Source organism: Tympanuchus pallidicinctus, unplaced genomic scaffold (assembly GCF_026119805.1).
Source record: "Tympanuchus pallidicinctus isolate F22 unplaced genomic scaffold, pur_lepc_1.0 scaffold19, whole genome shotgun sequence".
In the NCBI taxonomy this organism is placed as follows: Eukaryota; Metazoa; Chordata; class Aves; order Galliformes; family Phasianidae; genus Tympanuchus; species Tympanuchus pallidicinctus.
Genome location: NW_026294710.1, coordinates 9190735 through 9479092, shown reverse-complemented (window position 1 = coordinate 9479092; position 288358 = coordinate 9190735). Strand labels below are relative to the sequence as shown.

At 37.3% G+C, this 288358-nt stretch overlaps 1 protein-coding gene across 6 annotated transcripts; it reads left to right on the top strand.

Annotated features, from left to right (window-relative positions):
* The first annotated feature begins 116497 nt into the window (after positions 1-116497).
* On the top strand, positions 116498-260407 carry SEMA3D (semaphorin 3D). 6 transcript variants are annotated; one of them, XM_052681038.1, is made up of 18 exons: positions 116498-116684; positions 162121-162308; positions 177304-177464; positions 189248-189310; positions 190982-191101; positions 195151-195244; positions 198497-198625; positions 205692-205834; positions 218817-218931; positions 220827-220896; positions 221500-221644; positions 232338-232560; positions 235772-235860; positions 237558-237599; positions 238786-238943; positions 240968-241032; positions 243130-243269; positions 243822-245036. In XM_052681038.1, the coding sequence occupies exons 2-18, from the start codon at positions 162194-162196 to the stop codon at positions 243873-243875; spliced, it is 1926 nt and encodes a 641-aa protein (XP_052536998.1). In that variant the 5' UTR covers positions 116498-116684; positions 162121-162193; the 3' UTR covers positions 243876-245036. The 6 variants fall into 6 exon arrangements, with proteins under 6 accessions (XP_052536998.1, XP_052536991.1, XP_052536992.1 ...); XM_052681031.1 differs by lacking the exon at positions 243822-245036 and adding an exon at positions 253086-260407 and having other exon boundaries at positions 116500-116684; XM_052681032.1 differs by lacking the exon at positions 243822-245036 and adding an exon at positions 253086-260407 and having other exon boundaries at positions 116500-116750.
* The last annotated feature ends 27951 nt before the right edge of the window (positions 260408-288358 follow it).

Below are 288358 nucleotides of genomic sequence, written 5' to 3'. Positions count from 1 at the left end.
AAGATCAAGCTCTGATATTGCAGGCCAAAATAGGAGGCTTTACTTTTGAAGCAACCTTCATAGTTAGCATACATCATGAGACTTCTGTGACCTCATCTAGACTTCCACTCTAGCTATATCTTGTTGTCTTAGCCATTACATTTTAGAATCTCAGGTTTTAATACAGGAGGGAAATATTTTGTTTTATCTTTTGTTGATTGTTTTGTTGATTTTTGTGTTTTGTTGTTGTGTTGCTTTTTTTTTTTTTTAACAATTATGGAAATGACCATTAAATATTTAAGTACAATAATTTAAGTTAGACTCAGACCTACTTTTTAAAAGTAGATCATTACAGAAAAGAACTCAGCAGTAAAACAAACTCAGGTCACTCATTCAGTGTATAAAACAATATTTCTATCTCATTTAGATATTCCTGTTCTGTTTCAGGATGTACTGGCAGAACACTGGTAATTCTGCTTTTGTGAGTAGGTCTGGGACATGTGAGTGACCTAAGAGTTTCTTGGTATACATCAGATAACAATGTATTTTTGTGGGAAGAAAAAAAACAATTGCACATTTGTTGGGAAACGGCCACAGATATTAAGATGCAGATGTGCATGATGAAGTTTGTTGCCACTGCTTGTGTAAGCTGTAGGAGGGAGATGACATCAATAAATCAATCTCAGCCTTGTCTGTGGTCTTTTGTAGGGCCAGGAAAGCTAGCCACATGCATCTATAATGCAACCCAGGTATCTTCTAGTGTTTGTATTTGAATTCAAGTCAGACTGTGGTTAGAAGGCAAAATAAAGTATTCCTCCTCTAGCAGACATATAACCACTACATAATAATTTTATCCCTGAGGGCAGCTTGGCAAAAGGCTATTAATAAAGGAGCATAGCAAAGTAGAGAATTTCCTGGCACGGCTTCTGAATACTGGCTGGCATAATGCAGTGGTAACTGTAGCTGTTCGGAAATGTTGCGGTCCTATTCTATTCCTATAGAAAGCTAAATATGAAATCTTTTGGTCACATTTGGTGAGCATCTTCCATCAGATGCAGATTTCTTGACTCCTGGCCATCTGCTCCATCCAATAGCTGGGAGTGCTCCAGGCATGGAAGGCTCTGTCAGGGGATCATCCAGGAATTGTGTCACAGGGAGCATTGCATCTCTGGGTCTGCAGCAATACACCACAGGAAACACCAGGAACAAGAGAAGCTTCAGGGCCTCCATTGACAGGGACATACCAAAAGCAGATGTTTAGGCACAACTGTAGGCAGTTGGCAAAGGCCAGAATAAGGAGATAATATCACCAGCTCCAAGGAAAAAACAAGAGTCCAATGCATGGTATATTTTTGTTCCTCTGTCCTTCTGACAGTGGCTGTAAGTTTTTAGCTAGACAAAAAGTTTTGCATCTTCTTATGTTTGGAGAGGAACTTGTACATAGTGAGTGTACAAATATTTTTAGAAAGGTTATGCTCAGAATAAAGGGTTTATCTGTCACTTAGTCTCCACTAAACAGCTTATATCCCATTTTTCAACTGTCTCTGGATCAAAGTATAGCACTAGTTTGTACTGCAGCTGTCACTGCAGTCATCTTCCTCATGGGATCCTCCTGATCCTTCAGTATGCTCAGATTTGTTGGGGGTTAGTAAAGGGAGTAAAGGGTAAAAAATCACCAGGCTCCACTGTGCTTGTAACTTGAGCAACGTTTTTGTCATTTCCACAAAAATGCTTTTTTTCAGTTAAAATGAGGGCACAATTGTGAAAGACCATATAGAAAATAAGGTATGCAATACCACCAATATTCAACTTAATAGAAAAGCTATATCAAACACTTCTCTCCTCCAAAATGCTTGGATTTCTAATTTGATGAAGTTTGAAACTTGCTCCCACTTTGACTGCCGTGGTTGGATGCTGTATACTTTAGGAATTTTATAAGATAAGTTTAGTAAGGATGACTGTTTGTTCAAATGGGATTATCTGGACTGTACAGAGCAATGAAGCTCCCTCAGTCACTCCTCCACTGTATGTATAATTTCTAAGTCAGCTACAAAATACATATTTCTTAGACGTTATTCATATGCTAAATATTTCACAGGTTACATAAATTATCACATCTTTCAGTGAGCTGCTGTAGTGGTTAACTCCTTATGCTGCTACAAATGCATGCCCATGTGAATTTCTAGCCTGAATTTCCCTTAAGATTTAGTTCTACCCATTTGATCTCACACATTCTGTTTCTGATCTGTTAAATGCATCATATAAAAAATATCACTCTTCATAGTACCTTGTAATGCTGGTTCTCAAGGCAAGAATGTATCAGAATAAAAAGACTCTTAAACTATTTGCATCACAGATACCTTCTTCTCTGAGTTCTTCTTTTGCCTTCATTAAGAAATATGGAAGCTGTGTAACCAAAGCAGATCATGTACAACAGCTTTTCTTGACTTCCACTACAAAATAAGAGAGAGAAAAAAAAAAAAAAGGAAGGTTAAGTCTATGGATACATTTTTTTATATATTTTTCTTTCTTCTGTATCTGCAGAGGGATCCAAATGAACAAGGAAGACTAGGCAGTCTTTAAGAAGATGAAGTTAAGTGAGATGGATCCCTCTTTACGTGACACAGACTGTTCATAAGGACAACTAGTACTTAGATACTACAGTGATTGGCACTCTCATCTGAGAACATAGGGAATAGGTCCAGTATGCCTCAAAACCTTGCTTTCTGGCTGTGGGCTGTGATATTTTAATGTGCCAATAATGTACGTGCAGCAGGGAAGCCTGTGGGAGCTCAGAAATTTCTTACTGCAGTGTAATTGAGTGATCTGTGAATAACTTGCCATTGCTAAAGATCATTTAACTCTCCACCCCGGATCTGTTCAAGCTCATAGAGTAGTCAGAGGAATTTGATAGCACTTGTGGAGAAAACCCATGGCATTGTGGCCACAACCACCGAGGGATGTGTGCCCACTCATGGCTGGCTAAATGAAAGGGGGACATGGGCACTGGCAGGCTGCAGGCCCAGATGTGTGCCTACATGCCTTAAGGAGTCTAATATAGGAACGGAAGGAAGGGATCTTAATGTAAACCACAAAACTAGGCAGTGACCTCATCATGTTTATAGTGGAAAGCAAATAATTTAGAAGGAAAACAATGCAGCAGCCTTACTATCTGCACAGTTTGCAGCGCTGTACATGGTGAGCATTAATTGAGAAAAGCACGGTGAGGGACTCTCTTAGCATTTTCTAGCATCTCTCTGTTTCTTTCTATATCTCTTAGAACTAAAAATGCTGATCCTGACCCTACCCTAAAGAATATCTCCAAGAACAGTCTTCAGTGAAGCACTGCCTTTTTGAGATTGTGCAGAGTGGTGTGGAGTTCAGAGAAGAGTGGCTAGTTGAAAGGAACAGTGTAAATCAGCAGACTGCAAAGAATTTGGACCAAATGTCTCTCTGAAGTCCCTGTTGGTGCAGATGAATTCTTAGTAGAGAATTCCACTCTCACTGGACAAAAGCTTGAAGATACCTATAAAATTATGATTAAGTATCAACAAAGTAGCCAGACATCTGGGTTTTGTTCTCATCCAAGATAAAATGTCCTGCATTTTAGCTACATGTCTTGATCACTGGACTATTGAATCCACCCACAAAGGATAAAATCTTTGCTCCTTCCTTAACTTTCTGAAATGACATTTTGCTTCTAGCACCAAAGTATTCTTTTTCAGCCTCTCCATATGTATTACTATTTTCTGACTGAAGGAAGTCCAATTTGCAAACAACATTGGTTCCCTAAACCCACAAACTATGTGAATAAATAATTTTTAGAGGGCAAAAGAGGAGAGTTGCTTTGTTTTCAAACAAATTGTGGTGATGCAGTCAGGCAGTTCCCCTCAAAGCAACCTATTTCAGTAGTACTGTGGGTACACTGCTTGTCAGATAAACATTTTCTACAGTAACTGTGAGAGCCTCCTTGTGACTGTTGCTTTACTGTTTTCATGGTGCTAGTTTGTTGATTCACTATCCTTTTCTCTTTCACCAGTTGTCTTCTCATATGTAGCCAGTCTTTATAGCATTCTTGGCATAATGGGCTCTTATTTGCAATGTACGGACATTACCCAATATACCAAGATCTTCAGCATAGCTAATGAAAGCTGTTTTTGTACAAGTAGCAACTGAAAACTTTCAAATGGCTGTAAAAATAAAACAGTCCAGACTTTCCCAAATAAAAATACAGTAAGTTTTCTTCACTGCTTAAAGTCTGCTTAAAGAGAAACTAGGGTCACTGGCAAAGCCCAGTGGCAGAATTGCTCTGCAATTCCAGTTTACTGCACAGTACTTTAAGGCTGTGGTGTTGGCTACTGTAGGAAAATATTTATAGCTGAGAGATGGATAATATGATCAGTGTAAGTTGTTTTTATTATCCACCACATACTCTCATACTTTGAAACACAGCACTATGCTATTAGGAGGCCTGCTTGGCCCAATGCTGGATGGCATTTTTTTGTTTATGATCTGCTCTCTGAGCACTATTGCCTGCTTGGCAGGCTGTAAACACCAGTATTCAGGCTGCAAAGGAACCTTTCCCTCTGCCTGAGTCACGGTGCAGGGTGTGTGACCACAAAGCTGGGCATCTGCCCCGCCGTGCTGCTGAGTGCTGCTGAGTCAGGAGACACATCCAGCAGCACTCGTGGGCTGGTGTGTGCCACAGCAAGGGCTTGCACCTCAGTGTAATGCTGAGCATCAGCAAAAAGCTGGAAGAAGGGGACCCAACCAAAACCACAGAGACTTCTCCGCTCAGCACAAACTCTGTGTGTGACACACATGTGAGGCTTTACCAGGGCGGCTGAAATTACTGGTAGGAATATAGATGTATTAGTTTGCTTCAGGCACTTACTGTGGGGAAAAATGCCTGCCAAGGGAGTAGTAAACACAAACACAAAAAGCATGCGCTGGTTTTGCTTTGTAAAATTAATCCCCAAACACAAACATACCAGAGCTATTACAAATTGTAAGTCCTGGAGCAGGCGGGGCTTTTCCAGCCTGTTTACAGCCCTCCTCTTTGGCAAGTGCAGAGACGTATGAAAATTTTGAGTTTAAATAACGAAATGAAACAAACAAAAAAAGGCACTGGCTGTTGTCTGTTTTGGATTAGGTGAAAACAGACCAAGAGCAGGATATAACTAGTGGTTATAGATCTGACAGAACAGTTCTGCTTCTTCCCTCCTTCATCCTCCTCAGTCCATGATTTTCCTCTAGTTCTTTGTCAATACTTTATGTGTCACTGGTGAAAACTAACTAAATAAATAGATGTATAAACGAGTTAGCAAATATATAATCATTTTAACCTGAGTATGTTCACACTGGTTACTAGGAAAAGTTTCTTCTCTGAAAGAGTGGTTAGGCATTGGAACTGGCTACGGTAGTGGAGGTGTTCAAGAAATGTGTAGATGTGGCACTGAAGGACATGGTTAGTGGGTATGGTGGTGATGGACTGACAGTTGGACTTGGTGATCTTAGAGTTTTTAGCAACTTTAATGATTTCATGATTCTGTGATTGTATGATCTCTGATTCACAATCCATCCAATCAAACAGATGTCTGAGAAAATGAAGCAAGCAGTCCCAGAAAAACGGAAGAAATTGGAAGGCAATAAAGTCATGATAGTAGCCAAAGAAAACTTTTATAGAACATTTATCAAGGTAGCCCAGGCTATTCCTTGCGTCAAAACGCCACGCACTGTGTTGGTGAGAGGTACTAGGAATCATGCTGGGGGACAAGTCTGCTTTTGTATTGGCTGTTGTACAATAAAAAAGATGGTTCATGCCCTGGTCTGGTTAGAACTGCAAACTATAATCAGTCTTGCTTTTTTAGATGTTGCAGCAGTAGTTTAAGATACCACTGCCTCCTTTTGTATTTTACAACTCTTTCATCAAGTTGGCTATCCTTCCCACATCAGTAAATGCCACACAAGCATCCCTTCTGCATCTTATTACAACTTTCAAAATCAGTCAGCTTGTTTTGACTCTACCTGATCCTTTACAGTGTCTCAGTTGTAGAAATCACGAACTCTAGACTGGATGGTCACTAAGTTTCTAGGTTCTGTCTTCTTCAGCATATTTGCTGGATATGACATCTGAGTATGCTCCAAATGTAGGACAAAAGGGAAGGATCTCACCTGACCTGGTAAAAACACTATAAATGAGTACTCTAATCACCGGAGTTGACAGACATCAACATATACTAAAATCTAATAAAATATCTCAAAATTATTTTGGTCTTTCCTTTGAAAGAGATAGTCTACATTTGGAATTCATGAAGAGGGTATATAGTTGATGGCATACTGCATGAACAACTCAATTATGTAAAGTGCATCTAATTTATTATATTATAATCATATTTATCTAGTGCAGATGTAGAGCATGAAGAGAAGAAGCTTCAGGAAACAGACTCAGATCACTTCAGGAAACAGACTCAGATCACAGATGAAGATTTTGAGTATAGATGTCTGAAAGTAGATGTCTGATACTCGCCTCTCACCACTCATGATCCAACACACGTCATCCAAAGAGCTATTTAGTTCTCCACAAGCACACATTTTCTTTGTTCAGCTGATGAATTCTACTAACAGCACCAAGTGGTTAGGAGCCTGGCTTGGTTCAGTTAGCTACTGATAGGCACTCAGTGTCAGATATGATGCTTCAAGGTAACCTGCCTGTCTTTTGTTGTCCCTTTGTCTGTTTTGTTTGTGTCCTGAGGTACCAAATAGCAGCATCTCCAGTGGGTAAAATTACCCAGACTTGGTAAGCTAAATCCCTTCCCAAATAACTGTTTTATTTGTGTGTGACAATCAATTAAGTAGAGTGAAATGAACCTATGGAAAACCTGGATAATGTCTGTGAGGTGCATACGTGTATTCCTTGGTATAGAGTCTGTTTCAGGGGTGGGGAACAAAAAACAATACACATTCCACACATTGAGGAGTTTACAAAACCAGTGTCATGATCCTGCCAGCACTGAAATGAATATACTCAATGAATGGTACTGCCTGTATGAGTGGTTGCAAAACGAGGCGAAACTATGAATAGGGAACCAAGGACCAGTCTGTGGTTAACAAAATTCTTACAGTAACTCTGGGAAGCTTATGTTGGAGCATGGATTGATATCTAGCTGAAAGTTTCCAAATAAGAATGAAGAGGAGCTACCTCTTTGCTGCCAACACCAGGATCAAGTACACATTAATTTTTACGTATTTTGTGTGTATATTGGCTCGAGATGGTGTTATACCTGAGGTATAGATAAAAATCAGCAGCTATATCTGCTCTGGAGGTGCAAAGGTCTTCAGAGCTAGCTGAATATTCTGCTAACATGATGTGGAATTAATGGTGATCCTGTTGGCATACAACACAGGCAGGCGGAGTGCATTATGAGGTGTGATGCATGTGCTGTGTAAATAAAATATTAAAGGTGGTCCCTGTGTGAGCAAACATACTTGTTCAGGAAAAAAGTTGGGAGATAACAGCTACATAAGCAGAACTGAGGGCAAGATGACCAGAGTAAACCTAATGCAGTCAGACAGCTTTGTAGCCACATCAATTCTTTAGGGGTACACTACTGAAAACATGTACCACACTCCTCAGTAGTTGTATGAACTTTGAGCAAGTGGTACTGTGTTGATAAGTTTAATTCTTCATAATTTTTTTCTTGTTTTTACTAAGAAAGTGCAGTACCAATATATGACAGAAATTACAAAGCTGATTACTGAAACTGAGACTCCAGATGCATGCTAAGATTAGAAACTTCAAACACAGTTTAGCTTGAATTTATCAAATAACCTCCTAAATTAAGCAAGCACCTTGGGCAAGCTTCATTTCTACATGCATCTATTGAAGTGAACCAATGGGTGGCTTTCTAATCTACAAAACTGTCAACAGACTAGTTAGGATATGACTGGAACACCTAAAACGGACAAAAGTGAATGGTGAGTGCTAAAATCTGAAATTCTGATTCTAAAATACTTCACACAGAACCACAGCTTTCCTTTCATTTGAAAGTTTTACAAACACCTGCAGATTTATTTACACGTGTTTTTAGAGGTGGTTGCTTTTCTTGTAAAATATGTGTTTGATTCTCTAGCTGGTAGAGTTCATAATCTAATAAAACATCTGGGCTCAATTTTGTGATCAGTCTCAGGGATTTCAGAGCTATATCTGCTATTTCGGTAATGCATTGTAAATAGGTGACAAAGCAAGGACATTCTCTATCCTATTTGAAGAGTCTGTGACACTTCAAAAAGAAGTGCAAATTATGTATGATAAGAAAAGATCTTGTGTTGCTACATTGGTTAGGATATTTTGTTGTGAAAGGCCTATGTATGCATTCCCATCAATATGACGCATTTTTACATTCTTGAGTAATTAAGCCCACTCAGAAATGCTTAATTTATATAATCTTTTAAAGAGATTGAAGGCATCACCAGAGCACTGATAAGGGTCTCTCCCAAATGATTTATTTCTCTTTAGTAGCTCTGGGGATTCTCTTATCCCAGGGTGAGAGTCTAATCATATAAGTCTAATCATATGTGGACCAGTTCCCTTTCTCCTCTGGTCTTTACATTTCCCAAAACTTAAGGGAGGAGCAATGACATCTAGCTGCTAGATGAGAAAGAAAGAGCAGATAAAATCAATCACAAAATCCTAAGCAGCTATGGCAGCTGTATTGCCCATGAGCTAGCACACCTTGATTCTGAAATTCTCAAGCCATTCCAAACCATAGTGAGAGATCAACAGAGCCCAGGTAGAAGTCTTTAACAAGTTAAGGAACAAGACTCAGCCTATTTTTATGCTCAGTAAATGTGTAAATAAAGACATAGAGCTATGAAACTGGACTGTTTTGAGCTGCCTTCATTTATGCACATTGTACAATATGGCTTTATATTAAAGCCCATTTTTTTCCATGTGCTCTACATTTTCCTTATGGAGTAGATATGTTATCTATCAATTTAAAAGGTAAAGCTGTGCAAACATGCAAACAATTTATGAGAAAGTTGTGAGATGATATCAGTCTGTCTATAGGTCACATTAAACTGGATTAATAAGCATCTTCAGGCAGTATTCATTTGTTTGCTTATTCAGACTGCTTGGGAACTGGTTATTTGGAAGCTAAATCCTTAGAGATGCTAAACTTCATGACTTTACAGTCTTTTCCTACAAAAAAAGCACAAGGAAAAAAATAATGTACTTTTTATTTCCTCTGAATATTGCAATGAAAACCAACAGAATATGTACTGTAACAACAACGAAATATTTTATTCCAGAAATAACCATAATGATTATGTCCTCTTAGTATCCCAGAACAGAACTGCAGCGGAAACTCAGTGCAGTACAAAGAAGCCAGCTCTGTTGTTCCAGCTCATTTCAGTATTTTAATACAATGGCTTCTAAAACAGTAGGGGAAAATTGTGTTTTTTAGGACACCTGTTGGGATTCTGTGTAAGTCATTACTACTCTTTGGAAGCCAGCTATCACATGGCTATAACATTAACAAAACATCTCATTACTGTCACCTCCCATAAAGAACATGAGTAATATGGAAAGAGACACACAAAGGGAATAAATATATACTTTTATTCATTTACAGTAAAAGTAAATTGTCATTTCAAACTGAAAAAACCAAAATATCCATGCCTAAACTAATTATATACCTGGTGTAAGGCACCAGTGTAACATACATCAAGAACTGGAATTTATTTACCTTATAAAAGTTACCTCTGTGCTATAGAAGCATCATTCATGCTGCTACAGTTAAGGTTATGACACTGTTTCCAGTAAAAACTTTGCTTTTCAAATATACAAGATTCAGCTGTGCAAATCTAGGAGTTGAAATGAAAGTAGGCATATGGAATCACTGCTGTTGTGGGATCTCATATATATTAAAACCTGGACCTGGTAATTTTTATGTGAAAGGAATGATTTTGAGAAAAGGGAGGGTGAGAGACGTCGCTTTTCTAGCACTACTCAGAATAGAAGGTGCCCTGGATCACAGGTTATGGGAGACAGCACTGTTCTCCTTCCCTCTGCTCCCACACGCCTTCAGAGCCCAAAAAATCTCTTCCATCTTCCTACGCTAGTTGATCATGTAAATGGGGGCATGTGGACAGAGCATTTTTTGCCTTTGGGTTCTGATTCATGGATGACCACAGAGTCCATATCCCAAGCCCGGCCACCCTGCTCCAGAGCAGCAGACACAGAAGCAGAACGACTGATCAAGAAACAGTTCTTCAGCTGTCACAATTTACAGAAAGGCAGACTGAGGCAAACCAAAACTGCTGACATTTTGTTTTAGAATGCTACACATCAGACAATGATGTCCCTTTTATATCAGCTTGTTGTATCTATGCCAATGAAGCTTTTGTGTGTAGTCCCACAACCCATCTCAGTACATCTTTTAATTCAGATCAAGAGTATGAGTTTGAAGCCAGTTGCTTGTTGTCCCTAAATACTGTGCTTCGGTTTGCCCAGAGGAGAAGTTCTAGGGCATGCAAAGTGTTTCCTTTCACTAAACCACAACTGTTTTGCTAAAACAAAAGATACTGACTGGGAATGCACTAATGACAAGGGACTTCCTGGAAGATTACAAATAGTTTGAAGTTTTATCCTGCTGATCCACCCATACTGGGATGGATTTCAGGTAAGGAACACTGTGTTGACACTTGTAGGTTTCATTTCTGATTTTCTCCTGATTTTGCTGATATTTAAAAAAAAAAAAAAACATTGGCACAAAAGAAAAAGAAAAGATAATCTTACAGAAATTTAAACTTTGCTGTTGGCAACAGAAAGGAGGACATTAAAGTGATATATTTTGATTTTTGTGGTCAAAAAATTGCATGTGGAACAGAATGACAATAGAAGCCTTTCAAACACTGACTTTTTAAAATTCTGTCCTCTTTCAAGGAGCTATTTTTGTTTGTTTCAAAACATGATAAATGTTGTACCTGCCGGGTGAAAAATAAATTTGATCTTTTCTTTATTCTTTTTATAATGTTCCTCTTTATTAAAGGAAAGTTCTTCTGATTTTAAGTTGCCACAACATTAATGTTATCTCTTGATATAGATGTCTCAGTGTATGTTCATGTTAAATTCAATCCACAGTCCCACAGTTTCATGCTAGATTCAGCAGATGGAGAAGGATAAATCTTTCAGAGAGCATTGCAGGTGGCCCAAGAGGCATGCCATGGTACTCTTATGGAAGTCAGCAGCCTTTTGAGAATTTCTCTGCCTGCTGGTGTAAATATGGAACCCATCAGAAAGTTAGGGATACATCAAAGGTCTGACAAAGCTTTACTTGACAAAAGAAAAGTATAATCAAAGCTTGACAAACTGCACTTATGTGGCTGTTGTTGGCCATTTAATGACATGTTAACTAAGCACAGAGGACTAAAGCATCACTAATTGGTCAAACATATATAGCCTACTTTTCAGTACAGTATAATATAACATTTAAGGGTACATATGTTTTTTATCTGTCTTCAGAAGTGATGTGTGAAGGCTGCACACAGAATACAACACTGTGTAGCTCTAGAGTTTGCAGAAGTGTCATATATGTGAACGAAGTATGAATGTGAATTTTTCCATTGAAACTTTTCAAATGCAAATAACTCATTTGACTCTTTATCCTTCGTATGTACTCATAACAAATTGAAAAATTTTCAACTTTGACACCTGACACACAGATGCATAGTCACAAGCAAAGTTAGCATGATTTTTCATGATAGCTGTATCTACAAATAATTCAAAGCAGCATATAAAGTATTTTATCAAAGTAATCAGGAAAAAGAAACAGTAATGATCACCATTCAAAAAATAGCCAGAAAGTCATTTCTTTTAAGGACTGAAAGATAAATCTGAGCTGTAGGAATTGCTCTTGCATGAATATTTGTTCTATTGCATTTCTCTTTATTCTTCCTGCTCTATGCCTAGAATTCTGGACTAGATCTGAGACAGGTATATATTTACTCCTCTTGTGTATGATGTCAAATGCTCTGGTTCTTGCTTTGCACAAAGCCGTGAGTATGTGCTCTGTAGCATTAACAGCAGGAGCAGAATCATAGAATCACAGACTCATAGAATGGTTTGCATTGCGAGGGACCTTTAAAATCATTTATTTTTAATACCTCTGCCACAGACAGGGATGATGATCACTAAATCAAGCAGTCGATCAGGATGCCCAAAGCCCCCTTCAACCTGGCTTTGAACACTTCCAGACTTCTCTGGACAGCCTGCGCCAGTGCCTCACCACCATCTCAGTGAAAAATATCTCCCTGACATCTAATCTAAATCTCCTCTTTTAGTTTAAAACCATCCTTCCTTGTCCTAACACTATCTGCCTATACAAAGTTGATTTTCTCCAGCTTGTAAACTCCCTTTAAGTATTGGAAGGCTGCTATCAGGTCCTTCAACAAATTTAAAGTTGTATTCCTAATGAAATTGCACCACTGAAGAAAAAATCAATATTAATGCAGTAATTTCTGTAAGCTCCAATTTATCTAAAAAGCTACTGCCTTTGAAACACATGAAATAATGAAAAATAGTTCACCTTTTAGGGTGAACACTTGCATAAATCAATATGCCATAGCTCTGACAGCAATACCAAAGCCAACCAAAGTAAATCAAATGTGATCAGGTCAATCCTAACAAGTGTAGTAAGATTCCAGCATCCTTCTTTCATGTTTGCCCCTCCATGAAAGGGAAAAGTAACTCTTCCTTTGGAAGGTGTTAGTTACCTTGAGAATGAAAAGCAGTGGGGAAGCTCTAGAAAAGACTGAGCTGTTTTTCCATTCCACATAGTTACTAAAACAAATCTCCCACTTGCATGATGTGTGCTGAACAGGTTGCCACATTGCACTCTGCTTCCACTCTGTAAAGATGGGTGGACTGTTTATTAGTGAGTTAACGGTGATGTTATGGTAGAATTACCCTTTAGTAATTAGTGGAGAAAACATGTTTTTCAGAGTTAACTCACTCACTGTTGCCATATGGAGGAGGGAAATGATGGGGTGCTGACTAACACTGTGGGGAAGCTTGGAAAATCCTCTGAAAACTGAAATAAGAGACTATCTTAGGCATTTCCTTCATCTCTGTCTTTTAGGCATTTTCCCATATGTTCAGTCTACAATTGCTTCTATGTTCTGCCCATCTACATTGCTTATTTTGGGCTTCTTTTGGAAACAGGTTTGGACGTAGTAATATATTTATTTTTTAAAACTAGACAAAACATTGGAAATTCAGGACTTTAGAATCACAGGGGAAGAAATAAGTATTTGAAGTTGGAATTTTCCTATTTGCAGCTTTCACCCATTTTCAGACGTTAAAATTAATGAAGAAACATTCAGGGACATTAAAAAAAAAAGTACAATTTTACACCTTGTTATCATAGAAGAATATCAATGGTATTAATGAATTAATGGAATTAATGGTACAAACATAGAAATGTAATTAATTTAAGCAAAAGCATTTTATATTTCTATTTTCTGGCACACCAGTAAATATAGAATGGAAATGGTCATGATGTTGTCAATATTAAAATCATTGCTGTAAGCTATAAAATCTAATTACTATGTAAGCTCCTCCACTCTGTACTTCTGACTATTTCATAGATAACCTGCCACAGTGTTACGAGAGAGAGACCTGGAGATTTTCTGCAAAAGCAATGAAATGGAAGGGTTACTCCCCACAGAAAGGGAGGAATGACAAAAGACAGAAGGCTTTCACAGCAAATCGCAATAAAATGGATGTTAGCATTCCCCCTGGCTAGTTCTATGTCCCTTAACCTTATTTTTCCACATCATGCCTTCTTCCCCTCCTCCCATGCCTATTCTATCACAGCAGACAACAACTCCTTTCTTCTCCAGGGTATAAAACTCATTTACAGTGTTGGAAGGAAAAATGCTTCTTCTCAGCTGAAATTTCAGTGACATTTCTAATTTGTGAAGTACTGGCACATAGTATTTACAGCTATGATGTGCCATGACTAATTCGACAACTTACTTACTACTCCTCCAAGCTAAATGTGTGAAGCTTTAAGATGTATAATGGAACTCAGGGCTCAGAAAATGACAATTTATTTCAAAGAAGTTTGTTTATCTTAATTATATGGTCATGTACAAAGAACGGTTTAGCACTTCTCCACATAATGTTTGTCAGAAAGTATCAGTCTCCAGCAGCTCAGACCATGCAGAACTTGTTTGAGTTCATGTATAACAACTTAGTATTGTCTGCGATGACCCCAGCACTTGTGTTCAATGAATCCAACATCTGTTTCCCTCTTCCTGAAGCCATTTTGCTTAGTTTGGATTGATAGAGTATGCTCAGTTTTGAAACACAGAATGATGCCAAAGTCCCCAGAGCCAGCTCCAGAAATGGATGAAACAGATTAGTGTTACTGACTCAAGTCATGCTGAGCACTCTAGTATGATAAGGTAATGATACTGTCCTTGCATCCGAGCTGGTATATAGTGTTCTCTATATATATTGTGGGTAAACAGGTTAACTTGGAAAAGATGTCTAGCATGCAGCCTTTAGCTTTTGGAAGGATATTTTCTGTGTGGATTATAACAGCTTTATGCAGGTCTAAAAATCAGCTGGAAAATATGAAGAGCTCTTATGGCTTGTCTTTTGTTCTTCTATTTCGAACGTAGTGTTAGAAGACAATACTATTTGACTGGTTACATGGAAACAAATGCATGGACTCAGTTCTTGGCTTTCTCTGGGATGTGTTAGATTTTCTGAAGAAGATATCTTTGTAGCTATTTGCCTGCTAAGACAGTTGGAACTCTGCTTTCTTGTTTGTACAGCTTCTAGCACAACACTGTGATCATAATATGGACTATAAAAGTAAATCTAACAAAAGTCAATAGCTATGAATTCTGATAATACAGAGATACGCTAAATAGTATATTATTTTTAGGTTAAAATGCTCACTTTAGCAAAGTGAATTATTTCCCCTTTTACTTTTTACCTTTTGGAAAACTGTTTTGGCCATGAACGGTTTGTGTCTTTCTCAAACATCTGGTGAGTGTTGTTTAGGGATAGACTAAAATTGTAGAAGAGAGAAATGCATAGTATAATTATGGTTTTATTTTGGTCCACTCATGAAATTGAAGGATTAGCTGTACAGGACAGCTGTTAGTCAGGGAGGTGGCCTGAGGTCAGAAGGTTATTCTCTTGACTACAAAGGAGATCCCTGGACTGGAGAGAAGAAAGCTTCAGCTCATTACAAACTGATATTTTAGCTTGGTCTTTGAAGAAAAGGGAGCTTTTATGATCAGTTATATATATAGATACACTTTTTTTTTTTTTTCTTATTCCCTACTATTTACAAGTTTTTGAACACATTTGTCAAATACAGTGCAATTTGACAGATGTGGAGTTCTCAGACATATTTTGTTTCTTCTTGTACTGAAGCAATAGGAAGCTGACTAAAGGGGAAGGTGATATTTGTTTTCCACCAAGTAAAAGACGTTATCAGAGGCTTGGATCTTAGTACATGCCAGAAAAGCCACCAGAAAGGTGTGACACTATGAAGATGCCAATCATGGAGATAACTTCTACTAGGATTCACCCTAGAGAATCCATTTGTGAAGGATCCATTAAATAAGAAAACAGATTAACTTAGTAATTAAGTTTTACAGTATTTTAGATGAAGTGATGCAGATAGAAGGTTTATGCGAAACAAGCAATAGTGTGCTTGCAGAAAGGAATGTAGTTTGTTGTGATCTGGCTCTACCTGTCCTTTGAGCTGACAGAGGCAGCTCCAGAGCAAAAGACAGCTACCTGTATTAATTCACAGATTTGGTTGTGCTGAAGTCTGCCTTGCAGCAGGGTTTTTATTAGCTTAAATCCAAAATTACATCCATATCTTTGAACTGCATGGGTAAAAAGGGTGAATGCTCAGAAAACTATACTAATTGATGAAAACTTTATTTACTAGTGCCCTTCAACCACTACCTTTCTATCTTCTACTGAGTAGAGTTTTTTTCCTACCTTCTGCAGCAGATGATACTTAAATGAGGAATCATATTAGCAACAGAAGTAAAGAAAGCTGGCTGATTTCTTGCTGTTGACCTTTCTAGTGTCTAACAAGGGGAAAATTGACTGAAATATTCATAGTTGGACAGGCAAACAGTCCATCTTCCTTCTTTCCCTGCAGAAAAACTTTCTTGTTTTACTTAGCTCATTCACTGCACTTTTTCTTTCACCTCTTTCCAAATATCTCGTTCTTCTTGGGACCAATGTTTCCCACAGGGAGCCATTTGCAGCTAACTCCATGTTTATTTCTTGTTTCTCGTTCCTCCTGAAGTCCATTCTATTTATCATGGTCTTCAACTTCCTATGGAGAGTCTCCTGGAATGTTCTCATCAAGCAAGTTCTATACATACATCTATTTCATCTGTAAACCCTACTTCTGTAGTGATGACACATAAACCTATAAGGACAGATATACAATGAGAGAATCTGGGCTGCTAACTTCACCTCTGCATGACATCAATTTTGTGGCCTCACACAATTGTGGAGATATGTGTATTGGGATCAGGAAGAGAGATCAAGAACAGCAAGGAAATATGTTTTCCCTCTGAAATATGGGTTGGAGGAGGAACGGCAGGAGTTACTGATTGAGTTTGAACCCAGAATTCAGACTCTCAAGTTCCTTCCCAATTACTTAGTATTCAAAACTTTATTCTGCTGAATCATTTTCGTAAGATCATGTTTTTATTTGTGCCACCAACATAGTTGATTTCACAGAATCACAGAATCACAGAATTGTAGGGGTTGGAAGGGACCTCCAGAGATCATAGAGTCCAACCCCCCTGCCAAAGCAGGTTCCCTACACCAGGTCGCACAGGTATGCGTCCAGGCAGGTCTTGAACATCTCCAGAGAAGGAGACTCCACCACCTCCCTGGGCAGCCTGTTCCAGTGCTCCATCACCTCACTGTAAAGAAGTTCTTGTGCATTTGTGCAGAACTTCCTATGCTGCAGTTTCCGGCCGTTTCCCCTTGTCCTGTCTCCACTCACTGCTGGAAAGAGTCCGGCCTCGCCATTCTGCCCCCCACACCTTAGATATTTATTTGCATTATTATATTATTTGCATTATTACATTTATTTGTAGTGCACAAAATCTGTATAAAGGCAGAAAATATCCAGTTTAAAAAAAATAATCAGATCTGATCTACATCTGTCAAATGGAGTGACCTTGAACAGGGTAGATGTCAAAGGTAGGTGCCAGAAATTACGCATCTAACATAAATATGTGGCCAGTTCAATAAAAGCACAGCACTTTTTAACAGTGTTGAAATCTAAAATTCAATTATAGAAGCTGATCAGAACCAAGTTATGACTCAGCCAACAACAATAAAGTACAAAAAATCCTACAAATGTATGCAGATCATCAGACTAGAATTTTTTTTAAATGTGAAATCTGAACTTCAGCAGGACATAAAAGTACTTAAACAGTCAACTCTGAAGGAATACCATACAAATTTACAGAAAAATGGCATTGATTTATACCTGCCAAGGATCTCATTCATACTATTGAAGTCCATGACAGATTTTAAATTTTGCCTTGCTTACCAAGCATGCAAAAACTTCCAGGTGTTTATGGAAGAAAATGTGGAGGCTTTTGAATTCTTTCTTCTGCTCTCCAGACCCCGAAGGCAGTTTGTACTAGAAAAAAAGGCTCAAATTTCCCTTTAGCCAAGGAAAGGGGAGTTGCTTGAGACCCTCCCTGGGGGAGTAGAGCCATGCATAGTTGAATGGCAGATAGCTGGACAATGGGATATGTGAGCACCCCACACCTCCTTTATCAAAAAGAAGAGAAAAGTATGAGAGCTGACAGAATACAGCAGGACCTTTTTCACAGGGTTATCTCAAGATACACTATTAATTTACAATTATATTTTTTTCATTTGTGGCACTTACTGGGTGTTTTGCTATTGCAGTTTTTCATTATATTTTAGGGATAATGAGATCTGTTGTCAATGTCAAAAATGAGTAGCTTTGCAGAGATTCTGAAACCTACCATACCTGAAGGTGCCACTTATGAGAGTCAGATTCCTGATTCATGTGTTGGATCAGAACCATCTAACTGAAGTGGATAACATTCCTCCAGTACAAGTGGTTATCCCTGTATTTTTGAAGGACTCTCAGAGGCAAAAAAAAAAGAAAAAAAGAAAAAAAAAAAAAAGAAAAAAAATAGACTGAACAAACAGAAAGAGAAAATCATGCCCTATGCACAGAGATGTCTCTCACCTTATTTCGGCTATCTAAGAGCTGGTATTTAGTATAAGCCAGTCAAATCAGTACTGTCTGTAGTTTACAATATTGCAAGAACCTACAAAAGACAATCCATCTTCTCTGAGAACAGATGTATATGAGGGATGAGAAGGAAATCTGTCTTTCATCACGGACTACTGGGGAGCCTAGTTGATGAGCTGAGGCAGATGCACAACCTTTAGACAGCTGACACTAAAGGAGATGAATCTGTGACTTTATCAGATGAGATGTGATTGTACTTTTGTGTGACCTGATACAAGCAACTGTTTCTGAAAAGTATGTACCACGGATTTATTTAAAATCAAGCACTTTTCCCTTCTGCTAAGAAAAACATAACATAACCCATGCATTGGTTTCTCTACTAGCTTTGGACAATACGCTTTTTCAAAGCAGAATTCTAGCATGAATTCTTTTAAAGTGAACGAGAAACAGGAGGACCTTGGAAAGAGACAAGCTCACTATTTAAGTAAATTACACTAAATAACTGCTACTTTAAGGAACAATGTTATGCTGTTGCTTTTATTGCCAGCCTTTTGAGCTACTGTAAGAAATAGAAATAGATATAACAGAGATTCACCAATACTTCATGTAGTCACAACAATGGATAACTGGGATCAGACTGCCCAGTGAGTTTGAGGATGCCCTCTCCTTGGAAGCATTCCATACAAGCAATAGAGTCTCCTTGGTAATTATGAACCTAATGGATAATATGAAAATATTGAAGCAATATTGCTGTTCAAGTCTTTCTCATTTAATTATCCTTGGTAGCCTTCAGCTTAGCACACACTAGGGTTGTGGGACTTTTGGGACTTTTCTTCTCTGGATCATTTGCTTCCCATCCACTTTTTGAGACTGATCTTTAATTTTCGCTCTCAAAGGTAGAGGCTTTGCTGGACAGGTAAGATTAGAGACGTGCTCAATTTTTCAAGCTGACATAGTAGACACTTACACTTAGTTCTAAGCTTTGGACTGACAAGATGTAAAATGAGATTGCTTATAGCCCCCAGTCAAATATCAAACTTATCTGAGTACAACCCTGTGTTCCTCTTTCTATAAGATAGTAATAAATTACTCACATGGCATACTGAATATTTGTTAAAATACTTCATTTTCCCTGAACTTTCTATCAGAAAGCTTAATTTCTTCTGTACTGATACACAGTTCTTATTTCCACTATAGAGGCTTGATAAGTCTAAAAGCTAAGTATTCTGGCATTTAACTTGCAGACAGTGAAGCCATTTACTGGGCCAATCCCTTTTCCTATAAATCTTTTTAGTCATGGAGGTGAAGTCACATGTCACTATCTGAACTATCTACAGGAACATACAGACATAACTGGAGCAGGTGTTGATTTCCACCTGTAGGCCTGCAGCCATATGATTCTTTGCAAAAAAAACAGACAGGAAATGTATAGCCATGCAACTACTGAATAAACTGTGATAAGTCCTTGGGAAATATCTACATATAGGAATTGCTGAAGTGACAATCCTATCTTATAGAATCATAGAATCATAGAATCACCAAGGTTGGAAAAGACCTAAAAGATCATCCAGTCCAACCGTTCACCTATTATTTCCACTGTAGTCCTCTATGTCAATGATCAACACAGATTTATCTACATTAGGGTCCTCCATATTAATTCACTTGAGGGCTCTTGGCCTTTCCTGCCTTCAGTGGAGAAGAACCTCAAAGACACACTAAATCCATTGATTCTTTTCCATCTGCCTGACACAGTAAGTTCAGTTTCTACATATTTTTCCCCCACCAAATATGTAAAGTTCAGTTTTAGCTGAAATAACTATAACCAGATAATATAATAAACGAATGTAATTCAATTTTTTGTTCATTCTCAGTGGATGAATCAAATAATGTGGCTTTCAATCCATGCCAAGTGCTATGCAGAGACCCCATTGAACATACAAAACCACATAGGCAGTCAGAGGTCTTTGGTTCAAAGGACATGAATTGTGACTTCGTGAGACAATAAATCTATTTATATCATTCTTAATGCATTTTTATTTCAAAAATGTTGCAACTATACGATGCAAAATTCTGACATAGCCTACGCTTCTGGTTTACTCATGGAACCAGTAATTTTTCTAGCTTAAATTTGTTCAAAAAAATGAGACTAGCTAACTTTGTGCCAACAGGTTAACAATCACCTTTGCTCCTATTTCTGCATCAAAACAGAATTACCATACAATTGTGTGCCTGTATCTGACCTTTTGTGTCCAGCGGAGATGCTCATATCAGAGGAAGCAGCCAAAACCAGGATGTTTCTTGGCAGCACTGCAAAGAGAAGCAGTGAACCTGGTCAGGGATTCTTAAAAGACTGTTTTGATTTTTTTCTTAGAAATACAGAAGGTATAAAGAGAAAACATAATTTTCAAATGCATATTCTGGGACATAGATTTCAGAACATTTTTCTTTAATATTCTGCAAATGAGAAAATAAAGAAAGAAAAAAATGGCTTAAAATTTTAAAATAGAACAGAAAATGAAAAGTTAACACTGAAATCAGAATACTTAGTTCTGATAGTTTGAGAACTATTTCACTGTCTCAACTTGTGCATATTTACTGGTATCAGAAAGGTTGGAGATTTCCATTTTTTCAACCTGATCATTGTAAAGGGTTCTTAGATTTGTTTGTTCATCTCTCTCTTTTTTTTTTTTTTTTTTTTTTTTTTTTTTTTTTTTTTTTAAAAAAAAAAAAAAAAAAACTCCAGATCTTACAGTTTGGGCAAAACATCTCAGTCAAGGTAATGCTCCCCCTCCACTTTAAAAGCCTGTCAAGTATCTCTCTGTAGTTCTGATTTATGGTAGCCATGCCAAAGGTGGTCAGCAGAACTCTGTGCTTACTTGACCAATTCAAAGGGGGTGTTTATGGGCAGACTCTGTGGCCTAGAGGATGTTATCGCTTTCCCACCCCCTGCCAGGATGGAATCTGACACTTCTCACTTCGCTAATGTTTTCTTCTCCCTTGCCCCTGGCTGTGGCTAAGTGATTGTTTATGGCAGATACTTTAAATCATTATCACCTCCTGGGCCTTTGAGCACAGCTACATAATCTGCTTTTGCATCAGGGAAACTCTTCTATCAGTACAAAGCAAGGCCAAATGTTTATCTGGTGAGATGATAGTCAAAGTGTCTCCTCTAATATTTAAAAACAAACAGCAGTACCTTTGCTCTGTTGCAATGAACACTGGCTAGCTAAAGCTAAACAGTGTTTCAGACACTCCCCACCGCGCAGTGCAGGACTATTTGGATTACTATTCGCTATTTATTTTCAAAGCAGCAGAAATACCCAGGGAATTCGGAGGATGATAGAATACATGAATAAGCTTCACGAAATACGCCTGTGTTTATGGCGTTGCCGTAGCGCTTAAACTCCGGCTCTCAGCGTGGTGATGCCATCGCAAGTAGAATGGGGGCTTTGCTGTGGTGGCTGTGGAGCAACGACGGCAGGCACACCCAGAGGCAGCTGTGCATTGCAGATTGCTGGAGGCACCAGGGAGGCTCTGACCTTTCTGCCCAACTCGGGAACGCAAAGCTTGTTGCTGTTCCCAGGAGAAAGACAAGGGGTACCAGGATTGTGATTACCCATCAGCAAGGAAAACAGCCTCTCCCTGAACCACTGATGACTTCAACCATTGCCCACCCAAACCCCTGGGAGAAGCAAGCCTGTTTCTTCAAGACTGTGTTCCACAAACACCTCCCGGTTCTTGCCTTCATGACTGTGCCTCTCTTCTTCCTATCTCACCTTCAACATTCGGCCTTTTTTGAACAACTGGCAGGTTCCATCGACTGCCACGGCAAGCCTTGCAGCTCACCAAGGGTTTCTAGTACTTTTGTTGGCAGAGGAAAGTTCAAAAGAAGCAACTGGAGAATACCAGTCAGTGAACTGGTAATAATTACAGAGCTTCCTTTTCTCACTGAGGCCAGGAGTACATTCTGGAAAGCTTCTTAAAGAGGAGTTTGGAAACAAAAGTCACACCTACTGAAAGTGCTCAAGTGGGTGTTGAATAGGTGCTGAATGGAAATTGGCCCAAATTTCCAAGTCTTACTGGTTTTAGATGACCTGTTACTAAGTAAATGAAAAAAAAAACACTGTCAAATGTTGCTGGATAAAGTCCTAAAATGAGTTTGCTTTACACTCTGTATAGAATTTAAGATTTTGAATGAAAGTTTAATGTTTTCCATGATAAGAATTTAGTGTAGGAGTTGAAGTGTAGGCATACATCCTGGTCCAAATGAAGTTTCTCAGGACTTTGGCACTAGCTGAAGCTATCTGGAGCCTTCTGAAGGTGTCGATGAAGAAGAAGGGAGGGAGTAGGGAACACGGTTTAGGAAAGAAAGAAGCAGATTTCAGGGGTATTCCTATTCTTCAAAGGAATGCTTTCAGTCCAAAAATATTAACATCAACAGAAGCTAAATGACTTCGCATTTCTGGTTAACCGTATAATACAGCTGTTACCTAATTTTTCTGTTCAATATGTTGCAGGTTTAGTGCATGAAATTACTCTGACATTCCAAGTAATCCAAAACATGGTAGCAGGAGCAAGCACAACTAAATGAAGAAATTGTGACTATGATTTTGAATATCTCCTGCTGTTGCACTGCAAATGTCAGTACAGCCAGCTCAAGTCTGAAACGCAGCATGAGTGCCTAGAAGTGCTTCACACAGCTAAAGGAACAGAAGTTTTCCTCAAGCAAGAAACACAGTAATTTTTTTGTCCTTTTTATTATATTACCTCTTTCCCAGTAACTGTGTAACATAGAAAGTTGTAGGGAACAGGAGAATTTTGTTGCCTTTGTCCCTATCAGTATAAAATAAAGGAAAAAAAAATCTGTGCATAGAGAAATTAAAAGGTAGCATTGTTTTCAGGGTTGGGTTGCTAAGAACCAAGCATAGTGAGTACTGAAATAGAGAGTTTTACATTCTGAGCATTTGAAGAGAGTGTGAGTCTGGCCCTCCTCTCATTCGCTTGGTTTTGCCATATTGTCCAGATCTGTACATTTATGTTACCTCTGCACTCACATCTTCCTTTTGTAGTATTTCTGCTGTCACACATCACCAACTAACCCAGCAAAGTAGATCTGAAAGAACATTCAGTCACTGAGCTCCATTACTTTGTGAGCTCAGCAATCACAATGTCTCTTTCATCTGACTAATTTGTTCTCAGCAACATTTTGTTTCCCCTGTTTTGTTCAAACTGCCTAAGCAATAGTCTGCATGTTTATTTTACTTGAATTATAAATAAATTGTTTCCTACTTCTCTGCTGTTCCTGACAAAACCACAATCCAGCTTTCTTGTCCTATTCTTGTTTACATTTTTTCCCTCTATCTAATCTGATCAGTGTTTATCCAACCTTACTTTTTCTTTCTACTGACATGTTTCAAAATCCTATATAGTCCATTCCTTTTTCTCCAGCTTTGTTTATCACCTCACTCAATGGCCTTAGAATATGAATGACTCCTTTAAAACAAATTACACGTTTACTCTTTTACCTCTAAGCAATTCCACTCAGACCATCAATTGTGAACTTGTTTTTTTGATGTGTCTATGAGTATCAAAACTCAAATTTCAATGCTTTTAATGAAGTAAATATTTATTCTTCCTGTTTTTTCATCTGCTAAATTTTATCCACAACTGTCAGTAGCTTCAATTCTCCATGATCTCTTTCATAGAGCAATTTGAGATGGACCCCTCCGCATCCAGTCTTTCAACAATTCATATCATCCCCTTGCTCCATATTAGCATTTTTTGTCTTTGTTCAAAGTTTGGCTGTTCTGTTGTTAATCACTTTCTGTGTCATCTCTTACCTTAATTAATCTAGTCTTCAGCTGCTTTATTTTTCTACTTGATTTGTAGATATTACGTTTGTTCCTACCCAGTTTTCAGTGTTTCCTGGGGGATTTAAGTCTTTTACTATAGATACCTGATACTATAAGTTTTCTTCAATTTATTTCTTCTTTAATGTTGAGCACCAATAAGAAAATGATTAATGAATGGTATGAAACTGTTTGTTTTTTGTTTTTTTTAATTTCCTTCCTTCCTTCCTTCCTTCCTTCCTTCCTTCCTTCCTTCCTTCCTTCCTTCCTTCCTTCCTTCCTTCCTTCCTTCCTTCCTTCCTTCCTTCCTTCCTTCCTTCCTTCGTTTTTCTTTGTTTGTTTGCTTCTTTCTTTCTGTTCATATTTTACACCTTAAGTTTTAAAAGTATAAGAAGCAGCCTGATTCTATATGGAGAAGAGTTATTGTTCCATGTTTGCTGAATAGCTCAGAGACATTAAGGATCTGAAACATTCAGATTCATCTATTAAATGCTTGAAACAGAATAGAGATTTAGAAAATTATTTCTTTTCACTTGCTCTAGTTTGAGAAGTTTCTACATTAACTCTTCAGGCTAAACAGTCAACAGCATCTACTATGGAACTTGGTCTATGCTTCAAAATACTTGAATAATCAATCTCCCTCATTAAAGCACTAAGAATTTTTAATCTAAGCCATATTTCCTGTTATCCCAACTATTGAGTCATATGGAACTGTTTTCTCCAGAGATATCAAAATTCATAGTTAACGTATAGAGATCATGATCTTATTAACTTTTTTTCTAAATTAGGCCACATATCTGTAGTGACCCAACCTGGTTATATGTAGTGAATTATATTTTGAAACTTACCCAGGTAATTCTGTCCAACATGACTGCAGTATGATTGGTGAGATACAGTAATGACTTCTGGGACATTGTGATGCATAGTAACTTATATTGTTCCTATATTGTGTAAACCTGAAGGAACCAGAGGAAGATTACTGAACAGAGTAATTGAAATTTTTTCATTTTGTTGCTGGCGATCTCAATGAAAATGTTTTAATTTGTGTTAAGATGTGTTTATTTCCATCCTCCACACTCACTTCATTTCACTTGAACAGCTTTATTTAACTGAAGTAACTGGAGGAAAAATGAAGTCCACGTTTGTGGTTTCTAATGAGCACAAAGAAACTGGCCAAAAGTAGGAAATTAAATTCTGCTTCCAAAACAGAACAAAAAAAAAAAAACAACTGTACACAAAGTCTGAAATCCTTTCATTAATAAGAGGCATTTATAAAAATGACATTTCACACATTCTTGTGTCCTCACAGGAACTTGGTGTCTCATATGGCCAATACTGATGAGCTCTAATTGCTATGAAGTTCTGACGTACTTAAAATTTTGTTTGAAATATTAGTTATGAGGATTGAATGGTTACCCATTCAATTCTATCTTCTAGCCTGAAAAGCACTTATTTTCCAATAACCATAGTCACAACTACTCATTAAAAGACTTTAACACAGTGTGATGGAAACCTCTTAATCTCTGGAGAACATTGTTCATAATGTCTTAGATCATGACCCCAAATGAGCTGTTGATCTCATCAGTTCAGTTTATTAACAGTACAAAACCACCACATAATTCAACACAATAAGCATTTTCTTTCCAGGAAAAGCTATAGCTTTTGAAGGATGTTGCAGGTTTATGTATATAGCTAAACACAAAGAATACACTAACATTATTTAAGCACTGAACTAAATATTTCATGGAAAGAATACTATTTTGTTTGTTTGTTTTCTACCATCAGCAACATTCATGTCTAGGGTTATTCCCTCTCTTCTCATGATGTAATCCTTTCTAATGAACAGTTTCTTATTTCCAATCAGTATTGTGGAAACAATCTATTGAAACTGTGAGTTCGTTGTCTAGATGTGTGCATCATTTACTAATAAACACAGCTCAAGTTAAACCTTCAATTGTCAGCAAACAAACCTGACCTGAAAGACAATAACACCTTGGTCTGTTGCATGGTCTCTCGTTATTTTCTGAAATTAATTTAAATGAATAGTGTGTTGAAAAAGATTTTTTTTCGGCTTTTGTGAGCATGAAACTTAATCCTGCCTTGAACTATTGCATGCTAATTAACTCTTTACTATTAGAAGTCAACACACAATTACATCTTCTATGTCAGTGTTCAAATCTTGAGGAGGAAGTGTTCAATTAACATTGTCAAATGAAAATGTAGACATCCACTATACAGAAGGAACCTTTTGTTAACTTAGAGTCAAGTGGTGTCAAAGGCACAGCAGGAAATTGCCATTAGCCAATCTGGAAATTCTCAGCATCCAGATCTACATCCCATAATCATCAGTTTCTGAAGGAGTGCAATTTAGGTAGCAAGTTGATCACATTTGTAACTTTGGTCAGCCCATCTATGGCATGCACAAACAGATGGGATAAAGTTTGCTTACACATTCCAGCTCCTGGAATTAGGGCTTGATTCTTTTCTTTTTCAGATTTGCTAATCATCATTTGGAGACTTACTTTTATTCTGGGGACAAGTGACAAATGAGTTATCTTTAGTGTTTCAACATCTGTTTCATATTAAAAAGCCTTTATTTGCAAATATTCATGGCCACGTTACTAACTGATATTTATTTTCATGATTGGGATATGAAATGGTTGGAAATAGGGATTCATATTTGAATAGAGGACTGATTCATATGGAGTATTTTAAGCAGTCTCAGAAAGTTGTGCTGAACATGAGCCACACGTCATTTCCAAAAAAGGCAGTGTTGCAGCCATGTGTCACATTCATTCCATGTATCGTGTTCATTCCATTTTTTCACTCTACAAAGTGATGGGCTGTGCTGTGCCTGCATGCAACAATTACGAAGTTGTAAGCTCTGGATGACATTATGCAGCAGCTGTGTTGTAGTCAGGGAATGGGCTTCCAAGTGTTCCCCTTGCTCAGTTGCAAGGAAATTTAGTTAACATGTCTCCTCTGTAGAAAAACCTTGCAGAACTTAACTGATCACAAAATATTTAGATGATAACGCTGGGAGAGGACTGTGTACCTGGTACATGCAGTTATTTTTCATTAATTTTTATTTAAAAAATTGTTAGGCTCAACATTGAAGAACACCATTAGGATTCATCCATTTCTAATTTAGGTTCATGTTTATTACAAACTCCAGAATTAGAATTAAATTAATATGTAAAAGCCAAATATGCTGAGATAATGTATCTTTAGATTCCTATTCTTTCTGTCATTTTTTTCTTTGTGTGTGTATGTAATGATTCAGAAGGGATATAATTAATCTAGCTTTTAAATTAATTTGGAAAACTGGAGAAAGTAATGCAAACAGTAAAACATTTCTTTCAGAATTTATCTGGAGCATGAACTTTGCTGTAGATGTGTAGATAAGTATGGCTAGGAGGTAAACATTAACTTAAGACAGCTCACTATGTGTATTTTATGCCTAAAGAAGGCACATCAAAAGATAAATCTAAATATTCCTTTAGGCTAGAGATACAGAGTACCATAATACATTGACTTTGCTACTTGCAATAAAATGCCTTAGTGAGGTTTAGCTAGGTTGCCAAATAGTTTCACTTTATGTTAACCTGACTTGCTATTTCTCACATTAACTTGTCTTTATATGGGTTTGAATAATTGCTGAATGAAACCAAAAATAAAAATACACAGGCAAATTTTGGTAAGAAGTTCTACAGTATAGTGCTGAAGGAAACAGGTGATAGGGCTGCAACTCAGCTGACAATGGAGCAGATTCTGGTATGTTGGTCTATAATTGTCTCTCACAAAATCATTATTGGGTAAGAAAATTATCTGAGATTTTAGAGTACTTTTCAATTATCTTATAAGCCCAAGTGTTCTTACCTTGTATAGTTATGAAAAATTTACCTTAGACATTAGCAAATTGCTGTTGAATTTGATGTTATTACTACTGGAGACACGATTGCAGATCCATGAAGATCTCACTGCTGATGGAGTAATCGTTACCGATCTACATTTTAATAATGCAACAAACACTTCACTGCTTCACTGCTGCAAAACAAATCACACATCTCTGCAGGAGCAATAAGAAATATTTTACTACAGAAGATCAAGCACACACAAAAATAAATAGTTTTAAAGGAAACTGGAGCCATGCTTTCCAAGACTTTAATCATACAACCTGTGCTGACAATATGAACAGTCAGCAGTATTTCCTAATTGGTAGAACTATAGCTGTGTTTACAATAAAATATAAGAAAAGATCATTTCCTTTTTGTAACATGGAAATATGATTTTACTGCAAGAGGTTTACAGCAAGAGGTACAAATTCCTCTACAGGTCAGATTTATTGATCATTGTGAAAGTCCCCCAGTTGAAAAATCTGTTAAAATTTCAGGAGAATGTTTTTTTCTAAATCTGAATAAAACACAGAAAGACTGAATTTTCATGCATATGAATAAGAGGTCCAGAAGAAAAAAAAAAAAAACTGTCAGAGATCTCTCTGGTAATATGGCACAGACTTGGAAAGTTTTTTGCCTCTGCGAGGCAGGAATTTTTCACTTCATAAGGCCATGTGAGCCCAAATCATGCTTGAGAAATTAGCCTTAGGACCAGGAAGTTTTTCTATTGAGAAAGTATCTATGGAGAAAGGCAAATAAAATTCAGTGAGAATTAGTTGTTCCCATCTAGCATAAGAGCAAAACATTTCAAAGAAAAAATATAGATAGATAGGCAGACACCTAGACAGCAAGATTCTATATACATAGATTCAGATAACTTTTAGATAGATTCATAGAAATTAGTATGACTTTATGGGAAAAATTCAAATAGGAAAATTCAACTGTTATTTTCTCTTATTTTGTTTCCTTGATTCTTCCTGTTCAAAGAAGAATTGAAGTTTAAAATTCTTGTTTTCACTATGACAATGAAAATAAGCAAATATTGTTGAGTTTGATATCCCATGGTGCATATATGAAGACAGTCATGATAAAGAGTTAAGGATAAAGTATAAAGGATATGGAAAAGGACAAAGGCAATATCTTGCTTGCTTGAGTGTTAGTAAGGGTTAGTAGGGACTGAGAACTAGAATGCAGTTATCTTTTTCATAATGATTATTTTACAGTGTTTGTGTAAAGGATGGTAATCCATTTCTGGTTGTTTGTAGTAATGAAATGGAAATATTCACATCTGATAAAATTAACTTCTCTGTGTTGCAAATGAGCAAATATTTCTTTAGTTATGTTCTCCAATCTATAACAAAAAGAAATATTTCTTAAGGTGTAGTTAATTCCTATTCTTTTTCCATCAAATTACTTTTAGGTCACTTTAGAATTTTGGCGAGTTCTTAAATAGTGTATGAAAAAGGTAATGCAGGACATAAGGAGTCAAAGTTAAAAGTTCAGATGAATGACCTTGGAAGAGGTGGTAGCATAGCTCTCATTCTTGACAGAGCCAACTAATTCCAGTACTGAGAAATTAGCACCCTTCTGAAATTTATCCTGAACATACCTGTAAAAAGAAAATCCTATGTATATACTGTAGCTTCAAAATCTAATTTTCAGGCTTGACAATGACTTTTGCTATTGCAAATTCTTATACTGAATTACTTTTTATTTTCTCTTAAGGCTTCCATCTTTCAGAGCATGTGACATTCCATTTAAAACAGTGAAAAGCATATCACCAGCTGGCTTTTTGTCTTTGCTAAGCCCCAGTATGTCTTTAATTTCACTGACAGTTCCACATGCCATGAAATGAATTTCCTTTTTCAGATTCTTGCTGTCATTTATGAGCATGTAGTTAGATCTGCATTATAGTTAAGTGAAGTAGCCCAAAGAATAAAAATCATGTGTTTAAAGGCTCACTGTTTTTATTAGAGGTATAAAGTATGAGATGCACTCTTCAGCACTTCTGAATTGTTTGGAAAACGACAGTTAAAATCAGTTAAATATTCTAGCTTTTGAGACATGAAAGTAAATGGAATCTAGTGGATGAATTACTTATTTCTGTATTTGTCCCATTGTTAGTTTGCTTGGATGATTCCTGCAGTGTGTTTGGTAAAACTGACTCAAATGTAAAATATTTTCAAGTGCCTCTTTACTGATTAATCCAAAGCTGATGAGAAAAATTAACAATCAGGAATGATTCATAGGATGTGCTGGTGGCATTATACATCATGAGTGCAAGATGAATTTATCCTATTTCGTAGGACAGGAAGTGTAGAGTTAGAAGGTGGGGAAAAAGAAGAAAGAATTAACATTTTATAAAGCTTCCAGTAAGATGAAAGTAAAGAGTATATGCTACAAAGTACTGTTAGCTGAAGTTATGCAAAGTTTTTGTTGATCTCTTGGGAAAAGCCTATTACCATCACTGTTTGATAAAGATCTGAGTGACAGATGCAAAACTTAGTGATGGATAGAAAAGTAAATGCATTGTGTCAGTTTAGTGCTTTGACCCACTGCTTACTAGAAATGATGACTCATATTCTGCATGACTTGAATGTTCTGACTCAGGATTTCACAAGCATTTAGATCTGAGATTCAGTGTGTGAAAGGCTCTTCAGCTTAGAAGTGCCAAGAACTGAAGGTGCCTCTAAAATCCAGAAATATTTTCAGTAGAATTCACTTTCATAATCTTCCTAATCTCTTTTTCCTCCCAGTCTGATTCTTCCTACTTTCTCTTCAAGGCAATTGATTTGTAGTTGAGTTATAAGTGAGAACCTGTAAAGTTTCACTACAGAAATAGTCACAAATAGCCACAAATAGCCAGGGAGCTTTAACGATGGGCCTGAAAGTGATATTTCTAAACCAATAACATTCCAAGTTATTCCCATAATGAAATTAAAAAAAAAAAAAAAAAGAACATAACACATTTTTCATAAATGAAAATGTGTTAAATCTATTGTGGGCTTTGATTCAGTTTAACATCAGGGTTGTAAACACCTGACAAACAGGTTTGTAAATGAAAGGCTTCCAGACATCACTTTATAGGAATGACAACAGGCGCCACAATGTTGGAGATATGATAATAGCCCAGTTAAGGCGTTTTTTCTGGTGGTGCCACATGTAATTTAAAACCAGCTCCTGATTTATTTCTTGTGTTGTATTCACAACACCAAAAAAAAAACAACCTTGAGAATTTTTCCTTGTATGGAAATATACAGTATTTTATATCTCCTTTCTTACAAATTTCTACATATTTTTTAGCCATTGTTATTTACAAATTAGACTCATAAACCATCTGTAAGAAGAGTCATGTCATCTCAGCTGAAGAGAGTGGTGGTCAAAAGCATGGCTTGTGATTTCTATGTACAAACATTTTTTTGTTGATTTTATTATTATTTGACCAGTAGTTATAGATCTCATTACTGTGGTTCTGCCAAGGAAACCACTCTTATTAACTCTCAACGAGAACAACTTTCATTTAGCTCTTACAGTGACAACAAATTGTTAGTGCGGAAAAAAAAAAAGAAAAAAGAGCAAAACATATTTTACTCATCCTTTTTTGTTTGTTTGTTTGTTTATTTTTTCATTTCTTTCTTTTTCAGGTTAACTGAACCAGTTTATTTAGTACAGTCGTCCTGGAAGCAAATACAAAAATCATCCTAACAACTCTTAGTAGTCATCAGTTGTTGATAGATATTGTAATGCTCTCTTAACTCTTAATTACTCAGGAAGGCTCAAGATGATTTCTAAGGGCTTTCCTGAATTGCAGAGAATTTGCATTTCAGTTTCACTTCGATCATTTCATTCTACAGAAACAAAAAGATGGGAGAAAAGTAATCCATTTAAATTACTATGCAGCTTCCTGTCCAAACAATTTCTGAAATCTCAGGTTCTAAATTCTGTCTTCATTACTGGTATATGAAACAGCTACAGAGCTGCACTGAAGCCATTGAAAGTCCTTTTGAGTGTGTACCATAATGTATGATGATTGCCATGAAAACAAAAATAAAATCCTTATAATATCTGGCATACAAAATCAATAAAATAAAGGAAAACGAAGGATTTAAGAGTCTATAGAAAGAAAACCAAATATTAAGTTTGTTTTATAAATCTCAAGACATATAGAGAAATTTTACTCAGTGAGTGGTAAGTGAAGATATTAGTGTGTGAAGAGATAGGAAAAGATTACAGGTATGGTATGAGTTTGCTGGACTGCGTGATTTAGCTCCTGAGATATGCTAAGTGATGAGAAAGGGAGAAGTGAAAATGAGAAACTCCATTTAGTGAAAAGATGTTAATGCAAAACATTGAACAGCTCATTTTTTTTAGCAGCTTGATTCCTTTCTATTGAGTACAAAGGCAATATATATTTTAAATTTCTATTTTAATATACATGTTTTTAAACAATAAGGTTTTATACTGCACACAAACAGCTAGTAATGCAGGAAGATAAAAGTATTAAGAAAATGTTTGTTTTTCCAATACAGTAACTTCAGAATTCAAAAAAGAATTCAAGCATGAGATGTTATTTTAAACTTACTAAATATGCATGATTCTCGATTGTCCAAGAAAGGTCACATAATTCCATTCTCAAATAATTCCTGTTTTTGCAATGTAATGATAACAACCAAGAACAACTTTTTCAGGATCTAAAATAGACTTTTCTAACCAGGGATAGTTGCACTGTTTTTTGTTGTCATTGCTATTGTTTGTTTGTTTGTTTTTTGAGAGGTATGTGCAAGAAAACAGAAGTCTGCTGTTTTCTTTGTACTCAGTTCAACCAAGTCAACCATTTGATCTTGACTTCTTCCATCATCCTTTGATGAAATGTTCAAAGACAAGCATGAAGAAGGACAAGTGGCAGATGAAACAGAAGTATAAGGCTTTCTCCCTTGCAAAAATGTGGCTTAGTAGTATCTGAAGACCTCTTATTGTTGAGATCTTCAGTAAAGGTAACCCACCCTTAGGCCTCTAATATTTATGAAGGATGGGCATTCACTTTTTTGCACAATCCTTTTCTCAGTGATTCTTTCTCTGGAGGAGAATGACTGGACTTTCCAAGATAGCCTGAATATTTTTGTATTTGTTTACCACCATGAAACACAACTACAATGAAGGACATGCAGCCTTTACCCCTCTGCTCTGTATGAAATTTTACCAGTGATTCATAAGAGGTGATAGTCACTTTCTGGTCTTTTCCCTTTTCCGAAGGCTTCCTGCCTAGATTTGTTTGATAAGTGAATGCATTTTCCAGATATGCTTTCTTGCTTCCTTTTTTTCCTTCCTTGTCCTCTCTCTTTTGTGAAAAGAAGCAATGAGGGGGAAGAAATGGACTGTGTAAGAAGCTCAAAAGCAGAGAATTGCTGAATGATATGAGAAGACTCAAGGGGCCTGCAGGTAAAATTTGAGTAATTGGACAGCATAATATAATGACTTCAGGACATGATGAGACTAGCATTCATACAGCATTCAATTATACATGTCTGTCTTCAAACACCCTTCTTTTAGGGCCTCTGCATCATTTAGTTCACAGTGAAGGATGCTTTCTTCCTCTAGGCATAGAGGGGGATTTGTCAAATATTCTTTAGCTTGTGTTTGGGAGGAGGGGAGGATGTGTTTGCAGTCTGTCTCAGCAGCACTGCCTGTTGTGGCAGGTATGGTAGGTCTGTGACAAGGACTGCCCACACAGCTGCTCAGTTTCCTCTTCTTCCGTTGTGGATTTGATATAATACTTGCATCCTGTCCTACTTTCCTCAGCCCATCAATCCTCCGGGACGCGTCCCTTGGCTCCTTTTAGTGCATTCCAGTGATTGGTTTTTGGCTTTATGGTTGCTCACAGTGCATATTTCTCTTTCTGAAGAAATGTTAGGCTACCACACTACTTCTCTGACAGATCCACAAGTGAGGGAGTTGGGAATAAAGCTTAAAGAATGAAAGATCAAGACGATGTCTGAAAACTTATCTGTATTGTGTTTATTTCTTACCAATATCCTTATCCTCCTTTTTTTTTTTTTTTTTTTTTTTTTCTTCACTGTGAATCTTCCATTTAGGATATCTCTCTTTAATACAGGATTGTATACAGTGTGAGTATCAAACTGCTATGACTACTGAAGAGGCAGGGAATGACAAGTTGTTTTTAATCACAACTTAAGATCCACAGCAGCATTAAAAAAAACATTATTTGAACCGTAGTGATTAGCATTGTAATGTGGTTCAGAAAAAGAAAAAAAAAAAGAAAGAGAAATAGTATCTAGCATATTTTGAAATATGCTTTTATTTCAAACTATTTGGAATATTTAAAGTATGTTTTGTGTATGTATAACTACGTGTAACACTGAAGTTGTATACGTGAAATATATTGTATAGGTGACTTTACACTGGGCAGGAGAGTCACATGGGACATTGTAACAATTTTTAGTATTGTTACAATGATAATTTCTTTTGTCCTAAAGAGAATGTTATTTCTCCTACATCTATGCAGTCCGTAAATATTAGAAACATAATTTATTTTAGAAAACTAAATTTATAGAATTCTTCTGACACGTATCACATAATCACCTTTGAATATATTTCAGACAGGTTTCATTCAGATCTAGCTTATGTGAATTAATCCTGATGGTTATTTCATGTCTTCACAAGTAAAAAAAATCTGTTCACACAAAAAACATGAGACTTTTCTTCCTATTTCTGAACAATGCGTGTGACCAGTAACATTTAAATCCTCATTGGAAGTACCTGTCTCAGAAGGATACAGTACTGTGTTCCTGGCCTTTCTCTGAATCACAGAATCACAGAATGGCCAGGGTTGGAAGGAACCTCAAGGATCATGACTCTCCAACTCCCCTGTCACATGCAGGGCCACCAACCTCCACATTTAATGCTAAACCAGGCTGCCCAAGGCCCCATTCAACCTGGCCTTGGACACCTCCAAGGACGGGGCATCCAAACCTCTCTGGGCAGCCTGTTCCAGCACCTCACCACTCTCTCTGTAAAGAATTTCCCCCGATGTCCAACCTAAATCTCCCCTCCCTCAACTTCAAACCATTTTCCCTCGTCCTACACATATCAACCCTTTCAAAAAGTTTCCCCTCCCCTCTGTAGGCTCCCTTTAGGTATTGAAAGGCTATAATGAGGTCACCCCGCAGCCTTCTTTTCTCCAGGCTGAACAAGTCCAGCTCCCTCAGCCTGTCCTCATAGGGGAGGTGTTCTAGTCCCATGATCATCCTAGTGGCCCTCCTCTGGGCCCTCTCCAACAGCTCCCTGTCTTTTTTGTACTGCGGGCTCCACACTTGGACACAGTATTCCAGATGGGGCCTCACAAGAGCAGAGTAGAGGGGGACAATCACATTCCTGTCCCTGCTGGCCACCCCTCTTTTGATGGAGCCCAGGATACCATTTGCCCTCTGAGCCGCAAGAGCACACTGTTGGCTCATATTAAGTTTTTCATCTATCAGGACCCCCAGGTCTTTCTCCACAGGGCTGCTTTCAAAGACCACTCCTTCCAGCCTGTATGGATGCCTGGGATTCCTCTGGCCCAAGTGCAAAACTTTGCACTTTGCTGTGTTGAACCTTATTAGGTTCACAAGTGCAAAACTTTGCACTTTGCTGTGTTGAACCTCATTAGGTTCACCTGGGCCCACCTTTCTAGCCTCTTGAGGTCCCTCTGAATGGCATCCCTTCCTTCAACTGTGTCGACTGCACCGCTCAGCTTGGTGCCAACAGAGAACTTGCTGAGGGTGCACTCGATTCCTACATCGATGTCATTGATAAAGATGTTGAAGAGCATCGGTCCCAAGGCAGACCCCTGGGGGACGCCGCTTGTTACCAGCCTCCACATGGACATAGAGCCATTATGACCACCCTCTGTCTGCGGCCTTTCAACCAGTTTGTTATCCATCAGGTCGTCCACCCATCAAATCCACATCCCTCCAATTTGGAGATGAGGATGTGGTGGGGGACCATGTCAAAGGCCTTGCTCAAGTCCAGGTAAATGACATCAGTCGCATTTCCCTTGTCCACTGATGCCGTCACTCCATCATAAAAGGCCACCAGATTGGTCAAGCATGACCTTCCTGTGATGAAGCCATGCTGACTGTCACAGATGACATGCCCATCCCTCATCTGGTCGAGCATGTCATCCAGGATGATCTGTTCCATGATCTTCCCAGGCACAGAGGTGAGACTCACCGGCCTGTAGTTCCCAGGGTCCTCCTTGCTCCCTTTCTTGTAAATGGGAGTGACGTGACCCTTCCTCCAGTCATCCGGGACCTCAGCTGACAGCCACGACTTTTCAAAAATGATGGAGAGCGGCTTGGCAACCACTTCAGCCAGCTCCTTCAGAACCCTGGGGTACACGCCATCCGGCCTCATAGACTTATACACATTCAGCATCATGAGGTGGTCTCGGACCTGCTCTGTCCTCACAGCAGGGAGGGATTTGTCGCCCCGGTCCCCATCTAGAGGTTTAGGGATGCAGGGCTCGGGAACGTGAGAAGTTCTGGAACATTTAATATCATAGAAGTTCTGAACATTTAATATCATTTGTTGTCCTTTGCAGGTAGAACATTAAAGACTTGGAATCAATGAAACTTGCAGCCACTTCAGCAAGCTACATCTTCTCCCATCTCTTCTCAAAGGAAGAGAAGAGAAAAAGATGTTCATTGCTTTGAACATTACTTTGAAGAGGGAAAAATGAGTGGGGAGGATCTATGGAAAGCCAACGCAACAGTTCTGCTGTCTTTTTACTTGAGACTGAACACTTCTCAGAGAGGTTTATCTGTATCTAGCAAAACACACGGAGTCTCAGTCTTGCAGCAAAACAGTCAAAGCAGTCCTCTGGACAAAACCCTTTGCACTGATAGATAGCTCTGGTATTTTTTGAACACTTTAGTGCTCTGTGACTCGTACAAGAAAGATTTTCTCTTATCCAGGGAGACTAGAAAGGACACAAAGTAGTTTCAGTGCATACACAAAACATCTTTTCCACCTATGGGTTTCTCCCCAAAAGTCTTTATTATCTTTTCCTATTGCAAAATTCTAGTAGTGGTGGTGTGTGTTGTATGGAATTCAGTCCGCCTTACTTGCCAGCCATTGTGTTTGGCTTTTTAATTATTTCTTTATTTGTTTGCATACTCTTCTTTCTGTGGCTTTAACACAGACATAGAAGTTTATAGACTTCTGTTTTTCTTTTTGCTGTAAGCATTATTTTTAATCAATACAAGCTCCTGGGAAGTCATCCAGGCACAGACCAAAATTTACATTTTCCCAGATGTAAGAATAGGAAAAGAGGAACACAGGAATCTTTTCTCACTGCTAGACTAAGATAAATGAACTTTTACTGCTTGTACTAATGCATCACAGGCCTCATGACCCAGGTGCAAGAGCTTGCACTTGGATTTGTTGAACCTCATGAGGTTCGCCTGGGCTTGCTGCTCAAGCCTGTCTAGGTCCTTCAGGATGGCATCCTATCCCTCTGGTGTATTGATTGCATCCCAAAGCTTGGCATCATCAGCAAATTTGATGGGCATACTGTGAATGGTTATTGCTTAGGGAAAAGAGGTGATGATATGTGAATGGAAAGACAGAAGTTATACACCTGTGAAACAGGGCCTATACTCTGAGTAGCTTTACTGAATGCAGAGAATGCCCACATTCCTGGTTTCTGCCAGGTAGAAGTAGCAGCAAATTAAAGTTGGGTATCCCTTCCCTAAATATTTTCATCTATCTGATTCATACTTTTTCAAGAGAAGCTGCAAGAATCACAGAATGGCTTGACTGAAAAGGACATTTAAGATCATCTAGTTCCAAACCCCTTGCTGTGGACACATTACTGCCCACCAGACCAGAATGACAAGGGACCTGTCCAACCTGACCTTGAACACCTCCAAGGGCATCCACAGCTTTTCTGGGCAATCTGTTCCAGTACCTCAGCATCTTCCAAGTAAAGAATTTCCTTCACATATCTAACCTTAATCCCTCCTCTTATGGTTTAAAACCATCCCTCAATATCAGACCATGTTAAAAGTCCATATTCCTCCTGTTTATAAACTCCCTTTAAGTTCTGGAAGGCAGCAAAGAGATCTCCCATGAGCTTTCTCTTCTCCAGTCTTTACAAACTTACCTCTCTCAGTTTTTGTGTTTTGTTTGTTTGTTTGTTTGTTTGTTTTTTGGTAGGAATTTTTCTCCAACTCTTTAATCATCTCTGTGGCTCTCTCCTGGATCTGCTCCAACAGCTCCATGTTTTTCTTATGCTGAGGACTCTAGGCCTGGGTGTAGTACTCCAGATGAGGCTTCACAATGGCAAAGGGAGACAATTACCTCCCTTTCTCTGCTGATCATCCTTCTTTTGACACAGCCCAGAATATGGTTGGTTTTCTGGGATGCAAATGAATACTGTTGTCTAGTATCAAGTGTTTTATCCACCAGTACCCCCAAGTCCTTCTCAACAGGGCTGCTCTCAGTGAGTTCTAATCCCAGTTTGTATGCATATCTGGGATTGCTCTGACTCAAGTCCAACACCTTGCACTTGGCCTTATAGAACCTCATTTGTTAATGCGGATCCACTTGTAAAGCCTTTCCAGATCCATCTGGGTGGCATCACTTCCTCCTGTTGTGTCAACTGCGTCACTCAACTTGGTGTCAACAGCAAACTTACTGAGGGTACACTCTATGCCACTGTTTATGTCAGTGATAAAGATGTTGGAGAGCACCAGACCCAAGAAGGTGATCTCCTAAACAATAATTCTATCATGGGGATTTTCAGGGCAATTGTACTGATCAATGAGAATCAAGACTTTCATAATGCTGTCCCCTTGCATGAAGATCCTAATTTTTCAGTGATATTCTTGCATTTTGGGTATCCAATAGTCACTCTTATACTGAAAGTATCAGAGGTCTGTTCCAAAAGAAAGAACTGAATTTTTTCATACACATTAATATCTAGATGGTAGTCTTGAATTAGCTAACTGAACTGTTTGGGCATTTGGAGTGTTTTTGTGTCATGATTACATACTTCACATTATCTATAGCATTACATTGTATATGGATACATCTTTGGACTGACCCTTTACTGATGACTCCTGCTGCAGATCAATGAATATAACACCTCCATAGACTATTTAATTTCTTAATTTATGAAGCAAATATTTTAATGTTTCAAAGCTGTTATTTTTAATGGCAGTTTTTGTTGTTTTATCCTCATGTGTGCAGTTCATATCTGAGCAATCTTCTTGTTCAAGATAATATGCAAGGTAAAGTAAGTGTTAATCTGTTAAACCATGAATCTCCACCTGGACTAGATCACTAGATTCCTTCTCTATGCGTGTGCAACTGCTTCTCATGTTAATAAAGAAAGCATGTTCTTTGAAGAGGAAATACTCACATCATGCTTCACATCCTAAAGCCCTTAAGACGTTTTCTGGACATAACAGAGATAAGTAACAAGCAAAAGTAAGATGCAAGAATTCACTTAATATGAGGTACCATACTATTTGATGAGATACCATAATATGTACATAACTATTATCACTCAGATATCTTCCATCATACATGCTGAGGCTATCAGTAATCACACTTGGTTTGGATTTCTGTATTCTGGTTTTAGACATCTTGAATTGAATTCAAATACAAGTACAACCTGGCATTAAGCCTTTTTTCCTGTGTTACTGGAAAAGCAGAGCTAATTCAAAAATGTTGTATTCACTGAGAATTTTGAAGCATGTATCTGCAACTATTTTATATAATTGGCTGACCTTCATTTTTGAATTTTTTTTTCAAAATATGCACGTGTTTTTCTATCTTCTTTCTTCCCCATTTTTCCACCTTTGAACTGAAAAGTATAGAAGATAATGCTGTATTTTTCTTGTATTTGTGAGACTATTGTAATCTAAGCATAAATTGAGCCTTGAAAGTCATGCAAAATCAAAAATTATGATTAAGGACTAAAAATAAACATAGTAAACTAAAAATATTGAGTTTTAATGGAGTCATGGAAATAAAAAAATCTCAGTATTAGCTGGAAATCTAAACATAGGGAAACTGCCCATTTGCAGAGACAAAGGAACATATATAGAATATTTTGCCCTTTGCTGTTTGACTGCTTACATTTTTGTACATCTTTGAAAGCTTTAAAAGGGAATTATTTCTATGAATAAACCAACCTCACTCAAATCTCCAGGAAAATATAGTCAAGATTTAGCTTTCCTTCATCATGGCATTTTTTTTTTTTTTTTTTAATTTTTCAGGCACATTTTCTATTTCCAGAAACTACACAATGTGACTCACTCCTCACATTGATCAAATTATACTCCTTCAACTTAGAAGACCTGCTGCCAGCCCTGAAAACTTGTACTGAGATACTTATGTCCTTGCGATTTCCGATTAGTGTGAACATCTGACCCTAACTGTGAATAATTAGGATGAAATCATAATTAAGGTTTCTTTCCTCATATATTTATTTAGAGTATTGATAATGAATTTCAGGATCTAATAGCAGGAAACATAGGAATCTGAGTATTCTTCATACAGAATAATGTCACATAGGTCTGAACATTGCAATGGCCCTTGATATAGGATATCCTTTGTCTCAGACAGACCTAAAATCAATGAGAACATTGACATTTTCCCCTCTCTACCCAAAGTTCATCCACTGCATTTCATGGCTTGTTATATGGTAAGTTTTCATTCATCTTTAGGTTTTGGTTAGGGTTTCTGCAACTCCCAGTTTGAGGCAGGAAAGTATTACCCACATTTGACAGAGACAAGCAAAGAGATTAAACCACTTTTTCTGTACAGTACAGGGATCAAGTGCCAAGAACACAAAAAGTATACAGCTCATTCAGATTACTCTAGAGTTCCCTAATTATTACAGCAACTAGTCTCTTGCATGGTATCTTAAATGACTATGCATCCTGCTCTCTCTGCAATGAATGTTCCCCTTGCTCCATTTCCACTACAACTTTTATTTGTAGGGAAGAAAGAGCAAGTACTTGTAAAATTTCTATACAAAGATTTTTTCTTTCCTCTGACTATATTATGAAGAAGCTGTGCAGACAGGTCTAAAATTCTCCAGTATGACAGATTGCTCTCATCTAAAATCTACTCTACAAAATCTATTATCCTCATAGAAAATGTGGTATAAACATCCCTAAAGCTTTGACTTGATTCAGTTTTCACTTGTTATCCAAAGACACATCTCTGACCTTCTTATCACATTTCCACACTCTATCATCCAACTCCTGTAATACAGAAACGTATGAAATACAGTGGTAAGCTTTCCTAATCGTGTGAAATATGTACATTTTCATCCATCCCTCATTTTTTAACTGCTGGACTTGCTAGGGAAAATCATTTGGGACTACTACCTGGTTTGAGAAGAAATGAGCTATTCCAGATGGAAAAAGTAAAAGGGAGAGGTACAGGGTACTGAAAGGAGTCTCACAGAAATCTTTGTGTAGCTTTAGTGACAGGCATTGCTTTACATTCTGCCTGTAACAAACACACATTTCATTGCAGCTTTAACCCCAGCTGGGAGCCTGGCTATGTATGTTGTAAAGTAACACAGAGTGAAAGGACAGTTGTATAGTGAAAACAAAGTATTGGGTGTCAGGAAGTTATGGGCTCCAGACCTGTATTTGCCCTTGACTCTGCAATGAAATAAACCATTGGGTCTGTTTCTCTTTCCATCTGAATAACCACTTGTAAAAATGTAGTTCTTGTGCTCCTTTTGGAGGTGCTAGACTGCTAAATTGGTGTAATTTTTATTTATTTATTTATTTATTTTTTAATGAACCATCCAAGTTGCTGAAATGTCATTGCAGACACTAACGGGACAATTCACCTTCTGCCCTCAGCATGATACTGTATCATTTAGCCAAAAGAAAAAAGAAAAAAGAAAAAAGAAAAAAAAAAAAAAAAAAAAGAAAAAAGAAAAAAGAAAAAAGAAAAGAAATCAAATAATTGAACACCAACACAGTCAGTCAGTAGAATTGATATTAAAATGATACTCATATCCTTTTTAAGGATACTGTTTTGACTATGGCTGAAGCTTTATAACTTTGCAAAAATCTTATTGGGATTCCTTTATTAGCCACAAAGAAGACTATCATAGAATCATAGAATGATTGAGTTGAGTCGAAAGGGACCTTTAGTATTATCTAGTTCCAATTCCATTTCCAATTCCATTGCTATAGGCAGGAACACCTCCCTTTAGACCAGATTGCTCAGAGTCTCATCCAGCTTGGCCTTAAATGCTTCCATGGAGGGGATATCCATTAACCTCGCTGGGCAACATGTTCCAGTGTCTCACTGTCCACACTACAAAGAATTTCTTCCTAATATCTAGTCTAAACCTACCTTTTTCCAGTTTAAAACCATTTCCCCTTGTCCTGTTGCTTCATGCCCTTCTAAACACTCCCACCCCAGCTTTCCTGTAGGCCTTCTTCAGGCACCAGAAGGCCTCTCTAAGGTAGCCCCAGAGCCTTCTTTTCCCCAGGTTGAACAAGCCCAGTTCTCTAAATCTGCCTCTGTAGGGGAGCTGCTCTAGCCCTCTGATCATCTTCGTGGCCTTCCTCTGGACCTACTTCAACAACTCCAAGCCCTTCTTTTGCTGGAGGCTCCAGAACTGGAAGCAGTACTCCAGATGGGGTCTCATAAGAGCAGAGGTCCAGAATTATAGAATCATAGAATCACCAACGTTGGAAAAGACCCACAGGATCACCAAGTCCAACCATCCACCCATCATCAAGAGATCTCAGTAAACCATGTTCCTCAACACAACGTCCAAACGTTCCTTGAACACCTCCAGGGTCAGTGACTCCACCACCTCCCTGGGCAGCCCATTCCAGTGCCTGTCCACTCTTGTGGTACCTCCCTTGACCTGCTGATCACACTTCTCTTGATGCAACCCAGGATTGGCCTTCTGAGCTGCAATCACATATTACTGGCTCATGTCAAATCTTTCATCAGCTGATACCCCCAAATCTTTCTCCTTAGGGCTGCTGTCAAGCCATTCTCCTCCCAGCATACACTTGTGCTTGGCTAAATGACCATTCTGCGTATTGAAATTATGTTCTTTTTTTAAACCACTTTCCAAAGGAGTCATCATCACTTATGCATGCGGTGAAAGGAAACTAAACATGGAATGCACTTCCTGGGATTTCAGTCCTTGATAAGTGAATGCTTCCAACTGAATCAGCCATTTAGACTAGATGGGGAGAAATAAACAGTCCAGAATGCAAAATACACATTTATCACAAAAGATGCCAGCAGCCATAAAGAGAATTTCTACAGCTGATATTAAGCAAACTTCTCCATTAAGGAAGTCTCAGATTAGATTCCTAATCTCTGAATACTTCTCTTTCCTATCCTCTACCTGTCTCTCATATGAAACAGATGCATATATTATCCTTAGCATTTAAAGGGTAATACTTTGATTTTAAACACTGATTGAAACAAAGATTTTTTTCCCAAAACAGAAATTCTGGCAGCAAATAATTTTGATCTGTCTCTTACTCTCTTTTGTGGATTGGACTCCTTGGGTTCAGAATTTAATTTTAAGGTAGCAATGCCAAACCCAACTAAGCCAGAACTCAGGGCAATCTGCCTGATTCAGAACCGGAACATAAGGGTTGGTTCTTCTCAGGCCAGAAGAGAACCTTATCCTCCAAGTTACTTCTCTGGACCTCTCTTTTTCTTCTTCATCCCTCCCTCCCTCCTTGCCTCCCATCTCCCGAGAAGCTTTACCAGTTTTGCCTTAGTTTCTTTCGCAATTAGAATTTAAAAAATTGCAATATAAAATCAATAAAAAAGCAAAAACAAACAAACAAAAAACAACAACAGAGGACTTGTTTTCAGGCCAGCCTGCCTAGAAGAATCCTTAGCATCAACAGGTTAGTATGATCAGTGTTATTTAAGTGGTCAAAATCCTTTGAATTTTTAAAGAGAAAAACATGCATTGTGGCAAACATTAAATAAAAAGGTTTCAGGAAATGGAAATTAATGCAAAATAAGGTACTCAAAACAGCTCTTAAAAAAACATTTCCTTTCATTTTCTGGCTTCACTCAGCTTGCTTTTTCTGTGTGCTACAATTGCATTTTAATGAAGAAATATATTATTGCATTCTTTTTGCTGTAAATATTGGTTGTGGTAAAGAAAATCTGATCCCTCTTTTTCCAGTATTTTTGTTAAGCTAAATAAAATTATTCCAAAGTTTTCTGAGTTTGTTTAACAAGTATAGAATTATAGAATCACAGAACTGTTTCAGCTGGAAGTGACTCTTAAACGTCATCTAGTCCAACTCCTCTGCAGTGAACAGGGACAACTACAGCTAGATAAGGTGCTCAGAGCCTCATCTAGACTGACCTTGAATGTCTCCGGGGATGGGATAACCACCACCTCTTTGAATAACCTGTTCCAGTGTCTTATCAACCTTATTGTAGAGAAATGTCTTCCTTATATTCAACCTAAATCATCCCTCTTTTTATTTGAAACCATTTCCCCTTGTCCTGTGTTCACTGTCACGACAGACACTGTTAAAGAGTCTGAATCCTTCTTAAAGTACCCTTATATCTCCTGATTTCCTTTCTTTCAAACCATCAAAGAATGAAAAATCTCTCTCAATGCTGTTTTTTTTATCACTGGCAATGAGAAGGAAAACTAGCAGACCAAGTATTATGACAGTTTTTTCTTCTTGTTGTTAGTTAGTTTGTTTTTAATGGAACTCTAGACGATAACTGAAAAATGACACACGATCCCTCCTGTTTAAAAGATCCTTCATTGGAAAGTCTATCTTTACCATGCGGTTCTTATCCTTGTGCTTGGCCATTCCTCATCCATGTTCTGCTTAGTGTCTGTCCCATGATGTTTTCACTTTTTCAGCTTTCTGAGTATTCAGAATAAAAGATGCTTCCAGAGACCAGAAGCAATGTTATACTTATGGTGTCATGGTGATCATTCAAAAAATAATTTTTTTAGAAGAATGACACTAAAAATGACACTAGTTTCAGATTAATGGATACAAAGAATAATGCCTGTAAAATCAGAATTCCATCTGTTTAATAATTATGCTGATACCTCAAACTTTGTAATCAATTTCTCACTTCCTTATTACAGTTTATTGTCAACTACATTGCAGGAATGAATTAAATGATTAGTGTACAAAACAACTTGAATGCATGAAGGGTATGACAGGTTTCATCAGAAGGTGAAAATCTTCTCCAAACTATTCTGGAGGACAGGTTTAATCTGTACACATTATGAGTTTAGGATATGAGATCTGCCAAGATCGGATACTCTTCAGAGTCTCTCTTATAACACCCAACATTTGTAAAGTTCCTCCTTAAACAATTAGTAGAATATGGCATTTTGCTGTCATTATAACTGAAAAGAAAAAAGCTGGTTCATTCTTTTTTTCCATATGCTGAGTGAAGAGATAGTCTTTCATATTCACACTAGTTTACACAGAGTTTCTCTGTTAAAAAAGGGTAGGTTTAGATGACGTGTATGAAGAAGTTGTTCTAGATAAGTGTGATGAGGCAATGGAAGAGGTTGCCCAGAACACATTGCCCAGAGATGTTGTGGATGCCTCATCCCTGGAAGCGTGCAAGACCAGGCTGGATGGGGCCCTGGACAACATGATGTGGTATGAAGTGTCCCAGCCCACAGCAGGAGTGTTGTAGCTAGATGATTTTTAAGGTCACTTTCAGTCCCTACACACACAGTTGCATAGAATGGTTAAGGTTGGAAAGGACCTCTGGAGATCATCTAGTCCAACCCCCCTGCTCAAGCAGAGTCCCCTGCAGGACACTGCACAAGACATGGGACCTGTATGCAGGTGAGTTTTGGATATCTCCAGAGTAAGAGACTCCACAATCTCTCTGCAACCTGCATTTTGCTTTATCACTCTCACAGTAAGATCTTTTATCTCATATTCAGATTGGACACCCATTTTTTAATACATTTGTATTTTAACTTATGCCCATTTCCTCTTGTCCTGTCACTGGGCACCAATGAAAAGAGTCTGAACCCATCTTCTCGACATTCTCTCTTAAGATATTTATACACACTGATAAGAGCCTCTCTCTGTCTTCTCCAGTTTATACTGGTCAGATCTCTTAGCCTTTCCTTGTAAGAGAGTTGCACCAGTCTTCTAATCATCTTTGCATATGGCTAATTGAAGTATTTTCTCAATATCCATCCACACTTTCATGAACAGACTATGTTTTCCAATTGAAATTATGATACTATTCCATCATTGTAATCCACTTTCGAAGCTTCTCTGACAAAAAAAAAAAACAACAACCTAGAGCAGTTTAGTATCTGTGGACATGTGACATACTGCAGACACAGTATGCTGAAAGATATTGCAAAAATTCAAGTTTTATGTGGCATGGTGAGACACTTGAATGAAAGCACAAACTGTACAGTCCAAGACCAGATGTTCATTAATCAGACTTCCATCGTAAGAGTTCTTTATTGTCCTGTTTGAGAACTTATTTCCAGACTAGTTCAGACATTTCCAAGGCAGCCTGAGTCCTCTATTGTTTCGTCAGTCCATGAGTACAGTCAAATTCTTACCTTTTGGAGAAGATTTTTGTCTGAGCAGTTCCATGTGTGCTAAAGCTCATCCATCTGGCATCCTCGAAGGGAACTCAGTGTGATAAATATTACTGAAAATTAGCATAGTTTGAAATTTTGGCACAAGAAAAAGCTCTTAATTAACTGTATTTATTGAGTGGTCTTTGGATGTGTTTTAAGACTACTCCCTGAAGAGAAACTGGGGTAAGCACAGAAACTTTGACAATGCATGCATGCATTTCATGTGCACACATGCCTCCTCTGATCCATTTTCTTGTTCAAAATGCAGGTCTTGTTTTCTTATTCCAAATGGAATATTCATCAGCTTAATCATTGCCAGTAAAACTTTGGATGTCTTAACTCTTCAAAATAAAATGTCAGTTGCTGTTTTCTTTAACACATGACTCAGGATAAAAGTGCTATTGCCAAGGTTTATCATACATTAAGCTTTCACTCAGTATAGATATGATCTTTTCCTGAGAATTTAAACAAGAAAGAACATGTATTCTGTAGCATAAACAAAGATCTCTTTTGACTATATTGATAACTTATCTTTGGTTAGTATATTTTGCAGACCAGCTATGGCATGTACTTATAACAAGTATTAAACTGGTAAGTTGATGGAGGTTGTCCTGTTGGCAACAGCCAATGCTAGGTGTAGTACGAACAGTAGTGGAGAAGTAGCCAGATTGCTGTGAAAGGGTAAAAGTAGCAGAAGATAACAAAAGTCAGCTGGATCCTCTCCTATGTGACTAGACAGATGGTGATAGATTGAGACAGTTTCAAAGCAAAAGTAAATTACAACACTCAAGTTTATGCAAAAATTAAGAAACTGTGTAAAAAAAAGACGAGGAAAAGAAAAAGAAAGAAACAATAATGCTCTCGCTGAAACAAAACTCCAGATGTACCAACAAAAAGATAAGTAAATAATGTAAGGATACTTCAGGTTCAGTTTTTTAGACAAATTAATATAATTAGCACTGTACGCTAAAAGAATAATTCACCTGCAAAATCTCACACATTTATAGTAATGTTTTCTGGAAAAGAGGAAAAATATTACTTCACGGAAGGACACTGGGTCAGGTCTTCGGCTGTTGTAAATTGGCTGAGCTATCTTGGTGGAGTTATGCCAGTTAATTTTGGACTAGATCCTCAATTGAAGTTTTTACTTGTAAAAGATTCAAATGTTTCATTAAATGTATTCTGCGTTGGAACAATTCTCCTTTTCATCCTTCCTCCATATCTCTGATCTGGTCCTGTAATTTCCTCTATCTCTTTTTGCAGTCTATCTTGACTTTTCACAAATTAGCTAAATTAGAATAAATATTTTCTAGGAGGACATAATAGAAATAAAGAATATATCACTTGAGTTTGTGTGTAAGGCAGCACAAGTTCAGTAAGAATGGTATTTCAGCTACTAATTTTGAGAATGTATAGTGACCTGGAACTGGCCTTTTTTATTATTTTGTGCTTTGTTTTGGTTTGTTTTTTTTTTCTGTAAGGCCCCTCACATGAGTCAGTATTGTACAGCATGCAAGTTAGTATCAACATAATATGTTGAGGTATATATAATCAACTTCATTTTTAAGTTTATCTATGAAAAATATACATTTTATATATAAATAGAAAATATGTAATATGAAACATAACGCTAAGAATTTAAAAGAGGCAAGATTAAGAATGGTAGGGCAAAACTTAATATTTTACCCAAGTTCTAGAATATCTAGTTCCAATTCTCAGGTATTCTACAATATTCTTGTAAGCTGCTTACTTTCTTTGCTTCAGTTTCCTCTCCAGTTTAATGAGTCATATTTTCCTTATTAATTAATACACAAAGTAGATGAAATTTTAAGTACCTGGAGTGTTAACCTGACATGTACAGGTGAAATGTGACTAATCTCATTGCTTTCTATTCTGGGTCCTTTGGTGCTGTAATCTTTACTCAGTTTTGTAGATAGCAGAGGAAAACTACTTCAAGAAGACATTTCTTCCTACTGAACACATATTCCTCTCCTAGGACAAAATTCATGAGACTGTGGGATGTCTTTTTTTTTTTTTTTTTTTTTCTTCTACTGGAAGGAGTCTAGATTTATGATAGAATAAACTTTCAAATAGTTGGAGTTATATGAGGCAGTCACACATATGGTCTGTATATTAGCTATATGTACAGCCAAATAAACAGTTTTGAGTAGTCTAATATATATAAGATATACATAAAGCAACTCACATAATCACTAATGACAGTTGCCACCTGGGAATTTCCCAACAATTCATGGAATAACTGTCTGAAGGAGGAACTTGAGGGGAAACAGGTGATTACAGTATGCTATTGTTCAAGTCAGTCTTTAAGGAGTATTTTGCAGAAGATCAGTCATCAGATATCTCTTTGCTATAATTTGTTATAATCCTCCAGTTATTAGATGTGTCATATGCCAGTCCTTCTGACTTGAAAGGATCTAAAATTTTCAAAGATGGGAGAAATGTCTATGTTAGACATCAGAAAAATGCAGAACAAAATTCAGTCTAGAGAGCTGTTTGTAGACCTACTCAGAAGGCTTAAATGATGTGTCATCCTTCAGCTCTATAAACTTGATTTTTCATAGGCAACCCATGAAACTCATGCCTAGAGGGGTCCAGCTATAACACTCAGGATTTTTTAACTTTTCCAATAGTTAGATAGTTGTGCAACCCATAAAATCAAGGCCTCTGCCTGCAAGGCAGAAATTCTCTGTTTGACCTGTGATTGCTCTGTTTTTGCCAAAGTAGTTTGCAGGAACAACACAAAAAGAAGTTCAGCCTCTGCAAGTAGGACATATTTGTTTGACCTCAATGTGCTTTGCTATTGCTGCAGCATATAACTGGAAATAAATTTCTTTTTAATAGTTTTGCCATTTTTCATTACAGAATATTTGAAGTTGGTAAGAGGAAGTTCAGAGAGTTCTTCAAATCCAAAGTTAATGCAAGCATTCTTGGACATATCTTGAAAGACATACAGGTACATGTAAAATAAATATGTATTCTTTTTCAACATAATTTGGATCTAACATTTTTATAATGTTTATTGGAAATTCCATTTTTAATTACTTTAATTTTCAGTTTGTTTTTTTTTCTTTTTTTCCGTCAAAAAATCAAATCATTACTATACTGAAACTTAGCAGCTCTCTGGAATACAAAACCAACCAAACAAAAAAGATGAATCAGTTTCTCACTTTATAATGGTGTTCAATGACAAATATAATGGTATTCAGATAGAAGCCATGGCTACAAATAGTCCCCATTATCATTAACTAACACAATGAATTTCCTCAAATCACATGACCACAAAAGAATGCATTCTTCCCTGATATTAAATGAGCTCAAGAATCAATCTAGATAATTATCTCATCTCTTATTGAAAGCATCAATCATCCTCCTGTTGGGATAAAGAAGCTGCCATGATTTACTTCGGTAAAAACTCAGGGGCTTATAAATCTTGAAATTTATGCTCATAAACCAGGAACAGAAAAAGCATAGTGATGCTTAGACAATGGTATTGTTTATTCTTTTCATCTTTTTCTTCTTTTCTTCCTCTTACTGACTGAAATAGCTACTTTCTATCACAGCAGTTTCTAAAGGTGAATAATTCAATGCATTTCTAGTCATGTAGATAGAATTAAATGTCACGTATGAAACTAAGTAGGAGTAACTCAATGAGTAGATAAATCTCTAGTTTTCCCTTTGCAATATTAATGGAGTTTTAGAAGTCCAGAATAATCCATTATAATCAACATTCATACATTTGAGAATTTGAAATGTAATGTTTTCATCTGCATGGTGACATGAAACCCTCACTTCTCTAATCTTCTTTACATACAAGAAATTGAGAGAAATCCATGCACTTAGATACAGGTGTTTTCCATGTATTTAAGACTACCTTTATTGACAAAGTTTTCTCTTTTGTTAACTTTCACTTCAGATGTTTGCCACCATACCTAATACTTTATATAGATTCAAGCTCTGGTTTTCAGTCTCTATCTGTTTAAATAAAAATAATATGGGGGAGGAAAATAACGTACATCTCAAGTGAAAGTCATGCATTAGAGCAAATTCCAGTGTTCTACAGCACCAGTGACTACAGATTAGGAAATTTTAGCTCCAAATAATAGTAAAAGAAAAAAAATTACAATGCACTTCTCCTCTTTTCTTTGTTATGTGGGATATTTTCTATCAATTTTTGTTATTGTTTTATTTGCCATAATCTTCTGCAGCTTTAAGAGCTAAACAGAAAGGCACAAAATTCTGTACTAATTTATATTTAGTTTGTATGTTTTATTTTCTGATAAATATTTGGGATTGTCTCAACTACTCTAAAGAGCCCAGTAGATTTAGGACATGATTGGCTTGTGATGTAGATACAGATCTATATCAACAAGCCAACTTTTTTCTAACATACTATTCTTGGAAGGTCTGCTGTGCTAAAAGCTGCTGATCAATTCAGTGGGAAAAATTAGAGCCATAGAATACTGACATCCTAGCAATAACCTACTGGTTTTTATAAGGTTAATACAAGATTAACATTTGCAAATTTTATAGCTAAATTCACTTTCAGCTTCAGATTTTGCCACTAGGATTCATAGAATCACAGAAACATTAAGGCTGGAGAAGATGTCCAAGATCATCTAGTCCAACCATCCACCTACGCCAATATTCCCCTCACTAAACAATGTCCCAAAGTACTACATCTACTCTTTCCTTAAACACCTCCAGGAACAGCGACTCAACCACCTCCCTGGGCAACCTGTTCTAATACATCACCACTCTTTCTGAGAAGAAATATTTCTTAATATTCAACCTGAACTTCCTCTTGTGCAACTTGAGGCCATTCCCTCTTTTCCTATCACTGCTACCTAAGAAAAGAGGCCATTCCCCCACCTCACTGCCCCACCTCTTTGCAACCTCCTTTCAGGCAATTGTAGAGAGAGATGAGGTCTCCCCCTGAGCATCCTCTTCTCCATACTGAATAATCCCAACTCCCTCAGCCACTCCTCTGTGACTTATTCTCCTGAATTCAGAGATGATATGGAGGCTCCCTGTCACAATACTTCATGCAAGCCAGCAGTCACTGACATTGTCTCAAAATTGGGGAGGGAATAATATTAAGAAATCTGAAAATGTGAGTAGAAAACAAACTATGAAAAATACTATGAATACTTTAACTTATCTTCTTTATTTGCTATCACAAACCTCAGCTAATATCTTTATAGCTATTATTAACTTTCCATTGAATCCCTTAACTGTTATCACCCCTACAATTCTGAAACAAATATTAAAAAAATATATTTTAAATTAGATCTACTGCAACATTCTTCCTATGCATGCACACCCACCCACACACATTGCATTAACACAACTGTGTTACTTGCTTTTGCCTGAAAATGAGAGAGCGCCAGACACAAATCCCCTGGATTGATTTTATCGTTGCTCACAACTCTTTTGTCTTGATTCTAACTCACTATTGACTAATCAGACCTCTGGCTTGGTCTAGGGTATAAAAAGCATGAAAGAAACTTAGCCATCTTTGTTCTTCCATCACTTCCACAAGGGGCTTCAGAGTACACAATCTAACTCATTGTGCCTTATACCACTTCATAATCAGCACTCATCCAGTTTTCCTGTCACTAATGGCAATGAAGGCATCCTGCCTAACTTGGGAAAACTATAGCCTGGAATGCTGATGACTTCTGAACATGATTCAGATGATACTTACACTCAACCTTTGTGTTTCCTGGGAGATTGGCCTGACTACTAGGAAATGTACAAAAAGTTCATTCACTTTTTTTTTTTTCTTTTCCCAGCAGCAGAAAGGGATATTATTTAACTTTGGAGATTTGATAAATATAAACTTTAAGGGATTGGATAGTTAATGAAAGCATTCTGGTTTCATCAAAAGAGTCTCTTTGCAACAATCATGGTTGAAGAGTCCCTCAAGGCATGGAACCTTCTTCTATGTTGCTGAAAGGATAATATTTAGAACAGAGAAAATCAGTCATTCATCCCCCACCCTGATTTAAGTTGCACGCAGTGGATAACATTCATCCAGTAGTGGCACTTGCCAAAGCTTTGTCTATCTTTTTAGATCCCATAGAGTAAAAATGGAAAGGAAACAAGAAGCCCAAATGGGTCAGTAAATGCGATAGGCTACCACTGTTCAAAGTATTATAGAGACATGAGTAAGAGTCTCTGGAATTGGTTTGACCTCAAGGTGTTCAGAACCTCAAAATAATACTGCTTTTACCCTGAGTAAGAATTACTTGGTTACTGAATCTGGTCTCCGAGACACAGAGGAAATGACTACAGCATTTTATAGCATTTTTAGTGCTTGGGGACTATCTAAGTCAGTGGGTGGTGAGCAATTGCATTGTGCACAACTTGTTTTGTATGTTCTATATGTTCTATTTATTATTATCATTATCATTATTATTATTACTATTATGCCTTTGTTTTCTGTCTATTGAATTTTACCTTGAGTTTTACCTTTTCTGATTTTCTCCACCATCCTCCTCCTGGTGGAGGTGAACAAATAGCTGTGTGGTGGTTAACTGTTCATTGGTTAAATTGCAACATCATTCTTAAATGGTAGATATTGTACTGGGTTGAAACTAGTTTTGTTCATTTGTATCAATGATACTTGTCAATTCTTGGTAAATACTAACGCTTTGATCTCCTCTGAATATGGCTTTAAATTATGTGATGATGTCCTTATATTCTTTGAGTTTAGCTATTCAAATTATTGAGACAGAATGGAAGTAAGTATAAAATCCATCTGACAAATTAGACATCAAAAATCTATGGCTGATCAAAGAAGAATTTCTTTGCATACAGGGGAATATATTTAGCAGTCTTATTTCATTTCATCTTAAAAGAGATGTCAAAAATAGGTCAAGTGTATCATAGCCTGGAAGTGCTTATTTCTCTATACTGACATTGCAAACTTAGTTATCAATGTCTATTGCAGAAATCCCAGCAGAAGTGTTTATATTTTCATTGTCAAATGTGATAAAGATCTTACACATAAAGTGACTGATGAAACACTCCCGAGGCCTCCACTCCAAATTTGTCCAGCTTTTGAAGAGCTTTATTTATTTAACAATAAGAATTTAAAAGGAGTCAACTTAGGGCTAATTTTATTTTTCCTGACCAGAGATTCTAGTTGAATATGCAGGGGCACAGATTTCTGTATGCTGCTGCTAACTTACTGACTGGCAATGAAGCCTGGAATAAGTGCTAACGAGGAATGACTTTGCATTTTTCTGTATTATGGGTTCAACTTAGGAATATTTAGTGATGATAAATGTTCTGTCTGATGTAGTCATGAGAAAATATCAAAGTACAGCTCAAAGAACACTCCACTTCTTAAAGTATTATAAGAGGAAAATGATACTTCGAAAAATTAAAGAGAGAGTGTAAAACAGAGAGCAAAAAACAATTCCTTGTGACAATGGATAACCATAATGAGATGAATGAAACCACAATGGAAAGAAGACTGAATAGCTCTTTTCAAGCCTCAAAGATATCTGCTATTGGAAGTTTTGGAGTTGCTGATAATTAACATTTCCTGGTTTCAGGCCTAAAGCTTTGCTACATATGGCTGCCCCAATACCTTGGAGGAAATTTAATGAATATATCTGAGAACATGTATCTCACCTCATGAACACAGTATGTATTTTTAAGTAGTAACAAGTTCATTTCTGAAGAATGGGGGAGAACTAAGGTGTGGAAAAATGACTGATTTCCAAAGATGATAAGAAAAGAAGGTAGTGTTTGACTTGGAAAGTGAGCCTGACTTTAATTTATGCTTCAAAAAGCCTTGGCAAATTGGGATAATTAATTAATTAGAGAAAAAGAAAAAGGAAAAAGAAGAGGAAAAAGAAACAAAGGTAGAGGAAAAGGAAAATAAAAATGGGAAAAAATAAAAATAAAAAGCAGAAGAAAGGAAAATAAATAGGAAAGAATAACAAGGAAAAGAAAAAAAGTATGAAACATTAACAAAAATAAAAAAAAAAAATAGCTATCATTTTCTTGGGTTACAATTTACCTCCATCAAGAATGTAACATGTTTTGTTTTGTTTTGTTTTTTTGAGTAAAAACTAGGAATATGGGGATAATGGATTCATTATCAATTCAACCACTATTTCTAAAATACTACACATTTTTGAGTCTGTAATAAGGAATAAGTAAAGAATAAAGCATGAGAAAGAGCGAAAATGGAAATATATATGTTGTTTATCCAGTATCAAACATAAGTGCATCAGGACAAGCGACACATGATTAAATTATTAATGTTTAGTTAATTACTGCATGCTATCTGTCAGAAATTGTTGTCTGAAAAATGGTGGTTATTATTATTTATTGAGTTTATAAATTAGTTGTGAAAGTCTCTATACTAGTTTACACTCTCTCACAGCTAAGAAAGGGCAAATGTGTGGACATTGTCATGGATGCACAATAACTTTATGTACCTAAATCCTAATTAGGATGTGCACTTCAGTGCTTGAGCCATGGTATCTCTGTGTGTACAGAAGAATGCAGGAATATGGAGTACATCTTTCAGAAATATGGAAAAGTTTATCTTTATTGCAGCAACAACTTTGTGAACTGCTTAGAACAATTTTCCCATTCCACATTAAAGAATTTTGAGGATAAAAACAAAGAGATTTAGCATCAAGTAAGGGCAGATTACTCTGTTTCCAGGAAATAGATTTTCCTGCAAGAAGTGATTTAGTTCAACAAGACTTACATCATATGTTTACAAAGTATTCAATGGATTTAAAAATTTGTGGGTTTTTTTTGTTTTTGTTTTTGTTTTTGTTGTTTGTTTGTTTTTAAATTATTCACAGAAAATGATGAAATTTAGAAGTTTCATTAAAATTCATAGTGGTGAAATTTGCCAAAACTGAACACTTAACAGTTGTATTTCTCTTCAGAGAATGCTATCACTGAAGATAGTGAAACAGTGAAAAACCATGAAAGGCTAAGTGCATACTCTCTTTCTGAAATGATCTCTGGGGATACCAGACTTCTCACTCAAAGTCTCAGTTTAATCCATCTGCAAATTCATTACAGGCATCAAGCTCAATAGCCTTATAAAGGGAGTGTAGGGTATCTATGACCTCACTTTCTTGAACACGGAGAGGAAGACTAGAACTTTAGGCCCCTAGGGAAAAATCCACTTAACCCCTTCCTGATGTTAGCAAAATGTTCATTGAAGTGGAAATGCTTCAAAAGACCCCGAGTTCAGTGAATCTCACCCCATTTAATGCTATTAATTGATTAACTCATTGAATTCTGAATTAAAAAAAAATAGTTCAGTTATAATAATTTAGTTTCTTGGCCTTTCAAATAATAGTAAGTGAAAGTGATATACATTTATAAATTTATCTCTGATATCATAGAATTATAGAATGGTTTGTGTTAGAAGGGACCTTTAAGATGATCTAGTTTCAACCCTCCTGGTATAGGCAGAGACACCTCCCACCAAACCAGGGTGTTTAAAGCCCCATCCAGCCTGGCCTTGAATGCTTCCAAGGAGGGGGCATCCACAACCTCTCTGAGCAACATGTTCCAGTTTCTCACCACCCTCACAGTTAAGAATTTCTTTTAAGCCTAAGTTTTAGTCTAAGTTTTAGTCTAATTCTACCCTCTTCCAGTTTAAAACCATTTTTGCTCATCCTGTAGCTACCTGCCCTTATAAAAATCCCTCCCCAGTTTTCCTGTAGATCCCCTTCAGTTACTAGAAGGTCACGCTAAGGTCTCCTGAGAGCCTTCTCTTTTTTAGGCTGAAGAGCCCCCATCTCCCTCAGCCTGTCCTCATAGGGGAGGTCTTCTAGCCCTCTGATCATTGTATAAATTAACTACTTTTAATATGCACACCACGGTCCATTTAGAAATAGTATGCTGTTCTTTTTCCTTTAACTGCATGGTGCATAGTTAAATATGAGCCTACTTAGCAACCTGTAGAAGAATCTTGATGAATAGATATAAACTGTTACATCTGCAGAGATTATTTCTTAATTCAGAACTCTGGAGGTGTTGAATCCATATTTAAATCATTAACAGAGCATATAAACTAGCTTCAGTGTCAAGAAATTTCTTTTCCCACAGAAACTCATTATGGTAAAAGAATTCCCACCTGCGGTTGCAGAGTACGGATGTCAACAGCTAAATTGGATTAAAGTATACTCTAAACAGAGTTCATTCTACTAGATGGACTTGTCAGAGTTAATTTCATTTTGTAATGGAGTGTTATATCTCAGTGAAGTATTTCTACAAAGAATGAATGAAATGAAACTTCATTCTTTGTTTTAAACATAGATTTGAGTATACAAAAAACATTCAAATAAAATATATTACATAATGCAAATATATTTTATGTAGCTGCAGCTAATGCTTTAAGACACAGTATTTTTAAAAGCCAGACAACTTGTGCTTATGTAGTATATCTGGAACTGTCAGAGAAAGCCTGTCATACTAAAATAGTTATTCTTCTGTGAGTTGTCTGATAACTGGCCCATGTTCCTTCATAGCTCTCATGTAAACCTTAGAAAAATGTAAGAAAATGTCATTATGATCACAATATGGTCCCGTATGTTTTCTAAAGCCAACAGTTCTTCCAGCCAACTTAATTCTCTTGCTTTGGGAAGGACTCCTCCCTTTGTTTTGGGAGCACTACAAGTTGTTTCTGAAATTCCAATGTAATCACCAGTTTTATAACAGAAATCCCATGGAAGTAGACTGACAGGAATGTGTGCACTTTAGATAAATCTGTGATTTTTTTTTAAAGACTTTTTTGTAGCTCTGTTTAGCGGACCTGTATAAAACCTCAGTCTTACAATAAAGAAATATTTTTCTTCCCAAATTGTCAAAATATGGCCGCTTTTTAAATTTCAGAATGAGCATATTCATATTCTTCTCTATGCTGCTGCTCACAACACATCTGCAAAGAAATCAATTTTCAAATCATTCTTTAAAATTGTTCTCTAAGTTGCTTACGAATAAGCAAGCTAACATCAAACAAAAACCACTGGCCATCATAGTGATCACCAACTTGACCATTGTTATCTCATTTTCTTAAAAACTTTTGGCTCATTATGTACATCTGTTTCACCTTCTACTTTATTCTTCAACCTTTGGTGGCATTATTTCTAAAGGAATAGTACTCTGAGCTGCTACAGTTAAGATCCAATGTATCTCCTTCTGTTGCACCACGTCAATTTTCTTTTAGTTTTAAAACAAGACTTGGTATTTAGATCAAGATTAATATGCTTACATGAAATTCAGTTATGTGTGAGACATCTTTCTTTTATATTTATATTGACAATATAATCAACTACCAATAGAAAGAAGTGAGCAATTCACCTCTAAGAAGACATAAAGTTTAGTAAACTATTCTAGATTTAGACTTACTGTCATAACTGTACTGTTATTTGAGATTTCAGAGCACTCAAGATATATGGTCAAAGTTGTAGGTATGGTACCTCTCCTGTGATTTTCCAGACCTACACTTCAGGCCATCTAAAATCACTTTGGAGATCTTAGTTTAAACCTTAGTCTGAAACTGAATTCCATTTTTGCCATGTAAATTGTAATCTAGATTACATGGATTTCATCTGTCATCAATAGAAAGACACAGTAGCTCTAACAAATGATTTGGAAAATTTGTAGGAGTGATATGACCTACCTGATGCTCATGAAAAATTAGCTCATTTCAAATGCATATCTACATTTCTTCTTTTCTGTAGACTCTTTTACTGGGTTATACAGAATGTATTGCTATTCCATAATCTGGCTACCTTTCAATTACTAAAAACATTAAATTCCAGAGATTAATGCCTGAACCACAGGCCAAGTGGAAAGGCAAGGCCTCCATTACTCAAAACTTCTCTCTTAAACACTGTCATTGCTCCACAGAATCAAGTCTATACCTACATTTGACTCTTTTATATTACTTGTTCTTTTACACCCAATGCTTTACAGGCTGAGATCAGACTATGATTTCATAATAAAGACTGTGGAGAATTGGGAACTCTGAGTTCCTGAAGCTGATACATTAATAGGTTAGAGCAGGTAGTCCTGTGAATACTCTTGCTATTGCTCTGACTATACTACTTAAACTGCTGGCCCCATATACTCCAGCATTCATAAAAGACACCAGCTGGATAGTTGCCTGTATCCTTCTTTCCAGAAGGGAACACTTTCTGGAAGACTATTAAAGAAGACTTACTCTGATCCAGCTGGTGGTTAAAGTGGTGCTGATCTAGTAATTACTCTTTTAAAACACTCTTGCTGTAAGACTGTAGTCTAAATTTAGCATAGTGAATGTTTTGTTCAAAGGCCACGCTAGTCAACAATTTCCAGAGCTGGAAAATATTATAAAGATAGTTGGGAACAGCAGGCTGCCTGTTTTTTTCCAAGAGCGTTAGGAATTACCAGCACTGAAATGAGACACAGACTCCTGGTTAGCCTGGAAATGAAATAAGAACCACCTAGTCTCCAAGAGGGATCTTGAATTAATTCTGACTTCTGGTTGGAAACATATTTCATTTCCCTTTAATTCTGATGTTCTTGAAAGGTTTGTTGATTACAACTGGGAGCAATGTGACAGGAGAATGCCAACTTTGTGCTACTTGTTTCCTGAGGACAAGAAATCGAATTCCCTGATGAAGGCCTCATAAGTAAAGAACTGTAAATTTGAGTGGAGAGAGGGGTAGAAGAAGAATAGGAGAAAGAGGGAGGTTATCAGAAAGTGGAAGCTGAAAACAGAAAGCTGTAGGTGGAGTAGATAGTTGCTGGGTTGTACCTGTTATTGATCTTGTGTCCTGCGGCATTGAGTACATTCCACAGAAAGGAGTGTGTCTGAGAAGTCAATTTTACAGCAGAGATAGGACAAGCTGAGATATGGGCTTGAGCATAGTTAAGGCAGTTTAAAAAAAAGTTTCAGTGTTAACATATTTGAGAGCTTGGCTGTACTATTATGGTTCTCTTCATTTGCAATCCAAAAGACTTGCATAGGTATAACAGCTGTTTCGTCTTCACTTTTTAACTTTAACTGAAGTGCTTTTGTCTTTGTTGGTAATTAGTGTTCTTCAGAAATGAAATTGGAGCTATTACAGTGAAAGCTTATCAAATCCATGTCTGTATAATTTATTATGGTCATCTGTCTCAGATGTTTTAAGTAAAGCTCAATATTTGTATAATTGCAGACAAATATATTTAATATATTTATATATATATTTATATATTTAATTAATGAATAGAAAACTTAGAGGTTTTCAGAATATATATTTTCTTCAAAACAAAATAACAAGCATGCAAATAAACAAAGCCACCAAAGCCGTTTATGTGAAGTGCTTCATTTTAGTTTATTCTAGTACTGACTTGAGTAAAGGAGAATATTTTATTTTAAGAACACTGCTTAATAATAAATTTGTGTTCAAGTGTTGTGTTAAAGAGTTAATACTTTAATGCTACATGTCCAGTTGTGTTTGAATGGACTTGTATGACCAGCCTTAGGGAATTTGTCCACAGCCAGTGAGAACTCTTAGAATCATGGATTCACCCATACTGTTGAGCAGTTTCATCTAGCCACATCTGAATGGACTTGTACAACCATTCTTACAGAGTTTGGTAAAAAACTGCTAATTCAAGGTGAATATTATACAATTCATCAGTTCCATAGTACACCAAGTTCTCACCCCTGTGATCTTATCACAGAATCTGGCCATGGAGCCTTATACCTCACTCCATCCTCTGCACTGTGTCTCTTAGAGTCACCATACCAAGCTCACCTGGTGCTGGTAACAATCTAAGGTTTGCAGGTCTTATGTTGTTAGAGAACTGTAATGGAATGGATTGTTTTCATATTCCCTGTAACCCACCATGGATCCCATCCACACTTTTTTTCTTTTAAAAGAGGAATACCCCAATATGTTATTCCCAATAACTAGGTCATATAATCCTCCCTGTATCTACAGTCATTCAAGCTTCTCAATATTTAGATGGAATTGTGAAGATCACATGCAGCCTTCCTATGAGAGTTAGAACTCAAAGGACTCTTGGGCTACTCACTATTTATGGGGTAAAATGATTGGCTCAAAGTTATAATATAGGACATATATATATATAATATATAATATATAATATATAATATATAATATATAATATATAATATATAATATATAATATATAATATATAATATATAATATATAATAGGACAGTGTTATCACCATCAGTCCAGAGCAAAGCCTTGGATATAGTAGCTAGGCTGAAGAAGGAGTTTGGAGGCAGAAGGGAGCACACCATGATACCACTGGAATAGTTTCTTAATTTCCTTTGGCATCTGAGGGACCTAAGCAAGTGATTCATATTATACAGATGCTTAAGTGTGTCCATGAATAGGACTTTGACACAGTGACCCAGCCCCAAAAGTGTATTAATGTATTATATGTAGCCTGTATAATATGTCAGTAAACCAGAAATAAAATGGATGCTTGTGCCAAAAAACATTTCATGATATGTAACATGAAGAATAGTACATTGTGGTTTACCACTGTAATTCATTTTTATCACTGCAGTTCAACTGATTTCCTGAGAGAAAAGGTAAACAGGGTAGAAGAATCAGCACCCATGTACCTAAGGAGATTTATTATCAAATAAGTGTAATAGCTATCCTTCAGCAATTTGATAGAGACCAAGCAGTTAAAACAGAGGCCATACTATTCCCTGGACTCTCAAACAGTAGATAAATAAAAGGATTCCTAAGATATGGTTTGAAACTTTGTCAACATTCAGCATAGAATTCTCAAATGTTAGTGAAAGGCAGAAACACTCTACTGCAGAAGAATAAATTAGTTTAGCAGCTCCGCAGTTCACTCAGTTCACTAGTTGAGAAATATCTAAATTATTTTCTTATTTTATCGATTTATTTCGTAGGTGCTTGCATTTTAATAATTAAGAACCTTACTCTTATGCCTAGCTGAAATACAACTTGTTTTCATATTAAACCCAGAATTCAAACTGATAAGTCAGGGAGCACATAGCGCATGTTCAAGCAAAAACTCCAAATAAATCATTGTTGCAAGTAAATCCATTGCAGAGCCTATAATCTGAGAGGAATTAAAGGATCAAAAGAGATGAGATATTTCTGCCTAAATTCCAGGGCTTAGTTTACGGTCTGAAAGCAACAAAAGTTTCTTCTAGATGGTGTTAGGAAAGTCACGGCTTCTATCTACATTGTCTTAGGGATATAACATTTGAACTCTTTGTATTGAACAGGGTTGAATCTAAAAGACTAGAATAAAAATAAAGGCAGACATTTGGAGCTGGAAAAGTGATGATGGGTAGGTTAAGATGTGCAGGCAAATTCCGCAGGGTGAAGCTGATTCAGTGTAAAGGCAAGAGATGAAAGTGCTCAGAGCATGGGAGAACTTTAATTGATGAATGAAAAAGCAGGAGTGTAACTTGTGAACATAAGGATACCACCTGGAAGCTGGTTGCCATATGAGAGGATGGCACATGGAGCAGATATCACACAGTAAGAAATGTCTGATAATCTGCTCTGGGATTATGGGAATAATGCTTCAAAAAGTAGTTCACAAATATTTCCAGAGATGGTATGTGGGTGGGTGTCAGAATTGGTCATGGAGAAAGGAACTGAGATCAGCCCCAGCCCTGAGATGACTAGGCAAGGCAGTGGAAATGGGATATTTCTGTTTTAGATGCCTAGTTCCCAAGAAGCTGTATGAATGTATAGCTATGGCAACACATACACTCAGAAACAAGAAATATTCTAACTGAGAGTTTCTAATTTTAAGTGTTGAAGAAGATTTAAACAACAGAGTTTAAATTAGTCTGTTTAAATTGGTTTCCATGGATTGTGAATTGAATCTCAGTTTTGGTGCAATGACTGAATTATAATTTAACTGACGATAGAGGCACATGATTATTTCCTATAATGCTGCCAAATAATCTGTGCTCTGATAGCTTTACCTGGCGCTACACTTTCTAGAGGTCATAACATACATTTGATTGAATTTGCCTGATACTTGAAATAATTAATTTTATTAGTGGAAATGAATGAAAAAGTAGGAGTTTTGTCCATTTTATGTTTTCAAATGGGCCTAAAGGTAAACTTTCTAAGCTGCCCTATCTTTGCTGAAGTTATCCCAGATACTCACAAATCAACTTTGTTGAGTCTAGTCCCCAAGCCTTGGCTTTGTTCAACTTCTCCTTCTCTTAGAGGATTTACTCAAGAGAAGACTACTTCAAATTCCTGGGTTAGTACAGATCACCCACCCTCACTTCTTCTCACCCACTCTTCTTTTTAAAACCCACAAAAGAATACACAAAATTCCACACATTCATTTAATTGAGCCTAAACTACAATATATTAAAATGTTCCCCACAAAAACCTCATTGAGTAGAACTTTTCATCTGAGCATGTCCAAATCCATAGTTCGTATGTTATGTTTTTTCCAAAGTTCCCAATGGAAAATATTTTAAAAGAATACAAGAGTCCTCTAAAAAACACCCAAAACCTCCCTGGTTTTATTGCATTTCTAGTATATATGGGTGTCTAACACATCATTTATGTATTGTATAATGAAAAAAACTCCAACATTTTTAATTCCACAAGTTCTTTCAGCCACTAGCAGGATTTCTAGCAGTTTTGTTACTTTTTACCTTGCTGTAAATTATGTTGATTGTTATGTTTACTTTGGTGTGTCATGAAGCAAAAATTGGAATACTGCAATAGAAACAGGATTTGAATGTCTATGTTGTCTTATATTCAATGCAACATTTGAAAGGTTGCTTAGAACAATATCTGAATGAAAATGCCTTTCACAAACAAAAAGGAACATTAACATCTGTTTTTTTCAGTGTATTTCCTTGCAGATCTGCTCAGTCAGATTATCTGTGTTTGAAAGGAGGGAAAAATGAGGGAAGCTTCTTTCTCAGTTACTTTGGATATATTTTGTCTCCTTTCATGAGCCATACTGAATGCGAACTGTGAAATAAACAGTTGGAAATCCAAAGTGTAGGGAGTAAAAGCAGAATGCATTACTTGACTAGGATAATTCTAAAGTAAGTTTATTTTAGAATATGGTACTTTGCATATGATGTCAGTGTTCAGACAAGGACTGTGAACTGGGTGGTAAGAGACATCAAGTTCAACCCAACTCAGACTTTTCTGATCTGTCAGATACAGCTTGTCCATTTCACTGCATCACTGGGAGCCTTAAGCACACAGCACAATGTTCATATAATTATCTATGGAAAAAGTTAAAAGGGTTCTAATTTGCTCAAAGTACTTTCAAACCTCAAAGGAAAGGTTCAGTGTTGGAACAGTATTATCTTACAGACTAACCCCCTTTTTCTTCTTTTCTTCTCCTTCATGTATATAGCTAGATGTACTTTCACTGTAATGAGCAGAAATGATCATTAAGATCATTGCTAATAATCTGTAATAATTTGCATTTATAGAACCATTTAGAAATATCTCTGTATCTTCACAACATCTATACTGGGGAGCATTAAAGTCCTATTCTTTCAACAGATTTATCAAAGCAATGCTTTTTTTTCTTCAGTGATTTCAGACTGTAAGTAGAACTTGGAGCAATAGAGAAGAATTTCCATTTATTTATCTAGTTTGTTTTAGCTTCTTCAGAGTTTATAAGGCTTTATATCTTTGCTAATAAGGGACTTTATGAAGGTTTTTGCACTTCTAAATTAAAAACAAGCAAGCATACAAATAAATGTAATGGATTTGGATGAAAGAGATCTGAGATAGAGCAACAAATTTATCATCTTCCATCTAATTGTGAAAATTGTGACCTAACTAGGTGAGAGTTCAGGTTTTGGAGTCACTGATGTCTCACACTGTGATTCAGTTTTGTTTAGAAAACTTTAAAAAGTAATGATCTAATACAATGGTATCTGACATAATGAGCCATGGAGCAATTTTGTTTGAATTGCCAATTTGGATACAACATGGCACACTCTAAGTTGTCTTGGTTCCAGTATGAAGATCACTGTAGTCAGCATGGCTTAAAACTTTCATAAGATAGCCTAGTGCACTGAGTAAATCCTCAAGGGACTGTTTTTAAAATGCCACTGCTGCTCCACCACTGACATCCAGAACTAAGTCCAGAAAGTAATCATACATCTACATTTTTGCATAAGTACATATAGAAAAGAGGAGGGTTCCAGACTGGATAGGGAAGCCAACTTGTGGAACTTCTTATGTGTTGTGGATAAACAGAGTATTTTAGGATCTGAGATGTCCATTTGGAACTTCTTCAAGAATGCAAAAAACAAGCTTAAATGAAAAATTCAATGTTCTGAAACAACTGAATCTGTCTTAACATAAGAAGAAATAAGAGACAAAACATTTTACTCCCTTATTGAAAACTAAACTCTTAGTCTGTCAAAATAATTCAAAATCAACTAAATCTCTCTCTTTTTTCTTTTTCTTTTTCTTTTTCTTTCTCATTTTCTTTTTCTTTTTCTTTTTCTTTTTCTTTCTCTTTTTCTTTTTCTTTTTTTTTCTTTTTTTTTCTTTTTCTTTTTCTTTTTCTTTTTCTTTTTCTTTTTCTTTTTCTTTTTCTTTTTCTTTTTCTTTTTCTTTTTCTTTTTCTTTTTCCTTTTCTTTTTCTTTTTCTCTTTCTTTTTCTTTTTCTTTTATGTGATCCGATGTAGTATATTAGTCATGGGCAGTTTGGAAACTGCATGTCTCTGACACTATGCTCATCATAAAATTTGTACCTAATAAAGGCCCAGTAAAACCTTGGAAAGTAGGTTCTTGCACATAACTGGAGCACAGAATGTACTGATATCTGAGCAGCGAGCTAACAAGTGATCCATTACAGAGCTTACACTTAACTATTTGGAATAAAAAATGGTAATGCATCTTCAGGTACTGCCAGTCGCAGTAGCTTAAATATTCTGTTTCAAGTTCAAAATCTGACACATTAGTAGGAAAAGTTGAAACTATTAATCGCTATGAAGAATACATTATCTGAAATCCATATGTAAGCCATTTAACTATTGCATTGCCATTGCTTTACTTAAAGAGTGAGAAAATAACCTGATTTTGGCATGTTTTGATGGTCAAAATTTGTCAATAAGTTTCTATAGTTTCATGTTTTTATTCAGACTGGCATTTTAAAATATTAAGTATTGGTAACTTGGTCACACACAGCAGATTACAGCTTCCAAACAGTCTAAAAGGTACGGATCTTTAACAAAATGCTCACCCACAGTAAAATCAATATTTAATATTCTGCACTTTGAACTATGAATTAGTGTTCTGCAAGAAAATCAAACATGAAGGATGTTCTTTAGATCTAAAGTTCTGCTCTGGATGTAGCAGTGCTCATACACTGTCTTGCTCTCCCTCCTCAACAGGACAGGAAGAAAATAATATGGAAAAGTCCATAGGTCCATAGTCATAGCAAGAAACAAAACTAAACATATACTCTTCCTTCTTCCCAGGCTCAACTCCTTAATTCTATCTTCATTTATTCAACTTCACTCCATTCTTCTGTCTTCTCTCCTTCCCCATGAGTGAATTAGAGTGGGATGAAGAATGGGTTTTGGGACTTGCTCATAACATTTTTTCTCTGCTGTTGCCTCCTCATATTGTTCCCCAACTTTAGCCTGGAGTCTTTCCCATGGAATAGTCCTTCACAAATTGTTCCAGCATGGATTCTTTTGATGGTGTCCAGTACTTCAGGAATGGACTACTCCAGTAGGTACACTTTCGGCAGAAGCAGAGCTTTTTCCTGCTTTTAGCTCCATGAGCTGTAACTTGCTTCAGCCATACTCACCTGCTCCAATGTGAACCATGACCTTCAGGGACCAATATCCCTGACAGTACCTTCCTCAAGGGCAGCCAGATTATCCAATCTGAGTTGCCTAGAATATCTCCTCTCCCTTTCTCATTAACTTTGTTTGCCCGCATGGTTGTTTGGCTCACATTTTTTCTCACTCTTCTCTGTAACAGTTGTTACACAGTACTTTTTACCTTTTCTTAAATATATTATCACAGATGCACCACATTTCACTCATTGGCTCAGCTTTGGCAAAAAATGGATCTGTCTTGAAGCAGCTTGGAACTGGTCCTGTCCAACATGAGGGAAGCTCCTGATCAGCTCTCTCTGTGGACAGCCCTGCAGTCCTCCCACTACTAAATTCTTTCCATGTAAATGCATTACAGAGGTAAAAAGATTTACCTTGATCATCTGGGGAGGAATCACTGTAGACACCTTGAGCAGAGATTAAAGATTCTGTGATCTCATGACATAGTAGAATTCTACAGAAGCCACTCTAGACTCTATTATGCAATGGTATTTCCAGCAGAAAATCTGAGTTCCCCAGGATGTCATTAACCTTCTCATACGGTCTCTAAAATCTTGTCAAGTAAGCAAATTTAATAGCTTAATGTTTCACTTTCCTCAGAGGTTTCTGAAAGAGCCATCTTTTCTTTTTACTTGGAAAATTTTGGTTGCTAGGGATGGATAGGGTTTGGATAACTGTTCAGTAAACTTAAGTTCTGTCACTTAATACATGGACAAAACTATATATGAACCAATCTAATATTAAAAACAAATAAACAAACAAATAAAAAATCAACCCTCTCTATGCTCAGCTAAAATTGGAACATATGGGAACTGAAGATATATTCATGGCATAACAGGCTTGCTATGTCAAATACCATTTCAGTTAAAGAGCTGAAAGAGATGAGAATCTTTGACTTTTTTTTTCTTTTCTTCCTATCTATCATTTCATGCTTTAAAAAAAAAAAAAAAAACAAAACAACAAAACAAAACAAAAAACAAACAAACAAAAAAGCAAACAAAAAAAACCCACAAAAAACAACAAAATTTGTAAAAATGTTGTAAAAATGCACAAAAAGAAATTACAATACATATGAATTTGTGTCAGTCTCTTTTACTTTATGCAAGCAGGTAATACTCACAACATTTATGTAGTATGATAGCCAGATTTAGTCCTTTACCAGCTATGTATGCTTTGTAATGAGACTGTAGCACAGAAAAGGGCATAAGCAATCGGGCTTCACCAAAGTAAAAATTATTCATGAGAAACATCTGGCTGAACAATAGGTTTATGGATGATATTAGAACAATTAAAACTAAAGTCTATGAAGGCTATTTTTTCTATATTACTCGTTTTCTTCTTTTATTATTTTCTATATTTTTTCTTTATTACTTATGTAAAACATAAAAATAGCGAGGATAATATATATTAAGCAGAAATTTAATTTATAAGGGACCAACGCATAGCTTTCCTGAATAATTATCAGATAAGTTTCCCTTCTATTTTATCAACTTCCATGGCCTAAACGTACAGTACTGTGCAAACTTGCACAAATAGTCAATTTTTGACTTAAAATTTAAAAGGTAAGATGAAAGAAAAGTGCTTTCAAACACTAAAAGATTGTTTGTAGGACTGAAATCTAGTTTTGGACATATACATTTCTCATCTTAATATAAAAATATTTTTTTACTGTGAAAACAGTCAGTCACTGTAATGACTTCCCCAGGGATGATACGGAGATCCTGGATCTTTTTAAGATGTAACTGGACAGTGTACTAGGTAACCTCATTTGGGCACCCATTTCTATGAGAAATTTAACCTTCTTAGGTTCTGACCTTCTGGGGCTCTTTCCAAATTGGACTATTCCATTATTCTATGAAATTTTGGTGTCCATGTAGTAGTTTTCTCCAGGTGAGTAACAGACATTGTTTAAAGCTCTTGTGATAGTTAATAGAGACGTAGGGCATGATGTAGTCACACTACATGTCAGGTGACATTTATGTTGAGTCTCTTGCCTTCATCTCTCAATAAACAAAGATATGTCTGCTGTAAATACTGAGCATTCTCAGCTCTCCTAGGGCATCTCAATTGTGTCAGAAATGTAAATTTAGATAAGTTAATTGAATCTTGTAGATGCTAGTGATCACAGCTGATCAAATGCCAGTTGTGATTCAGCTCCTTACCATAGGAAGACAACTTTTTCAAATATTCTGCATTTGAAATATTCTGCAGTATCTCGTGTGGGCTCCAGCTATCACTCAGTATGGGCATGTATCTACCCTTTGTCCTGTAAGCTAGTTCCATGCAGTTATCTCTGATATTCCAGAATGTCTTAGATGGGATTAAATGCCTATAATCACATAAAAAAATCATGCCACAGATGTCTGTTCTTAAAAGCTGAATAACTCTCTAGGTGTTGCCAACTGCATTTCTGAAATCTTTTGATAATTATCACAGAATCACAGAATGGCCCAGGTTGGAAGGGACCTCAAGGATCATGAATCTTCAACCCCCCCACCACAGGCAGGGCCAACAACTTCCCCATTTAATACTAAGCCAGGCTGCCCAGGGCCCCATCCAGTCTGGCACTCAACATCTTCAGGGACGGGGCGTCCACATGTTCTCCGGGCAGCCTCTGCCAGCACCTCACCACTCCCTCTGTGAAGAACTTCTCGCTGACAGCCAACCTAAATCTTCCCTCCCTCAACTTCAAACCATTTCCCCTTGTCCTGCTCTTATCTACCCTTTCAAAGAGTTGATTCCCCTCCTGTTTGTTGGCTCCCTTTACATACTGAAAGGCTGCAATGAGGTCACTCCATAGCCTTCTTTTCTCCAGGCTGAACAAGCCCAGCTCCCTCAGCCTGTCTTCATAGGGGAGATGCTTCAGTCCCTTGATCATCTTCGTGGCTCTCCTCTGGACCCTCTCCAACAGCTCCCTGTCTTTCTTGTACTGGGGGCTCCAGACCTGGACACAGTATTCCAGATGGGAACTCACAAAACCTCACAAAAGTGCAAAACCTTGCACTATGCTGTGTTGAACCTCATTAGGTTCACCCGGGCCCATCTTTCAAGCCTGTTGAGGTCCCTCTGAATGGCATCCCTTCCTTCCACTGTGTCAACCACAGCACTCAGCTTGGTGTCATCAGCAAACTTGTTGAGGGTGCACTCAATTCCATCATCAATGTCATTGATAAAGATGTTAAAGAGCACCGGTCCCAAGACAGACTTCTGGGGGACACCACTCATTACCAGTCTCTGCCTGGACACAAAACCATTGATGACCACCCTCTGTCTGTGGCCTTTCAACCAATTTCTTATCCATCAGGTGGTCCACCCATCAAATTCAGATCCCTCCAATTTGGAGATAAGGATGCGGTCGGGGACCAGGTCAAAGGCCTTGCTCAAGTCCAGGTAAATGACATCGGTCACCTTTCCCTTGTCCACTGATGCCGTCACTCCATCACAGAAGGCCACCAGATTGGTTAGGCATGAACTTCCCCTGGTGAAGCCATATGCTGGCTGTCTTGGATCGCTCATTTTTCATGTGATCAAGCATGTCATCCAGGAGGATTTTTTCTATAATTATGAGAGCTTAGACATTGAATATTTAAATGTTTGCTTACATACTCCTAAGTTTAGGCACATTTTAGACAATGTAAATCTACATTGTCATTTACTTTTATTTATGCTGGTCTTTTTATTGTTATAAATAACCTTGTTATTTAGACAATCTTTCCATCTGCTCACCATCCACTGAGACAGAATCATAGAATCATAGAATCACCAAGGTTGGAAAAGACCTACAAGATCATCCAGTCTACTCATCACCAGCAATTCTCTCTAAACCATGTCCCTCAACACAACATCCCTCAACACAACACCTCCAAGCTCAGTGACTCAACCACCTCCCTGGGATACACAGATTGAGGAAAAAAGAGTGGAAACTGTATTCATATAGGTTAGCAGCAGAAAATGGTAGCTGGTACACTCAATTTTAACAGCCTAGAGGCCAGTAGACCCTTAGTTTTGGCTTTGTCCTTGACAGTCAGAAGCATTCCTGAGCATGCACAGTGCGAAAGTATTGTATTTTGCTGGTTAATGACACTTTGTTTGACAGTGTTTCCAAATGAAAATCTGTGTAGCCCACCTGATTGGAAGCTGGTCTTAGTTTTGATGGAAGTAATAGCAGGTGTGGAGAGACCCCTTTGGCAACAAAATGAGCCAGCACAATTTTTGCATTAATACAACATGTGTTCTTAGTTTCATTTGCATTAAACTTTTCCATTCATGTGCATTTATCCAATTTAACAGAAATGTTAACATTATGTAAAATCACACAATACAGCTTTTGGTAAACAAAGTGGGCATTTGGGAAACAACTTTTCACATTGTGGCTGAGGTGCTTTTTTTTTTTTTAATACCGAAATGAGTTAGTAAAGCAGATAAAGAATCTAGATCTTTTAACAAAGCAAGATTTATTCCTCACTGTTTGATTTTTACAGATGCTTAAAGTGCATATAAGGGTGAAGATTCTTTCCTTACTCTACTCCAACTGCCCTGAGCACAGCTTTTACTCAGCAAGGCCATAGAAGCCTTGGAAAAAAAAAAATGACAGAACTTGGACAAGATTTTTTTCTTGTTCCTCTGTTTGTTTTGTTTAGGAAATAAAAGCTCATCTTAGAGCAGTATAGGCATGGCATGCTTACTTTCTGCCTAACACTAGGCTTTCTGGGAATCTTTGATGTGATTTGAGTTTACTGTATACCTCTTTCCATCCACATTGTAGTAGGGCTTGATATTTAGAGATGTATATATCCTCCTTGAAACCTGAAAAATAAAAAATATATGAGTATATACATATCTAAATATTCTTCAGAGTAAAATAAATCCAAGCATGGCGGAACTGTGTGTTAGAATTTAATGGTAAAAATGGAAGCTAAATGAATAGGACCACGCAGTAGGCTTGAATCATGTTTATTTGAATTTTTCTGTGCTAAGGTGTTTGGGAAAATTTCTGTTTAAATAAGCTTGTTGTAACCTGGAAGAAATTATAGTTGTAACAGTCTGTGAAAGTCTGAACAAGCTAATTATGTTTAGGTTTGCCTGGGCTGAGCTGTTACTCTAATTTAAGACAACATCTTGTGGCTTAGAGGTGCAATAGTCACAAACCACAAGGAAACATCGAAGCAACTATTAAGTCTTGTAGCAGGAAGAAATGTGTGTGGTCCTTCATTCTATATGGGCTCTCAGTAAAATGCAGAAATCACAGGAAAATAGGGATGATTAGTGGAGTAATCACAGCTCAGCACAGTGAATGGCAGCTCACATTTCTGGGTCAGCTGTAACTTATATATGCTCTCAGTGCAGTTCAGAACTGGTGTCAAAACCCTGGAAATTGCAGATTTTGAATGGATCATTAATATGGTGTTTGGGAAGCATCTGGTTTCCCAAACAGTTGTCTTCCCAAGAAATTAAAGGAGAAGAGTTGAGATGTTTTGGGAACAACTTTTGGGAAGAACAGCTTCTTATTGTGTATTAACGTTTCTATTTTAATGTCACCCACTTCTAAGTTCTCCTTTGACATACGGTGTGTTTGTCTCCTTTAAGCTATCACTGCAGATCTGAAGTTCACTCATTCAACATCTAAACAGTTTGCTATAATTCTACCCAAATCTCCCCAGTGGATATAGTTGCTTTTTATTAATAACCTCAAGAAACTTAGCCAGGCCTATATCACTGCCTGGCTGAAAGATTATCCTTTTAAATCTACGGTCTAACTGCCCTCTGTATTTCAGTGGAAAGTAATTGCACCACCAGTGACTAAAGAGGTCTCAATCATCAGCTGCTTTAAAATCATCAATCTTTAGTGAGCTACAATCATTAATCCCAGATCAGTACGTGACTCATTGTCTCAGCAAAATCACTATTGTGTTTTTGGAAGCTAGGTTCACAGTGTTGCAGATCTGAGATGGGAAACGGGTTCACATTTCTGTTTAGAGTAGCACATTCTCATTTTTGGTTAACATGTGTTCTGCATACCTTAAAATCAACAACTATCTTACTTAACCTAGCAAGATTGAAACAAAACAAAGTAATAAAACCCCCAAACACTCTTGTGAAATGCAGAAAGATTAGAAACAAGCCAGCATGTTCTTTGAATCTGTCATATCTTCCTGACTATTCCACATTCCTTTGCTATTGCAGCAATTTATGAGCATGAAGTTTTTTTCTTCAGTGCTCTGTTGTGGGCATGTTACAAATTAGACCTATAGAGAAATACATGGAAATCTGTGGGCAGTATGATAATGCAGATGGGAAAATTTCTTTATTCAGAGCAAAAGGAGGAGCTGTCTTCATTACAGTTGTCAGTGGCTCCACTATCCTACCCAAATTCTAGATCATGGTCTGTAGTAAAGTATGCTGTGCTGACAACCAGCAGGAGTGACTTGAATAGGGTTCTCCTACTTCCATTTGTTTTATTTTTTCAGCCCAAACATGGTATAGTCTCCATCTGAGATTCAACTGAAACACAGTAATTACACATGCAGTTAAGCGTGAGCTTTTCCCTTTTTAAGAACAACGAAAGGATAAAGAAGAGAAGTTCATCTCTGTGGAGGATTAATTCTGAGCACATACCCTTCCCTCTCTAACACTCAAATTTGCTTTTTGGTTTGCTTTCTCATTTGAACATTCTCTTGCAAGTGTGGGGAGATGCTGCTATGATGATTGAATGCAGATTTTAGTGGCTTACTCTATTAACAGTGTTTCTGTTTCTGCCAAATGTTGTTGGCGCTTTGGGATGTTGTGTACTAAGAGCTGGCACATCTTCCTGCATTTGTTCTGGCACTTTCCAGTCCCTGCACTGCAGAAGCAGACACCAGAAGAGTAACCCAGTAAAACACCCGAGGGACTGAAATGCCACCAACCGAAGCTTAACTTCAGTAACATAACCAGGATACTTAAGTTGTCTTGGAAAATGAGAATTGGAGGAATAGAATATAATTTTACAAAAGATTCTATTAAAGCATTGCTTCTCCCAGGGCAGAGAAAGAATCATGCTTTAATCCCCTTTTTGTTTAATAACATGAACACAACTGACAACAGTTCTCATATTGACATTCACAATTTTCTTGTTAGTGACAGCTACCAGAGCACTCTGCATCCATTCCCACCCATCATAATGAGGTAAATTGTGACCTTCCCTCCACAAAAAGCTTGAGCAGCTTCTACAGACACAAATAGCAGCATAAGAAATACATCTCTGTGTCCTACTCAAGAGAGCAGGAGTGATCTGTACCCATCATATATGAAATAAGAGCACAGAGAGTCCTGGAGGCAGAAGCTCATGACTAAAGCTGAAAACGTAACTACTTCATGACTAAGAGCAACAGTTTATGCAAAATATCATAATGGAGAAACTGCTGGAAGCCCAATGCAGCACTAGGGTGTGAACTGAAGCCAAAGTTTCAAATGTGAGACCAAAGTTCCAGATGTCTGCACTGTAATTGGCAGTGTGTCACGTGGAGACCTCCAAACTGCAAGTGGTTTAATCATGATTGGGTAACAAAACCTACTGAGAGTTCCCTGTCATAGAAAAAAGTTCTGCAAGTAGCTTCTCTGAGCCAGGTCTGCCTCACTTTCCAGCAGAGACCAAACATGTTCCATCTCTGCTCCCACACTGAGAATATACACAAAGAAAAATTGCCATTAAGTCAATTTACTGCCTTACCTGTAATATGGAAAGTATGGTTCTCGCTTAAAACAAGACCCGTAATTGTGAGTAACCGATTTATTTCTTCACCTTTAAAAATAACCTTTCAATAAAAAAAAAAGAATCATTTGTTCTCAGATCACTCTCATTTTTTGGCTTCATCTCAAATAAATCCTTTTGGGGGGATAATTGTTTATTTTCACCTATGCAAAAACATGAAACGTGTTAATAAATCTTATCCATCTAAAACAAATATCAACATTAAATGTATTTTTAAAAATTAATGTAACAGTCAATTTTTATTTTTATTTTTTTCTATAGAAAATCATTTAGTTCTTCAGAAAGGACAGGTGATATTTTCTTCCTTGCTTCTCCCTGACATTTTGACACTCTTCTCTGCACTCCTGAACATCACAGAATAATGCTTCAGGAATTACAGTGGATTTGTTTACACTAAGCAATGCATTCTTCATCAGGGAAGCAATAGTGTCTCTGGTACTAATGGCAAACACAAGAGCTTAAGCAAATTCCCAAACAAACAGCTGTGGTGCTTACTGTGTTCAGCTGTGCTTCCCATGACTATTTTAAAGATCGTTTACAAATTTAATGTAACACCAAACTGTTACAATCTGAATGCAATCTAGAGGTGCCATGACTAAAGTAATGCTTTTCCACAGTTTAGAAGTGCTATTAACGATAAGAATTTGCAGACCTAAAAATATTATGATATGCTTAACTTACCTTTCAAATGACTCCAAATATGCATCAAATGCAAATATGCATTTAACTGTTTTCTGCTACCTTGCTGAATTAATCCTGGCAGCTTCATTATTATAACAAATCATGGATTAATTAGTTGGAGTCTTGAAACTATGTTTAGGTGTCATGACTGCATGTAAATATTTTTTACTGCCACCTCAACACCCTTTTAGAAAAGCAGCCTCCCAGTTTCCTGCAGAAACTATCTACCAAATTAAATCCACAATCTGAGGAATCACTGAACAATTTATCATGAAGCCTTATTTTCTTCTTTATTTACTTGTTAGCTAGGGAAGAAACACACCTGTTTTCATGCTCTTGATTCTTCCTTGATTGTAATCGCAGTGACTAGATTGCATGTAAGTGCTATGGAGGATCACGCTGTTCCTGTTGCTCAATGCTTCTCTATTAAAAAAGTTAAAATCCGTGTTTTGATCGGTTTAGTTTATAACCGAAACCGTCTCTCAGAGATGTGAAATTTTTTGTTACTACTCCAGGCACTGTATAAATTGTCATACAAAGATTTTGTTTGGTTGTTATTTATTTCTTTACTGATCTATCTATTGCAACCTCTTCGTTTTTATGAGTTCTCTTTTGTCATCCATTTAAGTTCCTCCTTCCACCTGCAAAATTATTCGCTCTCTCTCCATTGATATATGTTAGAATTAATGTAGCCCAAAAAAGTCCTTCCTAAGAATTTATTATATTTAGACTTGATTATTAAATAATTTTATGCAAATCTGCAGATAATTACAGTGTAGTTAGGGCAAAAGCTTTCTGTTATTCAAAAAGTCATTCAGACAGAAACACAGCCACCTAAAGAACTCCTTTCCACTTCACTATCACTCTGGGAAGTGTGCCCTGAGACCTGTCCAAAAGCTGAATCCCATGGACTTAGTTTTACTGGTGTAAAACTGGCATAAGAGAAAAATCAAACCAAGAATTTTCACTTTTTCCAACTGTTAAGTGCCTTTGCTTAATTATATTTTTTTGCTGTTGATACTGAAAAATGTCATTTCTCTGACCTTTTCTTTTTTTCCCTTTTCTTCTCAAATAATGAAAACAGGAGAGTAAGATTCACTGCAATATTACAGAAATGAAGCCATTTCAGCACTGCCTTCTTTTTCCCTTTCCTGAGCACCATATTTCCCAGTCTTGATCATCAGGCTACACTAGCTTGTTTGTATGTGTGCTAAATAACTTATGAAAAATGCATTTAACAAATAATCTCTTTTTTTTTTTTAAGCAAAGAAAAATTGAAACACTTTTAATCTACTTTTAAAAATATTTCGTTTGATAGATCTCTTACTCACAAGAACTATTTCTACCTCTGCTGCTGAAAATATTTTGTGGGAGTAGCAAATGTGTTTAAATTCAATTCATTGAAACAAAGGCACCAATTTCCTTCTCTTCAGGTCAGTGATCCTGTATGCTTTCCACATCAAAACTTGCCTACTGAATTACTTTAAAAAAACATAATCCTACATTAAAGGATTTTCTGTGTAAGGCAGTGTAAAATCTGAAACTTTAAATTAAAATTTTTGGCACTTTAGCTTTTTTGTTTTGCACTCTCAAGAGAATGACACAAATTCAATTTTCTTTCTGAGGTAGGAAATATTAATTTTTATTGTGAGATGGTAACATAACTCCATATACAGTGCATCAAAGAGAATTTTTGATAAATTTGTGCAGGACATCTTATTTGGGTCACTGGTAGTAGGATGTTCTTATGCCTATCTTTCATGGTTTCTTGGAGTCTTCTGTAACAGTAGATGTACAGACTCTACATTTTTAACAGTTTTTTTTTCCCTCTTTTCTTCTTTAAATCCATCCTCATGCTGTGTACACTACCCAGTATTCTTCCATCAATTTGACATTCTCTGCTGATGTGCAAACAGGTTGAATAAACTATAGCAATGGTATGCAGACTAATGTGTTCCTTTTGTTTACAGCAATCACATAAATCTGTGTGTATTGATATTGGTGCAGAGGCCTGTGATGCTTTTGAAAGGAAAATTTGAGCCGGATATCAATCTCTTATGATCCTGAAATAATGCCATGGGATCTTTAACTTCCACTTGAACAAGCACTAAAGGCTGAGAGATGGAAACTTGGATTAACTTCTTATCCTAGTGACACCTCTTGCAATGTTTTTGACCCTTACTTTAAAGCTGTCACCGGTTGCCTTGATTTATGGAAACACTATCCTTTTAAATCCTCCTCACTCTTATCTCTGCAGGCAGTTTCCTGATTTGCTTTTCTTTCTCTTAGATCATCTATATTTCTCCCTTGACAGAGGCTGTGAGGACAGCCACGCTTTCGGTGGTACTCAGAAAGAAAAATGACTCTATTTCCCAGTAGACCAGACAATACTGTGGACATTTTTGAGTAGCCTTACTCTGAAGACTCTGAATTTTTCTGTTACAGGTTACAGAGAGCAAAATAACAGTAAAACTAGAATGACCAACAAAAACAACTGCAGAAAAAGAAAGCACTGTAAACTCAATGTCATCTTACTCTTGTTTCACAAGCTATGTTCCCAGAGAAATCAGAATTCTGCTATAGTATTAGGATAGTATTTCCATCATTCCAAAGAGCTTTCATTAGCAATGTAGAACCTGTTGTGCTAGCACTTTATTACCACCAAAAATAAAAGCTTGTTCCAACCATAGATTTTATGTCTATACTAGTAAATTGTATAAAAAACCCATGACCAGGGAACAAGTTGGAGCATTACCCTACCAATATATATGGTCTTTAGCAGTTACCATGCTCCCTGCCTTGTGCCATTAAGCACTGTTCAGACAATACCTGGGCACGGTTCAGGAGACAGCACTTGTCTGAGTCAGTTTCCCATGATCAGTTTGGATATTTTCATCCCAGTTTTCTTTGGAGAGAAGCTCAATTTAGTGTGCGGAGGCAGGCCATGCCATGTCATTGGAGGTCAGGAGCACAGAACGCTCTTTGTCCATTGTTTCTAACACAGATTCAGCCAGACTGCCTGCAGCTGAAGCACAAGAAAACTGGCAACAGAGAAATGCAGTGGAAAATCAGTCCACTGATAAAACAGAAAAATTTAAGAGGCAGTGCATCACCTGGAGAAATGTTGACCATGTTGATGTAGCCCTAACAATGCTTCAAAAGTGTTTTTCAGTAGTGTGATAGTTGGGCTGAAAGAAATAATGAAGGCTGGATTGAAGTACAGAGAAAAGGCAAAATGGCAGGAATGTCAGTTCTTGCTTTTTAGGTACAAATTCACATCAGTTTAATACATAGTGAAGAAACTCTTATTATTCATACAGTTTTTATCCGCTACCCATACTGATGGTTTTCACAGCTTCTGTTGGAGAGTAATCACTCAAAGATTTCATTTGGTTCTGTTACAACAAAAGAGTGATGAGGCGGGACAAGAACAGTGCATATTTCTCCTGCTCCACTGAGGGCTGTTCTGCTTTATTCAAGCTTGATCTTTCCCAGACACTCATTCACACACTGTAAGTTGTTTAATACTTTCTGTTATGTTCAATATCATTGCATACAGGGTTGGAGAAATCTTAAGACAATGCTAGAAAGATAATTTTGCAAGGATGACTACTGGAAAATTGTTTACCAGATACAAGTATTACTGTAGAGATTAGTCTCTTCTTTAGGATGTGAGAAAATTTAGAATTATAGTCATAAGAATTTGGAAATATTGGCAAACAGGTTATACTTAATGAACTTGTGACAAAAAAAAAAAAAAAAAAAAAGAAGTCCACAAAAGGAATTAAAACAGACAGAAGTTTACAAATTACTAAATCAGAAATGTCACCTGAATTTGGACCAGTGGTTTCTACAGAACAATAATCTGAATGACAAAGACATTGAAGACATCCCTAAAATGTGCAAGTGAAAAGTAAATATAATTCCATCAAAGTCATTTCCTTTCCAGTTTTACTACTGTAACATTCTTCTGTGGAAATCAAAATAGGATGACATTAAATATTCTACATATGAAACATCTGACTCAAAATATGCAGAATTTCGTATGTGATTTTTTTGTTTGTTTGTTTTTAATGTTTGTTAACTTTAAAACATTAACTTAGAATAAATTTATCTTCCTTTTTCTTAATTCACTCTTTAGTGCAAAAATGATCTTTAATAAGAGGACCAGATCTCTCTGCCGATATTATCTCCCACTGCTCCAGACAGACAATTCGGGTAATATCACAGTCAAATAGCATCGTTTAAGTAGGATCTGAGCATCCCAAACTGCCACTCATCAAAGTTGGTCTTTAATACAATATATTGTGGTCTACCCTAGAGATATTTTCCAAGAATAAAACAATAATACACTGAGTTTTGTTTTATTTTTAACTCTGTCATGAGATTTTTGTGGTGAATTAAGGAAAGTGAAGTTGGATTTAAACATCTATTGAATGTATACTGTAGGAATTTTATCCATAAAAAATGTGAATATGGTTTTCAGATTCTGCAAAGCTTCTGCACATGGCCAACATAGTAGCTCAGACTGTGGGTTTTTTAAGAACATGCAAAACATTTCAGCTGTAGAAGTCAATGATTTTACTTGATATTTTTACTTTAATTTGCTCCAGAAGTAATGCCTCCTATTTATTTCCATGCAAACTAGAACAGCTACAAAGAGTACAAAGCACTGTTTGACAGAGCAAATTCTCAGCTACAAAACACTGCTTTTCAATACAGTCACCAATATTAGCTGTGCATTTTCACCAGCAATGAACAAGAGCTGAATGCTGTACTCATAAATGTCTGTACCAGTGGAGGTGACTCACTGTAGTTGTCACCACTGCTAAAATGCAATACCCACAACCTCACCGTACTCATATCCACTGTTTGGTCTCCAGAAACATTTGGCAAGCATCAGTGAATGTTAATCAGTGTCATTTTTTCAGCATTGAGGAATTCAGTGACATACCTTTGCTACCACCACACCTCTATGTCAGACATCATTTTGTCAGACTGCCCTTCTGCTGCACACAGCAACAAAAACGTCATGAAATTTTGGTGTGAAGTTTCAGTCTCTACTGCCATCCACCAACATCTGTCTCTGACATTGTGGGCCAGTATAATAAAATAGGAAGCAATACTTTCAATTCAACCTTCGTGTTTATTGTGATATCTTAAATGATATAAAATATGTAAATCTGAAGTCTTAGTTTACCCAAAGTCAGTTACTGAAAAGCTACGGAAGAAGAGTATTTTTTTTTCCCAGTGAAACTCAAGTTCTTAAGCTCTGTTCACACAGTTGGATATGCAGAATCAGCAAAGATTTTAAAAATTCCCTTGAGCTGGCTTAGACTTTTGTTACAGTATAACAATGGGGAAGGGCTTGCCACCATCGTCCTAGAAATGTCCAAGTAAAATAAAATAAAAAAAATCTATTACAATAAAATGTATTCTCAGTATTCTCTGGTATAGATAGAAGTTACAATGTTATTAACTGACAAATTTGTTCAGATTGAGACTGTGATCCTTTCTTTGTTAGGAGAACCCTGATAAAGTCACTGCAAGGGTAGCGTGTGAAAATTCTTTATTGATTCTGCAGTACTTTGTTCTGCTACTGTTCTGAGGTAATTTAAAGGCCAGCTCATAGAAACTGCCAGGGCAAAAATGTGTAATGTGAGAATTATATTAATATCATGCCATTTTAATTCAGCACTTCTACAGTTTCTGATGGCATAGCAATATATGATGTGCCTTTCGAACTGAAAATACGTCTTTTTTTAATGAGAGGACAAATTTTAACTGAATGTTGGTTGATATCTTGGCTCGATATTTTACAGATTTCTTATGGTTCTTACAATCCTAATTCTTTTTTAATAGACAGAAACTGTCTGGCGTTCTGATATGAATTGTTCTGGTGTTGGGAAAGGAAAAATAGCCAGTAAGTGTTACATAAAAACAGGAGAACTGAGTTACAGAAGTAACCAAATGGATCCAAAACAGTAAAACATCACATACTATTCTTGATCAGTGACATCTCTTCCGAGGTACTAGACTGCCTGAAGTCCTAATTTGTATGTGATTGATAGGAAGAATACACTCCTTTATCTTGAAGCTAACTTGATTACGGCCATTGGTATCCTTTGAAATCCTTTGTCTCACCAAGACTATGCACAGATAGTTTAACCTGCACCCATTACTTCTTCCATGCCGTCAAAGTATCTATGTCTGCTATGTCTGACTAAAGTCCCAATTAACCTAATCTTAGGCGATGCTACATGCCACTCTTTTGCACTGATGGACACAGATGTCCATCACACAGTCTTTTCCTTTTCTTCTTCTAGTCTTTCCTGCAGACACATCAACAGTGAGGCCCACAAAACACACAATAACGATTAGACAGCTGGTATAGATTGTGAGGGGGATATGAATGTAATAGAGTTCTAATTTATTTATTTTAGTTTTACAATTGAATCTAAAGGAGTGAGAGAAGAAAAAAAAGAGATGATACGTAACTAGGTGGAAGATGAGTTCAAATCTCAAAAAGGCAAACAAATGAAAAACTGTTCTTTAATTCGACAATCTACTCTAGAAGAAGGATTAGATTTAGTATCTTTCTGAGAAAAAGGTAATATTGGAGAAAGAGTTTGTCCATCTTTCTGATTCAGTAGCCTGTCAGTTTAAGCTAATAAACCCTTGGGCAAGATTCAAAGGTTTTTTAGGGTCAGGGTCAGGGTCAGGTTTGGGTTCAATGCAATGCTCTGCCTGAAGACATTTGAACCTACTCTCTTTTCCTTAGAAGAATGTAATAAGTAAAGCTTTGTGGAAGCATCATTCTACTTTCTATAAATAAACATTCACAAGAGCTGAAGTTAGAGCGTGTTTGTCATCTCCTAGCTCAAAAAAAAGTGGCTAGAATGGTTACTGCTAATATTTTTATGCGAAAAAAATTTGTATTTAACTTAATGTCTTCAAAGACACCGTTATGATTTCTGACATTCTAGTTTGAATTTTTATTCTTAGAAACAAAATTTGATGCTATGTTCTCTCAATTATAGATGAATTTTGTGATTAAGGAGTAAAAGAAGAGACATTTTTTCTCATCCTTTTTCAGGAAAACTGAAGAAAATAATAAATTTCTTTCTAACTCCATAACTTTTTTTCTGGACGCACACGAGATCTTCCACTTGTCAAAAGAAAAGCAAGAAGAAAAAATTCAAAATTGTTGAGCTTTAAATGTAAATCTTGTTCCTAGATTGAATCTAATCTAATCTAATCCAATTTTTTCACTCTTATCATGCATTACACACTTCAGGGTCTGAACTGCAACCACACATCAATATTTTGCCATTTATTTCTTTAAAAATTTCATCAGCATCTCCTCATTTGTACTATTATTTGTACATGTTTTTGATGCATGGGCTTTCTCATATAATAACAATAATTCTTGATGGATGACACAAAAGGATTTTCTGGGAATACAAGAAGGGAGAACTGTTAAGACCAATCATAAAATAATTAAGTATATGTTGGGCAGATCTCTTATTTTTACTTTATGATGATATCACTGAAACATTATGATCTGCACTACATTTACTGTGATACATTTAATTTGCAGAAACAAAACTTCCATGGCACAATGTTTGTTAGGCACAATTGATTGAACTCTTTTAGACAGAACCTCAACTGCAGATCAACTGGAGTAATGAATTACAGTCAGAAGGTTTTCCTAGATCAAATACTTGAGCTGCTTATTTTGGAGTTCACATCCGAAGGAAACATAGCAGCAGATCATATTATCTGTCTTGGTTGGATCATAAAAATCTTGTGGGAGGATCCTGTAAAGCGTTCTTTAGGTGAGTGTGTTCCAGGTTAGAACACTGGACTCTGAGATTAAACTTCTCCTTCTGAAATTGGAAAAGAGATGCGTTCATCTCTAGCTCCAAAAAATCTCTTTCTCAATCCTTCTTCTTATGAGAGGTGGATAGGAAGACTGAAGGCAAAGACAGAAGGAAACTTGCTTAGGAAAAGGGAAGACAGCTGACCTAAATTATAACATCTGAATGATCATTTATTCTGTTGTCATGAGTTTTTACTACATTTGGCAATGAATGTCTGTGTTGTTATATTAATTTATATTTATGTCTCATTTAAATGAAAAAACATGAATCATTGGTTCATTTCTAAAATAAAAAGAAAATGCAGGAGCATCCATAAAGCAGATGACCTCTTTCATTAGATCTAGTTTTAAGAATATGTAAAAGTAGGACTCTCCAATTACTCTGCTCAAATTCTAGTCAGCTGTCATTGGTTTTATAGTTATATAGGAAGTGAAAGACACTTACTATCCATGTTCTATATTGGACAACAGTGGATTTGGAAAACTCAGGAACACCTCAAAACACTTTTTCACACAGGTTTCTGGTGCTTCTAGCAGAATTGACTACAAGAATTATCCATCTCTAATCAGAGAAGACTCCCTGAGAAATGAATACTGGGCAGACTGTTTTTGGAAGTGTTAGGTACACAGATTCTAAGAGTTAGTCGAGTGGAACCAATGTCTGTGGAGCCTGGTGTGAGAAAATAAGATATTCCACTTCTGCCTAAGCTGGATTTTCTATTTGCTTATTTTCTGTCTTCTTTCAGATATAGATCTATCCAGTGCCTGTACATATTTCCCCTAAAGTTCCTAGGTTACTTTTAAAGCTGAACAAGAACACTTGCATGAAAAAGAGGTAAAGATTTGCTGAATCAAAGTTCAGTGTATATAGGAATCAAAGTTCAGTGTATATGGGTATTCTAGTTAGACACTTGTGTGCCCATAGCAATCAACATGTCATGATGTCCACTTCGTTGTGTTATTCTTGGATGATTGAAATAGAGAACACTTTTACTGCTATTTGCTTCACTTGACTGAAGATGGAATGATTCCAGTTGTGTAAATAACTCCTGGTGCTCTTCCAGCTTTTCTCCCCACTACACCATGGAGATACATTTGCTTAAGCAGGGCATAGTATGGGAAGCAGCACAGCTGGATTCCTATCTCCAAACCTTCCAACACATCTCAGACCTGCATGAGAGAGTATCCCTAAAGTGCCAGACCTTGACCTCTCCTTGAAGAGAAAGAGCCAGCTGTGCCACTTAAATTCAAGGTTTTGTCTAATGGTCTATTAAGAGGGACAACTAAATGCATATAACTCCTGGTAGGGCTTTAATTTAGGTCTCCAAAGAAAATCAATTAATATCACAATCAACTTCACATTTCTCTAGCCCTGTACTAGTCCCTTGATATAACAGTAATACAAAAAGCAATATTATCTAGTTAACACATGGAGATGAAGTCTGAACTTTCTTTTTTCTTTGGAATGCCTCAGTTAAAACAGCACTCACATCACTATAGGATTTATAAAGATTACATAAAGAGCTTTTTCCCATAACCATAGTGAGTATAAGTTTCATCCATCAATACAAGCTTGCATAATCCCTGTGAATTCACAGCTTTGAAATCCAATATCAAGTGGCAAAATGGAAAGTGTATAGAATATAATATATAATGTGTAGATGTGCATTCTTCTCACGTATAGTTGCAATGTGTTCTTTACGAAAATTATATTAAGGCTGGAAGGTATCACTTGTTTACTATAACATAGTTTTCCTTTGTATTTTTGAAAAACTAAAAAGCATGGGAATTACAAACCATGTTTTGATATTCTGTGTCTAAGTAACAGCATCCGAATTTTACTGCTGACTTAATAGGCTTATTTCTCTCAAAGTGTTCAAAGTTGCAGTGGGAAAGAGTAAGAATAAGTAGTAAAGCACCAGGCTCCTACTTACTATCTGATGATGTTTCCTGGAAAAAACAATAAAAAAGGAAAGATTCCTGTGTCCTCGGCTGATATAAACTGGAGTAGTTACATTTGGTTTTGGAGATACGTTGTAGGTGTCTGTTAGGTATATAGCACACTGTTAGAGAAGTATTTAATAATAAAAAGCATTTACTGCTCTCCATCTGGCACAAATGACCCTCCTTCCCCACAGATATCAGAAAACACACTGCACTGAATATAATAAATCAGTGTGAAGTTGCCATTTCAGATTGGACAAAAGGTCCAAAGTCCATCTAGCTTCTTCTCATCCAGAGACTAGTTCTTGATGCATATGAAGGAAAAAATAAAAACAGAATCACAAAGAAACGATACAAATATGTAGACATTTTTGCCTCTTTATGTCTTTTCAGTTTTACCAAGATAAGTGGATGAGACCTTTGAAAGAAGTCCAAGACAGTTGAGACTTCAGAGCACAGATTATCTTCCCTTGTTCTCTCCTTTTCTCCTTCAGTCCTTGAGAGCAGCCCTGCAGAGAAGGACCTGGGGGTCCTGATGGAGGAAAATCTTAACACGAGTCAGGAGTGTACTCTTGCAGCTCAGAAAGCAAATGGTATCCTGGGCTCCATCAGAAGAGCGGTGGCCAGCAGGGACAGGGAGGTGATTATCCCTCTCTACTCTGCCCTTGTGAGGCCCCATCTGGAGAACTGTGTCCAGGTCTGGAGCCCCCAGCACAAGAAAGACAGGGAGCTGTTGGAGAGGGTCCAGAGGAGAGCCATGAAGATGATCAAGGGACTGAAGCATCTCCCCTGTGAAGACAGGCTGAGGGAGCTGGGCTTGTTCAGCTTGGAGAAAAGAAGGCTATGGCGTGACCTCATTGCAGCCTTTCAGTATGTAAAGGGAGCCTATAAACAGGAGGGGAATCAACTCTTTGAAAGGGTAGATAAGAGCAGGACAAGGGGAAATGGTTTGAAGTTGAGGAAGGGAAGATTTAGGTTGGCTGTCAGGGGGAAGTTCTTCACAGAGAGAGTGATGAGGTGCTGGCAGAGGCTGCCCAGAGAGCATGTGGATGCCCTGTCCCTGAAGATGTTAGTGCCAGACTGGATGGGGCCCTGGGCAGCCTGGCTTAGTATTAAATGGGGAAGTTGTTGGCCCTGCCTGTGGTGGGGGGATTGAAGATTCATGATCCTTGAGGTCCCTTCCAACCTGGGCCATTCTGTGATTCTGTGATTCTGTTATTTAGCCCTTATTTCTCATGGAAGCAGTAGTAGCAACAGTAGAATGCCAGATACACAGCTTTTCAGAAAAAAAGAAAAATTTAAAAAAAAATTCTCTGAAGACCAGAGAGACAAGCACTTGTTTTTATGGATGTGTTGCTGATCTTTGGCATCTTCCAGTGTTCTGTAGTTGGATAATTTTTTTTGTTTTCTTATTTGTTTGTTTTCAGAGAGACAAAAATCTTACTGGTTCTAGGATTCCCTACAAATTCCAGAATATAAAATAAGCCCAGCAGCATCCTTACTGTCTCTTGAGTTTTCCTAGGACAGAGAGAGCTGCTAATCATAAAGTCAAAATCACAAAAGAATTAGATTTAAATCCAGATTGTGTAGTATTAATGGAGTTCTAATTTGAAAGAGTCATGGAAAATCCAATGCCAACGCAGATGTATAAGAGGTGGCACCAAAAATCTCCAGGTTGTTTTAACAACTGACCCCACAAAATAGAAATTGCATTGCCTGGAGAATTTTTAACATCTGAAAAAGAAAAAAAAGTAAGAAAGAATTCCTGTTCCCTCTCCTAGATACCAGTTGTAATGCATTACTTTAATCATTTCTGAAAAATAAGACTCTATAAAACATAATATATTTCATGGTAAAAAGATACTATTGTATTTGTACCTCATTGACTCCATCTGGATTAAGTTCTTGCTGAGAACATCAAACAGTTTTTATTTGTTTCTTGTCATGCTAAATAAAAAGACATTTATTATTACAAAACAGCCTGAAAAATATATAAATCTGTGCAGCTGAAAAAGGACCTTCTTAGACTGAAAATCCTAGCTTTTTAAAACAAACTTACTCTCTTAAAGAGCTTTAAATCCAAATGCCCAAAGTGATGTTTAACCCTTATTCTCTTTTCTCCCTCTTTCACACATATTCTTGTTCAGTTGTCACAGTACACTTGATTTAAAAGCCAGCTCTTCTTTTGTTTCTCAACAGATGAGTTTTAAGTATGGTAAAATCCTATTAAAGAAAATAAATATTTAAAAACCAAACTACTTTCCAGATTTGAAGGTCTGAATGGCAAGGGGACTGTTACATCTTTCACTCTGGACTGCTATATAACAACAAAAATGGCTTGAAAACTAAACTGACACTCCTGGATCAAATACTACTCTGAAATGCCATCATTCTGCAAACGTGAGAAAATCAATAGAAATTTTATGTGTAGAAAATTAATTATTCAAATGCAGTTGAGAGCATGGCCTAGACTTATACAAGGCCAGGCTTCAGAATTTAAGAAAATACCACATTATTTGTAACAAATAAACACATAAGCTTCCATCTCTCTGTATCGGTCATATACAGATGTAATTTTTGTTCTTTTGAGTTTTTCTGTAATTGAATTTTCATAATGAAAATGTTTTTGTATCATATAATCACATAGTTCAAATATCATACTGCTGTTAGAGAAATGCAACTCCTTATTTCAGAAAACACTGAACTTTTATGTGTGTATAAAGTGCATTAGTCTACACAAAAATTTGGACTATCTACAAATTGAATTATAGAGTATATTTCACAGCAGTGCAAATGAATCATAAGGGAGAAGGATTGATTTAGCAAACAATTCAGTCCGAAGTACTAAATGAAGATAGAGAAGGCAATGTTGCATCTGGAAACCATGTGTTTTAGAAAAAGATGCTCATTCCAAGACTGACCTTGGCTTAGGCTTCTCTGTTTAGTTCTGCTCATCCTTGAGGTGAAAAAGTCATGAGCTACACTTTACTCGAAATGCAGACATCATTATCAGCCTTTAAATAATCAACATGCAAATTCAGTTGCCAAATAATCTGGTTGCTCTATTCCTAGGAAAAGTCTGATGACTAAAGTATTTTCCTTCAATGACTTTTCATTCTCTTTGTTAACAGAAATCCATGTTAGTAGATCTTAAGTTGATTATCAGCCATCACGAAGTTGTTCTGCTCTGAAGTCACACTTTTCATGTTAGTAATTCTGACTGTTGTAAGTTGAAGATACATCCTTCAAGTAGTAAGGAATATTAAACAAACAATACAGTTTTTGAGCTGTACTGGAATTTAAGGAACTGGTTGAAAGACCTCTTCAGAATACACAAAGAAAAATTGTCAGATACCTGCATGCATAATGAAAATGAACTTCCCTGCCAATTTCTCTAGTTCTTTTCAGTTGTTTTCAATTAGACCTTACAAAATTGAAGAAAAAAAATACACTTTCACAAAGTGTAGGGTGTTTCTTGCAGTATCTTGATGAGTTTCCCAGTATAAGCAAGTAAAATGCTGAGAATATCCTAAGAATGTTTTAATTACATTCAGCTTTCTTAAAAAATGTGAATAACAAAGTCATCAGGCTGGCATACGAGAGTGAGAAACAGTGGTATTTTGCTTCTCTGATTCAGTGGTATCTTGGGATGTTCCATTCCAAAAGTGCTCTAATATGATATAGATGTTCTACATACAACAACCACAGACTTGTTTCACGGAATCCTTACTCAGAAGAGAGAACTGTAACAGTTTAGCAAAGAAGAGCCTAAGAAGTCCTTTAGAATCTTTTCATTAGACCTGAGTGCTTCTATAGGTAAGTTCTCTCACTGTAGTCTCTCATACATGCAAGGTACTCTGGTCAAGGGAGGCAGTGGAAAGCCTTGTGATGCAGTGATGGGTCAAAGTAAGGGAATCACATTATTTGCTCTAAACCTTATATTTTCTCATGTTTCATGTGAGAGAAGAAATAAACAAAATATAACCTCTGTTCTCAGCACTGGTGAGGCTGCACCTCAAATACTGTGTTCAGTTTTGGACCCCTCACTGCAGGACATAAAAGCCCTGGAGAAGGTTCAAAGAAGGGCAACAAAGCTGGTGAGGGGTCTGGAGCAGAGGCCTTATGAGGAGCGGCTGAGCAAACTGGGATTGCTCATCTGTAGAAGAGGAGGCTCAGGGGAGACTTTATCACTCTCTATAACTACTTGAAGGGAGGTTGTAGTGAGCTGGAGGTCAGCCTCTTCTTTCATGTAACTAGTGATAGGACTAGAGGGAATGGCCTCAAGTTGCATCAGGGAAGATTTAGGCTGGATGTTAGGAAAGGGAAATGCTTTTCTGAAAGAGTGGTCAGGCACTGGAATGGGCTGCTCAGGGAGGTGGTGAAATCACTGACCTTGGAGGTGTTCAAAGAATATTTAGATGCTGTGTCGAGGGACAGGGTTTAGTGAGAACTATTGGCAATAGGTGGACGGTTGGACTGGATGATCCTGGAGGTCTTTTCCAACCTTAGTGATTCTATGGTTCTATGATTCTATGATTATAAACTAAAGCTGAGGGCTGTAAGACTGATGTTTGAAAAGTACATAATCTATTAAATACATTGCACTTCATTAGAAGAAACAACTGAGAGTCTACCATAATTATACTACATCTTTATCTCATAGTCTTCATATGTATTTATTTTCTCGGTAGTTCTCAGGGAACTGCTATTAGATCTTCCTGTAAACTGGACGCAGAGATTAGATTACATTGGACAAGTACTCAGAAGAGTTGAACCTTTGCCACCACTGGACCACACACTTCTTCCTGACACAGCCAGGTGGAATTTGCTTTTTTTTTCCATCTCACAAAAACATATCTCTTCATAACTATACTTTGAGTCAAAACTGTGATGTTACTTCCTCTCAAAGAAGATACTAAGGTCATGCAATTAATTTAATCTATCCTTTATTTCTATCAGGAAAGTAGTGTTCTCAAACTGACCTGCTGTGATTTCTAAGTTGAAGACAAATAACAAAGGATTTTAATAAAACCAAACTACTTAGCTTTTTGTAAAACACCCTTCCTTGGTATTTGCTTTCTACATACATGGCCTGTTTTAATTTTATTTCTCCAAAACCGTGTAATGAAAAAGACTTTCAAGCCTTACTGTTCATCAGCTGAGCCTTTAAAAACAAATTTTTGGTAATATGAGTTTTTATAACATATTTATTTATTTATTTATTGGATTCATGTATTTAAGGATTGTGAGGAGTTACAGGGATTGTTTCCTTTTTTTAAACCACATGGGTTTTTTTGGCTTTAGAGATGAAGAACTTCTATGCCAGATAACTAAAGCTTATGAAGAAAGGCATTTAATTTAAAAGTTCACACACAGGTTACAGAAACACCAGTGGTGTGAGCAGGTTTTCTTCTTTCCTCTTCCAATTCCTCAAACACCTACCTGGATAACCATGGCTAACTACAACTGAGAGACAAATATATCCCTGTGTTCTTGTTTCTCCGGGTTTACTCAGTAAACCTGGACACAGGTCCTGTGGCAAGCCCTCACTTACTGCTTAAATTTTACAGGCAGCAGATATTAAGCAAGCTCCTTACAGCAGCTGTTCTTGGAAACACTGGCATGACTGTAATCCACCCAGCTGAATAATTCCTAGGTATTTACTGATTCTCACAGCTCACAGCTGAAGAGGCTCCAAGCCACTGGAGCCAAACTAACCCTGGGGTCTTACTTTTAGTAGCCAAACATAAAAATGAAGAAAAATATATGTTCAGGATCAGAACTTTAGGTTAAATAGGAAAAATACCCTGATCGAAAGCCTCTACTGTGGAGTGCCCAGGAAGGTTCTAGCTATTGAGCCCTTTTCAAAACCTGCCTTTTTTACATTTAATTCAGCTTTTGAAATATAGAATATAATTTCAAACTGGAATGAGAAACATACTTTCGTATGCCTCTAAAGAAATAAATGGAAAGATTTTTTTTCTCCTGAATCTTTGTTTTAGTGTAGTTTCATACACAGATCCATTTCATACTTAGGTATCCTGAAGCTTATTTATCTATTTATCTATCTATTTTTAGTCAACTATTGAAATAACATATTTACTGAAAAAATGGCTCAGCTCTGGAAAATCACTTTGGAAGCATATATAAAGATGAACAGTCTCAATGAAAACTCTAAAAACAGAACCATCAAAAAATCTTACTCCAAGATGAACAGGAATACAAAGAATGTCAACTTCAGTAGACAGTAATAATAGCCTAATCTAATAATCAGGTTGACTGGGGACTTTGTATCTTTCACTGAAAAGAAGGCTGTAAGAAATAGCTATGTGCGAAAGTCCTGGTTCACTGGATTCTCCCAGACATTTAAGTTTTAGATTACAACTCAGCTTAATTATTTATTTTTAGACTGGTTTAGCTTCCTTATCCAGGAGGTAGAGTCTTGAAGGATGAGCAGACAGAGTACTAACTGCTGAACTTAATCAGTTTACTCATTTATTATATAGAAAGTCAGATCATATTGAAAGAAAAACTTTAACAATATTTTAAACTAATGTAGGAAAGGTGGGCCTCAACATTTTCTGTCCATAAAATAAGATGTCTGTATTTGTCTGCCTAATTTGAGAATAAAAGCTGTCTGATCTTTCAAAACACTGTATGGGACTCCAGGAAAGACTGGAAGGAACTCTATTGTTGCCATGTTATTTATTTTTATGGAGTCAGATCATACTAGATGCTGGATATTAACAATGCAGGCACAGGGAGAATCTGACATAGCTTGTACAAAAAGTCTCTCAGTGAAAACTGTTCAGAAATTCATAATTTTTGTCAGCCTTCCTTGCCAATGTTTCAGGACTGTGTAGTATCTCTGCAGTAACGTGTGATGCTCTACTCAGCTCTTGTGAGACCTCATCTAGTGTACTGTGCCCAGCACAAGATAGGTGTGGAGCTCTTTGAACAGGCCCAGAGGGCCACTAAGATGATTAGAGGGCTGGAGCACCTCTCCTATGATGAAAGATTGAGGGAGCTGGGACTGTTTAGCTGGGAGAAGAGTAGGCTCCGGGGAGACCTCATTGTGGCCTTCCAGTACTTGAAGGGAGCATATAAACAGGAGGGGGAATGACTGTTTACATGGGTTGATAGTGATAGGACAAGGGGGAATGGTTTTAAACTGAGACAGGGGAGGTTTACGTTAAATATTAGGAGGACATTTTCCACTCAGAGGGTGGTGACGCACTAGAATAGGTTGCCCAAGGAAGTTGTGGATGCCCCATCCCTGGAAGCATTGAAGGCAAGGCTGGATATGGCTCTGGGCAGCCTGGTTTTCTTGTCTTTTCTTCAACACTTCCTTTAAGTCTTCAGAAATATTGAGTATAATTGCTTTACATATATGGTTGTTTTTTTAAAAAAATCTTTTATTATATAGCTCTATACCTAATCTAAACGTGCCTTTTTTTAGTAAAACCTTACCTCTCATCTTAACTTAATTTATCCTACAGTTATCACAATTCTTTGCTCCTCCCTTAACATCATCTTCTGTGTGTTCATTATGTCTTAACAACATCTACAATTTCCCTATCAGTTTTAAAATTAAAATTATTTGTGTCTTTCTCACTGTCAATTCATAACAACTTGTATTCTTTTGAATAACTGGAACATACCTATACTACCAACTGCTGTTTTTCAATCTGTATGGATTTCATACATGTACAGTAGCAGAAACTACGTAACTCAATATTTGATATAATTTCTGTCTTTGGTTGCTGTTTTAGCATAAACAGTTACTGTATGAAAATAACTAGACTTATGTCAGCAGTGCTCTGAGGGAGAGCACTCAGCTGGAAGTCTTGACTTCTGCTTCTGATTGACAGCAGAGAATGACAAAAGTCGCAGCTAAAGAAATCTAAGAAGGCATAATTGCATCAATTTTTCTGCCAAAAGCTGATGCAAAACAAATCCTGTTTGTGACTCAAATCTCAACCTCCTCTGTAAATCTCATGTGTATATTTTCATTGCTGTCACAGGGCATCCCTCAAGTTCCCATCTTTTTCTGGCATCAGTAAGACTGAAATCATATTAAAAATTGGCAAAAGCATAACACTACATTTACTGAATTTGAAGACAAAGGATTTCCAGTCATGGGAAACTGGAAATTGTGTACTTAGCTGTAACACAAAAAAGGTCATTAAGTCACTTTCAGTAGTGATGCAAAAGACGGCATAAATCAGATGTAGGCTTTGATGAGTGTGTAAAATGTGCATCATGCTAGATTCAGAGGGAGGCAGTGGACATTCTTCTTTTTGCAATACACAATAAGAATATTGCTTGAGATCATTTTGCTTTCATTTATATGGATGGAACTCTCCTGATTTAAAAAACAGAATTACTTTTGACCATTACTTCTCATGAATGAGGCATACATCTGATCAAACATTTTTTTGGCAAAAATGTTGAAAATTAAAAATAATAATAATAAAAAAAAATTGAAGAGATTCAGTATCAGTGAATAGATGTTTTTTAACTAAAGCACTGTAACTTAGTTTCTTATAAAAGGTCTAACTCAGTTCTGGCCCATTTAACAACTTGAAGCCAGATATAATTAAAACCACAGACCTCAGAGGAACTTTCCAAGCCATTGCAATAATCACTATGATGTATTCAGTTTCTTTTTATCCTGAAGACAGTTCATCACTTGATCTGCTGTAGAGTAATGTGCACGTTTTATTATATTGGAGAATAAGGATTTGCAGTAGCACCTTGGTTGTTTTAACTTCTGTTGAATTATTTGGAACCTAGAGCTAGTGAGATGAATCCCATCAATCATTTCTAATTTTAAACATCAACTGTTTAAAATTACTGCAACATATGCAAATATCAGGTATAGATATGAGGTCATCTGTGAATACATAGTGATGTTTAATACTATGAAATTCAAAAAAAAAAATAAAATAAAATCAATGCTGCACTGAAATGAAGAACAACAATATGAAACTATTCTTGAGTAGTTTACGTTCAGAGCCAAACAATTAGCCATGCATACTACATAATAGCATAATATACTAAGTTATCGTGCAAAAACACTGGATGGATTTTTGAACTGTACCGAAAAGACTTAAAAACTCAGATGTACTGACTTCCATTATCTCTTCTCTGCATCTTTTTATAACCACTGAGTGATCTCCTTGGCTGGCATACACTGACATGTTTTTACCAAGCTGAGTGGAAATAAAAAGATTTATGAGAGCTGACAGCTAATTCATGCACCTATTTTTTCTCCCATTCTGCTTACACCAATTAATTTTCCTTGCAATCAAAATTTCTTTTGGGTGGCCTCTATGTCTTACAAGAGGAAATTCCACAAAAGCATGCAGGTGCTACTTTAAAATATATATTTCTACTGTAAATTTCCTTGGTTGAGTATCTCTGTTCCCTTACACCTAAAATTAGTGATCTTCTTTTTATTGTCTAGTTATAAGGTTGAAGGTGCGTTGCTTTTTTTTTCCTTTTTTTGTTTCCCATTACAGTATGTCATTTTTTAATGTCTGCTTTGAACACTTGCATATGCAAGGGCTTCTGCTACCTCCATTGTTTCATGGGAGCAAAGAGACTCAGTTATCCGTGAACAGTGAAAAATATTCAAAGGTATGTTATAAACCACTGCCATTAGACTCAAATTTCTGTGTCATGCTTAAATTTGGTGTGAGTTCACAGATTTCTGCAACTAACTTTAATAGTTCTTGCTTGTAAATGCACATGAAATTAATTAATATACACAATTTTAAGAAATGAAGACATCATTCTCCAGTGTTTGAGGCTTGTAAGATATGTCAAACAAGTAACTACAAAGTGTGATGAATGTGTGTTTGAAGATTAAGGCTGCCATTATTTTTACATGGTGCTTTTTTTAAATTATTCTGAGCAACTAGTTCCTAAGCTGCTTAGCAAGACTGTAATTTATAGTGATGATAACACAGCACTTCGTTGTGTTGTTGAGGTTTTTTGTTTGTTTGTTTGTTTGTTTGTTTTCTGACTAAATGAGGATAGTCTAAATGATTCAGTAAGCATCTGTTTTATACAAGAGATTCTGTTGGAAGAACAACTTTTGTAGGTTGAATTTGAGATTTATACTTGTTTTCTGTATTAATGCTGAAAAATCCCTGACGACCACTGGTATCACATCAACATATTCTCACATCACTCATTCTATTAGCATTTTTTTTTCTTTTTTTTCTTTTTCCTCAGCCTATAAAAATGAGCTGTAGTATAATCAGGGAAATGTCCTGATTACATCTTGTGTGTTGTGCTTAACTACAAATCTGTTCAGAGCATTTCCTGCAGCATAGTGTCCTTTTGATTTAAAGACATTTTTTATGAATTTTACTTTCTGTTTTTTTTAATTTCACTCCTTTTGGCAGTGATGTCTATATTGCCTGGAGTGTGGTCTTGAAAAGACCCACTGCAGAACTGTGGACATATCACTAATTTCTACGAACATGTATGCAGAATCACTTTGACTTGAAGCAAGACAATTGTCCAGTAAGTCAAATGAATCCACTTTCATCCTTGCTGAGTCTGTTCTGCTTCTCATTGTCAATACAGAGAAATACAGACAAGAAGGGGAGTCCTGGGAGTTTTGTGTACCTGATAACATCTCTGTTTTCCCTCAACTGAGTATGTCTCATGGGTTAACTGTAATTAATCTTCATGTATGACGCAATGTGTAAACAGCACCTTTGCCTTTCCATGGAAATGTTCAATATGTATGTTAATACAATCAATTTCAACTCATACCTATTCCCCAATCTGTTTATTAATCTGTTGCTCATGATTGTTTGGAAACATCAGTGTTTCTGGTAGCAAAATAACACATCATTACGAAACTTGAAAAGATGCCAAATGAGAATGGTTGCAAAATATTTTAGATTGGCATTCTAGCCAATTTGATTATTAATGTATTAGTTAGGCTTCTTGTTTCCTACTTTGTGTACTTATTAAGTGCTGAGAACTCCACATAATTCCTTCTGTACAAATGAAACTTTTTCCTTCTGTAACCAAGGACCCAGTGTCAATCGTTTGTGACAAATCATGAAAGTGACTGATGTTTACTTTCTAACTACAATGCTATGATCCTTAGTATCTATGTTTAATGTCTTATGCTTAAAGACAATTAGGACCTAAATTTTAGGTAGTTATATTAATATTTCTAAATTGCAAAACTTCAGATAAAATCAAGGAAAACTTCATTATTTTCTCAGGATCAGTTTTCATTCATGAATTAAGTCTAATTTTAGACCTATAAATGTCTAATTTTAGACATATAAATGCACACTTGTAAAACTACATGCCACTGTAAGTGCGCATCAGATGTATACTAATGAATCTCAAATTGCACTAAATTCCTACACTGAAGGAACACCACCGAGAAGAGTCCAAAAGTTTCTTCAAATTCTCCTAGAATAGAGGCCTATATTTATCCTTAGAGCATTCCTAGATGTGAAAACAGTTCAAAAGAGAAAGATTAGTAAGGTTAATAAGAAAAAAAAAAAAACACTTAAAGCTTGTATAGAGGAAGACAATAGAATTTAAGAACAAGGTTACTGAATGAGCCTTGTACCCTGTCATTCTGATAATTCTATTAACATCTGAAAATATGGTGTGCCAGCATGACTGTGCGCTGGGACACAGTAGCTCTTAGAACATTTTAAGAATATTCAATAGAAGCATTGGATTGAATAAGTGGAAATACGCTAATTTCTTCTTTGAAGTAGTGTCAGACAACATATTACTCATAGATTTTAAGATTTTTGAGCAAAGCTCAGGCATGTTCTTTTTATTGAAAGGATCAGCCACTTTTGTGCATCAGAATATGGTGTTTGTAGGTATGATGCTGGAAAAGCACATTTTGGGCACATGAAATCCTCCTTAAGAAGGCTTTCAGACTGTTTATAATCTAATTAATTAGATTATATTGAATGTGTTAAATCCTAAGTAGTAATCATCGTAGTAATCATCCTTGCTGTCTTCAATAGGATATTTTTACATAAGAAATGTCTAAAATTGTTTTGATATTATGTAGGGTCAGAGTTTGGAAAGAAAAGTATGTGCTTAGTGTTCCTTTACCTATGTGACTTTAATATGTGCTGCAGAAGGGGTAGTAAACTGAAGCAAATGAGAATAAAGAACAATTCAGGATAGCTGGTAACAGCAAATAAGACAGCATTTTCTAAATCATCACTTCCTGGGTTCTTGGGCTGGAGATGTTGCTGTTGGAAATGCAGCCACAGAACTGGGTGTTATTTGCCTGCTGCTGCAGTCTGCTTTGCACCTGGTGTCAACCACTCACAGCATGCTCCCATATTCCAAAAGGATTTCTGCATTAAACAGCTTTGTTTGCATTTTCCCTTTATCTGATGGAAGGATATATTCTTTACATAACAAAATTTCTTGACAAGATCAACGAGGACTTGTTTTGACATAATTAGGCCTAATTACATTACTCCTAAGGCTAAGGCTGTGCTGCAACAGAAGCTAGCAGGTTTTATTGTCAGACATAAATTAAAAAGTACTCTGCAAGCAAATATATTTTAGGAAGGATAAGAAACATATGCATACAAAAAATATGTATATAAAATATATTTTTCAGTCATAGATTATGAAAAATAAGAACAATTTTTCATAGAGTTTACTGGAATATAACATAGTGACTAGTAGCTATTTCTTACTGACTTCTATATATTAAGCTATATAATTTAGTTTTATCCATTTACATATTCTGTCTTAGAATTAAAATAAATTCTCTGTGGAACTCCTAAGTAAATACTTTGCTGAGGCTAAAATTTTGGTTTCAGAACTCTATATAAAATTGTCCTTTGCTTGACTGGGACATAAGAACAATTAGAACCTAAATGGAGTCATTTATAATTAACTTAGAAAGAAAAGTAACTATCACTTTGAAACATAAAAATAATTGTTTAGACTCCTGATTTTTGTCAAGTCCCAAAAGAACGTGTTTAAGGTAGACCTTCATTTAGTGCTTCTCTGGCGTGTTGCATGGAACTCTCATAGGTCAGAATGACTTCAGATGCATAGGTGAGTATGAGTCAAATAGAACAACCATAAGCTTGCTATACAGTTGCTAGTTTAAGCTTACATGACTTTAAAAAGATTTAATTTTTAATTTTAATTTTAATCTTGTAAAACTCTTTCCCTAAAATTCTACACCAGAGTACATCATTAGGAAGCTGGTTTAAAAAATCGTTGAAATTATGAGAAATAAACATTGCTTATTTCAAAGTATCTCTGTTTTAAGACCATTTTCAAAGTGCACATTCTAAACCCATTTATAAATCTAACTGCCCTGCATAAAAATGTTTTATTTAGGTTACTTCTTCATTACATTTGATAGATAATCTGCTTCTAAATGGTTGCAAAAATGCTTTATAGCTGTAAGTTGTAATCATAAAAATCAATTTTCTTCCTGACATATAATTACTACTTCTATTGTTACTTGAAAGCTATTTCTATTATACATTCAAAAAGCATAGGGTCCATAGAATGTAATGTCAAAAAGAATATAGTCATATTAAAAGTATACAAAGGAAGAGATAACTGTCATTGATTATAGTATAAGAAGTTTCTGAATAGATAAAGCCTGGAAAACAGAGAACTCAGGGGGAGATTATTACCAGGTTCTGCAAATCTGTAAGCAGTAGGAGAAAGATGAACAGCAAGTGACTGTTGATACTACTGACAAATTGACAAAAGGAAGGATCATGGAAGGATTTTTCATATAAATACATCATGTCAAGCTTCAGGAGGCCATTAGCTGTGAATGAGTTCTTTGGCATAGGGTTTTGGAGAGTGTTCTTGCATGAAAGTACCTCCTGCTTGCTTATTTTACTGTGACTGCCCAATATTGAAGACCAGATACTGATACAGATGGGCTTTTGATCTATTTCAGCACTATTCATAGTTTCTGGGAAGACTTCTTTCTTTAATTAGATTATACTGAATGTGTTAAATCCTAAGAGACCAGCTACCTATTCACATAAAGTAAGAAAATTTGGAATGGAAGTGGGAAAAAGTTGAAAGTACACTCTAAAATTCTGACTCCGAGCGACGTGACAGTTTAACCCAAGCAATGAATTCAAGAAAAAAAGCTGGCCTGGATGTGGGCTGTTTGGTAGGCCAGTCATATCTTTGGGAACGAGCCTGAACAGAAGGCTGCTGGTACACTTCTGCCAGCAGAGTAAGCTGGCCATTTAGAAACATTTCCTTCTGCTCGTCTTCCCCAGCTTGCAAGCATAGCATTTAGAGTCAAAAGGGAGTAGGTCCTCTGAAATATCCAAGTTTTGCATCACTGGAACAAACAGCATGCTCTGACCACTTAACTATAATAGTTGATGGGTTCAACATTGCAATATGAACCACTTCATCTGGTGCTTTAATCTCAATGCTAGAATAGTGTACTTGGCTTAGAATACAAGAATAAAAGAAAGTGTTTGGAGAATAGAGAGCTCTGAAGTAACTATACGGACATTTCAGAAGCAGAGGACATTTATTAAATTTCAAGCTGACTTCTTTCTAAAAAGAGGACGTTCTTTTACAAATGATATTTCCTTCTCTAATACAGATCTTCCAGTCTTGGTTTTATTTGACTGCTTAGAAAGATTTCTATGGTGCAGATACATGACTAAATCGCCGCCTTTTTTTTTTTCCAAGCTCTATTTTTAAGCACATAGATGAAGCATTAAATCTTCAAAACTGTACACTAAAATTCTGAGAGAAAGTCCTTTAATCATCAAGTGGTAAAAGGAACCAGATACTCAGAAATACTGAAACACTGTGCCAGAAAAGTCCCTACGCTAACTAAAATAGATTAACCTGAGTTAGAATTCACAGTTATATGTAGGTGACAGGTGACATCCAGAAGGCAATTTCAGCATCTAAATGGTGCTTTAAGGATCATTTAGGTGCCACTAACATTCATCAAATCCATGCCTAAAGTTGCAGGTATACTGAGTGACTAATTTAAAAGATTAAAGGGTTAGTCACAAAATTTCAGCATTATGAGGCTCCCACAAGCTGGCTCCAAGGGGCTGCATTAGGCTTCTGCTCTGAAATACCCTGCAAGGCAGATAGTCTTTCTCAGCAGTGACTAGAAAGAACATTAGTTTCCCTCAAGTCAAACTCTGTGAATATTCCACATAATTTCCCATGTGACGTCAAAACTGAAAGACTCCAGAGCAGGAGAAGGTTCCTGATCTGAGTGTAAATCTTTGCTTGTCCTGACTCCATGTGAAGTGAGCCCCAGACATCTCCTACATCATGTTTACTGGGGAAAGATAACTGCTGCACAGGCTGGCTGTCATGCATTGAAGAGGTCTTTGTTTTGAAACACTGCAGGGGCTTCCGTGGTGCAGAGCCAAAGGTCAGTTTAGGAGCAGCCCCGGATATTTGAATTTCTGTGGCACAGAATGTCTATTTTGAGGATGTCCAGGAGCAAGGTTCTAAATTCATTCCATCATCCTCCTAGGTGACTTCATCTACTTGTGTTGCCTTCATGGTATGACCCAACAGTATGTCTCTATCCGAAACAAAACAATAAATAAGATGCTCATGCATCTCTATATACACACTCTATATATTCTAGATGTAGTCATCCTTCTTCTGCTGGAGTTTTAATATATGTGGATCCTTGATTGATCAGCAAGTATAAAGTAGATTTCTGAACAATCCTGTTTGTGTCTTAACTATAGTTAACTGAATCATGGGGAGATTGATGTTCAAATCTTTTCTGTAAAATGTCATCTTCCAAAATTCAACTGATATATTTTTTTTTTTTTCAGAATCTCCCGCAAAATGGGCATGTGGAGAAAGTTCTTTCTAAAACTGTTTCTAATGAAACTTATGTTTTTTTGTAATCAAAATATATTTGTTTGTTTGTTTTTTCCACAGAAAATATATAGTTTCCTGAAATCCTTAAACTACTCTTGGAAATCAGAAGGATAAAAACAAGCAGGCAGCTCTTCCCTTCCTCAGTAATTCCCTGGTACCAGAGCTATCTCCATCACCTTCAGACTCTTCTCCTTCTATGGAGATATTCAAGCCTGTCTGTGTGACCTATTATAGGGTACCTACTTTAACAGGAAGACTGGACTCGATGAGCTCTTGACATTCCTTCCAAACCCTGCAATTCTTTGATTCTGTTATTCTGTGAGAGAATACCTAGAAATGGTTATAAAAATGTTGTCAGAAATTTTTCATCCAAAAAGGCTGTTTTAACAGAACAGGTAAAACAACTTATGCTGTTTCCAATTGGAGATGCTTTGATCTAGAGAAACAAATATTTCATTAATCATATTAGAAAACGTTCTTAGTAAACTGCTCTGATATTTCATTTTGCAAGTTAGTTTTGGCATATTTTCTAACTAACACATATGTAATTATGTAAAAAGTAATAACAAAATTGGAAAAAAAGGGCCTGGAAAAAACTCTCGGGACCTTTTGAAGTTCCATACAAGTCCACCAATGTCCTTTAATGTACTTAGTGGATAATTATAACTGTTCCTATAAAGAGATCTCTATAATGTTAGTCAGGCTCTTCTACCATTGATTTTCCACCTCCACCAGCTCTGTCTTGAAGCTTCACAACTTTTACTGAGTCTATCGTCCGTCAAGTTCGTATTTAAGACCAAACCTACTGAAGAGGCTTATTCCACAGAGCATCAACTCCTGTATTTATTATGAGTATGTATTTTATAGTTTTCCGTATACAAAACTTCCTGAAGATGCATTTGCTTAATTTATTTAAATCTGAACAGCTTGCTTTGTTCTCTACCCCATCATTTTCCTGTGATTCAGTTAAATTTAATTAATATACTTACTAACTTATTATCCGGAACAAAATCCCTTCATGTATTTCTGTTCATATGGAGGAATTAGAGGATTTTTATATGCATAAATTCAAGAATCATTTTTCTAATGGACTTTAACTGGGAAATGCAAAGTCATCTATTTTTCCCTTTCAAGGTAGGAAATAAACTTATCTTTTATTAGCAGTGAGCCAAAAAGTTGTCTAGTCTGCATTGCACTCACACATAATGAATTTCTAAGGTTTTCAATAATAATCTTAATGAACAAGTCAGGGAATTAGCTGGCTGTATAAGTGACTGCAATCAGGTCACTCAAAGGGTAAGACAATCCTAAAATTAGTGAGGCACTGGGGAAGGCTATTCAGCATGTTTCAAAATGTGTATGTCAAGATATTCAAGAAACCTTTTAAACTCTATCTTTTTCTACAAAGAGAAGGTCTCCCACTGGTTGAAAAATGACAAACCATCCATATATAATTTAATTTGTTTTGTATAATTTTACACATTTTTTTTTTATTTGGAATAAAAGACACAACTTTGTAGGACTTCTCAGCAAGTCTCTACTTTATTTGAATTTCTGCATTTTAGTTGTGAGCAGCAGGATGAATACATGAGGGATTTGTTTGACCTTTTAAGTAATGGAGGTTGGGAGACTGGAGAAAAAAATATCCGTGAATAGTGCATTTTTCTCTTCCTCTAGTTAAGCAGGTCAGTAGCACTGGAGAGCGGCAGCTGATAACACCTGTGATGACAGTAACATACAATGTGGAAGTATGTCTTTTTCTCACACAAATTGTTGATTCCATAGGTGACAATTTCCTTCACCCATCAGTGACTGGAACCAAAGAGTAGACTCAGACAGTAAATGAATCTTTAAAATGTCCTTCTCAGACTAGCATTTTTTTTTTTCCCCTGACAAAAACAAAATGTTAATCCTCAGACTACATTTAATTTAGTATTATTTTGTGGCTTTTTAATATATATTTCACATTATCATTAACTGGGGGTTAAGCCCTTATAAAGTATACACTTGAGAAACTTGTATGTTACATAGAGAGCTTTATTCTCTTTAGATTATCTTTGACATTCTCTAAAATTCTGGAATAAGTTTTTCCAGTGGTCTGCAGCAGAAATTCTAAATCTTGTACACGGATGTATTATCATAGCAAAAAAGCAAAACTGATTGCTTTGAGAGTTTGGCTGAGAAATAGAAGAAAAACAAAGGAAATATTGGATCTAGTTAGTATAGAATACAGTAAAGTGTTGCTCTCACATCAAAATATTGACAATTTTAAGACATTTTGTGGTTTTCAATTTGCATATCAAGCAAAGCCTGACTAGCACACACTAACCATTCTGTACTGAAACTGATCCCTCAATTTACTGCTAGTAACATAGAACTCTAACATGTTTAGTACACTTTTGTTCTAATTCATTCTTGCAAGGGAAAATCAGCATAATATTTTTTAATAAATCATTTCACCATTTATTTTTTGTTCTGAAAAAACACAGTGTATTACTTGGCATAAGTGGTAGGATATTGTGCAATTCACAACAGAGTTCATACTTGCAGTCCATTCCAGTGTTCAAGCACAGCTTTACTGAAGTCAGGGCCATTGCAAGGTATTGCATCAGCCAAGGATCTTCTATTGAATTGAACTGTAAATTTAGAACATAACGTACAGAGAAAAAAATAATAATAATACAAATCCTATTTGCAATGAAAAAGTAAGAATAAAAGCTTGAGTCCCTGATTAAAGGAAGAAAAGAATAATAATAGTGCAAACTGCAATCAATAAACCTTATAGTTATTGTCAGTTTCAATGATTCAGTCCTTGCTGAGCCATACTAGATTTTTATTTAGGGGAGCTTTTCTTCTAGGTACTACTGATACAGAAAACAATGTGGCCTAAGTGTCACAGAAGGGGCAAAGTAACATAACAAAGCACAGAAATAGAGCATTCAGCAGAGCTACATGGGAGACCAAAAAGTACAACAGATACCTCCCACAAGTCTATTGTTTATATCAGCAGAATGATCGACATGGAAAAAAATAGAAAAAAAAATTGCAAGTATTTTCTTTCTGCTTTTTAGCTGAGGAATTGCATTTGTTTCAATCAAACCTAAACATCCAAGGAACCTAAGCAACATCCCTCTTTCTGGTCTCAGTAAGTTAAAAACCAAATAACTTTTCAAAAAAAATTGCAAATCTTTTCCTCATTCTGGCTTCAGCAGATGCCAGTTTTTTTCAAGTTTCAGGAGAAGGTGCAAGAATTGCTATAAAGGACACAGGCAAAATAATCTGTCGTAAGGGAATTTCTGATTAGGAAAACGCATAGATTTTTGAACGGTGCCCTCACTGAAAAATGGTAGAGCTGAAACCTCAGTCTATCCTTACACATTATCTTTCAAAACATATTGCAGACTTTGAATGAAAAATAGCAATTCCTATATAAGATATCAGTTAGGAAAAATATGTGAGTATTTTATACTACAGTTTCCTTTATATGTTGGTGAGTTTATGTCTGCCAGGAGATTATCTGCTCTTTGCAAAACATATGTAATGTGACAGTTGTAAATTCAATAACATTTTTCTTCTTGAGTGCTCATGGACAGGATACTGCACTTTCAAGAAATACTGTGAGACTGAAAATTAGAGGTCGGTGGGTCTGGGTGGCTAGAACTGAGTGGATATTCTATATTTAATTAAGTGTCTAATCCTAAGAGAATAGTCATCTGTTGTTTCCACTGGTCTGAAGATGTGACTACTCAAGATGTATAAAGTCACTCCCTAAAGGCTGATACTAGTGGCTGTGACCCAAGGGCTATTAGATTCAGCTTCATTGTTTTACAGGGGAGGAGTGAAATGTGGATGATTCTGGATATTATCCATCAAGGTTTTGCTCTTGCATTAATCATTTTGAAGACTTCTGACCTGTCTATACTGTCCTTGGGCTTTCATTGTGATAATAATTGCATTCTGAGACTATGGAGCTCCCTGCCTGAAAATGTCTTAAAGACCCTTATTCCTGTGCTCCAGAGGTAGCTATGGTGAAAGGATCCTGTACAGAGGTCTTGACACAAGGCAAATTTCTGCAGTAATCTGCAGAAAGAGGATTCAGCGGTAAGAAGGCAGAAATTCCCATCTTCAACTCTGTCTAGCTGTGTGGTACACATTTTCCTTCCTGCTATTGTGACTTTCTGTTAGTCCCAGATTGGGCTGGTGCTGAAAACCTGGCTTTCTTGAGTGTCACTAAATGAGAATAAAACATAGTATTCTATTCCCAGAGAGATCTTTCTTGATTTATTTTGTGTGTGTGTGTGTGTGTGTGAGTGTGTGTGTTCTTTCACATTGAAAAATGATTATACTGACTTTTATTCCTTTCCAGTGTGGGGTTTATAAAACCTTCCATTGTTTTATCCCTGCAATAAGCCTGACATACATGAGCTGCTTTCCTTGATGGACATTCTCTTGATGCACATATGCTTTTATGGCTACGTATAAAAGGAATGGAAGTAATGGGCATTGTCCAGTACAAAAACACTAGTTTGATGCTTGGTTTGCATTTTGCCTCATCAGTGGTGTGGTATCATAAAACCAGGCTTAGAGTTTCCAGTGATCTCTAGGCTTACAGTTCTGGAAATAGAAAAATGTATCTCTGTAGAAGAATCCAAAGATATTCCATAAAGCCATGAGCACAGAACTTGTTTCTTCCACAGCCACCACAAAACCTGGGAGTAAGACTCTTCAGATCACTCCAAAAACCACTTACATCTTTGCCAAGTCCGTTTTCCTTTATAATTTAATTCTAGATTCAACAAACATAAAGGAAAGGCCACCAAATGTACTGAGGCTGTGTAATTTACAATTAGAACATGTAACTGGTGTTTCAGAGAAATATGGATGCAGTTATGTGTCTGGGCTGAACTGAAAGAACAAGTTCTGAAAACTTTCACCTGCGATATAAATTTACTAGATTTTTAGAAACTTACATGTACACAAAGTGTGTGTTCCTTAGCTACGGTCCTCTTTTGAAACCTAGCTCCTAAACAATGTTGCCAAAAGAAATAGCTTTAGTGCTTTCAAACAGACAGCATCTTATAAAACCAGGCAGATGAATGATGTTATGTGTAAGAGATGAATAAAAATATCAAAGATCTGAAATTCCAAACAGGTTCAGCAGGCCAAGAAAACGTATTAAAATTCACCCTGTAGAAAATAAAGGCAAATAACATTGGGATGAACCAGAGCATTTTGTCTATCACCAGAAACCAAAGACTGGTGACTGTTCCTGATCTCTGATTTTGCAGTCAAATTTCCTATGATTTTTGAAGCACGGGGCTACACTGAATTTACTTATTGACAATAAAAATAGGAGCTTATGGTCGTTAAATTTTGTGGTGAATAGATACCTTTATTACTATTTAAGATAGGCAGCATCTAGAGCCTTGCTGTTAAACTCTGGCAATTGGATTTGTGGGGAGGCTTTTACTATTGATAGCAGAAGACTAGGTTTTCATACACAGGTTAAAGTGAGAAAGAAGTTATTGATATCTCAATCTGAATGCCTCCATGGCTAAAATGATAGAAATTTATGCAAAAAAATTCTGCTTGAGTTAGCACCTTATAATTCAACTGCATGAATGTAATTCCTCAGTGATCTCTAGAGTTATATCAGTGTACAACTTAAATAAAAATATATATATTCCCTAATTTATGTAAATGAAGGAATTGGATCCAGCATTAGTCAGTAAAGCCACACACTGCTTTTAAATTTTCTCATTCCAGTAAAGTATGCAGGTGAATATTTCCTGTTCTTCAAAGCAGTTGCTGGCTCAATCTGTTTTTACTTATATGTATGTAAACATAAATATTAATACCGGAATGAAATATTTTAAAAAGTTATATCTATTTATGAATAACATACAAGTGCACAGGAAAAATAATAAACTCCACCTGATTTAAAACTGGAACTAGCAATTGGCCATCAAAAATGTTAGACAGGACAACAGAAAGATAAGAAACATGCATAAAGAAGTCACCTATGAGCTAGTTGTAAGTGAGAGTCATATCTGAATATCACTGTTCCAAGTATCAATCACTTATCTATTAGATTGTCTTCATGGTTCTCCTCCAAAGGAGAAATCATCTAGAACGAGATTATGATCTCTCTTGAGATGCCTAAAACCCTTCCTTGACTCCTATGGTTTCTTAGGTGACTGGCTCATACATAATGCCTTACTTCTCTTTCATACTTGCATGATTGACTAATCGACACCACCAAGGAGGATTCCAATAAACAGGTAAGAAGAAAAGATATAAGAAATAGGAAAAGATATAAGAGAAATAGGAAAAGAGGAAACAAAGGCAATTTCATAGAATCATAGAATTATAGAATGTCTTGGGTTGGGAGGAACATTATTTAAGGATCATCTAATTTCAATCCCCTTGTCATGGGAAAGGTTGCCACTGATCAAATCAGGCTGCCCAGATCCTCATCGATCCTAGTCTTGTGCACCTCCAGGGATGGGGCATTCACAACTTCCCTGGACACCCTGTGCCAGTGCTTCAGCACCCTCTGTGTAAAGAGCTTCCCCCAAGCATTTAACCTAAATCTCCCCTCCTTTATCCTTAAACTATTCCCCATGTCATGTCACTATCAGACCATGTAAAAGTCAGTCTCCATCTTGGGGATCTTTCTTTAAGTAGTGGAAATCCTTAGTGAGGTCTCCACAGAGCCTTCTTTTCTCCGGGCTGAACAAGTCCAACTCCTTCAGACTTCCTTTATAGGAGCAGTTCTCTAGACCTCTAATAATCTTCATGGCCTCTTCTGGAGTAGCTCCAACAGCCGCATTGCATGTTTTGTGCTGGGGGTCCCAGACCTGTATGCAGTACTCCAGATAGGGTCTCATGAGGGCAGAGCAGAGGGAAACAATCATCTCTCTGACCTACTAGCATCTCTTGATGCAGCCCAGGATGCAGTTTGCCTTCTGAAGTTGGGATCTTAAACTTCAGAAGGAATGCTTCAATCACTATTTTTAAAATGCCTTATTTAATCACAATATTCTTGTTTGTTTGCTTGCTTTATGTGTATGTGGTTTGTTTTTTTGTTTTGTTTTGTTTTGTTTTGTTTTGTTTTTCTGTCTACTCTGGAAAAAAGTTACTTTAACACAGAGTGATTCTGGAAGCAGATTTTGTTGTTCCAAGAATGTAGGAAAGCTAAATCAGTTTCTGTGCCTCACTCACATATGTTGCAGCCTAAATATGTATTAGAGCTCTTTATGATCTTATAAACGCTTCTACTATGAACAATAACTTCATGATTCCTTAATTCTTCTTTGTACTTTATTTTATATTGTACCCTAGATTTTCCATTTTTTTCCTTCCTTCCTTCCTTCCTTCCTTCCTTCCTTCCTTCCTTCCTTCCTTCCTTCCTTCCTTCCTTCCTTCCTTCCTTCCTTCCTTCCTTCCTTTCCATCCCTCTTTCTTTTCCTTTCTCAAAAAGTAAGTTCACAAACGGTAGTAGAATTATTTGATCCCTTTTGACATCCAATTATAGAATAGACTTAAATGTTCCCAGATAAAATCAGAAGTTACCAAGAATTTTTAGTTCTCCTTAAACATAACGTGGAGTTCCCTAACATCTGGATCTGCTTTGTGACTTGGTTTTGCCAGCAACACTTCATGTCTTCTAAATTGTCTACAGAGTCTCATGTATTCAAAGACCTTCACATTTATGAAAGTATGCCAAAATAATTTGCTATTGTACCTTCACTTTCAGAAATTTGTAACGACGTAACGATGAAACACTGCTACAACAGGGGTTGTTTTAATACAATTTTTAATTATCCATCATCTTGATAATGATTATAGTTATTAGCCACTGGAACAATTTCCACAGAGACAACTTGTCCCTGGAGACATCCTTCTAGTTATTTATCTCAGAACTGACATTCTTCCTCATGCATCTGCTCTACCTCAGCCAGGGACTGAAGGCTAGACTCAGATCACCCACTGAAATTCCTGAGTCAAACTACAGATAAGTGACCAAACAAGTTTGGGCCTTCTTTCTCTGTGTAATATAAGTCTTCTTATCTGACTGGCACTAATGTGTATCTGCTAAGTAGCTTGGACTGCAATAATTAAAAAAAGTAATAATAAATCATGGGAATATTTCTGTATGGTATGAGTAAGAGAAAATATTTTTATTTTCATCTTTTTCTATTGTGAATCTAGTCAATAATTAATTTCAGAAAAGTAAAACTGATAAAATCTTTTTTTTTTTTTTTTTTTTTTTTTTACACTGAAGAGAGCTATTGTATCCAATTTGTATACATTCTAGTATTTCTCTTAATCCAAGGCACAATTTTCCTTTTTACTTGTGTTTCCTTGTGAACTGAAAGAATCTGGAGGTATGCACTTATTTGGTAAATACAACAACTTCTAGCCATAAATATACTTTATGCAGTTTGTTCTTAGAAATATTCATTCATGGTAGCTTCTTTTCTATGGCTTTAAGTTTTACACTTATTGCAATTATTGATAAAAGCCCCTCCTTTATTGTAAGGAGAAAGTCTGAAAGATAACAAGTTAATGCAATCTAACCAAACCAATTTATACATCACATTTCATTTCATATCAAAGGGACAAGAAGATATCTACCCAAACCACAGTAGCAAATACTGACTCTTGAATGCATTGGCATCCTCCACATTTCAGTTCAAGTTACAGTATTCTCAGCTAATAGAGTCACTGAATATACAAGCGTTTTTATAGATGCACATGGTTTCAATGACTCTAAACTTATTAGTTTGTTTTTCTTTTCCTTTTTTTCTTTCTTTCTTTTTTCTTTTTTCTTTTTTTTTTAATTTTTAAGACATAGTCCTGAAGACTGAATGGCAGCCAGGCATAGCCACATCAAGTAAGGCTGCTGATGTAAACTGAATCAAATCTAGCATAATACTGAATAAATGATTTCTACTGAAAGGAGAAATAAACAAAATTAATTAAAAATCTGTTTAGTTTGAATAAAATATATTTCCGTCAGATTTTGAAGGTAATCTTATTCAACAAGAACACCAAAGTGTGGTCACTGTTTTGAAGTTATAATGCAGAGATGAATAGCACCTTTCATAACAGAGTCCTCAATAACCTCTGGACTTGATCCTGAAAATACTTTGTATGTAATTATGTTGGCTTCAGCTATACTACTTCAGGGTGGGTTTCACTCACTTAACTGTAGATGTTTAGAAGACGTGTAAGCTCCCTCTGCAGTCAAAGAAGAGAGAAAGAAAGAAAGCATAAGAAGGAAGTTGTGCTCCTTTTTTTTTTTAAATTAATCATTACTTAGAGATCCTAATCTCGCTATGTTTTCTTTATAAGGAGCCTATATGATAAGAAACATTCTCCATAGGAAATAAGTCTGTTTGCAAATACAAATGCATTAGTTGTTGATGAAAAAGCCTTGCAACCATGCTCCAGTCAACTGATCTGCTTGTGTGGAGAAGCAATCAGTGTAATATTAATCACCATATTTAGTGTGGAATATACATTCGGAACAACATATATTTCCCTTGGCTAGAAAGTCGGCAGTGTAAAGGACATGCAACTTAAAGGACATGCATGCTATAGTACAACTAAACCTGGATGGAGCTAAGATGTGAACCAGAGTAGTATGTGAGAAGGATGATCCACAATTTCCATGAATTGATGCCTGTCTGCATTAGAAATTATGAGGTGATCCTCAAGTTCAGAGTCCCTTTCCTTCAAACTCATTGCATACGTACATCAGGAAAGGATTTAAACAATACTAACATAGAACATGTAAAAAAAAAAACAGTACTATACAAGCCTACTGTATTCTTCCTTCTGACAGTGCTGATAACTCTCAACTTTCAGATGAATTTTATAGTGACTTGGCCAGTAGTATATTATTTTAAGCTCCTAACAAAAGTCTGTCCTTGCTGAAGTTATCAAAAATAAAATGATTACAGTTTAAGGGAGAAAAAAAAATTAATGCAAATTTACTGAGTACAGTGAACATGAGCTGACATAATGTACATTGTAAATCATTACGGCATTTGGTTCCATTTAATGCCATTTTGCTTGCAAGGTGATCATCTACTGTTAAGACTTGCTCTAAAACAAGAGAAAAAAAAAAATCCAAGAATAAATAATAAATAGAGGGTGTTTTGGAGAAAGCTATGTTTTAAAGCCAGAGAGAACATTTCTATCTATAGAACTTTTGCTTGGATGTTTGTCTTTTAACCACAAGTACATATTTTCAGTAAAAAAAGTAACTTTTGGGCATTCACAATGATTTGTTCATGCTAAGGATAAACAGAACTAGATACCCCATGTTCTGAGATAAGGAAATACATAGAATCTTTTCTTGTAATAGTACTCATGTTTTATTAAAATGAAGGGATATTTTATTATTGCTACAGACATTGCTGAGGGGAACTGGAATTCTCTGGACACAGCTCAGAGCTGAATTTATTCCTACCCTTCTCTGCTTGATGCTGAAGCCAATAAATCAAAAGAGCAGTTGTTGCCATTCAGTGAAAGTGGGATAAGGGCTTAAAACAGTTAGTTCAACCACTAGTTTCATTGGGAGTAGAGACAGGAGATAGAAATGCCTTCCCATAGAAATACGGGAGAAATATAATTTTTTATAAAGTGAGAAAATGAGTTTCAGTTAATTTTTCATGGAAATGAATTTCTTGTCTGACTCATAAAATACATAGCACTGCAGGACCTCAGAAGGCACTTTTCTTTCCAACTCAGGACATGTGGAAATACAGCGATCCTTTGTTTAGTCGTAGTACTTATTTTGCAGAAACTAGATCCCAGCCATGATCTGTAGACAAGATTTTTATTCTTCCCACCACATTTGAGCCAGATCTCACCTGCACTGTACAGCAAATCTTGGACTGTAGTTGATGAAGATGGCTGCAGATCTTTGGAGGACAGAGACTAAACACTGAGAAGAAGGTACCTCTGATGTGACATTATTAAATTTCTACCTAGATCTGCTGAGCAAAGTTAAATACAGTGAACTTCAATGGAGTTTGAACATGTTCAGTAATTCAAAAACAGATCCTCTGTGACTAAATGTTGATAATTAGCCAATAACTCGGCAGCAAGACAAAACAGGATATTCTGCTTTTACCTAATTATTTCAGGAAGGCTTTGTCTGCTTTTATTGACATATTAGACTTGTCTCTACACCTTTTATAACCATTTCCCTTTGCCTCTTTCAACAACTTTCTGGTACAACAACTCAGTGAATCTGGATTATCTTTTACATCTTATAGCAACAAACCGGGTGAGATCTGTTCTCATTTGAAAACTGCAGGGCTCAGAGATGCCTTCCTTCATCCATTCTTACTTCAACTAGGATTTCTCCTGATACAACCTATCCTGCTGGCTGAGCTTCTTCAAAGAAGTGTTTAGGCTTGACCTCTCTCTGCTCTGACTGCATCCTCTGCTTTGGAGGCAGCACTTGAGATGACCAGGTGGGAGCAAACAAACAACAAAAATAGAGTGGGGATGGTAAGGAGCTTACAGAAGTACTGCTCTGCCTGTACAGATTGGCATGTTTAGTCACTTTACAACCTGACATAATAAAGATGTTGCTTTTCAGATGTTTTTCTGTGATGATCTGTGTACAGAAAAATATATATATATATATACATATATACATATATATATATAAATAAGTGGTGGTAGGAACAAATCAGTTTACAACTACAATGTCAAGGCTTGACCAAATCTATACTAAAAAGAAAGAAAAGGAGCAGATCTTGACTCCTGCTTTAAGACCTGGGAGAAGACCTGAAATTTATGTGGAGTCCTATGCAAGTGATGCATTATTTTTACCAACATTAAAAACAAACAAACAAACATATTATCCTCCTCCCAAAACCTGGGAGAAGGAGTGTGCTGGGAGCCTGGTCTTTCTCTAGGGTTCCCACAGCAGTCATCCCAGATGAATAAGCACAGGCCAACATGCAAGCTCTGACTAATCCTGTTCAGATAAGACAAAATTCTGAGTTGCAAAAAAAGAAGAAAAACAGCCTTTACTTTCTGACAAAATGTAAGGTGGTAATTCAGCACCTTGCTAATACTATTCTGCTTCTTATTAATTCCCTTTAAAACCTTTAGCTTTTAGTAACTTTATCCTCTCTATATATAAACTTTACATACTTCTCCATCAATGAGTACAAGATCCACTGTTGTCAGTGGAGATGTGTCTGCTACCTGCAAAGACTGCTAACGCAGATTCTTGGACAGTGTTGGAGTCTGAATTTGACTGGATTGCAAGTGTTGGACCCAGTCTGACAAAATGCCCAAAGAACAGATGGAGGTGTTCACTGGCTGTGTCCTTTTCAAAGGTCTGGTGGCTGAGGCACTTGAAGTTGAGTGGAAGAGGTAGTTTCCACCCTCATCTGATTGCCCTGCCACCAACTCTTCCTTCCAGAGGCTTCTCTATTTGCACAAGTTGACCTTCATATGAAGCAGCTCTTTTGCTACATAAATTCATAATCTGGGTAAGGAATAAGCCAAGTAAAGAAGCTGCTCCACGTTTGCTACTTTCATCTCTGCTGCTTGAGCTGAAAACACTCTTTAGGCCATCCATGTTTTTGTCACTATTTGCAGAAGGATTAATGGCACTCAGCATAAAAATGAATGCCTATAGTGTATCAACTTGTTGCTGCATTATTTTTCTACTGTAACCTTCACTAAGAGATGAGCTATCTGCCTTGGCAGTTTATCTTGGATGAACGTATTTTTCTCTGCAGCATGCCAGCTTGGCATGGCTGTAACTGGACATGTTCAGACCTAAGATCAAGCAGAAAAGTAAGAGAATAGAAAGCAAAAAAAAATCAACTTACCTCTCTTCACAGTTTTATTAATTTGCTAAATATCTGTTTGGTCATTTGATTCATGCTTGTGGGAGGAAAAAGAAGGCAGATATCTGATGTTCAACTTCTGCTCTTTTATGAGCTGCTCAGCCTTACAGGAAATCTGAACAGTTGCCGAAGGCATTGGGTGTGGACTTTGGTTTTAGGGGAGAATCAAATAGGCTGTAAAAAGGAAAAAAATAAAAATGAACAAATAAAATGGAGATAACAGATTTTTTCAACTTTGTAAGAATGTGCTGATTACATCTTCCACCCAACAGTTTCCCTTCTGCAGGAAAAACAAAGTCATCATCATCACCCTCCCTATAATCATCACATCTTCACAACGTTGAAAAGAACTCCTCTTAAAACTTCAGCCAATTTTTGTAAATTTTGGCAGAAATTCCTGTAAAGTTTGGGGTGCTTCTAAAACCCTATGAGGGGCAAACACAGCTCTGATCAAAAAAGGTCACTCAGAAAGACAGCACTGATGCTGTGAGAAAGGTAAATTTTCTTCTAATGACTCCCAGTAAAGCTGTACTTACCTACACTGGAGATTTTCTGAACAGTGGTTTAAAATGCAGTGCCATAACAGTTATTTAAAATGACACTGCTCAGATGGCGAATGTTGCCTCTGTTTGTGTTCATGGCATGACCTTGGGTAACCCTGCTGTACAGCCTTGGTGATATAACAAGAAGCCACGTTCATTTATATTCCCTGCGCTGAAATTCGATGAACTTTCTCCGCTTAAATTCGGCAAATAGCCACTAGAGGGCATCTTTTTTCTTGGTTTCTTCCACTTCAATAAATAATGAGCTTCATTATTTCTCAAATTCTGTTGTATAATTCTTAAAAGATGAATTTTCTGTTATTTATTCCACCAAGAATACATGTTCTCATGATCTGCAAGAAGAAAAAGTAGCTCCTAAAATAAAATCACTTTCAAAAAGGTTTTCTTTTACACCTGACTGCAAAATGCTTCCACAAACGGTCAAAGAGAACATTCATGCTGATTTCTTTTTCATTTGAGTCTGAAACATCTCGAGCACACGAAGCAAGTGGTACTTTCCAGCATTATTTTTTTTTTTGCCCATTTACCAGGACTCGTGCTTTCAGAATACATCAAATTATGTAGTTAGAATGAATGCTTCAAAATTCACCAGGGATTTTCCTTCCATCAACCTGCTCCTCATTTTCTCCTTGCTGAGCTCCTTTGGGTCCAAAAAACAGTTCCTAACAAAGTGTCTGTGATATTCAGTCAGGATCTAGGAACAAGGTGAAGTGCAAGAATTACTTTATATGAAACAAAAAAAGCAAACTGGGCTCTAATCTGCATCATACCCATCCCAATGGTAACTGTGTTAACTCCAGAGATTAAAGCATTGGACAATTTTATTGATAACAGTGAAATAAATATGGAAAATCAGATATAAAATCCCCCTTTGAAGGCCTTAAAACAGCAGAAGTCAAAGGCAACTATGAAATGACCTGTCTGAGAATTGCTGTGTTTATTTTGTGGGAGCATGAGGCACATGTAGACAAGCAGAGTCTGTGTATCTCTGTGTACAGAACTTCTAAAAACAACATCAGGCTGGTACTGTTTAAAAAAAAAAATTAAAAAGTGTAAAGTGTAAGGCTGGCTTCTGATGAAATTTTCTTTAAAAAACATATTTAGATTCTATGCTGTACACTCAGACCACCCATCTGACATGGATGATAGGTGAGGGTGAAGTTCTGCTGAGGTGAGTAACATGATGGAAACTCCAATATATTCCTCTGGACTTCTTTGGTTCTGCTGTTATTTCATGGGAGTGACTGTTGAAGTCTGTTCTGCAACCATGCTGCCAGCTGAAGGCTTCCAATCTGAGCTCTTCATTGAGGGAAATACCATTTTTGAAAGAGCCCCACTGTGCCCCATCTGGAAGTGTCTGATGCTATCTGTGCCATGTGTTCAATGGCCCTCAGCCTGTGGGCAGGAAGGCTCTTCCTTGGGCAGCCACAGAAGGAAATATGTTGGAGAGAAGGGTTTGGTGTGGGAGTGGATTGGTCCAGGAGAGAAATTCTCCCTTAGGAAGTGGCCTGCAACATGTGAAAGATGGAGAACCACCAATATAACACATTCCATGGGCAAAAAAATAAATGCAAAGGCAGATAGATGTAACCCTGGCAGCTACAGCTTTGCACATGAGCTTCTGTCCAGGGAGATGGTGGAGTCACCGTTCCTGGAAGCATTCAAACAATGTGTAGATGTGGCACAGAGGGACGTGGTTTTGTGGGCAGCATTGGTGGTAGGTGGACAGTCAGACCAGGTGATATTAGAGGGGTCTTTTCCAATCTTAATGTCTTAATAATTCTATGCTTCTCTTAAACATGCACCAGCTACTATAGCCGTATGCCTGCTGCCCAGCTGTTTCCTCCTTATCAGAAAGTGTGCTGAGTTTTTTTTTTCTTTTTTTTTTTTTTTCTTCACTCCATCTGCCACTCAACAAACTGCATTTCAGCTCTAGCAGCAGAGTGCCATGAGAATAATGTGCAAGGACCTTTAGATGTTATGATCTGGACTAGCATCTGTGCAGGTCGATCACAATATCAGGGTGAGACACTCCTGTGCCAACCCAGAGGACTCTGATTCTGTGAATACAAGGGAGTTCTTCGGTCGAAGGGAAAGTGCCATGAGTGCAGGGTCCCTATGTACCCGATCGCAGCATGCTGCTGCTGCAAACCATATGCGTGTTCACCGTGCTGCTCAATGGAGCAATTGCTTCGCGGTGGCCGCGGCTGGGACAGACTCTGGGAGCAGCAACAGTGGGTGTGCGCCTGGGCTGGCGGACACACGCACACACACACGCGCGAGCAGCCCATTTGCTGGAGGGGTGTGCATGTGCGTGCGAGGGTGTGGAAAGGGGTGGCGGGGATGGAGGAAGGGAAGCCAGGGGAAAGTCTGACACTTCACGCAGAAGGAGCGAGACCCTCCGCCGCCGCAGCAGCCTCCGCCGCCGGGGAGGAGCCCGTCCGGCTCGCAACGCCTCCCAATCCCGATCCCGGCACCGGCCCCGGCCCCGCACCGAGCTCAGCCCGCACCGCGCCACCGCTCGTCTCCCCGCAGGTACCACGCAGTCCCACCGCTCCGCGCCGCGCCCCGCAACACTTTTCCTCCGATAGAAAGGTGCAGGTAGGGGAAGAAGTGCATGAGGTCCCTTCTTCTTGCTAATCCCGGAGCCTCCTCTCGGCTCGGGACGCCTGGCACCTGGCGGCGGTCCTGGGCCACCTGCCCGGCTAACAGCGAGGGGGTGGGAGCCGGGCTGAGGGGCGCTGCCCGTCGGCTGTTCCTCCGTTCTGCCCTGGGCGTGGTGGCACTGAGGAGTCGGGGAGAAGGAGTTGGAGTTTGGGGTTTAAAGGCTTGATGTGGTGGGAGAGGGGTTTGATCCCGCAGCACCGGCACCCGTGCGTCTGCTTCTGCTTTGCGTAGGTCTTAGGGTGATGCGACGGACAAAGTTAGCCCGCATCCATCAGGGAAACTGTTGCGTGCTGAGTGGTGGCAAATTTCCTTCTATCCCACATAGTCCTCCGGCACTGCCATGAGTGCAGCTCTGCCGGACGTGTCCATCACTTGGAGCAATAGAGCACCTGATGGGCTGGGCTGCTCAGTGGAACTACACTGTTTCTCTTTGGGCACTGACAACCCCTCCTCTGCTTTGTGCAATAACACAGAGGGTGGTAAAGCTCCTCATTTTGCAGCATTACGAAACGAAAGTTGTTGCTTCTAGAGAGGAGTCATTCCCGAGTGTGTTAGGTAACTCGTGGCTGTGTACTGAGGAAGCACAAAGCAGCCACCTATATTTCCTTAGAAAACACTTCACTTTGCTTTCAAATGGGAAAACTTGTGCAAGAACAATAGAGATCGATGGGGCAGTCTGACCATGAGCAGAGAATACTGTGCAGAGAGAGCAGCAATTCTACCCTGCATCTGTGGCTCTGGCAGAGGCCAAGAAGATGCGGGCTACACTTTGGCAAGCTTTTAATATGCTGCTTTTGCTTTTTTTCCTACTAAGGTGTAGATCTAGACAGTAGGTTAAAGTGGGTTGACCTACTATTAGCCACTGGTGTATGATATGGTATAATATTTTACTACTGTTTTTGAAGCCCTCATTAGTATAATTGATGTGATTTTCATCTGTCTTTTAGTTAGCTTATTATGGGCCTGATCCTGAAAGGCACTGGTCGTCATCTCCTGCAAAGGTTGTAATAGTCAAAATCTTTCCTAATTTAGTGAAAGTTGGGTGTCTAAGTATCTTTCTAAGGAGGAATTTGAGCATTCTAAACTGTAATTATCAACTTGCTGCCGGACAAAGGTACTCAAATTCTGCAGGTGTCACTCTTTCTTAAAATTTCCAACACACATCCTGCTTTGAAATGCTTCATATATAGCAGCATTTCAGCCTTGATCCAGCAGAGCAGCTTGGCTTCACTTCTGTTTGAACTTTATTTTGGCTTCAACATCCAGACTAGCCTGAGATCCAGGAACTAAATTTACTTTCCCTCATTCTTACCATTGGATCAGTTCAATGGGGGTTCTCAGAGTTAGGTGAATAGAATGGACTCCCCATTAGGTGCAGTGCTGAAGCATAGAAATGTGCTCCAAATCAGGCAGAGTTCTCCCACAGTTGATATGAGGGCTCTGTACAAGGCATACTTTAACCAGAAATGGAAATAGAATCTTCACCAGTACCCTTTGCCGTATGTCTATGGTTACAAGAGCTGATACAAGAAGCTCTCAGGACAACAATCTCAGGACAAGAGAAGTATCTACAGTAGTTCTGAATAAAATTAGTAAATATCAGAAAGGTGTAATTGGCTTGGTGGGTTGCTGCAGTCAGAGTCCCTTGAAGAGCAATAGCTGAGTTGGAGGCCATTCTCCTGTACCAACATTCACCTGCTTCTCTCCAGCTGCTGTGCTGTCAGCAGAGCAAAACACTCTTCGTAGCAGCTCTGATCTCATCCTACTTCTTTTTTTTTGTTTTTTTTCGCTGTTGTTTGCTCTTTTTTTTTTTTTTTTTTTGGAGGAGCAGGAGGAGGAGGAGGTTGATGTTTTCGCTATCTTCATTATACAAGTTTTATGGCATCCTTGCAAATCTATTTAGATTGAATTAATTGAATTAAATGAAACGAGTCCCTAGGAAAAAAAATATTTTAATTAAGCTAGAATATTAAATGGGAATTGATGTTGTTCATGAGTCCTTTAAAGTGTTTGAGGATGATGCATCATTATTACACAGAGATTCAATACTGATAATTAAGCAAATCAGCACTTTTATAAAAAGCCAAGCCAAAGCATGAAGCAATCTCAGCAAATCCTATCCCTATTTTGGTTCTATCAGTAGTGGTACACTGAGCATCTCCTTCCCTGTTCCATCACACAACAAGTAGAGGTGTAACTTCTCTATAAAGTCAGAATCTTTATGGTTTATTCTGCAGAAAGTCATAATCTTGGAGAGCTGCTCTGTAAGAATGCTGTCAGCCTAAGGAGGTAAAAATAATTACATATTTCTGGATTCTTTTTGAATCTTCGTTTTGCAGTTTCTCTTTTCATTTTGGTGTTACAGAAATTTGAAGTCTTAGATTTTTCTTCACCATTTAGCGCTGCAATGTAGACATACTGGTTACCTACGGCTCTGGAGGGGCTGATTCATCAGCTGGGAATCAGCTGAATTCCCAGCACATACCAGCATGTCTTTGGCTAAAGCCCCTAATGCTGGAATTGGCCACTGAGCCACCTCTGTAGTCTTTGAGGTTTCCTACACGAGGGAATCCTTCACTGCTAGTTAAGCAGGCTTTCCCACCGCACTCTCCTGGCAGGGCAGCCTGTGGGACAGCCAGGACTATATTTGGCCCATTGTCTTCTTAACCCAGGGAAAATGCTAAAGATGCAACCTGAGTGTCCTTAAATTGCAGTGAATGTGTGATGTCTTTGCTTTCCTTGCCTTCTGAACTTTCTCCAGATGCAAACAAGCAACAGAGAGGATCAGAGAAGAGCAGTGCCTGTGAGACATGGAGCATGGTGGCTGTATTTAAGCTATGTGTGAAGCAATTTTTTTCTCTATGCGTGTGCTATTAATATCTTTTTTATAGTGCTGCCTCTCTGTCACATGTAACAATCTTCCCCCCTGCCCCAATATTTCTGTCTGGGTTTCATGTATTTCATAAACTAAACAATGGCAATGAGTCAGTGCTTAAATTATCTCTATGTAAATCTTTAGCTCTTTTATCTTCCCCTGTCTATTCAGAAAGGCACCTCTCTGGCATTATTTTTCACAACCTAGGGGCATGCTGCATGGATATCCATGTGTTATCTGACAGTGGGTGATAAAAAAAAAAAAAAAAAAAAAAAAGAGAAAAGAAAAAAAAAACCTTTATTTTTGACTCTCCCCAGCTTAAATGGAGTCAACGTCATATGGAGTGAATCCAGGATGACTCAGAGAGCAGTGCTGCACTCCAAAATTCCAGTTTGTGTTACAGCTGGGAGGCAGCATTTAGCATCATGTGGATTTATTTTCTTTTAACGGGAACTCCAAAATAATTTATGGAAGTCATATAGCCTAATGGACAGAACAGATAACAGTTAGCCAAGAAGAACCTGGATTCCCATCTGGGTTGAATCATTGACTCAACTTGACTATCAGAGTTGTGGGTGTGGTATTCAGGCTTAGAACATTATACTGGCCTTAACTAAATCATTGCCCTTCCCTACAGCGTAACTGGAAAATACGATTAAGGTTCAGAGCTCCACTGGTACTTAACAGTTTATCAATAGTCAGCTTTACTGATCGGACTGAGTGCAGTACATAACAGACATTTATCTGCAGCCTTAATTTGCAGGGGGAATCTGAATTGGTTCAGAGTACGTGTGGCTAAAGATAAATTTCTGCTGTAGAGCTTCTGTGTACATGGAAACCTGTAACTCATGAAGACATTCCGCACTGCATGGATTCACACTGTATACGTTACTCAGCTTTCAGTAACACACACCCTTTTTGTACATCTATGCATTTTTTTCCTTGCTTTGTTACTGTAAACACAGAGTCATGTGAGTTTTTCCTTTTGATGTGGTCAGTCTAAAAGCTAAACAAATATCCCAAATTAAACAGTTTCCAATCTAGCTGGTCAGTGAATCAGGAGCCTTGCTGGAAGCAGATGTGATGCAAGAGAAAGGAGACTAAAAAGTCATGTAACCTGTGAGCATACCAAATAATATACAGATTTCCTTGCTGTTGTTTTGTTATTTATTTTTTCTGAGAGGGATGTTATCCATTTTCCTGGAATGTCTCCTAAAAATCCTGAGGAAACTGTAGCCATTTCTCTGATCTCATCTTGCGTCAGCATAACTCAGGTCTAAATGCACTGGGAATAGAAGGCCTAGGATTAGCTGAAAATTACACAAAACTAAGATTGTCATGAAATGAAAGACTTGTGCCTGTTTGCAGTTGATCTGTTTTTAGCGACTTCAAGGGACTTAAGCATGTGTTTAAAGACAGACTGCTGTGTGAATGCTCTTTTGAAAGAGGCACTTTCCTACAGTCTAAATCTAGGGTGAGATCAAGTCTTTTAAAAGTTAAGTGGAGTCCTGAGGGCTGATGTGGCCAAATATTCCAGCATAATCTTGGCCAGAGCTTTAACAGTTAGAACAGCTAGATCTAATGGTATGTGCCTACCTAGCTTGCTATATTCCCCTGGAATTTATCAATGACACACTGCATATAATTGTGGTTACTTTTTCTCTGTCTAAAATCCTTTTTTGGTTTTGTAAGGGAAAGATTGCAAAGAGGGAGAATGTAAAAAATTCTTTCTCAACCCAAAGCAAAAAAGTTGCTTTTTATTTTTTTTTTTCCACAATGAAGAATTAAAACAATGTCTGTTGCTCTCATGCTTAATGTCAAAATCTCTGCTAAAAAATAGTAAGAAGAAATATGATGGAAATTTCATATGGAACTTATTCCCTGTAATTTTATAATGCACATATGTGAAGTTTTATGAAGGCTTATACTAAAAGGTTTTAGAAGCGTGTAATAGATGAAAACTGTGTTCATAACATCCTTTGGAATCAAAAAGGCTAAACAGTTACATTTCAAGAGAGTAAATAAATAGAATGAAGGGGCAGTGACAGTGACATACTCTTTCAGTATTCCCTTTTCTCCAACATTTGCAGAAAGAACCAGCCTTGACTATAAGGTTACCATCCTACGTTTCTGACTTTCTTCACGTCCTGTGTTATTTCAAGGTGTAATATTCCTATGTCCAATCTCTGACTTCTGAAATATAAGTTCCACCTGTGTATAAAATACAAATCATTTATTTAATTTTTACACTTTTTTTTTTTTTTTTTAAGCAAGTGCCTAAGCATCTTTGTTAGAGCTGTAAACACATCTTCAAAGCTATGGTAGTATATTCTACTAACAGTGTGACTGTGTGTTACTCCTTTGAAGATCTGCTGTTTAATAACAATCAGAGACACAGTTAAGGATGTTATTAGCATCAGTTTTCCAAATTTCTTACAATTCTGTGTTTAGTAGGAAGTGTACATGAAGTGTGGCTATCTATTATTGCTTTTGTTTACATAATCTCCAGCGTCTGTTGTAAAACAATAACCTGTTCTCATTCAGAGAACTTCATATTAATTTATTAGTGGTATTGTTCAGTGATATTAGTCCCAGTCTGTCCTGGTGTTTCCAGTCAGTAATGAAAGTTCTCTTCTTGAGAGCACTGGTGATGTACCTAAACAAACAAACAAAACCCACTTACAACCATAATGTAGGGCAAGAGTCAGTGAGCACAAAAGACTGTAAGAGATGTAGGTTCCTCAAGAAGACAAGTAACAAAACGTGTTTTATTTGGTAGAATAAACAGAGATCTCAGCCTGCTTTTCTGTTGTTGAATGATAGGAGCATCAGGGCGAAGTTGAATTTGTAATGGCATTATGAGATCCCCTATTGTGAAAGATAAATTGCAAATTTGACCTAATGCCCCAGTAGAATAATTACATTGAATTAACTTGACTTTTGGTTCCAGTGACCTCGACTTAGCAAATTAATTTCTGATCAGTGTAGCTTCAAAGAGTCCACTTTATTCTGGGTAGGACATTCTAGAGGGACAAAGTCTCCACATGAACAAATCTGGAATTTTTTAATCCATCGAGCCATGCAATACTTTGAGTTAGAGACATAGCCTTAATGTTCAACTGGAACAGAACTCTTGTCTTCAACAGGAAATCTGCTAGAAGAAATACTTTGCAGAAACAGAAGTTTACCAAGAAAGAAAATATAATTCAGTTTTATTCATCTTTGGAGCAGACACAACAATTTTTACTTGATCTTTGTGTATCTCAGCATATGAAAAGTAAAGACATTACTATCATCTAATTTGCTGTAGGCATAATAATTTAAGTCATTAATCTGTAGGAACAAGCCAACTCAAAGAACAGAAATGAAAGCATAAAGGGTAGGTAATAAAACTCAGATATTTTTATTATATATATTCCCTTCCTAAAATTGAAATATAAAATCATTTTTGGTAATGAGTTTTTTTGTCAATTTATATTTAAATATGTATATTTCCATTTCAGAGTTGTAACCTAGTAATATAGACTTCTTGAAGAGGATCCTCAAGAGTAGTCCTTGGTAAGCAGTTCCACAGTGATCATATTTATTACAGGAAACCTACTCATAGACTGAATCTGCCCCATTAATATAATATACTCTGAAGTTGAGGGTCAAATGTCTGCTGTGGGTTGGAAATAAAACTGCTGCACTGAGGAAGTGGAGAGTGTCCATGGGAAAGATGGCAGCACAGAGAAATGACTGCTGTGTTGCAAAAAATAGTGATATAACAAGCTTAATCTTAAGCTGGTGTTGGTTAGAGATGCATAACTCAAATTAGTGACATGATATGTAATAGCTAAGGGCAGTCATATATCTTCAGAAGGACTGAGTAGCTCTGAAAGCTGAAAGAAGAAATCAAACTGTATATACTTGCTTTCAGTGTATTTGGGAGTAGAGTTGTAAAGAGAAGAGAGAGACTGAAGTTCTGAGCAGAGCTGCTGCTTGTGCAATGACTGGATGATTGTAATGGGATTCCCAAAAGCCAGAGACCAGGAGGGAAGGCTATGGAAGCCAGTTTATAGAAAGTTAGGAAGAACGTTTAAGCTTTGAGCTGTGGATTTAAATGTGGAAGAGATGGGTAGATCTTATGTTTTCAGTGTGTGGGAGAACTGGGCAGCCTTGGAGCCATGTCTGGGTTTGCAAGTAAGGTGGGCAGATCAATGCTTCTTTTCAAATACCACAAGTACTGAACAGAGATAACCACAGATTTGTTGCATGTGCACCCAATAGGCCAGGTGCCTGAGGGGATTTGTTGTTAAACAGATTTAAGGTTACAAAGCCTTGGTACAAAAAAAGGTAGTTTTTGTATTGCTTTCCAACACCAAGGCTGAAGAGGTCATAAATATTTCTTATGAATCAAATCTTTTGGCTAAAATAATTTTAATAGACAGTGATATTGTACATTACTGCCTGAGTCACTGTGGTCTCTCAATCTGTTTTTTTATATAGTATGTAATATTCTCAGAACAGAGGTTTTCTCAGACCTGATGAAATCCAAGGTGTTTATTTTAGGACTCAAGTTATTGTGCTTTTTGTTGTTGGTTATTTTATTTTATTTTTAATTGATTTTTTACTGAACTCAGTTGAATTGAACTCAAACTCTTAAAGCTTTGGAGAAAAGCTGACTGGAAGTAATTTTTGGAAGGTCAGTCCTGCCTAAATAAGAAAGAAGTGAGAGAATTAATGCTTCTAAGAGAATCACTAACACTATCCAGGCTTAAGGGTCTTGTAGGCCCTCTAGAAGAAAAATGCATTGAACTATGCTATACTGTGCTGTCTGTCTTTTAAAGATGAGTATCTTGGGTAATACTGTTTGCAGTGTTCAGATTTATTCGGGAGTTATAACTCTATGGTTATAGTCCCATAGTGACATCTACAAAAAGCAGACATATATTATCTCATAAAGCTGCCTCAGCTTGAATTTTGTTTTAAAAAAAGTATATCTATAATAAAGGAATATCTTTTCCAATATGACACCCAGGCAACGTGTACATCTTTCATTGAGTTTCCACATGGGAGGAATTTGTACCTTCATATCAAATCCGTATAGATTGCTCACGCTGAAGACTGATTAAGCTCACAAAATAATATATATGTGATAGAGAAAATGATACACCAACATTATGGTATCTCTCTGAAAATCACTACATCTGCTTTTGTTTTTTTGCCCCCTATATATTTATACTTTTAACTTTCTGATAACTATTATGCTGTGCTCATGAGTCTGAAGCTCCATGAAGCCTTTTCTTCCTGTGCATTTTCCACAGGTCATTGCTTTCCAAAAAGGCAACACAAGCACTGATATACAAATGGTAACACAGAGACCAATTTTCTCAGCCATGCTTAAAGTCAAATCCTTGCTGTAGGGATAAATTGTTGTGCTTTGGCTCTTAATAACAACAACTTTTCTTTTTTTCTTTATTTGTTGCTGTTGTGCATTGCTGTGTAAGTATGAAAAACAAATACTTACACACAAAACGCTACTAAAAGTTCAAATGCCAATTTCTGCACTTTCTCAGTCTGACAGAGAAGTGGGAGATGCGTGCAGCACACAGTGCAGGGAGCTTGTTCCTCTTAATCCCAAACATCCGTCTTCAAAGCCAAAAAATACAAATAAAAAAGAAAAACAGAACAAAATTGTCATATTCAGTTTAACACCTGAGGTCAGATTCTGCTTGGTTTGCCAAGCTTTGAGCCAGGGCTTTTCCATTGCCCTGGACCAGTGCTGGCTGCCAGAGTGTCCTGTGGCACAGTGACTTGGTCCCTCTTAGCTGGAATTGCCCATCCTTGCCTCTTCCTTGCAGTATGGCTGCAGGTGGTTTCCAGGACATTCTACTCCAGTCTCCAAATTTTGTTTCCCCTCTGCAGTTTAATCTCTTTCCTACCACAGTTTAAATCTGTTTTGAGCTTTAGTGAAAAATCCGAGTGCATTTATGCTGTATCCTGTTAATTCCCAGAAATGATTCAGGATGAAAAGTGCTTCATTCCTCAAGAGTACCTCTGCTCAGCATCAGTCTTGCTTGTGTAGCGTTTACTCAGACAGATTTCAGGTTTTGTGTCAGATTTTCATGACAATGGTGAGAACGCCTTTGTTTGTGATAGCAGTTATGCCACTGATATCATAGGCATGGCTGTTCTGCACTTGGTCAGTGCAAGCTGTATGTCTATTTTAGTTCTTGGTTATCAGCCTGTTTTAATGATAATAAAATCTGCCTTAATGAGTGACATTAAAAAAAACAAAAACAAAAACAAAAAACTTCATCCATTTTGTCCTTACATTCCTTCCTTCCCTTTCCTGTAAACAAGGTAAATGCCACTTAAGTGATGTGAGAAGAGCATTTTGGAAAGTGTTTGGATTCATTATGCTTTGTTTTCCATGCAGGAATTTACATGACACAAAGGAAAGTGGGATCTGACACCTCCAAGATAAACTGTTAGACTGTCTATGAAGTTCTGCACTGATATTTATAAGTGAAATGGCATGTTATGCCACAATAACCAGGACACAGTGACTTCAAATAAAAGTAATGTTGCTATCTTTGGTGCAAGTGTCAGCAGCGGATGCCATGGTCCTTTGTGATGTCCTTGGGGGATTCTCACAAAGCTTTTCAGCAGGCATTATAATACTCCTACTGTCTGTTTTCATTCTTTTCTCAACACAGTAGAAGTTTGCGTCTTAGAAGGCTTGACACTGTTTAGATTGTGCTGTCTCTCCTAAGTCATCTTTGAGCCACATGGGAGAAGAGGTGTGAGCACAGGTTATTAGAAGTTGAAAATGTTCTGCTGGAGGATGAAGATACCAATGACAGTGGAAACAAAGCAAGGTACACCAGAGGCCATATAGGTGTTATGTTCAGAAAGATCCAGAGGTTCTCAATTAGTGTCTCCCGTTTTTTCTCTTAAATCTGTACCTTTTTTTTTTCTTTTTTTTTTTTTCCCAAATTGTTTTATTAGATCTCACTAATGGCATGTAGCCTGAGCTTCAAATATATCACCTTATGGAAAGCTTTCCAGTCTTAACCTGTATATGTGCCACTACCCAAAAAGAAATCCAATTATACTTTGGAAGCAACAGCAATTTCTCATTTCCCTTTTTGCACATACTCCAAATGAAGATGTGGCTGCAGTCCTGTGGTTTTCTTTTCTTGAGTAGCTGCCATTTCTACCTCCTGCCCTTCTGTTCTGCTGGCAGACAGTTCCAAAATAGGCATTTGAGGTTTTGGTAGTGTTGCTGCTGAAGAACATATTCTTCATTCCCTGCAGAGATACAGTGGTGTGTGAGGTTCTCTGATTTACATACAATTTTGAAGTAGAGCTTTCCTCTTGTGGTTCACATAGTACAGTTTGGGAACCCTGAAGCAGAACAAATATATTTCCTTGTTCTAAAGCTAAGTGGTTACACAAAATTTTTTTATTTTTGCATAGGATGTTTATCTGTTTCAATTTCAGAAGAAAAATATGGAAATACAAACTAATTGCAGAATCTCATGTTCTTGATGTCTCCAGATACTTAACTCTATCCGCATAGCAAGCATTAGTCTTTAAATAAGCTACTGGATTCAGTGTGGGGATAAATTTAAAAGATTCTGTGATCTGTTTAATACTTGTTGGTCAAATGTCCCTACAGTGATCTGGACTGGAAAGCCATTCACAATTATTCAAACATCTTATTTGAAAGGGCTGTGATTCTTTAGCTGTATGTTTCCAATAGGCTGTCCATGCCCTCTGCTTAGAGTTTCTGAGGAAAAAAAAAAAAAGGGTTTGATGATAATTTGAATTTGAGATATGATTGTTTTGATTATCTGGAGCTCAAGCCTGCTGTTCTGCAAGGGCAGAACCACACAAGTGCAGTACAGAAGCTTTTTATAATGTCATTTGTTTGGATAATATGAGAATGTCACCTCTTTTTATCTACTTAGAAGTTTGCTTTTCTTTTTCAGCATAATGAAATCATAAAACAAAAACAAAAACAAAACAGATAAATAAACAGAACCTACTTTAGAAATCAACATTTTACTCAAGTGTGACTCCCAGGAAGGCTGGGGACTTAGCGTTCAGAAGTTTCCCCCAGAGTTATTCTGAGAAGCAAGTATCGCCCAGTACTGACGTCTGCTCTGGTCTGATAAGGTTTGTCTACATGCGGAAGTCAACATACTGTTAAGCTAGAATAACTGTACAGAGTGGTATCTTCTCCACACTCTCTGGATGATCAGTCACAAGGTATATGTCCTAAGTCTGGTTTCAAAGTGAAGTAAGCTGCTTTCTAATTAAAAGGCTTAAAATATGCACTTCTCCATGACATGACAACAGAGTAGTTGGTATGCTGCTGATCAGACCCTTATTCTATTAGACTCTTGTTGACAAGCCCTAAATATTTCATCTTTAAGGTCTTGATGAGTTGCAAGTGCAACAAACAATATTTGTGCCTGTAGTGTGATAGAGAGTACCTAGATGCTATTTATTAGGACTGTGCTTGTTGAAATGAATATACTATTTTCACCGATTTTAGCGATTGCTCTAATATTATGTCCATGTATTTACTTGTTTCACAATGATGCCTAAAAATCCAACCTAGATTTTTTTCTCATTCTGCTATTACTGATATTAACATCCAAATAGAGTTTAGAAAAGAGAATAAAATGAGAAGGAAGGCTTTGAGTCAGGTTTGATTTATAGGGAAAAGTTAAAGGATTTGAGCATGCATAGCTTGTTTGAGTTTGACAAAGAAGAAGACATGACTGTAAATACTTCAATTCCAAAAACAGCAGAGGATTTCCTTAATGTTAAGGGCATTCCGAAGGTTAGGATAGCAGCTCAGCAGACCTGGGGTTAATTCCATGACACATGTCCTTGGGCAAGTCATTTCAGCTTAGATCCTAGCAAATTCCTAAAGGTACCCTGCTGCCTCTTCTTTGTCTGCATCTTTGAGTGTTAGTCCAGTGATGCTGAAAAGTACCTAATTTAGACAGTTAACTTGCTAAATACCTTTGTAGGTCTGGATCTTGGCCTCTACCTCCATATGTCTGTAAAGGAGTAAAAACTATCATATGTCATAAAAAGAGTGAAAGAACAATGGATTTGGAAAATATGGGTATTCAGATGTTGAAAAAATGGTAGCCACGCAGGTACAGTAGAAAAACTAATTAAGATGGGGTTTGTTTCATGCCTCTGTATTCAGTGCAGAGTTGAGGTGCTCCTAAAGGCCATGCACTGTTTGACAACAGTTATCTGAGGCATAAGAAGAATTCACCCCCGCAGTGCCTGTCTCCACTCTCTCTGAGGGGAGCCAAGACAATGCATGAATTTTAGACAGAAGAAATGAGGCAAGCTGAATGAATAAAATTATCAAATAGAATCAACTCAGCCTGATCTTAAGGGGAAAAATGCCTTTAATAAGTGCATTTGCTGAAATTTTCTTTTACAAGAACTGCGGAAACCACCTCAAAGAACTTCTGTTTTCCCTCTGTTACATCTAATAAAATAATCTGGGAAGTCTTTTATTAGAAAATAACTACATGATAGAACTTCCACATCTCCAGTTTCCAGGACACAGTTCTTATTCAGGCCAGCAACAGCCCCAAAGTGTTATGGTGCAGTGCTACTACTGAATATTGTATCTAATAAGGTCTACGAGTCCCAGGTTACCTAATACTACTTTTGAAATTCTAAGCCTTTATAACTGAAAAGGAACTGAGCTTTTCAGGAAATCTACTCTCAGTGTCTCTTGCTTTAGTGCGTCTTCCTCACGCTAGTTGAAAATAGCTCTAGGTGGTAGCTGTGTATTAGAAAATGACTGATCCTCAGAGAAAATACAGTTATGGGTGCCATAAACTGAAAGAAAAACAAACATGTAGAAAAATGAAAATTATTCAGAGGAGAGTTTAAAAATTTATGGAGGCTTCTATTAGGGCTGCTGGAGGTCCATTTACAATGCAGCTGTAAGATGCTGGGTTTCTGAGGAAAGCTGGAGCAATAAATACTCAAGAAGATTGAAATAACCCGAACTAGGCCCCTGCTAACCCGTACAATTGCACCAATTTCCATTTCAAAGAAAGATGAGCTTAATTATTTTACCCGGCTATTGGCAAGACTCTGCGATAGAGTCCTCCCTTGCATTATTACATTCGTTACCCTGTAGGATGGCAAAATCTCTTTGTGACTAGTTTACTTTTTGGTTTGTATTCCTCAAAGAAAAGGCCTGCTTTCATGCTTTGTCCCTCTTGTTTTGGTAGCTCCCACCTCCAGTCTTGCTAGAGCTCATCCTCACACAGCTGGACTTGTTTCCCTCACAACTGCTGGTTACTTGCCTGCTTTACTGGCTCTGCAGGGAAGGGAAAGAGAGAATTCCCTTGCTATTCAACCCTTTGTTTTCTGAATCATCTATTAAAAGAGACATTGCTGAAGTGAGCAATCAGACCCTTCAAGGACAAGTGGTTGGTGCTGAAGACCCTGTAGTTATTTCCATACTGTGGTAGACTTATGGTTGGAAAAATCTAAAATACGCTGAATTCAGAAGAACAAAATACACTTGCAGGAGTTTGTTTGTATTACTTTTTCTTGACCTTGCTGACCCAGTACCTATTCCTTTGGGAAATCAGAGAAGGCCTGTTCTAAAGACTTAGAAGTGAGTTTCAGTTTCACACAGGGGATCTAAACACCATGAGGATCCTGTCTGGGTGTGAAGCAATCCTGGTCAGATCAGGATGTGAAATAAGAACTCCCTCATTGAAGAACAGTAATTGAAACACAAGACTCTGAGCTTAAATACCACTGAAGATGTCTGTGGTCATATTCAACTTCAGCAAGAATCAGCCAGTGAGGCAGCCTGGAGGTGCACCTAATTGTGGTTCCTTGGGAGCCTGGACATGAGCTAGGCACAAGTATTGGACTCTTTAAGGATGCTTGTGTGTTTATCCTGCAGAAATGCAGATGCATAAGGCATTTACATTCTGGATTGTTAATGCAGAAGGAAATAAAGGTGAAACTGATGTGAATTGCACTGAAATCAGTGAGTTTTCTCAACACTCAAATATTCTGATCCTGTATGTGAATGACTTCAAGTTTGTGAATTCCCATCTTTTGCTTTATGCCATAATTCTGGAAGCCTAAGTCACACATTCCAAGTGCCTACTCCTTTTGTCTTACTTTTCTCCTCTGAATCTCACCCAAATGCCTGATGTGGATAGTGAAAGATATTTAAAAGTGTCCTGTCCTTCAGGCACAAAAAAGACATTTGCTTATATCAATCCTCACAGGATACAGCCCTACACATCCACAGGTGGTTTTAAAACATAAAACAGAGAAGCGGAGACAAAACAGAAAACAGAATTACCACGTTGCCTATATTTAGCAAAGAAGTTGTTATGCCCTGCTTGTTACTTTCATTATTATTACTTTTATTATTAATAACTGTCTCATCTTTTGCTCCCTCTTTTTTGTCCATCTGTTGTTACTCAGTACACAGTTACACTATAGGCTGCAAGTAGGAAAAGTTCTTGTATCCCTTTCATGGTATCTGTAGCGCTATAGGGTCCTGCCCCTGACTGGGGCCTCTAGGCACTATCCTAATATAAATAATACATAAAAATAGATCAGTAGTGTAACATCGATCAGGAAAACCATACAAAGACCTAAACAGTGTTTGTGTATGGAATTGCTCTATTGTCTCGTATGTGAATCATGCAATAGCTTGCTTTAGTTTTCTGAGTTAGAAGACAGATCATAAAAAGCCTTGTATCAGTGGATTATGTGCAGTGAACTCTGAGGAGATCTATAATTACTAAAAAAGGGAAGTATGCCAAAGACGATTTACAAGTACAGAGAAGAATGCATCTTTTGTGATGTTCAGGACTTTATCAGGTTTACTTTGGAGGTTTTCCAAGATGAATAGCAGAAAACAGCCAAAAAATGCTAAAGCAGTCAAACCAAACTTCAGCTGCAACAATAACTGCAATAGCCCAAGGGTTTGCAACAACTTCCTATCTAGACACAGTGTTGATTGTTCATGAGGAACCAGGTAAGACCACATTAACCAAATCAATTTATCTCAGTGATGCAGACAGCTTTTGATGTGTATAATGGCATTACCTAGCAGAAACAGCTATTAATAATACTGCCAGTTATTTTACAACCATTGTTAAAAAGCTCATTCACTCTCAGAGCATGAGTTGTCTACATACTATCTCCAAAAATCATGAGTTTAAACTCCTCTGAAAAAAAGTCGTCAGGTATGTTAGAGAACAAAAATATACCAAAGGAATGATGCATTACTATCCACATTTGGCTCTGAATCATAACGATGCAGTGACTTTCTCTTGAACATCTTTACATAATTGTTCCTTGCAGTGAATTTGGTGAGATTTCTGAGAGGTTTTGGGAGGTAGAAATCAAAGAATCCAATTGAATTCCAACTGAAGTTGGAAAAGACCTTCAAGATCATCCAATCCAACCACCCACCTACCACCAATATTTCCCCACTAAACCATGCCCCTTAGTACAGCATCTAAACGTTTCTTGAACACCTCTAGGGACAGTGACTCAACCACCTCCCTGTTCCGGTGCCTGATGTGAATTGCCTTTCATAAGTTCATGTACTGGAAATTTGCTTATTGTGACAGCAAGGCTTTGGACCTATAGCACTAGTTCTCAGATACTTTTTGAGAGAAATTGATTCCTGTCACTTTCCACTTTCAGTGCAAATATGCTTTGCTACAAGTACTTTTTTACTGGACTCCAGCTGTTGGAGCTCCATTTTTGTTTGATAACCAATTGAGTGCTCCAAGAAGTAAGGTGGGAGCATGTAAACTAAGTCATTTAGGTTCTCCATGTAATCAGCATAGAGGGAGACACCTTCAATTCCCGTTCAAAATGTGGTTGGGAGGATTTAGCCCCTGAAGGGCATTTTCCCTCTAATAACTATAAATGGAGACTATATGAATTTACGCTTAGTTTTTGGAAGACTATATTTAGGATGGAGAAATCAGTGTTTATTAAATTAATGTAACTGCTTTTGTGGGTATTGTGAAGACACTGGAATATTAATAGCATCCAAGCTTGTAAAGCAGAATTTTTGAGAGAAAACAGTGATCCAATAACTGTGATCCATTTAGATTCCAGTGCTTTGAGGCAGTGAGCTTGGATGAATCTCTGTCAATACAGAAGCCAGTCTCAGGGCCAGAGGATTTGGACACCTCTGCACTATGGTGGTGGTGGTGGTTTTTTTTTACCTCTCCCCTTCATCTTTGGAGAAACATGCTGTTGCCAACTTGGAGCAGAGGTTGCATCTCTTGCTGAACCATGACAGTCTTGTACGTTGTTGTCTGCTGAAGCTGTTGCTCACCAACAGGGCTGCAGGAGTGTGTGGTATTTAGTGTAGGAGCATTACACAAAGTTTGATTTTGGTGTCATCATTGCCGTGGCTCTTGACATTTGCATCTGAAGGGAGCGTAACAGCTTTCTGGGTGCTTTCATGTGTCATCAGAAATAGCATTAATAAGTAAATCAAAGAGAATGTAATTGAAGAGACTGAAGCATTTTCCTTGACTTCAAAGAGTTAGAGTCTATTAAATACAGAACTGTGTCTTCAGGCCCAATATACATACACATGAAAACAAAGAGCTGCTTTCTTTTTTTACTTGCTTTCTATACCATCTCTGTTAGGCTTCTATGGTGAATCCATGGTAGCAATTTTCCTGCTGTATTGTTGGAAAAGTGGCATCACGTCATTTATTTATTTTAGCATTTTGAAGGTCCAGCAGCCCTAGAGGTGTAAGCACTGAGAACTGCACAAATCAGGTTCCTAGATCTTTCTATAAAATCAGGCAGACATGTGGATCCTGATTTCAGAATCTTACTAAGCAAATTCTTACAGTTGTGTAGAATTTGTAAATGGATGTAGAGTAACTAAAAGTAAATTGCATGGATCCTGACAAATCTATAGAGAAAAACTGGTTTCCTTTGCTAGTCTCTTCCTTTACGTATAACTTGAGCAGCAAAAAAGAGGTAAGCAGTTGCATAATCTTCATTCATATCATTCACACTCACATGTTGGGAAAAGAATTCACAGCATGAGAGTGGGCTCAAAATTAGAAGAGAAACATCCCCAAGGCTTTCGGAATAAGAAAGAAAAAAGAAGCTGTAGAAGCTTCACTCTCATGATTGTTAAAACAAAACAAACAGCTGAATGGCAGAGGACTGATCTTTGTCATAAAACATTTCCTGAAATTCCCTCTTCCAGGATCCATGCTGATTATTTATTTGTTGCAGTTTTTTTTCCTCATGAATAAAAATAAAAATTAGCCATCTCATATTCTGAATACATCAAGAGAGTTGTAGCAAAATTTTGCAGGTTTCTTAGTTGTGATCAGTTATTAATCCCTTATTATTAGAATGACCTAGGTTGAAAAGGACCTCAAAGATCATTAGTATATGGTGAAAGAGAATAAGAAACTTATCCTTTATCCTTTGTTGTAGCCCTACTATCTAAAAATGTTAATAACCTATTTATGTTGTCAGAATCACAGAATCCCAACTGCTTAGATTGTCAGGGACCTCTGGGTCCCTCTGTTGCAACCTCTGCTCAATTAGGGGCAAGATGCCCAGAGCCATATTCTGGAAGCTTTTAGAGATCTCTGAGAAGGAAGACTCCATGGCCTCTCCATTATTTGATCACTGTGAGCCTTTCATCTTCAGTCCTGCAAATCTATTTCCAGCAAGTACAGGAGCACTGCTCCTAAAGTGTTTAAAAGAATCTAGCCAATGTGACTGTGACAGCTTTTATCTTCTTTTTCTTATTTTTGAAGTCCATTTAACATGGAAGGTGAACTGAGGGCAACTGTGTATAAGATAGTGAACTTTTGCTGTAAAAGCTGGCCATTGGGCAGGATCCTGTAAGACACTTATATGCACTGTAGTGGGTATCAGCTTTTTGCTGCTTTTTTTCTCCAAGTTTGTCAAAGCCCCTCTGAAAACAGAGATTTTAGCAATCATAAAAGGCAACTGATATTTTAGCCTAACATTTCCTTTTTTAAAACCAGAGTTATATTTCAAATATTTTATCTGTAATTTTGCACTTGCTTACAAAGCCTAGAACCTATTTCCCTTTTTAATTTCTATTTGATGGTCATGTTCACTCGATTCTCGATTCAATGTCTGTTCTTACAGTGTGGAATGTTTTGCAATGTATTGCCACGTCTTGTGTTCTTCCACAGAAACTGCACATTGAATGGCAGTATTTTTTAAGTACCAGAACTTGATGAGATCCTTTGCTGGCTCTGTCACTTATTATCTCCGCTGATGGCTTCAGTGGCATGTTTCTCTTGTGGAAACAGGGACTGCAAGAGAGACAGATGGGTTGCATCTGTATTTGCAGGTTAAACAATGCCAAAATACAATGTTTGCTAGCAATAGCCTGTGATGTTAGTATGCTTTGTTGTTTTCACTTTTGTCAACTAGCCCTTTTCCAAACTGCTCTGGGATAAGCTGAGGGAGTATGGAAGGCTCCCAGGAAGAAGTATTTGGAATACATCTGTCCTGATGGAAACAAGAGTTTAGCTATATGGACAGAAGTTGTACCAGGCTGTTCTGGCTCAGGATCTGTAAATAGTGTCTGTCATGTTTTGTTTATTACATTCTTAGACTTGGGATCTGGATGCTCAAGTCAGAGCTGCACTGGCTTGACTGTACCATACTCTTGTAATTACATTCACTTTTTTTCTACCCATCTTTTGTTTGTTTTGTCTTTGTAGATGTAAGCCCATCAGGGAAGGTATTGACACTTGCTCTTTATTTGTAGGGTATTTAGTACCATGTGGTCCTGACTGCCATAGATTTCAGTGGAAATGAAGGCAATTGAATCTCGTCTTGCATGTTTGCTTGCAGCTTACTGTCTTTTCTCTGTCTGTAACTATTCTGTTAAGGATGGAACAAAGGGTAGCTACTTAAAAACTGTAAAACCTGTCTCATTTCAGCCTGGCTATTTAATTTTGTAGGCTTATGTCTGGCCCTTAAGGTTAAAAATGTTTCTTGTCTTGTCTTGGCATGAACAGCAAATTGAATGTTTCAGACTTAAAAAAAAAAAAAAAAAAAAAAAAAAGAGTCCATACAACAAAAATCAGAATGATGCAGCCTTGCCTGTTTTTCTTGATCTGAAACTCTCTAGCTGGAGCATGGTATGGCTTGGCCATCCCAACTATCCATCAGCAACTATTTGTTCACTATTGGGTGCATGTTTGCTTGTTTTCTTTGCATTGTAGCATTTATTTAGCTAGATTACTTATCCTTTCTCCTGCACAAATGTCCTCAGAACCTGCAGGGTAAACCAGTTTTGATGCATAGTGAACAAAACTCCGAGATGTTACTGGGAAGCAGTGACTAAACTTTCTATGTCTTACATTATACAGACTTGAACTCTCCTGAAGGGGGCTTATCCAGCAAGGTCAGGACTGTGATGAAGTATAAGTTTGAAAGAGGAATCTGCTAGAGAGATAGTATAACCCACTGAGTGATAAGTGCTGACAGACTGGCACCCTGATGTTTGAAGTGCTTTCCCTTGAAGCAGAAGTATGTCTCTGATCCTGATGTGTTATGTCCAGACTCAGTCTGTTTTGAAAGCCTATACTTTCTTCGCACGGAGACCAGAAGGATTCCGGCTGGATGTACTTAACAGAGCCCTAAATTTTGGGCCACAGCTAAAGAAGATGAATTTTGAATATTCTATATGGCCCTCTTAGAAGACACTTGTAACGATAATCATGAACATATGTCAGTCTACTTACATTATAATTATTACATTTTCACATTAATGTTTTCCTAATGCCTCACCATTAAGTTATTGTGCTTACTGCACTAGTTCATAGATCATAAAAGCATTGAGTTATGATTTCAAAGGAATTATACAAAAATAACACCAGAGAAGTTCAGTCCTCTTCTAGTGACTAACAGATTGGTGACATTGTTCAATCTGCTCAGGAATGCTCCTGTATGGTTCCTGTTCTCCTCTATTTCTTTCTTTCATGTTTAGCTTGTGCGTGCTCCCAGTATGGCCACACAGGGAGAGAAACTGAAATACTTGAGAGACTCAGAGTGGGAGAGTAAAGATTAACTGAAATGTCCTGAGACTTTCTAGGAGAAAACTGATCTACTCTTTGCGGAAAAGTTGGAGACAGAAGAATTATCAGAAGCTAGTCATAGATGGTTTGATTAATATGAGATCTTAAGAAAAAATAGTGGTATATTTTCAGTTCCTTGAATCAGTCTACTTCAGTTAGTGTTGAAAATTTATATAAATGGACATATATACGCACATATTAAAAAAAATTACAAATTTTGTAAAAGACAAAGCAAAACAAAAAATCTTGGGAGAAAAAAAAATGCAGGTTTTTCTTTTTATCCTTCTATTTCTAGCTTAGGACTTGGGCAAGTTTCCAGTGCCTGACATGGTAATTCTGTCATCTAGTCTCGTAGTTCAATAGCCATTGATCAGAGCTTCTGCTTTTGAAGATAAGAGGAAGCAGGGGCGTAAGTCTTCATTATATACAGGACTAATTAGGCTTCTCTGTAACTACTTGAATACAGTGGGCATACCTGCATAGATAATAAAATAAAATACTCTTTTACTTTCAATTAATAATAATTATATACTAACAGGCAATTACGTATATGCTAGCTTTCTGTGATTTGCAGACATGCTCCCCTGCATTGACAACAATGAGAAATGACTTGAAAAGTCCTATCATTACTAGCATCCCAAATAATTACTGTCTGCACTTTCATTGCTGCCCACTCTAATGTGGGTTGCATTTTTTAACCATGTAATCAGATATCATGTGTTCCTCAAGACCTCTGGAAAGTTCCTGCAGAAGGTGGACACTGAATGAGGGAGATACCAAGGAAGTAGAAATGTTGCCTTGTTATTTTTGGAAGAGAATGTTGCTTTTATTTTCCTTCTGCTTCATAAACTTGTCCTGAGAGGCAGGATCATGTTGTTTGCTGTTACATTCCAGCTGTTGTTCTCATGTCTACAACTTTTGAGTACTCGGCCTTGCAATCTTTTTTCATTTATAATGGAATCCCTTTTGTTCAGTATGTTGTTTTCTTCCACTTCCTTTCAAGTCAGAATACTATCACTGTAAGGATGTGTATACCTAACATGGCAAATGTGTGGCTAATATCCATAATTTTTAGTAGAAGGAGGGTAAGAGTCTGTTATACTAGCATCAGGATTCATTCCTTTACCTCCTACGGAAGAAGACCATGCTTAGGCATGCCAAGGGTTTATGAGGTTTCAGCAAATAATTCACAGAGAAGGGCATAATGTATGGAGCAACTAGACATAAATCTGGAACTGGAGAAACAAAACTAATTGTTCTAATTATATATATTTTTTTGCTTTGGAAGTATTTATTTTGCTCTGTCAAATTGATAAACAAGTAAAAGCATAGGCTCCTTTTATGTTCCTTCCATATAATATCTAGTACTTAACTAGAATAAATAAAAGGAGCTAAGTAACTTGGGTTGGTGGTTCATATGATTCATTTTCTGGTGGTTCCTGCTTCTCTCTGTTGGTTTTGCAAATATCTTTGATTGGCCAGGCTGTCAGCTTCTGCTTTGTGGGTACCTACATCGAATGAAGGTATTCCTCAGAGATGTCATCAAATATTTTTGCACTAAATTCAGTAATGGTGAGTTCTACTTTCATTCAAATGATTTGAATGAATGTGCTTGGTAATTATTCTGTCAGGACGTTCATGATCCTTTTATAGCAAATTAATGCAGCTTCATTAGTCAGTGGGCACAAACCATTGTATTGTTTACTAATTGCTTTCTACATTACACATTCCACAGTGGAATTTTTATTATAAATCTGTATTATAAATCCCTGCTACTTTCATAAAAAATGTGAAGGCATTCACTAAAGTATAAGAAGGATAATTGCTGGGAAAATAATGAAGGTGGGAAATTAGTATGAATCAGATAATTTCTATTTGCAACTGGAATTTCTTTATTTCTATGAGTTATTGTATTACCTCTGTTGAGAAGGAAATTCCTACCACTTTATATATTGGATCCAAACAGAAATGTGTCTTCTTAGGAAGGTAGATTAGCAGTCATCTTTAGTTCCATCTTGTAATTTAGAAGAGTGAAATTTTCAGTATTAGATTCACTGCAAAAATTTCATCTTCTGTAGTGCATTTCTTCAGGAGATTGAAATCTCTCTTATTATGAGACAGATACATGCCTTTCTAGAGATTCAGTTCAGCTCCGTATAAACAGAATTATGCTATCAGTATGCAGCAGTTTAAATTAAGTAAGCCCCATGCTTTACCAATGTGTGAGTAGTAGCATGACTTAGTTTACATATCTACACAGCATATTAGAAGGAATTCATAGGAATTCCTTTGAGACTTGACCTTTTTGACAGTGTCATTGACGTTACTCAATTTCTTCTCTATTATGCAGTGGAAACACTAAATGCAGCCTTATTGAATAGTCTTATTGAGATGTAGGAAGGCTTTAAGTTCTTTCAACATTTATTTATTTGTTTATTAACTAATTTTTTCTGTGTTGGGGGAGTTTTCTGTGTTTTGATATTTACAAAACTGATTAAAAATATTTGATGTGTCATGTGATTAAAATATTTAAAACTAAGAATTGTAGAAAAAATCCTATTTTTTTGGTGAGGAAAGTGAAAAAAAGATTTTTTCTTTTTTTTTTTCTTTTTTTTTCATTAGGATGCTTCTGTTGTGGCAGCTGATATAATAATCATTAAAAAAACAACCCTATAGGAGCTGAATTAAAGTGAAAACTAGATTACAGTGGTGATATTGTTGTGCACTGTCATTCGTATTTAATGCTTGACAATTTCAGCATTGTATAGCACAAATTTAGTCCTCAGTTTAACAAACAGTGGACTGTTGATTAGTGAGACTGCTTCTGTTTTTCTATCCTTGTGAGCGCTTCTGGAGAATCACTAATTGTCTTATGAAGATCATTTTGCATCAATATTTGTGCCCCTGTAGTTGAGCACTATATTTCTGACTTTTTTTACCATAAAAGAACCTTGGCCCTGCAGTGGAAAAAAAAAATACATTTCAGATTGTATTGGCGTAGCGTATTGAATGTGTTCCCAGAGATATGTCCGAGGTCTATTTTGTTTTTCAGTGATCATTTATATTATACTTCTTGTTCCCTTGAGGACCCTTGTTTTGGCTTTCTAAGAGCGCAAATACAACGTGATAGCTGTGTCTTTTTTTTTTTTTTTTTTTTTTTCCATCTCAGATGAATGGAACAAATGTCCAGATTTGCCTAAATTGCTGCCAACATGTAATCTTCATTGTTTTTTTTTTTTAAAGAGTTATTTGTTTATTTGAAGGAAGTCTGCCAGCATTTACAAGCAACATAAATGCAAGAACAAATGGTTATTTAATTATTTAAAAACACTAGTATTGTATTTATTGGCCTATTTCTTGTGCTAAATTGAGCTGTTGTCATGGCATTAGTCTTCTTAGGACAACATACAAATATGCAGTTAATATACTGAGGATTTTTAAAACGTGATTGCCTCGTCAAATGTTGCCTTTCAGAACTGTCTGGGTTGTAACTGTTACTAGACTGACTTTTGTCTCGACAGCTATTGTCCCTATAATCAGTTCACACAGGGTAATTGGCTCAGCCTTACCCGTGTCCAGCTCTTGCAGTTCCACCTGACCTTCTTCCTCCTTCCACCCCCTCCTTCCTTGTTGCATATTCTCTCAGAGATGCTCTGCAGCTTCCTGGCACTGGGCAAAGTCCAGCCCAGCAAAGCTGAACAGAGCTGTCAGGCAGATAAATCAAGGTCCATGGTTTGGTTGATTGCATGGAATGCTTTTGTGAAGACATGACAGATCCCTGCTTCACTTATGCTTGATTTCTCAAGTTTGGCTATGGCTGATGGCATGTTAGCATCAGGGAGGAAACCACTGCCTTTTGGTTCCCCTCAAAATGCTCTGGTTTTATTTTGAATGCTTCAATTATTGGAATTAATACATAAGGGTTTTACAGGCAACATCCTGCCTGAAACCACATGTTGGAGAAGGCTGAAGTAGAAGATACACTCGAGGTTAGTATGACACGCAGGAAAGAAGGAAAAGAATCGTTGCCAGCTTTTGAAGCTTTTCTGTCTTCCAGCTTGGATATCAGATATCAGGCTTGGGCCAGATCCCACTGCATGCTCCAGTTCACTACTTGCATCCATTGAATTCTAACAATTGTTAGAGAACACGCTTTTGAGAAGGACAAACCTCCTTCCTTTTTTTGTTTCTGTGTCTGCCACTGAATTTACCAGGGCATCATAGCTAACTACCTTGCAGCAGAAACTTTCTAAACAAAACATCAGCTTAGAATTAGGTGTTTAGCATGAGCCTAGGTGTTCTGGGTGTCCTGTAATTGAGTTTGATGGCTCTGAGTTTGACAGTCTGCCAGCTGTGGGTATGCGTGTTCAGGTTCAACTTTTGCTGTACGGAATGTGAATAATTTATGTTGTGGATAGGTATGGCTATCACCAAAGGGTCTGGGGCCAAGACTCTCTCCCAGTTCTGTTTGGCACAGCCCCAATTCAGACACAGTGATGGGTTGGGGCAAGATTTGGGGGAACAAATACAAACCCTCAGTTTTCTCAACAGGCCTCATCCTTACTTGCACTTATCCTTCCAAATACTCTACCACTGTTAAATCTCCCCAGCAATCCTAGATGTTGGACATTGTCCTTTGTGATGACACATTGCCGCCTTACAGACATCTTCAGGTTCATGTTGTTCTTTCTGCCTTCATTGCTCTACCAACGTTGTTCTTGAGAAGTGATGTTATTGCTTCCCAATATTCCCCAAGGGAGATTTCTCTTTCTGCCTCATGCACCCAGATGTAAGCATTGCACTGTTGCACTGAGGGTTGAACTCTGCATAGCTAACATGAGGGATTTCTCAGCATTGGCATCCTTCTTCACTGCACCAGCGCCTGCTGCCACTTAACTTGGGAGAGCAGTTCTAGACACATGCATTGGGTTCAGCAAACACTGCTTGTTTGTTAAGTGATTATATTTTTCTAAACTTATGCTTTATTTGTGGCAAGAGTGGCATTTATGCAAAGCATGGTGATGTGTCTCTGTGTCTTTTATCTTCTGATTCTGTAGATGTACATAAAACAGCTATAGCAGCATAGATTAGTTTTGTGTAAGTAAAAGTGCAGTGTTAACCGAGGAATTACAAATTAAATTAAATAGATATAGCCACTTGGTTTTCAAAACAATATGGCTTCACCATGGTGAAAGAAATCATTGTGATTTTGTTAGTCCTTCATGGGCAAGGATGGAAGAGATCTGATTTTAAAATTTAATATTAGAACACTACTAATCCAACACTAATCCAAAAGGGATAATCACTTCCCTGTAATTAGCATGGTTGAATTACTCATGGGATTAAATGTTTAAAAAAAAAAAAAGAAATATGAATTTTTAAACAGTTCAGTTCAAGATCACTATATACAATGTCAGCTTGTCTACAAGACAGTTTCATTCTTGCTTTGATCCCCTTTGATCCCAGAAAGACTGCAACTAGCTTTCAGGATTTCATAATGTTTCTCTTTCAATATTCCTATACCTAGGAATAAATTGCTTCTTTTGAAGATATTCACTGGCTCAAATATTAGTACTTGAATTCAGAAGTTGTTGGATCTCTCATCCTGTGTTCTTGGTCTTTTTTTGGCTTGTTTTCAGATTAATAACGGAAGAGTAGATAAGCTTAAGAAAAAAAAATCATATAATAATAATATTGCTATATTTCATCCTAATAGTCCTCAAAAAGCTATTATGCAGCATCAAAAGAATAAAACTGTTTTTCTGTAGTGCTCTAAGAAGAATACCTTTTTTTAAACCCTTGCCTCACAGAGATTTATATTCCTATGGGAATGCAAGTAAGTGATACCAAGGGCAGTAGCTTTTTCAGTGCAGCTGTGGTTATCGTTAAAAGAGATAAGTATTTGAAGAAATTTTGATATTTCAGCCACGCTTTGATATCAAAGGTCTCCTGTGTGAAATACACAACTATGCCAAGTAAAATATAAATGACCATTGATTGGTGCTTCCTGTTTTTTAAAAAACAATCAAACACACAAAAAGAAAACAACAGTAAAATTTATTCTGTTTTTAATGATTAAGAAATAAGATTATAATAAGCTGGAAGCTCATATGTAGTTGCTGTGAAAAACAATAATTTCCACTGGAATTAGATGCAAAGGTACATACCATGACACTTACATCTGGGTATGCACAAGTTACTTTTCTCTGAATATTGCATCATTTATATCCTTAATCTATTTTTGTTATAACAACATTAGAAATCACCATAAAACTTCTTTAGCATTGGCAGCTAGAAATTTGGATCAAATACACTGAAAGAAATACATAAAAATATGCCAATTTGAGATTGTGTGTGTTCATATACTGCAAAGCAATATAGCGTATATACTCTGTCTAACTTTTCTTACTTAGTAACATGAAATTATGGAAAAATAGGATTTTTGCCTATAACCTAAGAGCCTAGAAAATTACTGAATAATAATCCTTCAGCTTTCACTGATTTTAGTGAAAAGTGAAAAAAAGTTACCACATTGAAAACGCTGCTTGATAGCCTCTGCCAACTGACTGAAACAATGAAATCTGCTTTCTGCATAAGAGATAAAAAGTTAAAATATAGCTGAAATTGTGTTAATGTGATACTGAAATGTTCCATGCTCATTGTAGCTCCTTGTTTATCTGATGGATTTGTGCTTTTCATAATTTCATCTGGTGCTAAACCAAAATCAAGGCTTAAAACTTCACTACTTCCCACTTTGACAAGAGACAGTAATGCAAAAATAGAAGGAAATGGAGCTTTACCAAGATTTCTTCCTTTGCCATTCTCCCAAAGAAAAATCTGGAGACTCTCTGATTCGCCAGCATTTGTTTTTAATCCATACACTATGTCTAGCATCCTTCCCTTCCCTTCCCTTCCCTTCCCTTCCCTTCCCTTCCCTTCCCTTCCCTTCCCTTCCCTTCCCTTCCCTTCCCTTCCCTTCCCTTCCCTTCCCTTCCCTTCCCTTCCCTTCCCTTCCCTTCCCTTCCCTTCCCTTCCCTTCCCTTCCCTTCCCTTCCCTTCCCTTCCCTTCCCTTCCCTTCCCTTCCCTTCCCTTCCCTTCCCTTCCCTTCCCTTCCCTTCCCTTCCCTTCCCTTCCCTTCCCTTCCCTTCCCTTCTTCCTTCCCTTCCCTTCCTTTCCTTTCCTTTCCTTCCTTTCCTTTCCTTTCCTTTCTTCTCTTCTCTTCTCTTCTCTTCTCTTCTCTTCTCTTCTCTTCTCTTCTCTTCTCTCTTCTCTTCTCTTCTCTTCTCTTCTCTTCTCTTCTCTTCTCTTCTCTTCTCTCTCTCTCTTCTCTTCTCTTCTCTTCTCTTCTCTTCTCTTCTCTTCTCTTCTCTTCTCTTCTCTTCTCTTCTCTTCTCTTCTCTTCTCTTCTCTTCTCTTCTCTTCTCTTCTCTTCTCTTCTCTTCTCTTCTCTTCTCTTCTCTTCTCTTCTCTTCTCTTCTCTTCTCTTTTCCTCTTTCCTCTTTCCTCTTTCCTCTTTCCTCTTTCCTTGCCTTGCCTTGCCTTGCCTTGCCTTGCCTTTCTTCTTCCATTCCCTTCCCTTCTTTTTTCCTCAGGGTAGGGTGGATTCAGACAAGGTACCTGCCAAACTTGAAGAGATTTTGAACTTGGCTTACAGTTTTGACCAACTCCATTGATTTGTGGATCTGGATTTAGCCATTCTAGCTTTGGGGATTCTTATTTTTTCTTAAGTATTTAATATTTGAGAGTTAAAATGTCATATTGGCATGGAGAAAATATAGAAATGCTGTGTATAAGCTTGTGGAATCATGTGGTCTCATTACAGTTGCTTAACAAGTTATTGCACATCAGACAAAGTACCGTAATTGTCTGTGCGCTTGAGCTTGCCCAGAGTGAGGTAAACATCCATATGCTCTGGAGATTACTCGTTAAATGAAGCATTATGTTCTAGTACTGAGCAGTCTTTGCTGTCATTCCATTATTTGGTGCTTTAAAGAGAAATTTACTCTGCATAAGAGTAATTTTAACAACGTGGTTTTCTCTGTGTATATTTTGGACATTTTTCAATTGCTCACACAGATTGTAGACAAACACATACGTATATGTGCACACAACATTTTCCTACTATAATTGGGTATTTTTGGCACTTTCCAATAGCAGAATCAAATCCAAATTGTAGCTACCTTTGGAAAATCTTAAAAGTAGCTGTAATTGAAAAAGGAGGTGTGACATTTGTGTATTAAAACTTAATGAGAATTTTTTTTCCAAAAAGTGTAATGTTTTCCATCACTGTTTTAATATTAATTTTTGATGAAAATGCCACAGCACTTTATAAATGTGAGATTTTTTAAACATCATTGCAAACCACTAGGCAAATATAGAAATGTCATGTGCAGTCACTGACTTACTTGAAACTTGATGTTTTTATAGAGAAAATCAAAATAACTACAGATATTTTAATTACAAAGAAGTAGATGTCACTTATTTGGTATTTTAGCATAATTACAACTTATATTATTGAGTTCATTTTCATTTATTTATTTATTTATTTATTTATTTATTTTTGTAAAAGGAAAAGAATCCTTTCCTGTAGGATTCATTGCAGCATTTCTATGAGATTTAGACAATGCATCCAGATTTACTACCCGTCGTGATTCATTGTGTAGGATATCACTAAAGTTCTGACAGACCCTTAAATTAATGTCAGTGTATGTGAGTAATATAAGCATTAAGCATGTAATGGGCAATTGTTCCTCAGTATTTAGATTTGTCTACTGGACACACACAACTGAGGAATCCCTTTCGTGAGCAGTAAATTTCAAGTTTTGACCTACTGACTTCATGAAAGCGAAAATTCTCCAGTGGGAATAAGATGTTCATCACATTTTAACCTCATGTCCAAGAGTAGAGGAAACGCCTGGCTGGAATAAAGAAGTAGCTCATCCAGTCTGCCGTTCTGGCACCAAGATTGGGTAAGAGCAGATGTTTCAATGGAAAACATAAATCTTCACAGTTTTACTGTTCTCAGCTGTATGTTGTTGTTTCTTACAGTGCTCACACCTTGAGATGCAGAGATTAACAGAACTTTTAACTGCAATATCCATATAATATTTTTATAGCATATATCTTAAAACACTTTTTTTTTTCTTTTTAAATTATTTACCCTAAAATGTTTACCTATTTTGAGAAGATTTTAAAAGTGTATTCTCAACTTGTGCAAAAGTAACACCATTCTGTCATCCTCCTTACATCCTTTATAATTAGATTGAAAGATATGGATATGAGGAAAAAAAGAAAAAAAAAAAAAAAAACATTTCAGTCCAGTAAAATTTATTTTACTGGAGAGATTTAGAGGACCATGTGAGGGAGAGAGGTGACAGAACTAGTCTAGTGGAGAGCTCTGGGATATTTTTTCCATCCTACTGCCTGAAAGTGTTCACTAAGGAGAAAGTATGGGAGCTTTTCTGCTAGTGGTGTTGAGACACTGTTGGCAGTGAAACTCTCTGATTTTCCCAGCCATATACTTGCCAAGTTTGGCAAAAACTATTTTTGGTTCAAAGTTAAAAGCCTGTCCTGGGTTCTGAGCAAAGATTCAGTTATGAAATCATACATTTCATCTAGTGCAATAATAATAGCAAGATATTTTTCACAGAATCACAGAATTGTAGGGATTGGAAGGGACCTCCAGAGATCATCGAGTCCAACCTCCCTGCCAAAGCAGGTTCCCTACACCAAGTCACACAAATAGGCATCCAGGCAGGTCTTGAGCATCTCCAGAGAAGGAGACTCCACCACCTCCCTGGGCAGCCTGTTCCAGTGCTCTGGCAGCAAACACTCATTGAAATTGACCACTACTATCACCTTTATTTTTTGTAACCAATTTTCTCTTAATTTCCCAGCCAATCTATACATCTATTGCGTAATAAAATATAGCATGCATAGTGCCTCTGATGTCAGCACTGCTGGATGACCTTCACTTGAAAATCAGAATCATCCTAAAACAGTAAATTTAGATATACATGTACATAAATTTTGTTGATCTACTTTATGAAGGTGGTGATGTATATGTAAGAAAAATAGTATGTTGTCACATATGAACACAGTGATGTTGGTACTGGAGGTGGCTCCTCATGTAATTGGTAGTAGACATGCAGATGTAAGAATTTTACAAGGGCTCAAAGGGAGGCTGGAGAAGTACTTGAAAGCGATATCCAGTAGGTGGGGGGGGGGGGGGGGAAGGGGTAAAAATACTCAAGCTACAGTAGGCTGAGGAAATTTCCTGAGCTGAAAATAGATGTGGAGAAGCGAGAGTGCTAAGGGAAGGGTAATATCATATACGAATGCTCCATTCTTATTCTTCCTTACATTTACTTACACTTACTGCTGAAAACAGACTTCTAGACTGGACAAACCTTAGGTGTAATCCATTAAACAAATTTACAGTCTTATTTAAGTAAAGGAGTTGTCTGAGAGGCTTTTTCTGGAATAAGAAATGATCAGTGAAGCACGGTTTGAATGCAGAAAATCAGTAACGTGTTTAGTGCTACATATTGATTAGCAAAGCAAACAGAGAGGCAACAGTGAAGTTGTCAAAAGCTCAAATGTGATTAGTTTCTCAATTATTTAGTGTATACATTTACATTCCTGTTTTTTAGCTTTTGCACTTTATCTTCTATTTCTATGAGGAATATATTTGCAATTTTTTCCTAAAGGTTTCTCCTGGTAATTATGCAAGTATATACGGAAGATATTTACTGATCTATCTGTGCATCTTCTGTGTGCTGCTTTGTAAACATGTAGCCAAACTTCAGTGCCACAAGTCATCTATCATAGACCAACAAAAACCAGTCAGCTGTAGCAAATATGTTCATCGTTTTCAGAATGGAGATTGTTTTGTGGAGCAATTAAAAGGGGCATAATTAATTCATAGGTCATGAGTCAGTTCAGTGACTCATAATATTTAATTTTTTTATCATGCACCTAAAGCATTTATTTTAATTTTGTTTGTTTTATTGGACTCATCCTTTGTTGTGATTGGCATTTCATGCTGGATTCTTATCCTTTTAAAAATGTTTTTATGTTTATACAAGCACTTCTGAAAAACAAGAATGAGGCTGAGGTGCCTATAAAGAAACAGAGGTGCCAATATTTGAGTGAGCTTTATGAGTTGACTCATTCCATATATCCTGACTGCCAAAAGACAACTTTCTTATCATCCACAAAATTTAAATTTGCCCCTGACAAAATTGTTGTTGCATAAAGAAACTATAAAACATGTTATGAGTGCTGTTATTGTTGTTCTTATTACAATGAATATTAATGGTGATGGTGAAAATTATGTCTTTACTCTCAAAATTGCTCTACTTAATATTAAGAAGAAAAAAATATTCTGCTGCAGTGTTTTTCTTTATACTCTACAGTTTTGGCAGACAATATCTGCCATATTTTTGTATCAGCCATCTGAAATAACTGCTTGCTGACTGCTAGAATGATTACAACATAAATGCTTTGGTGCTTGTCAAGAAAATTCCACAGAAATGAATTTTTCCATGAACTGTTTCTTGCCTCCTCCCAATTTATTAATGGTGTGAGATAATAGCTGCTCAGCAATATATATATATTTTTTTCCTGTACAAATTTAAAGTCATCTTTGATGTTTCAAGATGATGCTTCCAGTGTTTTGAGTTTGGTTTCTTTTATTATTATTATTATTATTATTATCATCATCATCATCATCATCATCATTTTTGTAATGAACAACACTTCTGTCATCATTTGTCTCAAACGCAGATTACTGGACTAACTCACGCATTGCATGCATATGACTATGATTTTTCAGGAGAAATGTGGCTGTTCCGTGTGTCCTAGGAAGAGAGTTGTGAGTTCTCACCCTGTATTATGCATTACTCAGGAAGAATTAGCAAAGAGCTCTTTCTATGCCTCTGGAGAAACACAAAGCAGCTGTAGTAGAGCTAAGGGTCTAGACAGCTGATCTCACTGAGGATGGAGGATGGTCAGCACAACAGAGGAAATGTTCGATAGCTTGTCAATTCGTGACCCTAAGGTCTAAGAGGCTTCCATTTCCTCAAATGCTGATCCCATTAATATGAATGGTTGAACTTCATTTGACATCAGCTAGTCCTGAGTTTGAGTGCAAGTACATTATTCCCTGTGCCATTAATGCAAGTCACATACTCCAGCTGACAGACAAGAGAAAAAGTTTCCAGTAGTCTTTGCTGTTTTGCTTTTGCAATATCTGCGAAAATGAATAACTGGTTTATTCCTCTGTAACTGTTTACTACACTTAAGTATCTTCAAGATATCTGATTCCACTTTTTACTCACTTCAGGTTCACCTAAAATTGTGACTAAGTACATCTAGCAACATCTTTCCCAGCTTTGACATTTGATTGATAATCACAGTATCATTTTATTTAGAAGGGACCATTAAGAGTCATCTAATCCAACTCCCCTGCAATGAACAGGGACACCTACAGCTAAATCAGATTGCTCAGAGTCCCATCCAACCTGACCTTGAATGTCCCCAGAGATGGGACATCCACCACCTCTCTGGACAACCTGTTCCAGTGCTGCAACACTCTTACTGTAAAAACTTTTTCTTACATCCAATTGAAATCTCCCCTGATCTAGTTGGAAACCACTACCCTTTGTCCTGCTAATGAGTCCATCCTCTTCTTTTCTATATCTCCCCTTCAGATATTGAAAGATCAGTTATCAGGTCTCGCCAGAGCCTTCTTTTCTCCAGGCTGTCAACAGCCTTAGCTTTCTTAGCCTGTTCTCACAGGAGAAGTGTTCCGTCACTTGGATCGTTTTTGTGGCACTCCTCCAAATGTGCTCCAACAGGTCCATGTTTCTCCTATGCTGAGGATTCCACATTTAGAAAGACTCAATGGCATATGTGCTAGTTATTGCATATTTAGTATTGAACATAGTAAAGGTATTATACACTTTATAAACTACATCTTACAATTATTTTATTTGTCCCCAAGCACAGGGATTTCAGTTGTGCATTGTAGCTCCTGTAGGGGAGATTCAGGCTGGACATTAGGAGGTATTACTTTTCAGAAAGGGTGGTCAGGCACTGGAATGGACTGCCCAGGGAGGTGGTGGAATCACCGACCCTGGGGGTGTTCAAGGAAAGGATGGATGTTGTGTTGAGGGACATGGTTTAGTAGGAGCTATTGGGAATAGGTGAACGGTTGGACTGGGTGATCTTTCAGGTCTTTTCCAACCTTGATGATTCTATGATTCTATGATTCCTAAAGAAGATCAAGGAATAATTTTTCTGACAGGTTATCATTGTCCTCCTTATTGCCGAGGTGGTTGCCTCTTAGATTGCTAAAAGATCCATGGACCAATTTTTCTTTTGAATAGTCAATATTTAGGTTTTATGATGTTTTATTCTTACTCATCCTGTTTTGTTTTTGTTTGTTTTTCATTTTTTTTGCTTGTTGGTTGTTTTTTTTTAATGAAGAAATTGCCCTTCATAGGACAAGTCTATGTATGGTTTTTGTGTAATGCATGTTAGTACGCAGTTATATCTGTATGCTCCAGATGCAGCTATCACTCTGTAAATCTGTCACTGAAGGATTTTGTTTTAAATTGTGCCTGGCTTTGTTTTCAGATGCCTCTGAATTCCACTCTGTGTTGAGTCACAGCTGTGAAAAGAGAAACCTACTTCTTTAATTCAAAGGGTCAGCAGTTTAAAAGCACTAAAGCCCGGTGAGGAATAGCTTAAGATAGTTAATCATGATGATCCCGAGAGATTTAGTAAACTTGCATAGGGCTCGTCTGAGATAAAGAGTCCTGGATATCTTCAAGTTTTGGTTTCTTTGCAAAGTGCCTATTTTACCAGGGAATGGGATCCTCTATAGAACAAGCACCTGTGGTGGATGTTTTCCACCTGCTCATCTGTGGCTATGGAAACACAACTTAATCTTCACCACATCCCCTTTCTAGCTAAGCTGGCATGGACGCCAAATCCTTTCTAGTCATTTTTCTCCCCACACCCTTAACAAGCATTTAGAGTACTAACTACAGTGGCCTCCCCTTCTTGATCCATCTGGCAGATAACAGACTGACAGGAAAGACTTGCTGATGTGAACAGGAAAAAAAGATCAGGCTGGAATACGTAGTTGATTTTCTCTTTTTTTTGGTTTTGTCTGGGTGTCACCGGTCCATTCAGTGTTATTTCTCAATCAGCTTCTTCTTGTTCCAGAGGGAATATAAAAAGAAATCCCCTTCTTATTTGTTCAGGGCAGACAAAAGCATTATCTCAAATACAGTGTCAATGATTGTGACACTTGATTATGGTGGATAATTCTCATGAGATAGGCAAGACAAGATTGGCTGTACAATATCTGGCACTCCTGGATTAAATTATACTGTTAATATGGTTTCTATACCCATTCTGTGTGCATACTTTACTCATCTTGTGCACATTTTGGATTAGTACACTCTTTGCTAGGTGAAGAATTGGCTGAAGGTCTGGGCCCAGAGAGTGCTGACAAATTGAGTTAAATCCAACAGTCATGAGTGGTGTTTGCCAGGGATTGGTGCTGGGGCCTGTCGTCTTCAGTATCTTTATTGATGACCCGAATGAGAGCATTGAGCGCACCCTCAGTAAGTTTGCAGATGGCACCATGTTGGGAGGAAGTGTCAATCTCTCTGGAAGTGGGAAGGCGCTAAAGAGCTGGACAAACTGGATTATTGGGCTGAACCCAATGGGAGGAAGTTCAGCAAGACCAGGTGCCAGGGAGTGGCCACAACCCCAGGTAACACTAGAGGCTTGGGTCAGAGTGGCTGGAAGACTGCGTAGAGGAAACAGACCTGGATATAATGGTCAGTGCTGGGCTAATCATGAGCTAGCAGTGTGTCCAGGTGGCCAAGAAGACCAATGGCATCTTGGCTTGTATCAGAAACAGTGTTGCAAGCAGGAGCATGGAAGTGATCATCCCCATGTACTCAGCACTGGTGAGTGCTCACCTTGAGTATTGTGTTCAGTTTTGGGCCCCTCACTAGAGGAAAGACATCAAGGCCCTGGAGCATGTGTAGAGAAGGGCAACAAAGCCGAGAAGGGTCTGGAGCACAAGTCTTATGAGGAGCTGCTGAGGGAACTGTGGTGGTTTAGCCTGGAGAGGAGAGGGCTCAGGGAAGATCTAATTGCTCTCTACAGCTGCCTAAAAGGAGGCTGTGACAAGGTGGGGATTGGGCTCTTCTTCCATGTAACTAGCAATAGGATGAGAGAGAATGGTCTCAAGTTGCGCCAGAGGGGATTTAGTGGTTGTACTGAGGGACATGGTTTAGTGGGAAATATTGGTGACACGAAGATGTTTGGGCTGGAGTATATTAGATCTTACAGGTCTTTTTCAACTTCGGTGATTTACACCCTATCTCTTTTCATATGAATTTTTTGGTTTTGACACCTCCCCTATAAACAACTGGTTAGCTTTCTAAAAAGCATTGCTGTTTTTCAGTTAAGTATTGAATAATCTATGCTATCTGTGTCCTCACTTTATCCTCACGAGACAAAGGAAAGTTATGGTTTTAAACCAAAGTGGAAATAGTTCAGTGTTGAATGGAGGTGGTGATGCCTGAATTCTTGTTTTCTTTCTTTGTATGGCTGCTTCAGATTCCAGGAACTGTTGTGCTAGAACACTTCACAAAGCAGCTTAAAAATAGACCACTAAAACAACTCTCTTGAACCAAGTACAAATTGACTTCTGCTGCAATACAAGCAGAAACTTCTCTGAGGCTCTGGTAGCAGTATGTTCTAACCCTTGAAAATAGTCAAGTTGGTTAGCAGGGAATATCTAGGGTTGTTAAATCTTTGATAATGATGTCAGGACTCACTCTGGGTGTGTCTTCATTCTTACCCAGCTCTGTGAAATTCTTGTTTGTGGAAAATCAAAGTGTGATTGCTTGTTATTTTCTGCAGTTTGCACAAGGGCTTAAATCAAGAATGAAACACTGGAAGTGGTCACTGATGTCACACAGGAATTTCAGCCAGCAGTCTGTAGTCTCTGGTGAGAAGGGTGGCCGGGTGACTAAGGCACTGCCTGGATGTCTGAGGGGATGTGGTACTTGTACTAACTGCCAGCGTGACCTTCTGCAAGTGATGTCATCTCCTATCATACCATTAAAGAAAAATCAATTATCTCATAATGGCGAGGATAGAGGAGAGACAATAGAGACATTAAAGCTTTTAAACTACTCAGGTGCTGTGTTGATGAGCACTCAGGGGAGACACATCAAGAGGAATAGGTCTACATTAAATTAGGACACAATTAATTGTGTAAGCTTGCAAATGGGATGTGTAATAGCATCTCTGCTGCCTCTCTGTCACATAATCTCCAAACGTAAATGAAATAAAACATTTAAAAGTTAAAAAAAAAAAAAAAGCAAGAAAGCAAATACATTCAGCCTACCAATATAATAACTAGATTAATGTGCCAACACAGACTACTGCACAGCCATGTACATGTTCAGCTGAATATTGTTTTACACATTGGCTGCACAAAGTGTTGATACAAAATTAGTTGGACAAGCAACATAAAAAAGATTCCTCCAAAAGAGTTCAAGTATATGACCATGAATTATTAAATCAAAATCTGTTGGAAATGTAAATTAAAATCCTTCCGGCATGTCTCTCTCTGTACTGCAGTTTATATATAAAGCCCAGCAAACTATGCTGTACAAAGTTCACTGACAGTGCATCAAGTAATGAGGCCATATGTTGATGGAAGGAATTGCATGAAAATATGCCATTGGAGAACATATTTGATCAAAGGCCAGCTGTCACATGAAATGCACTTTTTTTTTTTTTTTTTTAACTATTGGTAAACTTTAATAACCTGAATTCTTTTCAAAACTACCAGATTAGACAGCTGACAATGACCTAAGTAATACTGGTGGCTAATGAATTCCTATCAGAATTAATTCAGTAAAAACAAATTCTGAAAATGGATAACTGCACTGAGGCAAACTCAGTTACCTATCTTTAATATTTGTAACATTCTAGTTATCTCTAAGACTCCTATGGACTACTTTTAGATGCAGCTGGGATGTCTGTGACTGCCTACAAACATTTAAGCAAAATTCCAACAATAATTGGCAGTAAATTTCTGCTTACATCAGATAAATCTAGTGACAATTTTAGCACAGTGTTTCCTGTGACATGAAATAAACATTATAAATTTATATTTTTAATGTGTTTTTTTTTTATTACTTTAAACTTTTTTGTTTTTGTTTTTAGTGGGTTCTGTGGGGTTGTGATTGCATGAATCTGCTAAGTGTCTGCAGGCAGGGCAAGCAATATACGGTTGTATAACATACAGCTCATGGAGCCATGTAAAAGCTGGAGCTGGCTTTAGATTTGAAGTGCTTGAATCAAGGACAGAAAAGCCCTACATACTTACATCTATATATATCCATGTAATCAGCCCATGGGCTATACCGTTCCAGAGAATGGACTGTTTGCTACTGTATGACACCTAGAATTGAGGCTGAATTTCTTTCATAAGAAGTTTCACTAGTGAGCTTTGTTATCTTCCTGTCAATCTGGGCTTTTCACAAGCATGCAAGATATATGGTAGGGCAAGTTCCCATGCAAGTAAATGATTTGTAAAATAACCCATTGCCCCTAATTACTGATGACTCCCAGAATACCAGCAAGCCCAGACCTCCAGCAACTGAACCGTCACTGCTGGAGGATTCCTGCTCCACCCCTGCAGACATTGGCAGGTCTCCTATGAAAGGAGGTACAGAGACAGTTTTTCCATAGGAAAACACTCTAAGAAGGATTTCTGGAGGTGAAAAAGAGACTGTAATCCTTTCCTTTGAGTTGGCTATTTTAGATGTATGCTTCTTCCAGCAAAATAATGGTAGTTGCAGGTCAGTGGTTTAGCTGGCTTAACATTGCTGCCTGGGGTTAATTCAGGTTTTCACAGTACAAATGCAATCTGTTAGTGTTTAAATGTCCAGGCGGGTCTCCCTGAAATGAGCATTGCTTTTCTCTGATGGACACTGTGACACTTTTCTGGCTTTTCAGTATTTTCTCAATAGCAAGCCAAGGCTGTTCCACAGGCAAAGCTTTCTGTGTGCCCACTCTCCCTGTCTACTTCATTCAGAGCCAATCCACCCCAAGTGCTGTAGGTGGTGACAGACATTTTAGAGGAAAATTCTCTGGGCTTCTTCAAAAACCTGCAAACATCACGGTACTTGGCAGGATGTGGCTTCCATCTAGTCTACCTTTTTGTTAAATGTCTGAAGGAATTTTTGTCGAACTGCCTTTTCCTTTTCTTGGATACCCAAATTACAAACCCCATTGTAAAACTGTTTTTCATGGTGTGAGAGGTTTTTTGGTCTGCTGGGGAAGCATGCTGCACTTAAAATAATGCATCACTGAGGTTTGGTGAAGGATTCCTTTTGATTCTTATGTGTGTTGTTAAATTGTGCTTTACACTGCTTTCCTCTTTGGCTTGTGTTTTCTTTAATAATGATATGTGTAGGGTGTTCTCTCAAAAAAAGAGCCCATGGGAAGCTATTATGATAGGCATCATATCTGAAGCCACTGCTCTTTTCACACACACACACAAAAAAGAAAAGAAATAGAAAATAAAGCATCTGAGGTGTAAACGCAGCTATCAGCTACCATTAGAGTGAATACCATGTATGGAGGCTTTACTTCCACACCCTTCTGGACACTTTGTTCTAATCTGCCTGTCTCCTCATTGCAATACTGCAGTATTATTATCAGATGACAAGTTGCTGTCCATCCCATTCCCTTTACTAGATAACAGAGTAAAACGTAAAACAATTGATCTGATTTTTTATCTTTTTTTTTTTTTTTTTTTTTTTCAAGGAGTCACAATATACAAAGAATTAGGGTTAGAGAGTAGCATTTGTTTTATTATCAATTCATTACTTGTCCAGAAGACACAATGCCTGAGATAATGCTTCTCAGAATCACTGTTTTAAATGATATATGACATATCTATGTGCATTGCTATCTATCAGTCTCATTCTGAAAGGATTACTTCTGTAAGCCTACGTGAAATCTTTGGGTGTAATCATGACCCCACTGACATTGACCTGCAAAGTATTCCTGTATTTTCTGAGGATAAAGTGCTCATTTCCTATACATATAATTTTAAGTGCCCTGTAGTAAAGTTCAGGGTCAGATGAGCCCTTCGAAGCAGAGTGACACAAACCATTCTATTAAGGTTACCCATTCGTAGCAGTTTTTATCTCCTAAGAGCCTACACGCCTTTTGTAAATGCTTCCATCAGCAGACTAGCTTCACTTAGCCCTATATTCAGAAAAATGAAGAAAAACAAAAAAATATATAATGATTGCCTTCAATCTTTGTCACTTTTTCAGTTTCCATTTTTAATCTAGCTTCAGATTATTTCTATCTTAATAAATTAAAATTTTAACATAACCCTTAGACATATTTTGCACCATTGGAGAAATGTATGTATTGTCATGGTTTTGAGCGATTAGAATAGTTTTTGAGATTTTTATTTTATTTATTTATTTATTTATTTATTGTCACCTCTTCATTCCTTCACTTTCATCCTTCTTGTTTCTCAGTCCCTTAATGATATTTAGCATTACTAGGCTCTTGTTGTGTGGGAATGAGAGCAGTGATTTTTCTTGTTTTCTGAGTTACTGGTGTTGAATGGATAGGGTATAAATCCTGTAAGGAGCTCAGTAAAGATAAAGCCTGTAAAGATTTGTAAAACTCATTATGATCTGGATTGTGGAGTTGGACTAGATGATCTCAGAGTCTTTTCCAACCTTAACTGTTATATGATTCTGTGGTCATTACGATTCACTGGGTCTTTAACAATATTAAGGTCTACTTTATGACAAAACCTTATCTAAACCAGGTATACTAAAAACCGTGATTAAAAAAAAATAAAAATAAAAATAAAAGTCACCCACTGTAGGCTAGTTTTTGATTGTACAAGTGTCTTTTTATTCAGGAATTATTGCTATTTTCAGGAAGTGATGTGATTTCAATCACTTTTTGGAAAAAGTATTTTTCTTAATCCTGGAAGAGAACATTCACTGCACTATAAGCAGCACAAAAGCTACTTAATAGATGAGAAAATAGTGATGAATAAAGCTGTTTACCAGTTCTTGGATGGAGTTAGCTTTAAGCTGAGTTTTCACAATGAAGAGAAAAGCCTCTTCTGCCAAATAATATATCAACAGACAGTCTATCTTAAGTGTGCAAGAGCAAAGTTACATTGTGTTCTGGATCAATGTCATCTTTGTTATTTGAAAAGCAAGTTCAGGATTTTCAGTCAGTACTTTTTGTCTCTTTTATTTAGTGAATTATTAATCTGACTCATGTATGTTTGTAGTTTTCTGCCTTACTAACAAAGAATGCTCAATATCAAGCCTGTAATTATAATACAGTTTTGAAGTACAAGGTACATAGCCATACTAATATTCTTCCTGCAAACATGCAATAGCTTACAGGTAAGATATATGCAAGAAAATTCATAGGAAAGAACTTTATATATTTGTAGTTAAAATTTGTAGTCAAATATGCATTCATGCGAATAGATAATATATCTTTCAATGCATTTGAATTGCAGATGAATTCTTTTTGTTTCTTTGTGCAGCTAATAAGCTTTAAATCCTTTAAAGCAATATGTCTAGCAGTGCACTCATGCTATGTGGTTAATGGTGACAAGGAACATCTTTCATTCTCTTCTCACTCCATAAAGAAATAAAATGCAAAAAATCTTGGACAAGGATAGCTGAGGAGAAGAAGAAAAAGCATGAGTATCAAGGGTTATACGTAAGTCACTCCAGAAGTAATGCCTTCTATTTATGTCAATGGAAATTACAGCAGATACAAAGAGCACAATAGCAGTATTTGATAGTTTGGGCAAATTCTCAGCTACAAAACACTATTTTTCAACACAGTCATCATCGTTAGCTATGCATTTTTGCCAGCTACGAACAACAGCCCTCCTGTTGCACCTATAAAAATCAGCACCAGCAGAGATGACCTACTATTGCTGTTGCTGCTGCTGAAATGCACCACCCACTGCCTCACTGTGTTCACATCCATTGTTTGGTCTTCATAAACATTTAGCAAGTGGTGATAAATTGCAAGTGCAATTTTCTTCTGCATAGAGGGATTTAGTGACACACCTTTTCTTCATACATACTGCCTCTTTGCTGCCATCTGTCACATAGCAATACAAGGTAACAGAATTTTGTTGGAAAGGTTCAAGCTCTGCTGCCATACCACCAATACCCACTTCTGACATTGTGCATCCACATAATAAAATAGGAGGCATTACTTTGGGAGCAGCCTTTGGAATTTACATATTCAAATTAAATCACCTTCGTCACCTTCGTCATTAGCCTAATTTTAAATTGATAGTGATTATCAGATGTATTTCTATTCTATTATTACTTTTTATAAACAACATGAGCCAACTCAAAGACTGGTCTAAATTTTCAGTGGCTATTTGCAATTTTTAATGTTGCTCTTAGATTTAGCATACAATTTGACTAATTGTGTTTGCTGCAGGCTGTTTTCATCATTCTCTTCAGTGGAGTACAAAATGCCAAATTTTAAAATGGCCATGGAAAACTAGCATGAGAAACAGGTTTTAAATAATCCTCCAGTCCAGGAGAGGTTTTTGTTGCAGAATTCAACTGGGTTACAAAAACTACTGTTAAAAAAAGATGTGTATTTGAGGATAGGTCACAATCGTTTCAGTTCTAGATTTCATGATGCCATGGGAGGTCAAACATCTTCCCAGTATTTGTGAATACAAGATTTTGCATTCAGATAGGTTTAGCTGAACAAATGAAAAAAAACCTCCCATGAATGCAAAGCTTCCTACTGGTTGTGTATTTGAGAAGTCTGAAGAGCTCTGTTTATTGTAACAAAGGGCCTGGAATAAATTATGTTTAGTAAATTGGCTCCAGGTTTTCCTCTTTCAGACAGTAGCTTCAGAGCAATCTGTTTTAGAGGCTCCACTAAATCTGACCAATTGCAAAGAGGTGACACCTCATTTCGCAGACGTGACATCACATGTGCCAGTTGCGTCCAGCTGCCTCTCTCTGGCAAAGATGGCAGGACACCAGCAAATCCACATTTTGTCTTTTTGGCAGTTTTCACCCATGCTTGATGTGAATTAATGGGTTCCACAGGGAGGTCCAGGAAGGATGGAGCCTGGCCCTTGGCCCTCTTCAACCAGGCACCTCCCAGTCCTGCATGGGGCAAATAATAGCTCCTTTCTTCTGGTGGAAATACCCCAATCCCACAGAATGTGTACATAGCTTCCTTCCTTAGCTGGTCTTGCAGGTGATAATTAACACAGTGGAGAAATTTCCTAGCTGAAGCCAAGGTGGGAAAGCAGCTTTGGCTTCAGACTTTTTCTCTGAGTTCATTTGCCTTATTTATGTTGGGTCTGATCGTTTTGAGGAAGTTTTGCAGCATGTTGATGCCTAACAGAAATATTTAACTAAAGGAAACAATTTTTCGTCCTTGGACAAAACTCCTACTTGAGCAGAGGAAAAGAAGGAAGTTAGATTAGCTTTTAGGTTTTGTATTTTATTTCTGTTCTCGGGCTTGATTATTTTGGAGCAGCATGACCATACCTCCTTTGAGCTCAGGGCACTGATTGACATTACATATGTTACAGAGAGGAAGGGTACTTCCTGAAGATTAGTGGCCAGTTAGTTGTTCTGAAGTTCATTAACCTGAGCTAGTCATTAGACTGTTGGAAGGATTCTGTGTGGAAGCTGGAATTGTATTAGAAGATCATCATAAACTAAAAATATATGTGACAATCTGGATGGATTGCTGTGAGTCTAGAAGATGGTTGGCTCAAGCTCACAGAGCAGCTGCCTTCAGTGTAGACTAAACGCCATGTGTCAGGAATTAAAGCAAATGTTTCTTCACAGACACTGTTCAACTAAAAAGGGGGGGGGGGGGAGAAAAAGAAGAAAAAGAAAAAAAAAAAATTTCCATTAGCAGAACACTGAATGAAAAAGTGAATTTCCCTATGACCAAAAGGCCAAATGCAGTCTCCAACCAAACAGTACAGTGTGTTTGGTCAACAACTTTTTTCTACAAATGGCTTTTTTTTTTTTTTTTTTTTTTTTTACTTCATTGTATTTCGTCTTGAAAAGATGAGCCCCAAATTCTCTGGTGTGACTCCTGTTGGCTGCGACCCAAACCCCCAAGCCACAATATCTCAGCATACCTGCAGTGAGATTGACTCCCTGTTAATTGCTTATTTTTGAAGTGTGGTTTGTCTCTGTCATCCTGCAGAAGATGAATAGGACTGGTGTGTCTCATCTTAATATGATCCTTTCCCTTCCTCCTCTCCTTCTTTTCCCCTTTTCACCATATGACCCAGCAAGAGTTAATGTTAGTTTTAGTCCCACCACAAACAAGTGTACCAGCATGGAAGAAGTAAGGGCTATCATCTTTCAGGATCCTGTAGTCTAGTAAAAAAGAATAGAAAGATAGAAAACAAAGACATTTCCAATTTGTTTTGCTTTCTTTTTGTGTCATCTCATGAATGTGTGGTGGCACTTGGCCAAAAGTATTGCATTCAGACACAGAATATAAATGTTGAGGAAGGGATTGAGAAGAAAGAGGCTTAATGTTCTTCATAGGAAGGACGCTACGGGCGTTTTTCAACTCTGTTCCTCTTTCTCTTTCCCCATCACAACCTTCCTGTACACTCCCTTGTCCTTTAGCATTGGCAGAAGTGCTGGAAGCTCAGAAAGCCACACTTCATTTGTGAAAGGTTTCCCTAGGCAAAGAGGACTAAAGATGTCTTCTTTCCAGTCCCTCTGTGCAAGGAAGGTAGTACTACCTGCCTCATAAGGTACTGAATTGATTCTGGATGCCTCTGCAGCATGCAGAGGGGGCTCTGCAGCTAGATGAAGTGCAAGACATTTGGGGTTACTTGGGGTGGTTGAGCTGTGCTGGGTCCCTCATGGGCTCACAAGGAGTCTTTCCGCTTATTTTTGTGCAAAAGGCTTTGGTACCTTTCAGAATATAATTCTGATGAAAAATCATGAGCCATTAATCTTGTTACTAGCCATGACATTCCCTTATACTTCGATTTACGGCATCACTCAAACTTGTCATTTCCCTGGATGTCTTCCTCTGACTTCTGTGTCATTCAGTGATATTGCACTTGCAGGAGGAGGAATCTGCCCTCACAAATATTTTTGTGTTCTCACCTCTATGATTTATTAACCATCAACTTCTGCCTTGAGAAATCAAGATGTCATTTCCTTAGTAATTCCCTAGGAAAGAAAAAAGATTTACTGGGCAAAAGGGATCCTTCAAAATCAGGTACCAAACAAGACTTCACTCCAGGAAAACTGTTGTTGCTCTCTGTGCAGCTACTGAGGTGGCTGTGTGACCTGTAGGAAATAAGTTTGTTACAGTTTTATGGTTGCAGTCTTGTCTAGGGAAAATAAGGACAGTGATAATTGCTTTCTTTTGTAAAACACTTTAAGATTTATGGAATATGAATGACTGTTATTAAGTGAAAAGTGTTGCAAAGCTGGCTTAGTTGCGCCCTGTATTAACACAGTCCCATATCAGCCTATTGACCTCAGCGTGAACTACTCATTAAAGTTTATAGGACATTTTGTGGGTGAATTGAGGCAGTTATTCTGCTGAAAATATTGTACTGAAAAGCACGTTTAAGTCCATCAGCAGTGCTGACTTTTTTCTCTTTTCAAACTTTATTTGGAAAAACCACTGCAATTTTCTTAGTTTATTTATGAAAATTTATGATGGATATCTCCTTACTGTTAACTCAGATTTTTATCTCTTGGTATCTGTGATCCAGCAACTTATTCTAGCCATAGGATAAACATATAATAGCTTTTATACTGAGATAAAGAATGAGGTGTAAAACAGCATGATATCAAATGGAGCTGTATAAACTAATGAGATGCACAATCATATTTGAATGGCAAATATTCTTTTCATTGACACTAAATTAATTTTTTGTTTAGACTGCAGCTATGTTAGACATTGTTCTTTGAAAATCTTACATATTTTCCCAACCTTCAAGTAAGTGTGGTATTAAAGAAACTGATTTTGATTTATACTAGAGAAAAATAAAACAATAAACTTCTGTAGCAAATGTGTTAAATGAGTTACTTAAGCCGGTTGGGTCTGGCTTATTTTCAGAAATATTATTTATATGATAATGAAAAAGATCTACAGATGTTTTATTTTTGCTTCCAGATTAAACTTGGATTGTTTGAAGAGTGCAGAGATATTTCACGGTAGTGCAAAAAGTGCATAAGAAGAGAGCAAAATGAGAGCTTCCCAAGTACCGAATGCCTGCAGTCTGTTATCTTTAGCAATGCTGTTCCTTCCCGTCACTGGAACGTCAAAACAAAATATCCCAAGACTCAAACTTTCCTATAAAGGTAAACTTTTCAGCATTTTTTTTTCTGATTCTGCAACTTTTCTTTTTATGTGATGTTGCCAGCAGTTCATTACTGTTATAAGTAGGCAAATGAAACACATTTGTCACAGTTTCCAGAAATACATGGCAAAAACCTTGAGTATGGATGAATTTTACCCATTTCAGTTTTCTCCTAAAGGTTATTCATATACTGTACATTAGTTATGGGAGAGTCATTGTCTAAGCATAGACTTCTAGTGCTACTTGAAACAAGATGAGACCCACTGGTGTCCCACAGGGGGATGAGATGGGATTTGGGGAACATCAACACTTTTCTAGAGCATCAGGGAAAGTACCTCAAGTGTTCCAAGTGGTACCTAACTTGTAATCATTTTTTCTGTATTCTTCAATCGGTATGTGAAACTCATTAAGTGTTTTCTTTTAACCTTATTGTATCACAATGCTTGCTTTTCTGGGAATTTCTTAATCTTATGTATGCTGCTTGATGAGAATGTTGAGAAAATTGGGGGGTTTAAACACATATTTAAAGAAAATTCCTTTATGGTCATATTCTTACAGAAAGGAGATTTCTTGTTGCTTTGATTGCATAGTACATTTCCACAGCTTTCAAAAGACATGGAGATTTATCACTTTTTTTACTGATATTCTTTAGCTAATGCAAATGCTCTCCAGATAGTCATTTTTTCAGCTATGTCAGCACCCTGACCTTATGGGAGCTCATTCTGTTCTCAGTTTTTCTAACTTAGGTCTTTGTGTGCATTGTGGTATCACATTTGGGATGGTCTGACTGTACAGGAGGCTGTAAAGCCTTCATCGGTGGTTATGATATGCTTATCATGAGCTCTAATACTCTCAAGAATTTATTGAGTAAGCATAATGAAACACTAGCTTCTCTTTTGTTAGATGTGTATACCACTATGTATAGAATTACATTGGGCATATCTGTGTTTGAATGTGTTTTTTGAAAGAGAGACAGTGGAATAGAGATCAAGAGATCTTGACAACATTTTATAAATTCAGGAAACAGTTACACTCACTTAAGCCAATGAATACAGAAACTGAAAGACCTGACATGAGTTATGAATGTTAGCAGTAAAAAAAAAAAGAACCCTAACATATAGCCAGACTTTTCACAGCTAGGCCTTTTTGAGATAATTCCCAATAGCAGCATATACCATATGGTGATGGCATTAATTGTGGATTTGACACTCATGATTAGTGAATGCCTCTTGACTTCAAAAGCAGATAGCCTTTGGCAAAATCCTGATGGATGCATTTGGCAGGTAAGGAGAGCGGGAAAGAAAAATTATTGAGTTCAACACAGGGGAAAAAATTAAAAAAATACAACCTGAAATCTTAGTTTAAAATAGTGGCAGAGACCTGCTGGGAGTGGCTGTGAAAATGCCTGAGCTCGTTCAAAAAGACAAAGAATAGATGATTGATATTTAGGCCCTGACCCAAACTTTTATTAGCAACTTTATAAACCTTTCAGTTTGGCTTGAGGGTTACAGTTTGCTATCCAAACTTATCCACCTATATCCCTGTAGGGGGAAAAAAACCAACAGATATAAACCGGCACATAAATCTTGATTTGAAAAGCTTCAGTGTAACTGAAAAGCCAAAGGAGAGAGAATTACCAGATTTTATCATTGCTTTTTCTAGGAGGGAGGGTGTATTTTTCTTTTTCCACACGGAACTAGAAAAAAAGGTACTGTTTTTTTCACACTTGGAAGTGTTAAATTAAGAATGAGAGGAAGTCTTAAAGAGTCTTGTTTTATTCACTTGATATTATACTTCGGGATAATGTATGGATTAAAGAGAGAGAGAATAAGTAATTGAAAACACAGAGTTGCTGCTCATTCTGAAGGAAAATATTAATCCACCCAGGAGAATTAAATGCATCATTCCTGTATTTTTTTGGAAGATATCAAGTTTTGTTTCCAGAAACACTGCATGTCTTTCTAAGCCATGGCATGAAGAGTTCAGTGCTGTGGCCGCCCACTTCAAAAGAAACATGGATCAGGCATATTTAATCTGCAGATTATATTAGGTTGCTTATAAGTCTGTTCAAAGAACCACGATGCACCCAGGTGTCTCAGTTTTAAAGAATAATTCTGAAATTCTTCATTTGTGCTTGTCAGTGGATGCATTGTAAGTAGTGTGGGGTTGTGTCATAACTAAATTAAAGTTTGGTTGATGACAGCTGTTTGTCAGATGTTCTGACTATTTAATATAGTTGTCAAAACTAAGCTCACTATTTTTTTTTTTTTTTTCCCCTAAGCATTCTCACCAAAATAATTCCAAGGTTTCTGACAAGATGTAGGAGAAATTAACTGTCTTGCCAATTCTTCTAAAATTGTTATTGCCAATTCTAAAATTGTTAGAGTCGTGTCATTGACAAGTCCTAGCATCTCCATCCTTTGGAGTTTGAATGTCATGAGGAGGATGACACGAAGGGCTTTTCCATCCTTATGGAAAACTGATCAAACTTGGCCACATCAGGCAGTGCTGAAGACCTAATCACACATTCGTGTTCATTATGCTGCTAAAACTATTGTCTTCCAAGAGAAAGTTTTATCCTCTTCCAAAGGCGATGTGTTTACAGGATGGCAAAGCTCTATCATCCCAGAATGGCCGAGTATTTACTAGGGGTGGAAATAAGCAGGGCTTTCCCCTGCAGTTGCTTCATCTCACAGCTGTAGCTACTGAAGAGGAGCAGAGCGCACTGCAGCTGAGAGCTAGGAAACTGCTCCTTCCCATGTCCTGACAGAAAAGGGAAGGAGGAGCATGCCAAGGGGTGAGTGCTGAGAACGAAGGGTGAGGGACAGGAAGAGAGGAAGACAAAGGATGAGATGTATAAAATAACACGGAGGAAGAGAAAATTGAGTTAGAAGTTGGGGGCGGATAGAAGAAAAGGAAGAAGGAGAAGGGTGGAGTAGCTAAAAATGTTCCTAGAACTGCACAGGTGCTTCAGTAATCCTCTGTGCATCACAAGACCTCTGTGTTCAGGTGGTAATTAAAATTTTAGAGCTTGTTGGCGTGGCAGTTATGGGTTTTTGTCTTCTGAGAAGTACCTTAAGGTGTTGAAGCCTCTGCTGGGAAAGTTAAGGTGCAGATATTTCAGTGAATCATGAGTGTCAACGTGATGCTATATGGTGGATTTTCTTCATTCTTTGTGTCAGTTCTAAAATTACATGTTTAGAAAATCATACATCCATAAAACGATAAGCATGGACTAAAGTCAATTAAAATATCTTTTAATAGAGTTGCAAAATCAAGAGCATATTCTTAACTTGTGTTGATATAACACACTATGATGTTTAGTTACATTTCTCATCCTATATTCCTACTTCTTCTGATTCATTAGTCCATAGTATTTCTTTTTATCTTTTCAGTTTAGACTGTAGCTATTAGAGATTGGTGTATGTTATTCTTACTCGGGAAATTATTACTGCTTTCATGATACTTCTAGGGTGATCTCAGTACATAGACCTCATTTAATATTTCTTCTAGCTATTTTTCACAATGTTATGAGGTATTTTAATTATTATATCTTTAAAATTACAACAAAGTAAACAAATTATCTACTGATAGAGGACTACTACTAGGACCTGAATTTTTAGTAATACTCTATATTTTAATAGTGTTTGTATTACAGTATAGTTGCTGTCGAAGTAAAGGTATGTATTTATCATTTGTTCTGATGTACCTGGAGTTAACCTGTGACTATCATCCAAATTGCAGAACTCCTCAACACAGAAGTGGATTTCAATTTCCCTAAGCAGCACATACTTGCTGTCTACTACCTCATTTAACATCCTCATTTCAACAAGTGCAAAAAGTTGTAACATTATCATTCATAGAATGGCATCATTTCTGTTACTTAGGCTAGGAGGAGCCTGTGTCATAATTCATGCACATAAATACGTTGGGTTCATTTTGTATAGACAGTATATCTTTTGGTAATGGTCTTTGACAATTCATTGTCAGATACTTGTACAAAGATTTTGTTACAAGTGTATTCCTGGGTTTTACTTTTAGGAAGAATTGAAAACAGAAAAAAGCAAAACATTTTTTTCAACCACTTTCAGTTTTTGGTCTTCCTAAAATTTTCCAGTAGAAATGCAGACTCCTAGTTGCAAATTTAAATCTATGAGTTTGCTTTATTTCACTGTTTTTTTTTTTTTTTTTTTTTCTTTTTTTTTTCCGTGGATCTTTTAACAGTAGACTGGATGCTGAAGGAATTTATATTACCAAAGTGTGCTCCTTGCTTCCTTGGTTATAGGGTATGCCTCAGCCCAGATTTGTACACTATCACCAATGACACATCCATAGTTATATCCATGAACGCATATCATTTCTGTGCAGAAGAAATATGGCTGTGCAGCAGGAGCAAGCCACACAGTGCTGATTTGAGTGATCAGGGGACCAGAATCCTACGCTGTGACACAGCAAGCAGAAAAAGGCAAGACTAAACACAAACTTTAGATTTTGAAACAGAATTTACTTAACGCTTAAAATAGTTATAGCAGTGATTTAAATCTATTACACAGGAGCGTTATTTTGAGCTGACTTCTTCAAAATGAATACGTTTAGACACTACAGTTATGGCAAAGAGTTTGTCACATGAGTAAACTGGAGCAAGATTAAATATCCATGCCTTGCTTCTTTTCATCTTAACTAAGTGAACTAAGGACATGAAATTCTGCATTCTCTGTTTAAGGATGACAATGCTAAATAAACAGCCTCAGTGGAAATCAGCCACATTTAAGAAACGTTTCGCTTCATGCAGTGTTTCGTGTACATGTTTTTCTTCCCCCTAAGAACGGTACATTCTTATGACATGGCGAAAAAGAAAGCAGATGATTACATTTTTGTGCCAGGAATTCTTTTGAAAATTTCACTGGATTAGTGCATTTCCTTAATTTTCTAAAAATGATCTTTCGGACATATTACATTACAATGTCAAACATCCTGTTTTCTGAATTATTTTTTCTCTAACCGTACTTCATTTTAGAACTAATGGATTGCTTAACTATTGCATCAGAGCAGTTAGTTTGATCTGTTTCAGTAAAGTTGGCTTGTGTCCATGGCATGCATTGTTTAATTATTCGTGTAAAATATAGTTCTAATTGTATAGCTTTGAGATCCTCATTTAGACTGCTTGCAACAGTGTGGGTAATCCTGGTATCACAAAGTGGGTGTTGCACCGCTATGAATGCCTGGAACGTGGCAAAGTGATGATGTATAAAAAAACCTAGAAATGAGCTTACACTTCTACAGCTGTGCTTGCTTTACAGGAAGAGGAAGAAAGATCAGTAAAAACATGCTTTTGTGGTAATATCAGTTGTTGTAATTTTGAATACCCATGATGATCAAAGAAAATCAGCTCAGAGGAAGTGTTGCTTTTCTTGGATCATTTATTTTATTTGTTAATAAACTCATTTTTTTATTATTATTTATAGAGAAAAAATATCTGAGGTTCCTTTGTAGAGTAATTATCTGTATGTGAGTATTAAGATCCTACCATTAGGTGATTTTCAGGTCATGAAATAGAATTTTCCAGTTTGGTCTTAGTAATGCTTTCTGAAGGTGGTGTGCATTGACACTGCAAGTATCCCTTGGGATGAAGGCAGATGGGTGTTGCTCTCCATTTGAGTAAGGAGTCTTGTATATACTGTAGACTAAGTATAAACTTAAGGGGGTTTATGATGTTTTAGTAACAGGAAAACCAGCAACTTTCTTACATTTTTTCCCTTTTTAAACAAGTGGACTTGGAGGTCAGATCCAACTATATGTTGCATTTTCTGTCATATAATTATCACATATATAATGTCCTGGAGAGAAGCCTCCAGTCAGTGACATCAACAGTTTACATAGCAGCTGAACTAAGAATAACCTTGGAGAACTGACCCGTATCAACCTCTTAACAGTGTAAACAGCCTGTAGCTCACAGCAGTTTTCTTTTTTCATGATCACAAAAGGCCCCAAATTGGATGAAAAAAGAACTGTGTTCGCAAAATACCAAACTGTTCTGCTGAATGTTCACTTGATTGAATCTCATAAGATGAGACAAAAACAAAAGAATAAGCCTTTGGGAACAGTGATTGTTGTCTTGTAAAATGTAGGATGAGACAACATCAAAAATTGGTTCACGAGAAGAAAAATACGGGGAAGGTACATGATAAATGGCATCAACTTTGAAGAGGTTACTTTCAAAAATACTTCTCTAATTGCCCTTTTACTCAGGACAGTTGCAAAACTAATCCTGAGTAGTTCTGGAGATCCCAGCCTTGTTCTCTTTCTATGCAGTAATTTGAGGGCATGATCCTCTTGACGTCACTGTGTGTAGCGGTGTACATCTGTGGCTGCGGAGCAAGTTCTCAAGTCACATCCTATTTCCTTTTCCTCCCACCCCATTTCTTCTGCTCCATATATAGACATGTTCCTCAAACAATGGCTGTTCTGAAGTAAGACCTTTGGAGGTAAATAAACACACAAAGAGACAGCAGAAAGAGATAGAGACAAAATTTCCTGTTTTGTACTGGAGCATCAACAGAGAAAGGATTGGATAGTTGTGGTTGAGAGAGGCATTTAGTAAAGCATGTGAGTAACAAAGGTGCCTTTTCCAGGCTTTCTTCTTTGTGATCCAAATCCTGGCTGAGATGTACCATAGAGTTTCATGACTAAGATATTACTGAAGATACCAAAGTTTTATGTTCAGTTTATCTGGCATCTTTGGGAAGACTACGTCATCCATACAACTTGGATTTATTTGAAAAATATTTCTTTTTAAATATGTTACATAACAGCTGTCTATTTGACATCCATTGGTGCTCCAAGGAGGAGAAATAACTGCAAATAATACAAATAAAAAAGGTAAACCTGCCTACATTCCAATGTTAAGTGGCTTTTGCCTGTATACTAATAACTGAAAGAAGCAATTGGACAGTGCACACAGTTAGCCTGTGCACTTTGCCCTGTAATTTGTGGTTAGCGTGGTCCTGTCTCGGTGTTGCCTAGGAAGCCTATAAAACAGGTATTGGGTCTACCTGCATTTCTGTACATGAGACTCTGAATCTGATACAGACTTCTAGGCAAAATTCCAGCATAAATAAGGGAATTAATGAAGAATTTAAGTGACCTCTTATTTTAATGGTTTCATAGAACTTAACTCCTGCCGGTATCAGGAAAAAATAACTGATAATTGCATTTTGCTCTGCCATGATGGAGCATTATGCTAGTTCAAACTATTATCATGTGAACTGTTTTCATTTTCACTGCTGTAAATGGTCCTTTCATACTGCCAGTGCAAGACTATTTTAAAAATCTACCTCTGCATTAGCTAATTGAATTACTATGCTACACTTGCTTTTTAATCAAATAAAATGCATCTGGAAAATTGGAAAAAAAAAGCGAATGTTTTCCTAAATATTTTAAGTTTCCTGAAAATAATCATTTTCTACATTTAAACCACATTTGTTCTAAAGTGTGTCCATCCTGTGTAGTTACCGCAGATAATGACTATGTGGCTTAAAACTGTGCTTCCCAGCAACAATTGCATTTCTGTACTGCACTCCTACAGGAATTTAGAACAGGGCCATTATTTTTGCCTGGTGAGATCAACCGGATGTGACTATGGAAAAGCTGAAATATTAATGCTCTGACAAAATGTTCATTTTCCTCATTCAAAGCATGTGAAAAGAGAAATAAAAAATCTCTGGCTTGTGTCAGATAGGGAACCCCTCTGTGGGGACAGGAACTAACAGTTTCATGTGGGGAGAGCAAGCAGGAACCTCCAGAAGTGGGCTGCCAACAGAGGAAGTGTCTATTCCACTGGCAGGTAAATCTGCTCACAGAGGTCCTGGCCCTTCCCCCCCCTTCCTGAGCAGGCACATCCCACACCATTCCCCTCAGCCCTTCCCAATACTGCTTACCAGTTCACACTAATCACCTCATTGACTGTATCAGCTCTGTGTCCTCATCCATCTGGATCTTTACCAACCCAGTCAAGAAACCAGAAGAGGTTTTTGAAGCTGTTGATGAGTAATTTTGCTTGTCCTCAGGGGACTGCAGGGAGGGCGCTGAAGGGCCATCAGCGCTTAAGAGATGTTACAGACCCTCAGACAGTGGTTTCATGGCAACTGAGCCAAAATAATACTGTGCTGCTTTTGGAAGGAGGATGCCTCCCTCTCCACTCTATCTCCCCAAACACATACGTGCACTTCTCTCCGTTCTCATCCACTCCCAGATGCATGGACCTGCCCTTTCTCTTGCACCAGCACCAGCTCTCATCAGCTCCTTTGACAAGGATCTGCTGGTAGGTAGGACTTTATATCTTACTTGGCTTTACAGTCTGACCATCCAGCTTTTCAGGGCTCTGGTCCAATACTTGGCTTCAGAAAAGAGCCCCCATGTCTTCTTGCTATATACTCAGGGCTAGATCCTCAGCAGATAAAATTATTGCAGGTCCCAAAAGTTAAACCAAGGGTCTAGCTCTAAATCCTGATGAGAGTGTGTGTGTCTGTGAAGCATGTAGAGGATGGGGGAAAGAGGGACTTAAAGCTGTTTAGTGCTTCTATAAACATCTGTGTTGGTCACAGGCACTAGCTACAACTGGCATATATAACAGTAGTATGAAAATTGCAAATAGGTTTCAATGATAGCTACAATAGGCGAAAAATATGGATTTTTTTTCTTTTCTGTTAGCTCTTCTTTCAAATCTTAAAAACAGAGGCACTAATGAAGTAACAAAAAACCTGATTGGCATTAGCTCTCCTTTGCACTGTCATTTCATCAGGAACAGCTCATGCTGCTCTATCTCTCTTGAGTCAGTTACTGTCAATATTAATATGTTTTCCAGTTGCATGCCATCTGACACTTTTACTACAGCTGAGTTATTCATGCCTCTGCAGTTCAGGTTCTCTCATCTTGGCTACTTTATTATTATTTATATTTTTATATTATATTATTATTTTAATGTGAATATTACTCTCATTAGGAAGCTGATAACTACATTTGATGAAAAAATGTATTATTAGTATCTGTAACCTTTAATAAACCAATAGCTTTTGTACACAACAGATATAGTCCCAATGGAGCAAGTCCTGGCATCAGATGTGCAGCCTAAGAACACAGGTTTGAGCAAAAGGAATCGAGCTCCCCAACAGAGCTGTCAGCACCCATCTGCAGTGCCAGACCAGCTGAGCCAAATCCAGTCTTCATGGCTGATTATGGTTTTCACGAGCTGTAGTTTCAAAACCTGGGGAAAAAATCCACACTGCAATCTCATTTGCTAGATGCGTGACAAAATTCACTACTTTAATATCTTCAGGATGGCATTTATTCTACAAAGCAAAAACTGAGCAAAGATTTGAACCCGCTTCAAATTTCGCACAGGATACTGATATCAGGCAGTATGGGCAGGAGAAACAGCACAGCCTGCTGTTTTTTTCATGAACCCACAGATATATGGGCTCTAAGAGTCTGCATGCATCGTCAGAGAAACTTCGTGTTCTCAGAAGTTTCTCTGAAGATGAAGTACTGTGAAAACTGAAGTTGCAGGTGCTTCAAAATACTTTAGCCATTTTTGTGCCACTCTGAATTTTTATAACATGGCATGAGATGGCAAGCTGGTTGGAACAGTAAAACTGATTCACAACCAATGAGTGAGGCTTCTTTGGACAAGTGAGTTGAGGATTTTGAGATTATTTCCCCCTGAAGCATATCACTGATGTCCTACTTTCTGCATATTTGATTGGCAAGAGGCTTGGAAATGGTTAACCACAATAAAAACTGAAATTCTAATTAGAGTTGACGTGGGTAGCAGAAATTCAACTGAAGCTGTTTTTCCCTCAGGTTCAGTGAATTTATAGTTTATTTGTTACTCTGGCTCTAGTGAAGGGGTTTTTCACTATGCCTATAGGAATAGGTGAACCTATGGGCTGCTCCTTTAGCATAAATGAGAGGTTTTCTTTCAGCTGCTTGATGCTCAGGTTGCTGGAAAGTGATTTTAAAAGACAGGGCTAGCACTTGGTCTCTGGTCAAGTAAACAATTCCTTTTCTATGAGGTCAGGAAAAAAACAGGCCTCTGATTTCAATAGTAGTCTAAAACTATTCTGGTATATATAAGAAAAATATTGTAAGTTCTTGGAGAAAAATATTCTCTCACCACTGCGATGCTTTCAGTAGGATTGAAAATAAGGTTGAAGTGGAAGAAGCAGATTTCTGTCATGTAACTCAGATTATTTACCCTTTATGCAAAATACTGGCAGCCAGGATGAGGTTCTGTGTGAGAGAAAGGAAAAACAGATACGTGCAGCGCTTACAATTGAACCTGAGAAAACTGAGATGATGGGCTTGTTTTGGTGTTTTTTTTTTTTTGTTTTGTTTTGTTTTGTTTTGTTTTTTGCGTGGTGTGCATTTTCCTTAGAGAAATTTGTTGTCCTTCAAGCCCATCAATGTTACTTCTGTAGATGAATGTGTGGTGAGATGCCAGCGATTATCTACGCAGTACCAAAGCTCTTAGGCTTGCCAGTCATTTATATTTATTTTTGTAGTGCTTATTCTATGTCCAAAGGATTGCTTAAAAGAAAAAAAAAAAGATGATTTAATTTTGCATTGAAAACAACAGTGAGTTTGCTTTCCTTGGCAGTATTTCAAGAAAGATAAACTACTTAGAAAAAGAACTCTGTGCTAATCCACTGGTTTAGGTCTTCTTCACAAAACCAAATGTTTCACTCAGATGCATTTTCACTTGTGCTTTGTAAAAAAAAAAACCCAACAATTATTTTATTTGGCTCTTTGAGGGTTATGAATCAGTCCTTTGCATTTCTTTTCACCAACAACAAGACATCACAAAACAGCTTTTAATCATCTCTGCAATGATAACATTTTGCAGGTTATTTGTGCAGCTGTTTCTCTAGTCAAATTTATTTGCAGTTTAAACACAGCATTTAAATTCAGGGTGCTTCAAGGTTTTCATTAGATGTAGTTGTTTTGAAGCAGGTTGAGGAGTTCCTTTTCTTCCAGTTCAGTCATAGCCTGTCATTACAAAAATGCCTGGCCACAGAGACTTTTCTGAGTCTCTGTGAAATTTTTCCAGGTTTCCGGAGTGCTCACACCATGCTGGAGTGAGGAGCAACAGCATGATCATGGAATATATGACTTGAAGCCAAGAAGTCTAAATATGCTGTATAAATGTAAATATGTATTATCGGAATAGGATAGCACTTTTTTCTTTAGAAAGCCTTACAATGAGGCACTGGTACTGTAGATATTTGAAGTGAGCAATGATCAAGCTGTTGTGAAGCAAGTCCACTGAGACACCTTTCTAAATGAATAAGAAACACTTATTAATCTAACTCCTACCACTCCATAGTGAAATATTAACCCAAAAGACATTTTGCTGAATATTCATTTAATGGCCAGACTGGAGTCTGTGAAAGAAAAAAAATATTTAATTTTCAGTACAATGCCATATACACACTATAAATTGAATGTTGAATGTGCAGGCATACGAGATCATCTCTGTAACTAACTTTGCTTTTTGCACTGTGAGAGAGCTATTCTATATTTGAGTGGCTTCAGATAAAGTCATTTGAATCAACTGCTTTTTTAAATAGAATATGCACTCCTGAATGTGAATGGACAAGTATGCTTTTCATAGTGAATTTTTCCAGTGTGATATCCTAGGTCATATTTAAAAAGTCTTGCTGCAAATGGCAACGTTAACTGATAAAGATGGATTGTTTTGTTTTTGTCAAGTGAAAATAATGATTAATTTGGCTGTAATTTAATCAATTCTCTGTTAATGTTTACTTGTCAACTTTTATTAGTCATGTTTTAATTTTAATCTTATCAGTGGAAATTTTCTTATTTCCAAGCTCTTTTCAACAGTTAGCAAATAACTGACCAAACCTGATTCTTCACCACTTTGCAGATTGTGTTGTAATTTACATCAGTAAGAAATCAGTGTGCAGTGTTGTCATTTTAATCTGGAACATTTTACAAATGCTTTCCTTGTGATGTGATGGAACGAATGGCTTTACAAGGCACCAGACAGGGCTCATTCCCATTTGGGCGTTTCAGCCATGAGAAAACTTTATCCCTCCTCATTGTAGCTGTCCTAGGTGGTTCTCAGTAACGAGAGATACTAGAAATTTTTAGCAATAGATGATAACTGTGCTTTTGGTATGGTCACTACAGAGACCTTTCCTTCCACATAAGAAAGAAATAGGAAGTGGAATCTGTCTCAGTGATCTTCTGTGTATGTAGAGAATTAGGTCAAGATATTTGGGAATGTGACATACTTGCAAAGTGCAATGGATTGCATGGCTGCAGACAATGAATTCAAGTGTTGTATGTGTTTGTGCATATGCTCTCCTTGCTCAGATCAAATTTCTAGAGCTGGAGATGAGAAGGAATTTGTAAGGAATTTGTTAGTGTATGCAGTGGATTGGATAACCTAGTAATGCAGCCAGCTCTTACATCATGGGTGGAGAAGAGAAAGACATTTACTTAGAAATGCTCAAATGATAAACAGTATTTTAGAGATCAAGCAAGAAGAATCTGAGTAGCCCAAGGGAGCTAACTCCTCCAGTTTTGCTGTGGTCAGCATCAGAGAATACCTTCCCAGTAAACATCTCCATCACATCCAGAACCAAAATTTCCAGTCTGAAAAAACAAGGGAGGAGTTTTGTACAGAGTATGATATCTAATGCAGACACATGTACATCATACAAAAATTAAGAGTCTCAAGGCACCTGTCTTATAACAGAGAGCCCAACAACAACAAAAGTGTAAGGAGTCATAAATCCTTGTTTCTTACAGGGGTTAAAACACAGTAGTGAAGTGAGCTAATAAGCTTCAGAAGTTGGGGGGTTTAGAGGGCTTTTCTTTTTTTTCTTAAAAAACAAAACAAAACATATTTATAAAATTTGTTTGGCTATTCATCAGTCACTTCTCATGTAAGCAGTTTGGGTGGGATTTAAGCATTTGCAGTACAGCGCTATTCACAACTTATTCCTGTGTGATCTTGCAGTCAATTAATAAGCTGGTCTTTCAAAGAGTTACTAATGTGCAGAATAGTGAGAACATCTTTGTGCAAAAGATAGGCAAAAAAAGGATTCTCAAGGAATATAAAGTTTAACTTGTGATTTTCAATATGATATAAGATTTTTCAGTATACTGCCAAATAAATCCCACCTAGGGGAATAAGATCTGCCGTACAAGACAGTTTGTTTTCAGACTATATTGTGACAGTGTTCAGCGGTGTGCCAGATAAAACCACACAAGCTTAAGTAAAAGCGAGATAGCAAAAATAAAAAAAAAAAAAAAAAAAATCAATTGTACACCAGATAGTCATTTGAATAATGTTCAAATATTTTTTCCTCCCATAGTGCTGGTTATTAACTATCAACAGCACTTAATCTTTGCTTTGCCTATTACAGGTTTTGTGATAAATTTTGGAGAAAAATCACTCTATTTTGTTCAGGAGTTACTCTGCAGAGCACTGGAATGATTTTCATCATGATCAGGAAGTGTAAATAATTTGTGCTATAAATCTAACCTCTCTATCTGAAAAGATACATTGTCCATATAGAACTAAGAAGGCGGAAATATCTTCAATTTTATTTTCAATTAAACACAGGATTTGCTTTTCTGTCCCAAGATTTCTGACTGGTTTATCTTGGAGAGATTGCTTGTGGAAGAACTTTTTCATGTGTTTATTTTTGTTCTCCACGAATTAGTAACTGTTCAACATTACTGTACTCTCATTGTGCTCTTTTCTATATGTTGTTTGTGTTCCTCCAAAATTACATCCGCGGGAGGCTTCAAACTCTACTTTAGGATCCTTTAGCTTTTTGTGGAGAAGGCATAGATTCTTTCATTAGTTTCATGGTGTAACATGTTTTTTTCTTAATTACTTTTGAAGGAAATTGGAACCCACTATGAAATTACAGGAAAAGTTGTTTTGGAAAATCGACCTCTTATTAGGGAAAGGGTTTGATGATAAATTACAAGCCACAGTCAGAACTGTGCCCTAACTTTCCCTGCAGGGAGGGCAGTGATACAATGACAGCCACACAGCACCACCTCTGTAAGGAAAATAAAATACTGACCCCAGGACTTTAAAGGCACTGTACTCAATACTCACCTTAATATGCCTCTATATTGCTCTCTCTTTCAGGTTTCAATTTTCAATTGCACTTGTAGTAATTGGAAATTTAATTGCAACAATTTTCTGTATTGACATAAAAAATGAATGTTAGACAATGGGCAACCTTGTCTTATGCCAACCTGTCTATTCATAAAGGGTGTCTACAGTACTTGCATGGGAATATGGGAAAGATGGAGTAGCACTATTTCTCAGAGAATGTGGTGACAGGACGAGGGATAATATTTTTAATCCAAAGGAGAGTAGATTCCAATTAGATTTTAGGAAGAAACTCTATGCTATGAGGCTGGTGAGGCTATTTTTTTCATTTTCATAGTTCTTCTCATCTTTACATAACTTCCACATCTATCTGCTGTTTTCAGCTCCTTGATGTTTAGTTTTCATTTGCCTTCCTTGCTTTTTTATATGTAGAGCCACAGATACGGTAAGATATTGATCCTTCACGACATGTATCCATGAGTACGATGATACAAATGCATGTTGGTTTACTTTCAGTGCAATAAGATACAGCTCATTTTTTTTCCAAGCACTGCTGAAGAATGCAATTCGTTTATGTCATAGAAATAACTTATTAAGAAAGTTTCATGCAGAAGAGTCTTTGCAGGAGTAAATGTTACCCAGTTCAGTATTATACTATTCCCCACCCTCCAAGAAGCCTAAGGTTAACAGGAATTATACTATGACCTTGGAAAGGCATGCTTCAAGACTGCAGTTATCTTACCAACTTGCTCCATGCTGGTTGCATATATTTATAAAAGACACCAATGAGTCATATGTAAACATTTTGATTATAAAGATTTTCTTCATTTTCCCACAGACTTGCTGCTTTCAAACAGCTGCATCCCATTCCTGGGCTCTACAGAGGGGCTGGATTTTCGAACCCTGCTGCTAGATGAGGAGAGGGGCCGGCTGCTCGTTGGGGCAAAAGACCACATCTTCCTGCTCAACTTGGTTGATTTAAACAAAAATGTAAAAAAGGTCAGTTTATTTTCCTCAGAATTTAATTCACATAATTTCAATTTTGTTCCTTTTTTTTTTTTTCCTCCTTCTTTCCTTCTTTTACTTCACTGGGTAATCATCAGATTTGCTGTATCATGCTTTGTACCAGCATTTAATAATGTCACCTTTCATAGTTACATGGGTTATCTTTAATGAGTTGATTTTTCTGATAGTATGTAAGCCTCTGTAAGATTGAAATCCTATCAAAGAAGTCTCCTACTTGGAACCAAAATATCAGTACCTCTGAGAGCTTGCTTCTGTCATGTCCCATTTCTTTTGTCACACTCATCTTCTTCACATAAAAGCATTTTGAAGATGGCAGTTAAAGACAGATCTTTTCTTTCTTCCTGGTGTCACTGGGATTATGATACTCAAATACTGAACAGAGATAAGGCAATTTGAATGTTTTAAATTGTTAAAATTGCCCCTAACATTGCAATAATTTTTACATTAATATCTGGAATTGCTAATGATAGGTAAAACTTCCACTGGATACAGTGTATGCGCTGACCCATGTTCTGTGACAGTGTTAATTCCAGATAATAAGAAGGCAATTTAGTCCTTGGTATTTGTAGTACACATGATGAAACAGTGATTTTCTAAGCACAAGTAACTACTATGTATAAGAAACAGATGCTTGCACAGGAACATGCATGAAAACTTCTTTCCTGTTTGTTCCAGGCATTCTCCTTACTAAAGAAAATTCAAATTCTCAGCTGTTTGATATTTTCCTTAAGCACCAGCAGGAGGTTTTAAATGACTGTATTCTGTCAGCTCTGAAGTGAGAACTGACCTTGAATTAATACGATGGCAGCAGAGGGCTTAACAGGTGTAACGGGAGATGATTTTGCCCCACGTCTGAGTACAACACTTGCCGTCATTATATACAAGGGTTTCTAGTACCCAGCTGAATATCTTATTTCAAATTCTACAGTGCTCCACACACTGCTTTCTTTAAAACTCAGATTGTTACAGATTTCTTCCCTGGGATGCCATATGAGACACCTCATATGCATCTTACATCTCAGTATTTTACTCAAGAATCATCACCTCTTCAGGCCAGCGTAGTGAAAACAGCATCATTTGTGTCACAGATTTTGATACCATAGATTGATTTTTAGCAAAGGCTTTCAGTTGCAACCATTATTTGTGTGAAAAGCAGAATCCTGTTACTGTGTGATGCCAGTGGCCTCCTGAGAGATGCTGAGTGCCGTCACTTCCCATTATGCTCAGAGGAGATTGATTACTTCAGAGCTTTCTGGAGATGTTCACACCACTCTGCTCAAACTAGTAACATTTTCACCTTAGCTAAACCACCATTGATTATTATGGATGTTGAGCTTTCTTAGAAGTGCAGAATGCAGACTAAGCTATGAGGATTTGTTGGTGGTCAGAGTATCATTTGGTAGAGGTATTGCAGAGCTAAGACTGAATTAAAATTTGCGTTTGGTAAGCTGAACAGATGTGTGCCTGTGTATCTGTGGTAACTTGAAAGCAGGGAATAAAATTCAAAACCAAGAGGATATCTAGAGTAAGGAAAATATTGTGTGAATTCAAATACTTCTCTGTTTAACTCTTTAGGTTGTCTCAAACCTTTCAGACAAAACATTGAGGCAAAGTGTATTTAAATAGCTAAAAGTGACACAAAACCTTTGCAAAGCACCCTGATGTGCTCATTTCCAAGGTCTCCATGGGAGTCCAGCGACTTTATGAACGTGCCTACTTGGGCACATGCCTGTGATGTGATGTTGCCCAAACTTTTCTCCTCTGTTCCTCAGTGCTGGGCTGTTTGAAGCGTGTGAGGGGAGAGCAAAGATGAGGGAAGTCATTACTGTATAAATCTCAGTCACTGACGAGGTTTCAGCTCTCAAGGATACACTCCAGTAGCAGGGAAGTGTCAGAAAGCAGCGTTTGCCGGCGCTGTGTTTAGACTGACTGTGGTTTGGGTTGGCGCGGGGCCAGGCGGCCGGCTGCCAGGCTCTCCTGGTGCGAGGAAACCACACATGTCGGGGCTGCGAGGGGCTGAAGCGTGCCCTTTGTCCTCTCCTGGAGCAGGAGCTGCTTGACAAGGCAGCCTCTCCAATGACGGTAATTCATTAGAATATTAAGTGTCTTCTGGTTCAGATTACATTAAAAAGAAAAAAAAAAAGAAAAAAGAAAAAAGCTCTCAGTTTTAGATATTTGTTGCATTAGTAACTATTGATACACCCAAAAGCCAAGTCAGTGTCCCAAACAATCTACTCTCAGAAAACTCCATCTGTGGACATAACTACTTGGAAAGATTATATTGCAGAATGTGAGGCTCTATATTCATGCTTGTGGGACAGTAATCAAATAAACATCCAAAGCATTGTGTTATGTTCCCCTCTCGAATGTATACGTAGATCATTTAATAACTTCCTTTTTGCAACCTAATTATTTACCTAAATTAGTTAACTTAAATATATTAAGTTAGGGCTTTATTTCCTGGTGTATATATGTATATTTTTCTCCTGGTGCAATAAATCAGTTGTTGTTCTGGAGTTCCAATTTCTTGAATCACTGTAGGTTTTATTCAATTTATTGTGTAATTGGTTGAAAACTTCCTTAGCTGGTAGCTTAAAAAAATCCACCCAGTTTCTAATGCCTGCAAACCTTATTATGAAACAGCATTAGCAACTGTAGTATACAGAAAACTGTAGTATAACAGAAAAGTACCACAGAATGAGAAAAATGCAGAACACTAAAATGGCAGCAATCTACAAATAAATAAGGGGAAAATGTCTTTTTTTTTTTTATTATTTATTGGGGATATAATTTCTATGAACTTGTTCCGAATAGAAGCCTGTAGTCTCTTTTGCAGAAGTATCATTATCTGTGCCATAGTCTTTTCTTGAAAGAACTGAGATGCCTTACAAATATTGCAAGTTTTTTATATAGTGTAAAATAAATAAAAGAAGCTACCTCCTGTGTTTACCAGAACCCAGGAAATGAAGACAACTATGCCATAAATAAAAGACGTGTGGTGTAAAACAAATCAAAATAGAATTCTTTACGAGCACAAGAGAATGGAAATCTGGGAAAGAATTTGCTAATAATCCTAAACTCTGGGATACAGTTGAAAATATTATTTTGGTGAATGCAATTTTCATGTGAGTTTGTCTAAAACCTTTGTTATTTTACTCTTTGTTATTTTACTTCTTAATAAAATAAATAAAGAAGAAATACAAAACATAACAAAGTGGGCAAACACATTAACTAGATGCAGAGAAATTCTGCATGTTTCTGTAACTCCCATGCTTGCTACCAGTGCAAGTAGGGTTATATGTCAGCACTATTATCGCTGTGTAATCTGCAGCAAGACCCCACCCATCTCTGCAGGAATAGGAATGCTATCAAGGCCTGACAAGCTTTTGAAAAGCTGCCAACCTGCAGGAGCTGTCAGTGCTAGAAGACTCAGCCACATGTGGGCCAAATAGATAAACATGTCAGTTTTTTTTTCATCTGTTCCAATGTGTATTGGCACTGGGTCACAAATTGTCGCTTGGAGCATCCTCGGTTTGTGTTTGTTGTTGGGCTTTTTTTTTTCTTTTCTTTTTCTTTTTGTCATTGCCAGGTGCAGCTGTCTTGCATCTTATCCTTCAATCTTCTTTTCTATTGATTTTATCTGTGTCCAGTTCACAGTAAAGAATAAATATGCATGTATGTATATACGTATCAGATGGCTAAACACTTACAAAATATTTGCAAAGCAGTTATTTGCATTTCTACAGCTCTCTGCTTATTAACTGCAAAAATGGGATTGTGTGTCAACACTATTATCACTGTGTGATATCTGCAGTGTGACCCACCTATCTCTGCAATAGGATGGGTATGTATGAAAAAGCGTATGCATATATGTTTAAAACAACATCCTCAAGATACCTTCATTGTTCTGGGAAACCTGTCAGTCTATAGAAGTGTCTAAGTTATGAATGAAACCAATGGGAATTTAGCCAGCACTGAATTAAGACTTGGTTGTGCCATCATACAGGAGTCTTGATTAAGTTAAAATCAGCCCAGTGGCAGGGGAGAATGATGGCTATAAATCTGTTTTGGAGAACACTGTTCTTAGTTTTCCCAAGAAAAGAATCAGGAAGATGCTGAAATCTGACAGGGGCATGATCTGACTCTTCACGCATAAGGAATTAGTTACCAGGACTTAAAGGCATAATTATTGACTTACTTTTGTTTCAGAAGTAAGTTTTCTGGGTGTTGCAGTACATAAGGCACTCATTTTCGCTTGTTAGTTTCCCACCCTTCCAAAACTCATACAGGAAGAATTTTGCCTATCACTTGCAGTGAAACAAGACTGTTGCTACTGGATATGTGTGTAGTTTAGTGACCTGTCTCTAAAAGCTGTCAGCAATGGCTACAGAAGGAAGTGCGTAAGAAAGAGCTGTGACAGTGTCTCTCAGGTCAGGGACATCCAGAGATAGAAGTGATGGCTGTGCTTGCTATCCCCTGGATTTTCCCTGTCATTGATATATATATAAATGTTGCTCTGAAGATCTGCAAACCTTTAGAGTCTGTAACATTGTTTAACAGGCTTAAATTTAGGGATCTGTGTATACAAGGAAGCTTTCAACCAGTGTTTACAGATGCAGAACAACAATCTATGGGCAAAACATGGAGAAAGCAGTATGTGGCCAGATGGACAGTGATCCTAGGTGGAAGAGAGTGTCTCTGTTATTTCCTTTTGCATTGTTGCTGTGAATTGTGTTTCCATAAACATCCCCTCTTGTTTTTATATTTTACACCTGTATTTTGGCATAAAGAACAGCCAATATCCTGCTTTCTGAAAACCCATACTGGGCTTTGACTTTTTCAGAGGTAGGATTTATCTTTAGTCTGAAGGGATAAACATGGTCAGAAAAAATGCCATTTACACTAAAAGTCCTGTTGTATGGTTTCTTTCTAGGAGAAACAGATGATAGGCTGTGGTTATACTGTGGAAAATGAAGTGCAAAAGCACTAAAGCCTTTCAAGATTTAATCCAGTGTAAATGAATTCAGCTTTTGGTCTGTTTTCTTTATGTTTTCACACCTGCTTAATGTACACCTGAAAATGCACTTCTCAGAAAGCCCTTGGATGTTGAAAGCCTTGGCTACTCCTGCAGTTGTGTTTGGAGTTTAAGAAAAGCCCTGCGACAAGTTTAGATCTCTCTTTCACTCAGGCAGATGCAATGTAAACTTGTTTAGTTCAAGCATTTCTCTTTAACAACCACTTGCCAAATTTAAGCTATCCTAAGTCTGTGAGTGTGTTATCCAAATGCACAACTGTTTTCTTCTGACTTCCAAGGGCATTAAATTCAGCTTGATAAAATAAGGAATAATATACCTTGACACTTGTGTTTCCCACAGTGCTGTAAATCAATCTGGGTTGATCTTTATATCCTCTCTTCTCCCTGTGCCATATCAAATCTTTCAGGGATCTGATTTTCTGTTGCTATAAAATAATTGGAGTTGGAAATTTCTGTCAAACGTCTCCCTGGAGGCATATCTCAGCTGTGGGAATTAGCATGTCGGATGTAGGAATACCTGTTGAAAGAAGGAAGGTTTGTGGTAGTTATTAAAGTAACAGAGATTTAAGAACACTAGCCTGGCTTTTAGGAGTCTCTAAGTAGTCCATGGAGTTAGCTAACCTTTGATAAAACTGTTAAAAAGAAAGGTGAAAAATTTAGTTCTAGAGACAGTCTGTTTGGGTTTCAAATACAGGGAAAAATTCAGATAAGGAACTTAGATATCTGAACTTCCTTTGTTTACTCATGACTTTAAAATGTTGAATTCCAGAGTATGGCAAGTACAGTAGGAACCAGTTACAAGAAGTTCTTAGGGTAACCTTCCTCTTCAGAGTTGTGTATGAGAACAATCTCCGCAGTTTCCCAAGTTATGGACTTCCCATACAAATTAGATGAGTGCAACAGATGTGAGGTATTTAGAGACCAACTGGTACACTTGCATAGTATGCTAAAGCTCATTTTCCCATTAATTAGAACGCTCTTTGTTTTCAGCAAAATAATACTAAAAAGGCATGAAATTCTTTCCCATTTCCTTGGGAAATTCTTTCCCTTTTCCTTGGGAAATTCAATAAACTTCTAGCAGTGATGTGACCTTGAGTCAGTATACAGAAGCAACAAATGTTCTGATTCCTAGAGAGTGATCTTTGAACACCTACTGTTGAGGTATTGGGCTGTGATATTTATGATAGTGTCATACGAAACACAGTGACAGTCTTTTCATTCGATCATTGTCACATCATTCTCAGTGCTCCTTGATCTTCCTAGTTTTTTTAACATTTTCCTTTTTTCAGCCATTAATTAATTTCTTAGGCAGTGGAACATAAAGGAGAGAAAATTGCAAGTGCCGTTATTCTCATTTTACTAGTGGGAAAAATGAAATCTGAGTGTTAAAATTGGTAGGGTAGGAGCATAGCTGGGGTTGTACTGTCTCTTGGTTTACTTCAACATTTTTTGATACGGTTGCTCTCTTTACAGCATCTGGTTTATGATTGCATTACACTAAGTAAGGAATCCAATCTTGTTGTATTTATTTATTTTTATTGTGCAGAGAAGTAGTCTCATGGAGGAAAATTTCTCAGGGGGAGCACATTTTCATATGCCAGTGTGATTATAAGCTTACAGATCTATCTGCCTTTGTTCTTTGAGTGCTTCATTTGGAACTGTCATATAGAAAATACATTAATATTACTGAGCTTGAGCATCTGAGTTATGTTATGCATGACTCCCAAAGTCTTAATGAGACATTTGGATGCAGGGATGCTATAATTTTATTCCATGCCTTCTTCTCTAAAGCATCAGTACAACAAAAAGTAGTACATAGAATAAAGCAAGGGAAGGAAGCAGGCTTTCTGTGCTTGTATCAAGCAGCTGCTTAAAAGCAATGTGTTTTCCACTAAGTGCTTCGACCCACTTCTTAGTCCTTCAAAACAGAGAGGAAGTAGTGGCTTTCTTCACAGGGATCAAATTCAGTGAGTGCGTGTTACAAGACACAGCAGTCAGCTGATGTGTTTCACTCCAGATAGGGATGCATCCTGCTGGTGCTACCTGTACCACTAACAAAACACTTTGGGGTTTCTGGTACCAGAGACTGCTGATAGAGAAGTGCTGACGCACGTGTGCGATGTCAAGCACACGAGAGGTTCCAGTGAAACCTCCAGGGCTGCTGAAAGCCATCGACCTCAATGAAACACTCAAGTGCTCATTGCTGGCATGATTATCTCGGCGACATGGGAATGGGAGGAATCATGCTGGTCAATTGGTCTCACTGTCACAAACAAATAGCTCATGCTGCAGGTATTCCTTTAATAACCCCATCCAATTCTGCTATAAAAAGTGTTGTGGAATGCTTCATGCAACTTCTGTAGAAAGATCTTTAATCCCAGAATCTCATTTCTCTGGTCTTTCAGATTTTTTTCTTAATCTATGATCTATTTTTATTTACAACCAGTTTACACTAATTTCATCTTACTGTCTATAATTCTTGTCATCAAAATCCTTTTATTCCTCCTGTGGATTATTACCCGTCTTTGTTTGTATTAGAGATACTTCCCAGCTTTGTGTCATCTCCAGATTTTGTTGCAGTGCTGTTTTGTTTTTATTTTTGTTTTTGTAAAGACTACTGAAGAGTATGTGAAATAAAATGAACTCTGCCAATATTTGTTTAAGAATTCCATGAATAGTTTCCTGCCACAGGCTCCATACCTATCAGACTATTTTTTAATTAAAAAAGTATAAATTTTCCCAGCAGAACTACGATTAATTCAGCTAATTAGAAATTGATATTTCTGTGTTGCACCTTACAAAATACTTTACTGGAACTCTGATGAGTTCTTCTACAGTAATGCGTAGTTCAACTGTCTTTTTAAAGAAAGGCATAACATTAGCCAGGAACAATAACTCTTCACCAAGTTATATTGAGTGTGATACAATTTGGATATTCGTTAGAAACTTAAGTTATCCCTTTCCTATTGAACTTTCCTATAGAAAACTTTCAAAAAGGTGAAATAAGGCAAATAGGTCTGTAATTTTCTTAGAAATGTTTAATTTCTTCTGTTTTTTGTTTGTTTGTTTGTTATGTGTGTTTGTGTGTGTGTGCGCGCGCACTGATAATATGTATTATCTTCCAGTGTTTTGGAAAAGCCCTGCATCATGCTAGATTTAGTAGCTTCATTAGAAATGATAATGATAACCTCCAATTTAATACAGCATTTTTTTTTTTAAATCAGAATTCAGCATTCTGTCTTTGAGCCATCACTTCACCAAAGAGTTTATAGACTGTTCTACTCTACAAACAGAAGTGGGTTGAGAAAGAGATAAAGAAAGATAAGGGAAATATTAACTCTTAACCAGTATTGTTAATTCATGACAGATGGCAGCTGAAATGAAACGGGTAGAACTGTATCTTTGTAGATACATATAATGGTAATATAGCATCTATCTAACAATTTATATACATTAAGCATCTGTATTTTTAAAAATTTGTTTTTTCTCTTTATTCTTGCAGTAAAAATGCTTGTTTAGAGGAAGGAAAAATGTTGCTTACTTTTAGAACTTACTGCACCTCTGATCTGAAAAGGATTTTTGTGGTTTCTAATGTTTTGTTTTAATCAGAAATCAATTTCCAGCTACCCTTTAATGTGATACCTTATCTGTCCTACACTTCTGCATTACTTAATTTTGTATTCCTGGGAGGATTTCTTTCATTCTGCCAAGAGAAAAATTAGCTTGCACTTATTAGGAGATTTTAATTTCTTCTCTGTTGCTAAATTTAAGAAAATATTTATACAATTATTTAGAAGTAATGGTAAGGTTTATTTTTTTTAATTGGTCCGTAAAAGATACAATTGGGAAATCATGACAGTAGCCCTAATCTTGGAATTTTGATATGGGTATTTTGCAAGGATAATAAACTGAAGCTTAAGAGAAGAACATGATCCTGTTTAAGTATATTGTTGATGAATTTCAACTAGTTACATTCTCTTAAGCTGAGCAATTACACATAGCTATTCTAAGATTTATCTAGACATTTCAAATGCGGATCATTATATATATATATATAATTTGTACTGTTTTAAACCTGAAGTTATACAGTATCTTGATATGCACTTATTGTATTATGCACTTGGCTTGATCTGTTACAGTTTAGAAATGACTATTTCTGGGAACCTTTCAATTCTCAGATGAAAAGCAAATAAATATCACTGTAATTCCTTTGTGTTTTAAAGTTAGTTGGATCGCTTAGCTATGCTTTCCATTGACTAATGTGGTTTTGCATAATGCTACACACTGTGTCTGTTGAGTGGCCAGAATGAGAATCAAATGACTTTTCTGTCATAATTGACAATGGTCTTCAGTCACAAAGGCAGGAGGTGTATCTCATCCTGAATTGCACAACCTACATGACAAACACAATGACCAGTGAAGGAATCTCAACAAGAGTTGAAGGTGGAGTCCATTAATATATATGATACCTTCAAATAGCTGCTTTCCAATATAACTAGGTCTCCCAAAGCAAATGTCTAGTACTGCTGTGTTGTTGGAGGGTAGAGGCAGGTATTTTCAGAAAGCTGCTGATGGAGATCTTGTCTACATAACCAGACAACTAAACATTGCCAAAACCAAAATAAAAGATTCCTCAAAGACCCTTTTCTGTAATAACCTTTTCTGTTGTGGATAGGAGTTGTGTGGGCAGAACTGGGTATGAAGTTTCTATGCAAGACAATTGAAGATCAGATCTCAGTTTAAGACTACCTAGACATTTGGACATCCCTGATCTTATATTCCTCTATCAGTTTATTTTTCATCATTCTTTCTTCAGCAGCACTTCTTAAGCATCGAGCTCTCCTTCTGCTTAACACAGTGACACTTGTGGCAGACCAGTGCTGCAAGGCAAAGCTGTACCACTCTGCCCAGGCAGAGACCAGTTGAGTTCACTGGCACTAGCTTCAGCTCTTCCCAATGGATTTGCCAAGTTCCCAGTACTTCCTGCTCTACTTTCTGGAGTTGTACACTGTGTAATCCAAAGATACCACTGCAGCTGATTTCCAGTTGTGTTTTCATACCTAGATTCTATAATGACATCACTCAGAAAAAATGCTCTGGGAAAATGAAGTTGTGTTCCAGTGTTGAGATGTTGTTGTACTGCCTTATCATTAACTTCAACTGTTTACAGCAGTATTTACTTAAGCTTTATATAACGTAAGGTACATTATCTTTATTATTAGCTTCTAATCACAAAGGCACCTGTGAATTCACTAGAAAGAAAGAGAACTGATTTCCTTGCAGAAAACCACATCCATTTTCATTTCATGAAAAGAGAAGAGAAAGGAATGAAATAAGAGTGCTCTAATATTGAGAACACTCTGTATCTGGGGTTGTGACAACACCATTGGACATAGGACACTCTAGCATTCCATCCTAGGGTGTGAACCTATGTAAGGGGCAAGGCACATCTTAAAAGGTGCCAACAGCTGGGTGAACCTAAGGGAATGTTATAGATACTACTTTCTCTTGCATGTTTTTGAGTTATACATCTTTACGGAAAGACAATTTTTAATGCTTTTTATCTTTAATCATTGTTTTTGATCTTATCTGTAATCTCTAAGTTTAATCATATGGCATTATTTAAAGTTTTAGAAAGTGTTTGTAGGCTTAAGAGTAAAAAGAAATCTCTAACTACTAGTAATCTGCATATTAGTTTCTGGAACTTGAAACAATTTCCTAACCAATATTTGATCAAAAAATACTGTGATTTGTTATTGTTAATCACAAGGACTGGCTGTACATTTGTTTTGTCAAAATAAGCAGGGGAAAAAAAAATAAATCTGTGCTCAGCATGATGCTTCTGGAAAAAATTATATTTAATTTATCTTTTGAATTAAATAGAATCTGAAAAATAACAATAACAAATTTTTACTGCTTAATTGAAAGCAATGAACCAGAACCTTAGCAGTTTTTCTTTTACATTTTTCACTAATATCATTGAGGTTACAGTAACTGACAGTGATTTGTCATCTGGCTCCATCATTTACACCAAAAACTAATTTACAGAATTGTACAGATGAAAGAAGAAAGAAAGTTGGTAATATTTTATGTTGAAAATTATTATAAGGTATATGATTTTTTTTTTTTAAGCTTATATATTCCATTTTCAAAATCTGTATGCTTTACTCAGTACACTTGGTATTGTTGAAAAGTAATATTTTTGTGTGGTACTAATTTTTTGTCATGCACTTCTTGTTCTGAGAATTTCCCTTCACCTACCTTTAGTTTTTTGAACAAAACCTCTTTTCATTTGGACACTGGTAGTAACAGCGAGCTATTTCTTTAAAATTGCTTTGCCGTGTTCACTGGACCAAATTCATTACAAATTGAATTGCCTAGTTCTGCAGTCAGTTCAATTTCTAGTTATTTTGGCTCATCTTATCTTTAAGAAAAGCATGCTATTCAGAGTACTTACAAGGTGTTCTATCTGGATTAACTGAGCACTTATTAAAAGTAGATATGCACCATGAAGAAATCAACAAAGAACAAGGAGTTTGCTTTAAAGCCTTGATACTTCTGGTGGAAGACTGTTTTCAAAGCCAGGTTCACTTCTACTCATGTAAATTTCTTCAACATGTATAAGTATGTTTTAACTGCTCATGGAGGTAGTTAAACTATCAGTAGTCACAGGACTATTTGTATTATTCATAATCTTTGTCTTATTTAAACTATCTTCCAGATTTACTGGCCTGCAGCAAAAGAAAAGTTGGAATTATGCAAACTAGCTGGGAAAGATGCCCATGTAAGTACAGTCTCCATATTTTTGTTACTGCTGGTAATATTGCACATCTGTATATTTGTTTCTAAATGCACTACATCTGTTTGTAAGTTTTTGAGGTTTTGTTTTGTTTTGTTTTCCTGAACCAACTGGAAAAAAAAGGGGGAAGAGTCATTTAAAAATCATGATCTCTTTAAATGTTAATGCTTCTAGAAAAATATTCACTACTAAAAACAGCAAGTGTTTTAGCCGTCCTTGTATATAATGAAGTCAATTGATAGATGAATGGACGTCCTTCTGACTTTTACTGTGGGAAATATTTTTCTTGTGGAAATCCTTTCCTTCTCATTGAACTGCTCTTTTCTTGGAAATTATCCTGAATGTAACTCCATTATAATTGATTAACGAAACAGAGCAGCAACGGACATTACAAATTAACTTAATTTGCAGACAACTGAGGTTAAGGTTAAAATAAAATCTCAGACCTAATAGCTTTGAAACCACAAATCTTACAGAAATCTCTGTGTATATAAGATACAAGCATATATACAATAAAACTTTCATATCTTCTTTACATGGCGCAGATTACATTGTGTCCAATAAATGTAAACATTTATTGGATGTATAATAAAATTTCTTCCTTTCCTCTCCACAAATCTTGTGTTTTCTCTTGAGCTGTCTGTTACTAAGGTAGAGCCCAGCTCAAAATACTCTCTCTCCTCTTGTCTCAGGAATTTAAACTTTTTATCCTAGCTTATTGCCACTATTATCTTTACAGCAGACAAGGGCTAAACAACACCTCTTCTGAGCACTGGGAAAGTTCTGATACTGGTCTCTATGGAGGATTTATACTGATATATTTCTGTACCTAAACAAAAGGAAAAAGACCAGAGGAGGGAATATTTGTTTTTGGCATACATTATAACTTTCTCCTTTTTGAATCCTGCACTGCTTCTGCAGTTTGCCTCTCACTTAGGTGCAGGTTGGTAGCTTGTGTATATCTTCCTAAATACCTTGTTGTATCTGTTTATATTTCTTCAATTTTGGGGAAGCCTACAACAGGCCTTCATAATCAACCAATGCAACACCCTTACAGCATATGGACTTAAGCCATCTGGACTGCTTACTAGCTACAGCCAAGTCCACTTAAAGCCAGGACAAGCTTCAGCTTCCCAAAGGATTCAAATAAAAGTGACCAGCAGGATGTGGTTGGTGCAGAGAGAGGTCACTCACACAAAACATCCCGCTGGAAGTATGCTGAAGTCCTTTTGATTGCCACAGAGTTTTCTATCATGTAATCTTTGGTGTTAAAGCTTGTGCAGAATCGTCGATCAGGAGCAAAGGCAGAAGGATCTATAGGCAGACAAATTTGGTGGCTATCTGACATCAGTTGACTAGAAATATGTCTACAGCATGAGCTGAGCAGACGTCATCCAATCTGCTCTGTTACCACATAGCTCCTCATGCCTGTAAGCATTACAAAAGAAGGGCTTGCAAGTCTGATTGATGAGCTGTCTGATACACAGCCACTGTGAAGTTTTAACTATCACAACTTTGAACTGTTTAGTAAACAATCACTACTACAGTAGTTTTAAGTTTAAATACAAGGATCCTAAGGCTAAAACGTAGCACAAGACTGTGAAAGTGAAAAATAAACATGAAAATTAACATTTCTCTCTTTTCTCTTTGCAACAGACAGAATGTGCCAATTTTATTAGGGTCCTTCAGCCCTACAACCGAACGCATGTTTATGTCTGTGGCACAGGAGCATTTCACCCCCTCTGTGGGTACATTGAACTTGGCACTCACAAAGAGGTAATTTAATTTTCTCACTACTCTAATACGTCAAGGAGTAACCTTTGTCTAGCATTCATTATAGATTGGGAAATACCATGCAAGTGTGTAAAAAATGAACTGACAGCAGCTTGCGTAAATAACAGAGTAAATGGTGAATTTTGAAGGTCAGACAGGAACTCGTGTTCTCACATTCGATATGTGCATATCGCTTTTGAACAAAGCACTTTCCTTGGTAAGGCTTAATACACAGAGTTCTTCAGAATGACACTTCCACATGATTAAGTAAGTGAGGAGCACATTTAACCCAGATGTCCTTCTTTCTTGTAAGTCATTTCCGCATATACTTTCTGCTTACATACACACAGAGTTCAAGATGACATTAGTTGTTCTATCTTCTAATGTACACATATCTCCTGCTCCTCAGGGATGGCTTCCTATTCCTTGTGCACAAGAGTAATTCAGAGTTTGTAAATGGTCTCTAAGTCTAAGCTGAAGGGCGGCATCTCAGGCCTTTGCAGATGGTTTGCAGCCCTGTCGCTAAGTGCTGGGTGTCCTCGGTCACTAGTGTTGAATTCCTGCACTGAAGTTAGCAGCTGATTGGACTTCATTTGCTGGTGACAAAGAAATCTCCATCCTAAGTGGTAAATGTTTGAGATGTAACCCCCACAACAGAAGCATTTTGGTGTTGTGTCAAGCAGCCACTTAGTACACAAGTCTCTTTTTAACTCCTATACGTATAACACTTTAGTTATATTTATAACATTGGCTCTGCTCTTAGACAGTGTCTGATGACCTGTCTGGTTATTTGCCTGTAGTGCAGGCTTCCTGCACTGCTGTAGAAATAGCTTTCCCTTTTCTTTGTATCTAGATGAAATTGTAGAATATAAAAAGTGAGTTGTAACGATATGTTATTAAATGCAGTAAGCTCAAGTGTGTATGCATTGGATATATGCTGATGGACAAAATCGATGGCAAATGCTTTACAGAAAAGAAAAAAAAGGGGGGGGAGGGGGTGAAGGTTTTATTATTTATTTATTTATTGTCCTATGTGAGACCATGGCTGACCAGAGAATGCTGAAGTTACAGAGCTGCCTGAAATATGCATGATGGTACTCTTTCCCTAATAAGCTGTTAATTCTCCTGGTACTGTTTGGAACAGGCTGTACAGTTGGGCTTGCAAAGAAACAACTTAGTCTTCTTTGCTTCATTTCTTTGATTACTCCAGTTGAAACAACTGAAGCTTTACATCTCTTGTATCATTCTGATTCCTCAGCTCGAATGATTATGTCCACAGCTGAACTGAGCAGAACAACTCTCAGCAAGAGTGTAAGGTTCTGGTTTACCTCTCAGTCATTAGTGAGCTGTCTTATTCACTGTCCCATTGTAACTTCATTATGATGGTTGTTGGTTGTTGGTTGTTCTCATCAGACATTATAAAATTATGGATTTGGCCTGATTGTTCAGTCTGGCGGTCAGTCTAGACAAGGGGGTTTGTCTCAATTAGATATGACCAATTACCTTATGAGAGGAAATGAAAGAAGAAACCTATTGTATTTCCTAATCCTCTGTCTCCCAGTTCTGCCTGTTCTGCACTCAGTGGTTGCTCAGCTGCAGCAGTGAGCTGTTCAGCGTTCATCACTACTTACAACTTTCCTGCTGATGCGTCTCTTCTGCAACATCCTACTGAAACAGACTTTGAATGGCATCAGATATGTTTTCCCGTTCCTCCTAGGATTCCAAACAGCAATATAGCCACTGCCTGTCCAGATGAATGTGACATTGTAGGAGAGTCCTTAGTCCACTCTTCTTGAAACACACTGACTTGAATTTGACAGGCAGCTGGAGAAGTCTTCTGGTTGTAGGAACTGAAGCCACAAATCCTGTGTGGAAATTCAAAGCTGTCCTGTTGCAGATCTGTTATTTTAGATATTTTTAAGCTCTGATTTGTAAGAATGGATAATGAATGTTTGATAATTAGCAGCCTCTCTAGGAAGCTGTGGGATGCTTGGGAGAGCCAGAGCCTGAGGTAGTCTCACAGGGCTTTGAAAGCAGGCAGCACCCTGCTGACCTCTGGAAGCTGCTGGAGGATCTGCCCAGTGCCCTGCTGGTTGCTGCCAATGCTGCAGAAGCAGACAGGAAAGGGGTATGGATCAGGTGACTCAAAACCACAGCACACACTGCTTTTGAAGCCATACAAATCTCTTACAGGATCACACAATTAAAGGGGATTAAAGTCCTAGCCTCGCTAGTGCTGAAGTCACTGCCAAAACTTCTCTTGGCTGATGAAGAAGAGGCTTGGCCCATCCGGTGCTCTTAGCCACAGGTCTCCAAGGGACGCTCTTTTCTTTGAAATCTTTGTCCAGACTGAAAGCAAGAGGTTAACTGCATGAATACGTGGTTGTGTCCTTTAATTTGTGTGGTTGAAGTCTGGAGTGTTTGATAGTGATCTACAGAGTCCTCAGTCTCTTGAGTATTCCTGGACATAGGAACAAGCTTCTTGGCGTGTGTTATACCACGAAGGTTCTCTGAGCAGATCAGGGCTGCATTTCTTAGAAGAAATGAGAATGGGACAATAATATTCTATTGTCAGCAAAACAATGCTCAGTTTTTAATTTAGTGTTGTCCTTGATGAATGCATTTAAGTAGCCTGATAATTTGGTTTACCTGATATCTCAGATGTTTGAGAGGATAACAATAGTTCTTGTCTAACTATTAAATTCTGCTTTATAGCAGCGAGAATTGCTGCAGGAAATTGAATTTATCTCCACTGATTGGAATTGATTTTTTTCCCTCTTAAGCAAGAACCTTAATTATTCAGTATTCTGGCCTCTTGTCTTCTGAGCCTATGGGGTTTAGAAGACATCTCGATGAAATAGCAATGTTTGGTTATTTATAGTCTGATGTATGCTTAGCATAAATTGAATAAATGTGTTGTGAAGTCTAATTCTATGTGAATCTCTTTGGGCATATTTAGCTGTCATTTGCACTCTTCAGTTCTCTTGCAAGTCGAAGTTACAGAAACAATCCACTATAGAAACAAAGTCACTTCACCCTCTTTTACATAATGTTTTAAATCATAGATATTTCTTTTTTAACTAACTTCAAAAGCTGTGCCTCTGCAGTAAACATTAAACCCATAATGATTTGATGCCTGACTGCCAGTAGGATTCTGAATGCCACTTTCCATGGGAGAGTACATTAACAACACCTCAGCAGGAAGTCTCCCTTCTCTAATAGCAACATTCTTAAAATAATCTCTCTGTACCTACTAAGACTTTACTCATTCTAATAACCAGTTTGTCTTCAGAAGGATACACTGTGGGTTTCAGTTACGTGTGCTTTTAGAAAACTGATGAAAGGAATATGTGAAAATGTCCACTTGGGCTGTTCCAAACTAGTAAAACTTCAAAGCAGTGCTTACAAAAATTGAATCAAAAAATGCAAAATTGACCACTGAAATCATAAGGAATGACTTTTAAGTAACTTATTTCCTTTATCTTCCTCTGTACCCTTGTTGCGTCACCCAAGCATTGATGGCTGTATTTGGGAACTACAAGGAGGGATTTATTCTAATATCTCTTGTATCATTAGCCTTGTTAAAATAACAAAAGAGAGCACGTGCTGCTCCTATTTAAAGGGGCTGAACTGTGCCTGCCATGAACATTATTCAGCAGACCCTGGAGAAATTTAGGAGTCAGCCAGAATCCCTTCTGGGTCTCCTGTTGCAACATAGTCTATTAGCACTTTCCTAAATTGATACTAGTGCCTTTTAAGCACAATTCAGCCTCTACTTTGAATTGAAATGAACAATGCATCTTTTTTTCTTCCTGAAAATCATATTTTTTGAAGATTTATTCTTCACTGTAGAGTAAGCAAGATACGTAAAAATGATGAGTGAAAAAAAAAAAATCCAGATGTAAAACAGAAGTATGAACTGTAAACATCAACTCTAAGATGACCGCTGTGTGATATAATACACCTCCACTTAATCTGTTAGCAAAGCAGTTTGTCTGAGTGAGTTTTTCTCTGCAGCCACACCAGGATAATGAATATGTATTTATTCTCAGGAAACAATATTCAGGCTGGATACTCAGAACTTGGAGTCGGGCAGGTTGAAATGTCCTTTCGATCCTCAGCAGCCATTTGCATCAGTGATGGCAGGTAAGAAACCATCAGAGCAGTTACAGGGGTCAGAGGCTCAGCAGATGTCACCAGCAGTTCTGCTCTGACACCGCTTATGCTTCTGATGCTGGTTTGTGTGCTGGGACTTGGGAGAACCCTTTAGTCTGCTGACACCAAAAGTTGGAAACACATCAACAAAAGCAGAGAAACCTGAGTGAAGTGACTGTGAAGTCTCTGCCAGCTGAGCAGGGTTTCGTCCTCACCCAGTCATTTCTCCTTTAGCAACAAAAAAGACAAACCAACACATGGACAGACAAAGTTTCAAGTGCTTCTAGGGCTCTTTCTGCAATTATCAATATGTTCTGCCCTTTGAAGTCTGCTGACATCTGCTATTTCCATAAATACATTTTTGAGGCTTCTATTTACTTGAGTAGCCACTTCTGAAGCTGGAAGCCTAGGAACAAGATAGCGCAATCTGCCTGCTGCGTGCATCGCAGCACTGTGTGGTCTGACATTTGGTACGGAGGAATGTCAGCTTGACCTCCAGATTTCAAACCACTATAAGAGACACTTTTGTCATGGTTTGGTTCATAGCTTCGGACAATTTTCATTTAACTTGTCCATCAAGCCTATGAATACAAGATAAGAGTGAAGCACCATGACGTTTTCATTTACAACCAAAGAGCAGTGGTGACAATGCTTTGAAGTATTGGTCACTGTGTTATAAAAAGAATATGACTAATGTTCAGTCTTTCTTCTCTGATAATAAGATAGATGATTTGCGATTGTGACCCAACAGACGGGGCAGGACTTCCTTTATTAAAAACAATAGATTAAAGTCAGTGCTTATTCTTTTCAGGGACCCCTAGTACTACTTAATGAGTGTGAAGTCTATTTTTAAAATGGAATTCTAGAAACTTTATTCTTTTCTTTTTTTTTTTTTTTTTTTTTTTGTCTTAATGCAGTGTAGCTCTGTGATTTATTATAGTGTTGGCTAATTCTAGTAGCACACTAGTGCACTGACTTCTCTATTAAGTCTTGCGAGCTGAAGAAGCTGCTGTGCTTTGCTAACTAAAACATAATCTTCAGTATGTAAGAATTTTCAGGCTAGATAAAATTGGTAATTGGGTTGTTTTAGCATCCCTTCCTGTGCTATGCCTGATATCAAGTGCTTCACTATACTGTACAAGGAGCATTGTAAAGAGTTACAGGCCTGACCAGAGAATGTGTTCTTGACCTATCTTTGGATGATTACTTTATTTCCTAAAGTGCTAGGAGAGCAGTATAACTCATGGATAAGATACTGCACTGGGGCTCAGGGGAGCTCAGTTCCCATCTCTGTACTGGCAAGAGGAATAGCTTTCTTAGTGTTTCCCTCCACCTGCTTTTATTTATCTGCAAAATAGCAATAAATATTATTTGCATCCTTCAGAAAGCATTTGTAATCAGGTATAAATATGAGCTTAATATTGTCATATATTTCCATTCCTGTAAGTGGTTAAATGCAAGCGTTTTCATTCTTTGTAGAAATATCTAATCTGTCTTTGAATTCTACACAGCATTTTACCCCAAGTAAAATACAATACTATATTATATGCCATTGGAAAATCCAGGCTTTCTAACTGAAAAATCACCTGTTTGTCATCCATCTTCTGTTACAAACTGCCACTCACCAAAACCATTCTGGTAATAACTGGAACATGGACTGGGAGATATCAAAAGCCATGAGAAGTGCTGAAAGTGCCTTGTCAGCAGAGCCTGGGCAAGGATGGGCATTTTCTGTTAGTCCTTTGGATTTATCGATCACTGAGTGCCTGTCAGTTAGCAAACACCAATTACTCTGCCCATTCTTCACTATGACAAATACTGTTCTGAACGCACTATTGTTTCTTTACAAAGGCGACATGCTGTCTGAGAGATGAGCTTTCCAGTACTGTCATGGAAATAATACATAACAGTAATAATGAAGCAAAAAGAAAGCTGACGGATCTTTTTTTGTGGGTCAGTGGTTGTGCGTTTGTTTCTTTTTTTGCTTAATTTTGTTTTCTTTTTGTCTTATTTTTTAAGCGTGTTTACATCTTTTGCAAATGAAACCACACAATATTTATGATTTATATTGAATGTTATTTATTTGGAATTCACTCTCAACAAAGGGCTTCTCACTGAAATATCTTGTGAAATGTTTCCACTCACAACATCAGAAAATCTAGAAAAATATTTTTATGTATCATGCAGAATTTTATATGATTATTATTTATAAATGTGAACGTTCTTTATTTTTTCAAACTGAAGAAATTTCTTCTTGCAAGCCATTAAAAAAAAAAAACAAAGCTCCCCTACCTGATAAATCTTGTTATTTTTACAGAAAAAGAAAAAAAGAGAATTGTTGCAAAATGCACAATGCAGTTAATTTCACAACAATACCGTTTCTTTGCTTCTTTTTAGAAAGATACTGAGATTTGAAGAAAAGCAGAAAATATTGTGCAATTCTTACATATGTGTAGTTTTACAGTCCCAAAAAAGATGTCAGAAAAATAAATAGTAGCTGCAGTTGTAGCAAACACCCTGTGCAGTATTATAAATACCATTTCTTTGTGAGACAGTTTCTGGCTGCCTCATTCAAGCAAGATGTCTCATTTATTTTAGTGGAACAACTCACTGTGTTAAAATGATCGCAATTTGGGTCTATAGCCATATTCTTACTATTAACATGCTACATAGTTGAGAAGAATTCCCCTAGTGCCTGAATTCCTCTTTGTGAATGAAGTGTTGGGCAGAGATCCCTGCTCCAGGAAATTGCCAAGCCATGAAGTTCCTATAGTGGAGCATCCATCAAATTCCCAGTTCAAGCCCAGGAGCAGCCAAGCCACGTGTGGTGGGACAAGGCTGGGACAAAGGCTAGCTTGAATCGGTAGGTGGTTGTGTCTGCATTACAGCCTGCAGGCTCATGGTCAGTGCTAATGAGCAAGATGCTTGGTTTAGGTATGCCATTATGTCCTTAGCTGTATCCTCATTAAGGCCTGGAGGGATTTGCTTTTCTGGTTGCCTAGAAGATCTGAAAATCAGAAATGGACTCCTTAATTTCTCAGGGATACAATTACAAATACTATACCCGTTCAAATGTAAGTAATTTCATAAAACCACAAATCCCAATAAAGTAACAAAAACACTTCAAAGTATTAAATTAGTTCATAGGCAAATTAGACACAGGTGTTGTTCACCCAACAAAATACAAAGTTTTAATTTGTTTACTTTATGTATGTGGAAACCTCATCGCTTTTTCATTTGCAGATGAGTATCTTTATGCTGGAACAGCTTCTGATTTCCTTGGCAAAGACACTGCTCTAACACGTTCCTTGGGCCCTTCTCACGACCACCATTACATCAGAACTGACATTTCTGAACATTACTGGCTTACTGGTAAGATCCCAAACATATGCTGTTGTCATTTGCATTGTCTCTGCTTCTCTGAAGTTAATAGCCCCTTTCTTAAATAAATATATACCCAGTAAGTATAAATATAGATATTGTATCATGGTATCTTTGGATTATGTAGGCTTTTTTGGAGAAAGCTCAGTGGAACAAAAATGCACTTGAGAAAAGTCAGAGGTGAAAATGCTAATTAAGGAAAGAGGAGGAAAGTAGGACCTAATAGTTCTTTCCGTCTTTAATCTAGATATCCGTATATAGTCCTGTAATTGGAATACTATCATGACTAAAATGCTTTCATTTCCAGTTTTGTTGGAATAATTTTTTTAAACTTTTTTTCCAATCACTTGTTTAAAACTGTTTCCTAAAGTATGTTGAAATGACAGACTGAAAGTTCAGTGCTTTTAGGTAGGAGGTTTTTTTTGTTTTTGTTTTTGTTTTTCCTTTATAGAGGGGAAAAATACTCTTTGTTGCTGTGAAGATCATTTTAAAACCACTACGGGCACCCTAAAATAGCTTCCCAAACAAAATACTGCTTTTCCTTGCCCGTTAAAAACATTCTGAGCTAGTAAACCCTCTAAAAAACTGGCTGCATTTACACTCAACTAGTCTCAAACCACACACAGAGTAACATGGAAAACTTCGCTCACAGGCTAACCCTGCTCAATTAAAGCATCCCCCTTTTAGCTGTCAGCTGTCTTTAAAGATGTGGCAACACTGGCCCTGTTTCAGGCTGCCTGTGTAACTATGGATGCATTGTAAATCCAGGCCTGCTGACCACAGGGTTAAGTTCTCTTCCCAGCAGACAACTTCTGAAAGACGTAATTTTGCCTTTTAACTCTTTGAGACCTCAACAAGAGGAAATGTTCTTATTATTTCTCTACTTCTTTATTCTTCCACCTAAGTTCTTGCCCTATATTGCTGTCTAGTTGTGGCTCCGTAACTGCCAGATTTCTCCTGGTGGATGAGGAATAACAGAAAAGCCACTTTTTACCTGTCCAAATAGATGTAGTCCTGTGGACTGATAAAAGATCTCACACTTCATTCTGCTAACTTTACTTACTTCCATCTCCTGTGCTCTTCAAGTGTATGGCTTAATATCTCTCTTGTTCCACCTCACCTTTCTTCTCCCTCTCATTTCTGAATATTCCATAGAACAGAACTGATATGTGTGCAGTATGGGTGAGCCAGCATGAGTCCATCCAGGAGGCAGTTGTCTCTAATAATTATATCTAACATCTGATTTTATCACTGGCTGCTTTCTGGTATTTAGTATGGAAAGGCAGTTAGAGTAGCTTCTTTCCTAAGGGATGTTAAGATATCCCAGAAATAAAGATTTATTGGGAAGTGCTCATAAGGAGCATCTGGTGTTATCGTTAGTACAGATCCACCTCGATGAGCATTATAGCACAATGAAAGAGGGCTCAGTTCCCAGTCCAAAAGAACTTATAGTTTAAATATCCAGTTCCAAGCATTTCTTCATGCTATTAATGTTTCTTCATGAGCAGTTTGAGACCAGTACAAGAACATGGGATAAACGAAAGGACTGAGAACTATTTGTGTTTTAATTTGGAGGCTGAGGTGAAGGTATGATAGACTGATAGACTGATAGTCTGATAGACTTTCTATTTTTCATTTCATATTTCAAAGAAGAAGAAAATTCAAGAGGGCGTACCACTTAGTGAGCAGTTAAGGCAGGCTAGTAACAGCAGACAAGGAGAAGGCTGGAGAAGGTATTCAACAACTTCTTTGCCTCAGTATTCACTAGTGACTGCTCTACACAGAGCCCTTGTGTGAATAGTTCAGAAGGTGGGATCTAGGGGAATGATGCCTCTCACGTTGTAAGTCAAGATCAGGTTTGTGACTTCCTGAGGAACCTGAACATCCATAAATCAATGGGTCCTAATGAGATACATTTCAGAGTCCAGAGGGAATTGGCTGATCTAGTTGCCAAACCACTCTTGTTGATATTTGAAAAGTCCTGGGCTGCATCAAAAGAAGCCTGGCCAGCAGGGTGAGGGAGGTGATCCTGCCCCTCTGCTCTGTGCTGGTGAGGCCTCACCTGGAGTGCTGTGTCCAGATGGGGAGTTCTCAGTACAGGAGAGATGTGGACCTGTTGAGTGCACCCAGAGGAAAGCTACAAAAATGATCCCAGGGATGGAAAACCTCTTCTGTGAAGACAGGCTGAGAGAGCTGGGACTGTTCAGCCTGGAGAGGAGAAAACTCCAGGTGAAGCCTTTCAGTATCTAAAATGGAGCTATAAGAAGGAAAGGGATAGACTCATTAGCAGGGTCCATTCTGATAAGACAAGGGGAAATTGTTTCAAAATAAAAGGAGAGAGACTTACATTGATGTAAAGAAAAAGTTTTATACAGTAATGATGGTGAGACAATGGAATAGGTTGCCTAGAGATGCAGTGAATCCTGTGTCCTTGGGGACCTTCAAGGGCAGGTTGGATCAGGCCCTGAGCAACCTGATTGAGCTGTGGATGTCTCCATTCATTGAAGGGGAGTTGGACTAGGTGACTTATAAAGGTACTTTTAACTGAAAAGATTTGATGATTCATTCTGTTTTCACTTAAAGTGATTGAATCTGTGACAGTTTTTTAAGGAGTGTAATATATTTTTATATCTAGGCTTGAAAAACAGCTTCATCGTATTAGATTGCAATGTCAAAATTATCCTGTGCTGAAGACCCCGTATATTCTTCAGGTGTAACCTGTTTCCAGCCATATAAAATCTACAACCACCCTCTGTCTAAAACTTCTTATACACAAACCATGCAATGTTATACTACAAGGCATGGGTATAAATTGGATGCTTTTAATATTTTAAAATTGTCTTATTTGGAGAAAATGTTGAGTGCAATACTAAATGATGGGATCAGTTCTGCAGTAAGCCATAGGGCAGCCAGTACACTGCTAGTTTATTGTGTAGCATTACCAATTTCATACACTTTTTGCTTTCAGCTGGTATTGGTGTAAAGAAAATATTTACTTGATTTTGGTTTTAAAACCTTCACCTCATCTAAATCCCTTTTTCCCTAAAAATACCAACCATTGACCAAGCATATGTTAGACCTCCAGGAAAAGTTGTACATTCTTGAGTAATTGTACAATTATAAATAAATCATTTCTAGGTATGACTCGTGTTTTACTTAGGATAAGGATATAATGTGTAAGTTGTTTTTTGTTTTTTGTTTTTTTTCCAATGAGCTGTGGAAGTTTTGCTATGTTGCACCTTCATTTTTTAAAAGTTTTGTCTTTATTCCGTTTCTGGAAACAAGATTATTCTTTTCTGGGGGAAAGGAGAAAAAGACAAAGCACAAGGGAAAAATGTGTAGGATACCTCTCAGTTCCTTGCAGGGCATCTCTATCTTAACTAATTAAGACATGTCTTAATCTCAGTGACTGAATAGCCTCTCTACAAAGGAGAAAGGGAGGAAGGCAGCTAATCTTTCCCATGACTCATGGTTACACAGCTCATACTCCTGCTCACGGTGGCCCTGAAGGATGCTGCCTCTGCTCAGATTTCATCACGCAGGGAGAATCTGTTGGCTGGAGAGCCTGTCCCAGATCCAGGGCACTGGGTGAGATGTGTGGGACTGGAGTCCTGCTCTGGAAGGCAAAGCCACCCACAGGAACTGCATGCCTGCCTCCAGCTGGGACAGCAGAGTACCAGACATACAGACATCCAGCTGCGCATTCCTCTCTCCTTGATAGGAAGCTAAAGTCATAGTTAGGATGAGTGTTCTTCTGCATGTGTTAATCTTTTTTGGGGATAAATTTGTTTGTTTGCTTGATTATTAGTATTTTTCTTTAATTTTATTTCAACTGAATCAACTTTGTCAGGGATGGATACTTGCAGACAGTGACTTCTTTATGTCCTGAGTGCTTTGGTGGGGATTCAGCTCACTGAACTTTACAAAGACAAAAGCTAGCATCCCATCTGAGCTCAGCCATTTCCGTTCTCTGCCTGCAATTTACAGACATAGGTGACAATCACTCCACCTACTGTAGGAATCTGTCCTAAAATAAGATTCTTTATTACCACATTCCTCCTTTTCCCTTTCTGTCCTTCCCTGAGAGAAGAGCTGGATGAGTTTAGGTTAGAAGGCTTATAGAGGGTTAAAGGAAAATGAGGTGAGCACTGTCCTTTGTGACTTACCATGCCCGGTATTTCTGGCAGCTCAGCTGCAAAGAGCTGCTGCAGAAAGTCTCCAACTGTTCTAAGTATCTTTTCCCATTCTTTATGTTCTGGGATTTGCTGCTCATTTGCTGTCCTCTCTTTCCAGACCTAAGGAATCTTCTCTGGAGGTATTATTAAAGCGCTGTCTAAAACTATTGCTAATGTTAGAAAGGTGAAATAACAGTCAGATAACTCAAAGCAAATGGAACCAGCCCTGGGGAACAGCCATAAAGGACCAGGTGTAGCAGCTATTCCCACTAGGACACAGGAGCATATTTAAAGGGCATGAATGACACCTGAATTTATGGTGGCTTCTTTCTAAGAGCTACTGATGTCTTTAATCCCCTCTTTGGTCACATACTGTCTAGCCATGAAATTAATATGCAGGAAAACTGTCTGTTAAAGTAATTAAAGAGAGACAGTGGTGTATACAGGAAAACAAATACTGATTTAAAATGATCATCATATAATTTGTTTCCCATGCAAAGAACCAAAAACCTAATTCACAATTGATTTAAACTTGCTTGTCTATGCTATATGGACAGATTACAAGAGATGAGACAAAGATGTCAATTGCAGAACGTAATGTGCTTTTCAGTTCATGATCTCTTTTATTAAATTGTTTTCAATCTCTTTCTCTTCATATCTTTTACAGTATATTTTTGTTTGGATTTTACTTTCAACATCAGTGTTCTCCATTGTGATTTAAAATCATTAAATATTTGTGTTCCTTTAATTTGTTAGAGATTCTTCTAAATCTGTTCCAGGAATTGGTATTGAGACATTTGTTTTTGCATTTGCTGTGCCAAGTAAAGCAGTGAACATTTTTTTTTCCTTAAGAAACATATATAGAGGGTTTTGATTCCATGAATGAAAATTAAAAACAACAACGATATCAACAAAAACTATGTGAAATTCAAATGAATGCTACAGCAGTATTTCACAGGTTTTTGTATTAAATGTTTATTTAAACTAACTGCATAGTTTAGAAACCTTATTGGAAGTGCATTTATGTATTTTTTCATACTTAGAGATCTAATCTTCAAAGTAGCTTTACAGACCCCGAGGAGTAATTGAATATTTGCTTTAGGCTCATTTTGAAATCCTCACTTAAATTTATAGGGCCTGATGCCTCCATCATTTCATTTTTCTGCTGGCGCCATTCTATATTGTCAGAAAGGTTTAAAATGGAAGCAGCACTGTGGCTGTGCTGACCCATAAATTTACTCTTCTGTCATGAAGGTACATATTCAGCACTTAAACACATCACATTTTGTTGCAAATCTTTGCAGACTTTTGAATCAATGACCCTATTTTTGTTCTGTGTGTACCATAGTGTATATTGTGTAAACTCCTTAAAGCCAATATGAAGTGGTAATAATTAGAAAAAGGGTAAAAGCACAAAAATACAATAAAAACTGATAATAGTACTCACCACAAATTGCCAATATGTTCTGTTTGCTCTACCATCTTACGCAATCCTCCTTACTGCTTTCTACTGCAGCCTTCCCACTTATAAGGGATTTTACATTATTGCCAAAAGAATGTATTTTGGAGTCAAGGGTCTCTTTGTACTGTATTTGCATAGCCACTTCTATTTAAAGAAAAACACAATTGATCCAAGGGCCCTCAAAAGAGCTCATATATTGTAGCACGCTAGGGAATGTCTTAAAAGTTATTTCCCCAACTATTGGCGTGACTTAAGCCACACAGTGTGGTTGCCTGCTCTGCTGTAGTCTGTGGGGCCTACGGAATTTCTTTAATTTCTGATTGTAGTGCAGAATAATAAGTTAAAAAAAAAAAAAAAAAAAAAAAAAAAAGGCAGTGGGCAAGGACTGGAGGTCACAAATGAGAGCTATGTAAGATAGTGAAGAATGTGGCGTGAAAGTCTTGGCCCAATAATAACGCAATCACATCTATGAGATGCAGGCAGAAATAGCCAGTCTCACTTTGGTTGAGATTACAAGTAATATAACTGCTTAGCATTCCTTGCAGAGAGTGGATTTAAATGGCTCAAACAGAATATCACAGAATCACAGGATGGCTGATGTTGGCAGAGACTTCTGGGTCCCAGTGATCCAATCCCTGCTAAAGCAGGGATACCCAGATCGGGGTGCCCAGGGCCACATCCAGGCAGCTTTTGGAGATCTACAAGAAGAGTCCACTGCCTCCCCCAGCAACCCTTTCCCAAGTTGCTATAGCCTTTGTGTGTTGATGCAAAACAAGGAGTTATCTTCGTAAGACTGATCAGTCAGTTGTGGAATTTTCTGTATTATTCTGGGAATCCCAGCAAGGTACTGTGTTGAATTTTGTAGATGTAGTCAGTAAGATTGTTTAAAAACAGATATGTGGGAAATTTTAAAATTTGGAAATCTGTTGTTTATATTTGAATTTTTCATCCTGTGGTCAATCAGAGTTCTTTGAATCATTTGCAAGCTATTTCTAGTAAATGGTACTGTATTTCTGCACTCATAACTGCTTCAAAGTGTAATGAAATTAATTGAAACTCTACCATGCAGTTTGGGAAAAAACACTTAATTTGATGTTGATTACAAGAGCATTAAGGCAGATTTTTGCAATCATTGCACTGAAAGTCATCTTATTTTCAAAGAGGGAGCAATGGCCGATGCTACATATTTGTGTAAGTAGCAGTAAACAATATACACAAAAATATCAGACCAAGAGTAAATACTTCATGATCCATATTGATTTTCTCTCAGAGTTAGTGGCAAACTTGCCACCATGTGTCTATATAAGGATATTTTTTATTTCAATGGAAAATGCAGCATAAATGTAGATACTGAAGAAGAATTTTAGTATGAAAACTTTTCATCACAATTTTTAAATCCTTTCTTTTTGTGAAATTCCAGGAGCAAAATTCATTGCAACTTTTCCCATTCCGGACACCTATAATCCAGATGATGACAAAATCTACTTCTTTTTCCGAGAAATATCACAAGATAGTAGCACCTCTGACAAGACAATTCTTTCTCGAGTTGGGAGAGTTTGTAAGGTGAGAACTCAGTCTTTCATTCTTTTTAAAATAATGTTCATTATTAAGAAAAGAGTTGGGTTTGAGCCATCCTGGCTGTGTGCATTTTAGAAAAGCTACTACGTTAATAAATGAAAACCCTGTGTCTAAATGATAGCGTATTGACCTTCAGATGTGCAAGAGTGACCTGCTTTGTTTCATAAGCTTTCAATAAGATTGACTTGTTGACATGTACACAATGCCAAGGTATTTGGATTTTTGTGAAAAGTGCTCAGTGAATGAAGGGGAATACAAACCTATCCCTTCAACATAGATCAGTACAGCACATTACTGAGAGCTGAGATCATTCATTTGTTTCTGAGCATTCCTGATAATCATTTGGGGTGGGACTGGCAAAAAAAATCCAGTTTCTGAGCTATATCCGCACCCACCTGGATGTTTCCTGCCCTGTGAAAAAGTGTGGTCTTTGACCTGCTTACTAGCAGGGTCCAGGAGCTGGCTCGTTTGCAGTGTAAAAAGACTTGTTTGGTTGGTGCCCAGTCTCCTTCAAAAGACAGCTCTCTTCATTTTCCCTTTTGTTATGTTGGTTTTGCTCCCTAAGAAAGATTTCTGTCCCTATGATACACAGAATGCTGATTTTCATTATGAGCTTCATTCATTTTGAAGGACCACCTCTGTTAAAGGCAGAAGCCTCTTCAAATTGTAATGAGAAGATAAACCAGTTCCTGTCATAGGAAAACAGTCAGTAAATAGTTTGTGGTTTAACAGCCTGCTGGTTTTGCTAATGTCTTCTTCCCATTATAGTGAAACGGTCTATTGACTTCTGTGATGGACATACTGTCTACCCTCTCCTTTATCCCATATTCCTGTAGGAAGACATGCAGTCAGGGTAGATGCTTCCATCATGTCCTTAAATCTCAGTAAACCAAGTACCCAGGAATCACTGGCAAAAGTCAGGAAAATGAGACTTAAATTTTTTCTTTGTATTATTAAACATAAGCTTTGAGCAAATGTTTCTCATGTAATGAGCTAGATATTTACAACACCATCATAGTAATCACATAAGCAGGTACATTTATGTGATATTTTGTTCAGTTGTCCTCATTTACTTGCATTTTCTGAGCAAAATTATTTTACTGGCTGTGAAAATGACCTTTTCAAAGAGAAGCTTGAAAGCTTGTAAATAAACAGAAGAGTTTGTGATTTGCAGTAGGATACGTCTAAGAGAAAGGCATCCAGAAAGCTAATGGACACACACTTAAAACAGAAAGTAGACACGTGTGCACAGATATGTAAATCTATGGCTGTTCTGCAGACCGGCAAACTCCTGTCAATCGAAATTTCAATGACCAGAGCCATTTCACACTTCTGTCCTTGACCTATCGTGTTAAGAAAACAAAAATACTCATTCATAAATCAGTTCTCTAGTAGGGTTTTAGGTAGACGAAATAATGGATAATCTTTAGTTGGATATTTCACTGCAGTGTGATTAATGGCAGAATAGAAATGCAAACACATATGATTTGCTGCTAGACATGGCATTTGCTGATAATGAGAGAGCACTTAATCCATGAAGAAAAATTAGTAGACAACAACTTTCAAGAGAAGGCACATGGGAGATTGTATTAAACAAAGATATGTTAGTTAAAGTTCTGTATACTTTACCTAGAGAAAAAGCAGATATGGTGTCATAATAAAAGCGAAAGTATTGTAAGGAAATCTTAATGGCACTGTGTACCTTGAATTAAATTGAATTTGTAGAGTGATCATGTTAAATAGAAATAAATTGTCTTGAGTTTTATTTTTAACAGTCAAGACAAAATAATAGAAAGTGGTAAGTAAGGTTATTTATTATTATTAATGCCCTATTTACATTGTCTTCTTTATTTATTGAGTACTTCCTTGTGAATGAAAAATTCTACTGAAAATTTAGACACCTGCATTTTTATACATTTCTTTTGATTACTTTGCAAATAATGCAAATTATTATAGTCCAAATAAAGTTTTAATTTTAATATAAATTAAAATATGCAACTAAACTGCTTGCAGACTGAGATTTTTTTATATCTGTGGTCTGCTGTGACACCTCTGCTATTCTTAATTCTCTCAAGTAGAGAATTGATGTATTTGCTTACAATGACAGATGACAATTTCTACTTGGCATGTCTCATAAATGTGACCCGTGCTGCAAAATGTTACACCCTCTTTCCCTTGCAAGCATAGAATAACAGTGAAGGATAGAAAACCAGCAACTTTTAAAATAATTGGCGTAGTGTAACCCCAATTTCTTTCTACCAGAGCTCAATGGCTTTCTACCTCATCGTGCCTTAGGGCTCCTGTACATTTATGCCAGAGTTACAAGCTGAAATTAGAATAAACTTTGCTTTTAATAAGGAGGTTGGTCAGAGCAGCCTATTCTTTGGCTAATTTTCAGTGACTCAACAATATGGTCTCTCACTGATCCTTCCCCTTAGGGAAAATCTTCTTTGGAAAGCAGTCCCTTTTCCCAGCTACTTAGAGTCTCAGAATATTTCAGCACTTTCACTGGTAGCTCTTTGCCCAGAGTCCCACAGCTGTCACTTGTCCTGTTCGTAAGACCACGCTTATACTTACTGTCTCAAAACATATGTTGTAATAACACAGCCACTGTAGCACTAAATAGTACTAGCTTTGATTTATGTCATCTGTGTTCTATGCATCACCAGGGGATATCAGTATGAAATGGGAGACAGTACTTCCAACAGTGATGTTAAGAGCCAGTTGTGTAATTTATCATGGCAAATGGCATTTCCATTTTTGTTTTGACAGAGGTGGAAAATGTATAATTGACTTGTCTATAACCTGTTACTGCTTATAGCAAGTTCCTTCTTATAGCAAGTGCTATGTGTTGGGATATTTTCTTTCTTTTCAAGCAAGGTCAAAAGTGAAGAGAGAAAATGACTACTAAAAATTTGCCAATGGTGTGCATCTGCTTTTTGAAACATAAATAGATACACAGGTACATATAACATACATTATTCCATACAGCTTCTTAAGAGCATGAGCCCATCAATTTCCATTGCTAGAATCGTGATTGCAAGCTGTTACATCTACATTTTCTTGATGCCCATACTGCTGAACAAGCTTACATAAGCTAACAACATGACACAGTCATTACATGCACTGAGACAGCTTTTGAAAAGAGAATGTAGCATCTATGCACTGTGTCCTCTGCTGTCAAACAACATCAGCTATACTTTAGTATGCATGACTAACAAAAAATGATGACAGTATTGTAATTGTATTTAAGGGCAACATCATATATGCATAAAAAGAGATTATTGGATTTTTTTTTTAATGACATACATTTTTTTCATAGTTGAAACCTCATTCTGTTGGAATGGAGTGGAATACTAGCCAAAAGCAGTAGTCTCTCTGCTACAGTGTGAGAATCCTGATTATTATTATAGCTTTGTATTTGCTGAACTACAGTCTTCTCTGTAACAGTTTTGGTGATGTATTGAAAAAGTTGCTGCATACAGTCTCAGAGTCTGATTTCCAACAGACCTCAACTGCCAAGAAATCAGCCTGCAGCCCCTGATGTGTTCCCATGTTTCTCAAAGCGTTCAGCATCCAGAAGCGTCCTTTGTTCTAGTGGGAACAAATGAGCTCTTTGTCTTTTTTTTTTTTCACCCCTTCATTCCACCCTCTCATATACCAAACTGTACCTGGGGATGAGAATATAGCAATTAGGCACAGCCCTCTTGGTTAAACTGTGTTTTCTAAAGGCACTGGAATGTAATCATTTTAAGCACTCCTGAGTCGAGAGTGCAGGACACACCCTGCATTCCACCTTAGAGTAATGTGATTTATTTCCAAAGCCATGAGCACGAGCAGAGTTCAAGGCTACGACCTTGCCTCTTGTCTGGTGCTTGAAGGCAATTTGTATTCCTAGAGTGGCAGCAGGGAGTTATTCTGCTGCATGTCTGAATACAGGGTCTCCAGTGGGCTATGCTGTGGGACTGCTGGTGTGTAAAAGTAGGGCGGTGTTTTTCTTGTCCTGGAAATAGTCTAGCCATGCCTTTGCTGTGACTGGAGGAAACTGGCTCATTAACATTCTTTGTATTTCTATATCGTGTAATGCATCACTGTGCAGATAATTGATCTCTCTCCAAAAAGCATTTGAGTTGTCCGCATAGTATAGCGCTTTACTGTTCAGTAATATTAGCTTGGGTACCGGAAGCAAAATAGCCATGTTAACATGTTCTCAGCAGGGCTAATTAGTCTGGGCTCAGTGCCATGCTCGTGCAGCTATCCTGCTTCCAGTTCTGGAGGCAACTTATTCCAGACGAGATTTAACTTACTGCCTGTTACATGCTTACATACTTCCTTCATCACCGTAATAGTGCCTAGCCACAGTCCTAACCATGGTTGGTTTTAATTTATATATATATATAAATATATATATATATATATATATAAAATCATGATTAAAACCATTTAGAAAATGTAATCCCTAAGAAAACTTAGGCCCTTGTTTGCCAACTGGGCATCTTTGCAGCTGTGGATCCTTCATCAACCAGCTCCTCTTTGACTCCTAAGCTTGGCAATTTAATATTACATGCTGCCTGAAAGTTTTCAAATGTTGTAGAAAAGCAGATGCTCATCGAGATGATTTCATTTTGAGGTCTGATGTGTTGGAAACAGCCCAGATCCATACAGTATTTGTTTCTAGCTGTGATGAATTATGAGATGTAACAGCAAGCTTTGTCAGGTCTTTTGGCCTTGGGTGTGTCTCAACATTGTAATTGGTATTTTTTTTTTTTATTATTTTTTTTTTGGGGGGAGGGAGGGGGGAAGAGTGGGAATTATGATTTACAGATGAAGCAAAATATGTAAACTGTGCTTACATATGAAGAGGTGTGACTGAATTTTACTGAGCCTTAGGGAAAATGAAAAAGAAATTGCAGTATCAAGATAGAACTTTAGAAACTGGATTATGGACATGCAGCTGCACAACCTGTGAAGCAAACTCTAGAAACAAACCTAGTTGCCGGAGACTCATTGCCAGAATATGATGTTGGAAACTCAGCAGTTTGGAAGAAAGGAAGTTATTGGGAGTGAGGTACCTATGTTAATCTGAAGTCCCAGAATTCAGAATGCTTCAATTTGGACTGTCAAATATCTTTAAGATAATAAGTGATGCCTTAGAGATTTTGGAAGTTTTCTTATGTGATAAAAATAATCCCTGCTTTTTTCCTACCTGTACGTTTATTAAAAAAAGGGCACTTCATGGTTTACTGTTCAAACTTTTATGGTATTTATTGAATAGTGCTGAAATCTAAAGAGATCTGTAAGATACTGACCTATCTTTGTTCTGTTCTCATGCTTTTCCAGTTCTATGTTTGTGGTTGTGAATATTGTGATCACAGTGACTCACACTTGTGTCTTTAGGCACTTGAAAATATCCAAGCTAAGAAAGTAATTAATTGACATCCTCTTAAATTGGTAAGGAGAAATGATGATTTTTTAGAGGAAGATGCCTTCCATCTTCAACCCAAATCACTCTTTGAAAGTTTTGAAATGTTTTCCATTGCAGATAGACAAGGAGTTTTGGCCTACTTGCGGTCCCTAGAATGTGAAATTCAATATATTCTTATTTAAGAATGCAAAATTGTATGGCAAATTCAGGCTGATTGTTTCAGAAATAAATCAGTTTATCTCAGTCTGCACCACCCACTGTTTTATAAGACTTCAGTATTAGGTTTCACAGTGCTCTTATTGCACTCAAAACATATAAATTCAGCCCTCATCTATGAAATTAGCTGCATGATTGTTCTAATTATCCGACTTGCCTATGGCTTCACAATCAGGAGTGCTACATTTTGTAATCTGAACAATTTTTTCTCACTAGTTTTTCTTCTACCTTGTCATTTTATATCCCTTTATGGATTTACAGCATAAAATTTACATTGAGTATATATGAGAGTTCAGATAAGAAACAAGTAAAGGCTAGTCAAACACAGAGGAATAAACCACAAACAGATTACAATCAAAAGTTGATTTTCCTGAGAGTTAATTAATATTTTTTTTTTTAGTTCAGCCATCATTCTTTCATTCTTTGCTCACTTCAATCTTCCATTGAAGTTGAAGTGCACAGACTAATGATAGATACAGTAGAGTACACCTATTTTGCATAAGCTTTTGTGTGGCTTTTGGGAGTGTTCTTAATGCTGTTAAACCTGTTGGAGGTAATTTCAGCAGAATTATTGAATGGCCCTGCAGTATGATGATACTTTATCATTCAAGGCTTAATTTTCGTATTTCATATGTCCCAACCACGTTGAAATATGTTCTTTCTGATTCTTCTTATCTTACTCTGTTACCTTCTGGCTTTTTTTTTTTTTTTTTTTTTTTTTGTAATGCTTACTTCTCTTTTATGGTTAGATTTGGATCCCATCCAAACATAATGCAACGTAAATCTCTGAGTGTGATGTTTAAACACTTTCTAAAACAAAAATCAACATTTTCCATATTGATTCAAACAATTATGCATGCTTCATTTGACTACATTACCATTCCAAATGAAATAACACTAAACCTCCTTAAGAGACAAGACCTCAAGCTAAAATATTGTTTCTCACTTATGGTTCAGAGAGAGGGCATTTTCACATAGATGTGGCCTACTGTAAATTTAGTCCAGCTCTCTTGTTGACTCTAGCAGTTTCTATGAACAGTGTTTACACTTTTGTTTCTCTTGTCTAATTGTATGCAAATGCAACAGTGGTGATAGAGACCTTGCCATGTGCAACGCACAGGCTGAAGCCTTACTCTGTTCTGCCAGGTTAGTTTTAGCAAAGAATGTCCTTGTCAGTAAGTATGTTGTTCCTGAGGCTGAGTCTGCTCAAATCCTGATCTTTGTATCAGCTACTTCAAGCAGAAGTGTTACACATTAGCACTATGCCAAGATGGGTTGGTATCTTATATGAAGTATATGCAACCCTATAATGAGAAAATTGTCATCTCATATAAACAGCAGAATTCCTAAACAGAGTTACTGCTCTCACTGGCACATCGAATCAACTCAGAGAGATGAACTGATTTCCCAAGTTTACATAAGATATCCTTAGCAGAGAGCAGTCAAAGTTTTACATCACATGCACCTCTTTTCTCTTGTGTATACTGCAAGTGTATTTTCACCTTCCCAGTCACACTTAATGTGTTGCTGGATGTTTTTGGGTCTGACCCAGAGTTTGCTGAAATGACAGAAGGAATCTTTCCTGTGATGTCAGTATGGCTTGGACCAGAAAAAAATTACTTGCCTATGTTATACCGGTATCTGATAGAGTTGGGTAGAGACAGAAATAAAACATAAGAATTAAATGAAAACTATGAAGAAGCCCAGTAATAGACCGTTGGCTATTTTTCCACTTAAAAAGACTGATAGAAGTTTTTTGTTGCTTTTTTTTCCCTTTCTTTTTCTTTTATTGTTTATCTTTCCCTTCCCTTCAAAAAAGTAGAGTTTTGCTGCTGGGCATTCCATTTTCTTCTGGTGTAATGTAGCTAGACTGCCCATGAGGTAAGGGCTCCAGAGCCTTCTGCAGTTTCAGTTCTCTAGCACTTCCTTTCATTCAGGACAGAATGTCCTTTTGCACATCTTGGCTCTAATTAATAACCTGCTTCCAGAAATTCTGCTCTTTTTTTTCTTTTTAATTTAATATATGTAATTTAAGTGGCTGTTCTGGATAATTATTGTCTTTAAAGTTCTATGAATCACACTGTTTGACATCTTCGATGTTGATTCATTTTCAGAAAACTGCACTTTTTGTTCTAATGTTCAATTTGTCACTGTTACTGACAAACAAATAAGAGATTTAAACCCCAAAGATGCAGGTGTTCTTTAGTTTTGTAGCAGTCTGTTTCCCTCCCTACCGGATTCCAAGCCATACATTTGTGAATTCTACTGAAGCTGCACTGATGCATTTTAATGTCTAAGATACGACAGAATAGAAAATAGAGGCAACAGAAAATCTCTAAATAGATTTTTAAATCACTTGATTACAGGCAATATTATATTTCTAATGGTTTTTATATTCACAATCAGCTGGTAACATGTCTCTAACCAGAGGTTTTGAAAAACAAGTTGTTTTGTTTTGCTGTACATAAATTACAGATCACAAAGTTGAGATTTGCATAAAACTCTCCTAAGGCAATACATTATATGACCTTGATTCTTCACAGATATTACATTTAAGTAGTTCTTTCTTTCTTTCTTTGAGAAACTCAAATATTTACATGTTGACACGGATTTAACTAGATCAGTCTATGCCCGTGATGGGGGCAGTAGGCCCATGGCCCCCCTTCGCCTCCCAGGCCCCACAAAATGGGAATAAAAAAGGGAAAAGGAATACAGAGATGAGATCTCAGCTCAAGGAAGGAAAAAAAAAGCCAGCATCAGTGACCTATGGAGGAAAATGTATTTTACTAAATGTGATATTGAAATGCAAGATAACACAATATAATACAATCTAATTGAAATTGAGACTAATAAATCAAATAAAATAGAAGAGAGAAAGATTTCCTGAGACTGAGTCAAACCTGAAAAGCTTGTTACAGCTAGGAAAGCACCCTCCAGCACACACTGCAAGGCAGTAAGAGACCGCCCAACCCAGAGGGGCCAGATCCCATGACTGGGACAGGTACCCAGAATTGAAGTATTAACACTTTAACTCCCAGTGCACTACATGATGTTATGATGTGGAATACCGAAAACCAAAAATCACAAAGCCATGACACATATGAAACCAGACTCACTGAAGATGCGCACAAAATATTTGAATTCTTATTGTGTCTTGTTAGAGATCTGATTTCTCACTCCAACTGATTATTTATAGTACCTAGTCATAAAAAAAGATTGAAATGTGAAGATTTCTGTCAAATACAATCCCATTATACACTTATAAATTTGCATTTAATTTAAAAGTAAACTTAATTCTAATTTATTTTTCTTAAAATAATACTGGACTACTTTTGTAGATAATTTCTGTTTTTAGATCTTTGTAATCTCTTTTTGAAATCTTTCCTCAACACATGACAGATTGCACTGCCCACCTTCTAGTTAGCAATTATCTGAATTTCTAACTTATAAAAACACTAATAACTGAGATTTCACAGGCACTTCTTCCTGTTAAAAATAAGGTATTTCAGGCGGAAGCACTGGTATCTGTTACAGCTTGTGAGATTATGAAGCAGAAAGTGTTAATTAAACCTTTATTTATATTCAAAAAGATATATGCAATCCTAAGTGCCTTCATCTGTAATGTAACAAAGTTAATAGTAAACTCTGCTAATCCAGTGTGCTTAGAAGTGATATTTTTGGAGATAACATTTCAGATACTTGTGACTGTTCATCTGTTATGAGTAGATTAGCAACATTTTTGGAATGAAGAGCTTGTTCGTGCTGCCCTCCCCTTCTCTCAGAGCTCAAAGTTGTCTTGTCTTCTTGTCTCATCTCCCTGAAATATTTACTGTTCCTTGTCTACAGTATCAGCATCTCTTGGGAAAAAAGCATTTCAATTCATCGAGTTGAGCACACGTTTTGACACTGTTAGGTTGAGTTCTTCTGTAAATCAGTCCAGCAATCATTTTAGGACTGAGTAGCTTTGTGTTCATCCCCTCTTTCTGGTCACCTATGCATTGATTGGTCTCTGTTGTAGTGATTTTCTCTCTGTTCATTTTTTCTTATTCACTGACTACCCAGCCTGTACTCATATTATATGAATACCAGCTTGCAGCATTTGAGCACATCAGTGATTTACTGCAGGCTGATATTAACTAATCTTTTCCACAGAATGAATTTGTATTTTCTGTACCAACCCAGTCTCAAACAGATTTTAAAGCCGTAAGCCCTTTGTCCAAGCACTCAGAGGTCAGTAACAATGAACTATGGTGGCCCAAGGGATACATATCTGAGAAGACAGACATGATACAAAGCTAATGAGCTTGTGAGATTGTACCAATGTGGTCTGAAAAAAAGGCAAATAATCTCCATCAGAGATTATGTTCTCCAGCAGCTGAAGTTTCAAGATACTTCTCTCAGACTGACCACAAAATAATGTTAGGATGGGAGGGACACACGTTATTCAAAGCATGAAGATGTCCACAGATTTCTAAGACAACTGCTACTTGAGACTCAAGAAGCAGAGGGATGTCAAACTATCAATAGTTTTTGAAGCTAAGCTGAGCTAAATCCACTTATGGATAAAGCTGCTGCAGTCTTTGTCAACTTTCTCCGTTAGTGATAATACACTTGTATTACGAAAGCAAAGACGCAGTGTTATTCAGAAATAACATAAAGAGTTAAAGAGTATTATACGCCCTACTAATCAAACTGAAAATAAAATGAAAGAAATCCTCTTAAAAAAATGTTTATTTTTCTGTATTCAGCAATGAAAGTAGGAAGAAGCATATTAGTGACCATGGCATTATATTATGAACACAGATATTTAAATCAGTGAAAGGTCCTTTGTGTCCTTGACTTCTACAACATAAATTTTTGAATCTCTGGTCTCAGAAGGACTTAGTAAATCATGAAGTGCTGGCTGGTCATTGAATTTCCCTTGCTCTTTTGTAAACATTACAGTATTATTGGCAACCTTTTGCTCTATCCTTCAAATTTAAGGCATATGTAGTGGATGCCTGTGCTAATTCAAGTAACATGGTTAACATCTTGTCCTGGCTTGAGACTGAGGAAATGTGGACACATCTTAAATTCAGTGGAATTTTATGTCTTAAAGCACATAGCACTTGCTAAAACTGCTTCCTTCAAGCACAGGATTTGCTTCACACTACTCTCTAGGAAGTCAGTAGTGTTTAAAATAAACTTCTGCAAAAATATTCTGTTGGATCACAGCTTAGGATGGTAAAATACAAGTATGGGTTTTCCAATCTCTTGAAGAAGTTGAATGTTTGTTACGGCAGGAGCCTGAGCAAAGCAATGGTGGTGTTTTCCCATTGCAACTCCACCACATCTTGGTTCCCCCTCTCTAGGAGGGTTTCTCCTAGCCACATTCTTATTGACATCTCAGGATCCTGTGACATTGTGCCCCATCCACTAGAAATCTAAGTGGAAGCTCTGCAAAACAAGTAATGCTTTGCTAACCTGCATTGATAGAGGAACAAAAAAGCTTAGAGTTTGTTGGTGTGTCTTGTTTCTTTCAAAGAATCTTTCTTGCATCTTAGTAATTGTTTGTTTTTAATTAGTCCACAAAGTTTATCTGTTGTGCCTTTGAACAGAACACACACATGCAGAGCTTATTTTTCCTATTGGCTTAAGACTGCTAGTTTTGACACCTTTGTAATAAATCTGTTGGCTAGATGCAAAGCTTTGAGCTTGGCAAGTCTTTAGGAAATCAAGAGGGGAGGTAGCAATACTTGAAAGAGCAGTTCCAAAGGCTATAGATTAACAGGAATCATTTCCAACTGAGCTAACCTATTTAAAAGTAGCAAATACATGAAAAGGAAAGCTGGTTAGAATGAATTACCAAAGAAGTGTTACTTCTGGTGAAGTGAATTTCAGCACAAAAATCCATCTTTCTAAATGTCTCTAATATTTATGCCCCAGCCCTGAAGGACCAAATATACTCCATGGGGATACTATGCAATCCCTATCACCTACTGTTTCCTACTGTCTGGTTCCATACCTTCAGAATTGCAAAGCCAATTTGAAAAAATAAAAATAAAAATGTCTTATGGTGAAACTAGATGGGATGAATATTTATGACCAACATTGTAGTGCTTGTATTACCAGGCCCAATTAAGCTTTACAGTTTGTGACAAGTGGGCATCTTCATGGGGTAATTCAGAATATATATCTGGGGGACTAGTCTTAGCAATGAGAACATTTCCCTTAAGGGTTTGAATTCTTGGATGCTGCTGGAGTATCATTATCCTTACAGATGTCAAGCTGAAAAAATTTGGGGCCTAAATAGCACTGCAGAAACTAAATACATCTGGTTTTTTTGGAGCCTTCAGAGACAGATAAATGTCATTAATTAAATTCTTCATATACTCAGTGGAAGGAGGAAAGCTCCTAGGCAGACTTCTTGTTCTGTCTTCTAAGCAACTCTTCCTACACTATCTTTTCTCCCCCCCCTTTTTTTTTTTTTTCCTGAAAATCAGTTATTACCACTTTTTCATATTCCTTCTCATAATCTTCAATATTTTGAAAAACATTTTCATGGTATTCTATTTCCCTCCAAAGGAAAATTTTGGAAAATCTCCAAATATTTTGGAAACATCTGTATTCTTCAGTGTAGTTGGATGGAATTAGTGTATCCTGTCTCCCTTTCACCTGCCTAACTGGAGCATGTGGGATCATAGGATCAAAGTCAATATAAGGATACCTACCTTTTGAGTAGGATTATTCAAATTTTAAGTGGCTCCATACAGTACTTTTCTTTCTCTAGTAACTGAAAAGAATTTGGGCATGTGTGCTCATGTCTTGGAGTCTTGGAAACCTCTATTAAAAAAAAAAATGTTTTTTTAAAAATGTCTGTTATGGAGATGAATTGATATTTCCATAACAGAGATTATTAAAATAACATGAGTGGTTTCTACTGAAATGCATATCTTTGTGTAATGTATAAATAAAACAAAGAGCACAGTATTTACATCCCTGGAACCTCTGATGAATATAGTTTTTCTCTTTTGAGAAATCTATCCTGAATGTTCCTTATTATTTCTGAGTTTGAAAACAATTCTTGGAGAACCACTGATTGCAAAAATTTGCATTACAGAGAACAAAAAATCACATGATATAACATATGTTTCACAGCATTTCATTTCTTGAACTGTTCTGAGAACACTGCAAATGTATTTAGGCATAATCAGAAAATTTCAATCACTCTTTCTAATAAATGATTACTGGAGCTACTTATGAAAAGACTGTCCTTCACTTTGCAGCCTATGTTACAATGGCTCTTATTTGTTTAATAATTTAGTCTCTTTATATTATTTTTATTAGAATGATGTGGGAGGTCAGCGGAGCCTAATAAACAAATGGACTACTTTTCTGAAAGCCAGGCTAGTGTGTTCAATACCTGGTCCTGAGGGAGCCGACACACATTTTGATGAGCTACGTAAGTTGATTTATCTTTAATAACTTATTTTGTCATCAGATTTGCTTGTGCTTCTTTTTTTCTTATTATTCTTTACAGAAGTACCACATCTTATTCTGATTTTACTAATTATCCAAGCAGTACTGACAGTATCTAAGAAGAGTGATTTTTGTAAGCAATCTGAGAGGAACAAACTACTATATGTTATCCAGACTCTACCCTTAGAGAAGTGTATTGCCTACCTGGGGTCCTGGTCAGGAATTCTTCTAGGAAACCTTCCAGTCTGATTCACCTCTGTGGTTATTATTCTTTATTGATAATTCAGGTCAGAAGTGACGAAGTCAGTGAGAAAGGACTGAGAAATGTCAAGAGGGACTTTGGAACATTGGAGTGGTTAGTTGATGGAGCAGGAGTACAGGTGGTGTTCTCCTCTATCCCCTCAGTGGTAGTGAGGGTTACTGAGAGGACTGAGAAAACCCATCTCATAAATATGTGTCTGAGAGGCTGATGCAATTGCAGGATTATGTATTTGTTTGTTTGTTTGTTTGTTTGTTTAAAACATGAGACAGTTTATTTGGCACCTGGTCTGATATCTTCAGATGGGTCTCGCCTGTCTCATAGGGGGAAATGGATCCAAGCCCAAGAGCTGGCTGTGATGATTCCCAGGGGGTGCTATTGGGGGTTGTTTTGTTCAGTTTCTTCATTGATGACCTGGACAAAAGGATTGTGTGCAACCTCTGTAAGTTTGCAGATGACATCAAGTTGGCTGGAAGTGTCAATTTGCCTGAGGGTAGGAAAGCCCTACAGAGGGATCTGGGCAGGCTGGATCATTGTGCTGAGGCTAATAGGATGAAGTTCAGCAAGACCAAGTACTGGGCCCTGCACTTTGGCCACAACAAACACATGCAGTGCTACAGGCTTGGGGCAGAGTGGCTGGAAGACTGCATGGAAGAAAAGGACATGGGGCTGCTGGTTGATGCTCTGCTAAATGTGATGCAGCAGTGTGCCCAGATTGCCAAGAAGACCAATGGCATCTTGGATTGTATCAGAAACAGTGTTGCCAGCAGAAGCAAGGAAGTGATCATTCCTCTGTACTCAGCTCTGATGAGGCTGCACCTTGAGTACTGTGTTTAGTTTTGGGGCCTCTCGCTGCAAGAAAGACATGGAGGCCCTGGAGAGCATCCAGAGAAGGGCAACAAAGCTGTGAGAGGTCTGGAGCACGTCTTATGAGGAGCAGCTGAGGGAACTGAGGTGGTTTAGTCTGGAGAAGGGGATGCTCAGGGGAGACCTTATTGGTCTCTACAGCTACCCAAAGGGAGGTTGAGGTGAGGTGAGGTCAGCCTCTTCTCCCATATGACTAGTGATAGAACTAGAGAGAATGGCCTCACGATGCGCCAGGGGAGATGCAGGCTAGATGATAGGGAAAAACTTCTCTGAAAGAGTGATCAGGTGCTGGAATGGGCTGCCCAGAGAGGGGTTTGCGTCACTGTCCTTGGTGGTGTTCAAGGAATGTTTAGATACTGTATTAAAAGACATAGCTCAGTTGGGAGTTATTGGTGGTAGATGGATGGTTGGACTGGATGATCTTGGAGGTCTTTTTCAACCTTGCTGATTCTATGATTTTATGATTCCATCTCTATCTTTTACCTGAAATCATTGATTATAACTTGAATTAATCTAATCAGATTTATGGTGTTTATAACTCCCTAAGCTGGAAAGTAAAAATCCAATTTTGTCTGAAAACAGGCTATCTGCAAAGGGACAAATGACAGATTATCAGCACAAATTCACTCAGCAGAAATTAGACAAAAGTAACCTATTTTTACAAATATCAAAATTGTAAGTGATAAATGCAGAAATGTTCAATGTTTGTTTAATAATAATAATTTAAAAATCACAATATTTTCCCATTACAGAAGATATATTCTTACTTTCTACAAGAGATGAGAGAAACCCTCTTGTATATGGAGTCTTCACTACAACAAGGTATGTCTTAGGATCATGTTTGCCTTTGAAAACAAATACAGGAGGTCTTAATCAGGGATGTATTAATTAATTAAACCTATTAAAATAATTAAACCTCTCAGCTATGATCTTGAGGTACTTTAAGTAGAATTTTCATAAATGAAATAAATAATTATTTTGTCTTTGAAACTTTTGAATTAAATGCACTTAAGGACTAGGTATGCAATTCACAGTGGAAATACAAAGAAAAATTGCCAATGACTCCTCAATTAAGAGGCAACCACTATACTGGTTCCACAGCATATATAACCAAATAAAATATTTACAATTGAATGAATTGCAACACAATGACATAATCATAATAGTTTATAAATGACACATGGAACCTACTGAACACTAGAAAAATAACAGTCTATCAAATGCTCCCAAAAGCTAACAATACCAGGTATTGTCTGAGCAAAGCTGTCCACGTTGTCTGCTATTTAGCACCACTTATATTAACTCTCAGGTGTAGGATTGATCGAAAACCCTTCAGACTCAGTGGAATTACTGAATTGATTCACCAGATGAGGTGTGCTCTGAAAATGAGCTTACAGTATGCTTATCAGCCTGTCTTCTTCTCAGCTCTGTCTTCAAGGGCTCTGCAGTTTGTGTGTACAGCATGGCAGATATCAGAGCTGTTTTCAATGGCCCTTATGCTCACAAAGAGAGTGCGGATCATCGATGGGTGCAATATGAAGGTCGTATCCCATATCCCAGACCTGGTACCGTAAGTGTCTCCTTAATTACACACTTCTATCTTTACCCAAAGACAATCATACTTTTCTGTCCTCCATGGACTTTCAATTTATATTTTCCACTCAGGCAGGATGTTTCAAATTACCCTCACAACACTGTCTCTTCTGTTGAGAGCTCAGACTTCTACCTACCCTTTTTCAATTTATGTATATAAATATGCATTTTCCACTTCTCTGACATAACATTGTGTCCAGACCATTTCCTGATTTTCTCTCGTATTGTGGTCTCCTGTTGTCCAGCTCTATTTCTATCTGTTGGAATCACCTGTGAGGTGCCAACACTTCATAAATAGCCAAATTCATGTTTTTATGGAGTATTAAATTATGATTAGGTATTTAATTTGGAATCTTGTATTTCTGTTATCTCTGTTAAAATCCCTTGATTTTAAAATTTCTTGAGATATAGTCATTGATTCTATTCTGTATGTTTGTACATGTGTTCTGTTTTGATATAAAATAAGGAGTTAGTTGCTGCAGACTTTATGTGATGGAATAAACATGATAGGAAGAAAAGTGAAGTTTAATATCTGGAAATACTTCTAAATCTGTGATTCCTTAGATGCAATGATTAAGCCAAAAAAAAGAAGAGAATGTTGAAAGAATTTAGTGAAGAACACTTATCGTACTTTTGTCTTGGTATTAAATTTGGAAAAGCACAGGCATACATTGCTGATGAAGAGGAAAACAGTATTTCCAGAAAATGCATTTATTTTTAAAGTGTCAGCAAAACTTTGAGCAACTCTTGGTACATACAATTTGGAAGAGCAGTGGTTTAGCAGTAAAACAGCTATGGGATAGTTTTCTTGGTTTAGTACTCATTCAACTAGTTAGTAGTAAGAAGCAAAACAAATACAGCCAAACTTTGAACTACTGAGGTTGGGATACTGCTGGTACCTTGCCTAGAGGCCATGTGAGTGTCTTTGTACTACTTCTCTGACAGCAGCATTACCATAACCATTGTTTGAAGTCCTATTATCTAACTTGTTTAGCTTTTCATTTCATTCTTTTCCTTATTTTTCTATGTTTTCTTCATTATCCTTCCAATAGATACAACTGCTTGGTCTGTTCCCAATCTATCTATTGCACTTGGTTGTTCATAGCATAGGTGTGTGCTCTGTGCTCTGATTCTCTTCTCTCAGCTTCAGACTGGTGGGAAAAGAAGTCTTTCCATAAAGAGTAAGGCAGCTCCAGCAATTGATTCAAACCGCCTAGAATCTGCATTACTGGAGCAAATAAGATCCTAATTTAGATGCTTACGCATCTCTCTCTCATGCAGAATATATGGCACCCCCAGAAAAGAAAATTATATTTAATTCTTCTATTATTATTTTTTCAGCATGTGCAACTCCATTACTGGTTTAGAAGCACAGATGCGTTTAGTTTTAAGTACAAAAATGGTGCCAGTGAGAACAATAGCTGGTCCCATGGCATCTAAAGAGATTAAAATAACTCTCTTGAAAACCTTACAGTGCCCCATAAGGATGAACACTCAGCACAGATAGACGGGTCATAAGCTCATTGCATTTTTGAGTGTATTAGCCATCACATGGTTGAGCTGGGATTCGCAAGGAAGGAAATGTCATGCTGGAGCATGTCAGCGCTGATCTTTATCGCTGATTTGAATATCCATGCTCAACAAGTTTTTTCAAAGTTGGAAAGTTTAAAGAAAATGGATATTTTCCGTAAGCCGCCCCTTAATTCTCTAACTGCTTCCCTTAAGCACTTGATAACAGCTATGAGAAAATGGTCTCATAAAAATCCTTAGGAACTTTGGATTTCTGTAGGAGTTTGTCTGACCACAAGCTGAGAAGGGGAGTGGATTTTGCTGAAACAAGATCTCTGAAAAAAGATATCTGTAATGTTACTATGTAGATAAGGTAAATTTATTACTTCATTTGTCTTAGTGAGCCGGCAGTCTCAGATTGAAACAAACTTCAGGTGTGGTGGTTTAAGATAGCATACCCAAAGAAGAACTAGATTCATGTCATTCATTTTGAATTGAGCTAGGCCAAATGTCTGAATCTGAGCAGATTTAGGCTGAGATCTAAAAAAGCAACACAGTGGTTGAAGGAAAAGAAGCAGCATGCTATGTGCCCATGGAGTGCTGCAGTGTGTCTGAATGCAAAAGTGCTCTTTTGTAAAGATTAATTTCACCATTTCTTGCTAGCCATGGGGTGATTCAGGAATGCTTAGAACAAAGCCAGAGGGATAATCTGTCCATTTCTTAAAGTTACTGGAGCATTTTTGAAATTTAAGCTTTACTTAGTGCTATAGTGTTAGCTACAGCTTAGCATAGTCAGCATTGCCCCTATTTTCTATTTCTTGTATTTGAAGTTACTGGCAAAGTCTAAAAATGGCATTACTAGGAAATGCTTTTCCTTTGATGTTTTGCTTTGAGGGAAGAATTGACTTCCTTTCAGTATTCACACAGAAGCAGGAGACTGCTCACCCTAATTTAACTTCTGGCTCAGCTGCCTTTATCTCTCAAGTAAACAAAGCTGTTCACTATAGAGGCTGTGACCACTTTGATATTGAAATTTTGACAAAATGCTTCCTGCGGCAATTTGTGTCAGAGATAAACTCTCAACACAGCTCTGATGTCATACCTTGCTGGTGCTGAGCATCTTGCAGGTGATGCAGTGAGGTCTGCCTGCCCTCTGGTGTCTACAGGACCCTGTCTATGCTGTCTGCTGCTCGGATGCAGCACAATGTGCAGCTTTTCTCTCCAACTTCTCTTGGCAGTATTAAAGAGCACATGGATGTCATATAAATTTAATGGAGACAAGGTTTGAAATCTCTTTCAATTTGGAAAAAAAATAAATTAAAAAAAACACACAGCAGGCAGCCCTGGTATATAAAGGGCTGTTTGAAAATCAAGAGAGCTTTTGCTTTATCTTCCTGAGCAGTTTTAAAATTGGACTTGTGTATCTGCAGCTGTCCCCTGATAACAGTTCCAGTTTTCTTCCACTCTCTTAGGGTTTCACCAAGGAAATTATCCTTTGATAAAGGAATCATCAGGCGCTTCCTGTAAAATGTGTTCCTGGATTCTCAAATAGAGTTTACATAATGTCTTCCCAGTCATAACAGAAGACATTTGAACAAGATTTTCAGTGAAGTGGGAGAAAATAACTGTTTTAGTATATTCATATACCTGTGAATATTGCAGTATCAAAAGACCTCACGTTGCATATAACCTATTTGAAAATTCTGATGGGATACATAGGAACCATTGTCATTTCATTAACAGTGAACAAATGTCACTGTCATATCTTGAACAGAATATCAGTGTTTAATGACACAGGTTAACAGTCTGCTCTACCACAGTGCCTAGGTATTTAATTGCAATTCAAGGAAACACTGAATACAGTAAGTCTGGATTTCTAACTAACTGATTTGCCAAAGGTTCCTCTCAAAAAGATCTGAATGAGCAAAGTAAGAATCTTGCATCTTACTGTAGTCTTAGCTACAAGAAGCATCCAGCACAGCAGCCATTGCTTTTCTTCATTTGTATTTTGTATCTTGCCTCTCCTCAATTCAGATCTGAATACTGAGATCCTGTTTTCTTTTAATTCTTTTAATATTTATTTGAATAAATTACTTAATTATTTCTTTTTATTCTCTCTCTTTTTTTTTTTTTTTAAGTTTCTGTATCCTCAGATCCTTCTGTGATCTTTCTCACTTTTTTTTTTCCCCCCTCCCTTTCCTTAGTGAAACCTCTTTGTTTTTGTTTTTGTTTTTGTTTTTGTTTTTGTTTTTGTTTTTTTTTCTGCTAACCCAGTGCACAGGCTGATGGAGGTGTGTTGTTCATCCCATTGGGACTTGGCTGAGCCACTGAGAAATACTGGCTGCCAAAAGCTGTCCCTTGTCCTCATGTCTGGTTAGTTTTGCTGTTTTAATAAGAGAGTGCATAAAACATCGAGGGTTGCACAGGTTTCCCTTGTTATTTTTAGACTTATCTTCCTCTTTTACCTGATCTTTTATGGGATAGACTGCATTCTTTGCTTCTCCAATTCCTGTCTCCTTTGATCTCCCCACTGTAAATGGGGCTGCTTAATTAAGTGAAATATTTCACTTTATGGGCTTATTTTCCTGTGAAAGCCTCCTCCACCTCCTCCTACGTACCAACATGTTTTCTCGAACATGAGTCACCTCTCAATTCATCGCAGCCTTTCAAAATGCTGCAAACTCAGTCACCTTTCCAGCTTGAGGAGGTCAGCAGAGAATTGCAGTGTGCCACCTGCAAAGTCAAGTTCACTCACTTAGCTGCCTCCTACGATTATATACACATTAATGATTTCTTATGTCAGCCTTTGCTGTCCGCCACACAGGTGTGTTAAATGGAAGAGCAATATGAAGGTTCAATACAATCACTGCAACAGGATAGAACAAATCTCATACATCCAGTGGAAAACAGTCTCTGTGTAAATGTCTCTATTTACTGTGTAGCTCTGATCAGACTATAGAGAAGACGACACAGACTGTTTAGGACACTCAGAAACCAAGTTTTTTTCTTCAGAATGGCTGAGTCTACGACAGCATGTGAGTGCCTAAGCCCCAAGAGTCATTCCTTAGCTGCCATCTGTACCACAGAAAGTCCTAAACTAGAAGTATCCAATTTTCTGAGGTAATTCTGGTCATCACACCAGTCCTTGGCATTACATTTTAGTCCCTCAGTCCTCAGATTCTGCATTTCTCACTGAACTTATAATAGATTCACAGACTCATAGAATGGCTTAGCTTGGAAGGGATGTTAAAGACCACAGTACCAAGGTTCCAATACTCCTGCCATGAATAGAGTTGCCAACTACCAGATCAGGCCGCTCAGGGCCTCATCCAACCTGGCCTTGAATACCTCCACGGATGGGACATATACAGTCTCTCCATACAGTCTGTGCCAGTGCATTATATGCACATAAAGCTCAATTTGTTCAAAACAGTAGTGACTAGCTGAAGGTAATTCAATTTCTCCACTTTTTGCTTGATAACTATAGTAGAACTCATTTAAAGTTTGGAAGACTTTACCTGGAACTGCAGGAGAATGTTGACTACGTGGCTATATTAACTAATTACTGGTTAAATACTCATTCTCTGATAGCTAGAGCAAGAAGGAGTGTGTCAGTATTAATTCCTGGCTATGGTTAGTGCATTCCCTTAAAGGGAGGGTCTAATGTTCCGCAGAGCTTTTCAGTGGAAAAGAAATCTTCTCCCTTTCTGGTTAATGTCTGAGCAACATTCTTACTACTTTTGGCTAAGCTGAAACCAAATTATCCCATGAAAAATGAAACAACTTCAAGAGGAAGGACAGGGCTCCTAGGGTGGCTTTGGTCTGTGTGTCTGAAACAGAGCTGATTGCTCCAGCATAAGAGACACCCAGGTGAAGGCATCCAGTTCTCCAAAATGAGAGAGATTTAAGAGCTGTTTCATTCCTTCAGATTTCACACTGGCTACTTCATATGTCCCCAAGAGAGTGCCTTACTGATGTGGTGCTTCTTTCCCCTTGTGAAATGCATCAAAATTGCAAGCCTGGACATTGCAAAATCCAACCAGCAGATGCCAACTTCACTCAGTGTTATCAAGTCCCTATTGTGCGTATAATCTATGAGCGTTTTAAGCTTTTTGTAAAGTGGGTCCAATGCTCAATGTAACAAATGCCTTCTAAACTGAAGTTTTGACATGCTTAAAATTAAAATTCTTACAGCTCACAGGGAACTTCAATCTGTTTTGAAATTGTTAGCAGACAGCAGCATTGCTGAATTAAAGACATGCAATTAAATGAAAAGTAGATGTATTTTTACATACCTTAAAGTTAGATTCCCAAATAATTGTCACAGTTTTAGTAGGTGTTAGATCCTTCAGCTCTTACTGACTTCACAGGCTGGTACTAAGCACTGTGCATTTTGGCAAATTGGACGTTTATTTAGGAGCCTAACTTCTGGCATCAGCTTTTGAAAATCCTGGCCAGGATTCCCACATAATGTTAACACTGTCACACTATACATCTTTGGAATTGTGTGAGATCCACACATCCAGCACTCTTCTAAGCTGAAAACTTAATGGGTGAAAAAGACAGAAAACCTTACATATGTGCAGCATGGAGTGTTTTATCTGAGAAAGATTTGCCGTACTTTACCACCTTCTGATTGTATTTGGATATAAATAAAAGGTGAATGAAATAAAAGGGAATGAAAAGGCATTTTTTTCAGATTATCTGGATTCAGTCCAAGTGCATGATTGTCAAAGTGAGCTCACACCAAATGCACTGGAAAGCCTTTACATTACTCCTGATTTGATTCTTTGAAAGTTTTGTGCCACAGTGTTTATACAGCAGTTGAATAGAGATGTCCGTAGAACTTCAAACTCGGTATCTATTTTGTTGATTTGTTTTTGTTTCTAATTTTTCATTTTTGAAAAATGAAACAAAATGAAGCTATCATTCATGAAAATGAAAGCCTAAGCAACCTTTAAAAATTAATTAAACGGTGAATGTATTTCTCACAAGATTCTTATCTAGCAGTACTGATTTTACTAATTTAATTTTTTTTTTATGACATCTATCTAGAAGAAAAGCATCAAATCTGAGCCAGTTGTTTAGATTTCTCTGTCAGAAGGAGAGACAGACACTTCCTTTGTGCAGTTCAAACATACACGACAAGAATCTAGGTCAGGTGAGAAGAATCCCACCCTGTTGCAAAAGCAGAAGATGAGATAGGATAATGGTATTGTAAGAACTTTTGTGGAGCCAGATTCTTTTGTAGTCCACATAAAGCAGCCCTGCCAACCTAATCCTGTGACATTTGATATAAATGTAAATCTCTTATTGTCTGCAGTAGGAGATGTCACATATCTGAGACAGCATCTGGTGCTGATGATGTGAATAAATGTGAACTGGGCAGAGAACACCGCTATCACTATCACATGTGACGTGCAGCAGGATATGAACTCACATTTTCAGAGGTGAAAGGCTGCTTCACTCACCCATTTGGACGTGCAGCCTTTATCATCATGCATCCTATTGATTGCTATGAAAGGAAACATGAGCCCACAGAGAATTGTTCTGTAATGATGGGTGGACACACAGCTTTAAACAGCTGCCTGAGGACTTTGCCAAAGGTTGGCCCAAATTATTTTTTCATTCCCTTGTTCCATCCATCGTGCCATGCAGTTACTGATGCCTCTGAAAATAGCACTCTTGGCCAGCATAACAGGATCACACCTGCCCAGCTGTTCTTGTTGGTCATGGTCTTTTAGGAGGTGATCCAAAGCCCACTAAAACAATTGGACAAAGTCCTACTGATTTGAGTGGATCTTTTGAGCAAATCCTTAGTCCTTATTTTTACTGAACTGTTTATAGGCTGGCAAAAATTTCCCTGTATCATGCATGGTAGGGTTTAGGCCTTTGGGAATCCTTTAACAGCTTTGTAGTTTCGTACTTGTAGAGATTTTATCATAGTAGTTTGTAGTGGATGATGTCATTGCTCTGCTCTTCCTCTGTTGTTACATTTTTTGGCAAAAAATCTAGGGCATCTCTAAGATCCATGGGGCTACTCCCATTTTATAAATATAAATGAATTTCTGGGATTGAGCTGTCAATAGGAAAGCAATCAGCAAAGTTCCAGAAGATATGGACTGTAATTCACAGCTCAGAGCAGAACCACAGAGAATGTAAATATAAGGGAAAGCCAACCTGCAGTTCTCACTCAGGGGAAGTGTTACTGCATGGCTGGAGAAGCAAAGAAGAGTGAATTTCTTTCTCATCCTATATAGAACAGTCTGATGCATGATTTTATCCAAAGGCAATTAAAGAACATATGTTACTGTTGATTTCAACAAATTTCGAATCAGCTTCTGCAAAGATAAATGTGCTTTTCAAATCAATAGGATTTTGGAGGTCAGATTGTGACAGAAGGGGAAAAGACTCAGGCCTGGATTGATCTAAAGATACAGGGATACAAAGATACAGGGATACAAAGTACAGGGATTGCTTTGTGTTAAAAAACAGCAGTCAGCAGTTCATATGTAAAATTGTGCAATTGATTGGATTGTCAACTTCTTATAATTACCTGTACTGCCACAGTAAAACATCTTGGTGCTGCTGCCTCCATATTAAAAAGAGAAGCTCTCTCAGACTCAGATTAGAGACAAAGTGTAAGGTGCTGGATGCAGACAGCCATGGAGAGGAAAGCAGACATAGTGCATCACGAGCATGACTGACCTTGCAAATAAGTGTTGCTTGGTTTACTGCCCCCAAAAATGGGAGGGATAGGTTTGAAGGTGACCTGGGAGACAGGTTTATGTGTTGTCTTCAAGCAGTAAATGTGAGAATGGTGCACAAAATGTGTATATATGCAAAAGAAACAGCTGAATTGATTAGGTAGTCAGTATGGGTCTAACAGAATTGGAAGCCAATTCTAGCAGTAAATGGGAGAGACTGGGGAAGTGTTCAGGGGTTTTCTCAGAGTAGAAGTATTCTGGACCCAATAAGAGGGGGAGACTACCTTTTTCAAAACCATAGAAAAGGATGCTGCAGCAGTGAGTTTGCACAAGGGTTTCAGCTATGTGAATGAGTTAAAAAACTCACTTCTGAGAAATAGTGAGCTGCAGGGGTCATCTGGCATCTAGAGAATCTGCCTTTATTACAAGAAAAATAAATACAAGGTGTAGGATTTACAGTTCACCAGAAGCTTGATTACAAGCCTTATACAAGGTATTTTAGTTTAGAAAAAGGAGCAAAGCTAAAGCACTTGCAAGTGGATTTCTTCAACAGTAGCTCTGGGAATATTTCCTAAGAGAAATTAGGTGCTAGTTGAACATGTGATCCCAGCCCACAAGGCAGAAGCTCAGTCTCAGTACCAGAAGCAGCCACCCATCTCCAGTCACACCAGAGAGGGGAGATGGCAGCAGTATTTTTCTTATGCTTCTCTCTCTCATTTTTGTACCTGATTCTTCTCTTCTTTTTCTACGCACAAATGAAATCTTCTTTGATTTTGTTGAAGGAAATGCAGCAAGCAGTGAATACAGCCTGCACTTTGAATACTTGAGATTATCCCGTGGTAGCCAGTGGAGGGCACTCTAGACTTGCTGTTGAAAGTCCTTTATATTGATCAGAGTAAAACTATTTTATTCAGCGTAGCAAATTTAACCTCACACAGATATTTGTGTCTGGAACTGGAGAGCTAGCCTGCGTGTTAGGTCATTCATTTCTCTCTTCACTCCAGATTTGATTTCCTTGTCTTGTAAAATATCCAAAGTGATAATACTCCCATGAGTGGGGCAGGGATTGAAGAGGTGAAATTCTTTGCAGATGTACCGATCTCATCATGAGAAGCTTTCTGCTTCATAGTGATTCTTTTGAAAAATGAGGTACATGTGACCAAATGCTGCTTTTGGTTGAGAAGAAACACAGAGCAACCTGATATCCGGTTGATTTTACAAGTGTTCTCATAGAAAACCTGATTACTGAAAGTATATAGAGTCTGTAGATTACAAAGAAGATCAAATTTCTAAAGCGGTCTATACCATAGCATCTGTTATGCTATTATACACAGATAGTTCCTATTTTTTAAAAGAAAAAACATTATTTTCTTATATTATTAGATTGTTTATGACTGAATTTTGCTGTCTCAAATATATGATGAAAAAAAGGTTGAAATGCATCTTTGTGCATGGGTGGATGTAGTACTTGAATGCTAGTAATAAATATTATTACTGATGACAGTGGTGTGAGTGTTAAGGCATGTCTTCACCTCTCCAGGAACACTGGTAGGTGAAGAAATATAAAATACCTTGTATGTGCTTGTAAAAGCCATTTGATGATAGAATTCAAAAATTACACATAGTTTTTAAGTAGTTTGTGTTTGTAGACTTGTTAGTAGTAGAAATATGAAGTATTGGTATTTTATCCAACATTAAACATCTCTTTTCTTATGCAGTATTCTTTTCCTTACTGTCTTATAAAAACAATCCATCTCCCCTCTAACTTATAGTTTATGCTAGCAAAATGTCTGAGAGAAAGAACAAACGAACTGCAGTAATTTTTCTTCAAAGCTTGCATATATTTATCTGTAGGCAGGTTTTGGTGTGGGCATAAAACTAATAGAAACTGAATGTACATACTTATAAGTAGTAGCAGTAAAAATGGGTGAAATGAAACAAATCAGCAAGTTGTAGGTAGTTTTGAATGGAGAAGAGGTGGGAGCAGGACTAAGGAAAATGAAGATGAAGGGGAAGCACTTTTGGAGAGAGAGAAAAATGAACAGAGAGAGGAGAAGTGAGGAAGAAAATGGCCCTTTGAAGAACTGGGGAAGCACACGCTAGAAGCAAATGCTGAGCTGCCCAGTGTGCTTTCACACTTTCAAACACTAATCTTGTTCAATTGTAAGTCAAATTTCCTTTCAACTAGATGTCACTGGACATATAAAAAAAGCAAGTCTACAGTGACCAAAATCGTATTGTATGAAAATCAACTGACCTTACACTCTTATTTAAGCATCTAGAGAAGTGTCCTGCTTTTCAGGGTTTCTGAGGAGCTGGATAGAGCTCTCAAGATTTCAAAATGAATAGACAGCTTTCCTGTCTATTTTCTCTGTGATACACACAGAGAAACCTGTAGATTTGTTGTATTTCTTCCCTACTATTCTTCCCAACTTCTTGGTCTCTTTCTTTCAGTGCCCAAGCAAAACCTATGATCCACTTATAAAATCTACCAGAGATTTTCCCGATGAAGTCATTAGCTTTATAAAGCGCCATCCCCTGATGTACAAATCCGTTTACCCGCTGACGGGAGGACCAGTGTTCACGCGAATCAATGTGGACTATCGGCTGACTCAGATTGTGGTGGATCATGTCATGGCAGAGGATGGGCAATATGACGTTATTTTCCTAGGAACAGGTAGGAGAGGACTTCCACTGTTGTTCTGCACAGGTTCCCTCCTCTAAAAGCTCTTCTACTCCTGTAGGTCCTGAGTAAACCTGTTGATTAACATCTTTTTCCTAAGCTTGCAGCTTCAGGAAGCAGTTAGATGCCCTTGCTTGTGTGATGGGACTTCATAAAACTGCTAAAATTAGATTACTTTGTTGTCTCAGACACTTATACTGAAATTAAGACTAAAATTAAGATTTTAATGGCTCATGGCCCCAAGGTGATAACCCAGTTAAGGGTCAGAATAGCTAGATTTTCTTACCCTCTGAGTTCTGTTTAGTGCTGCTCTTTATGTTACGCGGTGATCTAGCTCCAATTCCCACTGGCAGCACATCAGTAGGCAATTAAAAGAACAAAAATAACCTTAATAACCTCAAGGATTAATTTCTGTTATCAACAGTGTCACGGTGCATCAGCATTAAATATCTTCTGACACTGAAAAGCTAAGAAAGACTGCAGATGCAGCCTAGAGCAATGATTTCACTTAAATGTATTTAAGAATATTACTTAGCAAGATGAGTAGCTCCAAATAAAAGGACCAGGATTGAACAGAGAGGGACTAAACTACTCTGTCAGGGACGAAACATGACTTGCAGTTTGCCTGTGGATAATTATGTACATATTTACATTTTCTTATAGCTATGTGCTGTAAAGAAAAAAGTTTGGTTTTAACATAGTATTTAAATTTAAGATCACTGAATGGATCATCTTACAGTATATATGATATGCTAAGAATTATTAATGTACCTATTCATAACTTCTAAAGTATAATCTCTGGTCTTATTCCACTGAAATTTCATGTTCTTAATCCACAGTTTGAAGTTCCCTAAATAGTAATAGCTCTGATAAAGCACTTTGCACCACTAGATCCAAATACTTCACCAAGGAGGACATTGCCATTATACTTACAATAAATGAAACAGAGGTACATGGAGAAGAAAACATTTGTACTAGGGCAGTGAGCAAGCTTCTGAAATGAGAAATCAAATCTCTGTTTGAATCCTACCCCAGTGCTGTTGGATTATAGAGCATTTTTTCCGGCCTATAAGCAAATTTGATATCAGAGTGTAGTTTAATAGCTATGGGTACTCTGATTTGATCTGGGAAAGGGAGTGTATTGTCATAGGGCATCACCTCTTACAAAGTGTGTGCTATCTCAGCCTTCCCACCTGCATCATCACACCCACAAGCTCAGGGTGAGCCTCTCTTGAAGCATTTAGGTATTTCAGCTCAATTCTCCTCACAGCTCTATCTTCCAAAAGAAGAGAGTGACCTACAATCCCCGTAATTCATAGATGGAAAAACACCATTCTGTAGAATAGAACATTAATGTGGCCTCTACTCCAAGTCTGCCTGCGAAGGTCAGAAATAAAATTTGCAGAAAATCCTTGCTGCTTTATGAATGCAGTCTTTAATATGGCCATCGAAGAAGAAAAATAAACCCATTCCCAAGCTGTGAGATGCCCAGAATTTGAAAGTACTCACTAAAGCTTACTTATTTTGGTGATAATAGGGAGGAAAAATAATTTAAAATGTAAGCTATCAGAAAAGATGTGTTCACTTGTTAAAAAGCATGAGATACTCCTTCAGTGATTGCAGAGATGCTTTCAAATGTTTTCTGTTCTCTGCTATTAAGTTTGTCAAAGCAATACAATTATATTAAGAGACTAGCAACCAAAATACTGACAAATTACCTGTCTCTACCCAGCACTGATAACTAATTTTTCACAGTAACTGGAGGGTCCCAGTGTGTAACATGCAGTCGCTAGATGGCACTCTATGATATGCAGACACTTATTTATCTGCAATGCCTTCCTTAAAAGTGAGTTTTCTTTTCCAGGAACACAATATTTTGTTCCATTTTATCCTTTAAATTTGTCTGATTGAAAAAAAAAAAAAAGAAATCTAGACTCAAAGATAAAATTTCAAATATCATATAGAGAGACTGAATACAAATATATCAAATAACAGCTGTTTAGCAGCAGCTAAAAAAGAAACTTACTACATGTTCAAATGTATGCAACCATACTACTGCAGAGTTTAGGAAGATAGGCAGTTCTGCACATGCAACCATATTGCTGGGCTCTGTATATACACAGGCTTTGGTAATCACATCCAAAACAAAACTATGTCTAATATATAAGGCAAACTGAAATAATTTTAACTTTGATTGGCAATATGATCTCTTGTAGTTTGGAAAAACAAGAATGAAAATCTCACTCTTTTCATTACAGTGTATTAGTTTCCATTAGTTTCCATCATTTCAGTATTAAGCTGTTCTATGTCACTTCCACATTGACCATTTCAGCACCCAGCTCACTTTCCTCAGCCCTTTTTAAGGTTTTGTTGTTGTTTTTTTTGTTGTTTTTTTTTTTTTCCTTTTTATTATTATTATTATTATTATTATTATTAAAGTCAATAAAGATTCACTGTGTTTCATCAAATGCAGGTTGAAATTAATGAATAGATGAAATTCAAAAAATTATCCTGATAATGCCAAAAAAGTGAATTCTACAATGTTTAAATTAAAAATGTTAATATTGAATGGAGATATGCAAAAAATCTCCCTAAAATCAAAAGAAAAATGAAATATATATATATATTTCTTATTTTCCCATATTAAGATGAAACCTATTTCTGATTAAGGAGCTATGCTGATGAAAATTAATTCTATTAAAAATAAATTTGATCCTGATTAGACTGGGTCAGATAGGCCACAATTCTAGCTGAAGCAAACATGCAGATAATTCCAGTTGAGATCATGAATGTGTTTGCATGTGTATTTGTATAGCAGCAGAGTTAGACCACCTATGCCAAGCACAACAATGCACAGTTGCATTGGCTCAGACATGCAGTAAACATATTGTATAGAGCTGTGCAGAAAGTAGCAGATGCATATAAGGGTAGACGTCATTTGAAGGCTGCATCCTTGATGGATTAGTTCTATCTTCCTCACACAGTTTTTGATGTTGTTTTTCTTTTTGATCTAAGTTTACAAAATCAGTTTGTTTGTTTTTTACGTGCAAGTTGACTAAACTCATAGAATCCTATAATAACTTGAGATGGATCATGGAGTCCAACTCTGAATGTTTGAGTCAAACTGTGAAATGAAGTAAAAAATGAAGTAGCTGAGACATAACAGTGTGTTTCATATGGTGAATGTTGTGAATGTTTGTTTCAGACATAGGCACAGTACTGAAAGCTGTGAGTATCACTAAGGAGAAGTGGAGTAAGGAGGAGGTGGTCCTGGAAGAGCTACAGATATTCAAGGTAAGCATTAACAGCCATTACATCAATTACTCAGGAGAATTAAAGACTCAGAATGCCTTTATTTGTATGGCTGTTTGCTCAGTGGAACTAGTTCCAGATTTCAGAAGGACAGTATGTCAATTTTTAAATGCCTTGATATAAAGAAAGCCAATTGGAAAAAATAACAGAAGCAAAAGAACAATATTTTTCAATCTCATAGAAAGTCTTAATTTTCCTATCTTGTTCTACTTTGCAATCCTATTTTGAGCCTGACCTACTTATAATTATTTTATTTTTAATGGTGATATTCCTGTTGCCTCAGCCTTGGAATTATTCTTCACACAATTATAATTTAAAAACCAACCAAACAAGCAAACCCAGATATGTAGAAAAATTATTTTAAATAAACAACTTTAAGAGTTGAGAACTAAAAGAAAATAAATCAAACTAAGTTTGATTATCAATGTGTTTTAATCCTTTGATGCTGGCTGACTTAGCACTTTTGACCATTTTGATTTGGTTATTCTGACTGAATGACAGTGAAGAAAAGTCACTAGAGCCCTGCTAATGCCAATGACTTCTTCATAAAGAGAATTTGTGAAAAACCCAAACTTCCTTTCTGCTGCATAAGCATAATTTCTCATTGACCTCATTGCTTGTGGGGAAGCTTACGCAGACATATCGTAACAGTAGAAAAATTGAGATATGTGTCTTCCCAACTGATTTTCTTTTCCATTTGGAAACAACTTCTTTGTTCTTTGTATTCTTACATTGCTTTGCATTCTCTCTCCTATGTGCTCTACAAGGTCATTGTAAGAGTTTATTCCCATGCTGAATAAATGAATTTGAGACAGTGTTTTCCAGCCATGAGGACACGATCTTTAAAAAAATATTTTTACAGTGCCTTTTGATATGTCATGAGTATGATGAATTTTTGATTTAAATGTTCTCTTTGGAGAAGAAGGATGCCTTCTTCTAAATGTACTAGACACCAATTATAGATTTTGCTCTGAAAATACCAAGATTACTTAATGGCAGGCCAAGGAATCAGGACATTCAGTATGCATGCCTATTTGGTGCATTTTTAAAACACAACATCAAGGGCAAATGTACCATATAATATTTAAAAAAATAATAAAATATTTTTTCTACTCAGCAGACATTCCTTCACATTTTCATTAGTAACATTTACGGTCCCTCTATATTTTTTAATCCAGAAAATTGAAGGGGATGAGGGGCTGAAAAAACATCTTTTATTTCCTAGAACCACATTAGTGTTAAACAATAGGCTTAGATTAATCATCCTCTATCAGGAGATAGATAATACTCTGAGCTTTGTCTTGTTCTTACATCAGTCACTGGCAAAACATTCACTTTTATGGAAGTAAAATGCATCCTGGTGCAGAGGATGTGTGTATGGATCCTTTAAATGCCATCAAAATCTTTCAAGTAGTGCTTAAGTTGATGCAAGGGCTTGTTGCCTGTCAGTAGGTTGGGTAGGTTGCAAATTCTGAGAATTAAAGACAAAAAAATTATGGGAGGCATTCCTGCAGGCATGAATGAGTTTGTTGTTTATTTTGTTTTTTGCTTTAGTATTTGTTTAATCCAAGTAAATCAATCTCAGTTTTATATACCTTTCAGAAATGTTAAGTTCTGTTCTCATTTTATTAACAGTAAGGAAGGTGTGAACTAATGTACTTTCCTAATTTGTTTTTCAGCACCCTTCTTTTATCTCAACCATGGAGATTTCTCAGAAGCAGGTAATCACAAGCGCATTTAATTACTGCAGGATATATGATACACTGAACAGTAAGCTTGTTATTTTTTAGGTGTCCTCTGTTACTTATTGGCCAAACTTTCCATGGGTAACTCTTAAAACTTGTCTGGAAAGAAGGGGACATGTTAGAGCTTGTTTCCCTGCCTAATTCCCATTTGCTTACAAACAGTAATTTGTGTACCCAAGATGGTAATTATTCATGGAAACAAATCTTTACTCATATGGTTGTGGGATTTGTGAATGAACTCACTGCACATTTGTTTTCTGAACACTAGAAATACTTGTCTCTTTACAGTCTAGCAATAAATTATTAGAAGTATTATTGTTGTTATTTTTATGTATTAGCAGTCAAGAGAGCTCAGGGCCTCATTCTACTTAACATTGTATGCGCAAAGTCTGCGAACAGGCCCCCCTCTAAATTTGAATCAGGGTGGTCCCTCCTGGTGGGTCCAGTCCCAGCTGGGACCCTCCCTATGGGAAAGGGCTTCAGGGCAGCTCCAAGCCCTGAGATGGCTCTGTGTAAGCTTGGGAGGCATCCACAGAGGTGGCTTTGGCACTGTGTGCCAAATACAGGAGGTATTTTGCCATGCAGGCATGCAGAGAACAGCTGGGTCCTGTCTTCCCTGAAAAAAAGGTGGCAAGCCAGCTGGAAGTATAGCATGAGCCAGCTCTGGCTCAGCAATAAGCACTTGGACCACCCTTGTCTCAATTAGCTATCCACTCACACACTGGGAAGAGGTGAATAATATTGTCCCCGTACTACCTAAGCATCAGAAGTAGAAGATGATATTTTATTCACATACAGTCATCTCTTTCCCAGATTCATAACATCATGGCTAGCCAGCCCCTTTTAAAAAAAAAAAACAACGTTGTTTATAAGCCCCTCTCACCATGCACTGCTTCTGTGGTTTTACTTTTGACACAGCACAAAGCCAAAAGTGTAAGAGTGTTGAGTGCTGATGTCATTCCAAGACAGCAGTGCCTTTGTCGTTAGGGTTTGCTGGGGACTGCCCAGTTCACACCAAGCCCTGAGAAACAGTTTACAGTGCAGGAGAAATTCTCTTTTTAAAAAATCTGAGGCAAGGCTGAAAGTCTGCAAGTGTGGTACTGAAGAAGAACCGGGCTACTTGGAGAACGATCCTAATTCATTTGCTTTGCCTGATTTGCAGCAACAATTGTACATTGGTTCCAGGGATGGATTGGTTCAGCTCTCTCTGCACAGATGTCACACGTATGGGAAGGCTTGTGCAGACTGCTGCCTTGCCAGAGACCCATACTGTGCCTGGGATGGAAACTCCTGTTCCAGATACGCCCCCACTTCTAAAAGGTAAGAAAAATCTACCACATGCTGTAAAAGATCTTGTTGCTTGCAGGAATTGTAGAGGTTTGCAGTAAGAATGTACCACTTTTTGTAATTAAGTTTTTTCTTTTAACTACTTTAACCCACCATGTTATTGGCCTTAAAATTTGATCAAACTCTGGCCATGTTTCACATTTTCTGCTCGAAGAGATGTGAAAACAACATAGCATTGTTTAAGTGTGTATGGCAGTGACTTGACTTCTTCAACTAAGATAATAAATCCAACACTTCCCTTTTTTATACTGAATGCTTTAATGCATGAGATACTCAGGTCAAGTACCAGGTTGTGACAGTGGAAGAGAGACATGAGAACCTCTCTTAAACTTTTGCTTTTTGCACAGTGCACAACTGTATTTATAAAGCAGTTTGCCTTACTATCAGTCTAGTATTCTAGAGTGATCAGTAATGAAGTGCAGTCAATAAAAGAAATGCATTTAGCTCCGTGATCTAAACAAACTTTTCCTATCTGATTTAACTAACTCTAATAAAGCAGCTCACTCTTTCTCAAGTCGTATTTGTGATCTGAGCCATGAGAGGGAGACAGAGATATAAGCAGTGCAACTGGGCCATGCCAGGAGCAGCTTTGACAGTGACAGAAGCTATATCTGAACTTTCTGTCCACATTGTCTAGGGCAGCAGCATGGATCTGCATGGAAGAAGAGCACGCTACAGGCTCCAGTGATGCAGTACCTAAGCTTTTGGTTCAGCTTGGGATGTGCCTGCTGGAATTTTAGTTGATTTAGACAGAGTTCTGACATGGTTCATTAAACTGGAGTCCACAGCCTCCTTATTCCTCTTTTCATGAAGCCTTCCTGATAGTAATTCTTGTAGAGAGGGTCAGAGGTTGCAGGCTGAGCTCAGGCTCTGGAATGAGACTTTCTTCCTCAGGGGCTACAGCACTGGAACCTGACAATTAGACAAAGCATTGAAGTTAATGAGTCATGGGTTATTGTGTCATGGTGTCAAGGAACTTTATGTGTTTTCCCTCAAAGCCAAAGCAAACTCAATTTAGATAAGCATAAATGAAAGGAGAAAAGTAAGTTTTCAGGCTCACTGCAAAATTAGTCACTCGTGAAGCTTGCTGAAGCCTGAAGTGGGCTGGGACACAGAGATTGATGGTCCACACTTTTCAACAGATGTTCATTTGGTGGCTTTGGGTAGGCCAAAAGTCTGTGACTTCAAAACAAGGGATGTGCAACTAGCCTTGGGAATCCTCCAGCAGATCAGTTGGATATTTCTCTTCCACTGAGCAGCCTTTGCTCCCATCATGCCTACAGATTTTACCACAGCTTGGTCTTGGGAAGCCATTCTGCTGAGGCATCACTGTAGATGTCAGGTCCTGCTTCAGTGTCACCGTGAGAAAGGGAGCTCCTCCCTGGGTCTCCAATTGTTCTACTGAAAAATTAAAAACTTATGTTGGGTTATTTATTTATTTATTTAGTTAGTTAGTTACCAAAGTAAAATATGAGTTTTCTACCTTCATTTTAGTGGTTGATTTACTGGCCAGTATGTTCTTGAGCTGATGCTGGGCGCAAGTTTTATTATGACCTGCTGGAGCTTAGATCTTTTTCATGCCATAGAGCATGAAATATTTTTCCAGACATTTACGATACTGTCCACCCACCAGGACACCCATATCTGGAGTAGTGTCTTAGAGCAAGTTTGATAAGACTCTTAAAGTAGGTTTTTCCTCTCACTATATGGCACATTATTTATTCTAGGAAGACTTCTTTCTCTCTTTTGTTTTTTTTTCTCCCTTTTCCCTCCCAGTGGTTTTCCCAAATCACAGGCCCTTTCTCTTGATGTCAATTGTACAAATCTCTCTAGGCCACATGCCGCTTTGAGGGTGAAGCTGGTTTTAGTTAGACTGTAATTGGCAGCTGTAGGGTGGGAGCAATGTGCCTCCACATCTGCTGAACTCCTCTGTATTTTGCTGTTGAATTCCAGCAATTATGCCTGAAGTGTTACAAGTTTTCATGCTTTTCCCATAGGAGAGCAAGAAGGCAAGATGTCAAATATGGAGACCCTGTCGCACAATGCTGGGATGTGGAAGACAGTGAGTATTTTGGATCATTAAAATAGCTGTCTTCACTGTGCTTCAGATACCTTTCTCAACCCACACTTAAACTAGAGCCAGGATAGTTAGGGGAGAGCCAGATCAGGCCAGTACCCATGGATCCCCTGTGGGCCACCATCTCCAGCACCCAGCCAGGGAAAGAAAAATGTCGTACACATCACCCTGAGCAGCCACCAGCACTTCTGTTAATACTGGAATAGGGGGGATCTCACGGGGAAATCCTCAGGTATGACAGCAGAACGCACTGTTTTTTTCCCCTTTACCCACATGGATGCAAGTCCCAAGACCCAACTCCGGCTGCCAAAGCAGCCACTTCCTCTATCCGCTGCTGCTTAAGTACTCCTGTTATTAACAAGAGCATACACTCCCTCCTGTCAGCTCCCCCCTCCTTTTTCCACACCCTCTTTTCGGATGCCAAGGAGTCTGGCTTGCTCCTTTGGCAGCTGCAGCAGTTCCCTTGCTGTGTGCACTGTCAGTATGAAATCCTGAGGTTATGCAGCAATCTCTGCGGCAGCGTAAAATAAATGAAAAGCATTCAAAACCAAGTTTGGGTTTGTCTGGAGCTCTCACAGTCACTTATTAAAGTGAACAACCCAGTCAAAACAGTATTGATAGTATCGTTGTGCTCAAATTTTGATTTGAGAAAAGCCACCACTTTCTATTGATCTCTGGTGACTTTCATGCTGTGGTGGTGCTGGATGCCTGCCGCAGATCTCGGCATGAGCCCCTGCAGAAATCAGAGCTGCTCACCACAGGATCAAAGCCTAACTCCGCTGCACAGTGTAGAGTACTCTGACTGTACATGCAGACATTGTAAAAAAAGTCTCATTTCCATTAAAGTAAATGGCAAAACTCCTGTTCATTCCCAAAGGCCAGAATTTCTTCACTTTCTGCTTTAGAAATAGAGGTATCTGAGATTGTGCAAAGTTCAAGGTTATAGAAATGCTAGTAGGAACGGCTGACAATGTCATAATTTCCTGGAAGGATAATGAGATACTGGAAGAGACAATTTTCCTAGACAATGTAAAACGTCTTTGCGTGTAAATTGGTATTAATCCTTTGCCATGATATAGCAAACCCAACAGAAATTTTACCCAGCTGGGGACAACTCCTGTGTGCCATAAAACCATAAAGTTGACCTGTGCCACTTCAGGCTCTTGGCTTATTTATGCTGTTTGTGGTAATTAACAATATGGCCCAAAAACCTACTTAAATTCAGTTCTCCACTGTATAAGATTCTGTCCCAGAGACTGCATTGGCTGCATGAAATTATTTGGCTCTACAGAAATCTCTGTGGCACAGTGAAATGAAAGAAAAGCATTTAATGCAGAGAGCTTGAATTTCTGTAGCACTCATACATGTTTTTACTATATAGAAAAAAAATAAAAAACAATCCAAAACTGTATCCATTTTACTGTTGAGATAACTTTTGATTTAGGAGACACCACTGCTTTCACCTTCCTCTGTGTTATTTGCAGGGTGTAAGAAACAGCTTTTGTCTGATGATAAGGCAGATAAGACATGAATAAGGAAAGAGAGATGGACTTGCAGAGTTTAGAAATGCTCAGGTCTACCAACTGTCAAGAAAGAATGCAGATCTGCTTGTGTACTTCAGTTTGGTCTGAAACATGTTAACGTGGAATTTCAAACTATGCTGAAGAGAGGCAAACTTGACTTTAACCCTGCAATTCCTTTAAAGCGTTTAGGAGGAACAAACCAGACCTTACAATCTACCTTTAGCAGTTGCTCCAGGTCTCTCTCAGGTTTACTAGTTGCATTACATAAAGGAAAAATACAGGTCAGATTTTAAATTTCTCAAATGTGAAAGCCTCCACTTTACAATGGAGCAAGTTCACAATATAGATTTTATTGACCTCCTTAAAAAACAGTTGCACTGAAGTAAGGTTAGCAGCTGCCTCTAAATCCTCGTAGTTATAGTTTAAGCTAAAAGTTAAGTTTCCTTTTGCTTTTTTATAATTCACTCACTCTTATAGCATCTGTTCTGAATCAGGCTATTTTCCCATTGCTTTAAAAACCAGGTCAGGGTTAATCTCCTGTACCATGTTTGCTTTCCAGGCATTAGTCATGAAACTGCTGATGAAAAGGTGATTTTTGGCATTGAATTTAATTCAACTTTTCTGGAATGTATTCCTAAGTCCCAGCAAGCCTCTATTAGGTGGTATATTCAACGCACTGGAGAAGAGCATCGAGAAGAGGTAAGTTATAGTCATCAAGGCAAGTTTCCTCTATAGAGAATTCAGCTGAGCATTGAAAGGCAGGAGTTACTGGAATTAGCTGATGTTTTACTTTTCCTTGCCTCACTTTAGGTATCACATAGCATTCTGGTATCACCATTTGGGGCATGCAGTGGGGAAGAGAAAAGCCATTTGCACTGGATCATAAGCAGATTTAGATGCTTATTTTTACTTCCATGCTCCTTCCATTAAAGAAAGAAAGAAAGAAAGAAAGAGAGAAAGAAAAGAGAGTAATCAGGCTTTTATCAGTGGTAAAAAACAACCCTGATAGTACTAAAAATAAATAAAGCCTTTTTGTTCAGTAATTAGCTCAACTACTTTAACAGGTAAAAGTATGTGCAAAGCCCTCTGCTTTAATTAAACCTCTATTCCATTTACTGTCTGCCTGCTTTGCCTTACAGTGTTAAGCACTGCAGCTAAGAATTTCCTTGTATGGCTTGCTGTCTCCCCTGAGAAGGGATACATGGTGCACTTAGTAAGAGCTTTTTTGTTGTTCCTTTTTTTCTTGTTGAGTGTGAAGATTTTTCTGGAATGGTACTCTGTACTGAAGCAGAGATGTCAAGTTAAAAAACTGAACCTTCCACCCAAAGTAGAAATCAGTGAGATTTGTGATGGCCCTTAACTCCTGCAGGAGGCAGTTTTGGAGTCCTCACTGGTAGAGAAGTCCTGGAAAAACCTCCAAGTCCCCCCTTGGCCCTTTGAACAATGTCCTGAAGATTCTTTTCTGAGCTAATGAGAAAGGGGCCCTCCTACATGCCCAAAAGGTCAACAGGCTGGGACTGATCTGGACTGGGTTTGAGTAAATTTCAAACCTTCACAGCCTTTCTCGTACATGAATGGTTTTGTGACTGAGGCCAAATACTGCTATGATTGAAACCATGGCAACGGGGAAGGAGATGGGAAAAGAACTGCCCTTTCAAGTGAGCTCCTCCTGGGTATTAGACACACTTTTCCGTTAAATGTTCATCTGAGACAAAATTAGTTTAAATGAGAGGAACTATCAAACACACAACCAGTATTCCACTCTTGGTGATAATGTGTCCCATGAGGTTTTCTGAGTGTAGAAAGCTGGGGAGATGCAGGTGAGAATAGGTTCTCGTGGAAGCATCCCCTCTAGGTGAGAGCTGACTCAATGTCATTATCCCTACGCATTGCCCGCAGCATGGAAGTGTCCAGAGAGAAGGCCACCTCAAAGTGGAGACTTGGTCCAGGTTGCAAGAGTGTGGGGATATAAGGTACCTCTATTTGTCTCCAAGTGAGACACAAAACACAAGGCTGTGTGTTGACTATGATGCAGCAGTGCTTTCAGTTTGCACCCCTTCTATTACTCATGATTTGGATTGGCAAAGATTCTTTTCTCTATTGAGAATAAATATCTCATTAATTTGCAGACACATGCTTCCCACAAAATGCACTGAATATCAAAGGAAGGACATTACTGGTTTGAAATACCATCTCTAACCTGCATTACTCTCCACACTTGGAAAGAAATTGTGGTCTTTTGATCAGCAGGCCAACTATGCTCAGCCACAGATGGTTGAAGTGAAAACCCAGCTAGAAGTGTATCAGTCTTTAAAGAGCTATGGGCATTCATGGTTTGTGCTTTAATTGATTTACCTTTAAGTGTCTTGTAAGAAGATTCAGTGCTCAAGTTCCCTAAGGCAGACGTTTGCAAATGAAATTACATATTTGATCAGAGAAATGAGTAAAGTATTTGCTTAATTCTAACCATGTGTTGAAGACTCATTTTAAAATGTATTTAAGGAGGTACTCTGTATATATGTATATATTATTGTTATTCTGAACAGTAAGTTATGTCAAGTTCAGAGGAGACTATACCAAGTTTTTGAAGTAATTTATTACGTCTATAGCATGTGTTCTCAGAGCTACAAACTTTGCTTGAAAAAGTCTCTGTGAAGAATGTAATATTTTTAAGTCACAAGAAGAAGTACTTTGAAGATGTGAAAGCCTCTTACAAAGATCTGCTTCTGACTTTTACCCATGTCAATTTAGGAAAAAAAAGATCAGTTGATTTTCTCCTAAATGACGGGATCGGGTATGCACCTGAAAGTCAGGAAGCTGAGTTCATGTTATCATTCATTCTCTTTTGTATGATTGTAGAGCAAACTTCAGGTCAAGCTGACTTCTGAACAAAGTTATAGCAGGCTATAAGCCTAAATAACATAGCTTAGTTTAAGGCTATATCATTTTTTGCCACTGTTCCTATTTCTAAAATGTTTGTTGTGACAATGCTTGTACCCCTACTTCCCACATTTCTCCAAGTACTTCTAAGTCAGACAGTGAAATTCCAATGCTGCAGAAGTGCCCAACTTGCCAAGGATGTGACCTAGAGAGGGAGTATGGGAATGTGTGCATATGTGTGATGGCATTTGGTTCTCCAGCAAGCACACAGCATACATCTTTGCACATTAGCAGCCTTCCACAGCAATGTTTACTGGGCTTGCTCAGTGTAAACAGTCTGACATCTGTTTGTATGAGAAAAGTAAAGCTTTGCTAAAAGGCTAGATTAACCTTTGAGGCAAATTTAGAAGAAAATTTGAAGAAGAAATCTGCAGACAGATTTTCTACATTATAAATGCTAACAGTAGGCAAATAGCTTCTTACCACATATTGTCCCTAAAGCCATAGCAATGTTTCTCTGATCAGGCTTTGATAAAATAAAAGTTGGAGCACATGTTCCGGAACTCCTTGGGGTGGTTTTGTTAGTTTATTTATATATATATATATGTATGTATTTTTTTTTTTCTGCAGTCTTTGAAGACTACAGCTTGCATAAATGCGTATGTACACATTGACAATTACAGAATCAGATCACTTAAAGACAGTGTACAGCCATTACTTTTGCTTAATTTTTGCCAGAGGAACTAATCCTGAGCAAACTCAACTTGTACACTTCAAATCACCATGTTGAGACATTTCATTTTTAGAAGAAAAAAATAGATATATTTTTAAGTAAATATATTCATCTATGAATGTAATGTTTTCAAATGCATGTACCCGAAGTTGAATTCCTAATTTCAGAGATGGCTGTCTAAATAAAAGACCCAATCTGTAGAAATGCTAAGAAGTCTGTTAGAAGCAGTAAGAGCATTTGCAGGTTAAAATGTTAAGCCCTTTTTAATTTGGGCATCTTTAAATTAAGGTTTTCAGTTTTTCTAATTTGAAATCTAGCTTATCAGTGGAAATGAGCTCATTGGTATTAGAACTTAATTTGGAGACTTCCTGGAAAATTCAAAGATAGTCATAGTAATTTACTTTACAAAAAATACTTCAGTTTGACTGAAATAACATATGTAACAACAACAGGGTAGTCATATTTAACGTGTAGCTTGATCTTTGCTCAGCCAATGCCTCGCCATAACTTTTCCCATTACAATTATATTTTCTGCTCTCTCTCCCTTCCTGCAGCAGATTTCTCAAATAACACTGTGCATTATTTCAATGCGTGTCTTAGCGTGTAACTTATTGTGATGACGATACCATGCTTTGCAAATGACTCTCTGCACCTGGAACTTAGGTTATGGACTTTTAGTTCCAGGGCTGTAACTGCAATGTCTCAGCAAGTCTTTAAGCCTTGCTTTGCAAATAGACAGCTACGCGCTACCCCTGACATGTACTACAGCTTCCTGAGGGAAGGAAAAGGGCAAAATCCAGACTAGATGGGAAGCACTGGGCCCAGCAGGATGTCTCTGACATTTCACCCTGTGGGTCATGGTTCAGAGTGTGACTTCCAGCCACAGCAACCTGTGGGGAGGGACAGGATCTCCTGTGGTACAGGAGCTGTCACCAGGTCATTTTGCTGCCAGTGGGAGTACATTTCCCTGTAGTCTGGGGCTGTTTTAAGGTCAGGAGTCAAATATCTAGTGCTTTTGTGTTTAGTGCTACTCACGCAATTGATCATGTTTGTTCCTGTGCTTGCAAGGTTAGTCACTGAGATGAAGGAGAGTATTTTGGCAACTGGAGTTCATAAAAAAAAAAAAAAAAAAAGAAAAAGTGGGAATGCCGTTTATTCATAATGTCTTAAAGTGCTGTAGTTTCCTGAAGCTTAAATTCTGATATTTATTTATTTTTCCTGGAATTCCTATGCATTAGGTATATAATAGGTGTCAGGACTAGAAAAAACAAGTGCAAGACTCCCTGCAAAGCCATTAGTTTTGGTGCCCTGTGGCTCTGGAAACTATTAGACCTCCTGCTTTAGGCTGGCCTTCACTCTGAGCCTCGTGGGGCTCCAGGCCTGCCAAGCTGCTGTGCTTCCACGCAGGGGACAGAGCAAACCATATGGTCTGAAGTGACAGAATAGACATGGATCACTTTTAGCTCTCTCTTTCCTCCTCTTTTCATTACAAGGGATGATAATAAATCCACCAAAAGGCAGAAAAAACTTTCATCTTCTTCTTCAGCAGTTTTCACTCTTTCCCGTATCTCTACCCCACCAACTGGGCTGTGTTTTTCCTGACAGACACAGCTTAACAACCATCTGATGTTTTGACAGGTACACGAGTGTGACCCACCCTTGGACAAGACATCTAGTGAGGCACAAGAGTGTGACTTGGCTACCCATGCAATGTTTCCATTCTACATTTTAGCCAGACTAAGCTATTTTTCAGGTTACTTGGGATCTGTGTCCTGTTCACTTGACCTTAGTGGGCGTACATTGGTGAATGAGACATAAGTTTCCGTATCTTTGTATGGCTGGAGATTTTTGCATCATGATGATTGTGAGTTTCATTGTGACACATCTGCTCAGCAGCATCTTGTGGTGAAAGGCCATAGATTCATTGTCAGTCTTAAAGCCTAGAAGTCAAACAGTAGCTGAGTAAGGAAGAGAACGGGCACCAAGATGTGGGTTTCCAGTAGTACCGTCTGTCAGAGGAATGAAGTTCAGTGCAGTGTTTGTGCAGCAGACATGCACTTAAGTCTTGGGTTGATAAGAAACAGATCAAGAGAGAGAAAATAAATTTATTCTGCAGACTAGGGACTAATTATAACTCTCAAGCTTTCACTATTTTATTTTATTATGACTCATTTGCGTGGCTTTTTAAAAATTTTATTATAATACCTTGAGATTTTTAAGACTAATATTTTTGACAGTTTCCTAAAGGAGAAAAAAGATGTTAATCTGAACTGCTATATAAAATGATATTTCTGCTTTGATTTGAATATACTGGGGAATAAGAGTTTAAAAATTAGTCTTAGAATGAGAAATTAACATCATCTTGAGAATAATAGGACTCGTGTTTCCATCTTGTCATTGTACCAACAGCACCCTCATCATTTTTCCTGTGGCTTCTAAGTAAATAAAAAGAGATGTTAAAAAAAAAAATAGAGAAATTATCAGCTGTGTTGGAATTATATGACTAGTTTACCAGGAAAAGAGAAACAAAGTTACATAAAATAATGATTCCACCAAAAACAGTGATTGTTATTTCCAGTCAAATGGAAGGATGAGGAAGACAATAGGAAAACAAAGTCAAATGCGAATTCTCAGCAAATGTTCCTTACTTTCTTTTCTCCTCCTCTCAATTAGTTCAGGGATTGCTGCTAACCCATGATTAGACCAGCTTTACCTCGAACATTTTTTTACATGGTGATTAATGAGGGAAGGCAGGCTTTGAAGCCACTTTCTTCTCCCAGACAGGTGCAGTGTTTTAACTGTGAAGGAGTTGACATGTGAATTATTTGTAAAGAGGGAGCTATCTAAACACATCATTAGCAAAGGACAAAAGGCATTGACCTAAGCTGGTGCCACAGCACTTTCAAATCCTTGGTTGTTTTCCAACTTACTGATTGTTTAAAGATTTGCCATCATTATTAGCAATGCCTGTTTTTCTTCTATTGTTAAATCAGTTTGTGAAAATTGAGTATTTGATTTGCATGGAAATATTTTTCCTTTGTCAAATATTGCCGGTATATATAGCATGTGCTATACTTTATTTAGTGTGGTTTTAAGAAAACTGTTTACCGTATACAATTTACCATCAAAATACAGTCAAAAATCTGCTAAGAAAATCTACTAAGAAAAGGAAGTTAATAGTAATCAATTCCTTCATTTTTGTGGTTTACAACTGGTTCCCTATCGAACAAAACTATTTATCTCCTGTTTAATTTTTATTGTATGCTCAAATTTAAGCATGTCAGCAAGCTTTTATGAACAAAGCCTTTGTGCTTCTGAATTGTTAAACCCTACTTATAAATATTTAAGGAGAGCTATTGTTTATAACATATCTGGGGGGGAAAAATGATCCATAGTTGACCAAAATAAAATGATGTATTTTATCTAACTAGTCTTTTTACCCTTCTCAAAATTTAATAAAATATGTTTTACATCTATAGCTCAGAAACCAAAGAGCACATTAAGCATTCAAGTGAAAGGTTAAAGATCTACTACCAAATAATGAAATGCCAGGTGTTTATGAAACTCCAGAGCCCTATGGGGGAAAAAGTAGAGAGGAAAGACAGGAAAAGTTCTGAACCTATGGGTAAAACAACATAAACAGGATACCAAAAAGTGAAGTGAGAGGGAAAACAATAATGAAGTGTTGCTCAATACGTGTGAAATCAGAGCCCTAATTTCATCCTACCAGAGGATAAGAAAGGAATGAACAATGAAGGCCCAGAAAAGAAGGTGACAGTCACCATAAATCAATATCCAAGGTTAACATGGGACATTGTGTAAGAATGCTGCTTCATTAAAAATAGGATTCCTGATGGGCTGGGATTAAGGGACACAACCAATTCAGACTCTTAGCTTTCTCTACAGTATCCCAATGCAGGGGGGCACAACTCCATCAGTTAATACATTTACAACTTGAAAGGGATGGCCACTACACAAATGGTAAACAGTCACAAGTAGCAGGGTGCTGGACTTGGGGGTCCAGTCATATTTTCAAGTCTAGATCTACCATTATTCTGGCTTCCTTTCACTGCAAATAGGCAAAGCACTATCAAGGGTTCTTTGGCCTGGTGCCCAGCCAGCCAAAAGAGCCAGCTGGAGCACTTCCAAAGGTAGGAGGTGCACAGCTGTCAAGGCACTCTAGACTACAATACTGGCAGAGCCTCGACAGGCAGATGCTACTGCTGCAATTGCATTGAGCCCTGAGCTCAAAGAGATCCGTCCTGTTTTCACTCAGACAATGTGGGAACTGGGTCTTTGCACAAAGCTTTATGAAACCCAAATGTCTTCCAATTACCTTCACTTTTCCATCTTTTTCTTTAAATTCCTCAAGTAGAGATCTGTATGATTTTCCATTGTTGATAAGAAGTCTGGACAAAAGAAAAGAGTGGCTTCCTTGCCATATTTCAACAGCCAATCCAATTACTTCCTCCTGGCTGCTGCTCCTGTTTCTCTTCCTGGAGTACAGCACAACAAAGAATCACCTGCCCTAGACATATTTCTGCCTACAGCTACTTATTCTTGGGTTCATTTATGTCTTTTATGCTCCTGTTTTTACTGTAACTGTAAGGAGAGTACATTTACTTGGGATATATATAACCATCTGATAAAATTGAAGTCTCTGCTCTATGCTATAGCTTCTCCGGGTGGAAAAATGTTCTATTCTAGTTTGCCTCCCTACTATCTTCTGTGTCTGCTCTTTTGTCTTTACCATGATTTCTCTACTTGAAACTCAGTGTAGTAAATCAAAAATGGCTCGTGCTTATGCAGCACCTGTTGTCAGAAAATAATCTGTTTTCCAGGAATTTGCAGAAATTAGCATGATTCCACCCTGCTGGTGCCAGTAGTCGTGATTATATCCAATTTACAAAGGATCTAAAGCTCAGGGTAGACCCAACACCATCAGCTGGTGACAGGGGCCAAACAATACTTGGCCACAGAAATAGGCAACTAGAGATTTGTTCTAATACTGGCTTTCATAGTGTTTGATTTTTTTCTCTCTGATGCACTCAGGCCTCTATCTGTCTACTTACTTACATATCTACCTCCTACTTACCTACCTACCTAAACTAAAGATTTCTGAAGACAGTTGTAGCTGATGCAGGCTTGCACAGAAAATTCTTACTATGCGGATGTATCATTTAGATACACGTGTATCACTTTTCTGCCTATCTTGAAATGGTCTGAAAGACTTTAATCCTTCCAGAGTTCTTATAATAGAATATTAGAAAATAGAAAAGCAAAAAGCCCTGGGAGGTCATCTCAGCCTTCTCTTTGCTCCGAGAGACCCTGTTACGAAAAAGTACCACTGAGTTAGAATCATAACAGATGGAGAATCATATGTATAAATACATTTTTTCCCATGGAGTAGAGGAGAGAATCATGTGCAGATTTTTTACATAAAGAAACAGTGTGTAGCTTACCCACTGTGAATAAATCTAATTTAGTCATCTTTATGCCTCCATGATCTTCATCTTCTGAAGTTTGCTGGAGGGTCAGATGTGCACTCTGGGAAATTTTCCAGATTCTTTGTTGGTTCTCTCTGCCCCCACCCTGCTTTTTAAATCCAGTACTCAGTCTTATGGAGTTTTTCTACATCATAACAATACCACCGGCAGCGCTGAGGCTCTGCTCAGGGCTCTGGTTTTGCTGCAGGATGAGCAAGTGGCACCTTTGGTGTAGTTGTGGGCTGCGGCCTCTGTGCGGCAGCAGCACATCGAGTGGCGAAAGCTTCTGGTGGAACACAATCGTTTTCAAAGGTGTTGGACACTGGGAGTTGGAGCTCTGCTTTCAGCCTCTACCTCTGATAGTAATCTTCGTATGATCTTTGGCAAAGCACTTATCTTCTGTGTTCCCCAGCTGCAAAAATACTTTGGTGCCCGGTGCTCCATCCTGTTTTTCACCTTATTTATTTATTTTATTTCACTAGTTTAGCTTAGTTCAGAGTAAGGTTATTCTGGAAATCATTTTCAGATCACAGATATATCACTTAACTTACAGTGTTATTACTCTAAGGGGCACCTTATTTTATAACATGTCATACTGTGTTATGTTTTTGGAAATACTTGCATTTGTAAATGAAACTGCATGTCTACATTAACAGCCTTGAGCTCCTTTTTTTTCTTCCCCCCCTCCCCCCTCTTCCCCGTAAGGTTCTTCTTCATGGATCTTAGAATTGCACTGGGTTGTTGTCATCTAAACTAACTGGGAACTTTTAGTCATGTCATAGTGAGTTAGAGATAGGATTGGCTTCCTTTTATAAATTGCAGCTGATGAAGACAAAAATTATAGAATCAGAGATTCAGACTCACAATCATTTGAGTTGGAAGGGACCTTTAAAGGTCATCAAGTCTAGTTCCCCTGCAACGAACAGAGACATCTACAGCTAGATTGGGTTGATCAGAATATTGAAGCATTTCATTTTAAAAATCAGCAGTGGTAGTTGTTTTCAGTGCAGTAGTATCTCAGATTATTCCAGGTATACAAGCACCCTCCTATACTGGAATTATTACAGACACTTTGGGAAAAAAAAAAAAAAAAGTTAAAAAACAAATGGGATTTATGGTGCTACACATCTGCTCTTCCATGGAGAATACAGCCTATCTATTGCATTCTGATGTGATGAGTGCTACTGTCTGTCCTTTCAGTTGTACAGCATTTATCTTTTAATACTGCATGCTGAAATGTCAATGATGCAGGTGATGTAGTAAGTAGCAGAAACTCAGAAATTGAGGATCTCATCATGGGATGGGTGTGCTTTGTACCAACTCTACCTTGCCTCCACTTTTGTATTGCAGTGAATATGTGTTCTGTGTTTGGTGATGACATTAATGTATCACACTCTTCTCTGTCCAACCCCACAGCTGAAGGCAGATGAAAGGATCATCAAAACAGAGCACGGGCTGCTGATCCGCAGCTTGCAAAGAAGGGATGCAGGAGCCTATTTCTGCAAAGCCCAGGAGCACACCTTCATCCACACCATTGTGAAGCTGAATTTAAATGTCATTGAGAATGGGCAAATGGAGAGCACCCAGAAAACTGAGGACGAGGAGGGTCGGGTGAGGGATTTGCTGACAGAGTCCCGACTGAGGTACAAGGACTATATCCAGCTCGTCAGCAGTCCCAGCTTTAGCCTGGATGAGTACTGTGAACAGATGTGGCACCGGGAGAAACGGCGACAGCGAAACAAAGGCGGTGCCAAATGGAAGCATGTGCAGGAGATGAAAAAAAAGCGAAACCGAAGGCATCATGAGCCAGCCAGGCCACCATCCACATAGTTTGCAAACACTATTTAAAGAAAGGACACTTTCCATGAAAAAAATACTGTGTTTTGTTTTTGTGCATCTTGCTTATGAATTAGTACTGCTTCTTATTGAAATAACTCATCATTGCTATTAATTTGTACATGAATGTACAATGGGGTTTGATACCTTATTGGAGAGCCACCCACCAGGCAATAATTCCAAATGCTTTCATTAAAAAGAAAAGATGTACACTTTGAGCTAATCTGGATAGCCTGAGGCTACATGAGCTGTGTTCTCCACTTTCTGCATAATTTTCACATAGGATTTAGTATCCGTGTTCCCATGTTAATATCTGCTGCCACGTTCCACCCCAGACATGGCTCCATTTCAGGAGAGGGCAGATGTATTCGTAGTTCTTTGGCATCTTTCTTAATAAGAAGCATGGTAGAAATGTGTGACAGATCTGCAAAAATACCCACTAATTTACCCATTGGGCTTCTATACAGGCACATGGGTGGGGTTTGCTAGCACATAGGGGCTCAGCAAAAAATCAAATTAAGTACTGGCTTAGAGACAACACTGATTTTTCCCATAAAAAATAAAAAAATAAAAATGAAAGCATAATCATAGTTTAAGAGAGGGAAATTATCAAGCCTTATTCATTTGAGTTTGATAGCCATCAGTTTGCAGTCCATCTGCTGAAATGAAATGTTGACTCTAATTGAAACTGCCACTGAGATGCTTGGGAGTAAATTTCCTAAGTGATGTGTGGGAGGTATGTGCACAAATCCTATTAACAAATAATGGGATTCTTGCCTGTGCCTCTCTCATATCTCTAAATGTTGCTCACTGGCTGTGTCTCTGGCCCTTTGCTAGTCTCATTTTTTGCAAAGGAAAAGAAAAATAAAAGACAACAAGAATGCTAAAACAAAAGACGATGAGGGAAGATATTTAGTAACTGAGACCAGTGCTCTTGACACAGAGCTGACATTCCTCAGATGTGTGTATTCTTTGGGATTTTCTCCCAAAGGTCTTATGTATTTTTAAGTTGAAAATTTGCCTTGTTGGAATTGATACTTTTATTATAAATAAATAAAACAAGAGATGTCCATGTGTAAATAAAACTTGTAAGTTAGAAATATGCTATGTACTATGATTCCATTTGTAAAGTGTTCCTTGTGCCTCAGTTTGTATTTTGGTTGTAATAGTGTAAATCTTTTCATATAAACAAAAACCGTGTCCTTATTCTTATCTAGTTGACATCATCACGGTTTCACTGAATTTATTCCTGATATGCAGCAACAAACACAAGCTCAAAATCAGGCCTACTGTCTTTTCTCATAAGTCACAGCCCCCTCTCTCCTCTTCCAGCTAACCCCCTCCATTTTGCCTTTCATGCCTTTTTGAGTGTGAAATGGCAAATTAACCACTTCTTCATATGGAAGAGAGCTTTGATGGATACCAAAATGACAAACTTTACTCATTTCTCATGCATTCTACCGATCTGGAGAGCAAAGTCTGTGGGAAACCCATGTAATTGGTGAGCACCTCATTAAGAAACTGAGAATGCTGCTCAGGAAATTGTAGGTTCTCCTTTACCCATGTTGATGTTTGCGCATGCATTTAGTCCTGGGTTGATAACTATGTATATACCATTTTCATCACTGTTCATTTCTTTTCTGTTGAAAGTCAGACATGGCAACGTGTGCATCAGACTTCAGAAAGGAATCTCAGTTTACCCACGCTTCCTGTTACACCTGAAAGTTGCATTTGCATGTGTTGTATAAAAGCTGGTGATGCTGTATGTCATTAATTTTAGATACTTTTTTTTAAAAAAAGGAGATGATATATAAGTTTATTAGGAAAAATTAGATAGCATGCATGCAATGCTTTGATAGTGTATAGAACTGAGTGCTAATATTATAAAACATGTCTGTGAGGAAGAGGGAATTTCTCATCTCAGGACTTTTAATTAGCAGAGAGACTGATGCTGAAGGCACTACCCAGGAGTACACTACTTTGAACACCTGCCCAGAACTTTTTTCTGACACTTTTGCAACATGGGAGGCTCGTCATTTTGAGCACCTTGATTTTAAGACTGATTAAGACTAAAAGGAGGTTTGGGGGGCTATAAAACTACTAAATGTAAAGAACCCTATGGCTGGGATACTCAAATATTCTTGGCTGGAATTTTGTGATGTCATAATACAGAACCTGTGCAATTATTATTAGATTTTTATCAGTCCATTAAGTCCCATTTCTCTGACTCAAACATTAATTAAATGTGTGGAATCACAGCAAGACTATGGAATAACACATGGTCTAGGTTTACATGGATTGACAAAGAGCCTACTCTTCTCTCCAGCAGTGACACAGTACTTTAATTACGGCATTTCAGACAACTGTCATCTCATGTTTATTTAAAATCAAATCAGTTCCTCTCTTCCATGTTATTTTTTCTCCTCCATGAAAACTAAATCACTTAATTTATGTTTAGATATGACTGGGGGCATGTATTCTACGAATGAAACCCCCACGCTGACTTTAGTAGAAATCCTGAATGACTAATTTCTCAGTGCTGGGAGCAGTAGATTTTAATGCTTGAATTAAAATGTTATTACCCTTAAAAAACAACTTTCATTTCTTTTATTTCAAATGTTGTTGCAATGAGATTCTTTTTAAAGAAATGACCTCATCAGTCTGGGTAGCATAAAACCCCAAGAGAGATATAAGGACACTTCCATTATGGGGGAAAAATTCAATATCCTCCAAAGCAGTTGGCTGTACTGGGTTCATGCCACTCCAGGGAAAATATTTAATAATGTTGCACAGATAAAAGTCTGTGTTTTGATACACTGGATAAGATGTGCCCTAAAGCTGTCAGGGCTAGCACAGCTTCTTATGCTCAGTAGATTTTATATGCGTGAGGTGGCCAAAGGATGTTGGGGATCAGGGGGTGAGCAGGATCAATCACTGATCACTGCTGAAGACAGGTTTTGTTAGGCAGGATTCTGTAATGTAAACCCAGGAGGAGCCATGCTTTTTTTTTCTGCAAACTGAGGTTCCAGACTGAGGTGCAGAGGATTAACTCATCCAGAAACTAGACCATCGGAGGATCAGAAATGATCTTTCTCTTTTCAGAAAAGTTAATCTTGTGTATAGTTAAGGGCTAAAACCAAAACCTGCCTAAAATTCAAAGTGATGATTTGGAGATTTGTTGGGCTGCTCTGAGCAGTACTATGAGCCACAGCAGGCTCATAGTTAAAATGAAACAGAGCCTTGCCTCCTGCAAGAGTTCAATAAAAGTGAAGTTAAACAAAGTTTTGGTCCATGGTGGAAAGAAAAGTTGCCTCCACTGTAGTTTTTAAACAGATCCCTTAGTGCATATGATACAACATGGATATTTGTTTACAAATGTATTCAACCAGGAGTCCAATTATTAATAAATTATCTTTCTTTCAACAAAATATTGCCACTGACCCTGCTTCAGAAGATGGCCAGTGCTTGACTGCAGTGGTTTTAAACAGTTTTCTAGAATAACCAGCACAATGTGAGCTCTAGTTATAAAAATACTGAAAACTGACATAATCTTTAAAGCCCAACAGGGCTCTAAGCTCTGTAGAGATCTTGTAGTCAGTCAAAATAAAACAGAAAATGTGATTAGCAGAAAAAGGAATAAAGTATTAATACTTATTGTGATAAACAAGTTGAATTACTGGAAACTGTTCCGACAACAGGTGTGAATGTGTTTTCATGCCATAAGCAAATTCTTTTCTCTTAAAGCAGTTAAACCTACTCTAGCTTGAGATATCTCAGAACCTGAATTCTTTCCAATTCATAAGTAGACTTTGGATCTGGTTCTCATGTCACTCATAATGAAGTAATTAGGATAAAGGCTGCATCTTCACATGCTTCTGAGATCAGAAAATCCCTACAGTTAAAAGGCTATGAAGCATTTAATCTAACCATTACAGGTATTGATCTACATTTAATATTTCAGATAACTAACTACTGCTTGTTATTACTGCTCAGTTATTCACATAATGAGCCCACGTGTCTCATAATTATGTCTCAACATTTAATAACAAGTAAAGCAAATTGATTTTACTAAAGTCTTTTTATATGAGCATATGTGTATAGCAGGACATACACAAATGTGTTATGTTCATTTTCTAACAGAGGGTAATTGCAAAAGACAAATGTGATTTTCAAGTGTTAAGATTCAGATTGGCTTCCACTGAAAGCGAAAATCAAAAGCCTACTGAAACTGAATCATGGTCTAGGGAGAGTTCCAGTTTAGTAGTCAAAGAGCCAAAGCTGTGTGCTGCCCTGAACCATGTATTTGCCTAGTTCTTGTAACTGAGGAATGAAGATCTGAGGAATGACATCTGCATGAATAGAAAATTAAGCCCACCTGTCTCTCTAATATTTTGTTACATTTTAAAAATCTTAAATGATCTCTATTGTAATATTTTATCATCGTGTTGCTAATATTACACTGCACTAGGCTTCTATAACTAGATAGTGTGACATTCTTTGTGACTGTAATCCAGTTTTCAAGGCTTGTAAATAATTCCAGTCTAGTGAACACTAGACTGGAAAAAAAAAAAAAAGCACGTGTGACTAAATGACACCTGACAGGAAAGTGTGTATGGAGCAAAGGTGTGTCATTCAGCTCCTCCATGTGGAAAAAATGACACCCATTGACATTCATCGACACTTGCTGAATATTTATGGAGACCAAACAGTGGATGTGAGCACAGTGAGGTGGTGGGTGCTGTGTTTTCAGCACTAGCAGCTGCTACACTGGGTCACCACCACTGATGCAGTTTGTTAGGAGTGCGGCATGCAAGCTGTCGTTAATTCCTGGAAGAAATGTATAGCTAATGGCAGCGGCAGTGTTGACAAATAGTGTTTTGTAGCTGAGAATTTGCTCTAAGAAAAAGTGTTATTGTGCTCTTCCTATCTGTTGTAGTTTCTATTGAAATAATTCATTGAATCATGGAATTCTTAGAGTTGGAAAGGACGTCTGAGGGACATGTAGTCCAACTTCCCAGCAATGAACAGGACACCACAACTGGATCAGGTTGCCCAGGACATCTCCAGGGACGAGGTATCCATCACAACACAAGGTGACCTGTTTCAGTACCTCACTGCCCTAAGATAATAAACAAGAGAAATTACTTTTGGAGTAACCTATTTAGTTCTTTGATTTTCCTTCCCATGACTTAAACTCGTTGTCTCCTGCCTCTGAGAGACTTCTGTGTCAGGTAACTGCCTCTGTGTGGAGAAATATTGCAGGATCTGATATTTCTTTGGCTTATAAACCACCCTACCACCCCAAAGTATCACAATTTGCCTTCAGACAATGACTTTCCCAAGCATCAGCTTTTGCATTCAGCTGCAGATGTAAACCAAATACTGTGAGGTAAATTAGAGACCAGATGGGCTTGCATTTACAAACGAGATTTTTGGGACTGTTAATTAGAGCTCTCCTTTTGCTTTTTACGTATGTGAGTGCTCAATTTAAAATCAAAGTATTTTGTTCTTTAAAGCATAAGATTCTTCATATTCTATAAGATGCAGAATAACTCCTTGCCTTGCCTTGCCTTGCCTTGCCTTGCCTTGCCTTGCCTTGCCTTGCCTTGCCTTCCCTTCCCTTCCCTTCCCTTCCCTTCCCTTCCCTTCCCTTCCCTTCCCTTCCCTTCCCTTCCCTTCCCTTCCCTTCCCTTCCCTTCCCTTCCCTTCCATTTCCCATTTCCCATTTCCCTCCCCTTTCCCTTTTCCCCTTTCCCCGTCTTTTCATTCCCTTTCCCTATTCTCATCCTTTCCTTTCTATGTAGTTCAGTTTGCCTTTTTGTATTTGTAAACAAATATGAAAATGCTAAGATTATTATTTATTATTAGTTATTAGTTATTAGTTCTGTTATTTGTCACTTGCCAGAAATATGAAAACACAAATACATTAACAGGACTTCACAAATTTATATTTTCTAAATTTATTTTCATATTTTAACATGTTTTACTTAAAATTTATATATTAAATTGCTTTTCATAATGAAAATATTTTTTCTTAATTTATTATTTAATATATCTCTGTTTTCAGATTTGACAGATCAGGAAAAGGTGGGGAAGCTCTATGTGGAAGTGAAAGCTATTTCATATTTTTATGTGTATTCAGCATTTTAAAAGGATTTTAAAAAGAGGCAGCATCAAAAAATGCTCACGTCTTCTTTTGTGAACTTAATCCATAGAAATGAATTACAACAATCATAGTTACATTATAATAGTGTCTGTCAACATATTTCAGCTATAAAAACTAGATACAAATCTATGAAAATACAAATTGGAATAAACTATCTCCAAATGTTTTGAGTTTTTTTTTTTTTTTTTTTTTTTTTTTTTTGTGGATGATGCATGTGTCTCCATTCCATCTCTCCCAGTGGCTATCTCAGGATGTATACTGGCTGGGAAGAAAGGAAGAGATTATAAAAGCATATCTCCAAATTCCAAAATGAAAAGTCATACTAAATGCACTGGTGATAAGGATTATGATTAATATTTCACATTTGACCAATAAAGACTACATTTTCTCATAAGATGAAATTCATCACTCCTTCTGAAGCCCTGCATAAGAATTATATGCCATATGACTTTTTTTAATTCCTAAGACATAAGGATACTTGGTCTGACCTTGTGAATGGGGTTGAATTTCACTCTGTAATGTAACTTTCTGTAGAGTTATATGGGTGAAACATTTTGAGAAGTGTATCTATTTGTAAATGCTGCAGCTAAATGAGTTAAAATGATAACTGTCACTTATGACTAATAATAAGCTGTGTTTGCCATGCCTGCTGTTTTACTGAGATTTCAATCTTATACACAAAAATGGGTAAAATAATGTATATTTAATTTGAACTTTAATAAAAAACAAGTTCTGAGTTTTGGCTTATTTTTTAAATTTATGTCAAACTACAGAGTAAAATATGAGCTTTTAGAGAAGCAAAATCTGCATCATGTCATGGAAATGAATTGCCTTGGATGTTAAAGCAAGTAACCTAAAATGTACTTCAGAAGCTGTGCCTGTGTAAGGGCTTTCAAGCTTTAGCTTTCGTAGAGAACAGGCTTATGACCAACAGAGTAAATCGATAGAAATGTCTTCAAGAACCCATGGGCCTCAGTTATTTGGATTAATATGTGCAAAGCAATATATACTAGACAAGTCTATGTTTATTAATTTAAATTCAATAATAGCATTTTAATGCATACATTTATAGATTATTAGCAACTACTGCCATCCTTAAAAACTGCACTGTCATTGTTTTTTACAGATGCCCTCAAGACAAGTCTATTCCTCTTGGATAGCTTCAGGAACACTTTGGCTTTAAGGGACTGTTTCCAGCCTCCTCAGAGTGTTTTCAGGAGTGGGATAACTGGAGAGAGGGAAGGGCTCTTCGTTTTTCTAATGAAGTACCGTAACCTCCCTGTGTGGCTACAGAAGAGAAAAATTTCTAAAAGTCTTTAGGCTGGGAAAAAAATAGGCTCACTGGCCCAGCTCCTTTTCTAGCCTTCAGTGCAGCCTCCTATGTTTCACAGGATTTATTAAAGGCTAAGGAGGGTATTTTGTTAGCAGACGGTCAGCATGTCATTGCCAAGGACATCCGCATTGGTGCACTCAAGGATGTCTGCTTCCCAATCCCATGCTGTGTCCATTAGACCTCGATGCTTCTGACCCTTTGCTGAGAAAGGTCCCAAGGTACTGCTGGCCTGAAAGCTGATGCTGAATCCCAACTGCGGCAATAGCCTTCTGCTTACCTCCATTCCACCTGCAGTTGCAATTGGATATGGTATTCTTCATTTTTGAGTCTGAACTCTCATTTCTGCATTCCTGTGCACTGCTAAACAGCTGCTGGGTTCCCCTACTCCCTCCCCACAGGTGGCTGTATTTGATAATGTCTCATGTAGGATCAATCTTGGTCCCATTGAAGTAAGTGGGAATTCTGCCAGCATGTCCCAGCCCTGGTCCAGCCTCCAGCTGGTAAAGCACTTTCAGCCCCTGCAGGAGCAGAGATGCTCTGCGCAGGCTGCCTGATTATCCAGGCTCATTAGCAGAGATGAGTGTAAGAAATAAATTCTTCAGCTCCCTTCTGAAACTCGGCATGAACTTCCATGCAGCACTGTTTTGTGTGCACTCACAGAGACAAAAGCTAATTAAGCTGAAATCTGTCATTTTCTCTGTAAGGATTTAGCAGGGTCAAACTTCAAGACAATTAGTGATGAGTCTCGGGAATGAGCAAACAAGTTCTGCTGCAGTTGTTCTGACACTTTTCCAGAACTGATTGGCTTACTGAGCAATCTCTGCTCCTTCTTTGCAGCGTGTGGTGCCTCTCTCCAGGCTATTGGAAACCAGAAGTGCTGTTAGCTGAGGAAGTCTGTGCTTAAAGTAAGAGATATGAGGTAAAATCTGTCCCTTCATGATTCAAATCATGGGAAGTGTTCTGGGATGTGTTCACACACAGAATCCATATGTGCTGTGAAAACAAGCAACTGGGAGCTAACAGTCTGTTCATAATCATTTATACTTCTGCACAGTAAAATATAGTGTAGATGATACTATGGGGTTCATGTAGTTACACACAGAGTAATAACTGCAATAGTGCAGAACGAGAATCTGCATTTCCTAGGCACATTTCTGCAAGAATTCTCCTCAAACACTGGATGAAAATGTACACCAGCACAGAATTTATTATATGCTAGTACACATTATCTCCCTGTTTTCCTTTGAGTAAAACTATTTAGAACAATTTGAAACTGAATGTATGATGGAAAAATTCGGTGAGCATTTTTAAGAGTTGCTAGATGAAACTTCAGTGTTGTTAAGGCAGGAAATGACAAACTTTGGCTTTACACAAAGTTTGATTCTTTACCTTACAATTAAAATACTAATGGCTATCAGTTTTTACGTTTATGAGTGTTGCAATTACAGTGCAATTATGTCTTCCAGTATTAAATATTTGTTCGCATGCAGAAAAGAAAGTAAAAAAGAGCAAGCTGCTCCTTTCTTGCTTATTACTTACAAGTAGGTGTGGTCCATAACATTCTTCTATGAAAACTTGGCTGCACTTTTTCTTCTTCCTTTTCTTTTTCTCTTTTTCTTTTTCTTTTTCTTTTTTTTCTTCCTCTTTTTCTTTTTCTTTTTGTTCTTCTTGTTTTCCTTCTTTTTCTTCTTTTTGTTGTTGTTGTTCTTTACATTTTACTTTTTGTTTCTTATATTTTACTTTTTCTTGTTTTTTTCTTTTCTTTTTTCTTTTCTTTTTTCTGTTTGCTTTTTTTCTTTTTTTTTCACTCATAAAGAAAACAACCACAGCCACTCAGTGTTTGGACTGCATCTGTTAACACATAATAGACTCACTTCTCTCCATGATTGGGATTGTTCTCAGTGATTTCAAGTTGAGCACAGGTGTTGGCATTTGTAGAGCTGAAACTGTTGTTTTAGCTTTGGAAGTTGACAGCTTGGGCACATAGGAGCCTTTTTAAAAATATTCACATGAGGGCCATTGTCATGATGGTTTATTATTTAAGGAAACGCAGAATTTTGTTTTGGAATCAAAGTAATGCCTACTTTGGGTAATATACATTTTGCTCCATTCCCCAAAGCATATCAATAGATGAAGGCTTTCTGAAGAGCAGGTTTCCAGATATATTACAGGCTAAGTTGCAAGAAGATAACAAGAAAGAGTGAAAATTCTCCCTTAATAGATAAAAGGCTAGATTTTCTGCCTCTTGATCTGATACAAATTAATGCTCAGAGTGTATTTTAATTTATATTTTCCAAAATGCTTTTAAGTTAAGGAAGGTATGGATGGTATAACTGGAATATACCTACGGCCTGCACTCACTGCACTCTGTGAGAACTGCTGTTGCTGATTCTAAAGATGAAAATGTATCTAGTAGGGTCTAGTATATTTTTAAAAAGCACCACTACTTCCTGTTAGGTGGAAGAAAAAATTACACCCATTGACATTATTTGATGCTTATGGAATGTTTCTGGAGACCAAACAGTGGATGTGAGCACAGTGGAAGTTGGACTGTGTGTGCAACATTTTCCTAACAATCATGCTATTACAGCTGCTGTGGGTCAGCTCTGCTCGTGCAAATATTTATGAGCGCAGCATGCAGTCTCTTGTTCATCACTGGTGAAAATGTATAGCAAGTGGTAATGACTATATTAAAAAAATTGTCCTGTGTAGCTGACAATTTGCTCTATCAAACAGTGGTATCATGCTCTTTATATATGTTGTACTTTTCGTGGAAATAAAGAGGAGACATTACTTTCAGAGTTATCAATATATAATAGAAACAAAACCAGCCACACTTGGGTACTACTTGTGGCATGAAATTTAAGCCCAGTTTCTCCAGGATGACCTGGATTGATTCTGCAGTTATATACTTTCAAAAGACTGTGAATCCAGTGTTCTACAGATTAAATGAATGCACAGGGAATTTGTTGCAAATGCTTTTGGGCTTGAAATATTTGCAGAAGTTTCTCCAAGAAACTGTACAATTGCAGAATACGTAAGGACTTCTGAATTTGCATGAGTCAGAGTTGCACCGGGAGTAAGCTCAACACGGCATGCTACAAAAAACATGGGAGGAATATTGCCAGTCAGTGTAATTTTAGCCCTCAATTGACTTCTTTTTCCTTCCACTTCTTCCTCCTTTTTTGCTTGCTTTTTCTTTGTTTGTTTTTTCCATTTCACTCCCCAGCTTTTTGCATAAAGCCCTATCATAAAATTCAGAGCAGATAACATGCTGGAGACTATGCAGCTAAAATGAAAGTTTTTGACACTGTATTGCTGAGCGGCAGTGAATTGTATTGAGGACTGAGCCCTAATTCACATTTGTACTACAGAGAAATGAGCAAATTCTAAGCCTAAATGTAGCTATAGAATTCTTTTTTTTTCCTGCATTTATCTGAACTTCAATTGCAAACAGAAATTCTCACTGCATTTGAGCTATGGTTGAGCATGGTGGTATCTGCAGTGTGCCACTAGATAAAGAGGAGTATAGCAATCAGGAGGTCAAAACCCAATGTTTTGAACAGGAAGGAGTTTATTGTACTTTTCACTTTTCAGAATGTTCAGATCTTTTTACCTCAGTGTAGTAATGGACTAAGCCAAAATCTTGAGGATCTCTTTACTCTGCTTTAAGACAGTTCCAGGAAAGAGTTCAAGTTTCTACTGATACACCTCTGATACCTTACAGAAGGTAACATCAGTGTGGAGTATTCTGCCAGGTCAGAATCATATTCTCCTTTAAGATAGAATGGACTGTGAGTGAAGTGTTTGCACAAGACAGGAATATTGCAGCTTTCATTTCAAATGGCTTTCTTTCATGAAAAGAAAATCCTAGAACATAAATAGGTAGTTGTTGCAATTAACATTTTTGAAGCTGTGTATTGTTTCCTTTGTCCCTTTCTCTTTCACTGGAAAGCGTTTTTTATTTCCTGTCACATTTCTTTTCATTCTTATTACTGAGGAGATGGCATAATCTAAGGTGGAGCACGCTTCAAATAGCATTCCTGATCAGGAGATTTAAAAGATGGTGAAGAAAATAAAAATGTTTTATTTTACTTACTACAATATAAACTTATTTTAGTAGAGGTGTCTTCATATGAGGAATTCACAATTCACTTGTTGCATACTTCAGCTTCATTCCTTGGTCCTTTTCAATGTTTCTAAAACACCATATGAAAGTCCTCCATGGTAAATGAAAATGCTCTGGAATATAAGTGGTAGGAAGCACATGCTATTTTACGCACTGATGCAACTTCATTCTGTTCTTATTAAAAATCTTTTTTCATGAGTTCTCTTGTCCTTTTTCTCCACACATGAACCTATTTAACGACACTAAATCTTCTGGGTTTTATTTTCTTGCTTTTGTTGTTTGTATTATGTGTTCTGCTTTTGTTTAGACTACAAGGAGACCGTTTTTATTCATAACAGAATTTAGGATTACATTTATGGATAGAGGTTATTTGAAATTGGAAAACATAATATACAGAATCTGCCAAAATTTCAGACATAATGTGGGAAGTTTGATTTATGCAATGTGCAACCAGTTGGCTAAATGATTCAAAAGGAACTCAAAGACCTGGAATGTGTATGTGGAAGACTGCTGTATGTCTTATGCTGTTTTGTATTTTGTCATACACTACGGTTATGCAAATACCAATCTTCTTTGCTTGCATAGTACAAACTTACATTTAGTTACAAATCTGAACTTTGGCTGAAACATATATAAAGCATATATACATGTTAATACTACATGTGTTGAGACAGTTGAAAAGATTTAAGTAAATCTAAGTCTTGAACAAGCTACCACACCTTTGATGCTCATATGATAGATGATATTGATAAGAGATGGAAATTCAAAATATGGAATCTTGTTCATAACCTTTTGGGAGCAATGAGAGATGTTTGCACAACTTTAAATGGCACATCTTAATATATATATAATGACAAGCATTTCTAAGGTAAAATCTAAACTATCCAAATGACAAGGAGTGTGTCATGAGCATCACTGTTTCCGAGGAGGCAGAGTGAATAAAAATTCTGCTGAAATGAAAAAAGCAATTTTTTCTTAGCCTCGATAAAGAACTAAAGAAAATGATACTGTGGTTTTCTACTTTGTATTATTTTGGGAAAAAATCATCTGTGGACATGCTGGGTGTCTATCAGAAAAAATAAATAAGATACGCAGATGTTGCATATTTGTCCCTATGTCTTTGTGGACATTGTTGCAAGGCTATAATCTTGAAATGGAAAAATAAAAAGCTTTCAAAGCATTTTCCAAAATGCTTTATAGACCATACACAAGGATCTCATTTTATTACAAAAGATATTGTATAAAAAGCTATTGGAAAAAGTCATCATTATCTAGCTGTCTCATTTGTAGCTTTACCTCCTATTGAAATATAGGCTCCATCTGCTCATTGATGGCAGGATAACTGCCATCATTCCCACTTGTTTATCATAAATGATATATCTGAAAGTACCAAAAATCTGATGGAGTGAAATCCCAGCCTTTGGTCATTTCCTTAAATAATTCATAGTTAATTTAGTCCAGACTGATGTACTTCCAGTGTATTGACTGAATTACAGCTTCGGTAAGCTCAGTTTGATCCTCTATAAAATTCCAAAGCATTTTTAAAAATGCCCCCCTTTATTGATTTTTCTAATACCCTGTTTATATTTGTGCCCCAATTCAGTGTCCTGCAGTTGCATCTGAATGTGACTCATATGCTTAACTTACTTCTGTGTTACAAAGACAGCTTTGCTAAGCCTGAAAATAAGTGTACTGTAGAGTTCAAAGAACAATAGCTATGAAGTCTGAGACTCTACAGGCCAAGTTTATGACTCACTAGCTACATGGATCTTTATCATAGACTGAATGAATCTTAATGTGACTTACAAATGTAAGCTATTTTTCTGTAGGCTGCTTTTCAAATTTCGAGAGTTCCATACCTAATATTATATAAATATGGAAAAAAAGCACTAAAACATTGAATCTATTTCAGTCTTAGCAGTCTTGGTAATATAATAAATACCCAGGATTCTAGTTGTAAGTGGAAAAGTTTCCTAATCTTGCTGTGTTTCATAGGTTGTCTGGAAGTTAATCCCAGAAATGGGTGTAATTCAACAATCATTAACCCCCTGTCCCTTTCCCAGTCCTTTATCCAACCTTACAAATCCCAAAATTTTAAAAGGTGTTATAGAGATCTATAGAGTCTTTGAGGTTCACCTATCTCCATCTTTAATTCAATTAATACTATTTCATCCGGTCTTCTTAGTCAGAGCCATTCTAAAGTTTATTCAGGTGAAATCCTTCTTCTGATAAACCCATTCATGAGGTGCTAGTGAGCATCATTGCTAAGAATGGCCAAATACTGCCACGTGATTCCCAAAAGGCTGAGATGGCTGGAGATATTCAGCCTGGAGAAGATGAGGCTCCAGGGGATTTATCAACATCTATGAACACCTGAAGGGAGGCTGCAAAGAAGATGGAGCTGGGCTCTTTTCTGTTGTGACCAGTGACAAGACTAGAGGAAATACAAACTGGAATACAGGAAATTCTCATTGAGCATCAGGAAGCATTTTTTTTACTGTGTAGGTGAGTGAGAACTGGCACAAGTTGTCTAGAGAGATTGTGGAATTTCCAATTCCTTGTAGATCTCCAAAAGCCACCTGCATGTAGAACTGGACACCCTGCTCTTCGTGTCCCTGCTTGAGCAGAGGTTGGAGCAGATGGTTTCAGATGTTCCTACCAGCTTCAACCATTCTGTCTGTTACCATATGCTGACAATAAAGATGTCCTTTTTATTATTCAAACTTCCTTCCAAATTAAATGCTTGAATTCAGAGAGCAAGAAAGATCCAAAGTCCCTATCTCCTTCTTTTTGGCAAAGAGAGTATTCTTCTTTAATCTTAACAATGCTGTGTGTGTGGCAGTGAAGTATCACATTTTTGTTGTACTGAAAGACTGCTGCTTTATATATTCATTTAACATATAACACACTACATGAAAATGATCACAGATTAATTTTTCTGGGGAAAAAGAAGTCTTAGGGCTGCATTGTATTTCCATGTGACTTGACCAAAGACACATTCACTTTATAACTTTAGAATCCCATGCCATTAACTGACCTGCACTAAGCAGGACTCTCTTACACAAGTTTTCCTGTTGAAATCTTTTGATCTCTCCATGATTATTTAGCAGGTATTCTGAGCATGGCTGAAGAAATGGACTGTAAGTTCTAGTTTAGCATTAATCCTCATGTACAGATTCTGTGTCAGAAAATAATTCAATTGATTAAAATAAAGCAACTTCTATTCTGCAACAGCTAAACAAATACTGAGTTAACTATATAATTTCAGAGTCTAATAGAACAAGTTGTCTTTTGAGAGCTTCAAATGGATCTGTGTGTATAGAAAATATTGTGCTAAGTGAATGTCACTTAATTTAGTGATATATATATTATCAAACAGCATTTTATGAAACTTATAAAATTACAAATTCATGTACAAATTAAATTTATTTTAGTTGCATAGTGTTGCTGGAATTCATGATGAGATTTCCTAGGTTTTCTGCCAAGTAATTTAAATGTTTTGCGAAGTCACTCATATTTAATTTTGCAACTTCTCCTATGTAATTTTAAATATGGCTTATCTCAGTATTTCAGTGTTTACAAATGTCAGCCAGTCTAAATATCAAACAGTTAGTTTGTTGCCTAGAATGAGCTGGGAAATAAAAAAAGAAAAAATAAAAATGAAAAAAAAAAAAAAGCCAAAAATCAGTAACAGCAACAACAAAAAGCCTTTTTGCAAATCAAATTAAAACTTGTTCTGAGATATCTTTATATCTTTTTCATGAGAATATTTGTTTATTTTTCTAAATACATCAGCTTAGTGTCAACCATTACACACTCTTATGTTCTTTGGCATGAAAGAATAAGAATCCATTGGAATTGTTTTTTTTATTTACACTGAGATATTGACTTAAACTATGAATTCAGTGTTTCCAGGGAGTCTGACTTCAAAGAAAAGATTTTCAGAACCATAGCATTAAACAGTTTCTGACATGATCACGAGGAATTGACACAAATACTTTACTTTTTCTTATTTCCAGCTAGGAAAACACTGCTAAGCATCATTCCAATGCCTTGTGGAGACAGATGGCATGTGATAGCAAAAGACTATTTCAGACTAAAATATGCTCAGTTTTTATTCTTATCATTCTAATCATTTTTGCCAACTGTCCCTTATTATAGTAATTTGTGTGCATATTTTCTCTGGAGTCTTCTTTCAAAAACATAACCCAGACTTCTAACATTTTCCGTGCTTCTGTGCTGAACCAGATCAAACCTGGGTCACCAAAGAAAAGATGCTTATATTTTCTGTGTGTGCATTTTGCCACCCTGTTCATATCATTTAAAATATCTAGTTAAATCTACACAAGCTGTTTTTATTTGTGCATTTAACCTCTGCAAAGGTAAGACCAATAAAGACCATATCCAACTGTCACTGTGTTAGATCAAGATCTCAGTACAAACATATGGTACAGAAAGATTTAGGTGTATAACCTTGGAATCTGGATTTGTGGCATAGAATTTCTCATCTTGGTAAAAGATGTGATTGTCAGCCATACAATTTTCTCAGCTTATGTAGCTGCAGGTCGGGCATGACTATAGCTATCACTACATATTATAAGTAGAAAAAGGCCAGAGTTTTATACTTAGTCTTTCTGAATATGTTCCCCTGAACAATTTAGTAATTAAACCCATCTTAATAGAATTTTACTGAATTCTTTCTACTAGAAACATCAACTTCTGGAGACCAAATGCTACTCTCGGATGAGTGGCTGATCAATTCCAGTATAGCATTTCCAACGAAACTAAAAAGTATATATATATTTTAAATAAAGTTTAAAATGTTTCTTTAAAAAAGAAAATATACATGTATATAATAATCTCTGACAAAACCCTGCACTGTCACTCTATTGACAATGCAAAGGAGATTATTACAGAATAGATCAGGACAAAGTAAGAAACCAGAAATAGAAGAATAAAACATACTTTAAGGGTTATTCTTCCTTCCTTCCTTCCTTCCTTCCTTCCTTCCTTCCTTCCTTCCTTCCTTCCTTCCTTCCTTCCTTCCTTCCTTCCTTCCTTCCTTCCTTCCTTCCTTCCTTCCTTCCTTCCTTCCTTCCTTCCTTCCTTCCTTCCTTCCTTCCTTCCTTCCTCCCTTCCTTCCTTCCTTCCTTCCTTCCTTCCTTCCTTCCTCCCTCCCTCCCTCCCTCCCTCCCTCCCTCCCTCCCTCCCTCCCTCCCTCCCTCCCTCCCTCCCTCCCTCCCTCCCTCCCTCCCTCCCTCCCTCCCTCCCTCCCTCCTTCCCTCCCCCCTCCCCCCTCCCCCCTCCCCCCTCCCTCCCTCCCTCCCTCCTTCCTTCCTTCCTTCCTTCCTTCCTTCCTCCCTCCCTCCCTCCCTCCCTCCCTCCCTCCCTCCCTCCCTCCTTCCTTCCTTCCTTCCTTCCTTCCTTCCTTCCTTCCTTCCTTCCTTCCTTCCTTCCTTCCTTCCTTCCTTCCTTCCTTCCTTCCTTCCTTCCTTCCTTCCTTCCTTCCTTCCTTCCTTCCTTCCTTCCTTCCTTCCTTCCTTCCTTCCTTCCTTCCTTTTTCCCACATGCTTAATTACCCCAGATTACTGCCCTTTACTATGCTCCTAAGAAAAAGAGAGACAGATCAGATGTAATGGAACAGACTCTTTATATTCATAAAAGCAGTATTTCAGGGAAATAATGGAAAATTCTGCTTTCCAAAAAGAGTTAACTTTCATATCTATTATACTGTTAATACAATATTAGATAAATATCAAAACTTTCTCTTTTATTGATATATACACCATTTTACAGGACAATTTTATAACAAGAGAAAGCTTCTTATTTGAGGATAATTAATTTCACTCACAGATTTTTTAATAGAAAACAGATATTTTTTCCATATATAATGTTATTAATGTAGATTCCATCTTCCACAGTGAATTTACACTAAGTTGAGTAACTATTTAGATAACCCTCAAAGGCAATACTTTCCTGCAGACACATGACTATTGTGGTATGAATCATTAAAACAATTTACTTTACAGAAAAGTAAAAATAAAGCAAAATTCTGAAAGGGAGGAGGTTTTCTTTCCCATGGTGTCTCAGAATTTATTTGCCTATTAACAATTTCATAATAACCTAACTGGTCATATTGCATTCCTGATTCATCCAATAACTTTTTTGAAAGTTGGAATGCTAATTGCAGAGGTGATTATTTATAATATCCAAGTGCTTTATTCAGGGGACCCATTAAAAGCATAAACATTGAAGACAAAGAAGGGTTACAACTGTTTTAATAAAAAGAAATATATGAAAGGTTTATACAAATATCACCCCCACACATGTCCAGATTTTTAAATAAAGACTTCTAATGAAAATAATGTTTTCTTTCAGAGGATCCAATGTTTTATATTAAGAAAAATAGGCTATTTCACTCCCAATATAGTTTTTCACTTTACTTGACAGCGTTATTGTCAAGATTTTCATGGGGTATTCTCAAAATCAGATGTTTTCTTAAAGCCATGGTGTTAAGTGAGTAAGTGTGAATTTCAGCTTGTATTTCTTAAAATAAATCTTCCAAAACCACAATAAATCTCCTATTATAATAAATCTCCTATTTATTTATTTGTTTGTTTGTTTGTTTGTTTGTTTGTTTGTTGTGGGATACTGTAACAATCTTATTACTGGAAAGTCACTCTGGTCACTATCTGGGATTAGAATATTTTGTTTTTAGATGAATATAGCACCTCTGAAAGTCTACAGTACAAGCAGCATCACACACCATTTACTATTCCTTTGCACAGATTGAATCATCCAAAAGTATATATTTTTTTGCCACATCCATGATTCATGTGCTAAATAATAGCACATTAATAATAATCATGTGCAGAAATAATAGATTTTACTTTCACATATTCATTATTCTTCGAGAGCTTTTACATGGCACTGAAAAATACTCCTCTCATCCTCACCCCTCTCACAAACCGTTAGGTCCTCATGACAATTATTTTCCAATATTTGCCATGCTTTTGATTAGTTTTATTCTTGCTGTTAAAATATGATGTGAGATAGAAGTGCCCTGCAGGAGCTATTTCTGTTTTACTTCCACAAAACTTAATTTTGGACAGACAGAGAAGAGAAAGAAAGAAGATATTTAATCCTCCTTTCCTGAAGCATGTCAGCCTTATGCATCAATGCATAACAACACTGAACAGGGATGAGACCGAGGTTGAGTGTATCTGCAAGAAATTGATCTTGCGGTGAGCTGAATATTTCACATTACCTGTTAATGTTCTGCATTCACAAGCTCAGTTTCAGACTAACACTTGAAATCATCCTTTGATATACGACCCTGAAGTTTTCATTTTCAAAGTGATATTTTAATGCAGCTTTAAATTTTACAGGTTTTGTGAACTTTTGCTTTGCCTTCTGATGAAAAAACCAAAAAGTTATGAACAGCACTGTGAGAGGTAATTTCAATCCCTCGTGTAACCCTAAACCCAAATATTTCTTACTCCATTATAGTCAACTTTATAAAGGGATATTCAGGTATTTTCATAATGAATTTATATTTTTGTAGTATATAAAAACATGCTGGCATAGATTACAACAATTCTTCCTTATTTCAAACTGTTTTATAATTTTTATATCACTTATTCTAAGCCATGATATTTCTCATTTCTTTCATTCATTTTCTGATCATTGGGTAATTTTCAGCCTGAGACACAGGATGAACAATTTCCTCCTTTACTTTGCAGATCCAAATGTGTGCCACATCAACAGACAGAAAGAAGGGCATTGCAACTGTGAGGGAACAGAAACTTCTGTGGATGGACTTGGAAGGACAAGGAAGTTCCATGGCTGTGTGTGGCAAGGTGAAGCTGCAGCACATCTAGCTAACTGTTTTTCATTGTACCTTTAAAGCTCCCTGCACCGAATAGTTGTATGACTGCAGCTATTGCTATATTTTTAAAACAATCAAGACTATAGCATGTAATAGCAGCATGAATATAGCTATGATTTGAATGAGGATCCACATCTGGATTGTAGATGCCCTCCTGTGGAGTAAGGTAGTCCACACATCTGTGTCTGAATACATCCTGGAGCAAAAACATACCCTTACACAGGGAACAGTGCAACATCTTGACCTCAGAAACATTCATTACAGCCAAAGAGGGATTTTTCAGAGAAAATATTCTTACCAGCTTTAATTTTCAGTTGAAGGGTAGAGTAGGTGATAGCTTGTGTTTGATGGGGTGAAGAGAAAGCCATGGCAAAACTCCCCATTGAGTTCCTCCTGGGAGAATATGAATGAATTACACCTGACAGATGTTAATCACTTAATGAATAATTGGAAGAGCCTCAGATACAGCAGTGATGAGAGCCCTGTAAGAACCCATGGACAATATAATCATGATGATAACAAAAGAGTGTCTAGCTCCAGAGCAACATGCCAAGAAGATGATCTAAGATTCTAAACTGGCTAAAATATCAACAGATCAAAGTGAAAAAGGCTGAGATGTAATGTCATCCTTCAAGTTGCAGATTTGGGCCTGAAATTGTGCTTAAAAACAACAGTTTGATGTTCTTCCCCCTCAAGTCTGTGGCATGCTGCCAGTTGACCTCAGTGGGAAAAGACTTAAGCCCAAAGCTACTGTGCAAATAGAACATGCAAAGTGCTGGACTGGAGACTGGAAACAAAGTTCACAGTTTATGTGCCAGAGAATACGGGGGAGGGAGGAAATAGAAAAGGCTAAAGCAAATAATAAAGTACAACACACAGCCTAGAATGAACAGTCAGTGGAAGAATGTAAGTTAATAAAGGATGGAGAAAAATAGAAAGAAATTACCATCAGCATGTCCTATAGGAGAAGGGGATTTGGTCTTTAATCAGACTAGAAGAAAACAAAGAGATTGCAGGCAATCTATTGCTGGGATAGCCCTAAAGAGGACAAGTTGAATGGAATATTAAAAGCAATATGTCCTACTTATTTCTACTAGAGTGGGCATGGCTTAGAATTAATAATATATATTGTTAATATATCGATATATTAGAGTAGGAAACCCTTATGGGTCTGTAGGATTAAATGTAGTAACTGCATATATATATAAATGTGGCGTAAAGCAAATGCCCATCCTAAAATGAAGGATAGAACAAAGCAAGACCTGGAAACAACTGGAATGATAAAAAAAAAATACATATAAGAAAACAAAAAGTTTTGTCCATCTCGTGAAAAAAAAATCTAATGTAAAATGGAGCTCCAGCATTGACTACTGATTCTGATGTGACCTGCATTTTGAGAAATTAGTGATGTTAGAATTGATTTTAACTCCCTGACTAAATAGCAAATGATTAAACAATTTGATTAAAGGCTTTAAATTAAAGCATCACGTTCTTGACAAACTGTTCCTCCCTGTAAGAATGTGTTAGGAATCTGTCACAATGAATCTGTCTTAAAATACAGTGCTGTAAGGGGAAATAACCCAGAACATTGTCATTGTTATTGCCCATGCTAGGCATTAGCTTTCTGACTTTGATGTGTGTTTGAGCTCTTCATCCTATTAGCTTCCATGCACACAGTTGCCAAACCATTCTTAACATCAACCTTTTATAGAAAGGTAAGAATCTGTGTACTTAAACCCACCAGTGGAGCATGTAATAGGGGTGCCAAAGTTAGTGGTGATCTATGCTGACCCACTTGTATTATTTTATTATGTTGGCCTATGACATCAGAAGATGGTGGTTGTATGGCAGTAGAAGCTGAATGTTCCCATCAGTATTCAATTACATTTTGCTGCTGTGTGACAGATGACAGTAGAGGGGCAGCCTGACAAAATGGTATCTGACATAGAAGTCTATACGAAACAAAGACGTGTCACTGAATTCCTCCATGAGGAAAAATTTACACCCAGTGATTATAGTTTTGTGGAAGTAAATAGAAAGCATGACTTAGGCATATATCTGAAATAAAATGTCGTGCTGATCTGAAAAACAAGTTTTCCTTTGAAACTGTAGATGCAAATGCTTCATTGTAAAAACATTTTAATACTTAATGTCAGATCCTTTTGTCATTATCAAAGACAAGACAAATCAACAGCATTTTAATTTAAAAAAAAATTGAAAATAACTTTTTTTCTGTCTGAACCTAGATGTGATCAGCAATAGTGTAATCATCATTAAAAGAGTTTGTTCTAAAGGGATAACCTGAAATCCTTGTTCAGCCTTGTCTCTCACTGCCTGTTTAGTTTCTACATGCACTGAGATGTCTGATTGTCACTCATCAGTGTTTCTGTGGGTGAATGAGAAAAAAAAGAAACAACACAACATCACTGTGTTCTTTGCATTATTGGTGAGCTAATATCAGTTGAAATTGAAACATCTTTTCTCTAGAGTTGTTAAAATATTAAATCTGTCTTTATAAATCTGAAGTATATAAACAATTCCATATAAGAATGGCAGATAATAATGTGAGAGGACTGAGGCTTAACCAATTGCTCCCTGATGTCAAGCTGAGAATCAACAGAAATAATCATTTTGGCATCAGACGGGAGAAGTCAAAGGTCAGGATTTAAAACTGTCACAGAAAGATTCTTCAAATCAGCTAAGCACGTGCTTAATAACACATGTTTGTTGTGGTTAGGGATTCAGAGCAAAGCATTATGGGAATGGAAATACAAGGTCTCCATGAATAAAATGGGAGAGGTGTTTTATATTAAAAATCTTTCCCACAAATACATATATATATTTTACATTAACAATCCTGTAGAAAGCTGGTAGGTAGTATTCTGATCTTTCTTATTTCTCCTCAACTAATAAGAATTGCATCAAAAACATATGTCTATATATATTTTATTGAAGTAGAAAATAATCACAAAATCATGAACTCACCAAGACTGGAAAAATCCTCCAAGATCATCCAGTCCAACCATCCACCTATCACCAATATTTCCCCACTAAACTATATCACTCAGTACATCTAAATGTTTCTTGCCACTTCCAGGATCGGCGACACTACCACCTCTCTGGGCAGCCAATTCCAGAACTTGATCATTCTCAGAGAAGTATTTCCTAATGTCCAATCTGAATCTCCTGTGATGCAACTTGAGGCCAATCCCTCTAGTCCTATCATAGCTACTTGGGTGAAGAGTCTGATCCCCACCATGCCACAACGTCCCTTCAGGCAGTTGTAGAGGGGTGATAAGGTCACCTCTGAGCCTTTTCTCCTCCATACTAAATAACCATAGTCCTCTCTACACTCCTCATAAGTCTCGTGCTCCAGACCCCTCAACAGCTTCTCTACCCGTCTCTGTACACACTCCATGGCCTCAATGTCTTTTTTGCAATGAGAGACCCAAAACTGAACACAGTACTCAAGGTGAGGTCTCACCATTGCTGAGCATAGAGGGAAGATCACTTCCCTGCTCCTGCTGATGTTGTTATTTCTGATACAAGCCAGGATGATATTGGCCTTCTTAGTCACCTGGGCACACTGCTGGCTCATGTTCAGCCAAGCATTCACCCATATACCCAAGTCTATTTCTTCTACACAGTCTTCCAGCCACTCTGACCCAAGCTTATAATGTTTCCCTGGGCTTGTTGTGGCCAAAGTGCAGAACCTGGCATTTGGTCTTGAACGTCATCCCATTGGCTTCAGCCCTGCTATCCAGCCTGTCCTCACTGCTCTGTAAGGTGTGCTTGGTGTCATCTGCAGACTTACTGAGGGTGCACACAACAACCTCATACAGGTCCTAAAACATTGAAAACTGCTTGTGCTGGTATATGTGCAGTTGCCTGGTATATCAGCTGGCCAGAGCAGAAGTGATGCTTTTTGTTATTGTACCAATGCAGAAGAGGAAGAGATGACTCCTGTTGCTGAGGATGCTACAGAGCACCAACAAAGCTGAGGGCTGCTGTCTACCACCCATGAGAAGATAGCTAGTTGTGCAGTCCTGCTTCATATCAAGTGGACATTTTAATACCACATCAATTCAAAATTTGGATGAAGCCTTGGCTTCATAGGTCTGTGCTTGGAGTACTAGTTCCTACAGAAGCTCAGTTGTCAACTTGAAAATATGATCAAATAATCACATATTGTAAGATTGTAAGTCCTTAAAATACCTATACTCCTTTAATAGCTACCAAAAAAAAAAAACAAAAAAAAAAAACCTCAGACATTCTACATTTACTTAACTAGAAAAATTACTGTCTCACCTTCTCAAGAAGATCCTAACGTAATTTACTGTCAAGGATAGTAGGATCAATGAAACAGGAAGGAGGCAATCAACTCAGTTCATGCAGTATAATTTACCCCTATTCCATATTTTATGCTGACTTTTCAATCAAAGGAAAAGGTCAAAGAGACATGCCTCTGCTTGAGGGTTAGGGATAATGAAACCATAAATATAGCTCACATATTAAGCATCTTATTCTGATACAGTTGTTCAACTCCGAAATTTTGCTTATTTATGAAGTTATCCATGACTTCTCTGAGTGCTCAACAGAGAGGGGATGGATCTGGGGCACATTTTCAAATCTCAGACTGTATCCACAGGACATGACATAATTTTGAGGTCAGACTGAGAAAGCTTTCTTCATGTTGAGTGCAATGGGAGAGTTCCCCTGATATCCTCCCCAGGTTTAGACCACAAATTATTAATGTGGATGTGAATCTTCTGTGATTAGCTGGATCTTTTAGAATTTGAGTGTTTTGCCACTTCTTAGAGAATGTCTCACATTCACAGTCTCTCCAAACTTCGGAACCCATGTGTATGAATATTAAAAAAAGTCCCTTTAAATGCAGTAGGAGCAACATATAGGCTCGGGATATTTAGCTAACTAGTGTAATGAATGCTACAAGTTAAGCGGGGAGAAAGTGAGTGCAGAGAGACTGCAATTAGAAAGTTAAATACTGAGAGAGACTGCTACAGGTAGCATTAGCCATGCCATCAACTTTGTATTCATACTTCGCAATTGTAATTTGGAATGCTTTTTAGCAAATCTCCTTTTTGACTTCTTAGATCTCAATGTCATTCCCACCAGAAGCACTTTATGTACTATTTATATGATTATTATAAGATTTCTGTCTTTTCTTTAACTTTTTCCTCTATTTTTGTGTGAGGTTTTGATTATTTTCCTTACAGCATATTTAACACTTACTTTAGACCAATGGACAAATACACAGAAGCACTTGAACACCTGCTGCTCCTGTTGACATGAGCTGGAGGTTTTAGGTGCTTTGCAAATAATGTTCCTAATAGTTTCCAAGAGTATCAAATAAAATAGCTGCTTCTCATTCTCTATGTCTTAAGCAAGGAAATCTCCTTTTCCTTTTCATGGCTGGCTTGGTTGTGCATATTTAAGACCCAAGTTGGAGCTGCTGGAATCCGTTGCATGAAACAAGCATCAGGTTAAGGGAAGGAAATATCAGCAGCAGAGCTGCTTTACCGCAAGAGATCACTAATCTGTCTTGTCCAGCATCTTGTCTCAATTCTGAATACTTAAGAGGTGTTAAATGCAGTTAGTGCATATTATATTATAATGTAAGGGATATTCCTTCCTCACTTTGTCTCGTGATCAGTTTATACCCTGAGGCATATACATTGAATTCACACTGTAATTACTCAATATTTTCATTTTCAATGCCCAGAAAATGCATGTTTCTAAATTTTGCTACATCTGACTATCAGATAGAGTGTCTGCAGTTTTTAGCAAGCTTCCTACTCTGTTTGACTTTAAAAAAAACATATTTTCAAACTAACTTTTAAAAAAGTAGAAATAGACAAACAGTGAAAACAAACAAAACAAAGAAACCACAGGAAAAAAAATGGAAAAAAAAAAACAAAAAAAAAAACAAAAAAACAACTGTTTTTAACTAGTCTTCCCAACTACTTTATATTTTACCTAAGTTTATATATCACCCTCTTTATTCTAGGGACAAAATTCAATAATCTCTTGTACTCAAGGGCACATTCTGCAACTTGCAGTAAGGTCGTCTCTTATTTTTTTGTGACTAAAATTCTCGGGGGAGTTGAAGGATGGTTTTGATCTAGTTCTTTCCAGTTCCATTAATAACTGATTTCCAGATTCTAACACAGTTTTTGGAAAGGTCATTTGTAATTTTATCCAGAAGGATGTATTCCCAAGCCTCACATTCTATTTCATCATTACAATTTGTCATAATGCTTGTGCCAAGACCAGACTCTAAAACAGTTTTCCAAACCATGGGAAATTCTGAAACTTTTGTATATGATTTCATTCAGAATTTTTGCAAAATATCAAATTATCTGAAATCTGTCAAACAATATATTCTGAAATACTTAAGTTTTAATCTTACTGAAATGATTCAAGGGATGTTGTGTTTTAAAGAACATTTGTCAAGGTAAAGCAAGCATTCTGATGATTCCTCAAAACAAAACAAAACAAAACAAAAACCTCAATGCTTATAAAAATTTCATGTTTCTCTGAAAGTTTTCCAGCTTATCAAGCCAAAGTTTGTGCTAGAAAAATGTTCTTTTGGAAGAAAATTTCACCTCAATTTTCTGTGACTGATCAAAGCAGTCAGTCTTGGGATGTTAAAATATCGGAAAAAAATATGAACTGATAATTGCTGTAGTCATGAATGATCTTATTAAAATACAGATGACTTTGACATTGACTAATCAGTAATAAATCTTAGTAGTCACTTCCAGTAACATGAACTGTAGTAGAGATTGGTTGCGAAATCAAACAGTAGGGTAGTATGTGCTGTAACCTGATAGGAGGACCTGCCCCGTATAGGTGGTCCTATAGTGCTAAGCAATGGTATATAAGGGGATGTGCTGCTCAATAAAGAGAGCATTTTCAAGACCGCACCATACGAGTACGAGCTGCTTGATAGGTCGAGGGTACACCGTTCACAGGGAGCTCTCACGTAGTGGGAGCGCGAGGCAACAATGAACAAGACTTGATTTTCCTTTCTTAGCATTTTCATAGCATAAAAATGTTATTGATACGCAGTATGGTTTGAAATTAATAGTAGTCTCTTTTTATCTGAGTTGTTGAAATGTTCAAAGTCCACAGGAACAAAAAAATAAGTAAAAACATAAAGGCTTTCAATTAATTGTTCAGGTTTTTTGTTTTAATGTTTTTTTTTGTGTTTGGTTTTGTTTTGTTTGTTTGTTTTTCCAGAATAATTTTTTTTCATGTGAAAACTTAATTACATTTGCTTCATCCCATTACAAACACCAGTGACGTCATTAGGAACTGGAAAAGTATAAAAAGATGAGAAATTTGCCCTCGAGCCCCATGACAAGGTTTTAATCAACAATGTGAAATGTGCATGTGGTCCCACTGCAATGAAAAGGAATTAGACAAATGGGAGAACTTTGCCCTTATAGCACAAAGTTCCACTGAGATGCATGTTAAAAGAAGTAAGATTTTTAGGAGCAATCAGCACTGGGCTAACACAACTTCTGCTTGAAGAGAAAACAAGCAGTTTTGGCCATAATCTTTCATGTCCTTTCCTAATAGCAAATTATCAAAACTGAAAAACATGTCTGAATGTCCATATTTCAGTGACTCAGAGTTTATCTTTACATTCTAATAATAATTTAGAACAAGCTTTCCAAAATTGTGATGCATTTTCTTGAAGGGGAATAAGTTACAGATGATGTGTTACATACAAGTGTATTCCCATGTGAAGTTAAGTGATACTCTCCACGGCACCTAGTTATGCCATTTGCAGTTGGTCTTATCTTGAAAATGCAGACTGCTTGCCAAGAGGTGTTCCTGGCCATTCAAATCTGGGTGAAATCTCACATGCTCCAGAGGGTGCATGTTTGATTTATGTCTAAGATACACTTTTACACTCCATTACTCACATACTTTAATTGTAAAACAACTACATAAGCACATGTGTTGTAAGACAGGACTCATTTAGTACATAGTCCAAAGTGATTTCAAGCCAGGTTTTCTGAGTTGATATTTAAAATTTTGAAAGAATGAAAAATGTTGTGTCAAAGAAAATTTGAGCTGGAATGACTGTCAACTGGTGTCTTTGCTCTGACTTTCAGTCATTTTTTGTAATTAGATAATAAATTTTGTACGGAGTACGCTTGATAGTCCAAAAATATGAGTTTTGTCAAATTAAAAAAATAGCCACAAGGAAAATGAAGAGAACTTAGATATCATGGCATGCTTTGAAATCAGATGCCATATATAAAAGTCTTCATATTTTTACAATTTTTTTCCTTCATGAGGAATGAAAGTCAAATAACTCACCAGTTCCTGGGGACTGCTGAGTCAGATCGAAAGTTACTGAATTATTTTATTTCATTTGGCCTATTAGTAGAAGTAGATTAATGGATCCTTAAGATCTTCAAAGACTGACTTCCAGCAGAGAACAGTTTATTGCTCTTTCTGCTGACTCAGCTAGAAGAAAGTTCCTGCTTTGAGTCCCAGACATTTAAGTTTGGATTTTAAATGAATTCATTTAAGAGTCTATTGTCATCCTGAGATTCTGAACTTGCATTATCAGAGCTCTAAATTAAAAAGCTGAAGGGACATCAGAATGATTTTCTTTGCTGTCTCAGTCATTTCACACTAGTCTAACCAGTTCTAGGCTGAGAGCATTCCAATGTGCAACTTAAATAATTTTAATAGTATTCAGACTATTGTATAAACTTACGTGGTACCTCTGTACAGTCACGTAGAAGACTTAAATTAAAAAAATAAAATCCCAATCATTTCTGGATAAGGTATTTTATGTTTAGCATAGAGTACAGTATCTTAATGAAAGTTATAAAACGTTTTGACAGCCTTTTGCATTTTCAAGCTTCTCTGTGTGCTTTAAAGAATTACACACATTTAGAATTACACATAAAGAATTACACATTTAAAACTGTGTTTCAGAAACCATATATAATCAGGCAACAAAGACAGAGGATGATTAAGATGAAGTTTACTGTAAAACTTGTAAAATTCAAAAGCATAGGCAGGGCTAATAAAATGCCAGAGCCAAAATCATTGAAATTAAGAGAGCTTGCCCCACTTGAATATCAGGCCCTCAATCTACTTCATCAACCAGTCTGCACTTTATTTCCATTGGTCCCACATTACAATCACTTTTTTTTTCTTTCTAATTTACTGTTGATATTCATTTCTTTTCCTACTGTTACAGCTGTTAATTCTCTATTAGGCAATGATTGACCTTAATTAAATTTCAGGAAAGAACTTCTGAAATTCCAAGCCAGTATAATGAAACAGTAGTTTGCTTTCCTGGGCTATTCTAGTTTTCTAAACATTAATTTGAGTTGGAGATTTTGTAATACATAAGACTTAGCTGCTTTCTGCTTTAACTGCGTATGGAAAAGAGATATTGTAAATGACTGCAATATTTATAAAATACTTTTGTAAATACATGTGGAGTGCAGGGAGAAGACAATAGAAAATGTGAGACATATTTCTTACTTTTTAATAAGCCTCACAAATCGCATAATATCCTTTAAACAGTGGTTGCACCTTGGACTCCCGTTGAGCCCATCTCACCATTGATATTGCAAGTGTGACACCTCTTATCCCTTTATTAACCTCTCAAGTTTATGATCTGTTAGTCATAGACGCACATCTGCTTCACAGGTCATAACAACACCACCTGCCCAAACAACTTAAAAACAAGGCATCTAAGTACATAAGCAGTACATGTGCTCCCCAGGAATGGGGAGCATATCCTTGTGGTAGAGCCAGCAGAGGAGCTCCAGCCGCAGCTATTCATATGGTGCACACTTGTGGCGGGCTGGCATGACGCTTGGCTGAATAGTGAGAAAAGTCTCAGGTTCAAACAGTTGCAAATTATTTAACAGGAATAAGGGTGTGAATTTGTTATGTGATCATGTAATGGAAGAGCCTCTCACGGTACGTAAGTGCAAGCCATAAGGATCAAGGCTCTGAACATTAAGCCTGGATCTCTGCTCTTTCATGGAGCAGAACAATAGTACAGCTTACCGCCCAGTAAAAACAAACTGTAAAAGTTCAAATGAATTCTTTTTTAAAACTCGGTGGAAGCAGCTTTGGTGTCCTGAGTGCTCACTTCAGAAGTTAGCCACTCCTGTAAAGGGTTGCATTCCAGCATTGAAAGCCTCTGCTTCACCTCTTCTTCATCAGATACTCTAAAAACCCCACCATTGCTCCGATTTTGGATGAATTTTCTTGCTAGGAGACAGTGTTGTGAAACAACTGTTCGCTGTTACTTCATTTATTTCTTAGTTTAGCGTCTGTATCTACTGAAGTTTCATTACAGCACTTCTTATATACAGTAAATTGAATTAATATTATCAACATGAGCAACATTTTTCTCCAGATTCTCTTTTTCAGACACAAGCATTGTTCAAAGCCCAGAACACAGGGCCAGAAATGCTGTACTACTGAGCAAGCTCCACAATGGCAGCTGTGTTTCAGAAAAAAAACACAAGCCTCGTGCTCCACTCTTTGTTTATAATGGTCTGACTGACGAGACAAGACTGCATTAACTGTTGAAGGAGAAAGGAAGACCTTGATCTCACCACATCTGAATATCTTTGAGAGCAGGGGTCAGTGCTCCTTGCTTGCTATGCCAGATGCATCACGGATAAAAGCCTGGAGACAAAAGTGACATGGTATCACCCTTTACCTGATACCACCCTTGAAATGTAGGCACCTAATATTGCCATACAATTGCAATACAACTGCTATGTATTTTCTCTCTTGGCATGCCCCCTTCCTTATCTGCTGTTCTGCTGAACATAAAGCCTAGTGCTAAAACTGAATTGGACAGAAATTCTGTAGTCATTATCATCTCATGGGTGAAATCAGGATGGGTTCTCATGGTTTGATTCAGGGTGACTACTGGTTTAGAAATAAACTCATGAAGAAGGGCAAATGCAAGTTTTACAGCAGTGAGTTTTAGAATGGTTCTCAATGAAAACTCCACTGCTCTTTAACCAACAAAACAGTTCATGTGGTTCCTGTATTTTTGGGAATCCCTTTCCTGATTTAACTACTAAAACACATGGAATGAAATCCTGGTCTTTCCTAAAGCTATTAGCAGCATTCTCTTGGATGCAGCCAGGGCCAGGATTTCACTGGCTCCCCCTCATTCTTCCTTTTGCCGCCAAGCTTTGAGGCTGAGAAACTTCACAACTGGATTGCTCGTCTCAGCCCACAGGGCATGGCTGTTGACCCCTCTTTAATGCAGCTGCTGTGGAATACAAGGACATTTCAGGAAATTTCATCTGCCAAAAGGTACTTTCAGCTACACTATCTATCACCTTAACAACTGCAGGGGAGCAAGTACATAATGTGCGTGACATTAGCACCTGTTTTTATAACACTCCAGTTAAATACCAGAGGCTGAGACTACTGGGTCTTATTCAAAATACTACTTGCCCTCAAACCAGATTGTTTCTGAGAAAAGGCTGAAAAAGGAAACGATTTCCCAAAAGAGAGACAGCCTCTTTAATGTACTGGGGTGATTGCTTGTGAAAAATCACTGATTGCACCTCCAAGTTAAAATTAGTCATGTTTAAATGCCACTGATTGGAATGTCTGATACTGTAAAAATAAATGAAGGAAAGACTGATAAAATATCCTAATCAGGAAAGGAGAACATTAAATTAACTTAATATTCTAATGTACTTAATTAATTATACAAAGTTTGATTAATTCAATTCTAAACCAACTAAGTAGTGACAGACAGTGAATTTTTTAGTTCTTAGTATAGTGTTTGCTTAAAAGTCTGTGTAGCAAAGAGTATGGCAAAATCCTTGCCCAGTTCCCCATGCTGAGGTATCCAAATGGAAAAACAAGCAATTAAAAAACATAAAGGAAAACACCTACCCCATCTGAACCAAATGCTGAAGATATTATCACCTCAGAGAAGTCAAGCAAGTCAAGATGTCCTGTTTTTCCTGGATATATGAATAGAAAGGAGTTATAATCATGCGGTTAATTTCTTGATGTGGTACAAGTTTATACAGTAAATTGCCTGCAAGGAATACTATGTCCAGCTCAAGTGCATATCTGTTCATCATACTTTTTATTTAAAGCAATGGTAACTTCAGCATAATCCTATAAAAAAATCATTCCCATGACAGTTAGCCTTAAAGTTAGTATTTTATTTTAGTGTCTGGTCACTGCATTATGGTGTTTATGTATTTTTCATAAATAAAGTATAAAGTATAAAATATAAAGTATCTTGTTCTTTATTTAAATCAAAGTTTGTTGATAATTATGAATCATAGTAACACGTAGGCTTTCTGATAATTAAACTGTTTGGGTCTTGCATTCCTAAAGCTGTTCCAGTACTAATTTGTACTGAACAGAGCTTCATCATTCCATATCTTTCCTGTGATTAGGAAGTATATATATTTAAGTTAATGAGATTATTTATCTGCCACTTTTTTCCTGCTATTACATAATGGAAATACAGAAAAATTGATTAGAAAGTGCTAGAAAAGAAACTTTTTAGCAAGAAAAGAAAAGAAACTGACTAGAAAAGTCAGGGACAGGGATCAAGGTCCAGGTCTCCACTCTATGCAATGACTGTTCCAGACACAGAAAAATCTTCCTTGTTCACTGATTCATGAGTCCTTTTCTAAGTGGAATAAAGTAAACTTTTCCACCTGAAACAGCTCACAGATCTCACCATTGGGGGTGAGAACTGTGGATTTAAAATTAATCCTTTCATGAAAAGACAAGCTTTGAATCCACGTTTTCTGATTCCTCCCAGAGTGCACCGTGCAGAGACATAATGGACAGAAGTGATGATATTACTTTTTTAGAAACAGACATCTTAGGTTCTCAGTCTCAGGAAAAAAATCCAACTCTGAACTCCAGCTGAATATTCATACATTCCTTTATCATAAACAGACGTCTGAGCCTCTTAGGAAGGAATAGGAATCTGGTACTCTTTTTATAAATATTTCAGAGTCATAGAATGGTTGAGTTTGGAAGTGACTTCTGGATGTCATACAGCCCAACCACCTGCTCAATCATGTAAACCTAGAACAGAGAGACGGTCATAAACATTGATGAGATGTCCTCCCTCCCTGAGCCTTCTCTCCTATAGGCTAAAATAGTCCCAACTCTCTCAGCCTTTTGACATAACAAAAACGCACTTCATATTCTTTGTGGCCCTGTATTGGATCCTTACCAGTATGTCCATGATTTTCTTGTACTGGGGCACCCAGAATTGGATACAGTATACCACTTTTTACTGTTTTTCTTTTCTTACTTACTGTCTGTCTGTTTTGGCTGGTGATCTATGGTGGCTTCTACATTCTGCTCTGAGGAACCTTGCACATGGAACTCAAAAGTCTAACCAAAAGTCTAACCAGAGACTGCATCATGGGCATGCATGTAAAAGTTCAGCATTGTACCACCTAAGGTAGTGATACCTCAGTTCCTTCACAGATTCATAGGATGTTAACTCACTTAATACAGAGCTCATCTAGAGATCTCATTATCAGTGGAGAGAAATAGGCAGATCCAGAGGGAGAGTTACCTCATCCTATGATACCTCTGCAGTACCAGGGGCACTTATTTAAAAGAATTCTTCTTCATACTTAAACTACACTTCATGGAGATATTTACATTTTCCCCTGTAAGAAAGATCTTTTCCCATTGACTAGAGAACCAGAGGTCATCAATTTAGACTAAATGCCTAACTTTCAAATAGGTGGAACCAGCTGAATGAATCCTAGTCTTTGTGATTTATGTTGCCATCTGTACAATTTCAGCTGTTTTCTCCCTCACCAGGAGGGTGTAAGGCTAAATACATTAAACACTGTGAAATGCTCTGAAATTGAAGTTGTGTATGATCTATGAATACAGAAGTCAGCAGGAATTTTGGTACTGACTTCAGTTGTGCCAGGATTTAACCTGAATGATTTAACTTCTATCTGGAGGAAGCTTTTAGTGTTTTTTATGTCCTAGTATTCACAGAACAGGTAAAAAAGTCAGAACTAGATGGCTTTCAGAAATCCACGCTTTCTTATTATGAACTGCTATGAAAGATTATAATAGACCTTTGAATAGTAAGGAAGGCTTAAATAATCTCATGACCATATCGACTGTATTATGTTTTATAATGATTCTAAGAATGATCACTTTTGCAGATGCTGGTTGCTAAGTTTCTCGTAAGGGGGCTTCAGCTATTTAGGGATGTATGGATGTATATAACATATTGTTCTACTGAATGTCAGCTATTGAGCCACTATATACACACAACTCAAGGAAAACTACTTGGCCATTAAAAAGGAGTATGATAAATTCACAGAATATTTTCAGTCTTAATAATCTCAAGACAGTAACCACCTTAAAGGCATATTTATTTTTCCCCAAAGCAGTAAAGACATATAGCAGACATGATTATGTTCTGCCCAATATTATCAGATCCTGGAGTAGGTCTCAGATCCTGCACTTATTTGTGTGCCTAGTCACATCCCCTTTCCATGCCACTCAGTGCACATACATATTCCTTATCTTTTGTCTAGGCAGGAGTATGGGCCGATGAAACACTCAGGACACTTTAAAAAGGAAGATGGACAGCAGAGTCTAGGCTAGTTCAGATATTCTCCAGCTTAATAGAAACTAAGCCTATCCAAACAGTTCATCGTGGTTGCTGCTATCCTGATATCTGCTGATCTCTTCCCAAGGAACTTTTCTTTCACTTTGTTATTTCAGAGTTTCAGGAGAAATTAAAAATGTGAAGTTATTTAACAGGGCTTAAGGAAATAGTTTATCATGTCGATTCAGACGTGTGTTCAAGCATGCAAATACAGACTCTAACAAGCACTAAAATAACTTAGTCTGACAGTTCTTTCTATGGAAACAATACTGTTGGTTCAACGCATGTATAGGATGACATCTTTCCGGGAATATAAGTCGGACTCTTCTTCTATCAGAAGAGGGGTGGCCAGTAGGGACAGAGAGGTGATTGTCCCCTTTTACTCTGCTCTTGTGAGGTCCCATCGGGAGTACTGTGTCCAGGTCTGGAGCCTCCAGTACAGGAAGGACAATGAGTTGTTGGAGAGGGTCCAGAGGAGGGCCACGAAGATAATCGGGGGACTGGAGCATCACTCCTAGGAGGACAGGCTGAGGGATCTGGGCTTGTTCAGCCTGGAGAAAAGAAGGCTGCAGGGTGACCTCATTGCAACATTTTAGTACCTAAGGGGAGCCTACAAACAGGAGGGGAACCAACTCTTTGGAAGGATAGATAACTGTAGGA

Coding starts and splice junctions, on each gene's coding strand:
- SEMA3D (XM_052681031.1), top strand. CDS start 162,194: ATGAGAGCTTCCCAAGTACCGAATGCCTGCAGTCTGTTATCTTTAGCA. Junction 162,309..177,303: donor ACTCAAACTTTCCTATAAAG/GTAAACTTTTCA, acceptor ATTTTCCCACAG/ACTTGCTGCTTTCAAACAGC. Junction 195,245..198,496: donor ATTTGCATCAGTGATGGCAG/GTAAGAAACCAT, acceptor TTTCATTTGCAG/ATGAGTATCTTTATGCTGGA.